Raw genomic sequence first — 288,358 nt, forward strand, 5'->3', positions numbered from 1 at the left:
AAGTCGTGAACAGTTTAAGATACTGACATTCTGTTTTCACTTTCGTTAATGGTATTAAGGGGTTCATAGTTGAACATGTAGTACTTTTCCAGGCTTTTGACAAAATGTATTGGCTCACATGTTTTCATATGAAAACGTTATTTCACGCAATAACTGCCAATGATACACTATCAAGTTTACAGTCGTAGTTACTGGTACGTCGCACAGCTTGCACTACAGGAGGATCGGTCTCGAGATTCTCGCGAGAGCGTTGCCCATCACTACTTTTGATAACTGCGGCTGCTGAAAGCAAGACTTATTTTGAACTACATTTCATGCTTGTTCTCTACATATATCACACCAGGATTTACCTTAACAGCTGTAAATGAGATAAGAGAGACCGCATTGTTTAGGTTAGGTTAGGTATGCTATCGCCCAGATAGTACCAAAAGTTCCACGACTGAAAGAATAAAAATAACAGGAAAGCTTTCCGCATTTATGGATATCTACAGGTGTGGCAGTAATGCGTTTTATTGTCATAATGTTTAATTTCGTATGTTCGTTGTCTCCCATTTTTTATTAACGTATGTTTTGTTTGGCTTCTCTGAAAATTGTTGAAAGTGCTGACAAAAAAAAATCAGTGTTATTTGTTAGATATGTCTGTGGTATAAAACAACTGTGATTGTATTCTTTTTATCAAATTTTAAACATACTTCTCTCCCAAAATCCCTATATTGACCCAAGTCACAGGATATTAAACGATCCCTTTGTTGATGATCTCGCCTGCCTATATTAATAGGCCTAGCAATAACCGAGAATATTTCTTAACCAAAGGTGGTGCAGCTCTTTTTTTAGACAGGCCCCCAGTGGAAGGGAGTTTCATGTACAATCTTTACCGCAAATCAACCTTCCTGCCATTCGTTAATCTCTAGGAATACGGTACCGGGAATCAAACTCAGGCTCCCGAAAACGACAGCTAAGTATGCTGGCGGGCATTCTTAACTACAAAACAGTCATACGTACACGACTGACGAGTGCTTGCAATGTGCGGGTCGGACACTAAACTATTCACTTATTTGTGAGACGTCGCCAGAGCTGCAATAGGCCTACGCTCTGGAGGCGGCCATTTCTTAAGTACGAAACACAGAGGTACCGCATGATTTTGACGCGTTTTCATTGCATGGGTATTACAGACGAAACTATTCAAAAATTTGTGTGATATCAGAGCTGCATAAGGCTTGTACCCGCTTCGAAGCGGAATTATCCTCTGACGAATTATGTTTGGTGGGTCTTGTATAAGACACTTATTTTTTTCATTTTCTTCGTCTCGACAAGCCAGGGCGGGGGGTCTAATATGCGAGGGGTTCTAATACACAAGTAAATACAGTAATAGATTCGATAATCTATTTTCAAGCCATCTCACCTAGAATTGCAACTTTGAGTTTAAAAGCATCCAACAAATTTATACTATCATAAATGCCCATGCCACTTAATAACGAGAAGAATTTTCTAACAAAGACTAGGAAAGAAGTGGAAAAGTTTTGGGATCGCCCTGACCAAACAGTAAACCAAGTAAATACAACGTTAAGATCGTGTTAGGGGATTTCAATGCCCAACTCGGAAGAGAGAAATACCATGATATCATTGGGAAATTGCTCCACATAAACATACAAATAAGAATGGTCAAAGACTTCTTGAACTCTGCAGAGCAAACAAACTGATCTCAAAGTCTATATACTTCAAAAGAAGCCTAACAAACTTAAAACTTGGAAACATCCCGATTGGAGAAAAGGAGAATGGCAGCTGGATCATGTATTTATGGGCAAATCCTTCCACAGAGAAATCTACAATGTTGAAGTATTAAGAGTAGATACAGGTTCAGATCATAACAGTCAAAATTAAGTTCACACCCATTAACCCTCTACCTTTGGCTCTAGGGCTGTTTTGTCTTATGTTATGTAAAAAAAAAAAACAAGTCACGACTGGGATATGTGTTTAATTGAATGTACAGTTGAAGGTGTGCCGTAAAACTACCCGTCTATAATATTTATTCATTTACACAGGTGAAAAGTTATTTGTTGCCTAAAGGCAACAGTATGCAGTAGAGGGTTAAGAACAGAAACCAAAACAATAAATGAAAGAACTTTCATCCACACCAATTAATTCCAAATGATAAATACAAAGAAGTCTCACAAAACATAAAACTGACATAACTTTGAAGAACTTGTTCCAATTCACAGGCAACAAGCTGAAATTTTAGCCCCATTGAACACATGTAAAAGACATTCCTGGTGGACCTCTGAATGTGACAAAAATTCATGAAGAAAGACATCAGGCATGGTTAAAATTTCAAACATACAAAACAGAAGAACGTGCAACCAACCTCAAAAATATCAGGAAAAAGTTTACACAAATTATCAGGCAAACCAAGAGACAATCACAGAAAGATCTAATAGACTCAATAGAACAAAATTGCCACAAAACCAATTCCAGAGACTTTTACAAAATGTCTAGAAGACAACTGCAAAAATTTGCCCCTCCCACGTTAATGCTGAAAAGCGAGGATGGAAAGAGACAATGACAAGGAAAATGTTGAAATCATGGCAAAAGCATTCATTAAACTAAGAACCCCAGGAACTTTTAGCAATTAATACAGACACGCCCATCAAAACTCCAACAATCCAAGAGGTGGAAACAGCACTCAGTGTTCAAAAATTGAAAGACATGCGGAGACGATCAAGTTTTCGCAGAAATGTGGAAATATGCTAGCGATACAGTTTGAACATCCTTACACATGGCCCTAACAAAAATCTGGATAACAGCAAAGTTTCCCGAACATTGGACCACAACCATAATCCACCCACTATGTTAAAAAAAAGAGGAGATAAACGCAATCCAGATAATTACAGAGGTATTTCCGACTGCACATACACGATTTTCTTCAGAATCCTATATAGGAGGATCAAAAAAACAACTAGAGGAAGAATTGGGTGAATACAAAGGCAGCTTCAGACCTTTGAAATGCTGTGCAGAACAAATCATCACTTTAAAATTAGGCATAGCATATTACAAGAAACAAAACAACTCTTGCAATAACCTTCATGGATGTTAAAAAATCCTACAACTGTATCCATAAACCTTCAATGTTCAAAATCTTTAAAAATTTCAGACTCCATCCAAAAATTTTTTTTGCTAATGGCTTTACGTCGCACCGACACAGATAGGTCTTATAGCGACAACCGTTTAGGAAAGGGCTAGGAGCTGGAAGGAAGCGGCAGTGGCCTAGAGTAAGGTACCTGGTGTGAAAATGGGAAACCATGGAAAACCATCTTCAGGCCTGCCGACAGTGGGATTCGGACCCATTGTCTCGCAGATGCAAGCTCATAGCTGCACGCTCCTAACCGCACGGCCAACTCGCCCGGTCATTGAAAATTAATCAAATTGATAGAACTCACCTTAACCAACACTAAATCAAAAGTCAAGTTCAGAGAATTATCTGAACCATTCCTCATAAAAGCAGGTTTAAGACAAGGAGATTGCTCGTCACCACTGTTGCTCAACTGTGCCTTGGAATATATATACCAGGGGAATGGTACAAGAATAACCCAGAGAACATCCAAATTGGAAGACCCAAAGACAACATAACTTTAAAATTAATTGCCTAGGATTTGCTGATGTCCTTGCTCTCTTGTCCAACGATATTCAGGAAAACAGAGAAGTTATATCACTACAGGATATAGGACAGAAAATTGGTCTTGGAATATCTTTTGAAAAGACAGTAAATATGTTAACTGACCCACCACTCAAACTAAATTGCCATAGGAAACCAAGAAATAAAAATTGTAGATAAATTTAAATATCTGGGAAAAATCATAACATATAACCTCAACAAAAAGCCAACATGGCATAATAGAATAAATAAATTGACCCAGAATACCTACAACAAAAACGGCCTGTCAATAGCAACAAAATTAAAACACTATAAAAGCGTCACTCAACAGCAATAACTTATGCAAGTGAAACCATCTTCAAAACAACTAATACTGCACGAATAGACAAAATACTCGAGATAGAGAGAAGAATCATTAGAACGTGCATCAACAAATCCTACCAAAAAGACGGACACTGGAGAGTAGCTTCTAATGAAACAGTCTACAAGGAAATAGAACCAGTAATGAACACAATCAGGAAGAAACACATTTCATTTTTTAACATCTAATCAGGACACCATAGAACAGGATCATCAAGAGAATAATAGAAAAATTATGGAATTATGCAACATAACGTGGATTACAGAGTTCAAGATCAATATGGATGAACTACAAATTACAGTGGAAGACCTAAGAAACAAAACAGACAAAATCAGGAGAAAAAAAAAAACCAGAATCAGACAACAGGAGGGGTGATTTCCGATGAAGAAAGATAAGATCTGAGAGAATGAAGAAGTACTGGACTGACAGGAAACTGAAAAATTCTTCGTATAAAGTTGGCTAGAGTGGTCCAATGAGGGCCATAAAATGTAAATAATAATAATAATAATAATAATAATAAAATGTGAAGCTTTTCTTTAGCCGTGAATGACCTATACCGAGAACTCTCACTAATCATCCCCAACACATTACTAGATGCCAAGCAAATAATGCTATTTGTATGCAATTTCTCGCTGCCAGATTTCGAAAAAAAGAAATTCAAGTAGCAGGGTCTCTTTGCATATAAACTGAATTTGGGGTAGAGGATTAATTAGTACAAAATGATTACAATAAAGAAGTAAATGAAAGATAAACAATTTAGGAAGGGAATAATTTCACAGGATTGGAAGATTTGAGCAATGAATTAAGGAAAATACTTTAGAGAATGACCTATGAAGCTTAAACTACATAGCTGCAGTATTAGAATATTAGTCAATTTCTTGTGAAGGACATAATATATTTTACTTGCCAATGTTTGTTTCATGTAACTGTGGTAATTGTACAATAATTCAAGAATTACAATTTATATATATATAAAAGTAAAAGAATCTGCAAATATGATTAGAAAATTGTACATGAATATTCTCAATTATATATCAAAAAAAAAATTTTGAACTTGTTACATAAAAGTCAATTCTTGCACATAAAATACAAAATTAAGACAGATCTTACTACAGTTGAATATGTGTGCACATGAAAAAAAACTCTTACAATTTCCTTAAACTTAAAGATATTGGGTCAAATGAGTGAACAGTTTATTGTTGCTTTCAAATGACATAGGAAGCCAACAGCTTATTTTTGATTATATAAAAACACAGAAATTTAAATACATTAGAATTATATTAATAAAGATGCTCTTCCAAGTAAAAATTATTGCATGGCATTATAATTTAGAATTTATATTACATCAAATAGAACTCAAATAATATGCCTTCACATTTTAACCCCTTATTGCAAGATTCTGTTTTCCACAAGTCCAGCCAAATGCATCTATTTAGTCATTTTAATGGTAGATCATCATCTATTTCCTTTTGCAAAAGCCGAAATTATGTATAGTAGTGATGATGCCAACTTTTCCCCTTGCTAACCTTCCCCCAACTCCCAACCCCGTGGCCCTATATTTTTTTCTTTTTTTTTCTTTTTGAAAACGGAAACAAAATTTAGAATTAAAAAATAAAATGATAAGCTTTAATGTATTTTCAGTTCTGCAGGGCCACCCTTCCAGAACTGATGACAAATGCTTACTAAACAAAGGATATGGATACTCAAAATGGAAATTTGACATAATGAGCATCCGCGTCCACCTAGTAAACAAACCAATTAGGCACGGTAATTTAATAGAATGCTGTAAATAGCATAAGAAGTCAAAAACTTGTGCAGTAATACCTTTGTCTAGAAAAGTATTTACTTCCAAAAACTTAAGATATATATTTTTATGCATAGGCAAGTTGCAATTTGGAAAGTGGAAATCTTTTTAAATACAGGAATAGAAATTTAAAGCAATAAAAAAGCAGCCAGAAAATAGATAAAAAGTGCAATTGCCTAGCATACTTCCAACATCCTTCAACACTGATTAGAGAGGACATCAGGAATGAGCACTGTAAAGAAACCACCACTTCATATAAATGGCACTTCGAGATTGCTTCAACAAGGATGTGCTCTTAACCTTGCTGTCTCATTTGGATCTCTTCCCCAGGTACTTCTATTTTACCTTACGATGATTGAAAATTAATACATCAAATATGGTTGCCATTTCAAAAATTAAATGACTACCACCCTATTTCATTACTCAGCTTTCCTTATGAACAAAATTTGTACAAAATGTTGATGTATTAATGAATTTTTTGATTAACCAAAATAAATAGCTCTTAGATGATAGCGACATGCCTTTCGAATTTCATTTTTACAAACACATCAACACTGGACAGTTGTATTAGTTCACCAATCATGCCGATCTCAGAGAAAAACAAAAATTCATTATCCCAGAAGGAAATATTTCTTCCACTGTATTTCAACTGTCATTTACCGTCACATATTCGCTTAAAAAAGGGAAACACTTTCAATGCATACATGCACAAGTTCACGATTATTCATTCACCTTGTATCACATACATACACCGTAAGTTTGTCATCTCAATTCAAACTGCGATGTAATGAGCCGTTTAGCATCGCCACGAGAGATCCTGTAATTACTGCAGTATCTTAATATTGTTCCGATTACTAAACATATTGCTAGAGATACGTAACTGTCCATAGGTGGTATTACGATGTTCGGACAGAAATATGAAATTTATTAAATGTTTTATTTTACGCATGAGAGAGGATTGGAAAGTTCACAACTCGAGTCTCTGAACATTAATGAAAACAAAATATCAATTTTCCTGTGCCATCACTGGGCTACAAAGAGGAACTATTGCTCCTGATATCTAGCGAGATCCAAAAGATGTTTTAAATTACAGGTGGTAAAAAAAAAGAGAACCAGATATCAGCCACAGTAGTTCGAAAATAAAATTCCTGCTTAATATGGTAATAATTATGTATTTATAATAAGAATTTTAATTCCATATGAATAAGAAACTAGCAAACTTTCCAACCCTACACTTCAGTACTTATAAAAATAAATTTACAAAACTAGTCACTACTTGCATAACTCTGGCAAGAGACCATACATAACAGATCAGCCATAGATCCGAGGGGAGGGGGAAAAAAACAAAAAAAGAAAAAATAGGACGCTTCATATGTGTAACCGCATTTTATGCTAAGCAGCATTTTCTTCAGTTGTTAAACACCAAGTTTTAAAAAATGGGCCATTCTTTAACGAATGATGCCATCATCAGAGCAATGCAAGTTAGTGGTCTAGACATTTTATCGAATCAAACCAGTTAGCGGCTGAATTCACTATATAAATCGTATAAAAATCTAGACAACAAAAAATCGTACACCCAGTTTAAAACTTTTATACTCTTGCTTGTTCTTCATCTTCCACAAAAAAGAGTGGAAAATGCAACACAAAACTTCACTGTCCACCAAGTGAGGTGCAAACCTGTCGATTCACCACGTTACACACCTTTCTCTCTTACTCACAGGAAACCAACGAATCGCTTAATCTCTATTTCGAAATATTTACAGTCAAAAAGTAAAGAGAAAAAGAGGGACAAAATCTCACTTGTACGTTCTATAAATTAAACAGATTTGTTCTGGCGGCAGATTCATTTCGCTGTCACCGCCTCACAGCACTTTGAGATTGGTTTCTGCAACGAATGAGTCTATTTGCTCACATTTGCCTCTTCAATTCCCTGAGAATCTTCCAACTTCGCAACGTAGAGTGATGGATCGATAACCTGTAAAACAAGAGAAACATTACAGTCAGTATATGGAACAAAGAGTAATTTTGTTCATGTTTAGAACAAACAAAACATAATCGACAATTCCAAAACTCAAGGATAGAGGAAAGAAGTTTCTGTCCAGTGATCCCTCCCCAAGAAATACACGAGTTGAGGTACTTATCCCATCAAAATCACGTTCACTCATCAAAAACATACTTCCTACAAAACAAACATATGGACAAGATGACTATGGACTTCAATAGAAGCTAAAATCTTTAGAAGTGTCCAAGAACATGCTATAGACTGTAAAAATTGTTTGGAATACCAAGGATACAATGCAACAAAGTTGGTGAATTTTCCTTATTGTATCTTCCTGATTGTGTTCATTACTGGTTCTATTTCCTTGTAGACTGTTTCATTAGAAGCTACTCTCCAGTGTCCGTCTTTTTGGTAGGATTTGTTGATGCACGTTCTAATGATTCTTCTCTCTATCTCGAGTATTTTGTCTATTTGTGCAGTATTAGTTGTTTTGTTTTGAAGATGGTTTCACTTGCATAAGTTATTGCTGTTGAGTGACGCTTTTATAGTGTTTTAATTTTGTTGCTATTGACAGGCCGTTTTTGTTGTAGGTATTCTGGGTCAATTTATTTATTCTATTATGCCATGTTGGCTTTTTGTTGAGGTTATATGTTATGATTTTTCCCAGATATTTAAATTTATCTACAATTTTTATTTCTTGGTTTCCTATGGCAATTTAGTTAGAGTGGTGGGTCAATTAACATATTTACTGTCTTTTCAAAAGATATTCCAAGACCAATTTTCTGTCCTATTTCCTGTAGTGATATAACTTGTCTGTTTTCCTGAATATCGTTGGACAAGAGAGCAAGGACATCAGCAAATCCTAGGCAATTAATTTTAAAGTTATGTTGTCTTTGGGTCTTCCAATTTGGATGTTCTCTGGGTTATTCTTGTACCATTCCCCTGGTATATATATTCCAAGGCACAGTTGAGCAACAGTGGTGACGAGCAATCTCCTTGTCTTAAACCTGCTTTTATGAGGAATGGTTCAGAGAATTCTCCTCTGAACTTGACTTTTGATTTAGTGTTGGTTAAGGTGAGTTCTATCAATTTGATGAATTTTGGATGACCGGGCGAGTTGGCCGTGCGGTTAGGAGCATGCAGCTATGAGCTTGCATCTGCGAGACAATTGTGGAAATGTACACGTTCATAAAGTCAAATGTTTTTCTTCCAATATCTAATGCAAATAAATAGCAGTAATGAAAATGCTACAATTTAAATTTTCTTCGCGCCTTAGTACCTTGAACGGCCTCCTCTGGCAATGTTCAGGTCTCTGATGTGCTATGGCACACTGGCGATCAGTAGATTGAAATCATCTTGAGGAAGATGATCCTATTCCATCTGGGTAACTAATGAGGTCTGGGAGTGTCTGTGGAGGTTGTGGATAATCTAAAACAGCCATTTTCAACCTGTCCCATGCATGCTCAATGAAGTTGATGTACAGTGAGTTAGCTGGCCAATTTATTCATATGGTCGATAACCATTTCTCTCCAAGTTCCTAAATGATGCAAATCAACAAGGGTGAGCACTGCAGTAGACAAAAATTCATTCAGCACAATTTTCATCCCTAAAAGGTTGAATTCATTCGGTACACCGCTGAGAAGTTAACATCCCTCAAACTGGCCCAAAACTTTACACCACCACCTTCAAATCCATGCACCTCTTGAACATTCTGGTACTTTCCACCGCATCCTTTACTTCTCCGCACCCTGGCCAAAGTTATATTCATGTTTCATCTGCAACCATGACATTAAGCCATTCATCAAGCCCCAAATAAGATGTTGGTCGACTCAATTCTCTAGTAGAACATGTTGGATAGGTCAAAATTACCTTAATTGGGCACTATGCACCTGATAGTACAGTTTGTGCAGATACATGGACCCCGACTAGCCTCAAGAAATTCTCATAACTGTCGAGCAGTCTGCAATCTCCTGTGTGCTGTTATCAGAGTGTGAAAAAATCAAAACCATTTTTATTTCCTGTAAATAAGATTGATTTGATTTAAGACTTTTTAAATTTTTACTAGTCATTCTATATTATTTTCAGATTTGTGTATGCGTCATTAAGTACATAAGAGAATAACGAAATCTAAATGATGCATTTCAACAATATTTTGAATTGGAGTATGATATATTAAAAGATATTTTAGAACACACACACACACACACACACACACGCACGCACGCACTTCAATGGTTAACATTTGAATGAAGGGTTGAGAATTTGCTTGCTATTTCACAAGTATTGATAGAAATGATTTTTCTTGTGCAAATTGAAGTACAAATTGAATGGATGAAAACCATTACAGTATAAGTGACTTTTTTTTATAATGAGTTAAGTGCAGGATGTAACCCCAGGAGGATGTATCCTTTCACCAACAGATACAAGTGATAGCAGTAATATTCTGCGCTCTAGTGATGGGTGGTATAACTACAAATAGCATGCTTTATATGAGTTAAGATGTTTAAATGCCTTTTTCTCTGAATGACCAAAATGCTACTTATACCGTTATGGCTTTCATCCACTCAATTCATGCTTGAATGGATGTAAAACATATGAACTGTTTAATACTGAATGAACAATGAAATCCACAATCTGTGGTGGAGCCAATTCTTGATAACATTTTCAAACTTCTTAATTTTAGTGTCATTAATTTCAGATTTTTTTTAACACTTTTACTTCCTCCAAGTCATACTTTAGCATACCTACCAACTTTCAAAATGAAAAATTCAGAACATCCTAAAGTAGAAAATTTTTAACAACACGTGCATGCATCGCAAAATCTTGAGACATAATGTAAAAGGACAGCAAGGAAGGAGATTATACAAATACAAATACAAGTCAAATATATGTTATGATCATCCCTGAAATTAAATACAGTAGAACCTTGATAATTCGAAATTCGTTAATTCAATACCTCACCTAATTCGAAGCAGCTCTCATTCCCCGGAAACATGAGGTACGGTTTTGCACCTTATTTAAACTGTTTAATTCGAAATGCGGATAATTCGTAATTCGAAGAACAATGTCAGTCCCATTACCGAAATTCAGACTTAATTCAAAACTGCCGTTACATTAAAAATAAAATAGTATTTTACAGAGTAATTTAAATTCAAAATTTCTCCGCGTCATGAAAGAACGCGTCTTCCAGAACCTCCAGGGGTAGCTTCCCGCACTTTCACTCACTTCGGTGTGTCTACAGTATGCTTCATATGCACTATGTTCGAGTGAAATCTTAATTCTTCTGTATTTACCGTTTTAGAGAAACAATCCGCAAACACTGGCGATACCGACAGTTGACGAAAAAGCGTGGATCATATTATCAATTTGTAAGCACCGAACAATATTGTCAGTGCAGATGAAACTGCATTTTTTAAATTTCCTAATGCTGAGCCTAAAAAGACTTACGTTTTAAAGGAGAGAAGTGCCAGCCAGGAAATCGTAAAAGGGTAGGGGTCACTGCACTATGTAGCAATGTACACAGAAGAGAGACTACCTTCCCTTGTCATTCCATAATCCACAATGTTTTAAGGGTGTCCGGCAATTTCTGTGCAAGTACACGGCATCTAAAATGCATACAGTACAGTAATCCAACAGATAAAGCATTTGCACAGCATTTGTCCTCATCTTTGAATTTTTTTTCTTTCTTTCATTGTGTGAGGTTATGTTTGCCAGTGTTTTATCAAAGTGCATTATTGAATAATGTAAATGAACCTTGTTTGATACATTTTGGAAATAGTGTTCTCCAAGACATTTGAAAAGTTTAAACTGAGAATCAAGATGACTGCATGCATTAATGGGTTTTAGAATACTTTGTGATGCAACGAGAGTTGGCATTTTGAATTACGAGACAAGGCAGCCATGGACAAGTGCCATGGTGGGAAATCTTACAAGGATAGTCTCTGTTCTGCGTTGTAATGCAGACGGAAGTGAGAGACTTTCTCCCCTCATCATAGGTAAGTTTGATGAGCCACGATGTTTTAAGGGCATCTGGCTCTTTGCATGCAAGTACAAGGCATCTAAAATGCACACAGTACAGTAAACTAATGAACATTTATGAATTACGATTTGGCAGTTTATTTGACATCACGTAATTTTAAGTACAAATTTTTCATCGCAACAACTTCGAATTAACGAAGTCTTGCTGTACTTACACAAAGTTACATCTTGACGAGTGCTCATCTGTTTCCACTTAACACTGGGAACACTTTCCGTGACCGTATAAAACAAGGAAATTAAGCAGAATATGCCTCCCTAAAAGAGTGATAATATCGTTTCTTAGTTGAACTCATTACGAACATCACTAGAAATACTAAATCTCTTACAAATTTGTCACACAATTCCACGAGTTTCAGAACTCCAGCCAATGTTACTCAAACCCACACACAAACAAAGCCTTTCAACGCTGCTACGAAGCATGACACAGTTACTAAAGTTGTTTTATATAAATTCACAGCCTGCTACTTTTCACAGATTTTTCTTCCAAATCACAGCCTGCTACTTGTTTGGGAACATCTCAGTGAATGAAGTAGCAATTGAGGTCTAACAGGTGACAAAGGCATGTTAATAATAGATAATGTGATTATCAACACATTTTATTATTTATAAGATTCATTTTCCATACTGATTGGTTTCAATGTATAGACAAGAAAAGTATTCCACTGATCAATACTTATTTATTGTGAATGGATTATTACACTAGTACTGGTTTCAGCTTTTCATGGCCATCATCAGCTGGTACATTTATAGTCATTAGACAAAATCACAAAGATGTTACGTTAGATCATCCGGATGTCTAATGGAAATAAAATATATTGCAGTATTGTTAGTTTATAAAATATCTTATTAAAGGTGGTAGTGATGGTTACAATAAACTAAAATCTATTGAGTGTACATGGATATGAGTACATTAAACACATTAAAACATATAGGCCACAGTATAAAACACTTAAATGTTACACATTAAAACATAGTATATATTTTAAAACGTCTATTAAAATTTGAATGCTACGCAACACGAACTCATTCTTCAATCTCCTTGTGGTTCTTGTGCTGATTTAGTTGTATAAGGTGATCATCGAGAATGTTCTGTGGCTGATATACGTTCTATTGATGTGTGGTAAAAACTCTTGTCATTAAAAATTTTTGAATTTTTTTTTAATACTGTGCAATCCAACTATTGATGTACTTCAGTAAGTTTTTTATATAAACTGTGAGACAGGGTTTAATTTTGGAGCAGTTGGTGGCGACACCTCTCTCGTCTATGCTCGTTATGTGGTGGTGGTGGTGGTTGTTGTTGTTGTGGAGGTTTTGTACTGATATGTTTGGAGACTTGCTGTGTTTAATGTACTTATATCCATGTACACTCAATACATTTTAGTTTATTGTAACCATCACCACCACCTTCAATCACAGATATTTTAACCTAACAATACTGCAATGTATTTTATTTCCATTTTCCATTAGACATCCGGATTATATAACGTTACATTTTTGATTTTGCCTAATGACTATAAATGTTATGTACTAGCTGATGATGGCCATGAAAGGCCGAAACCAGTACTAGTGTAATAATTCATTCACAATAAACAAGTATTGATCAGTGGAACACTTTTCTTGTCTATACATATCAATACATTTACCAGTCGAATTTCAAACACTACATCTCGTATTACCAGCTACTATCAAAAGTCAAACAAATCCGATTTGACCGCAGAAAGCGAAACCAAGCGCGGATATTCAAAATCCGTACATTTTATGGAAAACCGGAATGCTTGGCAAGTATGCTTTTATATTTTTCCAATGGTACAGTCATTTCTCTGTCACATGAAGAGCAAGTGCTACTGGTTTAAACACATTTAAAAAGTGTTCAGCACTTTGCTTTATTTGAAGGTCACTAGTCTTTCTCTTAATTAAATTGAATCTTGTCTATTTTCTTCACAAATCTTCACACGTATAATGTAATATACGTCAAACAGCACATTACATCAAACTCGCTGAAGCAGGATTAATGATTGCCTTCACTCTAAATTTTGCATTGGCAAAATGATTATTGCAGAAATATTTAATTCAGAATGTCCTTCGGATAAACGTGGGTGTTACCCAAATGCGATTTACACTAAATCCAATATCCAAATGCATTGCTCTTACAGAATACATTGAACCTTGACTGAGCGTAAACCTGCATTTAATGCAAGAAATTTCAAGGTAAGGAAAGAACATTTGTACAACAGGATATAAGTCATATTGTGAGACAAAAAAAAGAAACCAGGAAGACTATGAAAATGGAGAAATAGTACAGAAGGGAGGCAACAGAGGTTCTGCACAAGCATTTCAACCCCCTGCTGAACAGATCAGAGGAAGATCAAACAACACACACAAGCTGATTGGGAGAACATGCCATCATGAGCAGAAAAAGACATGGCAAGAAAAATCGCTGGGAGTGGATGAAAAGAAAACAGACATGATCACAGCACCAGTGATCCAAGGTCTATAGTCAAAACAGGAACTGGAGGACAGCCGAGTCAGTATGAAGTAGTACTGGCTTAACAAATACAAAAGAATCAGGATGATGAAAATGGGGAAGAGGTCAAAAAGAGGTGACGAGGTTCTGCAGAGAAACAATTAAAACAATTTTAAAAAAACCAATAGGACAAACACACAGGAAGGTCAGTGTGGAAAGTGGGAGCAACAGAAAGAGGAGACTAGGACAAACTTTAAAATGCTAAAGAACAAGGATGACCTCCACATCATATACTGCAGTATTGGAATATATAGGCTCTCCCCATTAATCCCAGGTTCACTACAACCATCTCTTCTCAGCCCCCGATAAGCTTGTTTCTGCTTTGCAGTTCATCGGGGCAGAGGCAGACATCTGCATTCATTGCGGGGCCATCTTGACAGATCTTTCGTCTTGATATGGGAAGTGTAGGATATGCAGAAAGCCAGAAAAATACAAAGATAAATACAGGTGGTAAAAGGGAACACAGGACAAAAATAGGAGAAAAGTGTCGTAACAGGGTAACAAGTCAATTGGGGCGAGCAACAAGAAAACAGGGGATGAAAATAAAATAGACATGATAAAGGCAGCAGTGATACAGTACAAGGTCTGTAATGGGTACAGAAGGAGTTCACTGTAGTGATGGGTCATTCATGAACGAACTGACTCTTTTGAACGACTCATTGAGAGTCGACTCTTATATGAGCTAGCTCCCTCCTTGCTCCTTGAGAGCTAGTACGAGCCGACTCTTATCAACTGAAAGAGCTAGCTTGTCAAATCGACTCGTTCATTTCTAGCCAATACCATGCCTCAGATAATCACGCGACATATAGAAGCCGCTTCCTTTTTTATAGGCTGCCCAGTCTAGCCCTCTTCCCGCACTCAATCAGTGCTATGAGTGCAGTGGTTGTGGTCTGTCTGCTAGGTACGTTTTTGTGCCATAGTTCTGGCAACTTGCTACCTAACGAAACAATGAAATGAAATAAACAACATGTTGAGTAATACTTGCCAGTTCACTTCCTGCATGCACTTATAATCTATGAAGGATGTAGGGCCTAGTATACATCCAGTAGGTTTAAGAGCAAATAAACGACACCAAGTTCGGGTTAACTACCCTCAACTAAGCACGAACAAACAGTCACTATCCAGAATACTGAATATACCACTCGGCAAGTAGAAACAGCGTAGTTTTATTCTGTCTGAAATAATTAAGAAATACTCTCACCTGTTTCTTAAATGCAGTCGTAGTTATGAATCAACATATTTATTGCCAAAATCTTTCGGTTTTACGATACAGTGGATAAATAATACACCGTAGTTTTAAATCGAATTAAGGGAAATAGAAAATAACGCTAGTTTTGACTTTAAAATATAGGCTAAATAACTCATGCCAAAGTGTGTACCGCAGTACATTTTCAAATAATTATTTATTAACGTGCAGTCGTGTAACGAGTCCGACTACTTAGCTGGATGGTCAGCATTGAGGCCTTCGGTGCAGAGGGATCCGGATTTGATTCTCGACAAAGACTGGAATTTAATTCTTCTGGCTCGGGAACTGGGCGTTTGTATTTGTCCCAACGCTTTCCTCTTCATATTCAGACAACACACCACAATACCAACCACCACAGAAACAAGATTACATCCCTCCGCTTAAGGTTAGCGTGAGAAAGGACATCCGTCCGTAAAACAGGGCCAGCCGGGCTGAGCGACTCAGACGGTTGAGGCGCTGGCGTACTGACACCAACTTGGCAGGTTCGATCCTGGCTCAGTCCGGTGGTATTTGAAGGTGCTCAAATACGTCAGCCTCGTGTCAGTAGATTTACTGTCACGTAAAAGAAGCCCTGCGGGGCTAAATTCCAGCACTTCGGCGTCTCCGAAAACCGTAAAAGTAGTTGGCGGGACGTAAAGCCAATAACATTATTTATTATAAAACAGGGCCAAATCGACATTTGCGGAACAGTTCGCACCCACGACCCCACAAGTGTGGGAAAAGTGGTAGAAGTAGGTAGTGTAATTGTGTACGGAATGCCAATATATATCGAACATGTACGTCTCATACTGTGTAATCGTTCTTGAAAAAATAAAAAATAAAAAGAAAATAGAAGAGAGTGTGACCATACTGTGTGCAAAAAAAGGCAAAATACTATGCTTTTAAGGCCACAGCTGCTTCCTTCCAACTCCTAGGCCTTTCCTATCCCATCGTCACCATAAGACCTATCTGTGTCTGTGTGACGTAAAGCCCCTAGCAAAAAAAAAAAATTTACTATGCTCACTGTAGTATACTTGGTTATATGTACATTTGTGCTGATAGTCGTCTCTTTATTTATTTTTTTTTTTTTTTGAAGGATCGTGTTTAATCAGTTATGTTTCCTACGCTGCATTATTGAATGAAGGAATCTGTTGTTCCAACGCGGAGAGTCAAGCGAGAAACTTTCTGTAGTTCCAGTCGAGAGAGGATATTTTGAAGACATCTGTTGAGTGAAATGTAAACTACGTGAACAGGAATAGAGATTCTTGTAGACTGCCGGGGTCGAACGGAAGTATTGCCAATATCTCAAACATGAGTCCCGTACGGGGCATTCAATCTTGAAAGACATCACTTTAAGAAGAATGGAACTTAGGCAAAGTAATATTAGATGTCATCAATTAACACTGGATATTTGCGATACGTTTCTTCGTTACTGCATATAAAACTTTATCATTGGATTAATTGCTAATGTTGCCAGCAGTGTGTAAATATTGTTTGTTTGTTTTATTCCAAGAGTAGCGTGCCAAACTGGACATTGTGTTGCCATCTGTTGTGGGAAAGGTAACTACCTCGCGCCATCTCGCTCCTTCAAATAAAAACGGGTCATGATTAATCTAGAAAAAGTAAAATGACACTATTTTGACCTTTTATGAATAAATAACCCGTGCCTTAGTATATACCGTAGTAACTTACATCCCATTACATTTTTAAACAATTATTTATTAATGTGTAAGTACTGCCAATATCATGAACATACGTCTCGTTATGGTGCATTCAGTCTTGAAAGGCATCATTTTAAGAAGAAAGGAACATAGGCAAAGTAATATATATATTTTTTTTTTTTTTTTTGCTAGGGGCTTTACGTCGCACCGACACAGATAGGTCTTATGGCGACGATGGGATGGGAAAGGCCTAGGAGTTGGAGGGAAGCGGCCGTGTCCTTAATTAAGGTACAGCCCCAGCATTTGCCTGGTGTGAAAATGGGAAACCATGGAAAACCATCTTCAGGGCTGCCGATAGTGGGATTCAAACCTACTATCTCCCGGATGCAAGCTCACAGCCGCGCGCCAAAGTAATATTAGATGTTATCCATTAATACTGCATATTTGTGATACATTTCTTAGTTACCATATACAAAGCTTTATCGTTAGATTAATTGCCAATGTTGCCAGGAGTGCATATATTAGTTGTTCATTAGTTTTATTTCAAGAGTAGCTTTCTGAACTGGACATAGTGTTGCCATCTGTTGTGGAAAATGTAAATTATTTGAGCTATATCGTTCGTTCCCGCAAGTCATACAGAGCGCTTGGAAGTCGTGAAGAGCGCCCGGAAGTCATAAACCGGATGAACGAATGAACCTGGAGCGGAGAGCGGCCTCTGACTTCCTCGGCTCGCTCCTACTTTACGTTCAATTTACAAAGTATACATTTATTATTCACCTATTCAATACTTACAGTACCACGTTTTGTGGTTAAATAATCCTAAAAGATTGAAAAGTTGTGGACATGTTTCGCCCTTCTTATTGGGCATCATCAGCACATTAGCTAATCTTAAAACAGTTTTATTAAGAATGATTACACTATTGTTTATGAAAAATTGAGATGAGGTACGTTGTGATATTAAAAAAAAAAATTATTTGAAACAGTAGTTAAGAAATTTGACATAGGAAGTACAAGCACATGTTACAATTATTGTAGTATATTTTACAATATTGTCTAAAAAATTATTTGTAATGATAAGAAGTTTTTAAAATCGGCATGTATCTGGAACTGAAATGGCTCCTCTTTTTAGTGAAAGTCAGTAATATTTGCCGCGGTCGCTGCTAAGTAGATCAGTGGATGAATTTTGTTTTAAATTATGCGTTCCAACTGTTAAAATTAGGTTAAGAAGAAGTAGATGGTGTATCTTTGTTGAGTTGAATTGATATATGATACACTGGTGTAATCGATGAAATGCAGTATAAGTTGTAGATTTATATGTGTTTGAAAGTTATGTTAATTTCCACATATTAGTGTTGTCTTCCAGATGTTGTAGGAATCTCGACGGATAGAGTATTGTTAAACTGCAAAAGAATAAACAGACGTATTTGATGTGTGTGGTTAAAACGTATGCGATTGTACAGTGTTTCCGATTGTGTAAAATTGGGTACTTACTCAAATGCCGAGTGAGTATCTATCTTGTTTTGTTAGCAGCGTTGGTCTGATTGGAGTTCCTACATCGCGTGTTGTATGAGCGTGACGGAGGGAGGGGGGCGAGTTGAGGGAGGGTAGAACTGGGCGGAGTATTACGTGTCGGTGTCATTGTGGGAGGGAGACTATTTGGAGGGGCATTCAATCTTATGATTATTTAACCACAAAACGTGGTACTGTAGGTACTGATTTGGTGAATAATAAATGTATACCTTGTAAATTGAATGTAATCACTGTTGTCAATACACATGCGTTTTAAACACACACATCAAATACGTCTTTATTCTTTTGCAGTTTAACAACACACTATCCGTCGAGATTCCTACAACATCCGGAAGACCACACTAATATGTGGAAATCAACATAAATTTCAAACACACATAAATCTCCAACTTATACTGCATTTCAACAATTACACCAGAGTATCTTATATCAATTCAACAAAGATACACCATCTGCTTCTTCTTAACCTAATTTTAACAGTTGGAACGCATAATTTAAAACAAAATTCATCCTCTGATCTACTTGGCAGCGACCGCGGCAAATATTACTGACTCACTAAGAAGAGGATCCATTTCAGTTCCAGATACATGCTGATTTTAAAAACTTCTTATCATTACAAATAATTTTTTAGACAATATCGTAAAATATACTACAATAATTTTAACGTGTGCTTGTATTTCCCATGTCAAATTTCTTAACTACTGCTTCAAAGAAAATTTTTTTTTAAAAATCTCACAACATACCTGATCTCAATTTTTCATAAACAATAGTGTAACCATTCTAAATAAAATTGTTTGTTTTAAGATTAGCTAATGTGCTGATGATGCCCAATAAGAAGGGCAAAACTTGTCCACAACTTTTCAATCTTTTATGATTATTTAACCACAAAACATGGTATTGTAAGTATTGAATAGGTCAATAATAAATGTATACTTTGTAAAGTGAATGTAATCACTTGTCAATACAGACCAAAAAATGAGATTAATAACTCGCTCCTACTTTCCCGCTCCCAAGAGTCGACTCTTTTGAACGACTCTCAGTTAGGAGCGGGAGTGAATGTGCTAGCTCACTCAAAAGAGCTAGTTCGACCCATCAGTTCACTGTATTGAGGAATAAGACCAGATAGCACATTTCCTCTCTCATGGAGTTTTCAGATACTATCGCCTCAATCACAGTTCATTGTGAGAACAGCTGCATTCAGTCTCAACAGCAAGATGACAGAGTTGTTAAGTGACGTGCAAAATGAGATAAGAGAATAACAGTTAACCCTTTCGCACTCAGCGCGCCGATCTATCGGCGCGAGAGGTTATGGCGAAAACGCTCACGGTGCCGATACATCGGCTCTGTCTTATTTACAGATTTCGGTCATTTGCGTAGCTGTTAAATCGTAACAGTTAATCGTGACGGTACGTTAATACCAATATAAATTTACTCATTCGGAACAAATGTTTCTGATTCCCTATGGGAATCAACATCTATATCAACGATACGTTAAAGCATTGAATTTGCGTTTAACTCAACAGATATATCCACCAGCCCTACAAAATATTTTTATTTTCGACAAATGAAATCTGTTGACCGTGAATGTTTATGTTGTGGTTATTTGAAGTTGTTATCGTGTGGATCTGTTTTGATTGGCTTATGAATACAACAAGTTGATCTTGCTATGAGTTTTGTTTATAGTTTATTTCATTTCTTTGGTATATCGTGTGTTCGATGTACTTCGGAAACTACAATTTTACTCCTTTTCATAACTCCGTTGTTGCACGCGCTTGCGCCATCTTTTTATAGTAATGGCTAGGCCATATTCAAGGCCGAATGAGGCCGATATCCTTTAATTTTCAGATGATTTAGACAGTAATAATGACCTTTTGCCGAAAGTGATTCCCGTTATGTGGGAAGTGACACGGTCGTAACTGCTCACCGTGCATCGGACCACGAGGCCCTGACATCGATGACCGTTACATGTACACTGAAGAACTTTATGCAATGCTTCATGAGTGAATTGCAGCACACACACATATTGATATCAAATTATTCAGAATTAAATATTCTTTCATTCACGTCTAAGAGTAAAGAAGGAAGACGCAACAATGTCTAATTTTTCTGTCATTGAAAACAATAATTTATTTTCGAAATTTAATAATTGTTTTGGGCTTAACCAATAACAATACGTCCAAGGTATATTCATTTCTGAAATGCTTAGTTTCCTGTATTAGTGTGATTAATTTTATTTTAATGTGTGTTAAACTCTTTACGTGTTGAATTTTTGTAATTTGCTTTGGAAAAATCACAAAAATTAGTCTGAGTGTCTTCGAGCAAACACCTGCATATAGGCTGTGTGCCAAAGGGTTAAACTGCTTCAACTGTTTTACAGTGGAAACTCTATTATCCGTTCCCAGAAACTAAGTTTTCCTGGATTATGCGTTTGAATTATGTGATCCCGCGAGCATCCTAATTAAATCACAATGTAAAAATCCTGCGTTAACCACTCCTCGAAGAAACAATTTCCCGGATCAACGGTCCAGAAATTTCAGCCCCATCAACGCTAAATCCTCGATCACGAGCTTTCCAAGAAACTATATCTCACAAAAGGATGGCTACGGATTACTTACAGATTTTGGCGTTAACGCCCCGTCATTGCGACAGAGCAAGTCCTGTACTGGAAAAGGGATCAGCGGTGAACTTGCATACGGGACCATCTTAGCATCGCATTCGGGTGGTATTGTTTAGATAATCCTCAAATCATAAAGCAGAGAGCGGCCACGACAATTGGAAAAAAGACAGAGCGCATTTCGACATCTGTACTTGAAGACTGAACGAGTTCCGTCAAATGCTCGTACCGTACTTGTAAAAAATGTCCACGTTATGTCCAGGTTTAGATGTTTATAATTTCAATTTTTTCAATTGTATCCCCGAACAGGTTTTCTGCACTTCCCTCAGGTCAATGTATAGTCCCTGTGCTTTCAGGCAGGAAACTAAACTGCTCCATAACACAAGTATTAGTACGGTATTTTAATATCAAATACGATATGGTTATCTAGACCAGAACAGATGTTGCACCTTACATAAAAAGGTCATGGGAGGTCTTGGGATTGCTTGTTACTGTATTGGTCCTAACATAAGACTGGGAATTTTACGTTTTTGTGTAAAAATTCATAAAACACTCAGTCTTTTTATTTGCGCACGTTACATTTAAATAGTCTGTAACAATTACAACTAGTACTGACTTGTGCAGCAAGTGCGCTTTCCAGCTGTGCTCAGGGTCACGAATAACCATAATTTCTGAAGATTTGATATTTTTTCTCTTTCCAATTTGATTGTGATTAGCAACGGGCAGATTATAATGCATTCGAGAACTTTTGAGAATCGATACTTACATTGGAAACTATATTCTCAAATCAACATAACCTTTATAGGTTGATGTAGGCCTAATTTACGCAGTTCAAGATTTCCAGATACTGACCACGAACAGTATACTGTACACCAAATAACAACAGAAGATTAAGAAAAGAAGGGATTTCGTCATCATGCTGGGCACTTTCGTATCTAAAGAGCTTTATTGTATTAGGTTAGAGAATTAAAAACTACTTGCAGTAGATTGTTGTTTGGCTTGGCGTTATTAGATTTTTCGAAGTTTGGCTGATCAAAGTTGATGAACTGAAAGAAGTTTTCACGGGGAAAATGACGAAGTTTCCCTGGTAAAACTGAATATCAAGTCACTAAATTTTTAATTCTCATGCCAGTAAATGTTTGAAGCCGGCCCTGCGGTCTAACTTGCCTGCCTCTCTCCCGGAGGGCCCGGGTTCGATTCCCGGCAGGTCAGGCAATTTTACCTGAATGAGGGCTGGTTCCAGGCACACTTAGCTTATGTAATTACCTTAAATTGAGGAGCTATCTAATGGTGAGATGGCGACCCCAGTCTAAGAGCCAGTAATAACGGTCGAGAGGATTCGTTACACTGACCCTGTGTCACCTTGTAATCTGCAGGCCTTCAGGCTGAACAGCTGTCGCATGACAGGCAAAGGCCCATTGGAATTGTAGTTTGGTTTGGTTCAAGAGGGTTTGCAAGATTATATTATACCTATTTCATTCTTGTGATGTTTAGTCAAATTGATGACGGTTTTCCTTCATTCCTGGATTTTTCGTTTTCCCGTGTTGTACGTTTATTTTTGTGGTCTCCACTGTAATTATTTTTTGCAGAAAATAACATCAAGTGCACAGGATGAGAGTCCGGTGTAGAAACAAAATAATTTGCTATTGGCAGGATCAGAAAGACAAATTAAAGCTTAGTCCCTGTGTCGATCGTTCCATGTCCCCAAGTGCGGAAAATTTCCCGAGGTTGAGAAAGAAGTACCCGACTCTGTAGTGGAACTAAGAAATTACTGCATTGCTGTATCATATGAAATAATGCAGATGAAAGAGAAGCGAAAAAATATGGCAATACAAGTGCACAATTTAAGGCAATCATGGGATGGGCTATTCGTTTTACGTGGAAACATGGACTTACTCCACGAAGAAGAATCTTACAGGCTCAGCGTCTACTGCTTGATTATATGGACAAAGTAACTGGATTTCCTAAATTAGTCATCAAACTTGGACAAGAAAATGGACTTTCTTCTTTCTCAAATTGGAAACACGGACCAAACTCCCATTTATTTTGCTTACATACAATAGGTGCATGCAGCATATTAATTCAAACAACAGGCACGGAGAGGCAGGTACAGCTAACACATCAGTATTGGAAAATGTAAAGGAATATGCATCAAATGTGGTAACCTACCAAAAGAAAAACTATTCACGGCAAATGAAAAACAGATACCGTTTCTGAAGAAAGGAGAACATAAGTATTCAGGTGTAAATTTCTCCAATGAAATTACTTTCCAGTCCGTCAAGGTCCTAAATAAGCTCATAACCACTCTAGAGCTCATTTCTTCACCGCTTTTGCGTTCTGATAAAAAATTTGTAATCACAAACACGTCAAACGGTCCCAGTTTGGCATATAAATTCAGACAGTACCACAAAAGATTCCAGTCAAATTTATAAATGATGCCGATATTATAGTAAAGGAGCATTATAGGAAATTTTGCAACTTCCCATGGATGTCCCAAATGATATGATATATACACACTAAAATGAAATTTAAAGGTCTGGGTTTATTTTGTGCATCATGGAAATATATCTGCAACATATTAATGCATGCAAAATTTCCAAATCTTCGAATAACTTTTTTTCACACTGAATGAGCACCTTATGTCAACAAATCAGCACAGGCCTTGCCGCAATGAATGAAGCAGAAACAGAATCTATAAGAGACAAAAAGCACGGTTTTGTAGATACATAGAAAGCAACTCTAATTGAGAAGCAGAGCTTTTGACAACTGGAGCAAGAAAGAGCATAAAGGCAAAGGTGTAGTCCTGCTTCAACGGTACACTCCAGCAAACACACAGATTCAGGATCATAAAGGATTGTCTTGAAATGAATGGCGCAAGACAATAAAAATGAATGACAATGACTCTGCTGTGCGTACTGTACCTGGCAGATCTCAGGGCAACAGCCTCCGTCGGCACTGCCATAGAGAGTTTGAAACTTTCAAGTGTCCTGGGAGCCCGTCTATATGCTGATATACTACGCACCTCGTGCCATAATGCAGCCAGATCAATGATGGCTAACGTTTTGAGAGGACAAGGTTATGATGTCTATGAAGAAGTACAAGGTCTCTCCAACAGAGAAAGCAACCGACGCACTGACATTGCTTTAAAGCCACCCTGTTCTGAAGGTTCAAACGATTCAATTTGAGACCAACAAAAACCAGCCAGAAGAGGTCGATGCAGAAAAAGAAAATTACAAGGAAATGGTGGACTTCTATAAGCAGAAGTACAAGCTCTCACAGAGATGCCAACTTTCAAGAAAGGTAATTAGTAATGCAGCCATTAGGGCACCGGGAGGGGAGATTCCCCCCCCCCCAAGATCTCACTAACTTACAATCATTGAAATATCAATGAACAACATACAATTCAACCAGATGTAACATATTCAAAGGCTGGCATATAAACAAACTCTTAGCTTTCCCTCAACTGCAGAAGCCAAAGTTTTAACTAGCGCTCCCGTTCTTGCTCTCGCACAACCGTACCTTGAAGCTATTTTTGAATCTGAAAACATTTTCTTGAACAAACGTGCCGCCACATGGTCACTGCAGGCTACAGGTAACTTGTGTTCAACAAGAAAAGTCGTAAACAACAACTCCGAGCTTTCACCTTCCGAGGATTAGCGAATATGGTTAAATTCTTGTTTGTGCCCTCAGCTTGACTGCATCCGTATGTATTTTGCTAGCCACGTATTTACGACAGTCGTCTCGTCCACAATGCGCACCTAAAAAAATCGCGATTACACACACTATAAAACATGTGTGAAGGAGATTTTGAGGAACACAGCAAACAGGGCCATCTTTCGAGTATTCCTCCCTAAATTTTTGAACTAGTTTTGATTTCTTACTAGCGTCACTAGTCACAGTAAAGTCACCACACAAATTTTTTCCACAAAAAATTGCTTCATTGTTTATTTCAAACTTTTTGCATTTCATAACACAATTAACATATCCTAGAAAAGCAACATGTAAATTTGGCAACCAAAATCGCAATAAATACTTCAACAGTCTCGCACACAGTATTCACGATGAAACAGAGTGCCACCACTTTGCCTCCAAAACAAAGACAAAAGAGCTCAAATACTTGCATGGAAGACTGATCATGTGACAACATCTCCGCAAGATATACCACTTCACAGGCAGCTATTTTTCCGGTACTGGAAGCACACACTGTGCTCGACATGTGAAAATTCAAAATATTCTTAAACGAAGGACAGGAAAGTGCAGAGGTATAAATGTTTACTGACAAATCTGAAAAGAAAATTCTGAGAATTCAAGCTGTAATGGCATTCCTTGTGTATCCTTTTGAACACATCACACACTTAGATTTTTATAAATTTTTAACCTTTTGATCAGCAAGTTTTTGGCGACACTCGCAGGCCAACAGGAGTGAGCTTTTTTTTTTAAATTTTGAACTCTTAATTTTAAGGTATTTTAATAACTTTTCTCTATTAATAAATTTACATAATTTACATGTACGATACATAACTGACACCTATCCATAACAAGCTTCTATCATTTGAGGAACCTTTCTTCAATGGGCTGGATTATGATTGCATTATGGCTGCATGCGAGCACAATGAGTCCCACCCCTATTGTGATTATGATAACAACAACAACAACATTGGCTTTACGCCCCGCTAACCACTTTACGGTTTTGGGAGATACAGAAGTGCCAGAATTTTGTCCCCCACTCTTTCATGTGCCAGAAAATCTACAAACTCGGGGCTGCCGTATTTCAGCACGTTGAAATACCACAGGACTTAGCCAGTACGGGAAGTATCTAGAATGCAAAATAAAGCCTAAAGTGAAGCATCTCATTTACACTGAGAGCATATGACTAACACCACTCAAATAGATTTGGTGAACTACGGGATCAACTTTTACCAATTCCCATTTACTATAGAATTATTAATGATTAGATGTTCTAAATTAATACTTGAAATATTCTCAATGATGAGCATACTCAAGAACTTGCAACCTAGTTTATTTTCAAATTTAATCATAATTTCATCCCAGTTTTTTAATGTCAATTTGTATATATTTTTTAATTTGTTTTATGTCAATTGTATGCATGTACATTTGTTTAGTTATTAGATGTTTTACATTAAGGCTGGAGATGGCCAGCCCCGGCCGAAACTAGCCCCTAATTAATTAATGTAATTTAGAATATTACATATTATAGTATTGAAAGGTGGACCATTACTACATTAATAATTATATTGTACTTGTATGTGTTGTATGTTGGGTATTCAGCCCGAAGCTGGTTTGATTCCCCACAGCTCCGCCAACAGCTGTCAAACAGCCTAGGCGTCACTGAAGAGGCACACTAGGGAAATGAGCGAGGTAGTTTCCCGTTGCTTTCTTTAACGAGCCAGAAGTTCCTATTACATAACAGTCTGCTTAGCCCACTGAAATGCATGCACCAACTGACCCTATGAGCGATATTTTTACACCATTCATAACAGGGACTGGCAGCATAAAGAATGGTATTACTAGCATCGCTCATACCTCAGTCACCTTCATATTGTCAAAGCCAAGGATGAGAGACAGGGCAATGAAAGTAACAAATTTATTCTAGCCCATACCAGAAAACATAGTGCACTGTAAACACTACATCTCTCCAGCAAAGGCATATACTGTACTTACAATTCAATATGGATCAGAACCATGAAATTTATAACCTATAAAAGAAAATGACAGGCCGCTTTTGCATTCATTCAGTTGTGTTCTTAGATTCTTCAAGCTTTGAATCTAATCAGGGAAGACATTGTTGCGAATAACTTCAGGAAGAGCTCTGAGGCTGACGTCATTTGGAACGCAATGGATACGAACAACTCTGGCGATGAAGATTATTTGTCTATTAGTGCGTCTTCTGAAGAAAGCTGCGGAGAGTGCAGGACAGGTACGTTGATTTTATTTGCACAATAAACTTGTATTGACACCACTTTTGAACTTAAACATAGTACTGTGTGTCAAGAAAAGTCTCAACTGTTCAAATATTGTGTTATTTAGTTATTTGCTTTTAAACAATTTGATAAATCATGTTTTTGAAGAAGTCGTATATCTCAATTTTATATCAGATTTTGGTATCCATGGCGTAATATCCATGTAAATTTTAAGGAAAAAAGGGGGGAAATTATGTGAGTAAATACGGTGCAGCGTTCTCCCTCGGACCCTTTTAATGGGTGTGCCACCCTGCCTTTTTTACAGACTGCCCGGCTAATTTAACCTATATATGTGCTACTTACATAATATTAATACACATTTGAGTCATTGGGTGCTCCAAATTAACATGTAAATAATAATGCAAAACTGTTAATCTAAATGGAAAATCATTGTCAGCATAATTGCATCGGGGATCGAATGGTTAGTTTTACCACCATGTAGTGTTGTGCGCGAGCGGGGTCTGGATTAGCGGGGAATCATATGCGAGCCCTCTCTTCCGCATGACGTCACAAACCGTATGGTCCATTATTGGACATCATACATTATTTTAAAAAAATATTGGTATTATAAATTTACTCACCCGGGACAAATATTGCAGGTTCCCGGTGGGAATCAACATTATTATATCACCTGATGGCCAAGCAGGCATCAATTTTTGGTAGTGAGACAAAGTCTCTCATAGTGCATTGGCACTGCCAGTGGATCTAAGTAACCTGTATAGTGGCCTCCATGGTATGCACTAGCCATGTGTCTTTGTGGGTGTGCTATGTACCAACTGATGAGCCCAAATTAGACTAGGGCGAAACGTTGGCAACCAGGAAGGAGGTAGCTGGAAATTTTACAATGTCCAATAATGGACCCTTTATATTGGTATTATGTCTACAGCAACCGAGCGGTAGGCCTAAGTCCGCTGTAACACAATTTGGAATGAACAATATAACACTGGAAGTTCAAAAAAATTTGTTATGCCTTGTTCGTGATAAACACTAAAATAGTTCAATTTCGCAGTTAATGTTTACCTGTCTGATATTACCGTTAATGCCCTGAGGGTAATGAATTGACATTTTTTTCATATTGAAGTTTTACGTAGTATTCCCCGCCCGGCTACTCATTCCTGCCACCTGGTTGACAAAAATTTCTGTGAGAACACTGCAGTGTATGAGGAGCATTAAGGAAATATTGGATGAATTCAACACAGTTGCCTCGTCTGATGATGTGATTTGGAGAGAAACAGAAGTGGAGAAGAGTTCACACATGGACAGCCTAGTTCCAAGGGTTCAAACCTGATCAAACAAGTCAAGCACCATCTAGGCAGTGTGGTTTACTGTGAATAAACCATTTCTTTGCAAAATAAACATCTATTAAACATTCCATTTTCCACACAGAATTCAATTAGCACGTACATACAGTAGAAGTCCGCTATAACTAAAACTCCATTATAATGTCAGGTTTTTTCTGTCCCTTCAAAAATCCTATATTAAACTGTGTATTATCCCTAGGTTACAACGAGAGCCTTATCACCGACGCATCCGTTATTACAAGCGATTATGCGTGCGTGATTTTTTCCGACACCGATATTTAGGCACCCAGCCATTATATTGCATGCGATCGATCATCCTTGGCGTTGTTTCCTCGCTACGTCCACTAGCAAGCTCTCTCGTCGACATTCGAAGGCACTGTAGGAGTCTATTAGTAATACCCGTCAACTTCCGTTCCACAAAGAACATGAAAGAGGACAACTTGTTTTCGTAATAAGTGCACAAATAACGTGATCGATAGCAGTTTTTAACTCATTAGAATTAAAGGCTAAGTAAACGATCACTTAATTTCAATACTCTACACTGAAATTAAGTAAGAATGTGATACACCTCACAGATATAGCAGAGCGCATTACTGATTTCAGATTAGATTTTATTTTTTTGCGACTGGTTAAATTTCAATAAGGCTATTCACCTGTAAATTTATAGCGAGATGTTATCAATTCTCTACTGGTACTTGGAACATGTCTTCATGATAAATATAGTACGGTCAAGTTAGGTTAGGCGACGCTGTTTGAATAAGAAAACAAACATTTGCCATAAAATGTGATCGGTCATCAAACTGTACAGTTTTCTCGCTATGTACACTTGCAAGCCCTCTCACCAACATCCAATAGCGATGTCAGAGTTGAGTGGTAATACCCGTTGACTGCTGTTCTCTAAAAGGAAATTCAAAATGAAAGATAAACACGTCTTCGTAATAACTTGTAATTGCAAAGAAAAATCGAAGTCCTACTGGCTGAAGCGGTGGACCACAGAGGATATCAATTTCACTGTGGATGGAAGGGTAGTCTTCCACCAAGCTTGCTGTAAGGAGGTAAGTTAGTTTCCTCTGTTTTATTTTTTTGTGACAACTACGATCGCATATCACTGGAGCATTTATAGGCCTATTAATTTACGTATTGTGGAAAGTTGTTTTGTTGCAATGCTGTATTAGTCTTGAACTTTCAATCATTTATATTGCTAAAATGTAAATCATTTAATTACTGAAGGAGAAGTTAGAACGCCAATGGTCTCTTGTCACAGAGTGGATGAAATTTAAAAGTCTGTATTTTAAACTCTATTTATTTCTTGTGAAAATAGATATTTACAACTGAAATATAATTTCTTTTCTTTCTAAATCTATTTACCCTCCAGGGTAGGTTTTCCCTCGGACTCGGTGAAGGATGTTACCTCAGCGACGGATGTCACCTCTACCGTCTCAAGGGCAGTGTCCTGGAGCGTGAGACTGGGTCGAGGGACACAACTGGGGACAAGGACTAGTATCTCACCCAGATAGCCTCACCTTCTATGCTGAACGGGGGCCTTGTGAAGGCACGGGAAGATTGGAAGGGTGAGGCAAAAAAGAGAGAAGGAAGTGGCCTCTTCCTTAAGTTAGGTACCATCCCGGCATTTTCTTTGCAGAGAACTGGGAAACCACTTCGAGAATGGCTGAGGTGAAAATCAAACCCACCTCTACTCAGTTGACCTCCCAAGGCCGAGTGAACCCCGTTCCAGCCCTCGTGCCATTTTTCAAATTTTCGTGGCAGAGCCGGGAATCAAACCCGGGCCTCCGTGGGTGGCGGCTAAACACGCTAATTACTACACCACAGAAGCGGACAACTGAAATGTAATTTTTTTAAATCGTAACTTTCACCAGCGCTCTAGTGAACTCTCTTATGCTTCTGCTAAGCCTTCACAAAACATAGGTTTAAGATCCAATTGTGATGCAGCTAGGACGATGTCACAGAGGCTAGACATACAAGATTCTACGACTTGGACAATGTCGCAGCATTTTACAAGGCTGCAAAGACTATCTTTACAAGACCAGGCCAGTGAAAAGACCGTTGGTCTGGATTGGTGATGTCTGGTTAGTAACCCTTGTGCTTGGAGGGGGTGGCAAGCAGAGTGTGTCTGGGAGCGTAAGCTCTAGCATCCCATCTAGAGTCTAGCAAAATTGTGACAAAGTAATGTTATGGGTGCATGCCATGACAATTTCAAATCACACGGCTTTCTAATTTTCAACGAGGGTGACAGCGTTGTGGACACACATGATGCAGAAAATACAGCAGGCAACAGAAAACAGTCTTCATGAGAGCTCACTCGGTTGACCAAAGCCGGCGAATAGCAACATATAAAATGTTCACAAATCTGAGACTTATAGTGCCCCCATTTTAATTCTTCTATATAAGAAAGAATACTGCTAGAGGCAGCTTGGCGAGTCTCTGGCAACCATATAGGAAGGATCTCTCCTCTACACTACTCAGGTATCGCTTCACGTCATTTTTATTCTTTTTTCATCCAGTGAACTCGACACGAAACTGCCAGATTATAACAACCTTTTTTAAGGACATATTTTCATGTAAATTACGAATTCTCTTGTTCCTACTTTAAAGTTTTGTACTTCTAGAAACTTCATCTCTAATAGTAATTTTCTATTTTTATGAAACAAATGCATGTTTATACTAAGCATTATTGTCAATTAGCCCAGCTTTAGAAATCGAAGATATAGGAACATCGCAATTTATTTAAATTGCATTATATTTCAGATCAAATGCGAAAAGATACCATATAGATCAACATAGAAATACCGCGATGCATTTGACACGAATACAGAACGCTGTGTCAACGCAGCGTTTCTACCAGTCCACTGTGAGCAGCGACCAAAAACAATTTTCTATAGACCTGTGCACTGCAATGTTGGGAGCTAATAGCCCGCTGCATAAACTGGAGCACCTTCAAACTTCAACAAGCTGCCGAAAACAATCACCGAGTTGGAGAAGAGCGACTTCCCCCTGGTGGAATCATTTGGGTTTGTGGAAGAAATCGGGGGAAGTTTTGACCGAACCTCCGCGAAGGTAGCCGCTGTCAGCAGGAAGTTCCATGAGATTATGCAGCAGAATCCATGATGGAAAGCAATGGTAAAAGTAGCCAGGGTACTGCGAGGTAAGGTAGATAAAGCAGTTTAACTAAAACCAGATGAAATGGCTTCATTGCAGTTTTGTCCAATCACTTCCTGTGATGTTGAGAGATCTTTCTCTCAGTACAAAACAGTCTGCCCAACAGGACAACAAGGTTGTTACCAGAAAACATTGAAAAGTTGCTTGTTGTAAATTCCTTTTATAGTAATTAAGCGTGTTATTTAATTATAAGTATTTATTCATGCCTATTTTGTTCCATATTTTACACGTTAGTGCCTATTTACATGCCTATTTTGGCTAATTTAAGAGCCTATATGCCTGCCTATTTTAACCTTTTAGTGCCTATAATTCTCATCTCTAGTTATTAAACACTGAAATGTAAAATAATTGTGCAGTCGCAAGAAAATACGGCGTGGGCCTAAGTCAAGTCAATATTTGGTGTTAGCATGAAGACAAAGAGCTAACAAAAAATGTACTATACAAAAAATGCATTCAGTGGTCCGCTTTAAAGAAGTCAAAAACGAAATTATAGGTTTGTGCACGAAAAACGCAAGGGAGGAATGGCCATACCGGGGCGCAATAAACTCGTTCGTTGACTTTAAATGTCCACGATTAGGCCTATACATCGCTAGCCACTGAATTTGGCTGAACCCGGCAAGAGAGACGTGCATTTAGCGGTAGCCGACTATATCCGATGCTGAATAAAAGTAACAGTTTTATAGACAGCAAGAATAATTTCCTGATGGATCGTCTTATTGTAGAGAGGCATGGAATAGGTATTGCAGGCAAATTTTCAATGGGTTCTCTTGGGTGTTACGATGCCAATTTTAAGTTAATGGTCCTTAAACCCGCAAAAATAAAGAATAAATGTGCAGCCTCAAAAAAAAAAAAGAGGCAGGGCGAAAGGCGATGTTCGGCATCTAAAACTGCTTAGGGCAGACCTACTGTACAACAAAGGCATACATATGATTTTACAACTATTTGAGCCTGATTTAAATTTTCGAAGGGAAAAATGGGGTTCGTCTTTGATTCGGAGAAATGCGGTATTATATTTTTTTCAGAATAAAATTAAACACACACTTTCACGTAGTATCGGATTTTGAAAAATAAACAAGTAAGCTGTAGTGTGGATATCATCCGTGAAAACACAAGTTTTGAATAAACTGCTTGCCATTTCATACCGACTAATGTGTATGGGGTTTTCCAAACTGTTACAAAAATTGATGCAACGATAATCCACTATAGCAAAAGCTTGCTTTGGCTACAGGTCTGAATATTCTCTAACCATACGTTTCAAATCACAAATGATTGACAGTCCATCCAACAAAGCTCTTTCTACAACTATTGCATTATAATATAATGCGGAGAGTTGAAATAGTGTGGGGAAACTTACATATAATACTTACTTTGGGTATTGGCTTGATTTCTGTGCCCAGTTCTTGCTCTATGCGATGAAGAGCAAACCTGTCTTCATATGTGATAAGGTTGATGGCAATACCCAAGTGGCCAAATCTTCCAGATCGACCAATTCGATGAAGGTACGTCTCTGCCATTTTGGGGAAATCGAAGTTTATCACTACATTTACTGCTTGAACATCAATACCTCGTGTAAAAAGATCTAGAAAAAGAGAAGTGCATTATAACTTCGACTGTACATATCACTTAAAAAGAATCTTAAAAAGACAACAGAACTGGTATAAAAGTCATTAAACTGGAAGGAAAGGCAGGCTTTATAACTAGAGCTAATAAAATCCCAACCATTATTCCGAGCTACCACCTGGACATAAAAGAAAAGCAATAATGAAGTACTGCGAGAAGTGTGAGAAACAAAAGGCTTCAGTGGAATCAACAGATGGAATGTAATGTTCAATTAAAAGTAATAAACTTCATTGTTAGGTTCCGTATTGAGTTGAGACTATGCTTAAAGTAAATACAAAATTTTAATATTCCACCTTCTCAATACTAAAAAATCATGTGATGTTTTTACAAAAACATTACAATGACATTAAAAGGTACTAGTTTCGGTCCACTGTGGACCATCATCAGCCTAGCCAAATTACAACAGTAAAAGACATAGTGATAAAAATAGTATGGAGAAATGAGAGGATCTAAAAGGATGGGATGGTGGTGGAATGACAGATAAAAGTGAAAAAACCGTATTTGCAAATAAAGATAAAAGTAACAGAAGTGTTCACAATGACAAGTAAAATCTTGTGAAGTCACGTAAAAACTCTTGATGAGATAGTCAGGTTGGCAGTTGCTCCTCTGTTGCACGATTGACAAATATAACTACGTATATGCTTCTAGAAAGTTGTAGATGTGAGTTCCACTTTTGCGTAGAGGGAAGAATTGTCCAATGAGACTAGCACCAGATTAAAATTGATAAAGTTGAACCTGTTCTATGGTGGAATTAAAGGCTTTCTGTGTTGAACAGAAGTCTCAGTTCAATCGGGACCCCAATGAACCTTACCTTGCGCTGCGTGGAACAGGTTCTTGAAGTATCGTGTAGCAGTTGTTTTGAAAGTGTAATTTTCTTTGGAGTAATTTGATTTGATTGTTTGGATTTCAGGTACGTTCATTCCTGTGATATCTAAGAAACCAATTGAAAAAAAACTTCATATCTACTACTTGTTAAAGTTTAGAGAATTCACGGAAATGTGGAGTGGTTTCAAATGAAACCACTGCAGCTTACCGCATGTCGAGTAACGTAACCTTACATTTTTGCAGAACAGAATGTTGAGAAATAAGTTAGGAAAGAAGGAAATAATTGAACTGTTGGAAGATATGTTAGATGGGAAATCAGACGACGATGACAGTGATCCAGGGCGTGATATGGATGAAGATAGTGAAATATATGCTGACGAGAGTGATAGTGACGTGCGAACAAGACCAAGGACACAAGTCATCATAAGTGAAGGTTTAGAAAATTAAGGGTTATCACATCTATTTCAACAATTATTTCACAAGCTTAGCACTAGTAGAGAGGAAGTCAAAGGGACTCCCTTCCTGTTGAACAGTAAGGATTAACCGGAAAGGGATTCCAGCTCTGAAACACGACAAAGAACTCAAGAGGGGTGACTGACTGGCAAATCAGATCTGATGGTATAGTTTGTGTGAAAGGGAAGGACAAGCGTACAGTGATGTTCTTGTCAACTATAGAATCACCTACAGAAGTAACCAAAGTAAACAGAAAAAACTCAGTTCGTAGTGTTACAGAAATATCATGCCTGAAAATTTCACAACCTTACACAGGAAATACGGGATGCGTAGGCAAGGCAGACATGCTAAAATCCTTCTATGCTCTTGATAAAAAGTCAAAAAGATCATGGTTGAGATTATTTTGGCATTTCGTTGACATTTCAGTTGTGAATGGTTATATTTTGTACCACTTAGGTAATGCAGATAATATGCACCTAAGAAATTTTCGTAGAAGTGTTGTCTCTGGCTTAGTAGGAAGTAAGAGTTTCAAAGACTCTCCTGGCCCATCTACCCCTCCTAAACTGATGAGTTTTACACCTCAAGTGGCAGCAGAGAAAAGAACATCTGAAGCAAAACGCATGCCAATACACGGCTCTTGAAAACGCTGTGGATACGGCAGTACGAAGAAGGCACCTCACAGGACAAGATGGTCATGTACGTCATGTGGGGTCGGTTTGTCTTTCATCTGACAGAAACCGTTTCCTCCCTTTCCATAGTGATTATTTAATGAAGAAGACTGAACAATACCTTGCGTCTTATGAAAAAGTTTCTGTAATTTGAGTAAAAGACTTACTGTTAAGCAGTGACCTAGAGGAACAGTGGTCTCAAATGAAACCACCCCATAATTTTATACATTTTACAGTTTTTTTTTTTAAAGAAATATTACTTGCTTCAGAATTTGACAATTACTTCAGAAATGAAAAACATAATGAAATATGGCAAGTAAGGCAGTCATAACTGCATATAAAAAATAACAGTAATACAATAGGTTACCAGGCATTTTCATGGCTAGGTTCAGTTCAGTTGAACTGAGAAGCTTAGTCCGTTAAACATCTTCTGGGCAAATATTGTCACAGTTCTACCAAATCAGACAACACAAGTTTTACATTTTGCTACAACCACCAAATTTCAGAAGACAGCGTATCTTACTATTTATAACACATATAACGAAACGCGTTTTATAGCCATAAGATTTTTAAAGTACTATACGTGTGGAATGAACATTTTAATACCATAAATTTGAACTTAGATCTATACTGCTTAACTCTAATATTGTACTGTATTTGACCTTGGAGTTCAATGGCAACAAACTGATATACAGAGCGTAAAAAGTATTAAGTATCACCAAATAATGGAATCCAACTCTATCTTGAGATGATATTTTTAATGTTTTGACCAACAAGTTGTTAACTACTAGTAACCTGGGGTAATTTTTAACTTAAAACAATTTAACACAAGATATTAAGAAGTTATTTGTATGTATATGTTGTATATTTTATGTGTATCGCCAAGTTTCTCTTTACTGCCACGCAGCTGATGATGGTGCCGTAAGTAGCGCCGAAACTAGTACTGTTGTAAAACTTTTATAAGTATTTGTAATCTCAGTTCAATACAGGTAAATCAGGATGAGGTTTCTTACATTAAACTAAGCAGTAAAGCGTAGGGATGTGGCGACCCCACCGCCCAGTGGGAAACGACTGCAATCAGCTACCCGAGTAATGGCGGGAAAACCATAACGTTTGCGGGGTATGGAGGAAATGCCTATTCCCAGTCCTGAACAACTAGGATGAACTTTCAGTGTTTCATTTATCACCAATTCATACTTCATTTATCACCTTTCAAGTTCAAATCTGGAATTGCAAAGCCTGACCTCGGTCAGAAATGTTTCCATAGAAATATCAGACAATGAATGATGATGAATCTTCTAATGAATAAATAAACCGGTGTGGACAAACAACAACAAGGATCTGCACAAAGACTCCACTCGGAATCGGTGGGGTGCAAGTAGAAGACCTAGGCGAGTCGGAGCGCCTGGATGCCCAACGGACAATAGACAGTGGACAAACCCAACAATGTAAGAAGAGACTTAAGTTCAACAAATCAGGAAAAATTTTCATATTTTGCAACATTAAACATTAATTCACAAAGTAAGGTGGGCAAGTTGAAACATTTAACTGATGTGATGGACCAACATAGGATTTTAATAATGGCTTTACAAGAACTTAGGAACACAGACCAGGATCCAATTGAATCAGGTTATCGTCTCTACAAAAGACCTCCAGGACAGAGTAATGAAGAATGCCCCCGAATTTGGTGTAGGTTTTCTTGTTCACAGTAGCTTAATAGACTCAATTGAAGATTTTTCTTCAAACTCTTCGAGGATGGCACTTCTAACAGTTAAAGTAGGGAATACAACTTATACTTTAATAAATATCCATGCACCAACAAATGACAAAAATAATATAGAGAAGGAGTTTGAAAACTTTTGGGAAAAACTTGATTACATATTATCGAAGATCCCTGATGAGCATATAAAAATCGTACTTGGAGATTTCAATGCTATAATAGGCAGAGAAAAGAAATTATCGCACAGTTGTAGGAAAATGGCCAGCTCATAAATTAACGAACAAAAATGGCCAAAGATTAATTGAACTTTGTGCAGATCATGGACTCATTCTGGAAACCACCAGCTTCATGAGGCGACCACAAACTTATGACATGGAAATGCCCTAACGTAAAATTGGGAGAGTTTCAGATTGATCCTATTGCTATGGATAAAGATTATCATAAAGAAATTTATGTCAGAGTCCTCCGTGGGGTAGACACTGACTCTGATCATTACATCTCAAAAATAAAAATCAAGTTAACACCAAAAAGGAAACAAACGTAATCATCTCAAAGCAAGGAGAAATTATGATCCCAGTTACTTAATAAATAATAAAATATAGGGAGATCCAAAACACCTTTAAATGATAGAGACGATCAACAAACTTAAAACCATAGCTGAAGAAATTGCTCCAATTAAAAGGAGAAAGAAACATGTGTAGTGGAACGGGGAATGTGACAAAGCAATTCAAGCAAGGCACAAGGCATGGTTAAATGATCAGAGGAAAACAGAAAAATCTCGAGAAGAACTAATTAATGCCACAAAACAAACAGCTAAAGAAATTAGGACAATTAGAAGAAACATTCAAGAAATATCAATCTAACTTTACCCCTCCCACACTTATGTTAAGAAATAAAAATGGAAAAATGACACACAATAATCAAGATAATGCTAAGATCCTTGCAGAATACTTTAAACAGTTACTTAATTGTGAGGATCCTGTGGAACATTTATTTTTTGGGTTAGGGTCAAATTCTAGAACTCCATTACAAAAGATTATACCACCAGTTTACAATGAAGTGAAAACAGCAATTAATGCACTTAAAAACTACAAAGCAGCAGGAGAGAATAAAATAGTAGCAGAAATATGGAAGAATGCTAATGATCAGGCTATTCAAAACCTACATAAATACATCATTGATATTTGGAACATGGAGAAGCTTCCCGAGGAATGGAATACAGGGATAATTCACCCGCTGCATAACAAAGGTGATCGCTCCGATCCAAATAATTATCGGGGGATATCCTTGCTTGATATTACATACAAGATTTTATCCAAGATTATATACACAAGAACCCAAGAACTAGACCAAGAACTTGGAGAATATCAGGGAGGATTTCGACCAGGTAGAAGCAGTCCAGATCAAATCATTAGTTTAAAATGGATAATGAAGCACCAAAGAGTTCGAAGTAAGGGTCTAGTCATCACTTTTGTAGATTTTAAAAAAGCATACGACAGTATTCATCGTGAATCATTATTAAAAAGCCTTAAAGAATTTGGCTTACACCAAAACTTGTTAACCTCATTAGTATGACTTTTAAAAATACGAAGGCAAAAGTTAAATTTAGAGGTGAATTATCAGAATCATTCACTATAAGAATTGGACTTCGACAAGGAGACGGACTTTCACCGTTGTCATTTAATTGTGCATTGGAGAAGGTCAAGATCGGAAGAAGTATTAAACTCAACTGCCTTGCTTTTGCAGACGATTTAGCATCACTTGCAAATACAACAGAAGAGGCTAAATTTCAAATCGAACAACTAGAAATTATAGCAAAAAAAAAAAAAAGATTACAAATTGCATTTGAAAAAACAGAAATGGTGCCAACTTTTAAAGTTGATTTACCAGTTATTCAACTGAACAGTAATAAAGAGATCAAAATTGTTCAGAAATTAAAATATCTTGGGGAAATAACATAGAACACAAATGAAAAAAGAAGCATTAGAACACAGAACAACTAAATTTAAACAAGCATGAAGACTTACCTGGCCAACCTATAAAAAAATCTCTTTCAATAAATGTTAAGCTGAAACACTATAATTCCATAGCTAAACCAGAGGCAAGGTATGCTAGTGAAACTTAATTCAAATTAACCCTTACCCCTCGAATTAAAGTTCTCTGTGTTGCCTCTATACTCGCATTTTAATTGTACATTTTTATCTTATATGACCTGTATTAATCTTTCACGATGTTGGAGATAGCACTTGGTTTTAAATGATGTAGTTCGGCTATACACGTTTACAGAAGTTATACCGGAGCAAATAAAAGCAATATGTGGAATTTAAGACGAATTATTTTGCATTATTATTATTATTATTATTATTATTATTATTATTATTATTATTATTATTATTATTATTATTATTATTACCGTTATCGCATACCGATTGGTTTCGTTAATAATTTAGTGTACAAATTATCGCTAAAAAGCAATTGAAAAACTCTATTCAATCTCTGTTTTCATACCTCGCGGTAGTTTGTAGGCTGAAACCACTGTAAACGGCAATTTCTTGAAATCTGAATCTGTTGATTTATAATTGTGCCAGCCGTCAGCAACAGGTACATGTTGGGTTACGGTACACAAACCGACCATCGTCAGTTCACTTTTAGGCATCGTGAAATCCTATTAGATATATTCATTAGGAGCAGAGGTGCGAAAATACTGAGGTTTTGTGTGTTGCCTGACATATACAACATATATATGACTAGGAGAGCACATGGCGGCCATGTTTGTTTACTATCGCTCGAGCTTTCATGTGAGTGATTTGACAGCTGACGGCTACACTGCCATCTAAATGATGGATTTTTGACTGACTGTCGAATAGTATCTGGATTCTACAAAGTTCCACGCGGAACCAAAAGATGGCAGTACAGTATATCATCATGCATTTTGTTGGATAAGAGACGGCAGACGAGCGGTGGACGATAAAATGCCATGTCGGGTCTCCCCCGACACGCGACCGGAACGGAAATATCGTAATGTCGGGCCTCACCCGACAGACGAGTGGTAAAGGTTAAATGTAAAATACACAACAGACAAATTACAGAAAACTTGTAGAAGAATTCTTAGAACAATCATTAATAAAAAACACCAAGTTGATGGACATTGGAGATTGTTGCCTAACACTGTCTATCGTGAATGTGAATCAATAATATCCACAATGCGTAAAAGAAGAATTTCCTTTTTCTGTCGCATATCAAGATTACCAGACACCAGTATATTGAAACAACTACCGTATTTCCTGGCATAATCGTCGCCACCGCGTAATCGTTGCATCCATTATTTTTAATACAATAATCGGACTTTATAAACATTTAATCGCATAATCGTCGCACGTCCAAATTTTGTTCACCAATTTGGTTAAAAGGTAAATGGAACTGCAATGCAAGTTGCACATGAATGCGCAATTTAAATACGTGTATGGTTTATGGGCAATTTGGCAACACAGTCACGTTTGCGAGATGTTGCACAACGTATAAATAATACCAGTATATGTATGACACATGGCTTACCGGTAGGCTATCGGCAGTTTGATGTGGTCGCGAGACAGTGTACAATTTATTCACCACCTACATACGAGTTCTCATTTGAAATACGTAAGGTTGCAAGTTATCGCTTATCAGCAACGTCGCCAGGAAATACCGGTACCAACACACAGACAAGAGGTCTGAAGAATTCTGCATTATTGCAACCACCCGCCCCGCACGCAAGTCGCGAAAGACCTTGGCTTAGCAAGCAACCACTGCTCAGCCCGAAGGCCTGCAAATTACGAGGAGTCGTGTGGTCAGTACGACGAATCCTCGCGGCCGTTATTCTTGGCTCTCTAGACCGGGGCCTCCATCTCACCGTCAGATAGCTCCTCAATTGTAATGATGTAGGTTGAGTGGACCTCGAACCAGCCCTCAGATACAGGTAAAATTCCCTGACCCGGCCGTGAATTGAACCCGGGGCCTCCATGTAAGAGGCAGGCATGCTACCCCTACACCATGGAGCCGGCTCCTGCATTATTGCGCACGAAGTGAAATCCAAGACTATAACGCAGATTTCCACGAAATTATTCAGCTCACGGTCAGCCGAATTATTTACGATGTCTCAGTTGTCATCGCTAGACTCTTACTACTAAGTCATCAGTGTCCGGGCATGGGATGAAAACTTTTACCCAAGCAGTCAAGATAATTATTATCCAATGGATTAAAGGTTTATTTTATAACTCGTCAGTAATGTAATGTAAAATCATTAATAACTGGGAAGAAATATTAACCTAATTACCATATGTTTAAAAGAAATTTAAAAAATGAATGTTTGTTACTGACGTCTCTGAACACCGTCAACTACAGTAGATCTACACCGCGCTAGCTAGAGCGATGTATGAAGACGTCCGTGCTCCGGTTTGCAAGCTTTGCGCAAGCGCACTAGTGTGTCGCAACCAACGAGCTCAACTGATAAATTGCTGCATGCTTCCTTGCTGCCTAACAGTATTGGCTGCTCTAGAATGGACAGATCACAGATGCATTTATTTGTTTGTGACTGACGTGATTACTGTAGACATGTGTGCGTGAGAATTTAAGTTTTTAATTTGTGTTTAGGGTGTTTGTAGAAATAATTTGTTTTAATAGTGAACAATTACGGAAAGTCGTTTATATTGCAAAACATTAACGTGTGAAGCATTTATAGCGATTATGGGTAAACAAACTATTTTGCGGGCTTCAAGCTAAGCGTAATTCCCTTCGCTGAACTGCACGGGAATAGAGCTGCAGAAAGAAAATGTTCAGCGAGTGAAAAGTTGGTGCGTGACTGGCGGAAATTAAAAAACAAGCTATAAAGCACAAACCCTTCTAGATGCGCGTTCAGAGGTCCTAAAACAGGGAAGTTTCCTATAACTGACGAAGAAGTGTTTACGTACGTCAATGAAATACGTAGCAATGGCTGCGGTGTATCATATGAAATGTTATAAATTAAGGGACGGGAGGTAGCGCGCAAACACAACATAACTCAGTTTAAGGCGAGTCGTGGGTGGATTAAGGGGTTCATGCGACGACACAATCTGTCAGTGCGAAGGGGAACAACACTAAGCCAAAAGTTGCCAGTCGATTACACGGACAAGATTGTAAATTTTCACCAATTTGTCATACGTTTGCGCAAGGAAACTTCGTACTTGCTTTCTCAAATCGGTAATGCCGATCAGACTCCAATTTTTTTTATATGCCTCGCAACAGCACTATTGCGCTAAAAGGATCACAGAGTATCAATGAAAACCAGCGGCAGTGAGAAGTTGCGATGCACGGCAATGCTAGCCATTACAGCTGACTGAAGAAAGTTGCCGCCTTACATCATTGTCAAGAGGAAAACTATGCCTAAGAATATACACTTTCCCCGTGGAATTCATGTACGAGTGCAACCAAAGGGTTGGATGGACGTAGAACTCGTGCTGGACTGGGTTAAAACTGTGTGGGATAGAAGATCCGGTGCACTACTGAAACAACCAGCTCTGCTTGTTTTAGATAGTTTCCGAGGTCATCTCGTGAACGAAGTGAAGAAACTTCTCAGTAAAAATAAGACACGACAGTCATTCCCGGTGGCCTAACATCTGTTTTGCAGCCACTAGACGTATGTATTAATAAACCCTTTAAAGACCACTTACGCTGATTTTACAATGAGTGGATGGTGAGCGGCGATCAGCAATTAACGCCCGCAGGAAAAATATCAGGCGTCCACCCTTGGACTTGTTATGCTCATAGGTGATGAAGACTTGGGATCTTACACCACCTGAACTAGTCCCCAAGAGCACTGGGATTTCGAAAGCAGACGGATCCGAAGATGACGCAGTGTGGCAGACACACGAACAATCTGATACTGGTATTAACAGCGACGAGGACGGCGCATCAGATACCGAAACCTGCGATAGTGACACAGAAGATTTGGAACAAATTACGTACGGGTAAGTCCATATTTCACAACAAAGCGATAATTTTTTGCAAGTGTAATATTTAAACTTTAATACTCAAATTAATGACAATTAACTTAATACGTTCATTCTTATTTTCAGGTTGGAAAAACGTTCGCCGAATTGTTTTGAATAATTATGAATTTTGTTTTAGACTATTTTAATTATTTTGATGTATAAACACGAGTATTACGTGCATCTTAAATTTGTATCAAATACAATTTAGTTATTAAATTTTTTTTGAGCAATACAAATACTGGTATTAAAAATTCTTCGTATAATGGTCGCACCCTACTATTTTTTCGAAAATTTTGGTATAAATAGTGCAACGATTCTGCCGGGAAATATGGTATTCAATTACTTTTTGAAAAATAAAATCAATAATAATTAGTTCAAAGAAGTTCAGGATGATTTGGAAGAATTGGGTATAACTCAGCAACAAATCAAAGACAGAAAAAAGAGGATTTTGAAGAACAAAAGCATAAGTCTCAAAATAAAAACAGTTGAATGGAAACAATATACTATACCGGACACACAAAGGGCTTCCAGGTCGGGAAGGATGAGAAAATTCTGGGAGAAGAAAAAGAAGAAATGAACTCAAATGTATTGATTTAAGTGCTCCAATGTGGGCGTAAAATACATAAATAATAATAAACTAAGCGATAATAGCAGAAATTCATTATGCGATAAGCAAGGTATTTTTGTATAGATTTAATATGATGAGAATCAGAACTTCGAATTTACGACATGCTAAGCGGGAAAGCGTGTTAATGAGGAATGCACTAAAAAGGTTTTCGTGTATTTGTTTTACAAGTCTGTCTGGAAGGATTGTTTTAATATGCCATTGAATCTTAACCAGCGTTTTCTAATGTTACCGTGAATATTTTTGTATTGTTTGATTTTGAGTCAGTTTTGTCCTCTGGTGGGCCTAGAATTTCTTATAAATTTTGCGTTCCCTTTTCTCAATGTTCTCAATGTCTGCTTTCTGACCAATGAAGACATTCTCGTTAAATGACTATTGTCAGTTTTTGTGTGCTTAGAGAGACATTTTGTGTCCTAGATATTTTGGGTTAGTCAGTATGGAGTTTCCATTTTTTGGCATCGAATTCATTGGCTTTTGTTTCAAATCCATATTCCTGAATTGTTTCACCAAGATACTTAAATTATTACAGTAGAACTTCGATAATTCAAAATCGGCTAATTTAAAATTCTGCCTAATTCGAAGAAGCCCTCATTCAAGGAACCATGAGGTACGGTTTTGCATGTCATTGAAATTGTTTAATTCGAAATACGGACAACTCATAATTCGAAGAACAATGACTGTATTACCGGAATTTAGACTTAATTCATAACCGCCTTTACATTAAAGAAAAGTTAGTACTTTTCAGAGTAATTTATATTCAAAATTAATCCACGTCATTATAGAATGAGTCTTCCGGAACCTGCTGGGGGAGTTATCCATACTTTCACTCACTTCAGTGCGTCTACAGTGTGCTTCATATTTGCTAAGTTTGAGTACAATCTTAATTCTTTTGTTTTCAGCGTTTTAAGGATAGCCACACTATTATGCAGCAGGCTAGCAGGCAGTGTGCGGAGAAGAAGAATCCGCAAACACTGGCAATGCCGAGAGTTGGCGAAAAAGCGTGCATATAATCAGTTCGTACGCACCGAACAATATTGTCAATGCTAATGAAACTGCATTATGCATATAATTTAGTTAAACCGAATGTTTTACTCCACCTATTCTGTTTAACTAAATTATGTGTAATCTCAGTTCAATACAGCACAAATAATGAAATTCATAACCCTTAAAAACTGCATTTTTTTTATAATGCCGAGCCCAAAGGAGAGAAGTGCCACCCAGGAAATTGTACAAGGGTGGGGATCATTGTACTGTGTTGCAACTTGCAATGCACACGGAAGCGAGACACTTCCTTTCCTCGTCATAGGAAAGATCGATACGCTGCGATGTTTTAAAGGCGTCTGGCACTTTCCGCGCAAGTACAAGGCATCTAAAAAATGCAAACAGTACAGTAAACCAAAAAATAAAGCACTTACACAATGGAGCCAGCATAATTTGTCCTCGTCTTTGAATTGTATGGGCCGATTGCAGAACAATGACTAGTTTTAAGCCTTAGAAAACTTCTACCTAAACAATGTCTAAATCGAGCACGATCTTCCATTGCAAACAATATTCAGCCGATGTTCTGGTTTGAAAATGGAGATAGACATCTTTCATGCAACTCTTTGCTTGTCGCAACCAATGAAATTGGTCGGTGCACGCGCCGAACACCAGTTGGCTGTTTGTCTTCATCTCTTTGCTACACATTACTCAAATATGGCTAAGCATGAGCATGACTTGCCCACATGTAAGAGTATCTCTTTCGGTGGAAATTAAATCTCATAATAATATTGACACTACAGCGACACACCAATGTACGGGGAAGTGTAGCTTTGATTATAGCGTTGTTACAGCGAGTGTAATCTACTCGTAAATACGGTAGCTTCGATGAAAGGAAGATGAAGCGATAACAATGTGTAACCGAGTGTGTTGTACAGGCCGTATAGATGTAGCTTGCATTCTGGAGATCGTAGGTTTCAAACGCATCATCGGCAGCTCTAAAGATTGTCTACCATAATTTCCCTAGTTTTACACCAGGAAATGCTAGGGCTGCTATTATGGCCACAGCTCTTTTACCCCAGTCCTCCTCTTTAAACAATAATCACCACCATCACCACCAGTTAACATTTCCTGTCTGATAGTTGCCAAAAACGATTATAGAAAAACCACATACAACCTACTTTTTAGTTTTCACTATTATGTATGTTTACTTGGCAGTAAATATAAGTGAATCCCTCCCGGTTAATGTATGTAACAGCCCTCTGACAATCAGGACATGTAATTCTGATATGTATGTAGCGAAGTGACCTATAATTTCACAGAAATTACCCCATGTATATAATAAAATATATCTTGTGCCAAGAATTGTATTCAATTTGACACTTACCGGACTGTCCCTTTGTCAGTCTAAAGAAACAAATCTCTTGAAAAGCGAAACCTTATTTTACTATCTCCCCGTACATGTCAAATGAATTGCTGCGATTTAGCAGCGGGGGACCCACAGAGAATTACGAGACAAGTACCATAGCGAGAAATAATGCAAGGATAGAGTCACTGTAATGTGTTGTGAACTTCTAATGCAGACTGAAGCGAGAGATTTTCTCTCCTCGTCATAGGAACGTTTGATAAGCCACCATGTTTTAAGGGCATCCGGTACTTTCCATGCAAGTACAGGACATCTAAAATGCATACAGTATAGCAATTCAATGAATAAAGGACTTGCACAGGGGAGCCAGCATAGATTTCTTCTCGTCTTTCAATCATGCTTTTTTTTTTTTTCCTTCATTGCAGGAGGTTATGTTTGTCAGCGAGTTATCGAAGTGTGTTATTCGAATACTGTAAATGTACCTTGTTGGATACATTTTGGAAATAGCTTTTTTATACAGCATTTGAAAGGTTTAAACTGTGCATCAAAGATAATTGCATGCAGGAACGGGTCTTAAGAATATTTTGTGACGCGGTAAGGGTTGGCATTTCTAACTACGTGTTGGTGGTTAATTCGAAACCACGTAATTCGAAATACGATTTTTGTGCCTCGACGACTTCACATTAACGAGGTTTAACTGTATTTGTTAGGTACGTAGACGAGAAACGTTCATTACGATTGGATTGTCTTTTATCATGTTTTAAACATATTTAAACTATCACTTTGTTAATGATCTCACCAGCTATATTAATAGCAACAACAGTGAATATTTCTTAACTAAAGTAAACTCTTGTTCTCATCCAGAGATGGTGCAGCTCATTTTAGGCATGTCCCCAATGGAGGTGAGCTGCAATTACCATTTTCCTGCACATCAACCTCCCACCCATTCTTAAATCTCTGGCAGAACTGAGAATCGAACTCTGGCCCCTAAAGAACAACAGCTAATTGTGCTACCCGTTACACTGGCAGACATTCCGAATTCAAAAAACAGATATATCGCACTACCGATCCATGCTTGCAATGCACAGGTCGGACATACAAGACTGTTCAACTATTTGTGCGATATCCTCGGAGCTGCAGTACGCAACGAGGTGGACATTTCTTAACTACAGAACGCAGACATACAGCACAATTTTGACGCATTTTCACTGCACAGGTCATACGGAAGAAATTGTTCACAATTTTGTGTTATGTCATCGAAGCTGGAGTATGGCCTGAACCCGCTTCAAAGCAGAATTGTTCCGACGGATTACACGGGGGTGGGTATCTTGTATGCAAGCTTTTTACTTTCATTTTCTCAGTCTCGAAAAGCCAGGGAAGGGCTAATATGCGAGGGGATTTATTACTGTACTATAACTTATGTACTATACGTTTCCTCTAAATGAAATAATAAAATATTAGACTGGGTTAATTGAACGAAAATACGGTTAAAGTTTTATTGCCGATATAACAAAAACGTCGTATTCCCTATAAAATTTAGAGAATGAAATGAATATCTGGTAAATAAATAAATAAAACTACCACAAATAATTAATGGAAGCAAGTCTCTAGCTGTATAAAGATTCATCTAAGAATATGCCCAGGTTAATGTCAGACCTGTGTACCATAAATTTGGTTGGGTGCGCGCGCGCGCACGCACACACACAACCAACCCTCTCCCTCCCGCCCCCCAGAAGATATCTAGGAATGGATATGGCTCAAGTCAGGGACCGAAAATGGCTTCCTATGCCATGAACTTGAAATAGCCTGAGTTGTATCACGTACCATATATACATTATCTAGTGACAGTGAATTAATACATTTATCGCAGTGACAGCACATTGGATTGTCATATCCCAACATATGCTTCTCCACAAGTTTTTTGTTCTGATGATGCTGCTGCTGCTGCTGCTCGTGCTTCTTGTTTAAAGGAACCCAACATCTAGGTCATTGGCTCCTAATGGTACGAAATGAGACGAAATGTAATAACAAATTAAAAGTCCAAAATCCTCCACTGACCAGAATTCAAAACATGATGATGAATGTATGGATATGAATTTAAAACAATCAGTGGATCCGACCTGCAATGCCTCATTCACAGAAACTGACAAAACAATAGTATTACTGACCAAGGGACTGCTTCTATAACGTAACACTGAATCGATGATTCTTGTGGTCTAAAGAAGTCCAAAATCAAAGTCATCGGCCCCTCATAATGGTACTTATCGCTAGGAAAGTAGAACCATGGCATTTGTCATGTTGCGGTACTAATAAAAAGTAGCGTAGACTCGCGGTATTCTACACATTATGGTACTATTCACAGGTAATTCAATTCGCACATGTAATACAGACCTATGATTCACACATTGCAGCACCATTTACAGGCAACGCAAATCTATGGTGTTCATCACATACGTGTACTAACCACAGGGACCTGCACTATCCCGTGGTGTTCCTCAGAGTGGGTAATAATCATAGGCAAGCCAGAATCATGGTGTCACTCCTGAAGTGGTACTAATCACAGGTACTATAAAAGCCAGCAACGCACTCTGTTGCTACTAATCACCAACCTATTTTGTACCTAACATAGTGGTACTACGCGCAACAAAAAGCGACCCATGGTGTTCCCCGTGTGGTGGTACTATAATGTTATTTGTTTTACGTGCCACTAACTACTCCTTTACGGTTTTCGGAGACGCTGAGGTGCCGGAACTTAGTCCCACAGGAATTCTTTTACGTGCCAGTAAATCTACCGACATGAGGCTGACGTATTTGAGCACCTTCAAATACCACCGGACTGAGCCAGGATTGAACCTGCCAAGCTGGGGTCAGAAGGCCAGCGCCGTAACAGTCTGAGCCGCGTGGTGGTACTAATCACAAAGTTTCATGGTTCTAATATAATCATCCCTTGGTCGCCCCTTACGACAGGCAGGGGATACAGTGGGAGTATTCATCTGTGTCCCAAACCCACAGGGGATTGCAAGTATTTTATTTCCCTCAAGTCCGCCGGCAATCCGGTTAGGATCACACTATACGCACTTGGGACGCACCACGTGGGAGTATCACCTCTCCCCCTGCTACACCAGCGTAGTAGGTTCGTGGGTTTTCTCGTTCTTAACTCCCAACGAACATGAAATATCTGGCTTCGAAGTGCATTTGTACACCCTTCCATCCACCTAGGCTAAAAATTTCAGATATCTGCGTGCCATAGATAAGGCTGGGCGTCGCACATGAAATCTTCATTATAGGTAAATCTTTCAAAAATTCTTACATAAATCACACAAGTTACACATCTTTATACTTTAAATTCAGTTTTATTGTATAAACCACGTCAGTTTCCAGTGGAAACATCTTTCCGGTCAGTAAATTCGATAACGTTGGTCCATAAAAGGCTACATAACGCCAAGTGAAGCAAGAAACGATCAAGTAGTTTTCTGGTTTCCTAGTCTATAAAACCAAAGTTGTCAAGACAGAGGAACAGAATTAGAACATTGAAATTGAGAAGCTAGATAAGAAATTCTAAGCAAGTTAAGGGAGTACACTGTACTTGGTAAAAGAGAAAAAATTAAGATCTATACAGACCAGCAAAGAATTTTCAACTAGCCTACATCACCAAAGTAAAGACTACCACAGAATGGGCTCAGGAGACACTTGGGATCTGTACAAATGAGACTGAAACCTAGTCTAGTTTCAAACTAGGGCCGATAAATGAAAGGGGTTCCAGGAACAACATACCGTATTTACACTCCTATAACATCTCCATTTTTTTATATTTTGAATCTTCAAAAATAGAGGAGTACATAACAGGATTTTTGGTCAGCCTTAAAATAATAAACTCTGTTCAAGAATTCAGATCAGTCTGCACGACTCAACGCTCACCTTAAAGGCATTTAATAAAATCCATACTGTAATAAATGCCTATGCTCCCACTAATGATAAAAACAACTCAAAAGACCAGGAGGAAACAGGAGAATTTTGGGACCTATTGGACCAGACCATAGATAACATCCCCAAACACCGTATAAAATTATTAATAGGCGACTTCAACGCTCAACTAGGCAGAGAAAGAAAATACAGTGATATCATCGGAAAATGGCCAGCACACAACAAAACAAAAATGGAGAGAGACTAGTTGATCTGTGTAGAAACCATGATTTAATTTCAAAATCTACATGTGTTAAGAGGAAACCTCAAAAACTCAAAACATGGAAACACCCTGACTACACTAAAGGAGAATGGCAACTGGATCACGTCTGCATGAACAAATACCACCACAAAGAGATCTAGAATGTCAAAGTCCTCCGAGGAATAGACACAGGTTCAGATCACTACGTAGTTAAAATTTAAATTAAACTCACTCCCCAGAGGAGACAACAAAAGCAAACCCTTAAAACTAAAAGAAAAATAGATCCTACCCAGCTAATCAACAACAAAAATTACCAGAAAACTGAAAAAATAAAAATCACAGATAAACTTGAAGACTTAGTACACAACCTCAAATAAATTGCAGAAGCTCCAATTCAACCATGTAAAAAAACACCAATGGTGGAACAGTGAATGTGATGAAACAGTGGAGAAAAGACATCAGGCATGGCTATGACATCAGTCCCAAAAAAACAGAAATATCCTATCAAAAGCTAGTAAAACAGAGAAAAGAAATTACCCATTACCCAAGTCTTAAGAAGAATAAAAAGACATAAGGGCACCCTGCCGTTAATTAAAGAACAATTTAATAAAACTCGATCAAGGGACTACAAAACCTTCAGAAAGCAGCTCCAAAAATATGAACCCCCGACCCTACTGATGAAGGATGAAGATGATAACAATAAAGACAATGCAGAAATTCTGGCTAAACATTTCAACAAGCTTTTAAATTGTGAGGAACCTACAGAACTCCTTCATTTGGACACCAACACCCCGATAAAAACATCAAGAGAACATCAATCCCCCCCACAATAAAGGAAGTCTACCAAGCTCTGAAGAAATTTAAAAACTACAAAGCGCGAGGAGAAGATCAGACCTTTGCGGAAATCGGGAAATATGCAGGAACATCAGCAAAAGTTGCCCTCCATCAACAACTTGTCTATCTGGATTAAAGAAGAACTACCAGTACACTGGACAACAGCCCTCATTCATCAACTGCACAAAAAAGGAGACAAAACCGGCCCTAATAACTACAGGGGAATCTCTCTCCTAGACATAACATACAAAGTATTTTCAATAATCATCCTTAATAGGATAAGTTTACAACTTGAGAAGTAACTAGGAGAATATCAAGGAGGTTTCAGACCCTGGAGGAGCTGTCCTGATCAGATCATGAGTCTTAAGTTGATAATGGACTATAACAGGAGAAAAAACAGAGATATGGTGATAACATTTGTAGATTTCAAGAATGCTTATGATTGCATCCATAGAGAACCTCTGTTTAAAATTTTAAGACACCTTGGACTACACCTCAAATTAATAAACATGATAAAATTGACTCTCACCAACACCAAATCAAAAGTGGAGTTTAGGGGACAAACATCAGAGACATTTAAAATTAAAACTGGACTACGGCAGGGAGATGGGCTCTCACCACTATTATTTAACTGTGCTGTAGAAATGGTAATGAAGGAATGGTTTAGGAAATGACCTCCCAAAATAAAGATTGGCCAAAAAATCAAAACAAATTGCCTGGATTTTGCTGACCATTTAGCATTACTAGCAGTGGACATAAAAGAAGCAAAAACCCAGATATCAGAACTTCAAAACATTGCAAATAAAATTGGCCCCAAAATATCATTTGAAAAAACAGAAATTAAGCCCCAAAAACCAACACAGCTAAAAGAAGTCACCATAAATGGTAATAAAATCAAAATAGTTAACTCAACTTAAATATCTTGGAGGAGTAATAACACATAACCTAAATGAAAAAATCTCAATCCAATTAAGAACAAATAGATTAGCTAAAGCACAAAAATCAACATGGGATATCTACAAAATGAAATGTCTATCAATAAATACAAAAATAAAACACCACAACACAGTTATAAAACCAGAAGCTACATATGCAACAGAAACACTCTTACCTGAATAAACAATTAAAGACTGACAGACTTCAGAAAATTGAAAGGAGGATTGGAAGAACCTGCATCAACAAAAAATACCCGAAACATGGACAGTGGCGGTTAATACCTAACAAAGTCTTGTACAAAGAGCTAGAACTCATTACAGATACTATACGTAAGAGGAGACTGGGATTCTTTGGACACATGAGGATGCAGGATTCGAGACTTCTGAAACAACTAGTACAACACAATCATGTCTCAAAAAATACCACAACAGGATGTAAATGGATCAGAGAAGTAAGAGAGGATCTGAAGGAAATAGGCCTTACAACAGAAGACACCACAAATAAGATAAAATTGAATACAAACCTCAAGAATACAAACCTCCGCTTTACCCTTACACAAAACAAACCAACAACACGTTCAACTGAGGAAAGGGCACAAAGATCGGAGCGTCTGAAAAGTACTGGGAGGACCGCAAAGCCCGAACAATCCCTTCAAAGAGACCTGAACGACAGACTGGCTAAAATGATCCTATGTGGTCATAAAAGAAGGTGAAAATTCCATAGAATATAGGTTAGGCTGACATTGTTTAAAAGCAGAAACAGAACATCTAGCATCTTTAAATAAACACACGAAATAGTTGCTAAATCGAAACTACATAGACAAAAAGTGACGTTAGCACATTTAAACAATTTCTTACAAAAGCCCACTCCTGCATTACTGAAGTTGACTGATCACATGACTAAACACTAGTCACACTACAGTTGTTCAGTGCTGCAATGTCCGAAGACCTCTGACAAAGTGGTGAAATTCAATCACTTTTCCCAATCTGTTAGCAACCGCTAATACATAGGTGTCCTATTCCACAAACTTGTTCCACATCAGCGCATCACAAATTATGACAAACCTCCACTTGCTTTAAACTGAATCAGTTCGTGATTTACAGCATTGCCGTTCTCTTTGGCTTCTTTAACCCACTAGAGAAATTTTATGTCCACATTTTCATATTTTCCTTTCTTTGCACCGCGTGAGGAATTAAGAAGTTTTCCTTGCTCCCAATATTTTGTCTCTGATTACGCTGCTAATGAATCACATATGGCTGCCCTTCATATTTATGACTCACTGCTCTCACTCCAATTTCTGCAGCATATTCAAACACATTCAACTTAAAGAATGTTGCAAAACTAGTTCTCTTACTCTTTGCCATTCCTTATGTACTGACACTTTTCAATCATAAAGTACATGCAGCCGTGGAGCTAAGAAGCTGAATGGACATTGAGAAATCTAGGGCAGAAGAAAAGAGTAGCCAAGACCAATGCACAGGTAATGCCAAAGCGTGGGTCTAGCAGTTAACTGAAATTTTGTACTTCCATCCAGGACACTTGGAAGATGTTTTGCAATTATCTCCAATTTTTTTTCTTCTGATTTTTGTTCCCGATAATATTCTACAATAATGGAGGGGATGCTATAGGTGAGTAAATATGGTCAGAAGAGGAGGAACCTCAGTGAAAGGATGAAATAATTGAGGAAGAAGAATCCAATACTAAAGTGCCGAACATGATGGAGAAATCCCTTCTTTATTTAATCTTCCATTGTTATTTGGCCACCGGTATAAGCAGTAAATTGTGATATTTTTGTCTTGTACTGCATAAATTACTATTAGACTAGTCTACTTTTAAAGGTATGTTTTACTCTAGAATAGTCCAACGCTTTGGCTGAATTGTCAGTGTACTGCCCTTTGGTTCAGAGGGTCCCAGGTTTGATTCCCGGCCGGGTCGGGGATTTTAACCTAAACTGGTTAATTCCAGTGGCGCGGGGGCTGGGCGTTTGTGCTGTCCCCAACATCCCTGCAACTCACACACCACACATAATACTATCCTCCACCACAACACACACTTACCGACACATGGCAGATGCCGCCAACCTTCATTGGAGGGTCTGCCTTACAAGGGCTGCACTCGGCTAGTAATACCCACACAAAATTATTATTACTCTATGGTTTCAAATCAAAGTATCAATTCTCAAAAGTTCTCGAATGCAATCTAATCAATTCTACACATCTTGAAAAATGTGATTGAGGATTTGAAATTCGTGGGACCGAAACTGCTGGACGGTTGATGTGAGAAAGTTTCTTCAAGGAACGGATGAGGGATTTTTAAGACAAGTTTCAATTAGGATGCTTGGAGGACCATATAATTTTAACACATAATCCACAAATATAATCAAGGTTCCACTGCACTTGTTAATATTCTGAAAGCACAACTACAAACTAAGTTTCCTAGGATATGAAAATGGACTCTTATGAAGACGAATTTGTTGAATGTGCTGCAATTAACTTACCTGAACAGACAAGATTCCTGCACAGCCCTGCGCGGAAGTCGTGAAAAACTCGATTCCGATGAGCCTGAAACATCCTGGCGTGAATGTAGTAACAACAGTATCCTAATTCTGTTATCTTCTTCGCAAGAAGCTCTACACGCTGGGTTGAGTTGCAGAAGATTATACTCTGGTTGATTTGTAGCTAAAAAAAAAAAAAAAAAAAAAAAAAAAAAAAAAAAAAGACAAATCTTTCAAGTTGCAATCCTAGAGCATTTTCTTATGAAATCTATGCCATAACAATTACAAAAATAATTTACAAACATAATAAATTCTTGCTACACCGCTCTTTTTATACTAGGAAACTTCAGATCATTCCGTCACAGGCCCAACTTCCGGCTCTCTCGATTGCAGCGTGGGAAGCCAGGTGACCGAACATCCCAGCAGTTAGTCTCTTCTGTACGGAGAGAGTGCACGAGTATTTATTAAAGGATACCACAACAAAAAAGTCAAATTGCCTCAGATTCAGAGAGTGTATCCAGCAGTATTTAACTATATATTTGCTTTTACTGTGTGCTGGACCTCAGGACAGTAAACCAAGGAAACAAGTAGCTCTGGCGTCACTGAGCTGTAAGTGTTGAGTGAGCTAACCGCTCCAGCCAATTGATTGTTACAATAAGCACGCTGCCACTCTTCCGTTTATTTGAAGTGCTGTATAGTATAATCAAGTGTGATGACTGTCAAAATGCCTACCTGTAGTGTGTAAGATGTAAACACAACTAAAATAGAAGTTAAGTCACCACGTAAGTTCAGCAGGTGGTTCAATTTTGCAAGAGGAAACATTTTTCCCCAGTAAGGGCGCTACCGTTTGTTCAGTATATTTTGAAAATACACACTATGATGAAACAACTTTTGAAAATTATGCCTGTAGAAACGCTACAAGGCCCAAAGTTGAAGCCAGAGGCTGTTCCTTCAACAAGATGTTCCGCGCAGACAGATTGATATACTTCTCACGAAGGAATGCTAATTCATACCAAAGCCAATACACTGGGGGAGTACTCATCAGTAACTAAAGGTGAGATTTATTTTTAAATACACAATCTGCTTTACATTGCACCAACAGATAGGTCTTATGGTGACGATGGGATAAAGGAATGGGAAGGAAGCTACCATGGCCTTAAGGTACAGCCCCAGCATTTGCCTGGTGTGAAAATGGGAAACCATGGAAAACCACCTTAACCCTAGCACTGCGGACCGTCTTCCTGGAAGACTGTGCACTGTTTCGTCAAGTGCGATCCTCCTCCTGAGAGACGGTGTCGTTCTTCCGCCGTAGGCTTATAATTGGTCAACAGATGGCAATAATAAAGGTACCAGCTGAATACTTATACTTTTATCTTCAATATTGAAAGTCTTTGAAACGCAAACATCGGTCTGGACAAGTTTATTTAGCTGTAGAAGTGAAAGTACTTTCACATGTTCTTAGAATCAAGATGGCAGTCCGCTTTGTTGACGATTCTGAAATCAAGCACTCGATTTTCGAAGATCTTAGTGACAATACTGATGTGGCAGTGGTTATTGTTTTAATTCAGACGAGAAAATTATTCCTGAAAATAGTGAAAGTGACAGCGAAGTACAAGGTGCCTTGGAAGTAATGGGAATTTCCGATGACCGGTATGATGTTCAAGTCGGTGCAGGTTATGTTATTATTGGCAGTACGTCAGTATTTGAAGAAACCAGCGAAGGGATAAGTGTGAACTGTTGATATTTTTGTAGATTGTTATAAGGAATTTGATCACAACACAGGAAAGAAGAAATTGACCTAAAGAAAACTAAGATAAGCTGTAGGTTCGAAATTTGTGAAAAGAACTCAACTTCGTTTCGATGAAAATTTGAGTTTTATTTTGCAAACGAAATGAAAAGTGGATAAATGTGGAGGAATACGTAAGAAAATACTTGTTCGTTTCAGAATATCATGTTTCAGAAATAAATTATCTATCACAAATTCCTTTATTTGAGCAAAATATTTCAGTCATTTGTCTAAAAAAATGTTTAATTGCATTTTACGATAGGTAGAAATCGTGGCAATATTTTTCGTTATTTGTATTATCTTCATTTAGATCAGTCTTTTAGCTTTCTATTACTATATAATATGGATTTATTAGGATTAATATGTGATTACAGGCATGATTTTACTTTCATGGTGTATGTTGAGGAAAATAACTGCAGCATTTGACAGAAAAACCTGCAGCAGTTCTAGGGTTAAGACTGTGGTGGTTCAAAGCTATCGCCCGAATGCAAGGCGATAGCTACAAGACCCTAACCGCACAGTAAAAGGCTTGGTGAATGGAAAGGTAAGAGACTAAAAGGCGAAGGGTGTTTGTTGACACAGTATTAAAGGTGTTCTAATGATGTAGCCTACACTGCGTCCAGAATGATATGACAAAATATTTTATCAGACACGACCTGCAAGGCTCAATATATCCTTGTCAAGATTGCTATCTGAATGGACATCCACAATCGTCATTCCTTCTGGCTAAGACTCATATGGACAAGTGTTATTTATATCCATAATAAGTAAAAAAAAGCCTATTCATAACTGCAACAGGACACAGGAGTAGTAAATGGAGTGCAGAAAAAGATCACCCAAGTTTATGAGCAGCATCAAGGCTGCCAGGTAGACTCAACCACGCAGTGATGTCACGAGCAGTTACTACTTCAGCATGTAACTTGAGAACAACTGAACATAGAGATTCTGGGAATTTGAAGACTAACATATGACAAACTCAAAGACAGTGGTTTCTAATGATTGTGAATGTATTATTTTAATTGTTAGTGCAAGCAAATGAGGATGATCCATGGATCAAAGTTAGTATTGCAATTTAGATTTAAATACATTTTACAACTTATAGAGTATTGATTAGAGTCTCCATGGCTCAGGCGGCAGCGCGCTGGCCTCTCACCAAAGGGTTCCATGGCTCAAATCCCAGTCACTCCATGTAAGGTTTGTGCTGGAAAAAGCGGAGGCGGGACAGGTTTTTCTCCGAATATTACAGTTCACCCTGTCATTTCATTCCAGCAACACACTCCAATATTTCATTTCATCTGTCATTCATTAATCATTCTCCCAGGAGTGCGACAGGCTTCGGCAGCCGGCACAATTCCCATCCTCACCACTAGATGGGGGCTTCATTCCATTCCTGACCCAGTTGAACGGCTGGAAACAAGCAGCGAATTAACATATAGTATTGATTAGGTGGTAACGTCAGAAAACAGAGGCCTAGTGACAACCTGAATTACAGAGACAGGGTGTTATTCGACATTATTTCCAGCAAAATGGGGCAATTGTGCACCATTCGAGACAATTGCAACATTACGTACGGTGTTCACAATAGTATAATCTTGCGTTTCAGGGTCATATCGTGGCCGACCAGATCCTCCAATTTGAGTGCTTGCGATTTCTTTCTGTGAGGGTACCTTAAGAGCCATGTGGGCTCTGAACCATGCGCTTTTGTGAAAAGAAATCTTATTTCATCCATGATTTGACAGACAGCAATATGTTGCGCATGCGTACCAGCTTCCTGTTATAGATCATGGTGTACAAAAGAACTCTGGCTGGATGGACAGTTCACTTGTGGAAGACTGGGTAAAGTGTGTGTGGCAACGTCGTGCTGGTGCATTATAGGGACAACAGAGCTTGCTCGTTCTCGACTGTTACCGCGGCCACACAACAGACGCTGTGAAGAAACATATCAAGAATGGGAAAACCGACCTGGCAGTCATTCCAAGCGGGATAACGTCTATGCTACAGCCGCTGGATGTCTGCGTGAACCGTCCATTTAAACCAGCCTTGAAACAGCTCTATACAGAATGGATGGCAGCTGATAATCGCACACTGACGCCCGGAAGTTCGGCTGCTGTGTTTGTGGATTTTGACGGCATGGAATCGTATCCCTGGAGACCTCATACAGAAGAGCTTCAGGAAATGTAGCATTTCTAATGCTATGGATGGCAGCGATTAAATTTTGTGGGAAGGTGATATTGATGAAAGTTTTCCGAAGTTGGTACTGATGATGATGACCTCGTTGGATACCATTCTGGAAATGTTTGTTTACTTTTATTTGTATTTTCTAATCATTTCATGTGTGTTAGTAAAGATTGTTAAGAATTTTGACTTCTTTTTATCAATTTTGTTCTTACAAAATAATGGTGCGGGTCTTATTCGGTGGCGCTTGGTATTCGAGAAAATACGGTAGATGAATACCACACCCTGTGGAAGGCAGAGGACTGAGGGGGGTATAAACCTACATACATGTACAGTACTTTTCGTGGGGTTAGATGATGAGTGTGGGATTTTGGTAAAGAAGAAAAGGATTACAAGAGTTAATAATTGAATTTCAAAAACGGCAGCAGTTATTACGTACCCATCCTCGAGAAGTGTCATCTAGTATTTCCCACTTATATATGTTAAAACATTTACTAAAATAACACGCTGCAAAATTATTCGCAAAACAGAGCCCTTTTTATTTATATTTTACATAGGTCCAAAGCTACTAGCTCACTTATTAGATCTGAATTAGCAAAGAGGTTATAAGTCAATAGAATAAACAAGAGGAAATTTAAGATTGCGGTGGACATAGGAAAACTGCATCTGAAACATTAGGGAGTCCTGGTTCATTAAAGAGTAAAGAGCCTTATTTACGATTGTAGAAAATACGATTAGTTTGGAATTTATGCAAGTGAAGGTTATTACAAGTTGTCCCTTTCATGACCGTATCGATGTTTAATCAAGAAGTATAAATAACCACCTAATCGATACTTTATTAATGCCTCAGGCAAAATTGAATAAAATTAAAACTTACAGGACATGTTTCGACCACTTAGTGGGCCTCTTCAGCTGTATAAATAAAGAAGAGGACCACTAAGTGGTCGAAACATGTCCTGTAAGTTTTAATTTTATTCAATTTTGCCTGAGGCATTAATAAAGTATCGATTAGGTGGTTATTTATACTTACTTCTTAAGTGAAGGTTATGTTATTAACACTAGTATTTTAGTGAAGCGGGTTGTAAAGTCGTAATACTGTGAACGTTTATTTGACTGGCTATTAAATTAACTATTGTGTGCATATTTAACATATTCTATGACCTAAAAGAAGCTACTACAGCATACACTTGTGACTTGGTTTTGTAGTTCAGCAAAGTAGAAAATCAACTCAGATTTTTTTTTATGGTGAAGTTTTCATCACTTGTTCTTTAAAATATTTACAGGCAAAACAATTTAGTCAAAAATCTTACATCTGTGAATGTAAGTTGGTAAGTTTGCAGTTATTCATAACCAATATATGCTCTCAGAATAATTATGATTATCTTTAAAATTAAGCTATTGGCTTCTCGCATTATTTAGAATACTACTGTGTAGCTGAAATTATACTCCTGTACTTTAAGCTAACGGAGTTCCTCTGTTCAGTCTTAGCAAGAACAAATTAGGAAATTAACTAAGAAAATTGAGCTTGTGGTACCTAAATGATACCAGCCGCAAGAGAACGAGAAGGAAATTGTATAGGGTAGTGTGAAAACGACCGAGTATCTTCCGGTATAAGAAGATACCCTCTACCAAGTGCCAACAGTCTCCTAGAGGGTCGATGAGCGGGTAGAGGTGAGGGCACTATTGTCCTTGGGGCAGGAAATGGTCCCAAAAGGCGAATGAACCTACAACTGGTCAACGGAGTTAGGATGCAGAAGGCAACAAGAAACCACTGCATTAAAGATCCTGAAGGATATCCCTTTGAGTTCATATGTCATGGCTCTGTTTAATGTAAAACTAGTATCCGGAGTTTCTGTTCCCCCATTCGGATCTCCAGGAGGGAATGTTTTGAACGCTGCTATGATTAGAAAGCCTGACAGTTTTGGAAAACTCAAAGTGTATGACAACAAAGTTCGAATTGCTACATGGAATGTACGCAGCTTATATATGACCGGGAAGCTTGCAAACGTGGAAGCAGAAGGATGCAGGCTGAAAATTGACATTCTTGGATTAAGTGAAGTAAGATGGCCTGGATCAGGGATTCAGATTATAAATATTTAGGGAGGTGTTGTTGGAGGAAAACAGCGGGATAGTTATAAATGGACAGGCAATTAACAATATCAGGTACGCAGATGATACTGTTGTCATAGCAAATGAATTACCTGTGCTCCAACGCATGATACACAAAATAGTCCAGCGTAGTGAAGAGTTTGGCCTGTTTGTCAACGCTTCCAAGACCAAAGTTATAGTCTTCTCTAAAAGAAAAATTCCAGCAACCCTGGACATAAACGGCAGTAAGACTGAACAAGTATCCTCCTTCAAATATTTGGGTAATGCACTAGATGAGGAATGTGATTCCAAGAGAGAGATATAATCTAGAATAGAACAGGCCAGGAGGCAATTTTTTAGCATGAAACAGCTATTTACAAAATCGGATCTAAGTATGCAATTAAGAATGCGAATGATTCGGCGCTATGTATTCTCCATTTTTCTCTTTGGATGTGAAAGCTGGACACTTGACCAAAATCTAGAAAAAAGAATAGATGCTTATGAAATGTATCTATATCGCCGCCTACTCTGAATACCTTGGGTGCTGAAAATTTCAAATGACGAAGTCCTTCATCGCATGAAGAAACAAAAAGAACTATTACTTACTGTTAAAAAAAGAAAAACCCAATATCTAGGGCACATTATGAGAAGTACCAGCTATTACAACTCATCATTGAAGGTAAAATACAGGAGAAAAGGTCTGTTGGCAGGAGGAGGAATTCATGGCTGAAGGACATTCGAAGATGGCATAACTGCACTTCAGAAGATGCTTTCCATGCTGCAACATCACGTCCAGAGCTGGCTGTGGACCGCCAACCTCCGCTAGGAGAAGGCGCCTCAAGAAGAAGTTTCTGAAAGTCTGGATTTCCCGATAGCAACTGAAAATGCTCCGCGTGGGGAAAGTATAATCCAGGGTTCCATTTGTTAATCTAATTCTGTCATTTTTCATCCGAAGCTGCATCTGGAAGAGCCGGAAGTTGGCCGGCGACAGAATGATACAAAGTTCCCTCATGAAATAGACCTCTGTACATGCATCGAAATAGTACAATGCATTCCATTTATAGACCTGTAGTAGGTGGAGCATTAGCACAATAACTTTATAGAAATATTAATAGAAAATAGCAATATCACCCACACCTAACCGAACAAATTGCATTTTGTTGCCATAGAAGATAGCAACTTCAATGTGAAAATGGCTTAATGAAATATGGCTCAAAATCCCTGTAAGAGGTCCTATGATCTACAAAAAAAGCCCTTCAAGTTGGCAATTCAACAATGCATACTAAAAGTAACATTTGCTTGCTACAAAGTACTGATGTGGTATGGTCAAAGTGGAGGCCGGGAAAGAAATCTGCTCCGTTGGCACCAAAATCAAATTAAAATATCCTCAGAAAATGTAGCTGTAAGAACATTTTTAATGCTGATGAAAAGAGGTTATTACACCAAATGATTTTTGAAAAAATAATGGCTTTCAATGGGGGAAAATTCAGAGGAAAGAAAGAGTCAAAAATTCTATTCACAATTCTTCTCTGCACAAATATTTTAACTCAGTTATCGGCAATTCATAAATGAGCTAAGAAACACGAACATTCACGTGAACTACAGTACGTATTGTTTGAATGTCTACTTTTGCTTGCTTCCAAAATTCAAGAGACTGAAGTAAATTTTTATTAGTTTTCAATTAATAAGGCAAATAAGACTACATTGATGACTGTTGCATTTTTCAGCAAGTGGCACTTTATTGCTGGACAGAAAAGCACAATACAAGGTTGTTTGTGGATAATACCAATGCACTGTTCTTTACTTCAACTGTTGCATATGGGAATCAAGGACTTCAGGTGAACTATCTTTTTAAGTATCAAAGTAAATTAAAATATTTAGAGAATTTCAGGCATTAAATGAAGGTGCCCCCCCGGAATAAGGGTCTATGCCACAAAACTAAAGTGTTCGGGGAAACAGAAAAAAAAGTCTCAATAATGAGAAAATGAAAAATATATATTTTGAAATAAATCAAAATGCTTAAAGACCACAAGAAAACCGAATGATCACAAATTAACCTTATTAATGTAGTAAATAAGCACTTTCTCATTTTGAAATCATGGAATAAGGGTCTAAACCACATTTTCAGTTTAATACAGTGTTACTTATTGTGAGATGAATCACTTCAAATCACTATAGAATCCTCTGAATTCTCGAGAGATATACATCTTAATGGGCAGTGTTGAGCCGTAGAGTTGTGGCAATTCTTGAGGCAGGAACGGGCTGATTCAATTTGTTCTTGACACCTTTAACTAAGGTATATCTTTCCCGAGGAGCAATTAAATTGTGGCATCTTCGCATAAACACAGATGTGGGGTCATCTTCAGAAAACTACAGTCACAATGCTTCAGTAACCTTGAATTTAGGGCCTTTCACCAACATTTCGTGTCTTTGAAGTCAGAACTCTGAACAGACAGACTAAACATGTCTGAAAATATTATTTTACATACCTGCAGTGAACAACTATCACTACCTTTTGCTGGAACGTGATATTCAAAAGAATGTTTCCAACATGAAGTGGTGCCTGTTCTGATTACACCTTTTCGGTTCAGAGATTTTGAGACACTTATTCACAAGAAACAAAGACTGCTCATTATGGTCCATGGCATAGTATTCTGTACACTACTACTCCTTTCCACAGACAATGAGCTGAATACAACCATTCTTGTTACAGAACTCTGGATCATACACACGGCCCCGAAACGAGGAAGCAGAAAATTATTATAAGGTTATACACTATACCATTTTACCGTAATAAGTGAATGGTTTGTATAATGCATTAAACAATGACCAAATTTATATAAGGACCTTCCTTAGCACAACATAACCCATTTATTATAGACCCTTATTCCACTCACCTGTTCTTGCCTCGTTTTTGCTTTTTTTTTTTTATAACGCCTTTCGTTGTTGAATAAGCCTCACCCCTATTTTGTTTCCTTTTACGTTCATTATCCTTCCAGTTATCCATATTTTTCTTAGTTTTTCTGGTTTTATTCAAGTTTTTAACTCGTTGGACGAAACATTCAACACAATGGCAGCCATCTTGAATGAGTGGCATAGACCCTTCCAGGCAAATAAGTCTTAACAGACAAATGACCTATTTCTGTTAAAGGTATGACTATCATAATTCACATGCAATAACCTGAGATAATATAGACCCTTATTCAGCAAAAAACTCAACTCAAAACCCCCCCTGCTGCAGCACAGGGACTGGAAAATTAAGATTTGCCTGCAGGCAGCAAAATGATGATTATGATCATCATCAATGCCCCACTCCAGTCGCCCAGGTGTGGTTAACAAGCCTCCTCCACTCCTTTCTGTCCTTCCACTTTTCCTGCTCCATTACTTCCACCACATCCAATCCAGCTTCTCCAATGTCCTTCCAAATCTGACCCATCCACCTTCTCGGTCTTCCAACTGGTCTATTTCCCTTAATTTCTCTTTCCATTTCCCTTCTTGCTACCCGTTCCTTTCCCATTCCCTTTACATTTCCGAACCACCTCAGTCTTGCTTTCAGTATCTTCTGTACTAACGGTTCTATATTTGGCTCTTCTCTGGTTTTTTATATTTTGGATTCTATCTCTTCTTTTTTTCCGATGTTCTTAAAAATTTCATTCCGACTGCTTGGATCTTACCATCTTGTCTCCTATTAGTTACCAGCATTTTGAGTCCGTATGACACAATTGGTATGAAATACTGTTTAAATAATGTTAATTTTGTTCTCTTGGGTACTTCGTCATCCCATAAAAGCTCCCTGACTTGATAAAATATTGTACCTTTACTTAGTCTGTTATTAATTTCAGGGTTGATTTCATTACTTCCATTAATAATGCTACATATTTAAACTGTTATACATTCTCTAACCGTTCTCTATGTTCGCTTGGCTTCTCTTTTTCTCTTTTCCACAGTGCATGGCTACAGTTTTCTTTTTACTAATTACCATTCCAAACTCCTTCAGATTTTCATTCCAAACATCCAGTCTCCTTTGTACTTTCTGTTCTCCCTTTCCCTAAATTACCACATCATCTGCAAATAGCCATACATTCAGTTCATCACTACTGATACTCTGTTTTACACGTTTTATGATTTCATCCATCAATATAATAAACAATAATGGTGACAGTGCACTTCCTTGCTTGAGACTTTTCTTTGTATAAAATGTTTCAGTCACACCACTGAACACCTGTACACTGCTTTTACTCTCATGATACAACATTTTTATCTTGTTAATTAATGATTTTGGTACATTCCTTTTCAGTAGGCATTCCCATACATGTTCTCTCTTAACTGTTCCATAAGCTTTTTCCAAATCCAAAAATACTAAGATGATTTCCTTGTTCCTTTCCTGATGTTTTTCCATTATCGTTCGCACTGTAAATATCAAGTCTATTGTTGATCTATTCGGTCTAAAGCCATATTGTTCTTCCTCTGTATTTCTATTATATCCCGCCTTTTGTCTATGATTTTCTCTATTAGCAGCAAAACCTGTAAACATGAACAACGCAAACCTACCACAGCTCAAGATGGTCTATGGAATGTACTACACAATCAAGAATAAATTTTCTACCATAATTTGCCTTCAACATATCTGAAAAAACACTTCCAGAAGTTGCAAACAACTGGTTTAAAATATAACAAGTGTAAAAGTAATGAACACATTCTCTACATTTTGTTCAATTTTAAAACACACTAACCTTTGAGAATAACGTATTGAGGCAATGAACCTTCTGCCTCTCTTGAACAAAGGCGTAGTACTGTGTCACACCTTTCAAAGTTAGTTCCTCCATCAAGTTAATTTCGTACGGCTCTCTCAAGTGTTTCACCTGGAAAAGTAGCAAAATTCAGTTTCCACGGTGCGAAATGAAAGTGTTACAAATTAAAAGCATACCAGTAATTCTATTTACTTATTCTCTCCTGTCTGCATAGGTAGCATAAGTTTGAATGAACTACAGATGCATAAACGAAGTAATTTGAATTAACACGGCATTTCCTATGCAGTGAAAAGTTATGAACACACAGCTAATTGGTAAATTGTCAAGCTTCCAATTTTCAAAATTGAACTTCAAGAAAATCAGCAACAGAAAGGCAAATTTCCATCCAAACCTAAGAAGAGACAAGTTTAAAATGTAGAATATAAACTGTATTTAACACTGGTCATTAACTCCATATCCACAGGAAAATTTAAGTGAACTCTCATTGAATCTGGAAAGCTGAAAAATAAAATGAAAATCCAATGCCACTGCTTGGACAATATTTGTTAGACAGTAGAAGAATGCTTTACAAAGGTGAAAAAAAAGAGTATCCTAATTCAATACACCATGTTACATCAGACGGAGTAAACAAATTCTAACATGTTTCGGCTCGTTTGAGCCATCTTCAGTAAAAAATGATGGAGGTTGAAATAATTTACATAATACAAGTTTTAAAAAATGCCATAAAAACATAATGAACAAATGAAAAACAAAAGAGCCTAGACGGAAACAAAATTAGCACAAATATACAATATTTACATCATTATGTTCCTTCATTATGTTTTTATAGCATTTTTTAAACTTTTAATATGTGAATTATTCAACCCCTCTCATTTTTCACTGAAGATGGCTCAAACGAGCCGAAACACGTTTGAATTTGTTTACTCCGTCTAATGATGGAATATATGATTTATTGAATTAGGAAGATACTCTCATTTTTTTCACTTTGTGAAGTGAAAACAGTCAATACGGAATGATTCTAAATCTTGTAATAGTAGTAGAATGTGTTGACAGTCAAAAGGATAACATTCAAGACAAATACAAATGTTATTACACACATCTTCATTTTGACAAACCTTTCAGCGTTCAGTCTGCAAGCCTCTCAATTTACTAACCACTGCCACAATTCTGTATTTGCAACTAGTTACAGAGATGCCAACTTTCAAGAAAGGCAATTCGTAATGCACCCATTAGGGCGGGGGGGGAAGCGGCCGTATAATTTTTTTCCCCCGAGATCTTACTAATTTACATATCGCTGAAAAATCAATGAATAACATACAATTCCACCAGATGTAAAAATTTATAGACTGGCATATAAAGAGTGTATAATTCTTGCTGAAGTAACAGGTGATCTGCAGTACACATCTGAGTGGAAGTTGAAGGATCATTTCTTTTGTTGAGTTCTGTACTTGCTCTCTTAGCAGCTTGCAGTTCCTGTTTGGTAAACGTACATTGGTGACATGCTTTTCCTTTTCATATAATGTGCATCCTCTGCACTAACAGAGCACTTAACAGTTCAGACTTCATATAAGCACGGAATTCAGTCTTGTTCATTATCACACGCATCTGAAAAATTGGGGCTACACACACACACTACAAAACACGTGCGAATGAGATTTTGAGAAACACAGTAAACAGGGCCATGCATTCGAGTATTCATCCCTAAGGTTTTGAACTATTTTTTGGTTTATTACCGTACTAGCGTCACTAGTCACGGTAGCGTCATTACACATATTTTCCTGCACCAGAAATCGCTTCATTATTTCAAACCTTTCGCATTTCGTAACATACGATTGGCATATATCCTAGAAGAGCAATATACATAAATTTGGCAAACATCGCAATAAATACTTCAACAGTCACGCACACAGTATTCACAATGAAACTGAATTTGTTACCACTTCGCCGCCAAAACAAAGACAAAAGAAATCTCACACTTGCACGGAAGTCTGATCATGTGACGAACAAAGACAACAACTCCGCAAGATAAACCACTTCACAGGTGCCTGCTTTTCGGTACTAGAAGCACACACTGCGTTTGATACGTGAAAACTCAAAATATTCTTAAACGAGGGACATGAAAGGAGTTTAAATGATTACTGAGAAATCCGAAAAGAATGTTATGAGAATTCGAGCTGTAATGGCATTCCTTGTGTATCCTTTGAACACTTCATACACTTAGATTTAAAAATCAACAAAAAATCGTAATTTGTGGTGTGTGATTCGTAAAGGTTTAATTATGGTGGGCTATTCGTAATTATTACGATTGAATCGTAATAGTTGGCAACTCTGCTAGTTCTATGGCCTCTATTAGTTCTATACGTGCTATCTTTTAATCATTCTAAACTAACTAAACACTGTCTTGGTCTCCCTCTACTTCTCCTAACCTCCATAACAGAGTCCATTATTCTAAGTAACCAATGATCTTTCATTCACCTAACATGACACCACCACTGAAACCAGTTTAGGCACAGAGCTTCATTGAGTTCACCCATAACTTGGCCTTCTATCTCCTAATTCTGAGTACCCACCTGCCATTGTTCCCACCTGTTTGTACCAGCAATCATTTTCACTGCATACATGTCTGTTACTTAACTTTTTTTTTGCTAGTCGCTTTACGTTGCACCGACACAGACAGGTCTTATGGCGACGATGGGACAGGAAAGGCCTAGGAATGAGAAGGAAGCGGCCGTGGCCTTAATTAAGGTACAGCCCCAGCATTTACCTGGTGTGAAAATGGGAAACCACAGAAAACCATCTTTAGGGCTGCTGACAGTGGGGTTCGAACCCACTATCTCCTGGATGCGAGCTCACAGCTGTGCGCTCCTAACCATACTGCCAACTCGCCTGGTGTTACTTAAACTTATGAACAAGATATCCTCTTGAGTCCACCCAACATTCTCTCTCAAAGCAAAATTGTTCTGAAAACAGACCAGTGTAAAGTGTGTTTCGCCCAGGAGCCAAAATCCTTCTTTCAGAATACTGTTGATTGCAGCAGTGAACTCTCTGCATTAGCTTTGCTGCATCTTCATTCAATCTTGCTGTCCTACCATTCTGTCAGAATACACATCCTAATAGGTCTACTTCAGACTATCTACTTGTTCCAGCTTTGCATTACCAACCTGACATTCAGTTCTCTTAGGTTTTTTACCTACTGACATCACTTTATACTTGAAAAAAAACTAAGTTTCGTATCATACTCAGCATACTTATTTTCAAATTCCAAGATATTAGACTGCAGGATTTCAGCACAATGTGAGAGTGAGAGAGGAGGGGAAGAGAGTGTGAGCAGGGGGGGGTGACATGACTAGTCTCAACCATTTCTCAGATATCTTCACACACAGAGTAAAAATTTTTACAAATAAACAAGGAATTGTGGTAACCAACTTCTGAATTTTGTATTAATAGTGCTGGCTACAATTGCATTCTATAGGTCAGAGATGACAATGAAATAACTATGCCAGCAATAGTTCATTTCAGGATGCCAATGCCCCAACAGAGTTTAACTGGAATCTACGGCTTGGAGAGTAACAAAAAATTTGCAACTGGTGAGGAAATGTAATATTGTATAAGCCACTGGAGTGTCCCAAAGTCTGATTTCCACGCTACACTCCTTTTCAAACAGGAAGTATAGTGCAACTGCAACTGGTCTTTTGAACAGCAACAGGACAAATAAGTAGTCGAGTAAGAGGACACCAACATACAGTTCATTTAAACAGGACAGAGATATATGAATCGGGGCATACCAAATGCAGATCTCTTGTTCCCTTCACGATGAGCCACAATTCAGACTAGAACCTGATAATCGAAGTGTTCTCATCTGGAAGGACAATTACCAATCCGGTTTCTGTGCAAGAATATGGTGGTATAGTGAACTGATCATGTTGGTAGGAATTTGAATTGGTGAACACATGGATCTCCGCATCATCCAAGATGGCAATTCAACAGCTTATATGTCGGGAAGAGATCTTTCGGACTTGTCATGCCCACTGGAGATAATTTTTCTGGAGATTATTATAATCGCCCACACAGATCTGGATGAGCAGACAACATGCTATAAGATAAGGTATCAAGTGCATGCAGTGGTCAACTTGCTCACTGAACTTAAATCTAATTTAGCACATGCTGGATGAATTAGGCACAGACTGCAGCAAGACCAGCAGCTCCAACATCTCAGGCAAAGCTCTCAAAATCTCCCTTATGGTAGGGTAGCAACTTCTCCCCAGATGTTCATTGATTATCTCACTGAGTCAAAGCCATGCTCACGTGCAGCAACATTGGTCATGAAAGATACCATACTAGAGGATAGTTATTGTAATGTTCATTTCCATTTTTTGAACTATTCTACTATCTCTCACTGCCATATTCCTTCTCGCGTCATGTGAATGCTGAATAAAAGCCTACGTACTAACATATCCTGAACCCAACAGCATGTCCTACTGTAACGAATATGTGAATAAAATGTTGTAGCATAAATCATCTATGGTACTATGACCAGTTCTTTGACTTGAGCAATGTACACAGCTATTCTCAACTATTTTTTTGAAGACTACTTTTCTTCTTTTCTTTCAGTACAATCAGAATTTTAATCATTTAAAGGGTGCAACAGTCATCTAACTAAGACTAATCTGCCACCAAATTAAGTTATGATCCTTTCAGATGTTTTCAAAAGGATCATGCAGTCTTCACCAATACAGTAAGCATCAAGATATCAAGTAACTATTTTCTTACCATAAATTGTTTGACTGAAAGTGGAAACGTCGCAGAGTAGAGGAGGATTTGTCTTTCCTTGGGTAACCGTGATATAACATGGTCCAACATGCCTTTGAAGTCTTGAGAAAGCAGTTTGTCAGCCTGAAGCAAGAAGCAAAAATCACTCAGATTGAACACAAAACACCTTTAAATTACAACATTCTATTCAAAGGATATATCTCCATGGACAAGCCTAAAATAATAATAATAATAATAATAATAATAATAATAATAAACACAATACTGCATCTACAGTTAGAACTAATTCTAGAAGCCCATTGCAGATCATTCATAAATAAGCAATGTGTAAAATACATTGCTGGCACTGCATCACTAGTGGCTACAAAATGTGTTCCACAATCAAATTGCAGATCAGGTTGGAAAAGAAAAGAAAAAAAGAGGAATAAGATTATAAAGTCTTCTTTACAAGTAGTAAAAAAAAGTGGGACTTTATGCTTGCTTGTAAATAACACTGCTCTTTGTAGTGATGCTGTCTTAAGCATTAGTTGTTGAGAATACAAACAATTACACATTGTGAGCCTACCTATGTTTGAACATGCAAAAAAAATTTCAAATGCCTTTTCATGGACAATACAGAAAGTATCCGACTCATTAACAGGTTTCCACATGAAAAGAATTGTTAATTACTCATAGAAATACAAGAAATCATGAACAATGTTCATACAAGAAAGGCAGTTTCTCATCAAACTTTCTAATTTTTATATTGCAGATATCTTGTTCAGATGTCAACTCTTTCAATTTCAATATTCATTTTAATGTTGCTTCTCTAGAGGTGTACTGTAGTTGCTCACATAACTCAATTTTTTTATAAATAAGTGAACATTTTCAGTGCGTGATGTATGTGGGGATTTGTGTGCAAAAGATCATATTCCCCAAAAGAGAAGGGAAAAAGAAGGTAAAATTTGCATTAGGCTATATAAATAAGATAACTGGCACACTTTCCCTATTTATTGACTGTCTTCAGTCTATTCTCACATGCAACATTCTGGTCACCATCCCTTATTGCATCATACTGACTTCCGTTCAACCCATTTGTGATGCCCATCTTCAAGAAACTCTTCACGTCTGTCGACACCGTAACACATGCCCGCATAACACAATCGCACCCAAGTTCAACTGATGGGGTGATATGAATAAACATGAGATGTAACTCGGAGCCAAGTCTCGAAGGAGGACTGAGACGGAAGTCACTTGCGAGACGGAACTCGTCATGTATATGAATAAAGTTTGTTTCTCGCTAACAAGACTTGTCTCCTTCCGCTTGAGATGAGTCTCGCACACTGGCTCTGGTATCTGTCAGCTGACGAGTGAATTACTACAAAAAGTGGTTTTGTTGGAACAGATGAAAGTGTTAGATTTACAAGCGAAAAAGATTGAAAAGCGACAGTGTGTTCTCGAAAAAACAGAACTCATTTCAGTGCAAAAACAGATTTTGCAACTGCAAATGGAAAATCTTTTACATGAAAGGGAGAGAAGAGCAGAACAAACAAGTACAACCGAAGTCGATCACCCACCGATATTTTTTTCATTTAGAATAGTTCTGACAGACTTTTCTTCTTCTTCAGTTATGTTCAACTTTGGAGCCTATTCTGCAAAGTATAGGATACCTTTCGTATTAATATTCAATAATCACTAGTTCTTATTTCAATTCTTTCTAGGCTTAAATAAACGTAGTGGCTCGTACATTTGGTATACTTGAACCCCAGCTTGTGAACGACTGATTTAAGGTTTCTTTTCTTGTAAGTTTCCTTCAGGATATTGTGTAAGAAGTTACATTGTATTTATCATCACATTCAGGATCCACATACAAATGCATAATTTTCTGCGGTCATTGAAAGTCACAAACACTTTTTAGCACACGCTTCGTACTTCATTCTTCACAAATATGAAGAGTTTATTGACCATACCTGTGCATAGCTAGGGGTGTTTCTGCCTATGATGTACTTTTTTTTTTCTACAATTTGTTTTACATCGCACCGACACAGATAGGTCATATGGCGACGATGGGATAGGCTTAGGAGTGGGATGGAAGCGGCCGTGGTCTTAATTAAGCAGAGATGCCAACTTTCAAGAAAGGTAAATCGTAATGCAGCCGTTAGGGAACAGGGGGAGGGGAAGGGGGGCGGTCGGTCGTAGATTTTTTTTTTTTGTGATCTTACTAACTTACATATCACTTAAAGCTTGTAGTTGCTGTTTGGTAAACGTACACTGCTTTTTCTGTTGATATCATGTGCATCCTCTGCACTAACAGAGCACTTAACAGTTCGGAGTTCATATTAGCACGAAATTCAGTCTTGTTCTTCATCATGCGCATCCAAAACACCGCGGCTACACACATTACAAAACACGTGTGAATGAGATTTTGCGAAACGCATCAAACAGGGCCATTCTTCCGAGTATACCTCTCTAATTGTTCAACTATATTACTTGCGTCACTAGTCACGGTAACGTAATTTCCTGCACAAGAAATCGCTTCATTATTTCAAACCTTTCGCATTTCGTAACACACGATTATCAATATCCTAGAAGAGCAATATATGTAAATTTGGCAACCAAAATCGCAATAAATATTTCTTCAACAGTCACGCACACAGTATTCACAATTAAACGGAGTTTGTCACTACTTTACCACCAAAACAAAGACAAAAGAACTGCATACTTGCATGGAAGTCTGATCATGTGACGAACAAAGACAACAACTCCGCAAGATATACCACTTCATACTGCGTTCGGCGCATGAAAACTCGAAATATTCTTAAACGAGGGACAGGAAAGGGGTATAAATTATTACTGAGAAATCCGAAAATAATATTCTGAGAATTCAAGACGCCTTGTGTATCCTTTTGAACACTTCATACACTTAGATTTCAAAATCAACAAAAAAAAACGTAATTTGTGGTGTGTCATTCGTAAAGGCGTAATTATATTGGGTGATTCGTAATTATTACGATTGAATCGTAATAGTTGGCATCTCTGAATTAAGGTACAGTCCCAGCATTTTCCTGGTGTGAAAATGGGAAACCACGGAAAACGATATTCAGGGCTGTCGACAGTGGGGCTTGAACCCACTACCTCCCGGATGCAAGCTCACAGCCTTGCGTCCCTAACCGCACGGCCAACACACCCGGTATATAGTATACTACCAATACCTATATACTGTTGCATAAACTGTCTAAATTGCAAACTTTCAAAAGTTAGAAACAATACAAAATGCTATCCATATTGATAAACGAAGGGAGTTGTTTGATTTGGACTGGACAAATTGCAATGAAACTTAGTAACATGATGAGCTAAGACATCCGGAACTCAATGGTGATAACCGTTCTGCCGTGAAATAACATTTTAGTACCGGTATTTATTGACAGTAAATTTCTGCTCCAGTCTTAAATGGAACATAGTGTGTAGATGGCAGCGATTTCAATGAAACATGGTAGGATGGTCAATTAAGACATCAGAACATCGCTGCATGATTGACGTTATATAGGTTACCCGCAGTGTGACAAAATGAATCAATCTCAACAAGAATCCGAAAGTTTAAGGCTATTTATAGCATCCAAGTTTATATACAAATGACGAGGATTTCATATTACATATTTCAGCCTCAATTGTAAATGACAAAGAAGTATTAAAAGCCTAATATTTTGAAATATTCATATACTGTGCATGTTAGTAAAATGGGTTTGATGAGCAAGACATTCTGTTCATGTTGTCAACATCTAATTTTCACTCTATAGCGCACTGTTTAATGTAACTTTAAAATAGAACTATCAGTGCATTTCTACAGTGCATATGCGAGGTCAATACAGCTGCAAACCACCCAGCTGTTCTTTAGCAATTACTCATAACAATGTCGTCGATTTTATGACAAAGTGAATATCAGCAATAAACTTAAGACAGGTAGATTGACAATTCATGGAAGTTTCATCGAAATCTGTCTGATCCAAACCAAATGCTTTCCTCGTAGTATTCGGCGCAAGTGAGATTTTGGTGCGATGGTTGAGAAAGAGCAGCACTCATAGAGGCAGCAAATCATTGGCCGAATAACGTCATTATGCGAATCTGTTAAATGTTGCGAGACCAGTTACAGCATATTTTTTCAAGGGCACGAGCCGCCGGTTGAAACTTTTAAACAAACTTAGAAACAGTGCAATCGAAAAAGGCATGGGCAGGAAATTTTACAGCACTTAAACATAAATGGGATAGCTTACACCAGGACCAAAGATACTCGCACATTCGTTCAATACCATTTGGCCAACATGTGATAGAGAGCGATAATTTTCAGACTTGAAAAAATATCCTTCCAGATATCAAAATGTGAATAATAATAATAAGTAATAATTTTGTGTGGCTATTTCTAGCCTTGTACAGCCCTTGTAAGGCAGACCCTCCGACGAGGATGGGGTGTCACCTGCCGTGTTATTGTAGTGGAGGATAGTGTTGTGTGAGAGTTGCAGGAATGTTGAGGATTTAAGATTAAAATCTCTGACCCGACAGCAAATCGAACCCGGGGGCCCCCTGAACTGAAAAGTACCACGCTGACCATTCAGCTAAGGAGCAGGACAAAGTGAATAATGAAAACCTTGAATAATTGTAAGTCATATCTTAAACATAGCCATGTTTTATTTCGGCCTTTTCCGTGATTGTGAATTAATTTTATTTATAAAATGTTAGTCGTGTTTTGTGAATAGAAAAAATGTCAACGTACAGAAAAAATCACAAATGTAGAATAGATTAAGAATAATTAAAGTAATTTAATAATTACTAAGAAAATTATTAGAATTGTATGTTGCACGGTTTTGCATATTTCTGGTTTGATTTTGAACATTTTAGACTATGATGCATGTAAATCCTATCGCAAATGGCTATCATCGTCATCATCTTTATCATTATTGTTATATGAATATCTCTTGTATTCGCACCAGAAAATGTGCTAACCATTCCACATTTTCTTTCCGGTAACGGTAGAGATCTTTATAATCATGTTCGAGAGAATTTCTTCGTGGTTTATAAATTTTTCTTCTCCGTTGTAAAACCATCATAAACTCCGCCATCACGTTTTCAGCCTGATTCTATCGGCTTGAATCACCTTCTAGGCTGTCTCAAGAAATTCTGAGACCAGTCTCCATTCAGAGAGACTAAACTCCAGTTTATTCATATACATTTGGAGATGTGTCTCCGAGAGAATCCGCTAACGAGCTGTGTCTCAAGGAGCAAAGGTCACTGCTGAAACATCGCTTTTTTATTCATATACATTTGAGACATGTCTTAATATTTATGAGACAAGAGACAAGTCTCTGGTTTATTCATATCACCCATGGGCTCCTACCTCCTGGTGTCAGCTCATGCTCCCCTCCTGCCATCCATTCAGCATACAATTTACGTACGTTGTGTAACGGTTCAAATCCCGTTACAAGATGATATCTGTATTTTTATTATTGTATGATTTTATCTGTATTTTATTATTATTATTATTATTATTATGTCCTATTATTATGTTATCTGTGATATTGTTACTATTATTGTAATTATCCGTTTTATTCAATTTGATTTTGCAATTGCCTGTTGCTTGCAAGATTGTACTTAGATGTATGCATATATACGTATGTGTAGAATACCACTCAATACCTGTACAGTGAGAATTGTTGTATATATCAGAGATTGGGTGTGACGTTGGTGCATTGTGCAAGATTAGTGGCGATTCTGCCAAGTCATCGCCGCGCCATGGCTACGTCATCGTATTTATTTAGCAATGCGCGCACGAACTCAGTCGCCGCGGGGCTATTTCACCACTGTCTGTAATATCTGTCGCGTAGGTGGGAGTACGTCATTGTTATTTTTGGAGATTACGTAGCTGTGTCAACCAACGTCTATATAAGGTGGGTGCACATTGTAGCGTCAGTCATTACTTATACGGATGCAGTACAGTGAAGTAGTCTACTAGATCAAGAGGCCTTAGGTGGTCAGTCAACCAGTGTGAACGAGAGATGGTGAAGACTCAGTGAGCCAATATTGGTCATTGAGAGAGTGAGACCAAATGGTTGGTCCGTCACTTAGTGGAAGACGCGGACGCAAGGCTTACCAAGGAGTCAGAGAGGGCAACCCTGGACCTGCCAAGAGGTCATACCATATTGACTTACAAAGAAGTCAGATGATATGGAGAAGAAGCAGTCGCAAGGATGTATCACCACGTTAGGCGTGACATCTACAGTAAACACCAGAGCAATGGATTACGTCGTAATTACACTCAAAGTGTTGAAGGTACAGTCAAGTGAATCAGTGAGGGAAATATTTCGTATAAATTGTTGAATGTCCGGTCAAGAAGAATTCAAATTCATGCCTAGTTTCTTTCAGTTGCAATGTCATAATTTCATATTCTCATCTGTTTTATCGCAACAAGACTCACTATTTTTGATATATTATTTAAAGAATATATATTGTTCTATCAAACGAATTCATAGTTTCATTTCATTGACAGTAAAATATCTTAACCTCAAAATTAATGGGGAAACCGAACGCCAATCTCCTTTTCCCAGAACTTATATGGTATGTTGTCAAAAGTAAGCTTATTACCCCACACCCTAGAGATAGTCAAGAGTCTCATTCTATTATTGCTGTACTGAGTGACAGCTGGCGCCCTTCAAATAACGTATGTGTAAGTAAGCAGGTAACAAGTAAGTGTGAGTACAAGGTCCGACGATTGTGTATTTTATTTAATGAATATTAATTTTCAGATTTTCAATTTTAAATGCAGATATTCAGATTTTCAAGTTAAATACAGATTTATATGTTTGTAAAAATAAGTCAGACAGTTAAGGAAGTTCACAGTTGTCCCTGAAGGGCTTGTTGACGGCAACATCTAAGGGCTGTAGACAATGTGAGAGTCCATCAGGAATTAAGAGATCAGTTTTCATTTCCCAAAGACATTTCTTCGTGTCTTCCACCAAGTGTGCACGGAAATTGTCCCACACTAGCATTGCTGGGCGTCAAACCAGTGCCTTTGGCCGTGGTCCCACACCGTACGGAGCCAGTTCTGAACAAGAGCTGTATCCATCCATCCTTTCCCTTGAACCCGTACATGAATGCCTTTGGGAAACTTTGCTTTAGGCACTGTTTTTCGTTTGAAAATAACATACAGTGGCAATTGTTTTCCACCTGCGATGATTGCTAGCATGACAGTGAAATGCTGTTTTTCACATCAAGTTGTACGAACAAGCACGCTAGATTCTCGCTTCTTGATGATGGTGGTGTTGCATGGCATGTCAGAATCTGATCTGCATAGCCGATTTGAAATAAGAGGTATTTATTTTGTTTTTTTCTGCATTGTAATCACATTATTTATAAATTTCATTTTCCGTATTGATAGATTCAATGTATAGACAAGAAATGTGTTTTTCCAAGAATAAGTACATTACTAAGAATAAAAGAAATAAATTATTTGCGGCTAATGACTGGCATAGGAAGGATGTTATATGGCTGATCGAGTCCACGGTGCCAATTTTTGCCGAGTCACATTATTGCCACTGGTCTTTCATGAACTATACTGAGGTATGATACAGAGACTAACTATATACTAACCAACACACGGATGTAAATAAAATTACATCTACACTGAACACTATTAAACCTATACCACACACACGGAGTGAGGTAGCTTAATCACATGGTGATGTAGACAATACAATTGTCAGCCAGGTTTCGAAATTGCGCTCAACCAATATAAATTGATATGAATGGCAGCTTGGGATTGGCTGGATCAAGACCGAATAGATCCAAACATACTTCACAAACTCAAAATCTCTTAACCAACAAACAACCTTCATCTTACAATGTAATGTCACTATTTTAAATCTTGTTCTGTATTCACAAAATTACATGTGACATTACAAGCTACTAGCTGTGCCTCAAAACTTCCGAACCCCACACACGAAAGGTTAGAAACTCAACATGGCGAAGCCCAAATGGTGTTGCGATTCACTAGACATTTACACAAGGCTTACCTACGTCAGCGCATTTATTAATAATAATAATAATAATAATAAGCACTCCAGTATTAAGTTTAAGAGAATTTCAAACCTTTATGCATTCAGTCAGTGTTTAATGTCTGTTTTTACATTTTATGAGGTAGTAACTATCACACACGTCATTACATAGTAAACACAGTCATCCGTTGGTTTGTGGAATTTTGTCTATATGCATATTTTGTTGTGGAAGCAATGCATTAAAGCGATTAGAAAAACTGAGAACGCAATATAGGCCTAATTCATCAAGCTCGCCATTCCCCAACAACACAGAATATTCAATAGTAAGCAGATCAAAACATTGAAAATTCGATTTATCAATCATATTGCTATTGATATTATTGGTTACTTCACATTCGAGATCACACTTTAGTAACTTTTCATTACAATTTATTCCTGGCATAAAAGACATGCCCTAGATTAATGTTATAAAAACTCAAAAATGTGTTTATTACACGGATAAATACAGTATGTCAATTTTATCTGGCAGAAGAACGAATTTCCAGATTTTTTCCTGACTTCCCTGACATTTCCAGGTTTTCCCATTATTTATCGAATCCCATGACATTTCCCTGTTTCCCAGGTTTTTCATATGGGTGGACACCCTGTATTTATAATAAATTAAGTATTGATTGGTGGAAAAGCACACTTCTTGTCTATACATTATCACATGGCGATGAAAATCTGATTTTGTCGCTGAAATCGCTTGACATTCTCTGGCAGAGAGATGTTCGCCTTCGCAGACACAATCCCTTTCATATCTTGACTATGGATCCAACCCCGGCTCACTTTCAATCTCGTGAGATACTAAAGCCACCATTTTGCAACTCAGTTAACATAATGAAGAAAATCATCTTCCAGCTCAGAAAACTTACTAGTTTCAGCCCTCTGAATGCCTTATGTGTTCAGTTGATGGTTTCTAGCGCAGCCTTCTGTTTATGCCAGTAGCGAACATTAAACTCGTTGTCACACTGAATTCTCGACTGGCAGCTCTGTTACAATGTTCTTCAGCATATTTTATCACAGAGTTTAAACCCAGCCATATAACTCCCATATTTCTCCATAACTTAAAGATCGACCTACACAAGAAAACTGAGAAGAAACAATGAAACTTGAAGACAGAATACTGGTACTTGTCGACAATACAACAGATGGACGATACCAAATACAGTGATCATGGAGCCTTGGGGCGGGGGTTTGCAAGTTAGGTGTTTATGTTACAACAGCTAGCCTCAACCGTTTTGCAGGTAGAAAGCAATGTAGCTTCTTGTACCGTCAAGTACAAAGTACCATATCAGCAATTGCTACAGTCCTGATATTTAATGTAGGCACATCCACAGAATATCATAATCTAATAAATTTCATTTCCGTATTGATATTATACACGATTACAATGAAAAGGAAGCTTCCACCTAATCAATACTTGATTTTATCATATTTGATCTACAGGACCAGTTTTTATAATCACAAAGAATGGGTACTGTCCACCTAATCAATACTTTATTATATCTTGTTACTAAGCAGTACTGGTTTCGACCTTCACAGAGGTCATCTTCAGCTGGTCATAAGATCTAAAGTTAACTTAAAATAATTTTAAAAACATTACTAAATGTAATGAAGAATCTCACATGATGCGAGTGATAAGATTAAAATATACAATATATAAAATATACAATGATATGATGTATCTTCTGGTTTAAAAACAAGCGTCAAAATTCTATGACATGTATGTGTGACATAAATTTCTAGTGTACCGGTACTGTTTGTGAGTAGTAGATAATTTGGTGAAATACAATTTCAACAAGTAAAATGTTTATGGCGTTCTTGAAGTACACTTTGAAGTTCAGTTCATATTGGTGAATCATTCTATACATTCATTGGTGTGTTTATACTAAACATTCTGGAACATTCTATGATATGGATGTAATAAAATTTATCAAATAACACATTAAAATACGAAAAAATGTATGTTCTGGAATTATATTAATTTTGTACATTCACAGATATGTTTGTACCAAGCATTCTAGAATATTCAACTATGTATGTTGTTTTTCTTTTAAGTTCATATGATTAAGAATGTTGAATAATGAACATGAAAATATTATGGTGTATCAGTTTTCTTGGTACTAATCTCGTTAAAAGATATTGAGTAGGTGCAGATGCTCCCTCTTTGTAGTTTTATTGTTGGACATTCAGTAATATAATCCTGCTGACTGGTCGAATGTGTAGTACACATTCAACATTCTTAATCATATGAACTTAAAAGAAAAACAACATACATAGTTGAATATTCCAGAATGCTTGGTACAAACATCTGTGAATGTACAAAATTAATATAATTCCAAAACATACATTTTTTCGTATTTTAATGTATTATTTGATAAATTTTATTACATCCATATCATAGAATGTTCCAGAATGTTTAGTATAAACACACCAATGAATGTATAGAACGATTCACCAATATGAACTGAACTTCAAAGTGTACTTCAAGAATGCCATAAACATTTTACTTGTTGAAATTGTATTTCACCAAATTATCTACTACTCACAAACAGTACCGGTACACTAGAAATTTATGTCACACATACATGTCATAGAATTTTGATGCTTGTTTTTAAACCAGAAGATACATCATATCATTGTATATTTTATATATTGTATATTTTAATCTTATCACTCACATCATGTGACATTCTTCATTACATTTAGTAATGTTTTTAAAATTATTTTAAGTTAACTTTAGATCTTATGACCAGCTGAAGATGACCTCTGTGAAGGTCGAAACCGGTACTGCTTAGTAACAAGATATAATAAAGTATTGATTAGGTGGACAGTACCCATTCTTTGTGATTATAGATACAGTATCAATACGGACATGAAACTGATAGATTACAGGACCAGTTTTGACCTTTCTTAGGCCATCCTCAGATGGTCACACAATCTGATATTAACATACATGCAATTATCAATAATACTAAATCTAACAAGGAATGTCACATGACTATAACACTGTCAAATTTGTTGTTTCTCATGATTAGGAACAATCATCGAATTGGAAACTTAAATTTGATATTTAAATTCACTCTCTTCTCATACATAACATATATAAAAATGTGTTTATAAAAAGTTTGGAGTGTTCTTAAACTTGAAAAGTTCATTTCATTTCTTGGTTCACTCTAAAACTAGGCTCGGCGTTTATAAACATGCGTGATTACTAGACCTGGGATTTTAGGCTCTAAAAAATTTAGTTTTAGGCGCCTAAAATAGGCTTTTAAAACAAGTAAATAGGCTTTTAAAAGAGAAAACAGGCACTTAAAATATGTTTTAAAAATGTGTGGATAGGCAGGAAATAGAGTTTAAAATATTACAATATACACTTAAACTGTAACGTGATACTTTTTTACTTTAACAAACATGGTATCCCTATTCTTAACCGAAATAACTGCAAAATTAAGACATAATAAAAAAGACATTTATCAAAAACAATATAAAAAGTAATGTGACAAAAAAGTTATGGATTATATAATATACCATTATCAGTACTGATCTAAAACCTTAATACTAAAATCACTGTACACAATTACAGCACTGTAGGCATCCAATAACAGCATAAACGCGAATGGAGTATGTGTTTATTATTTGTGAGGAACATTCCTACAGTACTTTCATTCGTAGTTTGCTTTACAGTACATAACAATAATCTTCTCCAAATTTTCCACAGTCAGGCTGTGTCTTTTGTCTGTTAAAATCATTTTGCAAGCAGAAAAAGTGTGCTCCACACTCACAGATGTTAGAGGGGCATAGGAAAATTTATCTACATTTTTCAATTCAATTTCACTTGGTAAGTCTACCTTTTCCCCATCCATTACCTGATGTACCCTTTTCAGCACTGAATAACCTGAGTTCCTCTGCAGTACACTAGACCACTTTTCTCTTATTTTGTCCCCTACCTTGCCCCTAGCACTTTGTATGTTATTCTCAGCTTCCTCAATTACAGAAAATTGCTGTTTGAGACTGTTTCCTTTTTCCTCCATTTTTGTAATGGTGACTGGAAGAAATGAAAAATTTGCCTGAATATACGCAATGTCTCTCTAAACACTGGAACAATCATTTAACAGCTCTTTGACAGACGACACACATGCAGAGTTGTCCGTTAAAGGCAAATTGTTTATCACAGTCTTGATTTCCTCAAGATGTTCTGCATAATACAGCGGAGCTTCCATCCAGGAACCCCAACGGGTGACGATTGGCTGTGGTGGAAGGGGAATAGAGGGGAGTTTCTCTCGAAAGATGGCTATTCTTGATGGAGCCTTACAGAACACTTTCTTCATTGTTGAAATGAGAGTATTTACTGCAGGAAACTCTGCCCTAACTGTTTCTGCGAGTCTATGCAAGGCATGGGCCATGCAAGTAACATGAATTAAAGAAGGATAGAAAGTTTTGAGGAGAGGTGCAGTGGCAATCATGTAGGAAGCAGCATCGGAGACAAGGAGAAGGACTTTAGAATCATCAACACTCCCAGGATACAACAATTGCAACCCCTTGTTGATGAAGTATGCAATGCTTTGACTATTGACTTTCTCAAGCTGTTTAGAGCAAAGAAGGTGAGCGGTAGATGCCTGATTGGGTTCCAGTTTTCCTACTATAAGGTTAGCAATGTACCTGCCCACAGAGTCTGTGGTTTCGTCCACACACAACCATATGCAAGACTCCCCAATATCCTCCCTGATTGACAAAATGACCTCATTGTAACAAATATCTAAGTAGTTCTTTAATGTAGATGCTGATGGGATGTGCTGCTTGGTGTATTTCTCTAAAAAATCTCTGAAAACCGGATTATGCACAGCATTCCAGGGGATATTTGCAGCAACGAGGGCTCTACACATATCAGCATAGAAACCATTATGGGTTGTAGGAGATATAGTTTGTGTGAGCAGAGTCTGTCTAATGTTACTTTTCATGGCTGCTTTCGCTTTGTGACTGGCAGTATCTGCATACTGCTGAAGGTGGCATTTTTTCTGATGTGAAATCAGAAACACAATAACGTGATGTCAATTAGAGACTAAGATGAGGAATAGAAAAGGTGAGCTATTGAAGAAAATTTGTAATTTTGTACTACAGTAGAGTCTCGCTCAACCGACCTTCGCTTATCCGACATTCCGTGTTATCCGACACTGGTAGACTTAATTTTAAACTTTTGGTGGAGACTAAAGGACCTGCCAATATCTGGCCCCGTTCTGCAAGAAAAGGCGGTGTATTTCCAGAAGGAGGTTTAATGAAGGGGACCCTAAATTTACTGCCAGTGCTGGGTGGCTTCATCGGTGGAAAAAACGGTACGGAATTAGGCAGCTTAATATCTGTGGAGAAAAACTGTCAGCTAAATCCGACGAGGTTGTGAAATTTAAAAAGGAATGTCAAGTAATAATACTTGCTGAAGGATTAACCGGTTAACAGATTTTTAATTGTGATGAGACTAGGCGAAATTTCAAGATGCTGCCATCAAAAACTCTCGCAGCCCAAGCCGAGACGTCTGCACCTGGCTACAAGCGTAGTAAGGAAAGATTTACTGTTCTTGCCTGTTGTAATGTTACTGGGTACTTAAAAGGAAAATTGCTTATGATTGGTAAAGCAAAGAAGCCTAGGGCATTTATAAAAATATTTCTGTTAATGCTCTTCTAGTCCATTACACGAATCTGAAGGATGCCTGGATGTCTGCTGACATCTGTAAAGACTGCTTTGTTACACAGTTTGTTCCAGATGTAGAAAAATTTCTGGCTTCAAACACTCTCCCTAGAAAACCTCTCCTTCAACTAGACAACGCTCCATCACACCCAAATGAACAGCAACTTAGAAGTGGTGACATCAAAATCGCGTTCCTCCGTCCTAACGTGACATCATTATGCCAGCCAGTGGACCGAAGAGGAAATCTCGGCGGAAACTCCTTTCATCCTTGATTGTTTGCAAGTTTCTTTTCGTAAGATACTTGGAATGTTTTCGTTCAATACTGCATGTACTGTGCAATTGAACTGATAATTCAATAAATAGAGTGCTGTAAAACATGTTATTGTTTTAGTAATACAGTACGGGCTTCCTGTTTGTTTTAGTTAATTTTCAAAGTAATTCTGTATTATCCGACATTTTCGCTGATCCGACATACCCCAGGTCCCGTTTGGGTCGGATAATCGAGACTCTACTGTATTTAAATTAAGCCATTATTACTCTAAAGTTAATTAAGAACAAGAACACTACAGTCCCTGAAGGGCCTTGGCTTTCAATAACGGTTGCTGCCCAGATCATGGCCTGCAGATAATGGGTGGAGCATGGTCAGCACGATACATCCCTCAGCCGTATTGCCTTGCCTCCGTGACCCCTGCCCACTGTAGCTTCTCAATTGTCCTCACGATGCTGGGTCAACACCGTTCCAGACCTCGTAGATTTCTAAATTACTGCCGGTACTAGAAATCGAACCCAGGTCGTCTGGACTAGGTCTCTACAATTAATTAGAGGAGCCAATATCAAAACCTTAGTTTTAGATTAATATGAAATTTACGATATATGCACATACCTGTTTATTGCAGTACTGGCAGAAAATAATCTTGCCTTCAAAAGTCATCCCTGGAAATTGTACAAGCCATTGTTGTATAAGTGCACTCTTAGACGATTTTGTTTTAGGCATGATGAACTATATTCACTTAAACAAATGTTCTTTCACTGGAGACTTGACACAGAATGTCCCTTCTTACTACCTGCTCCTTGTTCTTCCTAGATAATCTCCCCCCCCCCCCCCCTCACCCCGTCACTCGACACAGTACGTCCTTTACTACCTGCTCGTTTTTCTTCTGAGCTAATCCTCCACCTCCACCCTTCACTCAGCATTCCTTTGGTGACAGTTGTCTGGGAAGAGCACATTTCTGTGAAAAACCCACCCTCTCCTGTTCTGCTCGTTCCAGGATGTCCATTGTGTGATTGTAAAAATTATAGAAGTTGAATTTTATTTTAAATGTAGAAAGGCATTTTTAGGCACTAAAATAGTAAAATAGGCTCTAAAGGTCCAAATAGGCATTTTAGGGCACTATAAAACTGTTAATGTAAGGTATTTATCATATAACGTCAACATATTTTTAAAAAATCATGTTATTTCGTAAGGAACGAAGTAGGCATTTGCCTCAAAATCCCAGGTCTAGTGATTACACAGATGAGCGTATATAATGTTCACATATCGACAGTCATATGGGACGTTGGACTTGTGGCTAGCACTTCCTTATTTCATACGCCATTTAGTTACACACTTGTAATAAAATCGTAATGTCTAAAGTTAACTGATTATGAGGCAAAATTAGATATGCTCATGAAATCTTGTTAAATAGACATTGGTGTGAACACTTAGTGGTACATGTAAAGTTAAAACATGTTGGAAGTTCAACGACCTGCATAGTGGACCTAAAAAGCTCGACTATTTTACATGTAATGGTTAAAATGTCTGGTGCAAATTCTTAAATATGGATTTTGTGTCATAACACACAGGTGAAAAACATAAAACACATGTCAATGCTGGAAAGCAATATATGAGATTGGGTTAACTCACTGTAACATCCACAGAATAGCCAAACTTTATTTCGTGTCTGTACCGTATGTCTTTATGATGTCAGAAATTAATGCGAGTTATGTGCAGGGACACTTTTCCCTACAATTTCAAATGTTAAAAATGGGGTGCAACATTTACGTGGTAGCGAGTTATATGCAAGCAAATACGGTAAATTGGCAATAATATATTCCCATAAAAACATCTTCATAAGCAACATCAGGCCACCAGAGTCAACGCGGCTACTGGTGTTCTGCAAAACCGCATGCCCAACTGAAGGTTAATCAATTGCCTTATAAAAATAAAAAATCCTGTCACATCAAACTTCAAAGTTATCTCTTTCCTGCCCCTTATGGAGCATCATTAGAACCGTCAAATCTGATTAATATAGAACCTTGAATATGACCGAAGCAAAGCTGCGAATGGGCTCCACTGGCTACAAAGCAGGGTGCAATTTAAATATAACAAAGTTGTCAATCCCACCTACTACAGGGAGCATAAACTAAGGTTAACTTCTAATTCAAGATGATTACGTACTATGGAAGTCCTAGGAATTTACAAATAACTGGCCATGTGTACACACCGAGGCAGGAAGTTTAAGGTCTAACTGAACTTTCAAGAATTAAATTTTAAATAAAACTTGATCAAAATACTTGTTTCACTTTATTACCATTATACAACAGGATGTAGAAAACCCGAACTAATCTAATAGCTAGTATAAACAAGAAAATCCGCTTTTAAGAGGCAATTACAGATCAGAACTGAAATTTTCATTTATCATAAAAATGAAGGGGAATCCAAAAAGATCATCACATCTGTAATTAAGGAACCTTTTTGCATTAACTATTAAAGGCAAAATGTATAAACATAAAGTATAGTTAATTCTTAAAATTGAAAGGCACAGATCTTACCTCGTCAAGAACCAACATTCGACACATGCTCATGTTTGCTACATCTTTGTCCATTAGATCGAGAATACGTCCAGGAGTTGCAATGATAACGTGCACTGCAATATACAAAATATTTCAGAATTATCTCCAACCAGGAACAGTAACTAGTAGGAAAAAAATTACCAACACCTGACAAAGTTAGCAGTAAAAAAAAAAATTAAAAATAGGGCAACATACAGGAATTCTCTGAAATGAAATGTTTAGATTATTACATTGTTCTCTGAATATTATTATCACTCTATAAGAGAATAAGAAACTTCAACCAACTTCACTGAAACAGTTAACGAAATAAATGATGCTGAGAAAAGAATTATTTCACTCACAGGCTGGGAATTATTAAAGACAAATGTAAAGGTGTGTTACAAAAGAATACAGATTACATACGAGTGAAGTTGCTGAAGTTTTGAAAGGTAAAGATGATTTTTATAAAATTGAGAATGTGTCAGCGACATTCATTTCATGAAATTTGCAAGACTATCTTTTGACGCTTAACGCCATCCTCCCGGTATCCTGTAGTGTTCTGAGACAACGAACGACTGTTTGCGATGGAAAATTGAAGCAAGTCTATTGTTCAGTACAGCAGCAAGCCATTTCAACTGACCACTATATGAACAACTGGCGAGTGACTTAATACTAACTTAAAATCTTGTAATGTTGAAACAAAATACTTCTATCATTTTTGTACATATTTTATAACTTGAGTACATATGAAATATTATCAAGTTTTTTCAGCAAGAAAGTTCCTTTCTAATATGCAATTACAGATCAGAACTGAAATTTTCATTTATCATAAAAATGAAGGGGAATCCAATAGGTTCATCACGTCTGTAATTTAGGCCTGTTTTAGATCAACTATATATATTTATTTATTGGCGACTTGTTCAGTGGCAAAGGAAGTGTTCTAAGCCCTCTCTTACCTCTAACTACATTTTGTTTCTTCTTTTATGACCACAAAGGATCACTTCCGTCCTTCAGGTCTCTTTGAAGGGATTGTTCGGGCTTTGCGGTCCTCCCAATACTTCAGACGCTCCGATCTAAGTGCCCTTTCCTCAATTGAAAATGTGCGTGTTGGTTTGTTTTGTGTAAGGGTAAAGCAGAGGTTTGTATTCTTGAGTTTTGTATTCAATTTTATCTTATTTGTGGTGTCTTCTGTTGTAAGGCCTATTTCCTTCAGATCCTCTCTTACGTCCCTGATCCATTTACATCCTGTTGTGGTATTTTTTGAGACGAGATTGTGTTGTACTAGTTGTTTCAGAAGTCTCGAATCCTGCATCCTCATGGTATGTCCAAAGAATCCCAGTCTCCTCTTACGCATAGTATCTGTAATGGGTTCTAGCTCTTTGTACACAACTTTGTTAGGTATTAACCGCCACTGTCCATCTTTCTGGTATTTTTTGTTGATGCAGGTTCTTCCAATCCTCCTTTCAATTTTCTGAAGTCTGTCAGTCTTTGATTGTTTATTCAGGTAAAAGAGCGTTTCTGCTGCAAATGTAGCTTCCAGTTTTATAACTCTGTTGTAGTGTTTTATTTTTGTATTTACTGATAAGACATTTCTTTTTGTAGATATCCCATGTTGATTTTTGTGCTTTAGCTAATCTATTTGTTCTTATTTGGATCGAGAGTTTTTCATTTAGGTTATGTTATTACTCCTCCAAGATATTTAAATTGAGTTACTATTTTGATTTTATTACCATTTATGGTGACTTCTTTTAGCTGTGTTGGTTTTTGGGGCATAATTTCTGTTTTTTCAAATGATATTTTGGGGCCAATTTTATTTGCAATGTTTTGAAGTTCTGATATCTGGGTTTTTGCTTCTTTTATGTCCACTGCTAGTAATGCTAAATGGTCAGCAAAACCCAGGCAATTTGGTTTGATTTTTTGGCCAATCTTTATTTCGGGGGGGACATTTCCTAAACCATTCCTTCATTACCATCTCTACAGCACAGTTAAATAATAGTGGTGAGAGCCCATCTCCCTGCTGTAGTCCAGTTTTAATTTCAAATGTGCCACATGTTTCACCCCTAAACTTCACTTTTGATTTGGTGTTGGTGAGAGTCAATTTCATCATGTTTATTAATTTGGGGTGTAGTCCAAGGTGTCTTAAAATTTTAAACAGAGGTTCTCTATGGACGCAATCATAAGCTTTCTTGAAATCTACAAATGTTAACACCATATCTCTGTTCTTTCTCCTGTTATAGTCCATTATCAACGCAAGACTCATGATCTGATCAGGACAGCTCCTCCAGGGTCTGAAACCTCCTTGATATTCTCCTAGTTCCTTCAAGTTGTAAACTTATCCTATTAAGGATGATTATTGAAAATACTTTGTATGTTATGTCTAGGAGAGAGATTCCCCTGTAGTTATTAGGGTTGGTTTTGTCTCCTTTTTTGTGCAGTTGATGAATGAGGGCTGTTGTCCAGTGTACTGGTAGTTCTTTTTTAATCCAGATGGAGACAAGTTGTTGATGGAGGACAACTTTTGCTGATGTTCCTGCATATTTCCAGATTTCCGCAAAGGTCTGATCTTCTCCTGGTGCTCTGTAGTTTTTAATTTATTCAGAGCTTGGTAGACTTCCTTTATTGTGGGGGAGATTGATGTTCTTTGGTGATGGTTTTATCGGGGTGTTGGTGTCCAAATGAAGGAGTTCTGTAGGTTCCTCACAATTTAAAAGCTTGTTGAAATATTTAGCCAGAATTTCTGCATTATCTTTATTGTTATGGGCCAGCTTACCATCATCCTTCATCGGTAGGGTAGGGGGTTCATATTTTGTTTATAGTCATAAAATCAAACAATATATACACAGAGTAGAAGTCCATAATAGCGAAAATTCATTACAGCGATAGCGGATCGTCGTATTAGGTGTTTCGTAAAAGTAAAAACAAAATATATGATATAATCCACAGACACTAAAAACCAGTATGGAACGGCAAGGACTTCGTAATTCGCGCTTTCACAATATTTTCTTTCTTTTAGAATTTGTCAACACACAAAGGTCTTATGGCAACGATAGGATAGGTAAGGTTTAGGAGCAGAAAGGAAGCGGCCATGGCCTTAAGTTCAGCCCCAGCATTTTCCTGGTGTGAAAATGGGAAACCACGGAAAACCATTCTCAGAGCTGCCGACAGTGGATGTAGCGAAGCTAGGTCTCTGCAAATACTTCACAATTAGTTAACTGAAATTTCACCAACTATTTCAGATATCAGAATCTAACAAAACAGTTCAAATTTTATAGGAAAGAAAACAACTTCAGAGGCAATGGTACTCCATGATCAATTCTGGGATCATGTAACAAAAGAAACCAATGCTTATGCCTGTAAATATCTTCCATCTTTGCTAAATTCTCTTTAAGGGCAGAAGTACATGAGCAGTCATTGAAATAATGCTTAAACTTACCATAACATTTCTCACTATATTATAATACGAGGGTCGAATCATAAATCATGGCAATTTTTTTTCGCGAACAGGAGAAAACACGGAAAATCTAAGATATGCATTTGGAAATATAGGGCATGTACTTACGCAAAGTGCCTGAAGACAAAATCTGTCTTCCGGAGATTCTCGTAGGAAGGTGACAGAACACAGGCCATTCCTTATTTTATTATACACTGCCGGAAAAATTAATATCAACTCGGTGAATTTTCTCCTCATATCAAACTATTTCATGTTTCAGTGTGACAGGTTATTACAAAGTAATACAATCTATATATTTTCTGAAAGCTTGTATTAATGCCTCTCTAATGCAAGGTAACAAATTAATTTATTGACCTTCAGATAGCAGTCTGTGTAGCATTCCGTAACTGAATGGACAAAACCAGAATTTTACACTTCACTAATTACTTTCTAATCTCTGCTCTAGTACTTGGTGGGATAGCCTTTTGACCTCAAAACTTCTTGACACCACCTCGGCATAGAATCTACTATATTTTGGAGTTTCAATGGGTATTCCGTGATACCAGATATTATCAATAGCCTCAATCAATTACAGTCTTGTTCGGGGCTTCCTTTCTCTTATTTTCTTCTTCAGAATCGCCCACAAATTTTCTATTGGATTTAGGTCTGGCGAATTTCCAGGCCAAGAAGTCACCTAAGAAGTCTGACCACTTTTGCACAATGGCAGGATGCTGAATCACCCTGAAAAATGAATGGTTGTGCTGCAAATAAATCCCTTCCTGATGGTAACATTTTCTTCTCCAAAATTGTATTGTACTCCTGCCCACTGATGGTGGATTCTTGGATAACAATACGCCCAACACCATTGTATGAGAAACATCCCCATAGTATAACACTAGTAGGAAACTTTTCAGAGTACACACTGGATTCAGTGCTTCACTTGTTTTCTGAAACACTTGACAACCTCCATCACTTCCACCGATATTGACTTTAGATTAATCACTGAAGATAACCTTACGCCACTGCTCAACTGGTCAGTGCCGATGTTCATTAGCCCACTGAATATGCTTCATACGTTGCTGTTTGGTGAGCATTGGTTTCTTTACAGGCTTTTTGGACACCAAATCAAATTTTCGCAATCTGTTCCTTACAGTTCTAGAACAAACATTAACCCCAAACGTTTCCCTCCATTTGTCTGCAAGTACTTCCGAGGTGACAAATCTATTTTCCAGACATAAACGATGCAAAGCATTGTCAGACATGGGTTAAGTTAAGTTTTCTACCACATTTTCCCACTCTACCACTCATAAGACCACTCGCTTCTCATAACTTGGATAATTGTCTCCCAATTGTACTTTTGTGCACTCCCACAATTTGAGCTATCTCAGAATTAGTTTTACCACATTCACTTAATGTCACAATCCGTGCAGCCTTTTTTGGTGATATATAACATTTTCTACCCATTTTTTATTACAATTTGGCACTTGAACTCTTTCAAGCAAAAAGAAACAAACTGGTAAACACAAAAACTTCTATGAGGATTCAGGGGGATTATTAACAGACAGGAAGTAGGAATGCACAACAGAAAGTAGTACCTAGCAGCTGTTTACACAACAGACATCTGTGGACGATCAGTAACACTAGTAGAAGCATTTACTGGCGGTTCAATACACACTAGCATGTAAAGTGCAAAATTTTTCTTTTTTCCCTTCAATTAAGAAATGCTACACAAACTGCTATGTGAAGGGCGATAAATTAATGCGTTAACTTGCATTAGAGAGGCAATAAAACAAGCTTTCAAAAAATATATAGACTGTATTACTTTGTAATGATGTCACACTGAAACATGAAATAGTTTGATATGAGGAGAAAATTCACAGAGTTGCTATTATTTTTTCCAGTAGTGTAGTATAGACAGCAAATACACAAGACTACGTACAAAGGACAGGTCTCCACTGGTTACAGACCTTCGAAATAATCACCCAAGGCTTCCAGTGTGCGTTGCTAGGCACTGAATACCATTCGCTCCATGTGCATCACTAACATGTGACACCTCTCTCCGAAATGCTGTTTCGATGTCCTCTTTGTTAGCAAACCGTTGTCCACGTAATGGCTTCTTGACTTTGGGGATTAGATCAAACACCTGTGCTCACATCAGGCGAATAAAGCAGGTGTGGAAGAAACTCCCATCCCCACCGTGGTAAGCGACGATCGTTGCTCCTGCTTGTTGACTTCCATTTTGTGACGCTCTCATTCACACACTGAACGTGGGGGCATGCTTAGACCCACACCGTTGTTTACTTACACCATCTAGTGCAGTGGTTCCCAACCTTTGCCAGCTGACGCCCCCCTTTTCAGATACGGGTGGTCATCGCCACCCCCCCCCCCTTCCCGGTCGCTACTATAACCTCCCCGATATACTGACGAGGAAGATATTGACCTAACCTAATGACACTAGAAAATGAATAATTCCATTATTCAATTATTTATGAAAAATAATATGAAGTACGCGCTTTATATCTACGATATACTAACTTCATTCTAGCACAATACAAAGAACACACTTCTTTTACCATAAATCCTTCAATTAGTCAACAAATGTCAGTGAGAGGGTTGACACTGTTTTCTCTTGGTAAGTCGGTATGTTTGGTTTGATATTTGACAGGGCACAGCGGAGATCACTTGCAACATCAAGCCGACAGCGCTGCTTTGTTTTTATGACACTCAGCGTAGAAAATCCTGACTCGCATAAATATGTCGTCGAAAATGGGACAATGACACGCAATGCTACTTTAGCTATTTCAGGATACACTGCAAGACAGTTTACCCAAAAGTCGCTCAGTCCTAATATTTTGTAATCATCTTTTAGCTTTGAATCACACTTCAAATCTATGGCTTCTTCTTGAAGTTGTGCTGGCAGTGCTTCAATGTCAATGGCAAATGGATTTCTTGTTAACATCCAGGACCATTCATCTGACGAGATATCAGGAAAGTAGGAATTGAATTCTTGTGCCAGGGAATCCAAATGTAACTGAATTTGCATCTTAAGTTTATTACGATCCCGTTCATTTTCCGGCAAAATTTCATTAAGGCGGTGAAAGGATGAGAAGTTGTTCAACTGAAGCCGGCGTTTCCATAACTGTATTTATTCCAGGAAAGCTCTGATGGCATAAGCAAGCATAATATTGGAGTTTTTGCCTTGGAGCTTTAAGTTCAAACTGTTCAAAGCTTCAAAAAAATCGCAAAGATATGCCAATGAGGCGATAAAATTGGCATCAGTAAACACTTCATACAGATCGTTCTTGCCTTCACCAAGAAGAAAAATTTCAACTTCAGACTAATTCGAACAGCCGAGCCAACATGTTCCCTTTTGATAGCCAGCGAACCTCTGTGCGGAAAAGGAGAGTTTTGTGATCAGCTTGAAGGTCAACACAAAGGGCTTCAAACAATCTTGTCTGTAAGGAACTTGTCTTCACAGAGTTCACAATTCTTATAGCGACTTTTAGTGTGTTATTAAAATCCCGCGGCAAGGTTTTGGCCACCAAAGCCTGTCTGAGAATCATAGAGTGGGTTCCCATGATGTTTGGATTTTTATCTTTGGCCAATTTGAGAAACCCAGAACGTGACCCGATCATAGCAGGTGCACCATCCGTACATATACCCACTACATTTTCCCAGGAAAGTCCATGTTCTTGGAAAAAACTATCGATGGCAGAAAACAAGTCATAAGCTTTCGAAGTTGTTTTCAAACATTGGGAGAATAACATTTCTTCTCTTAAAATCCCACTGTCGACAAATCGACAATATACAATTAGTTGACAACAATGGGCCACATCGGTTGTTTCATCACACTGAATTTAAAACACTGGAGATGCTTTCACCTTCTCCAAAATTTGCATTTTAATGTCTTCTGACAGTTCTTGAAGTCTGCACTTCACTGTGTTATCGGAAAGAGAAATTTTAGACAATTTCTGCCGACTCCCTTCAACTAAAACTATATTTGCAGCTAATAACATACACGGCTTTACTAATGTTTCCCCAATTATGTGTGCTTTTTAGTCTTTGGCAGTCAGAAGAGCTAGTTCATATGATGCTTCCACTGCTTTCTCATTTTCTTGGTTAAAAGTACCCGATGAATCTAATTTCATACGTTTTAGTGAGTTGAGTTTAGTTGCAAAAAATTCTGTGGGTTTGTCTTTTAAATCTGAATGATTCGTGTTTAAACGTCTCTCCAAACGCACGGGCCTCATCGCATCGTTACTCAGAACACAGTGGCAGATTACGCATTGAGGATGTTTTATTCCGTTCCGTTCAACGACTGTGAAGCCATATTTAATGTAGTCATCATTGTACAGTCTCTTCTTGGACATCGTTATCAATTTAAAAAAGTCACAGTATTAAATAACACAATTCACACAGTCGCACTGTTACAGCGAAGCACACACAACACTCACAATAAACAACTTGACAGACACGTCCACTGCGGAAGTATGGGAGGCACAGAATCAACAGTCGAACGGCCTGGCCACCGATGGTCTATCGGCGATGTGTTGTCATGGCCATTACTGCGCTATCTCTGATGGGACAGTTGTACTATGTAGCTCTCGCCAATTTGACTGCAAGGGAAGAATAAGAATGTGTAGGATTGGGAACAGAGCATTCAAGGACGAGCTACCCACAAAACGAGTCTATATGCCGCAGGGTGAGAGGGAAGGAGGAACTTCCATACATTTGTTGCTTCTGAAACTCAGATTTTCTTTGTTCTTCAGAGTTAATATCAACTCCTGACTGTATTAACTCATTGCCAGTTAAGATCTTTGGTGAGAAAATGTCACTGTTTCATTAATTGCTGTGGTTAAACCAGTAGGCCTACATAGAATTTCACGCTAGCCGTGAAAGCCAGACATGTCATTAAATGTATTATAATTAAGCCTACTATTATTGCCTTATCTCCTGTTGTTCTCGCTACTAGATCAATTTGATATAATACCGACATTTATACGATTATCTCCTTCATGTAACATATTTTGTTTATGAGAAAAACCTTGTACAGTATGTAACAATAATACTGGAAAATGGAAGCAACTACTACATCGTTGATGAGTTGAAACATGTCGTGTATGGTCGTAGTTTACATTCACGCAAGTAGGTCCACAAAGTGTGCAATTAAACGTGCGTTGAGTGGTCTTGTTCCCGCACCTGCTCTCAGGCTACATTTTGCTTCTCACAACACAGCAAATTCCTTATTTCACCTCCAACCTCGCGGCTCCGCAGAGGTTTGTGCCGACAGATGGCAATTACCAGTGCTTTTGAACGATTGACTTGGCACAACAATCACTTGGAGAGATTCGAAAAATGTTTATTACACAAAATTGTAATATTCGAGTTAAAATCACTTCACGCCCCCCCTGATAAAGCCCCACGCCCCCCTAGGGGGGCGCGCCCCCAAGGATGGGAACCCCTGATCTAGTGGCATCATACGCAAGTACATACCGTATGTTTCCAAATGCATCTCTTAAATTTTCATTGTATCTCCTGTTCGCAAGAAAAAAAATAGTTGCCATGACTTATGACTTAACCTACGTATTGAAGATTAGAAATGCACAAATTTTGTGTAAAGTCAAAGCATTGCTGAATTTAATGGATTGCAATTCATAGTATTTAGACTTCTAGTTCCTTGTAAGGAATTCTTTGAATTTGAGACATTTTTCAAGGTCTCATTGAAACATGTCATATTGGTACACATTACTACTGATGTATTCGTACCACTGCTTCCAAATTTTCAATTTTCACCCACATTCATAGCTGCATGAAACTCTTGAAATTCTAGAATTTTAACATTTGATAAATATTTATGTTCAGTTATAAATTAAAATTTAATCTTAAAACATTGTAACTTTTATCAGCAAAAAAAGTTTATTAAAAAAAATAGTTTCGAAGCAACATTACAAATTCTAGAGTTTTAGTATCACAGTACAGTCATAAATGAGTGTGCAAAATTTAATATCTCCGCGTAGAGTAGTTTAGGAGCTAAGTGTACCTAAATGTGGAAGGAAAAAGAGTTATCGGGAAAATGCAGTCAAAGTTTGTGCTTCACTCACACCTGTCTCTGCACACTTCAGGACCATATTCTTCCTGCTGCTGGCTCTCCTCATCTTCTCTCTTCCTTTTTCTGTTTCTTTTTTTAATTCTACCATACTTAGTGGATTCTGCACTTGCTTTTTGGGATCTTTATACACAGTCACTGTCAAAGTCCCGCATCGCCTTCAACATGTTTGCCCCAGGCTTGATACCAATGTCTTCAAGAACATATTTTCTTGACATTATGCCCTCACTGCATCCTATTTGAAGGGTTCTGAAGCCTACAAATTCAGTTTTTGGAAGGCATTGCCAGATACAGTGATTAAAACTTTCATTGACATTCTGTGTGCCAGCATGTAAACATTTAGACAACAGAGTGTCATCACCAAGTTCCTTATATACAGGTTTTATGGCATTCAAAACAGCCATTGGAAGCGGGTTCTTGTGTTGGTATCTAGGCCCCCCTGCCTTTTCTTTCCGAAAGCCACACCATGAATCCACACCTTCAGGACATTCGTCATGTCTTTGTTCTTCATCTGTTGACATTTTGAGGTATAACGTTGCTTTTATGGCATGTTTCACTGCTTGAAGATTCTGTATTTCTTCTTATAGCAAGCCCAAAATACAGCTGCAGCTCATCAATTTCTGCATCAGGTAACCTCCCTTGAGCACTGATGGGCTTACCATCAATAAGTTTCTGATTACCCAAATCTCTCTTCAGCCTCCTAAGCCTAGTCCCTAACCTCTTCTGCACATGGCCAACACTCAAGTTTTTCAATTTTTACGTTGTCCCCATATGGTTTACAGTAATTTACTTTTATTACTTCCTTGAAATCACCATCACCTAGGTACTTCACATATCTCAAACCTTGGTCACACCAAAACATTTGAACATTGCCACAGCACCTGCAGCCTCCATGCTACCACTAGGCCCAACAAAATTCTTTCATTAAATGTGTTAAATTACGTAAAGTTTTGCTGAATGAATAACAGGAATTCTACTTATTTAATGGAAATTCTGTCGTTCCCATCCAAGGAATTTTAGATCATATCTTGTTGCCATTTCTTGATGGATGCAGTCTTTTTGTATCAGTCTCTTGGCACAGGTCAGAGCAAAGTGTAGCTTCCATCGATGTCCCAGTCTCATCCATGGCTGTGACAATATGGAAGCTGCTGGGGTATGAGTGGTGCTGAGTAATGACATTTGGAGCACAAATAGTGTCCAAGTGTTATGAAAGGTGTTGCTCATAGGATCAGCCGTGCTGCAGTGGCACCTTCTGGTCCAGTGAGGAAAGCAATGGCAAACTACCTCTCTCCTCATCTTGCCTAGTACGCCTCATTTGGGCTCTGCCATTGATTTCTGTGGTTTTCCTATAACTGCATAGCCTTTGGTGGTTGCTATCTGAGGATCCAACCAGCCTATGGGCTGATGACCTAATAGACATCTTGTACGCTTAAACCCTTATCTTTGTGAATACTGTATAAATGCACATATGCAGCAGAAAAATGCTCGTTAGGGCTTGAATTTTCAATTTTTTTAAAAAACCAAATGACAAAAACTTTTCGGTGGCGAAATATTTAGAGTTTAATGAAGCTATGCCTGTACCTATCAGCACGTAATGTGCTGCCAGGACTTGGGTGCAGAGGAAGGCTTCCCTTTTATAGTCCCTGCTACATAACGCATTTTGTAACAAAGAAATTATAATGTGTCAGTTTTCTTTGAATGTATCAACATAAGAAAATACTGAGCAAGTGGCCGTGCTGTTAGGGTTGCGCAGCTGTGAGCTTGCATTCGGAAGATAGTGGCTTCGAACCCCACTGTCTGTAGCCCCGAAGATGGTTTCCAGTTTTCCCATTTTCACACGAGGCAAATACTGGGGCTGTATCTTTATTAAGGCCATGGTCGCTTCCTTCCCACTCATAGCCCTTTTCTATCCCATTGACGCCATAAGACGTGTCTGCGCAATGTAAAGGAAACTGAAAAACAAATTTACTGTTTATATCAAGCGCAGTATAAATCAAACCAGATTATATTAAAAAGGTCAGCTGTCTTGAGATTAGTTTTTCTTTTTTATAACGCACCCGAATCAACTAACTGTTGGGTTCAATTCAGTGTCGCTAAACATACAGTTTAGGGACCCTACTTGCTGATATGTCTTACAGTTACTGTTAATCCTGCAGGTTGGCACCAACTATGTAGTCAGGATTTTTTTCTTGACTTGCAAGATTCTAACAGTTCTGCCAAAGGCATATTATGAAAATCACTGGTGTTACATTTGCAGGTATAAATAAAGCATATTTTCTTTTTCTGTGGGATTGTAATTTGTTTGGGTAATTTCAAGTGAGTAGAATTTTAGCATGTTCGAATAATGCACTTAACATAGTTTGTGTTAAATGTTAAACGCCGCATTTTATTAACAGTCTTATTTCGTACGTATAGATTTTAAGGTATAAGAAGCAAGAAAAACCTGCCAGAACTCCTAAAAAAAAGAGACAGCAACGTTAACTCCTCTATGAAGATCAACTAAGTGGAATGGGAAGGAAATTTTGTTATCAACCTAACCTAAGTTAACCTTGTCTCGTCACAACTTTTGTACAGTTTGAAGATGGTTTTAAACATTACAATAAATTCCTCATGCAACAAGTTGCAAAACAATATTCTATATAACAGCATACAAGACGAAATCTGAGAAAAGGCAGTCAGTCACTTCATGCAACTTTAATGATTGAGGGGTTGGCGTTGGTCAAAACCCATTTGCCATGAAACCATGTTGAGAACAAAAGTCCTAACAATAAACTATAAAATTTACACCTTGAGCTACCAAATGGTACAATTATTTTTTCTTCTTAATTTTGTCACTTGGTCAAGTGATGCATAACACCATCCAATTAAGGTGTAGCTTGAAGTGAATCTGGGAAGTATGGAAAACCATCTTAACAGCTGCCGACATTCGGATTACACCTACGATCTCCGGAATGCTAGCTGACCGCAACATGGCCCTCACCAAGCAGCCACTTGCTGGGTCTCCAATTATTTTCAGATACACACACCGTTAACACAAGAACAGGTTACGAGGCAGAATATGCATATTCTCCCCTGATTCATAGGTCACATGTGAAGTCTTGCCATATCATTGGTGTGTTTATCGTCCTAACTTGAGCTCCATAGAATGTCAGTTAAAGTACTATATTGACAACTATAACAGTAACAAAAGATCAGAAAGCTACCATTCTTAAGAAGTAAAGGAAATTACGTGAACGTGAAAAGGAACTATTTGCCTACCTTAATCCAGTTGAAGTACCCGCAGGAACTCCTTATGCGCTTCATTTTCATCAGACCTATCTCCACAAATACTGTTATCACTTGACTCAGCGCTGTTGGTAGTTCCGTAGATTTATGATCGCTCCATGACTGTGCTGAGCACGACCCAATCCTCACGACACTTTATCCAGTTTCTCCTCGAATAAAGTTAGAATGTCTGACAGTTTGAATGTTATGTCTCTTTCCCGTATCACTTAACATCACCCCAAAAAAACTAAGTAATTGTAATGGCAGTGTACTTAGCAAGCTTGTCAATTTTATATACTTTCTATCATGGCTAGACTGACTTAACAAGTTCCAGTAGTACAACTTTCGTAAAAATGCTATCATGAGGAATATTTCTAGCCAATAACCGAAATGTAACATCACACCTGTTTTTTTACGTGGGAATTCTTCTAGCTACAAAGAGTGATGGCTGACAATTTCCACAAAACAATCACTCTGATTCTGATGTCCCTTTCATCAAGTACATTCAGAAACTTCAAAAACCATTCTTTTAAAACCATAGCATTCATATCTGTGCGAATAGTCATAGTGGTATGTTTAGCAAAAAGATTTTAATGTATATCCAACTGATAGTTTTAAGAAAATCAACAAAATCAAACAGATTGTAAATTTATTTATATCTGACTAACTTATGACATTGTATTCAAATTTAGAACAAGGTTTTTAAAATATCAAACACTACAAATATTAATATTGTTTTAACAATGACGATGTAATATATAATGTTTTATATTCAAAAGTATTTTAATAGTTATTATGATTAAATCTGTTAGCAATAAACAATAGTTGCAGGTTATTAGAATAGTATTACCGATTTTGACCTTGTTAAAAATGTATATAGCTGAAGATGTTCAACAATTGAACGAAACATGTCCTATGTTTTTAATAATTTAGCAATAAAATAAGGATGAGATCCTAATTTTGTAATTGCTTGTAAAGTATTGAATAGGTGGATATCAAACTTTTATTGTTCTACTTCACAAACCTTGTCATCGCATTCTTCAATAGTTCCTCCAAAACTGACCTCAATAAGTGAATGTGCGGCATACTTGACTGAAGATCTATGTTTGGATTCTCAAAGATATCCATAAAACTTGAGGGGAAAAGGCAAAAAGATTTATGTAAATTTGATGAAAGGAACATGAAGAGTCGTTCTTCACGTGACAATGCATGGCTCTTAGTGTCATAAGTAGTTTCATTTTTTTTAGTGAAACTGATGACTGGGTTTTCCTTTTAACTGAGGAGTGACGTGAAATGTTATGACAATCCTTAACCTTTTCAGACAAACAAGACATATCTGCACTTAAACTGTGCTTAGGAATTTTGTAAATCTTCAAAGTTCCCATCTGAGAATCCTTATAATTTCGCTCCTGAATAATGTAATCAAAGTGTTCCACTGAAGCAAAATCCAGTGACAACCATCAAGTAGGCACATGCTTCAGAATTTTCCTGATCTGTAAAGTCTGAAATTCTGTGAACTTTTCTTTCCTCTTTGCACTTCTTTCCAGATAATAAAATATATCAATTATACTTTCATCTACATTTAAGGGCAAGAACGCCGCACCCTTCTCGGTAGCAAGATTAATTAGGTGACAAGAGCAGCCTACGATGATTATGTTACTATTTTCCTGTTTCAAACATCCTGCCACACCATTATTTAATCCTACCATTACTGGAGCATTATCAGCACCAAGAGCTAGGCAGTTTTTTAATGGAATGCAGAATTCCCAAAAAGTTGAGAGCATAAGATTGGCAATGTTAACTCCAGTAGCATCCCTTTCTAAATTTGGCACAGAGAGTAGACAACTCTGAATTTCATTGAGTTCAGGCCTAAAAAATGTTACAACAATGAGATATATCTTCAAGTCGCTTTTATTGCTACCATCAGTAGGAACAGAAAATGCACTCACCTGCAAAAGTGATACAATTTTCACCCTTTCTTCCATGCACATTTCTGTAATGATGGCCACCGTTTCGTTCTAGCACACCCATATCGTTTAGCGATTTCCGAATGAGGAAACATTTTGCGAAACAAAGGTCCCGCGTGATCAGCACAATTTACAGGCAGGTTATGTTCTACTAAAAATGACGTAAATAACGCATCGGCATTCGTCACAGGATTCACATCTTGGTTTTTACATGAAAAGTTCAGTTTCTGGTTTCTTTCTACACACTGGACACTCTCCTTATGTTTTTCATTTGCATATGCTTGAGTATATCGCATTTCCCGCCATGTGCAACTGAAAAATCACACCTACATATAGTACAGAATGTGAACGTTGGTCCCTTTCTGGATTCACTCAAACACGGAAACTCTTCCCGATAAGCAATTTTAAACACTGCATCATATTTCTTGTTTGACATTTTGGCCAAAACAAATATTAAGGTACAACACGAGCACTTCTGCAGGTCTTGCCCCGGGTAGAACGACTATGGTGAGCTACTTCTGAGGTTAGGTTACTCCAAAGAGAATGTTACTCGCTTGACTCGCTTGCAAAGAGAATGACTATTATAGAGAAAAGAGCAGCACATGACTGGCCACTGTGCCCCGTACTCCCATCTGGTATCATTATTAGAACTATCGACCAGCCATACTCAGTCATATATCGATAGAACGAGGAAATCCGTGGGAGTTTGAAATACAAAAATTTCGGACATTGCTCTGAAAATCGGGAGATCGGACCCGGCGATCGGGAGGAATGATGAAAAATCGGGAGTCTCCCACTCAAATCGGGAGACTTGGCACGTCTGGAAGAGGGATCCACAGTACATTACGAAAAGGGTCTTCAGAAGGTGATGGCAAAGTATTTTGAAAAACTTTATAACAAGGATAAGAAAATGGAAATAATAGATGGAGAAAAAGAAGAGAACCTGATTAACATGGTTGGAACTTTAAAGGGCAGTGAAAGCAGTAACCAAAGGTAAAGCAAGCGGAAAAAAACAAATTCAATGCCGATATGATTAAGGCAGCAGGAAGCATTGGACTACAGTGGCTATACCGAGCCCTCAATGCCATATGGAAGGATGAAAGGACACCTGAAGACTAGCAAAGAGGAAGAAATGTACCATTGTTCAAAAAAGGAAATGGGAAGAAATGTGAAAATTATAGGAGGTATGACCCTATTAACACATGGGCTAAAATTAATGGAGAAAGTCATAGACAAAAGACTGAGGAATATAATAGAAACACAGAGGAAGAACAATATGGCTTTAGACCGAATAGATCAACAGTGCAAACGATAATGGAAAAACCAAGGGAAAGGAACAAGGAAATCATCTTAGTATTTTTGGATTTGGAAAAAGCTTATGATACAGTGAAGACAAAACATATATGGGAATGCCTACTGAAAAGGAATGTACCAAAATCATTAAGATAAAAATGTTTTATCACGAGTAAAAGCAGTGAACAAGTGGGGAGTGGTGACAAACATTTTATACAAAGAAACGTATCAAGCAAGGAAGTGCACTGTCGCCATTATAGTTTATTATATTGATGGATGAAATCATAAAACGTGCAAAACAGAGTATCAGTAGTGATGAAGTGAATGCTTTGGTATTTGCAGATTTGGTGATTTGGGGAAAGGGAAAAGAGGAAGTACAAAGGAGACTGGATGTTTGGAATGAAAATCTGAAGGAGTTTGGAATGGTAATTAGTAAAAAGAAAAGTGTAGTCATGCACTGTGGAAAAGAGAAGCCAAGTGAACATAAACACAGAACGATTAGAGAATGTAGAACAGTTTACATATCTGGGTTGCATTATTAATGTAAGTAATGAAATCAACCCTGAAATTAAGAACAGACTAAATAAATGTACAACATTTTATCAAGCCAGAAAGCTTTTATGGGATGACGAAGTACCCAAGAGAACAAAATTAACATTATATAAACAGCATTTCATACCAACTGTAACATACGAACTAGAAATGCTGGTTACTAATAGGAGGCAAGATAGTAAGATCCAAGCAGTAGAAATGAAATTTTTACGAACATCGGTTAAAATGACAAGAAGAGACAGAATTCAAAATATTAAAATCAGACAAGAGCTAAATATAGAACCGTTCGTACAAAACATACAAACAGGTGATTCTCTTGTGTTCTCTGTCTTCCTTTATGGTTCCGAGACCTGGACCTTCAAGGCAAGAGATAATTACTGTATCGACGCCTTTCAGAAGTGGTGGTGGTTTTTTTTTTTTTTTTTTGGGGGGGGGGGGGGGGGGTGCAGAAGTGGTGTTTGAGAATGGAGCTACGTGTACCTTTGACAGAAAGAAGAACTAATGCATCTATTATTCAAGAACTGAATATCTCCAAACGTCTCTCCTCTCGCATCATAAGGAGAATCATCCAATTCTTCGGACATATTTTAAGACGGGAGAGTGAAAATCTGGAGAAGTGTATCATGGAAGGCAAAATTGTCGGCAGAAGAAAACTAGGAAGGACATCGAGCAGATGGATTGATGAAGTTCTGCGTACCACCGATCTGACTCTTCAGCAGGCTTTAAAAGAAGCTGAACATAGTCACAGTTGGCACCGCTTAATCAAGAATATTGTGTGAAGTCAAATGGGGTCACGACGCTTAGCAATGAGTTACACGACTCATGATGAAGTACAAAACATACAGAAAGCAAGACAGATGGTTTGGACACGTAAAAAAGAATGGGAAAGGAACGATAGCAAGAAGGTAATTGGAAAGAGAAGTTAAGGGAAAGAGAGACCAGTTGGAAAACCAAAAAGCAAGTGGATAGATCAGATTTGGAAGGACATTAGAGAAGCTGGATTGGATGTGGGGGGAAGTAATGGAGCAAGAAAAGTGGAAGGACAGAGGCTTATTTACCACACCCGGGCGACTGGAGTGGGACACTGATGATGATGATGATAAATATCAGGGTAAGGTAAGCAATAATGATGGGCAGTTTGAGACAAGGTCTCAAGATTTCTCGAGACTAGCACAGGCACCATTTCTCGTGAGAAATTTTGAGATCTCAAGAGCGCTTTACCACAAGTACTGCATCAGAGTATGGGGGCTGCCACAAAGGTATTTCAAAGTTTGCAGAAGAGTGGGACATTGTGTGCAAAGGAAAGGAGATTAAGCAGAAGAGAAGAGAACTATAGATGAAGGCCTAAATGGTTTTTTACTAAATCCTGGTCCATGAAAAATGTAAGTTAATTAGTTTCAGTAAAACTCATAATTGATTGCTCTTAATTATTCACCTTTTATCTTTACTCTGTTTTCTTGAAAAGAGACCCTATTACCATTTGACACTATTCAGTGAACCTTTAACCTGTCCATGCAGTTATGTCTACATTCAACATCTCCCCCCCTTCCCCACCAAAAGTCCAATCCTGCTTAATTTAATTTTTGTTTATTAGTTTAACTGTCAGTTACACACTAGTAAGAGAAATATGATTCTACTGCTTTGTTTTACAACTCTAAGCATTACATGAACAAAGTAATGGCTCACTATGCAGAAAGCAGTAGAATGCTTGCTGGCCAACAGCCCCATGATTATTGACTCAAGCTAACAGAGGTAGTTAAAAAAGACATGTCTAAGACATATCAGCATGTAAATTTTAATTTAAATCAGATTTATTGAACAAAATTAAAACTAACAGATCACCAAATAGGGTTCCAGTTCTTTTCACTCACAGTAAAATTCACACGCATGCAGGATGGCGAGGAGCCTTTGCATGGTACCAGCAGCCAACCTATCGTCGTCGTTTTAACCTATGGCTTTATTGGGAAGAAACTCCAATACAAAATTGATATCTCTAAACAGTAATATTCAAATAACTATAATGTACAGATGTATTAGGGAACAGAGTGTTGTTTCATCTTGTTCCTGGCTGCCCAGTATAGAGCTTGTAAATTACTTAGTTTTTGTTCGGTTGGGTTGAGACCTGTGCACTGAATTAAGTGTCTCGAGTCCATCAATGATCCAGTAATTTTGGAGATGGGATAAAGTTACATCCGTAGCACTCCTTAAGCTTCACCTGCCCCCTGGGTGGTGCAAAATGAGCAACAGCGTGGCAACGGTATCTCAACGACGAAAACAACTGCCTCTTTTTTCAAGGCAAAATTAACGTATCATTAACGTTGTTCATCCGTGTTTGTCCCACCCAACATCAGAGCCCACAAAGTAGCTCCACTGCCTCCAATTCAATGGGGCATGAGCTATGTTGGGGAGTTTATTTACTATCTTCATGGCATGTACATCAATGAATTATTCCTTTCAACTGACAATGTGACTGTTCATTTTACAACAGTAATTTGGTTCATCACCAAATTGTGAAGTTACAGTAAAAATGAAATACAGACCAACAAACCTACCCCTCCCTCCCTCTCACACAATTGTTGCGATTTTCATGATTTTGTGTGCGTAAGTATTAGAAAGGGACTCATGACAGGACAAACACAATGACAGGTAAGTATGGGGGTACAAACATGAAAAAAGAGGACAAGGACGCTCTCCACATCTTCACACACTGTTGTCTTGAAATAGGTGCTTTCCTCATCGATCCCAGTTACATCCCCCGACAAGTTCGTTTCTGCTTTTCAGCTACTTCCTTTTCATGTACTTACCTGGTTTATATTTTTTATCCTATACTTCACACATCAAGACTGATGGCCCCTCCATAAACTTTCATGCCCGCTCTCCTGATGAAGCTGGGAAGCGGAAACAAGCTTGTTAAGAGGCTGACAAGAATTTAAACTGATAAGGAGAGAGCCAACCTATTTCAAGACTGCAGTGTATGACTATGCAGACTGTCCTTGTCCTCGTGTTTTCATGCTTGTCCTTGTCCTCTTTCAGTCGCTGTTTCTTCCACACTTGACTTACCACTGTGTTTGTCCTACTGCGTGTTTCTTTTCTTGTCCCTATCCATCTATATACGTTAGAACAATTAGATTAATGTACTAACTAGTCACAAGAAGTAGAGTTTGCTATAAAATTATTGCACAAATACAAAGCCAACAAATACAAGATTATCTTTTGATTACAACAAATTCTAAAAAACATTATCTCATTAGGAAAAAGTAGGTACTAATCACTCACTGATACCACTCAACTCACCTTTCTGATAGATTCTCATAATATCGTCACGGAGGTTCGTTCCTCCCGTCGTGACCATCACTTTCACCTGCATGTGTTTCGCAAGTTCAATACAAATCTGACTAGTCTGTAACGCCAGTTCACGTGTTGGCACTATCACTAGAGCTTGGACATAATCCTTCTTAGGGTCCACTTGTTCTAACACCGGTATGGAATAGGCACCAGTTTTGCCTGTACCATTCTTGGCTCTGGCCAAAATGTCCTTCCCTGACAGCGCAATGGGAATGCTGGCTTCTTGGATCGGTGAAGGTTTCTCCCACCCTTTCTCAAAAATTCCCATCAACAATTCTCTCTTCAAACAGAACTCCTCAAACTCGTTTCCTCTTGTGTCTGTCACATCCTAGAATAAATACCACTGTAAATTAGTATATTTCAGATTTCATCAACACTTTTTAAAATAAACTTCCATTGCCAGCAATAACTTACACTTGTCTGTATTCTTTTGTCTTTTGGTGGTATTTTTAACTTTGCTTTCCATCCTATGTCATCCATCTTCTCCACCTCCCTAGAATCAGAAAGACATTTTAGAATTTAACTCATAATTACATGATTCGAAGACTACTACGACAAAAATTGACTATACAGAGAATGTAATTGTACCAATCAGCAACAGGTAAAAGGAAAAAAAAAACACTATAAGACTCCTTATGGCACAATATCAATCAAGCTGTAGCATCACTTATTTGTTCCTTTCCATTAACCCAAATATGCCCATTGTCGACATTTGTCAAGATGATCTGAATATTGTCAATCGTACTGCATTTTCTCGCATAATTAACGCCCTTGCATAACTTACGCATCTCAATATTTTTGGGTCCAAATTGGAGAAAAAGAAATTCGCACATTTGCCACACCCACTTCTTCCAACGTCCATCACGCAGCTTTGGATGCATTTTGAAATAAAGATCTCGCAACTACTCAGGTAGCAGCCTTCCTATTGTGAAATCTGGCATTCCAAATACTTGGCAAGAATTTGAGTAATCCTGCCACACATAACCTCGCAGTGATCAGTTATGCCGAAAAATGCTGGCATAGGGCAGCGGAACGCAAGTATTTAGTGTCCAAATGCAATGTGCGCTACCGCGGTAACAGAAGTGCACTTCAAGTGACTAACAAATCTCGCAAAACATTTCGCAAAACAAACGGCACCATGTTTCTGAAAGTAGAGGAGGATCTGCTTAAATATATGATTTCATTACGCAACATTGGATATGCCATTTCTCACGAAATGCAGCATTTTAAAGGACGAGAAATTATTATTATTAGTATTATCATCATCATCATCATCATATGGCACTTACAAGCATAATCTGTAAAAATATACAATAAACATACAAATTAAAATATAGAGGTAATTAAACTAGAATGTTCAGCTTCGACAACCAGTCCACTGCACTTGATATTAATTCATGCAGAGTCCATAAACCGTCCTTAAATGCTGACAGTGGACAGCTCTCAACAACATGAAGCTGTGTGTTTCTCAGCACCACACTCACACGCAGCACTTTCACAATATCCCCACTTTTTCATCATATATCGGCACCTGCCGTGGCCTGTTCTGAAACGGTTGAGTTTTGACCACTCATGTCGAGGAAGATCGAAACCTGGCACTTTCTTCGTTGGGTCTTTAATCAGAAAGGCATTGGTGGGTGGACATTGTTCCCATCGCTGTCTCCATTCTGCTGGTACACTGAATTTTTCATAGGAGTGTAGATCAGTCCAGAGTGGATTCCTGGATTTTAACCTCATCACAGGTGGATCTTGTAAGGCATTGAACAAAAGCGAGTTCCTGTGTGCAAAGGTCTTCTTGAGCAACTGTACTTTTGCTGCTTTTCTCCTCAGATCTGGAGGAGCAATGTTTGCTAAAACAGGCAGCCACTGAGTAGGAGTGGACCTCACTTTACCAGTAACAACTCATTGTTTCATTGATCTGTACGTCAATCTTGCTCGAATGTACGCTGTTTTTCCACACAGGAGCGCAGTACTCACCAACCGAGTATACTAGAGAAAGTGAAGCAGTGCGAAGAGTGTTTGCATCTGCACCCCAGTTGCTGCCCGCTAGTTTATGCAGTAGATTTACTCTTGTACTCAGCTTCTTTGACAGATTCGAGCAATGCTGTTTGAACGACAAGGACCGATCCAGTGTGACACCCAGATATTTTGGGAAGAAGTTGTGGGAGACTTCTGTTCCGTTAAAAAGCACATGTAGCTTCTGATTAGCTTCCAAGTTATGCAAGTGGAATGCTGTTACTTCTGTTTTACTAGGATTTGGTTGGAGTCTCCATTTGTGAAAATAGTCGCACATGATAGCTAGGTCCTCTGTAAGTACATCCTCACAGTGTACCAAATCCGTACTCTGAGTAATTAAAGCTAGATCATCTGCAAACTGTATCTTCTTTGAAGTTGTTCTTGGCAGGTCATGGATGTAAAGATTGAATAGAATGGGAGATAAAACTGACCCTTGGGGTAAACCATTATTTAGAGATCTCCACCTGCTTCTTTCACCATTCAGAAATACAGCAAGTCGGCGGTTGGATAACATGTTTAGTAAGCATGCTAGCTTCTGACAAGGGATGACTTGAACAAACTTGAGCAACAGTCCCTCTTTCCAGACCGTGTAATAGGCTGATGTAAGATCGACAAAAGCTGCAGCAGTCATCAGTCTTTTCTGGAATCCTGCTTCAATCTCTGTTGTCAGTGTCAACACCTGATCACAACAACTACAATTCTTTCTGAAACCCCCTTGCTCAACTGGGATGACTTTATTGCTTCCTGGATACGGTTAAGTAACATTGTTTCAAGCATCTTGTAGATTACGCTAAGGAGTGAAATTGGTCGATAATGTGAAGCATCAGTTCCTTCCTTTCCTGGTTTCAAGACTGCAATTACTTTGACTTGTTTTAACAACTTAGGTAATTTACCAGTTCGTAGAAATAGCTGTTGCACATGGAATCAGTATCTCTGATTTGAAGGTACGCCAAGGCAGGATGATTACTTTTATGAAGAGAGATGGACTTTCTCTTCGACGAAGAACAACTTTATGCCAAAAAATGCTGAATGATTTCAACTAAAAAGTAAATTGATTTTCATAGTTTTGTCATTGAGAAACGCAAAGTGAAGGAACATTCGCTCTCCCAAACAGGAACCGGCACATCAGACTCCATTCAGTTTCAGTTTCCGTATGGCACAAAATCTAACAATCTATAAGGGGACATCGAGTGTTACCATACGCACTACTGGAAGCGAAAAACGATGTCCTGCAAGAAATATTGAATTTTCACGACCGCACTGTAATCCAAACAGACTTTCAACGTATTAGGTCGTGTTACGTACATGTAGTGCGTGTTGAAGAGATGTTAAGTACAGAACAAAAATGGCCAGCCAGACACCAGTGGGATCCGAACCCACAACATCACTTGAACACATACATGTACGTAACACGACCTAATACGTTTAAAGTCTGTTTGGATGTACTGCAATGTTTGATGTAACAGGTGATAGCAAAAGTTTGCACCTTACATTGTTCCAAAACAAAAAACAATGCCTGAAGTAAAATTTTCGCAAGGGATCCACGTTCGTATCCAAGAAAAAAGGTTGGTGAACACCTCACTCGTACAAGATTGGATACGAACGGTTTGGGGAAATCTATCAGGATCCTTCCTTCAATGCCCGACCCTTTTCGTGTTGGACAGTTTTTTTTGCCGGTATTTCATTATTATGCACTTGCATGAATTGCACTTTTATGAGTTCATGTTTATTTCACTTCAAGTCGTATTGCCAGCTCGTAACGGGAATAATATTTTCGAGTGTCAATACTTCAAACCCACGTGTCCATCTTGCCTCACGTTGGAATTTTGCGCCAAAAGACTATAAACAAAGATGAGTTGTACCAACTGTGTGCATATTTGATGTACCTTTTAAACGTAAATGAATCTTAAATCTTTTAAATATCTGCATTCCTTGAATAATGTACGCATCCGAAGCTTTTGCTGGTATTTTTCGTTATAAAAGTGCGTTAATTACGTGAGAAAATACGGAATATTGGTTAAGCCAGAAGAATATTTTTGAGGTGCATTGTTTGATACTTACTGCACAGCACGAAAACAAGAAACACACTGTTTCATGCCTTATCGGGTGGCTGTGTAGGAAATATTTTATATAGTCAAGAGAATGATTCTCCCGTCATAACTAGTAATATTTTGTGGTGGAATAACGAGGTGCAGGCTGTGATAAAAGAGAAGTAGAGTGCCTACAAAATTTGGCAGGACACCAGCATTGATGGTTTGTTCAAACAATATAAGAGCGCCCAAAAAGGCTGTAGCTATAGTTAAAGCAGCTCATTTTAAAGATTGTATTAGCATTTTGCATACACCAGACGGAGAAAAAGGTATTTAATGACTGGCTCGATAAAGTCATCGCCTAAGCCAAGATATTGGACATGAAATATACATCAAGGATGAAGCGAACAACGTACTCTGGAAACCAAATGCAATCCTAGAAAGCTGGAACAGGCATTTTATCAAGATTTGCAACGAAGACTTCCAGCATCCTCCAAGACACAGTGCAACACCAATCTCAGGACCTATCCCACTTACAACTTCTTCGGAAGTTCAGAAGGTCATGCAGAAAATTAAAACTGGAGAGGCCACTGGATCTGACGATATTCCAGCTCAAGCATGGAAAATGCTTGGACAACAAGGTGTTGAGCTGATTGCAACCTTGTTCAACCAATTGATCATAGAAGTGCCACCATCTTCCTAGTCATCAAGCATTACTGTGCCTATTTGGAAGGGCAAGGGTGATGTCAATGATTATGCAAACCATCACCCTATTCGCCTACTACTGTCATGCCATGGAGCTCTTTGAACACGTCATAGACCAGCACCTACGGAGTATTGTCAACGACACTCCGAACCAGTGTGGATTTTCAAAAGGATGTGGAGCAACGGATTCCATTCATGCAGTCCGGTTGCTCATGGAAAGACACCAAGAAAACAACAGACTACTCCACATGGCCTTCCTGGATATGGAAAAGGCATTTGACAGCGTTCCTGATTTGGCATGCACTTAGATTACACGGCACCCCTGAGGAGTATGTTGAATAAATATGTTCTATTAAAGCTCTACCAGAGCCGTCCGATGCCCTGCTGGAATTTCACCTCCATTCCCCATTCGGGTCTGTCCACCAGAGATCAGCCCTGTCTCTGCTTCTCATTTTTTGTATGGACACAGCCACTTCCAATATCCAGTCATCACCTCCATGGTCACTTCCTGTATGCTGTATGTTGACAATGTCCTACTGGCTGCTGAGGAACGTCAACAGATTCAAGAGCAGGTTAAGAAGTGTAACGAAAAACTAAGACTGACTCAATACCAAGAAAACCGAGTACATGGAGTGCGGTCCGCAGACAAATGGAACCATTCAGATAGATGGCCAAGACATCAATAAAGTAGAACAATTTAAGAACCTAGATTCTTTGGTCAACGCTGAGTGTGACACTATTTCAGACACCCGTGCACGAGTAACTACGGCCTACATGAAGTGGTGACAAACTACTTGCGTTCTTTGGGACTGTCCGATACCAATCCACCTGAAGGCCAAGGTTTCCCGGACTTGTTCGCCCAGTCGCTCTATATGGCTCTAAAGGCTCGCCAGCAACAGTCAAGCACTTCACATCATTGAGATGCACATGCTTCGCTTGTCACCTGGACTGACCTGGCCAGATATCACCAACCTACAAATCGAGAAAACCATGGGAGATGGCCAAGGCCCGATTTCGGTGGTATGGCCACGTAAGGCGAAGAGAACGTTCATGTACTGCGAAGACATCGCATCATGCCACCTGGAAACAAGCCAAGAAGTCGGCCCTAGAAACTCTAGCTTGATTGTCTTCAAGAAAACATGCGCCATGTTCATCTTGTTCCAATTGATACGCTTTAATAGAACCAAGTGGAGGTTGGCTTGCAAAACAACGGACCCTGCTCCATTGCAGGACAAATGCTAAGATGATTGTTACAGTTAAAAGTAATATCAGACTGTTGTGTAAAACTTAATAAAACTTACTTTTAACAATTTTAAGTTTATGGCATATTTATAGTTTTTGTATAACAACGCAAAAAAGTCCCATGTTGATGCACGTCGACTGGGCGTGAACAGATTGCCTCAGTACTGATACAGAGTTTTCATTTATTCTTCCCAGATTGATTGTCTAGCAGATTGTTAGCATCCTGGAGAAATCAGAAGAAATCTTAGATGCTAATACATACATACAACCACCTGAAAATGCTTCCCATAGCGACGGGAATAGCAACGATTGAGTCGTGTGAAGATATACAAACACTCTAGCAATCAACTTCGGGCTGGTGTACAAAACTAAGTGAAAATTATTCAATCTGTGTGCGAGATGGTGTATTTAATAAACATGAAGCGAGTGAGAGAAAATATGTTCATCTCATATTCAATGATTTTAAGTACTAGAGCATGTTTTAAGACCGTTTATGAGGACTATTGTCCTTATACCCCTTTAAGATTTTCACCTAAACATATTTGTAGCTGATGTTTAAAGATCAAACAAAACTTACTAACTTACAAATTTGTTTAAGGCAAAACATATTGCATCAATTAGGTGGAACAACTGTTGATTTATCCATTTATGATTTTTGTAATACAAACTTAATATTGAAACAAAATACTTTTATAATTTTGGTACATATTTTTCAGCTTTTTACTACATAAGAAATATGATCAAGTTGCTTAGCAAGAAAATTCCATTTAATAGGCAATTACAGATCAGAACTGAAATCTTCATTTATCATAAAAATGAAGGGGAATCCAAAAGTTTCATCATATCTGTAATTGAGGCCTTTTTAGATCAACTATATTTATTTATTTATTGTTCAGTGGCAAAGTAAGGGCTCTAAGCCCTCTCTTTCACCTAACCACATTTTATTTATAGTCATAAAATCAAACAATACACAAACAGAAGAAGTCCATTGCAGTGAGTATACATAACAGCAAAAAAATTTCTCACTATAGCGGATTGTCATTATATTAGAAGTTTCGTAAAAGTAAAAACAAGATCTATATATACATATACATAATTTAAAGTGGTCATATACACAATTTTTCTGAAATTTAACATTTTAAAATTTTTATTCCATTTTGTAGGAAATTTCTTCTAATTTTAGAAAATGTCTGGTTCATAAATTACCATTAATATTTCGTGTCGAAATAAATTATTTACTGTGAGAAGACGTGACCGTTCTGACTGACAGCTGCCATTTCTTGCGTATCAGCAGACCTATAAAATTCCTTTAGAGCCTAAACTGAATTTCTCTTTAAATTCCCACTGGTTTCTGTCAAGTAGCATATCGTTCTTCACTTGTTTAATATTAGTGCACGTGCATCCCACCAGAATGCAACACCTGTCAGCTCCTGATATGCTTGCTATGTGTCTGCATGGCAAGATGCAAAATAATGAGTCGTTCAATGGCACCATTTGGCTGCGGTGTCCAAAAAACCTCCTATGTAGGCCTCATCACATTAAAACTAGCTGTAATGGATGCTGTATATCACTAATTGTGGAAGACGAATAGCTTCAGGTTGCTTCAATTCAGAACTTGTCACAGGCAGGCTACCATGTACCCCGCACGCCTGATGGAAGTATTTCGACTACATTATTTCTGAATATTTTAAAACACATCAACGTTTAAAACTCATATTATTACTATTTCTCTAATTAAAATACATTTTCTGTTTTAGAATTTTAGCGCCTGAGGAAATAGTCGAATTACTTCATGAACAGCCACAGGGAGACAAATTGGACAGCGCAGAATCAGATGAGGAATATGAAGTCATCACTAGAAGTGATCATGAAACTGAACTAGAGGAGGAAAGTCTCACGTCCGAGGACGGATCTGACTCAGAAGGAAGTGAAAATGAACGTTATGATGAATACTTTATTGGAAGACAAAACCACCAGGGAGGAAAACAATTTTTCAAAGGTATGCAAAACTAAAACCAAAAATAGTGTCCAAGTATTTCCTGGTCCTAAACGTAATGCAAGAGGAATCAAAGACGAAATATCATCCTTACATAAAATAGTTGAAGACATGATAGATTAGATCGAGACTCACACGACCATGTACATCGATGGAAAATGCCTTGAGGCAGGATACTCGAGGGAACGAGATGTAAAGGAAACTTCCAGAGCTGAAATAATGGCGTTACTTTGATGCCTGTACCTAATAGGCACTAAGAAAGGACACCACACAAATGTTATTGAGCTCTGGAACTCAGATGGAACTGGAATGCACATACTGAGTTTGTATGAGCTATAAACGTTTTTCTATTCTTGCTCAGAGCTCTGCGATTCGACAATCGAGAAACAAGGGGAGACAGAAGAAAACACGATAAATTGGTGGCCATCCATCCCTTTTTGGGTGCTTTTGTACTGAACTATCAGAATAGTTAGTGTTGGTGCTTACGTCACAAATGACGAAAAACTAAACCGTTGCATGGACAATGCAGTTTTGTGCAATTCATCCCAAATAAACCTGCGAAGTATGGAATAAAAATGTTTCTAATGTGCAACTCAAGCATTTTTTACCAGAAACTTGGAATTGTATTGTGGTAAGCAAGAGGAAGGTCCATATTTTGTTTCCAACAAGCCAAGTGATACGAGAAGTGCAGTCATCTCTTTTCAGGTTCCAGAAAGAGGCAACACATCTTACGTTCCTAAAAAACGAGCTGTAATTCTGGTATCTACAATGCACGATACACCAGAAATTGATGCCGAGACCGGGAAGTCTGTGATAGTAATGGATTAGAACATGACTAAGGGAAGTGTAGACAATCAGTTTGCTTGTAAGAAACATGTAAAAGTTACTTACACATGTGATACTTGCAACAACGAAGAAGGTGAATACTTGTCCTAAAGTTAGTCTATGGACGTGTGATCAGAACAGATTACATTAGAAGTTCTCCACACTAAGCCGGCAGAGGTCATCACCGATCCGTCCTGAAGTTTGCGATGCAAGAGGTGAGGGTAGTGGTGAGGCCGTATGTTTATAATGTATAACACCTATGACCTCGCCTTCACGCTTATTTAAGAAAGGTATTTCCGACCTACAGTACAGATCACCTACACTATCTATGACAGATTATTATTCTCGTGTCAGATACATCAAAAAAAGAAAACAGCTACAATAATTTCAAGTAACATTTAAATAATCTTGGACCAATACAATGCTACTTCGATTGACAGACGAAACATTATTACATTTTGCTTCGTGAACTTTCGCGGCAGGAGGTAATGCTGTCATTCAAAGTTGAATTTCATAGTCTACTTTTTGTCATAGTTTCAGATGATTTCATGAGTATTAATGATACAGCCGGTAATACGTACAATTTCCTAATATTTCGTATGGCTACACAGTTCTGCATTATAAAACAAAGAAAATATTAATGTACCTGCATAATAGTGTTTGACTGAGATGGACGAATTGCCTGTTACAGGGGATAGCAGAGCACAAGCAGAAGGGGACAACAGTGGAACCGAAACGCTGAACAGAACTACCGACAACACACAGCCGTCTCATCAGCTCGTGAAGCCTTGGATAATTATTTTGTCTTGCCACCACTTAAAGGGACCCTCCTTACTTTCCAGCAATGCTTCATTAATGTACTTGTCATATTCTATTAACATGCCAGCCAACGGCGTAACAGGATTTGTAAAATGTTGAATACTGGAGTCGAACTTTCCCCACAAGAAATCTTCAACCGAGTCCCCTGCATGTTCATAACTAAGTATTTATTTATTTTCCACCTAGTCGATACAATGATCGAGTTTGTTTGCTTTAATGTTGTCAATTTATGTTAATTTTAAGGACACTTCCTCTAAAGCATTACTTTGTCAATTTATGTATTTTTCATTTCAGTGTTATGTGGCTGAAGATGCTGATAATATACGAAACATGTACCATTTTAACCATTACGTTGCATTAATCATTGTATCGACTAGGTGGAAAATAAATACTTATTTGTGAATCTACTGAAGTGTGATACGGACCATGAAGCTGATTTTAAGTAATCCCCTGCGTGTTGTTGCTCCTCTGAGTCCGCTGGTACCTCAACGCAGGAAATTCTCACAGATACAGCTTTCAGGATAGCAAATGTTTCACCTTATTGTACACTGCAGGAGACAAAAGCTTGCTACTTGAATCTGGGTTCAAGCAATGTAGCTTTAGCTAAAATGGTTCAGTCTTGAATGTCTCTGAACCACTTGTCAAGTTCTGTTTTGATTGTTGCAACCACAGATATTTCTCAAAATATTTATTCAAGAACTGAGTAAATAAAATCAGTCTGGAAACAGTCACTTGTTTCTCACAGCTTAAATCCTCTGTAATCTGCAGAAATGGTTCGAGAATTTTGTACATTTCATCCAATATACAATCTTCACAGGATAGAATGATCCCAGGACTCGCTAGCACCAGAGCTGACAACAGCTCAGTTTTTCACCACACTTTGAAACATAGCATACGTGGAATTCCATCTGATAGGCACCTCTTGCTTAAGAGTCTGCTCCGGAAGCACCATTTGTTTCTGGGTCCCTTTTAATTTAGAAAGGGCACGTGGGCTCCACACCTCTCTCACTTTTGCTTTGAGCTCTTAAATTTCCCCTATAACGTTCTGCACTATGAGAATTGAAGTGTGTGCAAAACATGGAATATGTTAACCTAGATTTCTTGCTGCCGCAATTATTCGGTGCACAGTCAGACACAACTGTCAATGTCCCATTCCCGGCATACCCACTATTCCACCAGCAATGTTTTCTGCACTGGCTTTCATAGTACATGAAACAGTCCAGTAAGGCACCACACAATTTAAAGTTTCGATCAAAATACATAGTTAAAGCAACATAACTTTCAGACTCTCCTGAGGTCCAACTGTCCGTAGTCGCGCAGCATTCTGTACTCATTCAGTTCAAACCAAAAGGAATATCTATTCAAATCATGAATTTAACTAATGGTATGAATAGGTGGACCCTTCTCTACCCTTTGATAGTGAAGCATGCTGTAGTATGCAAAAAACTGGCTTTTATTTATCTTTAACATTACTCAAATTGAGAAGTATATTCGATAAAGTTTTTTTTTGTGAAGGCAATACATAATTTGGATTTAAATTATGCAGCAATTCCCTAAACTCCAGCTCTTCAACTATTCTATTCAACTATGCTGTTTCACAGTACGTTTTAACACAATAATGTCCAACACTTTGCTTTTCAACACTGGAAGAGGTCTGGAAACAAAGTAGCTCATTTTGCTCTGTTCCAGGTTTTTTTTTTTTTGCCAGCGGCTGCGATAATTCTTCGGTAATGTTGAGGGTGTAAGTCTAATTGTTAAGGGCACCACAGTTTGTTACCCCATTCATAGTATCAGTGTTCACCCTAGAACCTAGAAGCCGTTTATACAGACCGCCCAGCTAACATAACCAAATATGTGCTAGATTATTTGAGTCACTGGGTGTTTCAAAGTTAAATTTAAATACTGTAAAACTGTTTATTTAAACGATAAATTTTCATTATCAGAATAATTGCATCAATTACATCGGAGTTTAAATGTCTAGATTGACTACCACAGTGTCATTCGCGAGCAACGACTGGATTAGCGTGGAATCGCATGCGATTTTGCACGACATCACAAACCTGTATGGCACTCCACAGCAATGAATGGTAAGCCCCGTGTTACATGATTATGAACAAACAGTAGAACACTAGAAGTTCAGAATACTATTATGTCATGTTTGTGATACTGCTAATAGTTCAGTCTTGCAGTTAATGTTTACATGTCTAACACAATTAATGCCCTGAGGGAAATAAACTGAAATTTTATATCCATCTTTTTACGCCCAATTTCCGCTTAGCTACTCATTCCTGACACCCGGCTGACGAAAATTTCTGGGGAGAACACCGAGCATAATGCGATCTAGCATGCAAAACAAAAAATATGCAAGAACCTATTTGTATTCATTGTTATTAGTATAAGCAAGTAAATCAAACTGAACAATACTGGGAACGCATGCCCTCATGCTTGAATGGTCATGTTACATCTCTAACCTCTATGACATCGCCCGTTCGCGTCGTATTTTATCTCTAACCTCTATGAGATCCGTTCGCGAAGGCTCAATGGAAGCTTTACCTCCACTGAGTTGGTGTGGAGCCTGGTAAACATATGTTGCGCGTAATAATAAAACTTAAGTTAGGACATTGAGGCTCTGGCGAGTAACAGCTGAAATGTAGCGTGCCTTTATTCATTACATGGTTGCGAATTGGTCAGTCCGTGCGGTATGACTTGACAGTCTTGTAATTAATCCGAATTATACAAGCAGCAGTGAAAGAAGAGAGAAACCCGACTTGGAAGGAATTTTCCATCAGATAATAAGTAGGTGAAGTCCTTTTTTCTAATTTTATTAAATATTGGATTTTCAAAATTATATTTCCCGTCCAGAATTTAATTTTCATTGAAATATTAAAAGTGTGAACTTTTCCTCATGCGCTACTGTAAATGACTGATTTACATTTTTGGCATAACCTCAAATCAACCTTCTGTAATTTCTTTTCTGAGATCAATATCCAGGTGTGATGCCACTTGTTTATTGCTCACAGGCAGTGAACATAAGTTGCTTCGTAATCCATATCATGGCATTTCGTCTACATGTTGACATCAGTGGCATCCGAAAACAGTCTGATTTAATCACTGCCATCAGGCGAAGTAATGATGGTTCCTAAGGTAGACAACCATATATCAACACGTGGCTCTCGCCATGCGCTCTGAAGTATCCCGGCCATTCTCCAATCAACGTGGAGACTGCAGATGTATACATAACCTTTGTTTACATCATTTCTGATTCCTCGAAGACTGCAGAAATACTGGAATATGCTTTGATTATGGCACGTTCTGATGATTTCCATCACATCCCTCAGTTTTAAGCCTATTCACTGCCCATGACCTCCCCCCTCTTGTGTGCTACAATTGTAGGGGGTTAACCTCTGTTACCCTCTTCAATTGAAGATCCTCTGCGTGGAGAGGGGGGACTAGTAGCTCCTTTCTTGCGATGCCGAATGGAGCCCTACTGGGTAACCATTCGGTATACAAGGAGGAGGAAGCTAAAGCACCACCCAACCCTAAGGTGTAACGCACCCCGTGCCGATGGGGTTGCACGGCACATGGGAGATGTGTCTTGAACGGAGCCTTTGAGATACTTGGCACCCTCTCGAAGTAAGTAGCCTACGGGGCTCTGCCTAGGCAGACATATTTCCCTAGCTACTTGTGGGACCTACATGAGTACCGTAGCCAGGCACCCAAAAACCGGAGAGCTCCTCTGGGGCCTCCGAGAGAAATACCAGCTCGACAACAACCAATGGGGACTCTTCGGAGATACCCTCGGATAGTACAACCTCAACAGTAAGGGAGCTCACTCTAGAGGTGGGAATCTTCTAATCCAAAAGAAGAAGAAACAGTGCTCTGGCGCTGAGAAGAGGAGGTACAAGAAGCCTTTAACACGTTGACGACGGCGTATTGTTTTCCTAGTTTATTCATTAGGAACGAAGTGAAAAATCAGAGATACTTGAACTCTAATGGATATATTACATACTATTACCCATCTTAATTACAGCCTATAGGCGTTGGGGTGCTCTGTGTGCTGAGACCGCCCGGCGGGTCTCATCGTCCACAAGTAACGCACGGGGTTCGGGCGCACTCTGTGACCCGCCGGCGACCTCACTGAAATTGGCGTTCTTTATGCAGCATTGTTTGTTTTGATCGAACGTAGTGTTGTGAAGCAACATGTTAAGTGTGTGTCTATTCGTATATTTGTACATATTTTTTCTTCATATAAAATGATTTGAGTAATGGAACAAGCATATTGAATAATTTCTTAATTATCCTACCTCCTATGTACTCCCTGCATGTCCCACTGTATACAAAGTTAGTATGCCTTATGTAGAGACGAACCAGAAAGGACGAAAGCATAATCTGTGAACGGCGCGCGATACGGCTCCAGTATATATAATGTGTTGTGAGACCGCCGGTGAGTCTCACTGTCCAGAAGTAGAGTTGGCGTGACCCGCCGGCGGGTCTCATAGTCGCCAAAGTGTTAAAGGCCCAGGAGCAGGCCAAAGAGGGCCTAACTCCTGGAGCTGAGAGGCCTACTACTGCCACAACAGCGACAACTGCGGGGGATCCAATGGGCACAAGAGGCGGGACCCTGAAAAGGGCTCTGCTCCTAGGGCACAGAGGACTCCACCCACCAAGACGCCAGTGGGAAAACTACTGTCGCGGGCAACCCCAGAAGATCGGTAAGCCCACAAAAGACCCAAGGTGGAGTATGCCAGGATAGCTAAAGCTGGGATCAGGATGGCCATAATGCCTGTAGGATATCCTGACCAGCAGCTAACTGAAAAACAGGTGGAGTCTGGAGGAGGCTATCACCAATTGAGCTTCCGGAGCGGGGACCCATTAAGCCCCAGTTCCTGGACTGCTATCTGTCGAGAGGAGCGGCCATCATTAATGCAGAAAATGACGCGACTGTAGCATGGCTTTCTAGTCTTGTTACAGATATGCAACCGCGGGAAGCAGCCAGGCTCACAATTGTGGGCATGGATAAACTCCTTTCCTATAAGAGAGTCATGGTCTGGATACCAGGACAACCAAAAGGACAAAAACGTCATTTTGGGAAGAATGGTACGCCATGGTCTAAATCCCAACAGCTGGAGAATCTACGACCGTAAGGAGGAGAAGAGAGGTGTCCAACTTGTGGTCAGCATGGACTCCAGAGATGTGGAAAAAGTGGTGGGGAAGAAGATTTTCTGCAGGGTGCATGTTGCTACCTTCACCCTGGTGGAGGGCAAACACGACAAGCAGAGGACCAACCCCACCACAGACAACAGACCACCAGGGGCGAAGAGTGGGAGCCTGGACAGGAGCCAGGGCCAACCAAGCCTCAGGATTCATCGCGGGAGACGGAGCTGCACGTTCTGGAGACCGCATAAGGTAAAGCATTGCATGCAGGTAAGGAATGATTATTTTCATACAAGCAAACATACAACATTGTATAGCGGCCTCTAAGGTACTTATAAGAAGTATCCAGAAAGGTAGGTTTTCGGTACCCCTGATACAAGAACCCTGGCTTAGACAGGGGCATATCATGGGACTAAAATGTGTAGGCTTCGCTCTATTCAGTGGAGTAGCGGAGGAGAAGCCTAGAGCATGTATACTAGTTAAGGATCATAACGCTTGGGCTATACCGGGCTTCATTACTAAAGACATTGTAGCAGTCCTAGTGAGATATGAAGAGAGCGGACAGCCAAGAGACCTGGTTGTCTGTTCTGCATATTTCCCAGGAGACTGAATCTCCACCCCCGCCGGAGTATTTCAGGAGACTGATGATATACTGTAGGAAACAAGGACTTAACCTCATAGTAAGATGTGACGCAAATGTTCATCACAGCATTTGGGGAAATAAATACACAAACCGAAGGGGAGAGAATTTCATAGAATTTCTATGTACAACTGATCTTGAGATCATGAACATAGGTGATACCTCTACCTTCATCAATAATAGGAGTAAGGGGATCATAGATCTTACCCTGGGTTCCATGGGAATCATACAGGAATTTAAAGACTGGAAAGTCTCTTTGGAGCCTTCCTTGTCAGATTATAGACACACTGTGTTTCATAAAAAGGGCTCCTTCGAGATCCCATCTTACAGAAATCCTAGACGAACCAACTGGACGTCTTTTAGGGAGGACGTGAGGTGGGGACTGGAAGGAGGACCCTCAAATATAATCAAGAACAAGGAGCTTGAGCTCAGTGTGAGCTTTCTCACACACACACTAGTTACCTCTTATGAATTAAACTGCCCAGTTGTTAAGGCAAAAAGAGTAACAAATCTTCAAGTGGAACAGTTATCTTTAACACCTGAGGAGAAACACACAAAGGCTCTGGAATAAATACAGGGAACTTCAAGATCAAGAAAGTCTAGATTCTTACAAAGAATCACAAACAAAGTACAGGTCAGAACTCAAAAAGGCTTCTAAAAAATCTTGGAGACAGTTTTGTGACTCCATCGAGAGTCAACATGAAGCGGCAAGGCTTCATAAAATTCTAACCTTGGATGGAAGGGCAAGGCTGGGCTCATTGAAGTCACTTTCGGGTGGATATACAACCACAGGGGGGGGGGGGGGGGGGGGGGCACCCTGAGCTTATTCCTTGATGCCCAATTTTCAGGTTCAATAGTCACGAATAGTGAAGTAGAATCAAGTGGATCCTTCAGACCCGATAGAAGTAGTTGGAAGGAAGCTGCAGAGATTGTTACTCCAAGAAGGGTGAAGTGGGCATTAGAATCTTCTGCCCCTTATAAAAGCCCAAGAATGGATGGGATCTTCCCAGCACTTCTTCAGGAAGCAGGCGCAGTCCTTATACCATACCTGGTCAGAATGTTTAGAGCCTGTCTCACTATGGGGTACATGTACTCCTTGTGGCGTCAGGCGAAGGTAGTGTATATACCTAAACCCGGAAGGCCTTCATATACTAGACCTAAGGATTATAGATCCATTAGTCTAATGTATTTTCTTCTTAAGACTTGTGAAAGACTGTTGGATAGACATATCAGGAAGAAAGTATTAAGAGACTGTCCCCTGCATCCTCATCAACATGCATACCAACCAGGGAAGTCAGTTGCGACGGCACTACACCAGCTTGTTTCTAGGCTGAAGCGCGCCTTGGATCAGCAACAACTTGCTATGGTGGTATTCCTAGATATAGAAGGGATCTTTAACTACACATCTTTGGGCTCCATAGAACTCAAGTCTAAAGAGAAGAGGAGCGAGCAGGATGCTCATAAAATGGATTATGGCCTCACTGCAGGGCCGTCAAGTTCTGTTTACCCTCAACGCAGTAATGTTGAGAGCTGATATATACAGGGGGTATCCACAGGGAGGAGTATTATCAACAACATTATGGTGTCTGGTAGTGGATGAACTACCTACCAGTTAAATGTTGGAGGAATTTATGCCCAAGGCTATGCAGATGACATTAGCCTGATGGCGGTGGGAAATTTCCCCAGTACGGTTTCAGAGCTCGCACAGAGCTCCCTACGTAGGGTGGAAAGGTGGTGCCACGACACAGACTTGTCGGTTAATCCCAACAAGACTGAGCTCGTGGTATTTACCAGGAGAAGGAGGCTGGACGGACTGTCAGAGCTTTTCCTATTTGCGAAAAAATTAGTTGAGACAACCTCAGTTAAGTACCTAGGGGTATTCCTTGAGGCAAGACTGAGTTGGAAGAAACATATAGACCATAAGGTGGATAAGGCTCGCAAGATTATGTAGGCCTGCCGTAGGGCCGTCGGAGACTTGGGGCCTAGGACCTAGGGTGGTCCAGTGGCTCTATATTTCTATTGTACGGCCCACGATCACCTTCGCATCTTTACTCTGGTGCCCAGGTTCAGAGAGTAAAACTGCAACCACCAAGTTAAAACAGTGTCCAAAGACTTGTGTGTCTAGGAATAACAGGGGCACTGGATACTACATTATGTGCAATGGAGGCCATCCTATGTCTTCCCCCCTTACATTTATATGTAAAGGAAATAGCAGGAATGAGTGCTTACAGTCTCTGGTCACTCAGAGGATAGTCCTTCAAGAATCCAAATAGAGGTCATGCTTCTATTCTTACAAGGCTTCACCAGACCTGCCCTACGACAATGATCGGGGACCTGATGAAGCCTAGTTTTAATCTGAATTATAAGTTCACAGTGGTGATACCCACAAGGGAGGAGTGGGCCACGGATACTGGGGCCTGTCTTAGGTCTGGGGGCCGTACATGGTACATAGATGGCTCGCGGACAGAGACGGGCACAGGCGCCGGGGTCCGAACATGGGTAAATATGCTACTGTTTTCCAGGCCGAAGTATATGCAATACTGGCCTGCGCTGTATATGTATGGAACATGCCTGGACATAGAAGATGCATCACCATTTGCAGTGATAGCCAGAAAGCGTTAAAAGCACTATGCGCAGTTAGAACATCAAAAATGGTATGGGAGTGCCAAAGGATGTTAGATCAACTGTGTGAATTTAGCCCAGTTACCCTATTATGGGTCCCTGGTCACACAGAAATCAGTGGAAATGAAGCTGACAAACTAGCGAAACAAGGCTCAAAAGGTCCTTTTTCTAGGACCAGAGCCCTTGCTAGGAGTATCACTCCGAAGTGTGAAACTGGTAATATCCCAGTGGACAAACCAGTCTCACTTAGGCATTTGGAAGAGGTTAACCATAGCAAGGCAGGCACATGAACTTATTAAAGGGCCTAGCCAAAGTTATAAGAAGGTCCTGATAAATTTGAATAGGACGAGAACACGAATGGTAGTTGGACTGTTGACAGGCCACAGACACCTACACATCATGAAAATCAGTCAGGATCCGATGTGTAGAAGATGCGGTAGGGAGGAAGAGACCTCCGTGCATGTGTTGTGTCAGTGCGAGGCTCTTGCAAGCACTAGACATCTATATCTTGGCTCACATTTTGTGAGCCTGGAAGACATCAGGAATGCCAATATCCAGACACTGGTGTCCTTTATAGGAGCACTAGGGCTGGACTAGGCAAACCCGTTTAAGGGACACAAAGGGTCTTCACAGACCTACGCGTGGAGCCGTGCGTGCCTCGCCCATTCCTTATTAATCTATCTGTCCATGACCTCAACAAACTTCAAAATACGTGAACAATTCATTTATAATTTTTTGTATGACCTACTCATTTACAATTTTTGGAAAAATCCAGTATTGCCTTGCCTGACAAAAAACAAATTAATTTCAATTAGAAGTACAGGATACTTTAATGTTGTTGCTAATATTTTGTGTTTACACAGTAGTGATAGTTAAGAAACCTCTCAGAAATCTATGGGTCTTTGGAATCTTTCTGCGTCCAGCTTGAATAAGTCGCGAAAGCACTGGAAAAGAATCAAACAAATCTTAAGAATAGATTCATAATGTATGAATTGTTAGAATCGATTCATGAAAAAGAATCATGCTGCCCAACTCTACTAAACGCCATGAACTATGAATCATGGGATGCAACACTAAAAGCAGTACTCCACTTCCTGGAGCCATTTTGTAAGTACACCGTAATCGAACTGGCTATCAGATCTCTAGGAGTATTAACAGACTGAATCTTGCCCAGTACTGTTCCCCCACCACCCCCCTTTCTTCTAGGTCTTAATAGATTCAGGCCCGGTTTCTTCAACTGTATGTTAAATTTTACTTAACCCTCGAACCGGTAGTTGGAATAGCTCTAACCGGTTGGTGTGCACCGCACATTTGCAGTACCTGATGTATGTCACTCTAACAGATGTATTATTCACAGAATATGCACATATAATACACCAAAACATTCAGCATGAACTGGAGTATGTAAAAAGTGGTTTGCATTTTGCCTCAATGTAATATATTTTATATTTTCCACCCCTCTAAATCCCCCTCAAAAATTAAAAAAAGTATTTTTTACTTACACATCGAATATAAATGACAAATCGCATTTTCATAAACTTTTTAAAATATACATTTTGTAGAGAAATTAATTCTGATGATAGGCATGCAAATTTTAAGTGAATAGTGTTAATACTTCGGGATTTATTCAATAAAAGGTACAGTAGTTGATAGAACTTATCGGTGGGCTTTCATAACCTATCTCAGGTGGCACAACACATCCATTCTGCTGCAGTAGGCCTTGAATTTACAGATGCATTTAATTCTGTTACATTATCTTCATCATTTAAATCCAAAAATGAGCCATCGTTTGTGCATAACACACAGTAAATAATGAAAGTAATTCACAACAAAATCACGTGTTTCAAAGCTGTTGTGTGAATTGGGACCTTCATTTGTTTCAAAGATATCGCACATAAATGGATGTATTTAACAACAAAACATTCCACATTCCAAGGAGAAAACATACCTGGTGAATGCTGCCATCTAACGGAAATGTTCACAACTTATTCTAGCTGTATTTACTGGTAAAGTCGACCTGACGATCTATCGTTAGCGGCGGTTGAGATAGGCGCACACCTGCCGATCTATCGTCAGCTACCGGTTCGAGGGTTAACAAATGTTACCTAACAATTGTTATTAATTTAACACTTTGTTTAAAAATGCCCTGTTTCACAAATACATTTTCAACATTTGTTACTAAACAATTATTGTTAAAGACAAATTAACACATTTCAGTGAGATTTCTGAACGTGTTTGGCAGTGAGCGTCTTTTGCTTCTTTACATTAAAGCGCCCCTAGTGGTGTGTTGAAATAATATTTCGTCACACAGACACATGGTTGACATTATTATAGGTTATAGTTAGTTGTTATGAGGTTTAACACAGGGCTGCTGCCAGGTTAATTTAAGACAAGTAATAACAATTTGTAAGAGTTAACAATCCTTGATGAGGCGACCATTTTGTTAAATTATATGTTAAGTATCCTTAACAGCAGAGTTAGCTGCCTCTGTGGATCTGTGGTAGAGTGTCGGCCTCCGGATCCCAAGATAGCGGGTTCAAACCCGGCAGAGGTAGTCGGATTTTTGAAGGGCGGAAAAAAGTCCAATCGACACTCCATGTCGTACGATGTCGGCATGTAAAAGATCTCTGGTGATACATTTGGTATTTACCCGACAAAATTAATTAAATCTCAGCCATAGACGCCCAAGAGAGATCCGGTTTACTCTAGGTCCGCTAGATGGCAGACAGAGTAAACCGGAACGTCGAAATTGACGAGCAGACAGCCAGATGGCGTCAAATCGAAATGTCTGCAAACGGTAGCTGAGGCCATACGATTATTATTATTATTATTATTAAACAGCAGAGTTAACACTTAACATTCGTTGAAGAAACCGGGCCTCAATGTATAGCACAACATATCCCATCACAGTGATAAGACAAATCCTGTGACACCTATGCTGTCTGAACTCCACACTTTTGAATAAAGCCACAACACAAAGGATATTCATTTATTTATTTAGTGGAAGAAACATATCCATTCTCTGTAAAAAGGATATGTGACCATACCACATCCACAGCAATCGACGTTATTAAAAATGTTTAACCACTCTGGATTCAAACCTACACTTGCATGACCTAGTTTCATATTCACTATGGTACGCACTTCTGCCACCTTAGCCACAGTGAGATCTGACATGTTCGCCATCTATACAGCGCACGTTCACGAGCTTGATGTGCACTTTCTGAACCATAAGCGATACTTGCAGCTGTGACAGTTTTGAACTGTCATTAAAGTGGCTACCATTCAACTACAATTTGCGCCAATGATTTTTTTTTTTGCTATTTGCTTTACGTCGCACCGACACAAGACAGTTCTCATGGTGACGATGGGACAGTGGGACAGGAAAGGCTTAGGAATGGGAAGGAAGTGGCCGCGGCCTTAAGGTACAGCCCCAGCAACTGCCTAGTGTGAACGTGGGGAAACCACGGAAAACCATCTTCAGGACTGCTGACAGTGGGGTTCAACCCCACTATCTCCCGGATGCGAGCTCACAGCAGCGCACCCCTAACCGCACTGCCAACTCATCCGGTACCAATGATTCCAGCAGTATCCCAAAATTCTGAATATCCCAAACACACAGGGAGTGGAATGACAAGTAAAACCACACAGGGAAAAAACCCAACTACAACCACACCCACCCTAAGAAAACACACACTTTATCTGGTATTTTTTATTCCATCAATGCCAGCCTAACATCAGAACATACATCTAAACATATCAAATGTTGTGTAAATATGAGCAATCAATGTAAGATAAAGAATATATTTCAAGAGAGTCAATAGGATATAAGATAAGATACTTACTTCTGATTGTTAATGTTGTTGAGTCCTGGCATAACATGATTAGAATTAATGTGTGTTTCTGTCATCATTGTGACGGCTTATAAAGGCCAGTTCAGGCCTACAAAATTCTTCCGATATATCAAGTAGAGACTGTCCACTTTTCAACAAGCCTTTTGATGCAAATATCACAATATACTGGTTCTCAACCAATCATACGAATCCAGGAATAGTAAATTCTGAAAAGGACAAATTATCAGTAGTAAAAAGTATACAAATTCTATATTAACAAATTATGTTCTAGAACAGACAAAAAAATGCTGGATTAACAAAACCAACGCAGTATTATACAACACTGACAAACAGTCCAGTACAAATTTCCAAAAATACATACAGTAACAATTTACAATAGAAATGAAAATATGTGGTCCAATTCACTCCCGAAATTGCCAAACTTTTGCTCAGCAGGCTATGCCTGAAGTATGTCCCAAATCTGTAAGAAAATATTAAATTTTAACAGGCCAAGTTATCAAGGGCACCACCAAACAGCAGCTGGAATAATTTCATACACAAAAATCTTTGAATATTTGGCTCACATTAGAATATATTTCCCTGAACAGTTTCTGTAGAACGTAGACCCTGGTAGTGATAGCTGTGTAATTCAAACCGCTATTACAAAAACTTAGACTTTAAAGAATACAGTAAACTCTCAAGTTTTCACCAGTATATTTTTAGTTTCCAATGATGTAACTAAAGAACCCAGCCCCCACTCCACTACTACAGTGACAGGTACCTTTAGAAAATTTCGAAGAGTCTGCACGCTGTTACAGTCTCATTACCGCCGTAAGACTTTATCTGTGTCGATGTGACGAAAACCAGATTATTGCAGCTTCATCCCTTCATAAATATTGTAGCCATGCATCCATTGGATTTATGACTCCGTCACAATAATACCCTTCCCCCACTACCCAGCAAATCTGTCAAATCAGTAGCAGTATAACAGTTCCTGCGAACAGTAGTGAGCGCATTTGTACCTTACTCTTAGGCCGCGTGCACACTTGCGCGCTTCGCATAGTGTGTTGCGTTTTGCTCAACGCTAAGTCACACTAAGCATAACCAGTGCTTTGTTCCTAAGCCAGGTGTTCACACAGCCCGCGCTCTGCTGCGCTGAACGCCTACCTTACAGCTAAGCGAAGCGCCAGACAACGTGCAGTGTTGGTCAATTGCTTAGCGTTACCTAGCTTGTTCTAAAGCTATGTAAGAAGAAATTATTCATGAAGTGTTTCAAAGAGAAGAAATATGGAACCGAAGACACAAAAACTATAAAAATGTAACTGTTTTGCAAAACAAGTGGACTTACGTATCTACAACAGTTTTATCGCATTCCTACAGTAAACATATACAGTAATATTACTTCTACTGTCACACTTTACTGGGCTTAACATTGTGACAGGATGAAATTGCGTATGGATTTTAGTGTCGGAAGTGTCCGAGGAGAAGTTCGGCTTGCCAGGCGCAGGTCTTTTGAATTGACGCCCGTAGGTGACCTGCATCGTGATGAGGGTGAAATGATTATGAATACACACATACACCCAGCCCCCGTGCCAATGGAATTTACTAATTATGATTACAATTCCCGACTCTGCCATGAATTGAACCCGGGACTCCTGTGACCAAAGGCCGGTACGGTAACCATTTAGCCATGTAGTCGGACACTTTGTGACAAAGTGCATAGAATCTATAATTTTGCAAATGGAGGGTGGTAACATGAAGAATATCACTCTGCAGCTAGGAGTGGGTTTGGAAGTAAATATAATATTTGTCACACATTTACTTCACTTTTGTTACAATGATAAATTGTGTATGCTAATTGTAACAGTATTGTAAATTACTATTTATAATTCTATAAAGAGCGTGATTTAGCCGGAAATTTAATTTCCACGTGTTTGCTTCTTCCTCACGATCATTCAACCTCTCTTAAACTACTGCTCTCCTATTTGGACAACAGCCTCAACCTCCAATACTAAGCAGTTAGAGCAGTGTCCTCCTTTGCTGCAATTGTAAGGTACAGAAACCCCAAGCTCAGATTTCTGTCTACACAGCAGGTATTAATGGTAATTAATATATCACCGCTGCACATCAGGCGACAGGTAGCTGACCTGAGTTTCCTCCACGGGATCTTAAATGGGCATTACCGCTCGGAACATCTTGTCTCACTCTTCTCTCCGTGTTCTTTCCCGCTCCACCAGAACCAAAGACCTTCTCCACACTCAGCACTCAATACTTCAACAATCTTTCCTAATCCGCCTCCCAACACTCTTTAACAATATTAATAGGAGACATTTGCCTGCTGCCATTTCTTGATGGATACAGTACTTTTGTATCCATCTCTTGGCACAGGCCAGAGTAAAGTGTAGCTGTCACCGAAGTCCCAGTCTCATCCATGGCTGTGACAATATGGAAGCTGCTGGGGTATGGGTGGTGCTGAGTAATAGCATTCAGAGCATGACTAGTGCATCTGAGTATTATGAAAGGTGTTGCTCATAGGGTCAGTCATGCTGCAATAGCACTTTCTGACCCAGTGAGGAAAGCAATGGCAAACTACCTCACTCCTCGTCTTGCCTAGTACGCCTAATTTTGGTGCTGCCATTGGTTTTTGCGGTTTCCTTATAACCGCATAACCTTTGGTGGTGCTATTTGAGGATCCAACCACCCACTTTGCTGATGGCCTAACAGACAGACAATGAGAGACAAGAGCTTGATGTAGCATCAAATAAAAGTGTATTCGAGAGGTGTGTAAATAGCCTCTTAAAAATAAGTTGATGTGATGGGATTATACCGCCATCTTGACCCACGACGACTTGGCTATGAACGTGGACATTCTCATGTTTTTCGATTTGGACAGTTATTAGTAGGCTGTGTACCTGATCTTGTTATATTTTGTTATGTTTGTTATATTTTATTATGAAAGTTTACGTTTGTTAAATAGTCTGTTGACAGTGCAAGTGAAATTTGCTCAGTGTAGCTGTATCTTGTGCTTTGTGAATAAATACATTTTTTTTTTTAATCTTAATTTTAAGTAAATTCTAAGTTTAAGAACAAAACAATAAAATTGACACTTATGGTGCATAACTGGTACCTTCAATACAATTGAAAACAGGTGTGTAAATCATATTTTTCTAAAAATACTGGAAGGAATAGTACAACTGACAAACATAATTACTCCTATGTGATCCAGTTTATTCTTTTACCATACTTTTTTCTTTCAAAATATCTCTTAGGTATAGTACTCTCCAAAACAAGGTGTGCAAAGAGGGGTCTATCACAGGCATCGTCAATCGAGAGCGATATGCCTTCGGAGCCAGTTTGCTCCCCGCTCTCGAGGAAAGAGAACAGCTTAGCGAGCAAGTAGGGGAAGTGCATGACGTAGTACGTACTGCAGGTCAGTGGCGCAAAGGTATAGCACATCCTTCTGGACAGGTTACATTGCGACACGCAATTTCGTGAACCCGCAACATTTCGTGAATTGCGTGAACTCGCGAGAGGTAACACTAGTGTGTTTCCATCTTTATCCTCACACCACACGATGTTCAACTCTAATCAGTTAATGTTGCATTACTATGGAAGAGATTTCAGCACAGTGTAGGCCATGAACGCCACAAGTTTCAACCTTCTTGGGAAGAAGAGTATTTATTTAATAGTTCAAAGAAAATAACACAGCAAAATGTGTAATATGGAATCAAATTTTTTTTAAACATTAGAAGAATATAAGAAGGTTTTAATGTCACTATGAGAGTGGGTTTTTACGATATTCAGGCGTTAGAAAAGGATCGGCAGGTGTTCGGTATTCCCTTCTCAGTGGATGTGCCAACTGTTAGACCATAACTGCAGCTAGAACTGAGACTTACAGTGTGATACTCAAATGAAAGATAGGTTTGCAAACACAAACAGTTTGACTGAATTTTATGTGTGTTTTCCACGGGAGAGATTTCATAGTGTACACTTTTAATGCTCATATTGTAAGTAAATTCAGGTCAACTTAGTTATGTGAACAAATGTTTTCATTAATGAAGATTTGTAAATCTAGACACAGAAGTAGGCTCACCGATGAAAACTAAGTGTGTTTTGCGACTTGCCAGAACGCAAACGGTAGTACCAAACATTGACACACTACTATCTAAATGAACCCAAAGATCCCGTGAAGGAGTACACCACTGATATGTTTTAGTTCGTGTGTTTTATTTGTTGTCATAGTCATAAATGTCATACAAATATTGACATGTATGTTAATGAGAGTGAAAGAATATGTACAAATCACATAAATTGTATTTTCTTTCGGTAAATGAACGTGTCCCAAACCTTCAGTTAATTGTGAAAATGTACTTATTCCGGAAATATTGCACTCTGCTGTATATTTCCTTTGTCAATGAATAATTTTCTTGTCCTGTTAAACTAAGTAATCTGTGTCCTGTTCGTCTCTTATGATTCATGCTGCAAATTATTATCATTATTATTATTATTATTATTATTATTATTATTATAATAAAAGCTGTTGTTCATATGGTAACATATCCGAACAGCAAGTACAGTACGTAAATACAAAGTATGTTACAAGTGTTTATTTATATATCCAATTGAATAGGTGGATATATAAAACACTTGTAACATACTTTGTATTTACGTACATTTCAATACGGACCTAACATGAGAATTATAACATGTAAGTACAGTACGGTTAAGGTATGCAACCTGCCTGTCAGCTGCTGCTCTCGTCACGTGACCAACACCTATCCCGAGCGGAGCAAGTAAAACCGGCTCCCTAGAGTAACTACATGATGACATGGTCTATCACACCAATAGTCTTCATCCTATTTCTCTTCAGAGGGTCAATCAACAAAATAGTTGACAGGCAAACAATTCTGCACAGTTATGCCTTGACACTAATACAAATTAAACTTTTCCTTTACATCTTGCGTTTTCTGTGACAAATAAGTAGCAATTGTTCATATGACAAAATCACGATCATAATTATGATCAACTGCTTCACTGAAACTGACACTACAAGGCTTAAATCATACAAAAATGAAAATGTCACCATACCTGAAAATGGCCGATTAAAATGAGACGAGTGCATAGGAGGAAACCCATCTATAGTAACCCATTTTCTTCCATCAGTTTGCTTAGCCATCTTTGAAACAGAAAGCTGAACTTGGTCCTCAACTTCCGCACCATCGTCTCCCAAGGAAATACAAATTTTTCTCTCAGACAATATATAATCGCAATCACCATCATAAATAGCTCCCTCTGTGAATCAGTGCCTCCAGATCAAGATAGAGGGTTCAAACCCAGCACAGACATCTCTAGCAAAGCCTTTGATGTTTACTGACAAAATGAATAAAAACTCTGCAATAGGCTGCCTCAGTCCCGTCTCTCCATCTACTGCAGTAAAATGGAATATCAAAACTGCCACAACCTACATGGTGTTATGTCAAAATGCCAGCAAATGATAAACAGGACCATAATGATTATCACCAATATGCAATTATTTCATTGCTGCCATTCTGTATCTCTTTCTACGACAACTTCTGCAACCTGAATCAGAATCAGACATTAAATTTTCCCAAATCACATTTCTTTAAAATCCAATATTACATTTTTTTAATGATATTTATGCACATGCACCAATGCACTCATTATGATAGTAGAACTGTTGCTTTAAATAAGATTTTTGGGTTCAATGATTAATGAAACCCTACAGCCACTTGACAACCCTGTATAATTACATTAAGCCTAGAGCCAATAACAATGGCAGGTTTTGCTGAATGGAGTCATTCTGCTGCAGCGATCTTTTGCACCAGTCCAAGTCCTACTCACTTGCTAGTGGAATAGGTGTCCTATATACATCTAACATACTGTTACCTCAACTTCATATCAAACTAAGGCTTATTAGACAATTCATTAAAGCTATAAATAATGGTGAAAACTTTCAATTCGTGTGTCATCTATTCCCAGTTATCAATGATGCCAAAATCAAAGAGCATCTTCACATGTCCAGATATCAGAAAACTTCTTTCTGATGCTAATTTTGAAGACTGTGTGTGCAGCAGAACGATCGGCATGGAAAGCATTCCAAGATGTAGTTAAAAACTTTCTTGGCAACACAAAGGATCCAGACAACAAATGGTGGAGAGAATGTTTCTTTCCAAGATTTAGGCTGCAGCATGAGCTTAAAAAGTGCACATTACATTCACATCTGGACTATTTCCATGAGAACCTAGGAATGCTGAGCAAAGAGCAAGGAGAAAGATCTAAGAGAAATGGAATGCAGATCATCATGAATTCCTTCCAGTAAGCCGGGTAGGATGTTTTAGAACGATGTGCTGCCATTTGCTACCCGGTCTTCGTAGTATGCTTCTCTCTCTAGGGCACCCCATGTTTCTCCTCTCTAAGTCTTCTTCAATGAGAAAATTAGAGGAATGCAGATATCAAGGGAAATGGAACAAGAACATGCTGGCAGATTACTGCTTGTTACTGAAGAGAAAGTCAATTACAGCTCACAAGCAAAAAGCAACTTCTTTAAAGTAAGTCAAGATATGACAAAAATTGAAACTATAGATCCATTCTAGAACATATTACCAGTAAAATAGTGCAAAGCAGTTTTTAGATTCTTTTAATTAGCTTTTTTTTCTCAAACCAGTTTACACATTACTTTTATATTCTCATACATATAACAGAAGTGTTCAGATGAGTAAAAATTAGTAAAGCAATAATAGCGTAGGCCTATAATAATCCTGCATGTATGAGAGTCATTCATTTTGATTATGCTAAGAAGCCTGGTGCGATTGAAAAAACTGACTTTAGATCCAAAATGTGTCGGAATTTTGTCACGCAGTATTCTTTTACACGCCAGTAAAGGTACTGACAACAGGCCAGATATACTTTACCACCTTCAAATACCATTAGACTGAGCCAATATTAAACTATCGTACTTGGACTCAGAAGACCAAAGCTTCAACAGTCAGCCATTTCAACCTGACTTCCATCAAAGTGCAACTAAGAAAGCCATTACGGATCACACTCCGCAGCAGAGATGGCAGCAGTAGTACCTATGAAAGATGTATAGAGTTGGCTCTACAAGTTCAACCTATCATCCATTCTTATATGTGTAGCTCCCATTGTCTGTTGAATTACTATCAAGTTCTTTTACCATGCTGTACAGTGTTTCATGTACCTTGTGTACAGATTACCAATCCAAGACAATTAGTCTCCCCAGGCAGTTAAAATTAACTTTAAGGTGATCTCTGTGCCTTGCATTATATCCTCTTCCGGCAAATATGTTTTATTCTCTAACAATGAAATTCGAATTTCCCTCCAATTTTACTTGTGTGTGTTCTCAAAGGATCTCTAAACTTCACTGTTCAACATTCTATAACCTCCTTGGTAGCACTCAGCAAGATGGCGGAAAGTGAAGACATGGACACATCACAGGACAGCCGACTTACTGGTAAATACTTCATTTACGGGCTTGTCTGGTAAACTCTTTCAGTTAATTTCTGGTAATCAAAGACCCGAACTGACAAATAATGCAGAAATGTATTTTAGAAGTGAAGCTTCCACGGTGTGAAGAATTATTTAATTTATTTTCCGGGTTGAACCGTGTTGTACTTGTACGCATATCACGTACAGTTTGCCGACGTTTCGAATACATTGCAGTATTCATTGTCAAGGCGACTGAAATACCCCTACTCGATCCGAGGTAATCAGTCTCCCAGGCAGAGTTACACTACTAGAGTGGCCTTGATCTTTGCCTTTTATATCCTAGCCTATCTGGCTGGAGTAAGCCCTGGCTGTCTCGCGAGGCTTCTGGAAAGTTTATGTCACAGCCAGGTAGTGGGGGCTTGCCCGCGCTGTTATGTAATGGGGTTGCGGCCCGTGTGTTTATGTTGTGGTCTGTATGTCTTAAACTATGAATGATGGGCATCCAAGAATTACTGATTTTGTATCCTTCTTCTAAATTTATGTTATTCGGATGTTTCTTGATTTCGATAGCCTCGCGGATTTTTCTTTCCAGATTCCAAGGGATAGCTGCTAGGATCTTGGTCTTGTCAAATGATATTCCGTGCCTAGTTTCGTAGGAATGCTTGGCTACTGCTGAAATATCTGTGTTTTGGTTCTTGGTGTGACGGATATGTTCTTTTAGGCGGGTGGAGATCAGACGTTTTGTCTCACCTACATAACAGGCTCCGCAGCTACATTCAATGTGATACACTCCAGGGGCCTGTAATTCTATTGTGTCTTTTACTGGTGGTAGATAACGGGCTAGCTTACGGTGAGGTTGATAGATAGTTTTTATGTTGTATTTGTCCAGTATCTTGCCGATCCTGTCTGTAGTGTTTTTAATGTACATACATGTACAATGTCCATACATTAAAAACACTACAGACAGGATCGGCAAGATACTGGACAAATACAACATAAAAACTATCTATCAACCTCACCGTAAGCTAGCCCGTTATCTACCACCAGTAAAAGACACAATAGAATTACAGGCCCCTGGAGTGTATCACATTGAATGTAGCTGCGGAGCCTGTTATGTAGGTGAGACAAAACGTCTGATCTCCACCCACCTAAAAGAACATATCCGTCACACCAAGAACCAAAACACAGATATTTCAGCAGTAGCCAAGCATTCCTACGAAACTAGGCACGGAATATCATTTGACAAGACCAAGATCCTAGCAGCTATCCCTTGGAATCTGGAAAGAAAAATCCGCGAGGCTATCGAAATCAAGAAACATCCGAATAACATAAATTTAGAAGAAGGATACAAAATCAGTAATTCTTGGATGCCCATCATTCATAGTTTAAGACATACAGACCACAACATAAACACACGGGCCGCAACCCCATTACATAACAGCGCGGGCAAGCCCCCACTACCTGGCTGTGACAAACTTTCCAGAAGCCTCGCGAGACAGCCAGGGCTTACGCCAGCCAGATAGGCTAGGATATAAAAGGCCAAGATCAAGGCCACTCTAGTAGTGTAACTCTGCCTGGGAGACTGATTACCTCGGATCGAGTAGGGGTATTTCAGTCGCCTTGACAATGAACACTGCAATGTATTCGAAACGTCGGCAAACTGTACGTGATATGCGTACAAGTACAACACGGTTCAACCCGGAAAATAAATTAAATAACAGAAATGTATTGTTTTTATTTGGTGTCGATTGTATGTGCATGCAAATTATTCTGTCCACACATATGGACATTAGGTCTCTATAACAATAGCTGGGTAAGAATATTTGTGCACGCATGTGAACATTTGGTCTTGCCAACAATAAGTTGCTCAAGGTTGCCATGGTACCTAAATCTACATTAATCTAGAACACATAGGTGAAACTCTCATAAATAATCATACTTAGTTACACAATCAATTATGTTTCTAGGGTTGTCAACTAGGTGCAGGGGAACGAGCAGTCCTTCGCCTAAATGAAACTTGTCCTCCGGGAACAAATGTGTATTTCAAACGCTTCTTCACGGGCTTAGCCTTGTTGGAGTCATTAAAAACAAAGGGGATCACAGGAACTGGAACTGTCCTAACTACAAGATTTCAGAATGTTGGGTTAAAGACACATAACTGCTAAATGAAGGGCGTGGCTCCTACAACAGCAAAGTGCGGGGAAGACAAGAAGGTACTATTGATGAAGTGGGCGGACAATAAAGTAACAAAGGCCTCGACAATACACGGAGTTGATCCTGTACGTCAAGTTCGGAGGTATTCGAGGAAAGAATACATCATGGTCGAACAGCCCAACTTAGTGAACAAGTACAACATGGGTGGAGTTGACTTATTGAAGTGCCTAACTGCCCATTACAGGTCTTATCACAAAACCAAAAAATGGCCTGTACGATTTCTAGAACATTACATGGACACGGCTTGTGTAAACAGTTGGATCCAATACAAAGAAGACTGTTTGGTCCAATAGGTAAGAAAGGCTGACATTTTCGATCTGCATTACTTAAGATGCAACTTGCCCATCAACTTATTTACGGGATGTAAACTCTTAACCATTCCGAATCGGAGTCCACCGAGAAAGAAACTGAACAGGAGCCACCTAAAAAGAAAAAAAGCAGTAAGACGACCAGGAAATGTTTCAATGCCAACCGCTGAAACAAAGAGAAACTGCCGGTCATCTTCCTCAAGCCATGGATGTTAGACGTGCAAAGATGCCAAAATCCTGGCTGCAAATGGAAAAAGCCGCATTCTCTGCATAACATGCAAAGTCTACTTGTGCCTTCTTAAGGACAGGAATTGTTTTGTGCATATCCATAAGTAAAAGGAAAGAAAACTTAACATTATGTTACTGAAATAACATGTAAATGTGGGTTTCATTTGTGTGTTCGTGTCAGCTGATCCAAAAGAATACAATACATTTACAATTTAAGTTTATCCCACTCTTTATTGAGGTTAACCCATTATCAAACCTGAAATATTAGAGGAATATAAGAGTTCAGAAATGTGGATTACATCATAGTTGTCCACTTGCGTGGGCATTGGGTCTGGAGAGGATATGGTCATTCCACCCCCAGACTCCTGCAAGCGCCAAGGGCCGCTATGGAACGTCTGAAACATATCTTCCATTCAGTAGTCAGACTAGCAATTTCCATTGCTGTTCTGCAACTTGGGCAGTCAACCCGAGTTTAACGAGTGACCTGCTTGCTGGTAATTTGTGTATAAAAGGCATCCAAAAATTGGTCATTTTGTAGTTTTCCTCTAAAAACATGTTGCTTGGGTGTTTTGCTACAGCCTCTGATACTCCTTTTTTTTAAGATTACAGGCACAGCTGCTAAAACCTTGGTTTTATCAAACCAAATTACATGGTTTGTTTCAGAGGAATTCTCAGCTATAGCTGAAATTTCCATGTCTTCCTCTTTGGATTAATCTGATTCAATTTCATCACACAAAATACTGTTAAAGGTTAAGTTCTGGACTTTTTAACACTATACTAATATCCAGCATTGTCACTGGATATTTGTTTGCCATTCTCATTACAATTCACTGTTTGAAAAAAGAAAGTTATTTCAATTTTGATTAAGAAACCAGGAGATTCTCATTCAGTGAGAAATCTGAAGACTCATTTTCTAATTAACAGTCAACAACTAGGAAAAAAGTCACCACAAGGTCAAGCAGGTAATCATCATGTGAGGCATGTGTGAGCAATGAAATGAAATGGTGTATGGCTTTTAGTGCCGGGATGTGTCCGAGGACTTTGGCTCACCACGTGCAGGTCTTTTGATTTGACTCCTGTAGGTGACCTGCGCATCGTGATGAGGATGAAATGACGAAGACTACACATACACCCAGTCCCCGTGCCGGGGGAATTAACCAATTAAGGTTAAAATTCCCGACCCTGCCAGGAATCGAACCCGGGACCCCTGTGACCAAAGGCCAGCACGCTAACCATTTAACCATGGAGCCGGACTGTGTGAGCAATGCCACCAGTCTTATTCACCTCCTAAATCTCCTTAAATACAACTCCCAGAAATGAAAGACGCCTTATTGTTACCTCTCAACAATCTAATTACAGAGCTCTGATTGAAACCGTACTTCCTACACAAATGAGTACAAACTCATCTGAATACAGAATCTAATGGCAGAGCTCTGGTCGTAACAGTAGTTCCTACATGAACGAGTGCAATCTCATTCTGAACACAGAACAGATGAGCTAGAATAACCTCTTGCCATTTATAAGCAGCAACGTTCTCCCTAAGACCTTGCTGTTTTTAAAGACTGCCGACATGCCAACTAACATTACCTTATTATGTGCCAGCTGCATAATACACATGGGAGTCACTGGATGCTCCAAACTGAAGTGTAAATACTATAAAACTTCATTTAAATGATAAATCTTCATTATTGTCAGCATAATTGCATCAATTACACAGTTTAAATGTTTAACATGAGTATCAGTTAGTGTAGTGCATGAACGGTGTCTTGATTAGCGTAGAATCTCATGCGAGCACTCGATTCCGCACATCACAAACGCAGAGTACCAGAGATGTTATGCATTGTCTGGCGAAGTTTAATATCCACTAGATGACAGCGAGAGCTATTTAACCAAATGCCTGCACAATATTCAGCTGGGGAATATACAACAGCCAAAGCAGTAGTCCTGAGTGTACTGGCGTCTGTACCAGATTATGTTCCAGCTAACCTACTACGTATGTTGTTACGACTTTTCAGTTTTGCAGCAGTTTTTCCAATATGAAAAGTGGTCCTAATGCTGTAAATTATATACATGTAACAATATAATTTAATTTAATTATTGTCATGTAAGCATCATATGCTAAATAAATAATAAATTCAATACGAATCAAAAACTATGTTTATATTCTATGACATATTGCCAAGAAAAGTAACTAATGGATTTATATACTCTGTGCCTAAATCTGCAGCCACTGAATTAGGTGGGCGAGGAAAACTGCGCTGTTGTCATATATGGCAACGGCGAAGCAACACGGACTAGAAGTCTCTTACCTCTGAGCATTGATTGGCAAAGCTCGTGCAGTTCTGTCGAGTCTAAGCCGGTCCGATCCAGTCCACGTATTGTTTAAAATAGTCCTCTTTTCTATATTATGCATCAAATATATATGTAGCAGGCACGTATTTCAAGTTATATTGTAATATAAAATATTCTTAAAAAACTGATGCAGACTAAAATGTAATCCAAAAGTACTTACCCTATCCTGTGTTGGGGTGCAACCCGAATGACCTCAACTAGTGACATTTATATGGCCGCTTTCTAGCCATTTACCAGGGAAACCAAAAGATCCATGAAAACATGTTGCAAATAAAAAATGTAAGTTACACAATTTTCTACATTTCTTACACAGACAAAATTTGATTGGCTGAAGAAACAAAAACCTGGCTACTTACTGAAAATTTCAATACATGATTTTACGGATTCAAATTTACTTGTTCAGGATTTTATTCTTAATTGTGTGGAAAACAATTGTACCGCTGAAGTCAGTGGTCTTTCCTGAAGCTTGTGTAATTTGTTTTGCAACAATTTAGGAGGTAAAATCAAGAGCTTGGTAGAAGAACTGCCTCACGCTCCTAAATTGTGTTCAATTAAGACATTTCTTCGCCAACTGCTACATAACAGTTATTTCTCTGACCCGCCTACAATGATGGCCATGACTATAGACAAATAAGAGCTTGAATAATCATACATTTATTAATTTCAAGATGCTAAAATCTGGTCACACACATCCCAAAGCAGTGATGGGGTATGATGCGCAGAGGTATCACCCAAATATCACTATAAAATTTGTCACAAATGGAACATAATAATTGCTTTTACACATATCAAGTGAAAAATCCCTGGCAAATTAAGAAATACCGTCGTTATTTGAGAAATATGAAAACATACTTAAGGCTTGTAGACAGGACTGGTTTATGTCGTACTACGCTGCTGGTGCCGTCTTTTGTTACTTTCTTCGGGTCCAGGGCTAGCACCGTGGAATGGGAGGGCTATGTCTGTGGATTCTCATTATCTTTGTCCATTCGCTACTGGTGCCGTCTTTTGTTACTTTCTTCAGGTCCAGGGCTAGCACCGTGGAATGGGAGTGCTATGTCTGTAGATTCCCATTATCTTTGGCCAGTACAAACAGCAAAATGGAGGTCAAAAGAAAAATAGCATGATCCCTGGACCAATAAATATTTTTATTTCCGTTCGAACGAAAGTAGCTCGATCCCTGGACCAATAAATCACTAGTCCACTGAATTTTTCTTATGTACATTGGCCATACCATTTTGTCGCCTATTAAATATTGCATATCGCGATACAATTCATGAAATGATGTCATTGACAGGTGAAGAATGAAACGAAAGCAAAGAACTTCAGTGAACACAGATATCACACACGAAATTGTTCAAAGTGTAAGACAAAAGACATACGTGTGTCACTGTGAGCGCAACACCAAATGTACTTGTAAAGTGGTAAACTACATATTAATATTCTCCAAAAAAACATATATATTTCTTAATTTGCCAGGGATTTTTCACTTGATATGTGTAAAAGTAATTATTATGTTCCATTTGTGACAAATTTTATAGTGATATTTAGGTGATACCAATGCGCACTATACCCGCAGTGATGTGCTATTATTAATAGACCCCAGATTTTTAAGGCTGTAACAGGTTAGAATGTAAACTAATTTGGTTATTAGCAAGTCTTCTAGCCTGCTCTTCCGTAATGTAGGGAGAGTAACACATTCTAGGAATTTTGAAGGGCCATACCCTAATGTTTATACAACACTTTATATAACTGTCCTATAGGCTAGATTATACTGGTTACTAGCTTCAGTAAGTTTACATTCATATTTTAGCACTACTTATTTAGAATGAATTGATTCAATCATGTTTTTACATCATTCAAACGTTCACCAGACTATAAACAGTTTCTCTTATCAAGATTCATTATTTGTGTTTCAAATTCCTGAGGTCGTGAACAGAAGATTTCTATAAATGCTCCAAAGACACACGTCCAAGCTTCACAGACAAGACTGTAAACCGGCAACAGCAGAGACAAAGGCACTGTACAGACCAACCCTCCTGTCACACTCAGATGTGTTGACTGGTTTTAATTTCTTGTATGCAAATGAAACTATGCTCCAGATTACTCACCAATTAGATATAGAGCTAGATCGTACAAATGTACTGTACAAAAAAAGCTTTAAACCAGTATTCAGTAAAGCTCAACAGGAAGCCCTCTTGTACACAAACTATGATAAGTCTTAATAACTACATTGTTGGACCAGCGTGACCAACTAGTCATCCAAAGTTTGGGGATTCAATCCTGGCAGAGGTGGGCCCATTTTTTTAGAAGACAAACTGCAGTGGGCATGGAGTACGATCCTCTTGTTAGCAGCTATGTCACTTGATCAGATGATCATACCACCTACCAGATGGTGGTGGTGATTGAGACTTACTGTGGTTACACTTTCCTAGCTAGTTTGCAAGTTTAAGAAAATCACGCAATAATGAGATGAAACGATACCTAAAGTATATTACAGGAGAGATCCTTCCTTTATGCTTGACAGGGACTCGCCAACCTGCCTCTAGAAGTAATCTTTCTTATACAGGCCAGAAAAATTAAATCCAACACTACGACAATGTAATGTGTGGTCATTTCCTATGTTGCTGTTAGCTAGAAGGCGATTTCTATTGCCTCCGATAGAGTTCGCATCATGTCTCTCCCAGTGCTACCACATACTCTGAAAAGAACGAAACCATGTAGTTAAAAGTGTCTTGTCATGACTTGTGATGAATGTAGTTACAGCCTACACAAGGTAAACATATTAAAGTGTGCTTTACAAACTATTTAGCAGAACATTGTGGAGTGTGGAAGAGACCATTTCAAAGTCAGCAGAATTCACTTTTCACTTGCCAGAAAAGAACCTGCAACTTTCAGCGAAGGACATTTTTGGACAGAAACCTTTCCCCGTAAAAGTTATATCCTTCGTAGTCTACTGGTCGCTGGGAAACAGGGCACATTACATGTTAAGCCAGTAGGAATTAAAACCAAGTTCCAGAAGAGTATGCTTCTGGTCATCCAGCTGCAGAAGTGTGTAAGGATTGGGTTATTCGTAACTTGACAAGTATTGGAGGAGTTGGCACTGTAGTTGAAAAAGATTAGGTGAAATATGAGCGGGAGTACAACCAGGGCCACAGAGTATAAGGACGAGTCTCTGGCAGCGTTGAACGGGAAAATAAAATTCTTTCTTGAGCCCATGGGTAGAGCCCTGCACGGATATACAAAATAACATCCGCGTCCGCTCCGCATTACCTTCATCTGCATCAGCGAATGGTTACCCACATCCGCAAATGGTTATCCAGAGATATTATAATTATTTACTTACAGTATACTACACCCAAGGTACTTAAACGGATAGATCTGTTAACATAATACAATAGGCCCGACACCTGGCAACAGAACCCCTGCAGTCACAGGTTTATGAGGGATTTTCTCTTTTGACAACTACGGACACATTGACCTTTGTTCCTTTCCTCCATTAAATGTTGGCAGGAGCTAGTTAGGCTTAGGTCAAATTTACAGCTTTATGGTCTCAAGGCTCCATCACCAATCTCCCATACCAATGTCAAGGGTTGCCTAACTACAAGCAAAAGTACGAGTATACCTGAGTGAAAATCAATAGGCCTAAATATCATTATTTAAAAATTATCAGCAAAATTATCCGCACTGGCATATAGTTTGTATCTGCCAAGAGACTAACTTCAGAACTACAATAATATCCTATTGTCTTAAATCATACGAACGCCTCCAGCAAGCAGGATTTCATCATCTGAAGTTTGTGAACACATACATGAACTCAATCAAGAACATCTCACAGGGGAAGATCTAGCTAGCGCATACAAACAATCAAAAGGAAGTGATGGAACACTAGGAAATCTCTACCGTCTGGCCCACTGTCGAACATAGAATGTGCTGATTTCATATTCTCTCATGTACTTGTCACTAGCCAATGGTGTTTCCACTAACCATCACAGCTCTAACCTTACAGCTAACGCCCCCAGATGCCCCTTTACTTACCCCTGTCCAATGGTCTTGGCACTACCCCGACCTAAGTTCATAAGTTGGCACCCACGTATAGCCCGCTGTGACGTTGTGAGCTGCATTATGTGCATACTTAACCTCCCTTTGGAAACTAGTTAGTAATGATTTACTATCAACATTTTAAGAAAAAGTAAAAACTGGCAACCATCCTCTAATAACATGAATGCGAGGGGGGAAAATGGAAGAGTTCCAACGTTTTGAAAAATGAAGGTATATCACCAAAAGAAAAGGTAGGCCCACAATACGAGTTAAATTGAATGACAGCCTAGGCCTCGGAAAACCTAATATCACCAGGGTCGGAAAAGAACAAGTGTTTACCACGAAGTCAGAAAGGAAAAATGAAGGTGAGGAGCCTACCAAGTGAAACTAATACCAGACTCAGGTAGAGGAATCTTGGCCACCAACCCACGCTCTCAAACCGAGAGCCCGTGGTTTTCCATTTAGCCTAGTTGCCTCTTATAACAGGGATACCAAAGATTTTATTCTACCACCCCGACCCACAGGGAGAAATTCGTGGACAATACAACTGTGATGTCCTGACTAATGAAAAAAAAAAAACATTTAACACAACAGGGGTGCATAACAGAGCCTAACTCAATGGGAGTGTGACCCTGCTTCCACCATTTCATGTCAGACCAATATTATAATAATTATAATAATAATAATAATAATAATAATAATAATAATAATAATAATAATAATAGCACAACTTAGCCATTCATCTGTGTTGAATTATGAATTAATAATGTCCAAAATGCTGTAAAGCCACCTAGATGGCACCTCTTCAGAAGTTCTTACCAGCTAGCCATAGTTGAAAAATGCTATCAGCCAATAGCAGTGCTCCTTCGCCCATTTACTTTGGAAAGTATCTAATTTAATATTTTACTACAAAAATAAAGTTACTTCTTACGGCAGCAGTCCTCAGCAGAGGCAATGAACACTTACCTCTTACACGTCATAGAAGGTAAGATTTACAAGATTCCACATCTGAAGTGATATATTACGACCTGAGGAACCATACCGAACTTCCCAATGGGGTTCCACTTCACTGCTAGATTGCTGCAAATAAGAATGTCCAAAATGGTGTAAAAGCCACATAGATGGCACCTCTTCAGAAGGTCTTACCAGCTAGCCATAGTTAAACGGCTAAACACAAAAAACAAGAAAATGTCCAAGTATTTCATCATGACTGCCTAGTTCTAATTCCAGCAGGCTGCCGATACGAAGAACAAGTGTACACACCTCTAAAAGACTGTAAAAATATATATGCTAATCTTTCATAACTGTTCATCCCCAATATTAAAAAATATACAAGAGTAAGGCAACACGAAGAGGGAAAGGCGGTAAAACAAGACTTAAGACCAGATTAACCTGCAATAAACAACAAGAAGAAGAAGGTTGTTAGGGATGATAGAAACAAAAGCCAACAGGCAAGAAAGGTTGAGGCTGATAAAAGTAACTTTGTCGACATACATTTAACACCAATATTAGAAATAGAGGTTAATATGCCGTTTTTCTAATAGAAGTCCCTGATCTTGAAAAGTTGAAAGTATTTACAGTCTCCATTTGTAATTCTATATAAATAAGAATACTTCTACGGGCAAGTTGGTGGGCATAAAGGAACATCTCTCCTCTACTGAACTTCAGGTATCGTTTAACATAATTTCTGTTGTTTATTATAATTTTTTTTTCTTCACCTAAAACTGATCAACAGAAGCACCATCCTATTTCATCACATTGCACCACAAACTACTAAAAATAACAAAGCACTTGCTGACTACTGTACTTTCGCACAAACCCCTAAAATAAATCTTCCACCTACAAAATTGGCAACAAGTACTGTAAGACTTATAACCGAATGTTCAAAAATATATCTAGTGAACAATATTTCTTCTATCAGTTTCTTTTTTCCCCCAATTTGTTTTACGTCGCACTGATAAAGATAGGCCTTATGTTGCCTGTGGCATAGGAAAGGTCTAGGAACGGGAAAAAAGCGACCGTGGCCTTAATTTAGGTACAGACCAAGCATTTACCTGGTGTAAAAATTGGAAACCAAGAAATACCATTTTCAGGGCTGTAAACAGTGGGATTCAAACCCACTATCTCCCAAATGCAAGCCAACAGTTACGTGACCAAAATCGCATACCCACTCACTCAGATATTAGATTGTATTATGGGCAATTTCTCAACCATGAAATGCCCAACCGCTCTTCTATAAAATACCCACATGCAAGAACTAATTACATTGTCCAAATCTGATTGGACGATTCAAACTGGAATTTATCTTTTTAAATGAACACTTTTCCCTTAAAGTTCAGCAACCTGTAAATCTAATTTCACTCGAGTAAAATGATATTACAAAAGTACATAAAAACAAATTACAAACCTCTGAAATGTACACTCTCTTTTATAACTCTGTTCTATCTCGAACATCTAAAATGCATAAAAACTAGGCAATATACGGAATAATAGCCAAAACACAGACGTAACACAAAAATTAGGACCCAACAGGAGGAAAAGGTGAAGATATTTTGCCTACGAAGACATTTCATTAAACTATACGTCAGCTCTACGCTAGTGAAATAAAATTATCCCAGGAATCACAATATATCAAACTAAACCATTCACTAATTAGAGATTAATTCAGAAATGACGCAAGTACGCATACAACGGAATGCACATGATGAAAATTAATAATTTCCTATCTGCAAGTATTCTATGAAGTTAGTCTAAACCTTAACCTACTTTCTTCGGTCAGACACGAAAATAAATTTCCTTAGTAGCAAATTAGCAATATACCTCCGAACAACAAAGTTTGCATTTACGTAGTCATACAAAGTCACGTTTGAAACACGTTATCTTCTCATATGTTTTATAAAATGCCAAGTCTCAAAATAACAAAATTCATAGTATGCAAACGTCAATACATAACATTTTTCTACTCGATACAATTTTGTACATTAAATTTAAACAGAAACTTCCCTCAAAACAACATATACAATACTGAGAACAATAACATTCATACGCCTCGATATTAGAATATATGAATTTTGCTTATGTTCCATCTTTACCGAGCAGGAACAACTTTGAAAGATGGCGACCTACGTCAAAATGAAGAAGCATAATTAGACAGCAGAACTATTACACTTAAATTTCACAAGAGATACTACCTTCTAGCAATTCCTCGTGCGTAAATGCAAGTATTTTACTAATTTTCATTGGCCTGGGAGAAAGATTCAGAGCTTAATTATCGTACCTTATTTTACTTTACGACTGAAGCCTTGCTGTGGCTCTCCTGTGCTAACGACAAGTCCTCATGAGTACTCTATCGGAGAATGCATGAACTGTCCAACAAGGAAACGTTGCGAAAGAAGAGGCCTAATTTGGAAATAGAAAAGTGTGCTCATGAAATTAAAGAAAGATTATTTATTTATTACCATTTGTCTTTTAATGTTGTTGAAATAATTAAATAATATTATCCTTCAAGATAATGGAAATTTTTCACAACCCTTTACTTTCTATTTGCTCTTCCATACTACTCCAAAACACTTATTGCCATGGTGCGTTAAGGAGCTCTACACGGAGCCTACTTGTAAAAAAAAAAAAAAACAGATTCTCAAAGTAATTAATGTTCTACTTTTCGGAAATACTGTTTAAAATTTAAACTTGACCCTTCACATTTGGGTTGCGTTTGTTTCGATAGTTTTGTATTTCCAATGATCTTGCCAGTTGCAGTGCCTCATGAGAAGTGTTAATCTACGGTATGGGAGCTATGTAAAAAAATGTACAATTGCCTTTATCCGATTACACAAACATCGCGTATAATTACTAATCAGAAATGTAATTAAATTTATATTATCCTGGCATGCGTAAAGCATAAGTCTGAAAATTTCCCGAAACCTAACCCGACAAAATAAAAAAAGTAACGACGAAACGAACCGTGACTAACGCATGACAGTTTCAGTAGAAACCAGATCAATTGCGTATTACAGATTATTTATGTGGATTAGAATATTTTGAATGCTTCCAACTTTTCGAGAATAACTGTGAAAACAGAACTTTTCGGTACACGAACGGTACGGTATCTTCTATTTTTAATGCCGTATGGTACGCTCCTTCCTCGCCTTTTCTCCTGAGAGTGAACTAATTTCGTAAATCTTATAACATCTCTTTAAAGAAGTATGTCATCCAAGTGAACAGCTAACGATTGCATTTGTACATTAAATCTCAGTAGGCTATAGAAAAAAGAATATGTAGCCCTATTCTAAATTGGAGAAGGCTGAACTGAAAAAATGAAATATCGTATGGCTTTTAGTGCCGGGATATCCCAGGAAGGGTTCGGCTCGCCAGGTGCAGGTCTTTCTATCTGACACCCGTAGGTGACCTGCGCGTCGTGATGAGGATGAAATGATGATGAAGTTAACACATACACCCAGTCCCCGTTCCATTGGAATCAACCAATTAAGGTTAAAATCCCCGACCCGGCCGGGAATCGAACCCGGGACTCTCTGAACCGAAGGCCAACGAGTCGGACAAGGCTGAACTGAAAATGTTCGATTATACCGGTACTGTGATTAGAATCCGCAACTTCGTGATGGCTTGCCAGCAGGCTACTTCTTCCATAGAGAGAGTCCCATTAAGTTAAGAACATCACACATTTAAACATGAAACTTGGATGGGGGTTATGAGGTGAAATTCTGTACCATTATACAAGTACTATGCAAACATCTCCATTACAGTCTGTTATACCTTTCAGCATTCAGTCTGTGAATAAACTAAGCATCTCCACAATTGTTAATTTTCAACTTGCCATGTGGCCTCATTTGGTTCCATTCCACTTTTCATTAAATCATTAAAAACCGAGTCTTGGCCGTGCGCATAGAGGCGCGCGGCTGTGAGCTTGCATCCGGGAGATAGTGGGTTCGAATCCCACTATCGGCAGCCCTGAAGATGGTTTTCCGTGGTTTCCCATTTTCACACCAGGCAAATGCTGGGGCTGTACATTAATTAAGGCCACGGCCGCTTCCTTCCATCTCCTAGGCCTTTCCTATCCCATCGTCGCCATAAGACCTATCTGTGTCGGTGCGACGTAAAGCCCCTAGCAAAAAAAAATAAAAACCGAGTCTATCATCATCTTGGTCTCCCTCAAGTTCTCTTACATTCCATGGCCAATCTGTTGTTTTGTTTTTTTTTTTTTTTTTTTGCTTTACGTCGCACCGACACAGATAGGTCTTATGGCGACGATAGAACAGGAAAGGCCTAGGAATGGGAAGGAAGCGACCGTGGCCCTAATTAAGGTACAGCCCCAACATTTGCCTGGTGTGAAAATGGGAAACTAGGGAAAACCATCTTCAGGGCTGCCGACAGTGGGATTCGAACCCACTATCTCCTGAATACTGGATACTGGCCGCACTTAAGCGACTGCAGCTATCGAGCTCGGTAATCTGTTATTCAATAAGTAAACTGTTTCAAGATTAAAATTATTGTGTATATATTTGTATTGAAAAGGTGGACACAATAATTTTAATTTTGAAAGAGTTATTGTATCTTTAATACGGAACAAAATCAGATTAGTTACTTGTAATCTGTTATTCTCCGGGAGACCTATCCTCCACGATTCACTTCACATGACCCTACCACTGAAGTTGTTTTATGCATACAGCTTTATTCTCTCAAGTTTATTCCTATCTCCTCATTCCAAGAACTCTTCTGCCATTGTTTCCACCTGTTTATACCAACAGTCATTCTCACTACTTTGATGTGCTACAAATGACTAAGATATCCTGAGTCTACCAAACTCTCACTCCCAAACAGCAAAGTCGGTTTAAAAACAGATTGATGTTATAAGATAATTTTGTCCAAGAGGCTACTTATATTTTACACCACACTGTTGATTGAAATTGTGAGTTCACTGAATTAACTTTGTTGCACCTTGATTCAATTTCACTAGGTATCCTGGAAGAATACATATCCTAAATGATCCACCTGTTCCAGTCCTCTTAGGATTCTTCCCTCCTGACATCACTTTAGTCTTTGAAGTGCTAATTTTCAAATCATGCACCTCTTTCCAAGCTTCAAGTTATTAGATTGTAGGCTTTCAGTTCGGTCAGCTATTAAGACTTACATCATCAGTACAGCCCAAACTGCTTACTATATTTCCACCAACTGAATTCCTCCTTGGCATTTTATATCTAATTCAATAAACGATTTACATACACTATGAACAAGAAAGGTGAAATTATTATGGTATCTACTTTGAATCAATTAACTCATTCTATCATCAGTTCTCATTGCAGTCTGATTGTCAACATATATACCTTTGATATTTTTCCCAAATATCAGGCCATGTTCAACATATTAAACATGTCAATGTTTCAAAAATGCTGTGATGGAGAGAGAAGTGGAGGGAGAACTCCCATTTCCAAACATCTTGTGAAAAGGGAAGGCCACCATCTACTCCACACAGTGTACAGGAAACCTAAACATACCTACCACTATCTCAATAAGGACTTCAACCATCAGCCTAAACAGAAATGGGCAATGATTAGGGAGCTGTTTGAGTAAACCAAGAGGTTGTGTCAGCGAGATCTGTCCCAGAGTAATGTATATAGCAAAAATGAAACCAAGAGGGCTGTTGCAACTCCTCCATGATCTGTGAAGAAATAGGAATTGAAACATGAGGGAAAGGATTACTTCCTTTCCTCCCATTTGTCCTCAGATGCCCAGATTTAATTCCAAGTACTGTCAGAAATGTAAGATTTGTAGGAGGGCTCCATTGGGGGTGAGTCAGAAAAGAGCTGCACCACCTCAGTATGAGGACACAGATTTACATTCTGACTTCATGATTTAGTGGTCAACTTCTTGGCCTTGAGTCCTTGGGGCCCAGGATTTATTCCCCTTCAAATTAAGGGATTTTAATCTTAAACGGTTAATCCCCATGGCTTAAGGATAGGGTATTTGTGATATCCCCAACATTCCTGAAACTCACACACCACATACAACACTATCCTCCACCACATTAACGTAGATGCCGTCCACCCTCATTGGAGGGCCTGCTTTGAAGGCTACACCTGGCTAGAAATAGTCACAAGAAATTATACGATTATTAGTTACCGTACATAGTACCGGTATGTATTTTAAATTCTGGTCCTGATAACCTCTTCATAGTCTGAAAACTGTACCATACTGGTTTTAATCTTTCTCCTCCCCCTGTGGGTGGGGCGGTAGAATAACACCCATGGTATCTCCTGCCTGTTGTAAGAGACGACTAAAAGGGGCCCCAGGGGCTCTGAACGTTGGAGCGTGAGTTGGTGACCACGGGGCCCTTACTGAGTTCTGGCACTGTTTCCACTTATCCCCCCATGGGTGGGGGTGGTAGAATAACACCCACACCAATCATACTGCCCTGAGGAATTCCCCTCTTAATTATTACAGGCTCAGGTAAAGCTTCACCTACTCTAATTCTCTGAGATCTATTTTCTAGAAATATAGCAACCAATTCAGTCACTCTTTTGTCTAGTCCAATTGCACTCATTTTTGCCAGTAGTCTCCCATGATCCACCCTATCAAATGCTTTAGACAGGTCAATCGCGATACAGTCCATTTGTCCTCCAGAATCCAAGATATCTGCTATATCTTGCTTCAGTGGAATAACCTTTCCTAAAACCGAACTGCCTTCTATCGAACCAGTTATTAATTTTGCAAGCATGTCTAATATAATCAGAAAGAATGCTTTCCCAAAGCTTACATGCAATGCATGTCAAACTTACTAGCCTGTAATTTTCAGCTTTATGTCTATCACCCTTTCCTTTATACACAGGGGCTACTATAGCAACTCTCCCATTCATTTGGTATAGCTCCTTCAAGCAAACAATAATCAAATAAGTACTTCAGATATGGTACTATATCCCAACCCATTGTCTTTAGTATATCCCCAGAAATCTTATCAACTCCAGCTGCTTTTCTAGTTTTCAACTTTTGTATCTTATTGGAACTGTCATTGTTATCATATGTAAATTTTAATACTTCTTTAGCATTAGTTTCCTCCTCTATCTGGACATTATCCTTGTAACCAACAATCTTTACATACTGCTGACTTAATACTGAATACTGACTGAATGTGCATGAATCTTAAATTTAAATGTATAAGCTTGGTGCAAAAAACAACAACTTTATAACCATAACACACTCTTTGGACATGAAAATACACTGGTGTGAAGTTGATAACACATAAAATACAAGCTGGTTTAAGTTAAAAGAAATAGAATAATGTAAGACCAGTGAGGATGTAAGTACTCAGACATCTATATTCCTTATTATACAGTTTTAAAAAATGTTCTTGAATTCTTTTTCTAAATAACAGCTTCTTCCTTTACACACTCCTAAAATTAACATTTTTGAAACCAAGCCCAGCATTCAGTCTGTAAAAACTTTTAAGAGAAGTTCCTCCACATTAACAGCACAGTATAACAGAACAACATCCTTCAGCAAAATGAAAGTTGAACTTATTTCTTTCAAGACCTACTCCCGACAACTGTAAAATGCATCGAGATTTTAACTTAAACCAACTTATATTTTATGTGTTATCAACTTAACACCAGTGTATTTTCATGTCTGAATGTGTATTATGGTTACAATGTTGTTATTCTTTTACCAGTCTTATACATTTTAATCCAAGGCTTTGCTAGGGTAGATCATCGGAGATAACTGAAAAAAATAAGGGCAATTGAACAAGACAAAAGAGTGGTTAAATAGGTGGCTATATTTCTAGAAAATAGAACTCAGAGAATCAGAGTAGGTGAAGCATTATCTGATCCTGTAATGATTAAGAGGGGAGTCCCAGAGGGCACCATTGTTGGACTTTTATATTTTTTTATATATTGGCGGGAAAACCATAACGTTTGTGGGGTATGGAGAAAATGCCTACTCCCAGTCCTGAACAACTAGGATGAACTTGTAGCGTTTCATTTATCACCAATTCATACTTCATTAATCACCTTTCTAGATCACATCTGGAATTGTAAAGCCTGACCTCGGTCAGAAATGTTTTGATCGAAAGATCAGACAATCAATGATGATGAGTCTTCTAATGAATAAATCCACCGGTGTGGACAAACAACAACAACAAGGGTCTGCACAAAGATGCCACTCGGATTCGGTGGGGAATCAAGTAGAAGACCTAGGCGAGTCGGAGCGCCTGGAAGCCCAACAGACAATCGACAGACAGCTGACAGACAGTGGACAAACCCAACAATGTAAGAAGAGACTTAAGTTCAACAAATCAGGAAAATTTTCATATTTTGCATCAATAAACATTAATTCAGTAAGTAAGGGAGGCAAGTTGAAACATTTAACTGATGTGATGGACCAGCATAGGATTTTAATAATAGCTTTACAAGAACTTAGGAACACAGACCAGGACCCAATTGAATCGGGAGGTTATCGTCTCTACAAAGGACCTCCAGGACAAAGAGTAATGAAGAATGTCCCCCAATTTGGTGTAGGTTTTCTTGTTCATAGTAGCATAATAGACTCAGTTGAAGATTTTTCTTCAAACTCTTCGAGAATGGCACTTCTAACAGTTAAAGTAGGGTATAAAACTTATACTTTAATAAATGTCCATGCACCAACAAATGACAAAAACAATAAATATAGAGAAGGAATTGAAAACGTTTGGGAAGAACTTGATTACATATTATCAAAGATCCCTGATGAGCATATAAAAGTCTTACTTGGAGATTTCAATGCTAAAATAGGCAGAGAAAAGAAGTATCGCACAGTTGTAGGAAAATGGCCAGCTCATAAAATAACGAACAAAAATGGCCAAAGATTAATTGAACTTTGTGCAGATCATGGACTCATTTTGGAAACCACCAGATTCATGAGGCTACCACATAAACTTATGACATGGAAATGCCCTAACATAAAATTGGGAGAGTTTCAGATTGATCATGTTGCTATGGATAAAGATTATCATAAAGAAATTTGTAATGTCAGAGTCCTCCGTGGGGTGGACATTGACTTGGATCATTATATCTCAAAAATAAAAATCAAGTTAACACCCAAAAGTAAACACAAACGTAATTATCTCAAAGCAAGGAGAAATTATGATCCCAGTTACTTAATAAATAATAAAATATATTTAGAGAGATCCAAAACACCTTTAAATGACAAATTAGAGACGATGATCAACAAACTTAAAACCATAGCTGAAGAAATCTCTCCAATTAAAAGGAGAAAGAAATATGCGTGGTGGAGCAGGGAATGTGACAAAGCAATTCAAGAAAGGCACAAGGCATGGTTAAATGATCAACAGAGGAAAGCAGAAAAATCTCGAGAAGAACTAATTAATGCCAGAAGACGAACAGCTAAAGAAATTAGGACAATTAAAAGGAATTATCAAAAGGAAATGCTTAACACTATAGAGGAAACATTCAATCAGCATAAAACAAGAGACTATTACAAAACATTCAAGCAATATCAATCTAACTTTACCCCTCCCACACTTATGTTAAGAAATAAAAATGGAAAAATGGCACACAATAATCAAAATAATGCTAACATCCTTGCAGAATACTTTAAAAAGTTACTTAATTGTGAGAATCCTGTGGAACATTTAGAATTTGACCCTAATCCAAAAAATAAAACTCCATTACAAAAGATTATACCACCAGTTTACAATGAAGTGAAAACAGCAATTAATGCACTTAAAAACTACAAAGCAGCAGGAGAGAATCAAATAGGCCTAGTAGCAGAAATATGGAAGAATGCTAATGATCAGACTATTCAAAACCTACATAAATACATCATTGATATTTGGAACACGGAGAAGCTTCCCGAGGAATAAATAAATAAATTTCGTATGGCTATTTCTAGCCAAGTGCAGCCCTTGTAAGGCAGACCCTCCGATGAGGGTGGGCGGCATCTGCCATTTGTAGGTAACTGCGTGCTATTGTGGTGGAGGATAGTGTTATGTGTGGTGTGTGAGTTGCAGGGATGTTGGGGACACCACAAACACCCAGCCCCCGGGCCATTGGAATTAACCAATGAAGGTTAAAATCCCCGACCCGGCCGTAATCGAACCCAGGACCCCCCGAACCAAAGGTCAGTACGCTGACCATTCAGCCAACGAGTCGGACTCCCGAGGAATGGAATACAGCGATAATCCACCCGCTGTATAAGAAAGGTGATCGCTCCGATCCAAATAATTATCGGAGGATATCCTTGCTTGATATTACATACTAGATTTTATCCAAGATTATATACACAAGAATCCAAGAACAACTCAACCATGAACTTGGAGAATATCAGGGGGGATTTCGACCAGGTAGGAGCTGTCCAGATCAAATCATTAGTTGAAAATGGATAATGAAGCACCAAAGAGTTCGAAGTAAAGGTCTAGTCATCACATTTGTAGATTTAAAAAAAGCATATGACAGTATTCATCGTTAATCATTATTAAAAAGCCTTAAAGAATTTGGCTTATACCAAAAACTTGTTACCTCATTAGTATGACTTTTAAAAATACGAAGGCAAAAGTTAAATTTAGAGGTGAATTATCAGAATCATTCACTATAAGAACTAGACTTTGAAAAGGAGACGGACTTTCACCATTGTTATTTAATTGTGCATTGGAGAAGGTTATGCGTGAATAGAACAAGAAATGCCAACCAACTATCAAGATCGGTAGAAATATTAAACTCAACTGCCTTGCTTTTGCAGACGATTTAGCATTACTTGCAAATACAATAGAAGAGGCTAAATTTCAAATTGAACAACTGGAAATTATAGCCAAAAGAATGGAATTACAAATTTCATTTGAAAACACAGAAATAATGCCAACTTTTAAAGTTGATTTACCAGTTATTCAACTGAACAGTAATAAAGAGATTAAAATTGTTCAGAAATTCAAATATCTTGGGGAAATAATAACATGGAACACAAATGAAAAAGAAGCAATAGAACACAGAACACCTAAATTTAAACAAGCACAAAGACTTATCTGGCCAACCTGTAAAAAAATCTCTTTCGATAAACGCTAAGCTGAAACACTGTAATTCCATAGTTAAACCAGAGGTAACATTCGCTAGTGAAACTTTATTCAAATTAAATGTAAAATGTACAACAGACAAATTACAGACAACTGATAGAAGAATTCTTAAAACATTTATTAATAAAAAACACCAAGTTGATGGACAGTGGAGATTGTTGCCTAACAACATTGTCTATCGTGAATGTGAATCAATAATTACCACAATGCGTAAAAGAAGAATTTCCTTTTACTGTCACATATCAAGATTACCAGACACTAGGATATTGAAACAATTATTTGATTATTTTTTGAAAATAAAATCAATAATAATTGATTCAAAGAAGTTCAGGATGATTTGGAAGAATTGGGTATTACTCTCGCAAAAAATCAAAGACAGAAAAGAGAAGAGGATTTTGAAGAACAAAAGCATAAGTCTGAAACTAAAAACAGTTGAACGGAAACAAAATACTATATCGGACTCACAAAGGGCTTCCAGGTCGGAGAGGATGAGAAAGTTCTGGGAGAAGAAAAAGAAGAAATTAACTCAAACGTACTGATTTAAGTGCTCCAATGTGGGCGTAAAATATGTAAATAATAATAATAATAATAATAAGTAATATTGTATATATAATAATGATATGAGTTAAGATCTGGAATCACAGATAAGGATATTTGTGGATAGTAGTATAATAGGACAGTTCGGCCGCCGCCACTGCCACCGCCACCGGGCTCCCAGGGGCCTCCTCCACCACCGCCACCCCAGGGGCTTTCCCAGGGGCCCGTGCCTCCTCCTCCTCCCGGGAGGCCTTCCCAGGGGCCTGCTCCTCCCCCGCGGGAAATTTGAATTGGTAAACAACTAGCGAGAGATTTGAATCGGTAAACAAATCCAGGTGCTTTTTGACAGCCACGTGCTTTCTTGACAGCTATCATTGACAACAACGTATCGCAAACCTCAGTACTACCATCTTGACGGGCCTAAACCTTAGTGGTACCAACTTAACCTAACTAGCTCGAGATTTGAATCGGTAAACAAATCTACATGCTTTTTTGACAGCTGTCATCCGCCATCTTTTATCAAGAGAGCACCGTGCTGCCCTCTTTAGCTACATATATTTGAAATGTGGTGGCGGATAATTTGAAAAATGCTTTTTGATAGCAAACATCTTTAATTGGTGGGGAGCACTGTGCTGCACTCTGGTGGCAGGCAATTCCACGTGACAGCAGCCATCTTTAATCAAGAAAGCACAGTGCTGCATTCTTTAGTTGAAATGTGGTGGCGGCAAATTCCACGTGCTCTTGTTTGGAAACAAAGCCACATGCTTTTTTGACAGCTACCATCTGCCATCTTTAATCAACAGAGCACCGTGCTGCACTCTTTAGTTGAAATGTGGTGGCGGCAATTTGAAAAATTCCACGTGCTCTTGTTTGGAAACAATGCTACATGCTTATTTGACAGCTACCGTCCGCCATCTTTAATCCAGAGAGCACCGTGTTGCCCTCTTTAGCTACTTAACTTTGAAATGTGGTGGCGGCGAATTCCACGTGCTCTTGTTTGGAAACAAACCCATGTGCTTTTCTGACAGCTGTCATCCGCCATCTTTAATCCAGAGAGAACAGGGCTGCACTCTTTAGCTACTTACCTTTGAAATGTGGTGGCGGCAAATTCCACGTGTTCTTGTTTGGAAACAAACCCATGTGCTTTTCTGACAGCTGACATCCACCATCTTTAATCGAGAGAGAACAGTGCTGCACTCTTTAGCTAGATACCTTTGAAATGTGGTGGCGGCAAATTCCACGTGCTCTTGTTTGGAAACAAATCAACGTGCTTTTTTGACAGCTGTCATCCGCCATCTTTAATCAACAGAGCACCGTGCTGCACTCTGTAGTTGAAATGTGGTGGCGGCAAATTCCACGTGCTCTTGTTTGGAAACAAATTCTACGTGCTCTTCAGCTGTCATCCGCGATCTTTAATCAAGGGAGAACCGTGCTGGCCTCTTTGCGGTGGCGGTAAATTCCACGTTCTCTTGTTTGGAAACAAAGCCACGTGCTTTTTTGACAGCTGTCATCCGCCATCTTTAATCTAGAGAGCACCGTGCTGCCCTCTTGCGTCAGCTGTCATCCGCCATCTTTAAACTACAGAGCACTATGCTGCTCTCTGTAGTAGCGGGTAATTTGAAAAGTTCTGTCAGCTACCATCCGCCATCTTTAATCTAGAGAGCACCGTGCTGCCATCTTTGTGGTGGTGACAAATTCCACGTGCTCTTGTTTGGAAACAAACTCACGTGTTTTTTTGGTTTTTTTGACAGCTGTCATCCACCATCTTTAATCCACAGAGCGCCGCGCTGCACTCTGTGGTGGCGGACAATTTGAAAAGCTGTCATCTTTAATCAAGAGAGCATTGTGTTGGCATCTTTATTCTTTGACATGTGGTGGCAGCAAATTCTACATCCGCCATCTTTAATCAAGAGAGCACCGTGCTGCGCTCTTGATCGTAGTAGCGGACAATTTAAAAGAAATTACAAAAGAAGCGATTAAGAATAGAATCGAACACTGTACTCGATACAACATATGATCAGAACATCGATTGGGGTATACCTTTGTTCTAAGAGAAAACAAGACGACAGTTTTGAATAGCTTGCGTAAGATAGCGATTGTTTGCTTAGCATAACTTGCACCTAACATGCTTGTTGTTACATCAGGAAAGGTAACTGGCTAAATCCTGGTCTTTCAGCGCCAGGAAGGGCATCTAGCCGTAAAACAATAGTTCATGATGTAAAGCACTAGTAACTGTGATTTAAAATCCAGCTGTAAAACAGATTCTTGCGTCAGGAAGGGCATCCGGCCTTAAAATAGGTTCTTACAACTTAAAATCTCATGTTAGGAAGCGACAACCGGTCGTAAAACAGGACTAGGAGTAGGAGAGCAGCAGCTAGCTGCTTCCTAGTGCAGACCAGGTGTTATGCCTTACGAGTAGCTATGTACTAGCACCGGGTTTCGAATAAGCAGACTCTAGAACGAGAAAAAATATCTGGGATGTGTTTTTGAAGCATGCCTACACACACATGCGCGCAAGCTACATCCGGCTAGCAAGCTCGTACTGGAATGTGTTTGCCTCAGCGGAGTACGAAGTCCTCTGCACGCGTACAGTTCGCATTAAAATTATTAGCAGCTTGTAGAGCTGAGCTCAAACCTTCTCGTTTAATCGTAGTACAAATACGTCTGCTTGTAGAAATTGTATATTTCGGTACCTCAGCGTTTCGTGTTGTTTTCAAAGGCCGCTAACAGGTAGGGGATACTGTGCATGTAAGCTTAGCTTAGTACAACTCACGACAACGTCAAAGCTCTATAGGTTAAAACTTGGTTTCTTCCGAACATTGCAACTTTAGGCTAATCTCTCTATTGATAAATAGTTGTTCTCTTCAATCCTCATGCTATAGAAGAGGTTAATCTCATAATTTCAACCTCACAACAATGTCTGACCTCTATAGGTTGAAACTTGGTTTCTTTTGAACATCGCAACTCTAAGCTAGCTGACTTGTCCTTTCGTATCGTATTATTACATCTGCTTTTACGCTAGGTAATAAAGGTCTTTGATAAAAATAGCTAGGTTAGCTGTTAATGAACCTAGTAACTTTTACAACCTTCATTGTATTTAGCATTTTACGATAGGATAATTAGAAAGTGTAGACAAGGAAGAGGATAATCTCATGATTTCAAACTCACAACCATGTCTGACCTCTATAGGTTAAAACTTGGTTTCTTTTGAACATCGCAACTCTAGGCTAGCTGACTCGCTCTTTGGTTTTCAGCACTCTAGGATTAGAAGGCGTAGACATGGAAGAAGTTAATCTTGTAACTTCAAACTCACAACCATGTCTGACCTCTATAAGTTGAAACTTGGTTTTTCCCCAAACATTGCAATCGCGCGCTGACCTTCCCAGGTTCGATCCGCTGCAGAAGTCCTAAATTCTAACACCTCGACATCAATAGCAGGTTCGATCCCGGCTTAGTGCTTAGATACGTCAGCCTGCAGAACTCAGCGTAAGGCACTCAGGAGAGCTTTTGTTGCATAAACATTTAGTTCCAACTGTACTGCAGATTTAAGCAACTCTGATATCCGCTTGGTAACAAGCAGCATATTTACTCGCTGCAGTCTGCGTGAAGCGCTTACAGTTGTTTGTGCGTGTTTATTGCGTACACATTCTCACTTACCGTCTAAGTACTGTCTGCTGTGAATATTATTCTTCAGTTTGTAGCCTTCAACTTAGCGTAAGCCTGAACTGTTGGTTAGTGTTTGCAAAGCAACTTCTACGCTAGATAATAAACATCTACATTCATATATTTTTATTCTTTTTAGGTACAACTAGAATATTATCGTTCGAGTTACAGGCTTGAAGGTACGCATTTTATTCATCCGAGTAACAGTTTGCAGCGCGAACATTTTAAGGTATGTCTGACCTCTATAGGTTGAAACTTGGTTTCTTCCGAACATCGTAACTTTAGTCTATTGATAAATCGTTGTTCTCTTCTATCCGCATGCTGTAGAAGAGGTTAATCTTATAATTTCAAACTCACAGCAATGTCTGACCTCTATAGGTTCAAACTTGGTTTCTTCCGAACATCGCAAATTTAGTCTATTGATAAATAGTTGTTCTCTTCAATCCGCATGCTGTAGAAGAGGTTAATCTTATAATTTCAAACTCACAGCAATATCTGACCTCTATAGGTTGAAACTTGGTTTCTTCCGAACATCGCAACTTTAGTCTATTGATAAATAGTTGTGCTCTTTAATCCGCATGCTATAGAAAAGGTTAATCTTATAATTTCAAACTCACAGCAATGTCCGACTTCTATAGGTTGAAACTTGGTTTCTTCCGAACATCGTAACTTTAAGCTAATAATAATAATAATCGTATGGCCTCAGCTACCGTGTGCAGACATTTCAATTTGACGCCATATGGCTGTCTGCTCGTCAATTTCGACGTTCCGTTTTACTCTAGCCCCCCACTAGATGGCAGACCGAGTAAACAGAAACTCTCTTTTGCGTCTATGGCTGAGATTTAATTAATTTTGTCGGGTAAACACCAAATGTGTCACCAGAGATCTTTTACATGCCGACATCGTACGACATGGAGTGTCGAATGGACTTTTTTCCGCCCTTCAAAAATCCGACTACCTCTGCCGGGTTTGAACCCGCTATCTTGGGATCCGGAGGCCGACACTCTACCGCTGATCCACAGAGGCAGCTAATCTCTATTGATAAATAGTTATTCGCTTCAATCCGCATGCTGTAGAAGAGGTTAATCTTATAATTTCAAACTGACGGCAATGTCTGACCTCTATAGGTTGAAACTTGGTTTCTTCCGAACATCCTAACTTTAGTGTATTGGTAAATAGTTGCCCTCTTCTATCCGCAAGCTATAGAAGAGGTTAATCTTGTAATTTCAAACTTACAGCAATGTCTGACCTATATAGGTTGAAACTTGGTTTCTTCCGAACATCTCATCTTTAAGCTAATCTCTATTGATAAGTAGTTGTTCTCTTCTATCCGCATGCTTTACAAGAAGTTAATCTTATAATTTCAAACTCACAGCAATGTCCGACCTCTATAGGTTGAAACTTGGTTTCTTCCGAACATCGTAACTTTAAGCTAATCTGCATTGATAAATAGTTATTATCTTCAATCCGCATGCTGTAGAAGAGGTCAATCTTATGATTTCAAACTTACAGCAATGTCTGACCACTATAGGTTGAAGCTTGGTTTCTTCCGAACATCGTAACTTTAGTCTATTGGTGAATAGTCGCCCTCTTCTATCCGAATGCTATAGAAGAGGTTAATCTTATAATTTCAAACTCACAGCAATGTCTGACCTCTATAGGTTGAAACTTGGTTTCTTCCGAACATCTTAACTTTAAGCTAATCTTCATTGATAAATAGTTATTCTCTTCAATCCGCATGCTGTAGAAGAGGTTAATCTTATAATTTCAAACTTACAGCAATGTCTGACCTCTATAGGTTGAAGCTTGGTTTCTTCCGAACATCGTAACTTTAGTCTAATGATAAATAGTTGTTCTCTTTCATCCGCATGCTATAGAAGAGGTTAATCTTATAATTTCAAACTTACAGCATTGTCTGACCTCTATAGGTTGAAACTTGGTTTCTTCCGAACATCACAACTTTAATCTAATCTCCATTGATAAATAGTTATTCATTCCAATCCGCATGCTGTAGAAGAGGTTAATCTTATAATTTTAAACTCACAGCAATGTCTGACCTCTATAGGTTGAAAATTGGTTTCTTCCGAACATCGTAAATTTAAGCTAGTCTCTATTGATAAATAGTTATTCTCTTCAATCCGCATGCTGTAGAAGAGGTTAAGCTTATAATTTCAAACTTACAGCAATGTCTGACCTCTATAGGTTGAAACTTGGTTTCTTCCGAACTTCGCAACTTTAAGCTAATCTTTATTGATAAATAGTTATCTTCTTTAATCCGCATGCTGTAGAAGAGGTTAATCTTATAATTTCAAACTCACAGCAATGTCTGACCTCTATAGGTTCAAACTTGGTTTCTTCCGAACATCGCAACTTCATCTATTGATAAATAATTGTTCTCTTCTATCCGCATGCTGTAGAAGAGGTTCATCTTATAATTTCAAACTTACAGCAATGTCTGACCTCTATAGGTTCAAACTTATTTCTTCCAAACATCGTAACTTTAGTCTATTGATAAATAGTTATCCTCTTTAATCCGCATGCTATAGAAGAGGTATCTTATAATTTTAAACTTACAGCATTGTCTGACCTCTATAGGTTGAAACTTAGTTTCTTCTGAACATCGTAACTTTAAGCTAATCTCTATTGATAAATAATAATTTTCTTCAATCCGCATGGTGTAGAAGAGGTTAATCTCATAATTTCAAACTCACAGCAATGTCTGACCTCTATAGTTTCAAACTTGGTTTCTTCCGAACATCGCAACTTTAGTCTATTGATAAATAGTTGTGCTCTTTAATCCGCATGCTATAGAAGAGGTTAATCGTATAATTTCTAACTCACAGCAATGTCTGACCTCTATAGTTTCAAACTTGGTTTCTTCCGAACATCGCAACTTTAGTCTATTGATAAATAGTTGTGCTCTTTAATCCGCATGTTATAGAAGAGGTTAATCGTATAATTTCTAACTCACAGCAATGTCTGACCTCTATAGGTTGAAAACTTGGTTTCTTCCGAACATCGCAACTCTAGGCTAGCACACTTACCCTGCACTACATATATATATTTTTGTTCTTTTTTGGGTACAACTAGAATATTATTGTTCGAGTTACAGGCTTCAACGCGCGCATTTTATTCATCCGAGTAACGGTTTGCAGTCTGCAGCGCGTACATTTTAAGGTATGTTTCGATCTTTTTTAATTCATCTGATATGTTTACATTGTTTTTAAAAATCTAAAAAATAGTATTCTGCTTTTTTGTAGAAAAACCATGGAGAAGATTAACCAGATAGGTCATATTTCAACTCTAACTACCAAGCCTCTAACAAGTCTACCGCTAAATGAGCAATTTAAAGTAATTTCACTACGAAGATTAAAAACGAAATTTGGAGAAAGGATTTTATGCGTCTGCAAAGACTTTCAAGTTTTTTACCTAATAGATTTAGCGTGCTAACTGATTTAGAAATAGAAGAACTAAATCAACGTTCTATTTGCATTATATATCGCGGAATAGAGAATAAATCTTGTGCTATTAGTTTTATTGATGTGTAATAAATTAGGAAACTACACCTGTTACACCTTGCAAAGCTCTTAATGCGTAAATTACTCTAAGCACTTCGAAGTATTTCTACATATTAGTTATATGCACATAGAATTTTAATACAAACTTACATCTGTACGACTACCGTTGTTAAAATGCAACAACTTTAGCTAACTTACGCTCTTTATTTAAAATGTTGTTCTATTGCAGCAGCTTTAAGATATTGTCTTTCGAATGTTACACTACACTGCTCGCAGAATAACATAGTAGATGCCTGATGTTTTGATTTGAGATGGCGTGCAAGGCTATCTCGTCTTCCGAACGTTTTGTCACACTGCGAGCAGGAGGGGGGCATCTGAAAAGAGAACAACTATTTATCAATAGAGATTAGCCTAAAGTTGTAATGCTTGGAAGAAACCAAGTTTTAACCTATAGAGGTCAGATATTGTCGTAAATTAAAAAAACAGATAGAGAGAGATGAATGCTCTATACCTAACAAAGTAAAAGCACTCTTGCAGATAACGTTCGATAAGGGTGTTACTTAATGTCCTTCTCTCGAGTTACAAGGTTAAAAACTAGAAAAAGCAGCTTTAAAGTATTGTTGTGTCGGAATTTCATCCTGCAAGCGTTGTTTTCGATATTAGCCATGAAACATTCCACAGCTTGAAGTGTACATTAACTGTAGCATTAACAGATAAGTTAGATATTACAGTAGTACAAGCTTTTGCTAACGTCCTCGTCAGTGCGCTGAAGTTTAGAGCTTTCTTTAGGACTTTTTAGTAGCCTTTTACGATTGTACAGCTTTAAAATAACAAACTATTTACAGTCTTTATTCTTAAGTGCTACCTTATTAAAATACATACACATACATCCTTAGTTTCTTAGTAAAACCCTAAATCTTCTTGAATTCCTTGTACTTTCTACTTCTCCAGTTGCTAAGCCTTTTGTAGTAAAGTAGTAATAATACTACAGCTTCAAAGTTAAGAGTTTAGTTATAGCTTTGTTCGCTGCAAAAGGGGAGACAGCTAGGATAGAAAACTGTAAAGAGTGTAGTACAAGTAGAATAGACATAAATATTGCAACAGTATGACCTCTTTCCTCCGTGACGATAGACATTGCAACAGTATGACCTTTTTCCTCTGTAACGATAGACATAAACATTGCAACAGTGTAATCTCTCTCCTCTGTGACGATAGATATTGCAACAGTATGACTTCTTTCCTCTGTAACATTGCAACAGTATAACCCTTTACTCCTATAATGATAGACATTGCAACAGCATGACTTCTTTCCTCTGTGACATTGCAACAGTATGACTTCTTTCCTCCGTAACATTGCAACAGTATGACTTCTTTTCTCTGTGACAATGCAGCAGTATAACGTCTTACCTCTATAACGATACACATTGCAACAGTATAACCCTTTACTTCTATAACGATAGACATTGCAACAGTATGACTTACAAGAAACGTAGAGTTAATTGTGTGAAAAGATATTTGAAAATATTGAAGTAGAATCGTGTGCACTTACCATTTGACGCTGACAAAGATAGCTTGTAACGTTATGAGTTAGAAGTATTTGCAACAGTAGACTTCTTGCTACGTGTGCTATAGCTGAAGGTTTGTGTTGGAGGGGGATCTGTTTGTGTTGACGTAACTATTGGCTTGTTTGTAATATTTGGAGGGGGGCTGCTATTGGTGGGAGGGAAGGAAGAGAGTGTATTACTGCGCGTGTTGTATCAGTGTAAGGCCATTGGAGGGTGCGATGTTGCGGTGGGTGTGGCTATGGGTTTATTGGTTGTATTTGAATTAGAGGTACTAGCGGTGGGGGGAAGGGAGGGGTGTATATTTGCTGTAGAGGAGGTGGGAACGCTAATTGATGTGAGGTTGAAGATTTTTAAGAATATGTTGGTGAGGGGAGTTGATTCTCGTAATAAAATAAGGATCTGTTCATACAAGGGGCTTTTTTTATCAATAGTGTCATTTAGGTTCTTATCTTTATTAAAATGTTGGTCGAGGAAAATAAATAAGTTTTCATATTCTGTCATGAATTTACTTTCATCGACTCTTTTTAGGATATGGAGGTCTTGTTCTATTGTGGTGAATTTATGCCCTGTGTCCCTCATGTGGTTGGCCATTGCGGAGAATTTGTTGTGTCTTTGGGCATTGTAATGCTCGGCGTATCTGGTGGAGAAGCTGCGGCCAGTTTGGCCAACATAATAAATAACATAAATAACATAAATAACTTACTGTTATTATTTCAATCAAATATCATCAATATGGACCAAAAATGATATTTATTACATGTAAGGTCTGGGTTTATGTGAGAGACCCTGTAGTGTACATGCTATAAGGATTTAAAATGCAGTACTGTAACTATCAGACAGCACCTTAAATCTACAGTAGCCCCTTCATTATCTTGTTTTGACACACTGTACATAACTTCACATAATGTAAAATAGACTGTCATTTCAATTTTCTTTAACTACAGTAGTTTAGAGTAGTGGAGTGGTGCATAGTGTGAACAACAATTATGTAGAAGAAATTAAAATTATGTGGTCAATATGAATGTACTCTGCAAGACATGGGTAAGGTATTGTCATTTTGTGTGTTTCTGTTGTCACAAAACTCATATTTGAGGGAATTAAATGATATGATTTGGCAGGTATTTAATGTAATTAAATTGTTTAGATGTTCTTTTGTTCCCAATTGACATGATAACTTGTTATTATAAATTGCTGTATATAACGATAAATCCCTCTACAACAACTTTTTCTGTCCATGCAGTATCGGTGTTTTGAGGTTTCACTGTATTTTGCAGTGGCGAAACTACTTGGAGTCATTTGAGGCAATGCCTGCCCTACGAAATACGATTAAACATAAATATCGTAACAAATGTATTTACTGTTGTTATTGTGTTAAATCAACAATAATCTCTTTCTGATATGTGCCACATGATGACAGCAGATGATGTGCTTCCCTGATCGCCCCGCTAGATGCCGACAGCACACTACTTGTTTTCTGACAGGCAGGCAGTCTGTAACTTGTCTCACCTAGGACTTTTTGTTTTGTTTCCCTTCCGTCAGCTTGGTGAATGGTGCGGGGTGGTGGAGGAAAGATAGGTTTACCGCCTGCACTCCTCTCTCCGCAAGGTCTAGACCCCAGAGAGCCAAGCCTCCTGTGCTATTTGGGAGCATAGTAACTCCTCGCACGAAGGTGACAATGAAGTACCCTGTTGTTTAGTGTGTGTTTATCTTTTGAATTAGTGGGAAATCCGTCCATTATTGGCTTTGTTTGTGACAAATCAGACATGGGCTGTTAGTTGTGAAAAACGAGACTGACATCATCCAATTGAAAATCGCGTTGAAATAATATGTGAAGTAGGCCCCTTCGGGAACTTAACGAGTCTTTTGACCTCTTTAAAACATAAACCATTCTTATCTTGTACGTATGAAGAGAAGTGTGAAGCCAAGACCAAAAGATGTATGCCTAATTTGGATATTAAGTATTTTGACGGTAAAGTAGCAAGAAAATTTCAATTTTCTTGATATACACGATATTCATGGTTAACAGCCTGTTCCGAAAGCAAGAAGCTTTTTGTTATACGTGTGGTTTACTTGGTGGTGAAAAGAAATGGACTTTCAATTGGGTAATTGTTACAAAAAACTTTCTTAGAAAAGCAGAGAAACATCAAAATTCAAATAAACATATTCAGAACACAGAGAGATTCCATTTACTGGGGTGCTGGAAGACAGAACATTCTTTATTTGAAGATGCTATAATTCAAGTCATTAAACATAACGAATTGTAATTTATGAGTTGTAATTTATGAGTTCTTTTCCTCTTTGCATTTGTGAAACATAACAAAGCCATGAAACAAAATAGGCTTGTTGTTGAGAGACTTTTTGACATGATGTGTTTTCTTGTAAAACAGGAGCTTGGATTTTGACGTCATTTTGAAGGGGAAGACTCGATCAACGGGGCAATTACCTAGAGTTGTTGGATCTTCTTTCAAAACAAGAACAGTACATTCAAGATCATCTCTAATCCACGTCAGACTTTAAAGGCACATCACACGAAATAGAGAATGAATTACTTCGTAATTGAGTCTGTAATTGCCATAATTCAGGAGACAATCAAAGCAGAGTTAGATTCTTGTGATTTCATTGGTATTCAGGCAGATGAGACCTTAGATGTATCAAACAGATCTCAAGTTAGTGCAATATTCCGGTTCTACTCAAAACAGAGTCCCACAGAAAGGTTCATACTAGGCTTTTATGATGTTTCAATTGATAAAACTGCATCAGGCTTATCAGAATTAATTGTCAATATTCAGAAAAAGTGGGGAGTGATTGATAAAGTCGTATGTCAAACATTTGACGGTTGCTCCACAACGGCAGGAAGGCATGGGGGTGTTCAGCACTACGTTAAGCAAGTTTGCCTAAGGCAATATTTCTACACTGTTATGCGCACAAGTTGAACCTCGTTCTGCTCCATTGCTCCAAAACAATACAATCAATCCAGTTCTTCATTCATAACGTTTCATTAATTTTTATTAGATCCTCAAAAAGAGCTCATATTCTGGAATTCAAAGGATTCAGACTTCCACAAGCATGCGCTACCCATTGGAGCTTTCATTCGAGAACAGTTCACGCAATATTTTCACACTATGATGATCTAAGACAGGTTTTTGAAGACATTGCAGAGAATGATGAGGGTTGGGACAGTGAGTTGTACAATTCAGCTGTTGGGTTTCTTGTTGTCCTCAAGAAGGCCCAATGTCTCTATAGAGAAACTTTTATTTATACAGACCATCTCTTTGTTCTACTGCAACATAAAAGTGCATCTGATGTAATTCTATGTAATACTGAAATTAGAAAAACCACTGGTATCCTCAAGGACATGCGATCAGAAAATACAGTATCCTCTTGCGTTGTAAAATATTGCAAAAACGAGATAAATGTAGATAACAGGATATTCCAAAGGCTCAAAATGTTACCATATGAAGTTCTTGACACCTTAGTTATGCAAATAACTGTTAGGTGATAGAGAATCTGTTTTAGTCCCCAGGCCATGGCCAAGAGGAACATGAAGCCAGAGATCAGGAAAGCTCAGTGGGAACAGGTCATCCGGGCTGCCAAGGAACAGAAGAAAGCTGTGAAGGTAGCCAAAAAACAAGTCCCTGCACCCAAGGCGAAGGCTGCACCCAAGCAGAAGGCATCGAGAGTATAGCCAAAGCAAGCCCCACTTTGGGCACCACAATGAGAAAGTTCCTAAACTCCTTTACTAAATTAAAAATATAAAACTGCATTTAAATGAAAATTATGAAAATTAATATTCATTAAATAAAATACACAATCGTCAGACCTTGTACTCACACTTAGTTCTTACCTGCTTACTTACACATACGTTATTTGAAGGGCACCAGCTACAACTCAGTGCAGCAATAAGAGAATGAATGAGATTCTTGAATAACTCTAGGGTGTGGGGTAATAAGCTTACTTGTGACAACATACCATATAAGTTCTGGGAAAAGGAGATTGGCGTTCAGTTTCCCCATTAAATTTCAGGGTAAGAAATTTTACTGTTTAAATAAAACAATGAATTAATTTGATAGAACAAAATATATTCTTGAAATAATTTCAATAAAATAGTGAGAACTGCTGCAATTTAAACAGATGAGAATATAAAATTATGACATTGCAACTGAAAGAAACTAGGCATGAATTTGAATTCTTCTTGACTGGACATTAAACAATTATACACAAAATTTATTTCTCGCTGGTTCACTTGACTGTACCTTCAACACTTTGAGTGTAATTACGATGTATTCCTTTGAACTGGTATTTGCTGTAGATGTATCAAGCCTAATTTGGTGATGTATCCTTTTTGTTTCACTGACGACTAAGTATCCATGTGATGACTTCTTGGAAAGTCTACCCTTCTATGACTTCGTGGTAAGCTTTCCCGTCTGCATCTTCAACTAAGTGACCGACCAACTGTGGCCTCACTCTCTCAATGACCAATGACTAATGACTCACTGATTCCTCTCCTTCCTGTAGACTCCCGTTGACTTAACGACCGACTGAGGCCTCTCCATCTCATTCACTCAATGACTGTTCACTTATCCATTTGACTTCTTCACTGTACACCTTCCGTTTAACTAATGGCTAATGACCGACTGAGGCCTCTCCATCTTGTTCACTCAATGACCAACTGTGGCCTCTCCTTCCAATTGAATAATGACGGACGCTACAATATAAAGCCACCTTATATAGACTTTGGTTGACACACCTACGCAATCTCCAGAAATAACTATGATCTACTCGCACCTCGCGACAAATGATACATGCAATGGTGAAACCGCTGGCGGCACCCTAGGTATCTTCAAGCAAGTGAGCTCACCGCTAAATACACACGATGACGTAGCAATGACTCGGCAATAACTCCAGCAGTATTTCGCAATATTACAATGTCACAAGTTATTACACACACTACATCCACATCTGATACACAGCAACTCTTACTGTACATGTTTTAAATGTTAATCTACACACACATATATACGTAACAATTTGACTACAATCATGCAAGCGACAAGCATTGCATAATTGCATTGAACAATAATAATAATACAATAATAGTAATCATACAGATAAAATAACAATAATACTGGCATAATAATAATAATAATAATAATAATAATAATAATAATAATAATAATAATAATACAGATATCACCTTGTAACGGGATTTGAACTGTTACAACTCAGCGAGTCATTAGTCATTGGTCATTGAGAGAGTGAGACCACAGTTGGTCAGTCATTTAGTTGAAGATACGGACGGGAAGGCTTACCACGAAGTCATAGAAGGATAGACTTTCCAAGAAGTCATCACATGGATACTTAGTCGTCAGTGAAACAAATTTTATCTCAACAAATCTCACGTGAAGTACTTCTTCAAATTTTTTATGTTATAAGTACTGACAATCTTCCCTTCCTGATCTTTTAAGGAATATGCACACTTTCCAATATGGTTCACAATAGTGAAATACCCCTGATACAAAAGAAAGAATTTAGACATATTTCCCGCTTCTGCAGATGATGAAAATGGAACTCTGAGTAGCACTCTGTCACTCAAACTGAATCAATTTTGCCCTTATTAACTTACATATATCAATAAATCCACCCTTCTTGGCAACAATAATTAAAAGATCAGTACTATGGCTACAAGATGGATCAATTATTCCATAATCCAGCGTAATGTTTATCTGTTCTTTGACGTCACTAACATATTTAAGTTGAATGGGGTACTTACTTCCCACAAATGATGAATGGTCATGTACTACATATTTATATTCATATACGTGTTCTTCCTGACTTACCACTAAATACATCTCGATGCTTACCTAACATCGGACACAATTACTCCTCCTGTAATTCACTTATATTACCTCATGTCACTGCCTCATACAGACTATCCCTCGGATCCTGGTTGTATAGACACGTAACACACAACAAAACATTTCCTCTCACTTGGAACACCTTCACTCACCTCTCTTATATTTAATAGAACACACGTCACCAACACACTTACCTCAGACCATCATAATTAACATGTACTTCTTTGCTAGTTTTCTCCCAGAACAAACACACACTACCTAAATCAAAGTCTAATCTACTTCCATGATTTGCAACCAAGTCAACTCCTAAAATAACTGAATACACAAGATTTGGTACAACAAAGCATGGCTGAAAGTTACATTCATTTACAATCGTAATTGGTACCGCTATCATTTTATTAACTCACTGTGACTTATTACCAACGGCTGTTCTAATATATAATAGTACCTTCACTTAGCTTCTCCATATCATAATTGCTATTGTCGGAGTTACTACCTCACTACTTACAGTATATTCTCAGTATTATAAGTACTGGTACTTACATCACTTAACAAATCACTTCTTACGTCTAACTTAATACTACTATTAATTACTTCATTACCTATGACTACGTCACTACTTAAATATCTCACTTAACATTACTTAGGTCACAATCACACTGTTCTCTTAAATCTACTTTCACTACATAACTACTTATACTACATATCTGTTCATCTTCTACCTTCGGCCTGTCCACTTAACTTACCCGATTCCTTGTGAATCTGAAATACGCTTGACTCGATGAGTATTCCTGAATAACATTCGTATTTGGCCTATTACTTTCTCTCTGATGACTTAAATCCTCACGCCTTCTGTCACTTTGGCCTATAAAGTTTCCTCGCCTTCCTTCTCCGGATTGCCCCTGGTAACTCTGCTGAACCCTATCACTATTGAAATGTCTATCATTCCTCGGCTGATCATAATTATCCCCTCTCCAGCTATTCTGATAATTATCTGACCTGTTTCCCCCTTCTTCTACTGTTCTACTTTGTGGTCGATTACCACCTACGCTACCATTCAGAGCCTCGAAACTATCTAATAATACCTCCATTTCTTTAATAGTACTGACTTTCTGCATACAGGCAGCTTCCCTAATTCTATCAGAATAATGCCTTAACATAATCCTTACGATATCAACTTCTGAACAAATACTATTAAGATTTTTCCATACGAGCACGTGTGTCAGAAAATATTCTGTCATAGACACTCCCTCCTGTTGTCTATATTTACTAAGCATAATCCATTCTCTCTCATGACCTTGTACATTCTCATCCCAATACTTGTCAATGAACTTCTCTTTAAATTCTCCTAAATTAGACATATTATTATAGTACACTTGAAACCAGGTTTTACTTACACCGATGAAGGCATTAGACAAGATCTCTAACACGCATTCCCATTCGATAATACCGTCCTTCAACTTACTTGCAAATCTTTTCTCGACTAATTTTACAAATTCCATAGGATTAAACTGTTTTCCAGACAACTTGGGCAAATCTTGGTCCCTATTGTATAAACCACTCGTTACCACTATTTCTCTTGTAATCTGACCTTCTCTCATTTCTTGCCATAGTACCCTCTGGCAATTCAAAACTTTTTCTTCTGCCATTCTCTCCACATTCTCATTCATTATTCTCAATTCTTCCTGTAATTTTTCCTCTTTTTCTGTAACCTTCTGTGACAAAGTTTCTTGTTTGTTCTGTAATTCACTGACCCGCCCAAGCTCTTTTTCCAACGTTTCTACCTTATTGACACATTCCCTCGTATCTTGCACCACTGCATTATGGATCTTATCTAGTCTTTTATCTACAATCTTGTGAATTTCTTCCCGGGTATTAGAAATCTTATTACTTAACTCTACGATATTCTCTGTACATGTTCCTTTGACATGCTCAATTTGAGTATGAAGATCACTCCTACTCAACTCCATTTCTCCTCTAAGGTCAACACACTCTTTGTTTAACTTATTTTCTAACTTAGATATTTGATTAGTTACCTCTACTATCTTAGTATCTATTTTAGAATTTAGCTATTCTCTTAACCCATCTATTTTCTCATTAATGACATTAAAATTTTCTTTATTACTGCCAATTAATTCTTCCATCTGTTTCTTATTATTTTCATTACTAATACCAATCATTTGTTCCATTTTATTACGTATCTCTTTCTTACTATTTTTGTTACTACTAATTATTTGTTCTATTTTACTACTTAAAGAGTTAATCTGTTTATTACAATTTTCATTACTATTATCAATTAATTCTTTCATCTCTTTATTATTTTCAATCAGTTTCTTACAGTTTTCATTATTGAGCTCGGTCATTTTTTCCATTCGTTTATTACTATTTTCGTTATTAATATCAATCTTTTCCTCCATTCTACTACTGAAGTTGGTAAATCTAGCCATCAGAAAATTTAGAAAATCTTGGTTCATCCCCCTTGAGACTTCCTTTTGAGTTTCAGTGTGCTTCTCAATTTCTGCACTTTCGTGAATTACCTCAGAACCTTCCATCGTTTTCACCTGTTCCCTATTTTCATCTTCACCTTGGATGTTCTTAAAAGCAACAGTCTCCTCATCACGTGACTTACTATTGTCTTCCTTGTCCATCTTCGGTAAACTAGTAATAGTATGCGATCTTAAATTAATTTCCCTCTTCAAATCCTTTGACATAACCCCAAAATACAAATATATATCACCAAAATTACACTCCTGACATTTACCAGTAATAATTACGTTGGCTTAAATGTGCATACTCTTCCCAAAATGAACCTATGATATGCTGTCATTCAGAACAAGTTCTGAATTTTTTCTAGCCCCACGTTGGGCACAACATTGAGAATATTTAATACTAAAAGGGTGTAGTGTAATAAGCTTACTTGTGACAACATACCATATAAGTTCTGGGAAAAGGAGATTGGCGTTCGGTTTCCCCATTAAATTTGAGGTTAAAAAATTTTACTGTTTAAATAAAACGATAAATTAATTTGATAGAACAAAATATATTCTTGAAATAATTTCAGTAAACATAGTGAGAACTGCTGTGATTAAAACAGATGAGAATATGAAATTATGACATTGCAACTGAAAGAAACTAGGCATGAATTTGAATTCTTCTTGACTGGATATTAAACAGTTATACAAAAAATTTATCCCTCACTGGTTCACTTGACTATACCTTCAACACTTTGAGTATAATTATGACGTATTTCTTTGAATTGTATTTGCTGTAGATGTATCAAGCCTAATTTGGTGATGTATCCTTTTTGTTTCACTGACGACTAAGTATCCATGTGATGACTTCTTGGAAAGTCTACCCTTCTATGACTTCGTGGTAAGCCTTCCTGACCATATCTTCAACTAAGTGACCGACCAACTGTGGCCTCACTCTCTCAGTGACCAATGACTAATGACTCACTGAGTCCTCTCCTTCCCGTAGACTCCCGTTGACTTAATGACCGACTGAGGCCTCTCCATCTTGTTCACTCTCCGGCCAACTGTGGCCTCTGCTTCTAAGTGAATAATGACTGACGCTACAATATGCAGCCACCTTTTATAGACGTTGGTTGACACAGCTACGCAATCTCCAGGAATAACTATGATCTACTCCCACCTTGAGACAAATGTTAAATGCAATGGTGAAACCACTGGCGGCACCCTAGGTATCTTCAAGAAAGTGAGCTCACCGCTAAATACGCACGATGACGTAGCAATGACTCGACAATAACTCCAGCAGTATTTCACAATATTACAATGTCACAAGTTATTGCACACACTACATCCACATCTGATATACAGCAATTCTTACTGTACATATTTTTAGCGTTAATCTACACATCAAATCAAATCAAAATCTGTTTATTTGCAAATGAGGTGTCTACCTCGGTGGCAAATGGTACACTAAAATACATTATTGTCAAGCACTAAATTTTAAATTAACAGGAGACGAAGAAAATGTTCCTAGAATACAATATTATACAATTTACGCTAATAATTTTTTCTATTAAACACACACATCATCCTTCATAAATTTATATTGTTTACAAAATTCTACTTATAATATCTTACAAACATAGTCAACTCATATACAGTACGGTATGTGAAATTACTTCTAATAATACTATACAACTGGTATAAGATTAAAATTAACATTGAATTTATTTACATATTTATATTTTACCCATTTTAGAACCTAAGTAGCATAACGACCTGCTGCGTCTTAACCAGAGCCCCTTTTGCCACCACTTTTCAGAGTTCCTGAAGGGCCTTCACAGCTACCGTAGCGGTCCCAGGGCCCTCGAAGTCCCCACTGTACTTCACCCCTACAGGCAGTCCCCTACTTGGGCTGTCCAAACTCCTTAGACCAGGGGATGGAATTAATTTAATCACACACATTTATTATTTACTATATCCTGCACTGGTCGAATGCCCTCTAACATTTAATTTATTATCTCTGTTGTTGTTTATTCTCTTCTTGAATATCTGTACAGATTTTGGAAAAGGATCAAACACTACCCCTGGTAAACTGTTCCACTCCTTCACGCCCTTCCCAATGAAAGAAAATTTACCCCAATCGCTTCTGCTAAAATTCCTTCTAATTTTGTACTTGTGGTCAGTTCTACCAATATAATTATTTTCCAACCGAAGCCTCTCACGGATATCTCCCCATGCTTCTTCTCCTGTATAGGCTCTATATAATCCTATAAGTCTACTTTTCTCCCTTCTCTTACTTAGTTTCCCACCCAAGTTCCTTTAACATTTCTGATACACTACTCTTTCTCCTGAAATCCCCTGTTACAAACCTTGCTGCTTTCCTCTGCACACCATCTAGTTCTTTTATTAGGTATTCTTGGTGAGGATCCCAAACACTGTTTGCATATTCCAATAATGGACGAACCATACTTAAGTAACATTTTTCTTTTAATTCTTTGTTGCATCCTTTAAGTAGCCTCATTATGACATGTAACGATCTGTATGCTTTCCCAACAACGTCATCAACATGACCCTTCCAGTGCAAATTACTTTCAAATCTCACACCTAAGTATCTGCACTTGCCATCTTTTGGGATAACTACCTCATCCAAAGTATATTCAAATTCAGTTTTAAAGCTCCTGTTTGTAAAAGTTGTAACAGTTGATTTGGCTCCATTAATCTTCATATTATTTTCTTCAACCCATTCCTGGATACTGTCAAGGTCCCTTTGTAATTCTGAACAATCCTCAATGTTATTTATTTCCCTATAAACAATTATGTCATCTGCATACAATCTTATTTTCGATGTTATATTGTTCCCTAAATCATTTGCGTATATTAAGAAAAGTAACGGACCGATTATACTACCCTGTGCAATTCCCTTCCAGACTTTCTCTTCCTGTGATATATTATTTCCTACTTTGACTTTCTGAACCCTTGAATTTAGAAATGTTCTTATCCAACGTATAACCCTTACGTCCAATCCTATTCCCTCCAATTTCTTTAATAATATTCCATGTTCCACTCTATCAAAGGCTTTGGAAAGATCTATGGCTATGCAATCTAACTGGCCTCCTGAATCTAACTGATCTGGTATGTCCTGCTGAAATCCCACCAGTTGTGCCTCACAAGAAAATTTCTTTCTAAATCCATACTGGCTCCTCATGAACCAATTTTTATCATCACATATCCCTCTGATGTACTTTGCTATTAAACTCTCCAGTATTTTACAAACTATACTGGTCAGGCTGATTGGTCTGTAGTTCTCTGGTTTCCTTTTATCACCCTTTCCTTTATAAATTGGTATTATTATAGATTCCTTCCATTCCTTTGGTATCACACTATTATTTATGACATAGTCAAAGAGAAATTTTAAATAAGGCACTATATACCACCCCATTGTCTTTAATACCTCCCCAGTAATTTGATCACTTCCTGCTGCTTTTCCTTGCTGAAGCAGTTGGATTTCTCTGAAAATATCTTCATTTGTGAATGAGAAGCTTCTTGTTTCCCTCTGTGTCTCTCCCTCTCTATCTTCTGTTACGGTTTCCAAGTCCTGACAATCTTCTACTGAATCTCGGAATTCCCTACTAAAGAGGTTTGCTTTCTCAGTATCTGTTAAGTAGTGTTCACCCCCTTCTCCCACCATTGTAGGAATTTGGATTCCTTTTCCTTTTTGATTCCTAATATATGAATACAGCTTTTTCCATTTCCCTTTGTGGTCATTACCCTCTTGAAGAATGCCATTCATATAATTCTCTTTTGCTTCCTTTTTCACTCTATTCAGTTCCCTCATTAGTTGTTTTCTAGTTTCTCTATTCTCCCTACCTTCTTTGATTTTCCTGTTTACTATTCTACATTTTTTTTTAATTTTCTTATTTCCCTTGTGTAATAAACAGGGTCTGAGGTCATTTTACCCTTCTTAACAGGTACAAATCTCTTCTCTCCTTCCCAAATTATTCCTTTAAATTTAGCCCAAAGTGTATCCACATTAATCCCTTCACTTATCCAACAACTGAATTGTGATTTAAGGTAAGTCCCAAATTCATCAACTTTAGTTTTTCTGTATAATTTCTTGTCTTTTGTGACCCTCTTATTAAGCATTTTTGGTACGAGTCCTACATCCATTATTACAGCCATATGGTCACCTATTCCTTCAATTATCTCAGTTTTATCAACAATTTCCCATGGTTTAACCAAGAATACATCTAGCAAGTTATTGAGACGAGTTGGTTCTTGTACTACTTGTGTAAATCCTCCCTCCCAAATTAACTTATTTGCCAGTTTCTGTTCATGGGTTTCACTTGCAGCTCCATTCCATTCAACTTCACACAAGTTTAGATCTCCCCCAATTATTACTGTATCATTATTGTTTTTATGAGTATAATCTATTATTTTCTCAAATATTTCCATATCTCTTTCCTCTCTTCTAGGCCTATATGTTCCTATAATTCCCACCTCCTTCATATTATCACAAACTAATTTTATCCCTAATATTTCATCCCTTTCATCAGTAAACCATTCATGCGAACAATAAGTTTCCTTCACCAGAATAAATACCCCTCCTCCTTTTTTATCTCCTCGGTCTCTACGATAGACTGTATACCCTTCTGGAAATACTTCTGTATTACCCACCCCTTCTCTCAACCACGATTCCACTCCTATCACCACATCCGTCTCATAAGATTCCATCAATGTACCGAATTTTAATTGTTTATTTACTACACTCTGACAGTTTACCAAGAGCAATCTCAGACCTCCTTCCTCCCTAAAACTTGACTGTTGCAATTGGGTAACGTTTGACTCATGAGTTGAGAACTTTCCTGGAACCCAGATCCTTGTACATAGATCTTGATTTAAGGGTCTAGGTTTTCTGGCAAGTTTCCCTGTATGTGCCAGTTTAGTGGAATGGGTTTTCTTAAGTACCGATTAGTTTGCAAATCTCTGTTGATAATTGTAGCAATTTGTCTACAGAGAGTTGCTTTTCCATTACCATTTAGATGTAACCCATGTCTAGTGAACATTTGCCTGCCAAGACCTAAAGTATCTACTACATAGACATTTCTAAAACTCTTACATAATCTCTTGATTTTTATATTTACATCATGTACAGCTTTGTTCACACATGAGTCCTCTAAAAGGTCATACCTGGGTGGCACATTTACTACAATTACTTTTGAGTCAGGTAGTTTGGAAATCTTACCTCTGAGAGTCGTAATTAGTTCCTCACCTTCATTTGCAGCAATGTCATTTGTACCACTCACAATCACCACATAATTGTCCTTCTCTGACACAGGATCACAACTTGAAAGGACGTCTTCGGTTTTGGCACCTGGTTTTATTAGTCCTAAAACCTCAGTCTCTGGATTCTGCAGCTCATCCTTGATGCCTTCTGCCATACCCCGCCCTTGACTGTCTGCGTAGAGATGAATCTTTGGCGATCTTGACTTTCGGTTGGTTTTCTTACCTCCACTGGATTTAAAATTATTTGGAAAACTTGGTGTGTCTTCTTCTGGAACTTGCTGCAATAACTGAAATCTATTTTGGCACTGCAAAGAGTTTTTTCCCGGTTTTAAGTTGTACGTAGTTTCTCCCATATGTTTAACATTAGGCCTAAAATGGCCACGCGTCACTTCCGTCCACGGCGATCTTTCTTCTCCAATGTCTTCTTTATCTTCCAGTTTCTTTATTCTGTCCTTTAAGCATTCATTTTCATGTTTCAGAGCGCATAAGTCCTCTTGTAGCACTCCTAAAATCTTAATTATAGTTTCGTAAGTCTCTCTTTCTTGTTGTTCTGCCTCAATATCAGTTTGTTTACTGTTGAAAATATCTTCATTTCTGCTCGCTTACACCGCATTTAGGGCAAAACTTATACCATTGAAACACCAGCTTCATGACACATCCATTTATTACGAGCTGTTGACTACAACTGACTTACACACACACACACACACACACATAGCAATTCAAAAATGTCCAAAGAATAAAACAAATGAAGATAAACCACTTGACTAAATTAATATGAATTACCAAAACATAACCTCAATGTTGTATTCCTAAAATATGTACAAGATATGATACATGACATTTTATTTTTTATGAGAAAACTTCAACATTCCAACACTCCCCCCTTTTCTCAAAAAAATAAAAATACAACACCTCAATCAATTGTCCTCTCATCGCAAACCTATAAGCTTATACAAACTCTTAAGCTTGTTGCTTGATAAATTCTTCGTGAACAAGTCTGCAGCATTTCTCTCTGATGCTACATATACAAACTCAATTAACCCCTTTTCTACCAGTTCTCTACATACATGGTACATGATGTCAATATGTTTTGACCTTTCACTCACAAAATCATTTTTACTCAATTTAATTGCTGCTGCATTGTCAGCAAAAACTTTACAAGGTATATCCATAAAGCTTTCCAGCCCTAGCTCTGATAGCAAATCTTTCATCCAAGTTACTTCTCGAGATACCTCTGCCATTGCCATGTATTCAGCATCCATGGTAGATCTAGCAATACAACTCTGTTTCTTACTATACCATGATACTGCTCCCCCTGCCACAGTGGTTACATAACCACTCACTGATCTTCTAGACTTAGTATCTCCTGCCCAATCTGCATCACAGAACACTTGTACTGACTCCTCACAATTTTTGAAACACAACTTTAAATCTCTAGTACCACATAAATATCTCATGATATGCTTCACTTCTTTCCAATCTTTAATCGTAGGTTTTTGACAATTCTGACTAACTTTACTTACCGCAAATGCAATGTCAGGTCTAGTATTATTTGACAAATATAGCAAACTTCCTACTGCACTGCGATAAATGGTACAATCAAATTCCTGCTCATCATTTTCAGCTGCTGAATACCCACTTGGTAAAACAGTCTTACTCGGTTTACAGTCCCTCATGGAAAAATCAGCAAGTAATTTGTCAATGTATAAACTTTGACTCAACATAACCCCTTCTTTTGTCTGTTCTATTTTTATTGACAATAAGTTTGTTGCTTTCCCTAGATCTTTAATCTCTAACTCATCTGCCAACCTTATTTTAACCAACTTAACAACCTCTTTGTCACCTATTGCAATAATGTCATCAACATACAAGCCAATAATACAACACTCCTTTACATACACACATGGTTCTTTGATACATCTCTTAAAATCTAGTCTTCTAATTATAGCATCAACACAAGCATTCCAGTCTTTACTCGAATTAGGTAGTCCATAGATGCTTTTCTTCAATTTACATACATAGTTTTGGACATCCTTTTCTACAAACAATTCTGGTTGCTCCATGTATACAGTACAACTGATTTCACTATTTAGGTAAGCACTAGTTACATCTAGATGTTCTACAGTCCAGCCTCTACGTACTGCAATACCTATTAACAGTCTCATTGTTTTCCTCTTTATAACAGGACTAAATGTTTCATCAAAACTAAGGTTCATCTGTCTCTTAAAACCTTGGGCAACCAACCTGGCTTTATATTTCTGAATGTTACCCTCACTGTCATATTTCAATGAAAACACCCACTTAGAACTAATTATCTTGACATTTTCTGGTCTTTTTACAATTTCCCAAACATCCTTCTTTCTCATCTCATTGATCTCCACTTTCATGGCCTCCATCCAGTTACCAGACTCTTGGCTTGACATAGCCTCCTCAACTGTTCTAGGTTCTACTATATTTGCATGCCTAACTTCCATCACTGCCTTACAATCTGCACAAGTCTTACCTTTCCTCTGTCTTATTGACCTTCTCAGACTATTACCTGGCTCTTGTATTGCTATAGACTCAACCTCTAGTTGTTCCTCTCCGGTCGTTGGCTCAACAGCCAATGTTTCCTCTCCGTCCTCTGTGTCTAACTCAGTCCCTAATTTTATCTCTGGATCTTCAGTGCACAGTATGTCAAAGTATGTTTCACTACCCTCTGCCTTTGGTACATTTATCTTTTCCTTGATATCAATTCCAGGACTTTTCACCTTAAAGGGAAATATCTGTTCCTCAAATACGACACTTCTCCTCACTATTACTCTTTCCCTTTCAAGACTCCATAACCTATATCCATCTTTAGTACCTGCCTCATACCCTATCATAACGCATGGCTCTGCTCTGGGATCTAACTTCCTGCTGTCTGCCCTCACAGCCCACGCCTGACATCCAAATACTTTCAATCTACCTATTTCTTCCTGATCCAACTTCCTATTGAACCACAGTTCATACGGTATCTGAAAATTTATTGCTGAGGATGGGCACCTGTTTCTCAAGTACACTGCTGTCATTACCGCTTCTCCCCAGAATTCCTTTGGTAACCCTGACTGGATCAATAGACATCTAACAGTATCAAACATCGTTCTATTCTGCCTCTCTGCTAATCCATTTTGTTGTGGAGTGTACGGTACTGACCTCCTATGAGTAATACCACATTTTTGCAACTGTGCTTCAAACCCGCTACATGTATACTCTGTACCATTGTCAGATTGCACCACCTTAATTCCTACACCATGTAACTTTTCTGCATTTGCCTGATACCTATTAAACACCTCTAATACTTCATCCTTATTTTTCATACATACAGCCACATTAAATCTGGAGTATTCATCAATCATGGTTACAACATATTGAGCTTTCCCAAGTGATGGTGGACTAATTTTTCCAATTACATCAGTGTGCACAACATCAAGTGGTTTTTCTACCTTACGCTCACAAGACTTAGGTACTCCCTTGTTAGTTAGTTTCCCCTGAATGCATACAGAACAAGTATTAATGTCATTACTCCTTTTCAATTCTAACATAGGCAATTTAAACAAGGCTTCAGAATGTGCATGTCCGTATCTCTCATGCCACAACCTAACCTGCCCAACACTTTTAAATACTACATTGTTATTACATTCTTGATCTATCATTTGATCACAGTCACTCACAGCTACAATATCATTTCTCCCCTCTATTTGTACTACATACACATCATTCCTCCTGTTTGCAACAAACAATGTTTCATCTCCATTCTTATCTACAACCACTGCTTTCTCACCTGCAAATCCTACTTTGAAACCTTTGCTGGTTAACTTACCAACTGATATTAAATTTGCACCTAAGTTTGGTACATACAACACGTCTGTAAATGTAATTGTCCATCCTGTGGACATTTTTACTTTTACCTTACCTATACCTTTAATATCCAGCTTACTGTTATCTCCTATTTCTACATTCCCAGTTACATTTGTTAACATGTCTGTAAACATCTCCTTTGTTGGACACATATGATGGGACGCACCTGAATCGAACAACCAATCTTTAATTTTCTCAGCTCCCACAGAAACGACCATGCTCATCGCCTTATCTACTACATGTATAATTTCCGAGCTTACCAGTTTTCCACTCGCATTCACTGATTTACTCTCCTGCGATGGTTCGTCACTCTTCATTGTTGGACATACTTTTGAATAATGTCCTGACTTACCACAATTGAAGCACTTTTGGGTACTGCGACAATATTTAGATACATGTCCCTGTTTACCGCAATTGTAGCAACTATATTTTCCTCGTCCCACATCTTCTTTCTTGATATCTCGCTTCTGTTGAACAACCATGGCTTGAGCTTCATCCTCCTCACGTTTTCCAGTGTCATAAGCCTTTCCTCTATTTTGCTGAAGTTTCCTTCTGCTTTCCTCCGTGAGTAATCTCGCCTTCACCTTCGAGATGGTCAGTTTCGCCAAATCAGCTTCCAAGGAAGGTATACAAGCTGCATATTCCTCTGTAAGATTTCCGATGATCATTCCTGCAACTTGTTGATCTGTGAATTCGTATCCGGCTTTACTAGTTCTCCTCCAAAGTTGATTTATTTTTGCGAAGTATTCTTGAACACTCATGTCCTTCGGCTTCACAAAATGAGTTAACTGTTTCAAGGTCATAGCACCATTCACTAGCCCTTCGTCATTGCACAACTCGTCCAGTTTTTCCCATGCCCTTTTCGCTGATTCAATATCTGCAATGTCACTTTCAAAATCTTCTCCGACATATTTGAAAATAACCGCTAACGCGATCACATTGTTTCGCGCTCGTCGTCTCGTTTCCGTCTGAGGCAGTTGACAACCTGGCGTATCCTCGTACCCTATTACTGATTCCCATACATCTTTCAACAACAGCTCTTGTTTCACCTTTAATGCCCACGAAAAATAGTTCTCCACTGTAAGCTTGGCCACATTCCTATTCAGTGTTTCTTCACCGGTCCACGAGGTCGCCATTTTTACCGTCAATAGTGTCACAACTTGCTTCGTCCGACGTTAATTCACGTTGCTCCATTTCCACTTATATTGACCGAAAGTTACTGCGGCGTTTTGGCACTGTGGAGCTCTGGGCCCATAACCTGTTGAAAATATCTTCATTTCTGCTCGCTTACACCGCGTTTAGGGCAAAACTTATACCATTGAAACACCAGCTTCATGACACATCCATTTATTACGAGCTGTTGACTACAACTGACTTACACACACACACACACACACATAGCAATTCAAAAATGTCCAAAGAATAAAACAAATGAAGATAAACCACTTGACTAAATTAATATGAATTACCAAAACATAACCTCAATGTTGTATTCCTAAAATATGTACAAGATATGATACATGACATTTTATTTTTTATGAGAAAACTTCAACATTCCAACATTTACACTCGGGACACAGCCACTCACTTTCTTCAATATCAGTCCTATTTACAATATTTGCACAACGAAAATGGTACCATTCATCACACTTACGACACAGAATCCCATTTTTAACTACTCTTCTGCATTTGCCACATTTTTCACTGCATCTTACACCATTATCTACTACGGATATCACAGACTCACACGTATATACGTAACAATTTGACTACAATCACGCAAGTGACAAGCATTGCAGAATTGAATTGAACAATTATAATAGTTACAATAATAGTAATAATATCACAGATGAAATAATAATAATAATAATAATAATAATAATAATAATAATAATAATAATAATAATAATAATAATAATAATAATAATAATAATAATAATAATAATAATAATAATACAGATATCATCTTGTAACGGGATTTGAACCATTACAGGTGATAGAGAATCTGTTTTAGTCCCCAGGCCAGGGATATTAATCATTTACCTACAATTAAAAACCCCTGACCCGGCTGGAAATCGAACCCGGGGCTGCCGGGTGACAGGCAGGCACGTTGAGGTACAAAGTGCCCTACTGCTGCCCTATTGCCATGCTCTCTTGCATATTCCACAACTTCTAATTCAAATGCTACACTATGAGTATATGAAAATCTCTGTGTACTTTTTAAACCAGATATAGCACTGTTAGGATCTGCATCCAACAATACAGCCAAGAAAACAAAACAAAATCTTCCTTTTTCTCCTACCCTCTTTGCTGGTCACTATACCTATTTACTATTTACTGTTAGGCACCTTGTCCAAGTCCTTTACTCTTCTCTTAGTTATTTCTGTATATTCAGTGACAAATACCTATAGACCTCCAGACACAGGGAAGTTTCAGCCTGTATTTTCTGGGTAAAAAAGTGCATGTCAGTGTCTAGAAAATAGTACAGGGGAAAAAGAAAATCATGATTTATGAAGTCAAACAAAATAAAATTTGATATGAAACATCCTGGTGGCTATACATGACTCAACAATTTTAAGATTAAGTTAAAAAGTGCAAGTAAAAGGTGAATGTGGGATAGAACATATTGTACGAGATCTGTGGTATTGGAAGTAAAAATTGACAAGATATGGTTCTTTCTTGAAAATATGTCACAGAAATTCCTTAAAAGGCCATCTCAGGAAGTAAAATTAGGAATGACTGAGCCTAAGCTAAAAGGCCAAGGGAGACACTTCCATTATCTTCTGTGATGGTGAATACAGCAAAAAAAAAAAAAAAGAAGTTTTTTGTTGACATGATACTGTATAGGCTTTTGGGCTTATGTCATATCAAGAAAATAAGGTGAAATTCTTTACATTTTGCAGAGAACTGTGCTCTGCGTCATCAGAAGAAATCTCGACTGTCCATGTTATATTATAACATCTACATTTAAAGAGTCATTGTTCAAGAAGCCTTTCTCATGGACAGTTCTCTGCGAAATGTAAAGAATTTCACCTTATTTTCTTGACAGGGCGTAAGCCCAAAAGCCTATACAGTATCATGTCTACAAGTACGGGGCGTGAAAGCATCAATGGCAAGTATTTTGTTGTTCAAATGTTTTGCAGTGGCAGTGTACAGGTGCAAATTCAGCAACTACACAGCACTTCATTTTTGGTTGTGGGTTTATCTTGGCATGAAGGGTGCTGATGGCAAATGCACATAGAGTGCTGCTCAAGAAACTTCTTGTATATAAGGAACTGCTTTAAGGGCTGGTTCTACCATCTTCTGGTAAATTATAAAGTAGCTACACTGGAGATAAACTACCCAGAGGTGTAAATCACTTGGCACTATGCTTTGCATACTACCACCTACATGAGGATGACCAGATCTAGAATGAGAAAAAATGGGACACTTTTCTCAAACATTTCAGTGAAATGATTTCATATGGTCAGTTATCATGTTATACATTAATTGTGGTGAATAACCCTACGTAACAATATTGTTACATGCCAGCCCTATGGCAGCCCTTATCGGTACTTCTTGGAAGGGACTAGTGAGTCTGCCGACTGGGGCAGCTCCCAGCCGGCCTGGAGGGCATGGCAGGCATTTCCGTATATTGTTCTTGTCGGCTGGCTTACCTGTGAGTTTTTTGGAGATTCAATGGGAATATTCCGTCTCTGGCCACATGAATATTCTGGTGCACATCACCCGAGCTATAAAAAGGGAGGCTAGCTGTGGACAGTTAATCAGTGCTGGGCCCCATGTTGAAGTTAGTGTTGGTGCTGGACTCGTGGTCAGTGTTGGACTCCGTGGTGGAGTCAGTGTGAGACTCAGTGTGTTGGAGTTCGGTGGCTGGGCTGAGGGTGACAGAGGTGTTAGCTGACACTAGTGTCCCACTGAGGTCTGATTGAGGAGCTGTTGTTGTTGGTATCGGAGTGTCCAGAGACTGGCTGGACTGAAGACAGCATGCGGAACGGAAGACTGTGTACTACCTGACAGTACTGCTTGTGTGTTCACTTCTGTAGACCGAGGACCGTCAGGGAATCAGCAACTGGAGTAGCTTGCGGGAGTGTAAATCACCGTCGTCGTTGGCCACTACTCATATCCGAGTGTATGTTTTTCACTTGCAATTCATGTACAATCTGTTTTATGTAAATGACGTTGATGACTCATCAGGCGAATTCTTGCATAGAACATGTGACCACATTTGGTATACCTGAGAGAAGGGGTGTACGTGGTTGAGTTTGTCTGAGTTTTCTTCTCTAAGACGAACCTCTGTTTGTAGTCTTCAATGCTCAGTTTCAAACTGTAATACAGCAATGGATGTAACTGCACGCCAATGACAGTGATCTTCAGCAAGTGTGTGCCAATTACTGGGGTCAATGTTTGTGCTCTTCAAGGTTTTTTTTGAGCTGATCCTTGTAGCGTTTCAGAGGTGCACCATGTGGCCTCCTCCCAGAACTGAGTTCACTGTATAGTATCTGTCGGGGTAGCCTATTGTCATCCATGCGTTGGATTTGTCCAATCCATCTAAGCTGGTGACCTATGATGGAAGCCTCTATACTGTTCATCTGTGCCCTTTCAAGTACTACAACATTGGAGACAAAATATTCCCATTTGATATTCATAATGATCCTAAGCTTCTGCTGGTGAAAACGTTCCAATTTCTTGATGTCACAGTGGTATAGAGTCCATGTTTCACATAACAATGACAGCCTGGTACACCTTCAGCTTAGTTGATATATTCTGTAGGTCTTTATTAGAAAAACTTTGCGGGATAGGCATCCAAAAGCACAATCAGCAGCTCATAGTCTATTTTCTACATCCATCTCTGAGGTACAATGAGACGAGAGAATACTCCCAAGGTAGGGAAAGAAGTCTACTTCTTCCAGAGATGTATCTGAGATAGTAATGTTGAAGTCTGGCAAACTAGTTCCTGGAGCAGGTTGTGCTAAAACCTTAGTTTTCTGAATGATGATAGACAAGCCAAAATGCTCATAAGCAGTCTTAAAGCAATTGACTGACAATTGAGAGTCCTCTGGAGAATGAGCTGGAGTGGCATTGTCATCTGCATATTGTAGTTCAGTAAGATGGGTAAGTCTTTTAGAGCGGAGTCTTGACTGATTAAAAATCCCCCCATCAAGTCTGTAACTAATTTGTACACCTGCATTGTTGCCAAATGTCTCCTAAAGCATAGCTGTCAGGTACAAGGGATAATGTGTAGGTGCGAACACAAACCTTGCTTTAGTCCATTAGTAATAGGAAATTCTTCTGACACATTGTTTTGATAGAGAACCTGACCAACCATATCTTCATGAAGAGCCCGGACGAGTCCAACAAAATGTTCGGGCCAGCCAAATTGCCTTAACACCATCCACATAGCATCTCTAGGCACAGTATCAAAGGCCTTTTCCAGGTCATAATACACCAAGAACAAGGGTTTCTGTCGTTTTCTGCATTTTTCCTGCAACTGTCTTGCGCAGAAGATTATGTCAGTGGTACTCCTGGATGTGCAGAACCCACACTGCGATTTGGGGAGTAACTTTTCAGTTAGAGTTTGAAGCCGACTCAACAGGATCCTGGCGAATATTTTACCTACTATAGACATCAGGGATATGCCATAGTAGTTACCACAAATGCTTTGATCGCCCTTTTTGAAGATGGTGACTATGATAGAGTTCTTCATGTTAGCAGGTACGTATTTGGTTTCCCATATCCTTAGGATCAGGGAGAAGAGCCTTGTTTTGCGAGGCAGGCCTCCTTTAAGAATGAGTTCTAGTGGAATATTGTCTGGTCCAGGAGCCTTTCTAGGTTTGAGGCTGAGAAGAGCATTGTTATATTCATGAAGGGAGTGCAAATAGAACAGTATTAATAGTGGTTTTGTGAGAAGAACTGTCCTGCTGTTTAGCACTGTTTAACTGTATGTGATGGTGTAAATTACTGGAGTCAAACCAATGAACTGTCATCGTATGTTGCATGTCCGACAGCCCTGTGTTCAACCCTAGCATACCGGGCGAGTTGGCTGTGCGGTTAGGGGTGCACAGCTGTGAGCTTGCATCCGGGAGACTTCCTTCCCACTCCTAGTCCTTTCCTATCCCATTTTTGCCATAAGACCTAGCTGTGTCGGTGTGACGTAAAGCCAATTCTAAAAAGAAACAAAACAAAAAAACACAAAAACAAACCTAGCTGATTGAAACGTACCTGCAGTGTGCAGCGACTGGACTTGGAGAAGCACAAGTGAAAGGCTTTTCAAATAGGATTAGAGCTTCCATCAGGTAAAGACTGCCTGGCTGGAGTCCTACTGTGAGGGACTTGTAAACAGACAGCAATTAGGGAGCATGGTTCATTATTGTGTGTGTGTGTGTGTGTGTGGGGGGGGGGTACATTAATTAGGTCATCCTGAAATAAATTAGAGTAATAAAGCAGACAATAACAATATTTTGAACAAAATAAAGAAACATGTCAACTGGAACATTAGTTATGAGTTCTTTTACCAGCCTAATAATATGTAAATGGCTGAAAATCCAATAATAATAATAATAATAATAATAATAATAATAATAATAATAATAATAATAATAATAATAATAATAATAATCATCCAGGTGCGTCTGAGTGGTATCCACCGGCTTCCTGGTCCGCGTCTGACACCTTGTAGGTGCGGTGGCAATACCAAGCTCCAGGAACTAACAATCCCTGGTTCTAAGCACCCAGCATTGCTGGATCTCCTATTACAAGCCAAACATGATTCGTGAGCGTACTAACAGCATTACCCCAGGTGGTATCCAATCCACCCGACGCATTGAGACGGCAACCAGGCTTTCGGATTCTGGGGAGCCTGGACAACCACGAAAACATGGGAGAGAGTCGGAGCTCCCTGGTAAACTATCCCACAAAACCCCCACGTACATTGGAACATTCAATATCAACACTTTGATACAACCAGGAAAATTACTAAATTTAGTCACAGAACTTGATCGGCAAAAAATTCTTATCCTTGCCCTGCAGGAAACTCGATTTACTGATGATGCCACCTTGGATTATGGAAATTACCGCATATTCAAAAGCAAAACAGACCAAAAGATTCTAAATAGGACCCCTTTATTTGGCATGAGCTTCGTAGTACATAAAAGTATACTGAACTCGACCCAAGAAGTTAATTCCATCAGCAATCGCCTAATGATCATGAGGATTCAGTGTGCCAATAAAAAATATACATTAATAAATGTACATGCTTCTACAAATATAGACAACAAGAAGAATACCCAAAACGTGGAAAAATTTTGGAACAAACTTGAAAAAGTGCTGTCAAAAATTCCAAAGGATGACGTCAAAATCCTCTTAGGCGATTTCAATGCACAAATCGACAGAGAAAAGGAACACAGGAAAACTGTCGGTCTCTACCCGGCGCACAAATTTACCAACAAAAACGGCTCAAGACTCATTGAACTATGTCAACAGTGCAACCTTAAAATCATGTCCACATCCCTCAGGAAGCATCCCAAGAGACAAAAAACCTGGAGGTCCCCCATTGAATCCATTGGAAAATTTCAGATTGATCATGTAGCTATCTCGTATCAGCTACAGAAAGAGGTACATGATGTACAAGTGAGAAGAGGAGCAAACATAGACTCTGATCACTATCTCACAAGAGTTAAAGTAAAATTTACTCCAAGAAAATACCACCCCAAGAAAATCCAACAACAGAAATTTGACATAAAACGGATTCCTGTTACAGATCTAAAAGAAGCATGGGAAAATCAACCAGCGAAAACATGGGAAGAATTCCACACCAAAATCATACAGAAGGCACGAGAAATGGTACCCTTACAAAGGAATACAAAACACCCCTGGTGGAACTCAACATGCAACCAAGCCCTAGAGATAAGAAAATCTGCGTTTCAGAAATTCAACAGTAGAAAATCCCAGAAAACTCAACGAGAATTTTATGAGACCAGAAAACAAGTATCCAAAACCATCAGGCAAGAGAAAAGAAAGCACTTTAAAGAACAACTGGAGTCAATTGAAGAAAACTTTAGAAACCACAACACAAGGGATTTCTACAGAACTTTCACAGAAAAAATCCGAGGATACATTCCACAGAACTTATGTTTGAGGAAACAAGACAGAAAATTGGCGCTTACTAATAAAGAAAACTGCCAAGAACTTGCACGGTACTTCTCAGAACTTCTTAACTGCCCCAAACCCACTGAAAGATTTCTTGAAGAAACATCCAGTTTCACTCACCCAGAATCACCTCCACCAAACCAGGAAGAAATTCAGAGCCACATTAAACGACTAAAGAACAACAGAACCTCAGGAGGAGATGGGATTGTTGCAGAATTCCTTAAGAATCTTGGTCCAAATTCACTCAAGGAACTTACAGAAATCATACAGAAAATCTGGAAAAATGAAAAACTCCCAGAAGACTGGAAATGTGCCTTGATTCACCCACTTCACAAAAAAGGAGACAAAACTGATGTGAACAACTATAGGGGAATCTCCCTTCTTGAAGTCGGATACAAACTTTTCTCTGCATGCCTGTTTAAAAGAATACAAGAACAACTAGAGCAGAGAATTGGTGAATATCAAGCTGGATTCCACCCTCATAAATCATGCACTGAACAGATCTTCAACCCCAAAACCGCTCTAAAATTCAGGGCCCTCAGAAACCTTCCAATCATCTGTACCTTCGTAGATTTCAAGAAGGCTTATGATTCAGTTGATTGTCAATCTCTGTTCAGCATCCTGAAAGAACAGGGACTAGACTCCAAAACGCTAAACGTGACCAAACAGACCCTCACTGACACGAAGTCAAGAGTGAAATTCATGGGAGAAATCTCAGATGAATTCCTGATAAAAACTGGTGTCCGGCAAGGAGATGGACTATCACCCCTCCTCTTCAATGTCATACTTGATAAGGTGATGCGGGAATGGGAAAACGAACTGAAAGCACAAAATAGCTGGAACCCAGTAAACATCGGGACTCAAAAAAACAAGCTTGAAATTCCATGCTTAGCGTTCACGGATGACCTGGCCCTTTTGTCCAGCGATGAAGTCACACAATAAAGCAAGTTGAAATTCTCCAAGAATTTGCCAGAAAGCTCGGACTTCATATCTCCTTCCAGAAAACTGAATTTTTCTGTGCAAAACTAGACATCCATAGTCTCAATACAAAATACGGATAAATCAACAGAGTCCCTCACTTCAAATACCTGGGCGAAATCCTCAAACCAACTGGACAAGAGAAAATAGCCCAAAACAACCGTGTCCAAAAACTCAGAAGAGCTTATGGGAGAACAAGAGAAATCTACAACAAAAAATGTATGTCTCTCCACGTTAAGATTAAACATTACAATACTGTAATCAAACCGGAGGCTTTATGTGCAGGGGAAACTCTAACACTTCATAGAAAGGGCGAACTGGAAAATATCCTAAAAGAAGAGCAAAACATCATGAGGAAAATTTTAGGACCAAGACACACGGGAGAAGGGTACCGCCTCCAAACCCGGAAATCCACAGAAAAATTATCTAATATTGCGGCAGACCTCAGGAAAAAAAGGCTAAAATTTTATGGACATGTTAAGAGGCTTCCAGAAACTAGACTAACTCACCAAGTTCTTGAAAGAGTTGACAAACTGAAGAATTTTCCTTGGATACAACAAACAAAAGCAGACATGAAGAATGCACAAATTCTCTGTGAAGACATTTTGAATCGAAATATATATAGAAAGAAAATTGACAAGTGGGAAGTTACTCCAGAGAATGAAGTACCAAAAAGAGCAGGTACCAAGTGGACGGAAGAAAGGAAAAGGATCTTTAGTCAACAGATGAAAGCATCCTGGATCCTCCGCAAACAAAATCATAAATAAAGCTTCGTGTGTTCCGAAAGGGACCATTCACGCATAATAATAATAATAATAAGAAGAAGAAGAAGAATAAACTACCGTGTGACCTCCAGACACAGTGTTGCCAACCCATAAATCTTTTCTCCACTAAATTTTAGTTGAAAATCCGCTAAATTCAGCTAAATTTCAAACTGAAGCAAAACAGTACATACCAGCTGTTTTAATAGAAATTAAGTCAACAGTCACCAGTTTCAGAACAGGTCATCATCTTCTCCTCCCCGCACTATATCCTCTGAAGCATATGTGCTGGTTTGAGATCCTGTGGTTTCATATGAAGCCACATGGTGCTATTCTTCTTCAAAGCACATACGGAAATTTTCAAATCTATTTCGAAAGTTATTTTCACTTTCATTATTGTTTTCATTGTTTTTGATAAGTGCGGAAAGAAATCATATCTAACAATTCTGCATTTATATTGCACTGCCAATAGATGCATCATCCGTGTTTGGCATCACTGGGAAGCTCAACCAACTAGTCTTTTAAAGTTTAATTATTTAACCACCCTTTGTGAAATATCTGACTGTACTTTTTAACCTTTTCTTTTGACATATTCATATACCAAAAAGAACCTGATGTCACATGATATCAAACATGACAGTACCCAGCTCATCAGGAGTACAGTAACTTTTCGACTGAGGCTGTGGTCCAGAGCTGGTCTAGAAAACGAGTGGTAGTATGCAGCAAAAGTTCATTACAATGGGATTAAGTAAATTATTATACCGTAGTAAGTTCTATATTATTTTTTCTCCTGGCAATGAAAGGTTATTGCTGAAAATCGTTAATAGAAATTTGAAAATCCATCAAAAATCCGCTGTCCGCTAAATGGAAAATTTATCCGCTGTTCAGTTTTAAAATCCGCCAAATTTAGCAGAAAATCCGCTGAGTCGGCAACACTGTCTGGAGAGGCCTGGTGCAGGTCTTTTTGATTTGACCCCCATAGGCGATCTGCACGTTGCGATGAGGATGAAATGATGAGGAAGACGGCACATACACCCAGTCCCCGTGCCAGGGGAATTAACCAATTATGGTTAAAATTCCCAACCCTGCCGGGAATTGAATCCGAGACCCCTGTGACCAAAGGCCAGCATGCTGACCACTTAGAATAATAATATTGTTTTTATGTCACATTAACTAATTTTATGGCTTTTGGAGATGAGATTGATGTATTTGAGCATCTTCAAATACCAACAGACTGAGCCGGAATCGAACCTGCCAACTTGAGCTTAGAAGGCCAGTGCTCTACTGCCTGAGCTACCTAGCCAAGGAACTGAAAATCTATTTTACATGAGTTACACTCATATTCTTGTAGTTTTTTGCTGAATGAAGGCTGTATGCTTTATTATTAAAGAAAATGAAAACAAACTGGTTTGACTTAGCTATAAAACGGCTAAGTTTGCCACAATGTAATGATTTCTTTCTTCCCCATAGCCTTCTATATACCCAGATCTTGATGAGATGCTTACCGATCAATAAAGTAAACTTAATAGTTCGAGGATTTTAGATGTTTTAAATGTTACTTTTATCTCCAGTCATTGCAGCCAGAAAAAGAATGTCCCGTTAAGTGTTTATTCCCTACTTCTTCTTGTCGAATGGCTACTGTACCATTTTATTATGAAATTTGATACCAGTGAAAGTTCAAGTTTGTAATCCTATCATATGTTTGTGTCTTGTCAATTTTGCATCTCAGCTTATATAATTTAAACTCTAAATTTAAATACACACATCGGCGGATGGAGAGGGAACTTTGGCCTACAAGAGGCCACCGCTGGTCCGACGGCTCTGCGCTCTAACTGACCAACCAACTGAGCAGAGCAGAGAAAAGAAGGGGTGGCCACGGCTCTGCTTCTGCATTCAGGAGACGGAGAGGGGCTGGTCCCCACCGTTGGCTATCTTGAGAATGGTTTTCCGTGGTTTTCCATTCTCGTGCACAAAAACGAATGCCAGGACAGTTTTTAGTAAAGGCCACGGCCGCCAACTCCCTCACTTTCTCCAAACATCTCCTTCACGGTATCTCATCTCCCTAGCCTGAGAGACGGCGTTACCATCTAGAAGGCCCGCCGTCCCCTTCACGTAGTAGTAGTAGCAGTAGATAAATTCATAATTCAGTGCTTGTACATTTGGTACTACAAGGTAATTGAATAATTGATATTTATATTATCTTTTGGTGTGCATTCATATCCAAATTAACGTATTTCTTTTCATAGTTTATTGTTTCCTTGGTGCAACTTCTGTGGGTGTTTAGAACTTCATGATTCTCTGAAAATCTACCTTAATACCTACTGAAATGTTTTCTTAATGTCTTATGCCCCTTTTGAAATGTAAATTTTATGTTTTTCTCTCTTGAGTTAATGCTTAAATTAATTTTAAGTTTTATTCTCTGCTGAATTATAACTTCAATATTTTATGATTTTAAGAATATCCTCTTGTACTGGTATGCACAGACTTATTACTCATCATATTTAAATGCCATAAGATATGCCAGGTTTGATGTATTTCACATTTAATAGGTACTTATTATTTTCTTGTAAGTATAATTGAAAAACCTGCAAACCTGTTTTCCAGTCAGTGACCGGTTCAGGGATGGAATGAGTGAAGCCCCCCATCTTGCGATGAGGAAAGGAATTGTGCCGGCTGCCGAAGCCTGTCGCACTCCTCTGAAGCAATGATTAATGACTAACAGATGAAATTAAATGATATTGGAGAGTTTTGCTGGAATGAAAGATGACAGGTAAAACAGGATTACCCGGAAAAAATCATAGGATATAAACTTCATGGTTTTGATCCGAATTGAATTGTGATTACAATAATAATTATTAAATTAATGTTGTGTAGTCCACCTTTTTCAATACTATATTATGCAATACTGTATTTATGCAAATAATCCCTGCATATTTTTTTAAAAAATTTGAGGCACGAAATTGGGGTGTGGGTTTTATTTGCGTCTATGTTGGCATTTTTTTTTTTTTTTTTTTCAAAATGAACCTTCCCAAAGTTAGGGTGCGGGGATTATTCAGTGGCAGGGATTATTCGCGTAAATACGGTATTATTGAATTACAGTACTAAACTAGGGACTAGTTTCGGCCTTGGCTGGCCATCTTCAGCCTTAATGTAATACATCTAATAACTAAACAAATGTAAAAACACGCAATTGACATGAAAACTAATGTATAAACACACAATTAACATTAAAATCTGGGATGAACTAAGTGTAAAATCTGAAAAATAAATTAGGCTCTAAATTCTTAGAATCAATCAATCAATCAATCAATCAATCAATCAATCAATCAATCAATCAATCAATCAATCAATCAATACTGATCTGCATTTAGGGTAGTCGCTGAGGTGGCAGATTCCCTCTCTGTTGCTTTCCTAGCCTTTTCCTAAATGATTTCAAAGAAATTGGAAATTTATTGAACGTCTCCCTTGGTAAGTTATTCCAATCCCTAACTCCCCTTCCTCATCATCATCATCATTTCCCTTTATCCAGCTGTAGCCGGGTAGGGGCAAATATGGTTCCTCTCCACTTTCTTCGGTCTTTCCACCAATCCTCCTCCAACACTGTGTCCCAGTCCAGGTTTCTTTCTATAATGCTGCATTGGATGGTATCATTCCATCTCAATCGTAGTCGTCCACAGCCTCTCCTTCCTTGGATTTGCATTTCCATCACCTTTTTTGGCATTCTTTCGTCGCTCATTCGCTTTATGTGCCCAAACCATCTTAGTCGGCTCTTCCCTATTCTATCATTCATTTCTTCCACTCCAATTTCTTCCCGGATTTTCTCATTCCTTATTTTGTCTCTTCTACTCTTCTGTATCACACTCCTCAAGAATTTCATTTCGGCTGCCTGTATTTGACTCTCATCCTTCTTTGTCATTGTCCAAGTTTCTGCTCCGTAAGTTGTTATGGGTACGTAATACATCTTGTACATAGTATCCTTTGCTTCCATTGGCACATCTTTGTCCCATAACATGTTTCTTACACTATGATAGAAACAACTTCCAGCTTGAATCCTTTTACTAATCTCAGCATCCTGTCGAGCATTCTCCATTAATTCACTCCCCAGGTATTTAAACGTTTCCACTACTTCCAGGGGCTTGTCTGCAAGTCTAATCTGACCTTTCCCTTCTTTCTCCCCTCTAGTCATAACAAGAGTTTTACTCTTTTCTACACTCATTTTCAATCCACATTCTTCGATCTTCCCATTCACCACATTCAACTGTTCTTGAACCTACCTGTCGTCTTCTCCCCAAATCACAATCTCTTCTTCTTCATAGTACCGTATCAGGTCCCCCTGACGTTGGCGATCACTGTGGCGAATGCAGAACGATCTCTAGCTAGGTGGAAAAGCCTTTCAACACTGTGAATTCCAGTCCATTCTTTGATGTTTCCAAGCCATGATGTTCGCCTCCTCCCGACACCTCTTCGACCCTGTATTTTGCCTTGTACAATCCGCTGTAAGATGAGGTAACGGTCATTTCTAAGGATGTGGCCAAGGTAAGAGATCTTCCGGAGTTTTATTGTTTGAACGAGTTCCCGACTTGCTCTTGCCCTTCTGAGTACTTCTTGGTTCGTTAGTCGTGCAACCCACGAAATCCTGAGCATCCTACGGTGGATCCACATTTCAAAGGCTTCCAAGCGTTCCACTGATATGTTCTTGAGAGTCCATGTTTCCACACCATATAGCAAGGCTGACCATATATAGCACTTGACCATCCTCTGTCTAAGTTTTAAATTTAAGTAGTCATTGCAAAAGAAAGATTTCATTTTTGTAAATATTTTTCGTGCTGTTGCTATCCTCTGTTTCACTTCTTTCTCGGGATCAAGTTGTTCAGTGACAATGGCACCCAGATATTTAAAAGTGGTTACTCTCTCAATCTGTCGGTTGTTTAGTTGTAAGATTGCCTCAGCATTGGCACGTCTGCTGAAGATCATGACCTTGGTCTTGTTTATATTTATTTTTAGTCCCATGTCCTCACTTACTGCACTGATATTATTGAGCAGGAGCTGGAGACCTTCAAAATTGTCACACAGGATGACTGTATCATCTGCATATCTTATGTTGTTAATTATGCCGCCATTTACTTTTATTCCATATTGTTGATTTTCTAAAGCTGTTTTGAAAATTTTATCCGAGTAAAGGTTGAATAACAATGGAGACAAAACACAACCTTGTCTAACTCCTCTTTGGATGGCTATCTCGTTTGTAGTTTGATTTCCGATTCGGACAACGGCCTTTTGTCTCCAGTAAAGGTTTTCAATAATGCGGATATCTTTGCTGTCAACTCCTATATCCTTTAGGAGTTCTACAAGTTTTGGATGTTGTACTCTGTCAAATGCCTTTTCAAAATCAATGAAACAAGCAAACACTTCTTGCTGTTGATCTAGACTGTTCTGAATTAGGATATTTAGTGCAAACAATGCTTCCCTTGTACCAAACGAATTTCTGAACCCAAACTGTGTTTCGTCAAGGTCTTGTTCACACTTAGTCTTGATTCGGTTATGTATTACACGAAGGAATACTTTAAGTGTGTGGCTCATGAGGCTTATTAGCCTATAATCATTACACTTGCATGCCTTTTGCTTCTTTGGCAACGTGATGAATGTAGATAACAGCCAGTCAGATGGGATGTCTCCAGTATTATATATAGTATTGAACAACTTTACCAAGAATTGGATATTGTCTTCGCCAATCATTTTAAGAAGTTCTACAGGGATGTTATCTGGACCTGGTGATTTCTTGCTTTTTGAAACTTTCACAGCATATAGCACTTCTGATTTAAGAATGTCAGGGCCTTCACAATTAGCTCGTTGGTTAGATTCCTCACCTCTCTGATCACAGAAAAGTTCTATCAGATAATTTTCCCAAGTATTTAAAACTTCTTCTTCATTAATAATAGGCCTGTTTGTAACATCAACCAGTACAGAAAGGTTACGTTTTCTGTACATGCCAGCTATTTCCTTTAATTTTCGATGTATATTGAACAGATCACAATATCATCTGCAAATAACATCATGTTCATTTCTCTTCCTCCATATGCTGCTTTTGCTGTTCTCATGATGTCATCCATTACTATTGTAAACAGGATTGGTGATAGAACACTTCCCTGTCTCAGCCCACTAGTTATTTTGAACCAACTTGTCCTGCCAACTTGTGTTTGCACGCAACTACAACATTCCTTATACAATGCCATGATAATTTTTATTAATCCCTGTCCAATTCCTTTTTGCACCAGACTGTCCCAAACTTTCATCCTAGGGACACTGTCATATGCCTTTTCAATATCAATGAATGTCATCACCATATCATTCCCGTACTCCCAGTGCTTTTCCATTAGTTGTCTCATAATGAAAATGAACTCCTCTTCCTATAAATGAATATTTTCCCCAGTTTGTCCTCTTGAATTCCAACTTTATCTTCATATTGTGATCTTTCCTACTTTTATAAATGCCACTCAAACTTATTCGTCTATTAATGTCATTCCACACCATTTCTCCGTTGACAGCTCGGAACATACCACTTTTATTTACCGTTTTCCACCGATCATAGTTACTTTTTCGAAACTGCCTCATGCCTGCTTTATCAGCCATATGGTACTGCCTAATAGCTCTTCTTCTTTCTCTCAATTCTTCCCAACCCAAACTTTGCAACATTTTTGTAACACTACTCTTTTGTCGGAAATCACCCAGAACAAATCGAGCTGCTTTTCTTTGGATTTTTTCCAGTTCTTGAATCAGGTAATCCTGGTGAGTGTCCCATACACTGGAACCATACTCTAGTTGGGGTCTTACCAGAGACTTATATGCCCTCTCCCTTATATCCTTACTACAACCCCTAAACATCCTCATAACCATGTGCAGAGATCTGTACCCTTTATTTACAACCCCATTTATGTGATTACCCCAATGAAGATCTTTCCTTATATTAACACCTAGATACTTACAATGATCCCCAAAAGGAACTTTCACCCCAACAACACAGTAATTAAAAGTGAGAGTACTTTTCCTATTTGTGAAACTCACAACCTGACTTTTAACCCCGTTTATCAACATACCATTGCCTGCTGTCCATCTCACAACATTTTCGAGGTCACGTTGCAGTTGCTCACAATCTTGTAACTTATTTATCACTCTATAGAGAATAACATCATCCGCAAAAAGCCTTACCTCCGATTCCACTCCTTTACTCATATCATTTATATATATAAGAAAACATAAAGGTCCGATAATACTGCCTTGAGGAATTCCCCTCTTAATTATTACAGGGTCAGATAAAGCTTCACCTACTCTAATTCTCTGAGATCTATTTTCTAGAAATATAGCAACCCATTCAGTCACTCTTTTGTCTAGTCCAATTGCACTTATTTTTGCCAGTAGTCTCCCATGATCCATCCTATCAAATGCTTTAGAAGGTCAATCGCAATACAGTCTATTTGACCTCCAGAATCCAAAATATCTGCTATATCTTGCTGAAATCCTACAAGTTGAGCTTCAGTGGAATAACCTTTCCTAAAACCGAACTGCCTTCTATCAAACCAGTTATTAATTTCACAAACATGTCTAATATAATCAGAAAGAATGCCTTCCCAAAGCTTACATACAATGCGTGTCAAACTTACTGGCCTGTAATTTTCAGCTTTATGTCTATCGCCCTTTCCTTTATACACAGGGGCTACAATACCAACTCTCCATTCATCTGGTACAGCTCCTCCGACCAAACAATAATCAAATAAGTACTTCAGATATGGTACTATATCCCAACCCATTGTCTTTAGTATATCCCCAGAAATTTGATCAATTCCAGCTGCTTTTCTAGTTTTCAACTTTTGTATCTTATTGTAAATGTCATTGTTATCATATGTAAATTTTAATACTTCTTTAGCCTTAGTCTCCTCCTCTATCTGGACATTATCCTTGTAACTAACAATCTTTACACACTGCTGACTGAATACTTCTGCCTTTTGAAGATCCTCACATACACACTCCTCTTGTTCATTAATTATTCCTGGAATGTCCTTCTTGGAACCTGTTTCTGCCTTAAAATACCTAAACATACCCTTCCATTTTTCACTAAAATTTGTATGACTGCCAATTATACTTGCCATCATGTTATTCTTAGCTGCCTTCTTTGCTAGATTCAATTTTCTAGTAAGTTCCTTCAGTTTCTCCTTACTTCCACAGCCATTTCTGACTCTATTTCTTTCCAGTCTGCACCTCCTTCTTTGTCTCTTTATTTCTCTATTATAATAAGGTGGGTCTTTACCATTCCTTACCACCCTTACAGGTACAAACCTGTTTTTGCATTCCTCAACAATTTCTTTAAACCCATCCTAGAATCTGTTTACATTTTTATTTACCGTTTTCCACCCGATCATAGTTACTTTTTCGAAACTGCCTCATGCCTGCTTTATCAGCCATATGGTACTGCCTAATAGTCCTACTTTTAAGACCTTCCTTTCTATCACATTTATTTTTAACTACCACAAAAACAGCTTCATGATCACTAATACCATCTATTACTTCAGTTTCCCTATAGAGCTCACCTGGTTTTATCAGCACCACATCCAGGATATTTTTCCCTCTGGTTGGTTCCATCACTTTCTGAATCAGCTGTCCTTCCCATATTAACTTATTTGCCATTTGTTGGTCATGCTTCCTGTCATTCGCATTTCCTTTCCAATTGACGTCTGGCAAATTCAGATCTCCCGCTACAATCACATTTCTTTCCATGTCGTTTCCCACATAGCTGACTATCCTATCAAATAATTCTGAATCCGCGTCAGTGCTACCCTTTCCTGATCTGTACACTTCAAATATATCAAGTTGCCTATTATCTTTAGAAATGAGCCTTACACCTAGAATTTCATGTGTCTCATCTTTAACTTTTTCGTAGCTTACAAATTCTTCTTTCACCAGAATGAACACTCCCCCTCCTACCCTTCCTATCCTATCTCTACGATACACACTCCAGTGCCGTGAGAAAATTTCTGCATCCATTATATCATTTCTCAGCCATGATTCAACTCCTATTACAATATCTGGTAAATATATATCTATTAAATTAATCCTATTCCTTTCTTTACAATACCTCTACAGTCCAACACTAACACTTTTATGTCATCCCTATTTGATTTCCAGTTCCCTGTTCCCTGATCACCGCTCCCTAGGCCATCCCGTTTCCCTGAATGTACCTCCCTATTACCCTTCCAAACAAATTTCCTAACTTATACGTACCACTGCGGTATAAATGAAGGCCATCTGAGCGCAGATCCCTATCTCCTACCCACCCATTAGGATCTAGAAATCTCACTCCCAGTTTCCCACATACCCACTCCATAGTCTCATTTAAATCCCCAATCACCCTCCAGTCAGTATCCCTTCTACACAGTATTCCACTAATAATAATCTCCGCTTTCTTAAACTTCACCCGTGCTGCACTTACCAGATCCCACACATCTCCAACTATGTTGGTACTTATATCAGCTTGCCTTACGTTGTTGGTACCTCCCTCTTTTCTACTTTCCTCAACATCTGCCTCAACCTAATTCCTGGATAACATTCTACCCTGGTTCCCTTTCCTCCACACACTTTCCCCACATGTCTAACGATGGAATCCCCCATGACCAGAGCCTCAACCCTACCCACCTCATTTGATCCCCTCTCCTCCTGGTCAGCCCTATCTTTCCTGATAGCTGCAGAAGCTACTTCCTCCTCCCTTTTCCTTCCCATGAGCCTGTTCCACGTATCTTTTCCTATCCTCTACTCTACATTTCCCTTTCCTACCTTCTGGAGTATGCTCATCATCCAGACTCTTTCTTGTATTGATATTCATAGAATTGTTACTTTCATCACTGCTAATCATTACAATTTCAATTGCAAAACGGAAACTGGTAAATGTTGATTCTGTAGTCAGATCATCAATCACCAAGTCTACTTGAGTGGTGTTAGCAGTATGCAAGCCACTGAATGTCACTGTAAATAACCACCAGCTGACGCAAACCTGCTAGATGGTGTTTCCCCATCGACCAATGTAAATAAAGTGAAATGTTCCTGTAGTGCTTGTTAAAAACATGCTGAAATGCTGTTGGACATTTTCAGGACAGCACATGAAGATATGGTTAAAACTGACACATGCTTAATTTATGGCTGGTATAAATTCGCAATTTATTGCGGTGTCCATGAACTTAACCTGAATAAATGATAGATAAAATTAATGAACAGAAGGAGAGAGAGAGCGTGTTAGTCAAATGGCATAGGTTAGGTACGAGTCTTACCTCTCGTTGCGTCATGTGGTGCGTGGTGTATTGTTGTGTGCCTCATATTAATGGTTGTGAGATTCGAAGGAAAAGGAAGGGGCAGGGCAAGGAGAGAAGGGGTAGGGCAAGGGGAGAGGTCAAGGAAAGGAGAGGAGGGGGTGGAGGGGAAGAGGGGGAATTAAGACGGGGCCGAAGGATGTAGGAAAAGAGATGGCTGCTGAGGAAAGGTGCTGTGAATATTATGAAAAAATGAATTATGACTTGTTGGTTTGACGTTTCTAAAAATGGAAATTAGAAGGTCAAATAGGATATTTGGCTTTTCTGAAATGTCATTAAGATTGTGATTCAGGTTAAAATATTGATCTATATTTATGAAGCAGCTTTCAGTAGGTAATGTTAAGGAGGGGTCCTTTGTTGATGATTTTGAGTATTTCCATATCTTGTTTTATGTCTGTGAATTTGTGATTATAGTCATGCATATGCTGTCCTACAGCTGAAAATGTATTGTACTTCAGGGCATTGATATATTCCAAGTTATATGGTTATAACCAGTTACCTATGCCATTTGACTAACACGCTCTCTCTCCTACTATTCATTAATTTTATCTATCATTTATTCAGGTTAAGTTCGTGGACACCGCAATAAATTGCGAATTTATACCAGTCACAAATTAAGCATGTGTCGGTTTTAACCATCTTCATGTGCCGTCCTGAAAATGTCCAACAGCATTTCAGCATGTTTTTAACAAGCACTATGGGAAAATTTCATTTTATTTACATTTGTCGATGGGGAAACACCATCTAGCAGTTCTGCGTCAGCTGGTGGTTATTTACAGTGGCATTCAGTGGCTTGCATACTGCTAACACCACTCAAGTAGATTTGGTGATTGATGATCTGACTACAGAATCAACATTTACCAGTTCCCGTTTTGCAATTGAAATTGTAATGATTAGCAGTGATGGAAGTAACAGTTCTATGAATATCAATGCAAGAAAGAGTCTGGATGATGAGCATGCTCCAGATGCTAAGAATTTAGAGCCTAATTTATTTTTCAGATTTTACACTTAATTCATCCCAGATTTTAATGTTAATTGTGAGTTTGTACGTTAGTTTTCATGTCAATTGTGTGTTTTTACATTTGTTTAATTATTAGATGTATTACATTAAGGCTGAAGATAGCCAGCCAAGGCCAAAATTAGTCCCTAGTTTAGTAATGTAGTTCAATAATATTGCATAACATAGTATTGAAAAAGGTGGACCATACGGCATTAATTTAATAATTATTATTACCCAGAGAAAGCCTCCGTGGCTCAGCGCGTCGGCCTCTCACCGCTGGATACCGTGGTGCATATCCCGGTCGTTCCATGTGAGATTTGTGCTGGACAAAGTGGAGGCGGGACAGGTTTTTCTCCAGGTACTCCGGTTTTCCCTGTCATCTTTCATTCCAGCAACACTCTCCACTCTCATTTCATAGCATCTATCAGTCATTTATATACATCACTTTGGGAGTGGCGATCCCATCGTAATAATAGCCTATATATGATTCATTCATTACATCCCTGACCCAGTTAATGACTGGAAAACAGGTTGTGGGTTTTCATTTTTCATTACCGAGAGAAAAACCTGTCCCCCTTCCACTTTGTCCAGCACAAATCTCACATGGAGTGACTGGGATTTGAACCACGGAACCCAGCAGTGAGAGCCCGATGCGCTGTCACCTGAGCCACGGAGGCTACTCATGTAGGTATAATTAACTAAACTGAAATCTTTTCTTTTCCCAACATATCGATTAGGTAATTTACAACACAACTTTGATTTAATTCCTTTTCTTCTACGGCTTTTCCCAAAACTGCAAACTGTGTCACACATGTGGATTTAGCTCTGTTGTATGGCCAGATGCTCTTCCTGATGCAAATCCTATCTGCGGCGATGTATCCACTATTGTGTATTTCTGTGGTGGTTTGTAGTGTGGTGTGTTGTCTGAATAGGAAGAGAAGAGTGTTGGAACAAACACAAACACCCAGTCTCCAAGCCAGAAGAATTAATCAGGCACAATTAAAATCCCTGAACTGGCCGGGAATCAAACCCGGGACCCTCTGAACTGAAGGCCTCAGCGCTGACCATTCAGCCAACAAGTCGGACACAATTTCTTTTTAATTATCATTCTAAAATTATAGTACCATGATGAGGGACATGAAATGTGATTGGGTGTGGCTCTCATTGTTAGGTCATGTTTCATTGTTAGCCACTCCCTTGATGATATTGCATTGTCTTGTTACCCCATCTGTTGTTGTGGCATGCCATCTTGAGTTTGTTGTGATGCTGTTCTGACACATCTGTTTTGTGCTGGGAGTAATTCCTTGCAACCTTACTGTAACTTTTCGGGGATTTGATTTATTTTCCCCTCGGATTATTTAATTGCATTTAACTTTCTGTTTGCTATCTAATTTAATTTTGCTTAATAATGGGTGTTTTTTAATTGTAAAGTTCAGTTAATTGCATTGTGTACTTTCATGGATCCTATTGAAGATAGTATAATTTTAAACTTGTAGTCAAGCACATTAATTTAAATTAATTTAATTTTTTACATTTCTCATTTTAATTACTGTATCTCATTTTTGAAGTGTCCGACTCGTTGGCTGAGCGGTCAGCGTACTGGCCTTCGGTTCAGAGGGTCCTGGGTTCGATTCCCGGCCGGGTCGGGGATTTTAACCTTTGGTTAATTCCAATGGCACGGGGGCTGGGTGTATGTGTTGTCTTCATCATCATTTCATCCTCATCACGACGTGCAGGTTGCCTACGGGCGTCAAATAGAAAGACCTGCACCTGGCGAGTCGAACCCTTCCTGGGATATCCCGGCACTAAAAGCCATACGACATTTCATTTCATTTTCATTTTTCAAGTAAACAATTTTATACTTTCTTGTTTATTTTGTTGGAGCTGAGGTCACATCTTTTCATTGAATTGTATCTCTCATTTATGAAAGCTGGTGTTCTTGTTTCTAAAATTAGTCAGATGAGTGTTTTTGTGTCCCTACTTTGTTTATTTAATTATTTAGATCAACCCCTCTTCCTTTATTCCTATGGGTTGACCTGCCATACTTCCACCTTGTGTTATTACTGGACCAGCAGTGAGGTCCTAGGGGCACCTTGATGCTTGCAGTTGCATCATGATTTATGTAAAGTAGTGCTTCGATTTTAAGAAGAGTCTAGTACAACGCACTTAGTTAAAAACAAAGACAATACAAGTCTCAAGGTCATATTGGAATATCTCTGCCTGTTGGAGTTAAACAATTATAACACAGAAGTGTGCCATGACTTGTGGAAAATACTTATGTTGTTTCTTTGCTGTAGTTGGAGAGGATTTCCTTGATTTTAATGTAACTCTTATCTGGTTTCAATTACACCATATTGCTTTTTATAAACAGTGCTTGTTTTCTTGGCTGTATATGAAAGTGGTTCTGTTATATCAGCAATTGTTTACTGTGGATACAGAACAAAGAAATTACTTATTTAAAATAACAATGAATTACGTCCATTCAACTTGAACTGAAGTCTAAAGATTTAACCTTATTTTCATAATTATATTAAAATAATGGAAGCCTCCGTTGCTCAGGTGGCAGCACGCCAGCTTCTCACCGCTGGGTTCTGTGGTTCAAATTACGGTCAATCCACGTGAGATTTGTGCTGGACAAAGTGGAGGCGGAAAAGGTTTTTCTCCAGGTACTCTGGTTTCCCTGTCATCTTTCATTCCAGCAACATTCTCCAATATCATATCATTTCATTTCATCTGTCAGTCATTATTCATTTCCCCAGAGGAGTGCGACAGGCTTCAGCAACTGGCACAGCTCCTATCCTCGCTGCTAGATAGGGGCTTCTTTCATTCAATTCCTGACCCGGTTGAAACTGGAAATGGGCTGCGAACTTTTTCATCTCAAAATAATAAGATACAGTACATTTACCTGGGTATATTTTGATGTATACTTATAAGCAACCGTACAGAAACACCTGCATTTAGGACCTTGCCTCTTCCAGCTACATGCTGCTTGAGCATAACGAAAAAGGCTTTACAATAAAGATGTGCTGAGATCCAACAGTGAACCAACGAATGAGGCACAGGAGCCTTGAGTTTCCGAGCTGCTCGATTCTGTCCAGGCTTGTTCTGCTCGTTGTGATCAAACAGTATGGTGTAGTTCAGCATCATTTTTGAGTTTGATTCTTTCAGACTCAATGACTAGAGTGCTTGAGTAGGAAACTTCAAATGAGTCCAGACTTTGAAATACTGAGTGAGACCCATCACTAATACACGAGTTTGAGCAAGTCTCCATGTTGTTTTGCACAGCTCTAATACAGATCAATGTTGGTATGCCTTGTTTTTATCAATAGAATGACCTGACCTTGATTGTGTGCAATGTAGAACACAGCTCTTAAGAAATACCTGTTAGGTACAAGTATTACTGGTATCTCACCTTCGAAGTGCCCTTCAGATAACAGATTTATACTGCCAATAGCATTACCCAAAATTCATCGAACAGAAAATAACCTTTTACGTAGTTGGTTACCTGTTCCTCAACCACTACATGGTAGACCAGCCCTGAGAAAATAGTGTTAAAAAAAAAAAAAAAAGAAAGTCTTGAGCCCAATGGGAAACAATTCGTTCATAATTTTTGACATCAACTAAAAGAAATGAATGAGACTTACAACAAAGTGGTAGTCAGTTTTTAATAATTTTCTTCTATTACAGTAATAAAACAGAGCACTGTGACATAATAAGACTTAAATTTATATAAGTTAAAAAAAAATACTCATTCACACAGACATACTGATACATTCACAGGCAGTGCACTGTAACTGTATTTTCTTTAATTCCATGAAACAGTGGCAAGTACTTATATTACACTAAATACACTGAAACATTCTTGTCGGTGTTCTTATTATTGTAGTGGTGGTGGATGATAAACATGGACAACTTACATCATGTCATTAAAAACAGACCTTATTTCAGTAATTTCACCTTGTACTTTACAAATTAACTTTGAAATCAGTAAATAGATTTAGTTGAAAGTATATGACACTTGCTCTGCAAGTCAGTAGGGTTGCCATCTTTTGTTAAATGAAATAAGGGATATGTCACTGAAAATACGGACATTCTATGGTAATAATGGATAGGATTAAATTACCTTATTTCTATTTGACTTTGCTCCCTTTAAAAGGTCAGCTTCAGATTTTATCATGGTATGGAATTCTTGACATGACATTTTTATATTATTTTGTTGAAATAAGAAGGTCAGTCTTTATTAGGGACATTGAGCATCTATTGCTTGTATCATTCCACTTGCAGGCTATCAAGAAGAATATATGTTCAGTATACTGTAATATTTGAAACAGGAAACTAAGTACATACAAAACAAAGCAATTTTTCACGTTTGCACTTAATTATGCTTTGTAAGTGCTTTCACCCACTTCTGAGGTGCGACTTTACTGTCGTCAGGATTTTTGCAGGAATTTTTCCAAAACTACAGACTCTTCACAGTGTTCTTCCATACTAATCGCCTTGGTTAACTGAAGACACTCTACTACTCCTTCCAGACAAGAAAAATGAATGCTTTTCTTCAAATTGAACACTTATAACCTTGCTGCAATGTTCTTTTCAGAGAAATCCTATGACTGGAGGAGATATTTCAGAGTTTCATCATAAAACTGTATGAAAATTCTCCCTAATGAAGGGCAACAGGCCGGCCCCGCGGTGTAAGGGTAGCGTGCTTGCCTCTTACCCGGAGGACCCATGTTCAATTCCTGGCCAGGTCGGGGATTTTTACCTGCATCTGAGGGCTGGTTCGAGGTCCACTCAGTCTACTTGATTAAAATTGAGGAGCCATCTGACGGTGAGATAGCAGCCCCAGTCTAGAAAGCCAAGAATAACGGCCAAGACGATTAGTTGTGCTGATCACACACCTCGTAATCTGTAGGCCTTCGGGCTGAGCAGCGGTCGCTTGGTAGGCCAAGGTCCTTCGGGGCTGTTGTGCCATGAAGGGTGGGAGGAAGGGTACAGATAATATGGGACAGGTGGCAACCCAAGTTATAAGTGAATCATTGGGCATAAGGGGAATGTAATTGAGCAGTCCAGAAATTCAAGCATTCAGGTGAATTTTATAACTGTATTCAATAGCATCACAATTAAAAGTATTACTTCTACAAAGGTGAAGAAAAGATAGACCTTTACCACAATTCAACACAACAGCTTTATCTACAGTAACTAACTTTATTGAACAACATAACAGTTAATGTTAAAGTTTTGGGAGATCATTAATATGCTTCATTCTCTTAACTTTAAAAAGTTGACATGTCAGCTTCAAATGAAAGATTTGATCACATAACAAGGGCTGTAATAAAGCAGGGAAAATTGTTAGAAATAACTTTGCATGGCCATTTCTAGCCTAGTGGAGCAGTTGTGTGTGTGTGTTCAGTGTGGTGGAGGAATATTGGGGACAGCACAAACATCCAGCCCCGAGCCAAGGGAATAAACTGTTAATGAATAAAATCCCATGACCTTCACCAGTCAGCCAGAGAGCCGGATACTAAATATTAATTATGAGGGAGTGCAGGTGTTTGGGAGGCTACTTTTGCTATCAGCATGAATACAGTTTTCCAGTTAGAAGATCATATTTCTGATAGTCTAACATAATATCTATAGTCAAATATTTGATGCTATTTGATCCTTGGAATTTATTGTTCAGTTGTTTGTGCTTTTTCTTTTAATTCTAAGAAAGGTTTGACTGCTTCAATCTTTCTCACAGCCTGCATCCATTTATGGATCTACTTATGTACCCTACATGCCCTCAACACTACTGTCTTGTGGACAGGTTATACCAAGTACTAAGGGAGCTCCAGAAAGCACAGAGGCTGTCATGATATAATCCTGCAACCAGACTGGTAAAGAGTCAAAGAAGCAAGGATGTTGATGGTTTCAAGTCAAGAAGTCCCAGGTCAAATGAAGTTGCAATGCTTGATGCAAGTATGGATTTATGGAGTTACCTCACAAACACACATGTTTGAAAGCTGAACAGTCAAAGACATAGCGATAATGAAAATTATATGTATGTACATGTGTTTGTTTGCATGATATTAGTAAATAAAAAAATTCCTTTGAAGTTCATAACTTAAGAGATTATCCATATCTTAACATTCACCACTAACTACAAACATGCGATAAAATTTCACAACTCATCTCATCCTTTAAAACTTACAAAATTCTTTGTTAGTTTTAGATGTTAAAATTCATTCAATAAATACAATGGGAACATACTTTATGCAACAACTTAACAGTAAATAATAAAGATTTTGGAGATCATTAACATGCTTCATTCCTTTTAGATTTCAAAATTTGAAATATCAGCTTCAAATAAGGTATAACAGAACGATGGTTATTAGTAGGATCAACATTAAACAGTTTGATCTGTGACCAAATTTCATCTGTTTCTATTGAATGAAGCATACATCATAGTGAGTGATGAGGGAAATACAGAATATAACAAAAGATATCTTGTGAAAACGGTTGGGAAGTCTTCCTCTTTGTATGAAACATGATTTATTAGTATGGTGTTGACCACTGGTATAGCAGCCACCCTGATTAACCTCCTCGAAGTATGAGGTCTACAAGAAGAGAATATCCTATTTTAAGCTGCCTTCATTCCATAAATGCCATATAACAAATCATTCAATAAGTGGTGTGAGCTGAGGTAAAATAAAGCCCAAAAACTAATAATCTTTATACCAGTACACTAGTTAGAAGTAGGTGAGAAGTTCCTGATAAGTTTCATTGCAAGACAGGCCCTGCAATACTATGGTTCTTAAATAGCCAATCCAATCTTAGGAGCATAGTAAACTATGAAATCTATATTGCAAAAACACTGTAAGTGTATAAGCAAATACAGAAAATTCCTAATATTCTGAAAATATATGTGTAGTCCAATGGTCAATTTAAGATAGTCCATTTTTAAATGAAGAAATACCTTAGAAATATATACTTAGCTTAGACTGTAACACTTACAAACAAAAATTTGCATTTTTATTGTTACAGGCACAAGTCAAAAATCTAGGCATATCTAGTTCCACTGAGTCAAATCACAACCTACCTGCTCTTAGGTCAATTGGGATATAATGGGGTTTAAAAAAAAAACATGGATTTTCCAAGGCAAAGAATGATTGTATTGAACAGGGTTAGCCAAATCTTGAAACCACCATAAAATGATTGACTTCATGATTCTATTCAACTCCATCATCATCATTTATCATCATCATCATCATCATCATCATCATCATCATCATCATCATCATCAATGTCCCACTCCAGTCGCCCAGGTGTGGTTAACAAGCCTCCTTCACTCCTTTCTGTCCTTCCAGTTTTCCTGCTCCATTACTTCCGCCGCATCCAATCCGGCTTCTCTAATGTCCTTCCAAATCTGATCCATCCACCTTCTTCTTGGTCTTCCAACTGGTCTCTTTCACTTAACTTCTCTCTCCAATTCCCTTCTTCAACCCCATTTTGTTAAATTAATGCCTTTCCAACTGAGGCTTTCAGTTCAGAGGGTTCTGGGTTTGATTCCCGGCCGGGATGGGGATAATAATCCTGTACGATTAATTCTTCTGGCTTGGGGACTGGCTGTTTGTTCCAACACTTTCATATTCAGACAACACACTACACTTCCAACCACCACAGAAACACGCAATAGTGATTTCATCCCTCCATACGCGGTTGGAGTTAGGAAGGCCATCTGGCCATGAAATAGGTCAAATCCACACGTGCGACACAGTCCGCACCCTCAACCCCACAGATATGGGAAAAGCGGAAGAAGATGATTTCTTTAACATTGTGATGGATACAGTATATCATTTATAACTGGTACAGGCCTATTTTTTAAAATTATGGTATCTTTCTTCCGCAAAGCCATCTTTTTGATGGTCAATAACTTTTACAAAACAAACATTTAATGAGTTATTGATGAAAACTCTTTGTTATTATTAAAATTTGACTAACAGTTAGGTAGACTGAGATATGCCTATACTAATCTCGATCAAACTGAATTGTTTTATAAGTTTCGGGCACATCTGGATATAGCGAGACAAATAGTGGAGTACAAAATATCAGGCTCTACTTCTAATATATATAAAAACAATGGTGGTTTTTATGTTGTTAAGGAGTATAGTAACAGTAAACCAATAGTAATAAAGAACCCATTAATTATTTCTTATTTAATGATTTGCATTTCTATTTTATTATTTCCTTACTGTTTGATAGACCCAATCAATGGTTTTCTAAGTAATACGGAGTTCATTCAACTATTAATCATGTACAGTTTCTGAATAAAAATATATAATCCATCTGCTGCCTTATGGGAAACCCTCATACTTTCCTTGTGAGAAGGGAGGCTCCTCAGGGAGCTGGTTACATCACTGGACTTTATAGAAAATGAGATGATCATTAGGTATGTAAATAAATAATCTGTCAAAGCCTGAAAGTTTACTCGTGGATATTTTAAGCTGATAAACCTTCCAATTTACATTTTCTTTTGTGTTTAATCTGAATTAAAGCCAGAAATGTTCCACTCTTCCAAAAACTTATACCTTCATCAGTTGGCAGTTTGATACAACCAGAATACAAATGTCACAGCACACAATAAGAACACTGTGGAAGTCTCAGGTTGGATCTAATCTAGTTCCACGATATTTACGTACACTTATAATAAGATTATTGAAAGAAAAATAGAATCAAGTTTGGGCAAGAAGATAACATGTTACTTCTGAGTAGAACAGGGCAGAAATAAAGAACATTTTAAGATTATGGTGGGATGTACAGGCGAACCAAATTCCTAGCCAAACTTGCAAGTAGAGTTAGGAGTGTTTGGACTGCCTATACAAACATCAGGAATCTTGTGACACTTTATTTGTGTCCTGAAATATGTACAACTACACAACACCCAGACTACACAAATAGAAAACGAGATTCAAACCTGGGAAATAAATTTCATGAATAAGTGTTTATTTTTCTCGCTTTTTATAGTATGTGCAGGGAATGCAAAAATCTTCTTTCTTTTTCTTCAGTTTATTAGAAAAAATGTGTACTTAAGCCTTGCCAGGCCTGTCTGTTAGGTCATCAGCCCAAAGGCTGGTTGGATCCTCAAATAGCCCCACCAAAGGTTATGCAGCAATAGAGAACCCACAAAAACTGATCCTTGCCAGGTAGTGATGTGATTTTACCATTGCTGTTTTAGGGGGTAAACCTTAAACAACAATAATGAATTTACTAAAGTGAACAGTCTGCACCTACTCTTTCATATTCAGTTGATATCAAAATGTTATTAAAAGTAAATCCAGTATGTATCACCGAAAACTGAACATAAATCCTATTTATAAATATAGTAAACCTATGTCTGATTGATGCCTTTGCTGGCAGGACCTAGTGTTTACAGTGCACTATGTCTTCTGGTATGGGCTAGAGCAATTTTGTTACTTTCATTGATCTGTCTCTGTCTTATCTTTGGCTTCGACAATATGAAAGTGACTGAGGTATGAGCGATGCTAGTAATGCCATTCCTTCTGCAGCCAGTCCCTGCTATGAATGGTGTAAAAACGTTGCTCATAGGGTCGGTTGGTGCATGCATTTCAGTGGGCTTGGCAGACTGATTTGTTATAGCAACTTCTGGCTCGGTGAGGAAAGCAACGGGAAACTACCTCACTCCTCGTTTCCCTAGTACGCCTCTTCAGTAATGCCTAGGCCATCTATGACAGCTGATGGCAAAGCTGTTGAGGATCCAACCAGCCTTAGGGCTGAAGACTGAACATACACACATGTCTGATTGCTTGTAGGGGAAAATGAATCTATCTGCATCCTTTTCTCCCAAGTTAATCCTCTTTGATATTTATTACCAGGAAAGATCAGCCATAAACAAATTTCTCTAACTTGAGCTCTGGTTGCCACATAATAGCAAGAGGGAAGAAGACTCTTCCTTTGGCACCAGCATTTTGTTGGCTAAAGAATGATAAGAACATGTCATGCACAATTTTGGGTTTGCTTGCAAACTGAAGAAGAAACTAAATTGGCAGTTTTTGATGTGATAAATATTTCTTTAAAAAATGTTTACAGTTATCTTCAAACATTAGGATGACCAAGCTTGATAGCTGAAGTCACTTAAGTGCGGCCATTATCCAGAGATAGTGGGTTCGAACCCCACTGTCGGCAGGCTTGAAGATGGCTTTCTGTGGTTTCCCATTTTCACACCAGGCAAATGCTGGGGCTGTACCTTAACTAAGGCCACAGCCGCTACCTTCCCATTCCTAGGCTTTTCCTGTCCCATTGTCGCCATAAGACATACCTGTGTCCGTGCGACATAAAACAAATAGCAAAAAAAAAAACCATTAGGATGAGTTTTAGCATCATTTTCAGCATGAATTTCATCAAGATTACTTTAAAGAAAAAACACCTCTCATTTTTTAGGATTTTTCTTCAGAACTTTGTATACTAATGCTTGTGCAATGCAAATTTACACTTCCATTATGGACCTCTTCTTCTAGTTAGTTCAAAGCACAGTACGTTTGTCAGTGAAAAGTTACATTCTGTATTTGCATTGAGTCAAGTTATGTCAAGTTATTTACATCATATTTCACTTTCTTGAACTTTCTATGTTCATTTGGTTTCAAAAATGTCTAAGAAGCTATTTAACAGATCAAAATAACACCATAAATGTTTACACCTTGAAAGATATAAGCATATATGATAATATTTTCTTCATTTCAAGATTTGAATTTATGTGGTTTCTTAAAATTTCTCATTTTTACAGATATATGCCCAGGTGATTGTTTATATAGGCTATATAAAAAGTAAGATGAAATATGGCATACTAATATGTATTCTAAACATTTTTTTACTTCTTACACTCGACAACTCTAGAAACCTAACTGTGTTATTTACCTTGCCTGAGAAAGTTCTCTAGGCAGTTATTTCACAGACACACAGATTCCTAATAACAACAGTAAATGATAGAATGTGTATAGATTTATCAGCCAAATTCAGTGCCATAACCAAAGTTGAGGATTGAAGATAAGGATAAAATAGTTTGAGTTACTAGGACCAACTCAATGTATTTCTTCTTGTTCTTGAAAAATCATTATCGGAAAAATTAAAATATTAATTATCTTCTTGCCTTCTCTTCATTCTCTTTATTAATTTTTTTTAAAGCTGTACAATCAACCACTTTAACAGAAATCTCTTTTCTCGACAGTCTTTCAATATACAAACAGATATGTAATTCTAGATTTACCAAGCCAGCGACTGATCACACTCGTGCAACACTTGGCAAATAAACCTAAGAGCACAAGGTAACAATCAACAGCGTTACTTACTAGTACTCTATACAAAAAAGAAGAAAGCTGAACCATTTTCATTCTTAATTTTGATTTTCTCGTTATTCAGTTCAGCTTTATCACTTATGTCCACCAATCATCAAAACCATATTTTGGTGTTGCACTTTTCAGTTAAAATGTAACTCGTTCTCAAATCCAATTTCAAACTTTATGGAAGAGGGACTGTATCATTATGAGTAAGAGATAACTTAGAGAAAGATAATTAAAATACAATGCAATATATTCAGGAATAAATTACCGTGGTAAGATATCTACCTACATCAATACAGGTCAGACTTAGAATCAGGGATGACAACCTGTACAATACTGGCAAAACATACAATAATTTTGAAAACTGTTGAAAGGTGTGATTTTCTCTTGCTTGTATGTTTAGCACAGGCATGGCAGGTGGATGATCAACATGATCTAGATGTCCACCTCTGTAGTGTAACGGTCAGCACTATTAGTTGCCATCCTTGGAGGCCTGGGCGATTTCTGGTACAGATTTATGATTGACAGGAGGGCTGGCAAGTGATCAAACACACCTGCAACACCTCAAGAATACGAGGACACAAGTTTACTTATGATGTGAACAGAAACCAAGTGAAAGTATAATTCCCCCACAGTGGCAGCAGTGGTAGACTCTTCAAAAATAAGGATTTTCTTTTTGTTTTGACAAATTCCATCATTCTATTCTATATGTTAAATCCCATTTTAATGAAGAGGTATTTCATTACTCACTATCAAGATGATGACGAAAATAAGGAGGTGGCACATTCAGTCAGCGAAACTATCCAAGGCACTAGGACCATGATAACTCCAAATTTGTATTAGAAGGAGAAATTTCCTAACTTGAGGCTCACAAGGCTCTACTGCCAGTGCCTCCATAGGTTCAACTCAATTCTTTCGGTGTGTTTTGATGATGTCGTTGAAGGCAGAGACCAGAGTCTACCAAGTGCATTTTTTTTCTTCTCTAGTTAATTTAAAATTTAGTGCTTGACAATACTGTATTTTAGTGTACCATTTGCCACCGAGGTAGACACCTCATTTGCAAATAAAGAGATTTTGATTTGATTTGATTTGATTTGATTTGAAGACCTGGTACGATACTTTAATAATTCGAGGTTGGTAGTAGCCCTGCTTGGAATTTTATTTCAAGAGTCTATTTAGGCCCCAAAAACATAATTAATATGTTTTCTGGCCTTACTTTTTAAATGAAAACACAATCATAGAACTCTGAAGGGTTCCGGGTTCTGATAGTGAAAGAACATTCTAGCATTGTTAGCAGGATATGCTGATGGATTTTGTATGTAATATGGTACAAGCTCAGCAGACAGCTCCACAGACACTAATAATAATCGTATGGTCTTGGCTACTATGAGCAGAAATATTCACCTGATGCCATTTAGACTGCCTGCACGTGAATTTCAACATTCCATTTTACTTTACCAAAGGGCAGAATAAATCAGATTACCTAGTTAGATGATCTATGGCTGAGTTTCAATTATTGTTGGATAAACATCAAATTTGTCACCAGATATATTTTACACACCTATGTCGTATGACACGGAGCGTGAAATCGATTTTTTTCTGCCCTACAAAAGTCTAACTACTTCTGCTGGGTTTGGACCCACAACCTTAGGATCTGGAGGCTGACAGTCTACTGCTGATCAACAGAGGGGGCTCCATACAAAGTAATTTAACATCAAAGAGCTATGAATGTGATTCGCTCATATGACAACTGGTTCAAGTGAAATGGTTAATAAAGGTTGTCTGGAGTAGGGAATTTGGGTTTGTACCCTGGGGATTGTTTCATTTTTCAGCCCTTTTATCATGAATAATATGTTACTTTCTTTTAAGACTTTTTAAAGGTAATTTAAGGGGAAATGATGCTGTAGCATTATTAGCACATACTGGAGACAAATGCTAAGGAATGCAAATGGACTGAAGAGAGAACAAACAAAAGCATTCTAGAAGAAATTCAAGAGAAGAGAGAACTGATGCTAAAGATACAAAGAAGAAGAGCTAAATTCACTGGCCACATCTTGTGACAATACCTTTCTTACCAATCTGCTGGAAGGAAAGATAATGGGGAAGAATGGCCAAGGACGACCAAGGAAAAAATTCCTTCAAGACTTAGCACAGAGTCTCCATTATGGTTCTTATTATGAAATGAAACAAGGAGCTGAGGACAGGAAAGACAAGGCAGTGCCTTTAGACGATGATAATGACTGCAGAGAAACCAAGAGCAGTGTGTAGGATCACCATATGAAGTAGTTTCACATGAAAGGTAAACTGAATTTGACTGAAATAACGTACTTACTACACCTCAACTTAGATTTTGAAAAGGGGAAAAGAAATAATATATTTAATGAAAAATTATTCACCTCTTAGTCTTCTGTGTTACTGTCCCTCATTCCTCTTCCACACTCTAACCTTCTTGATGTCACTATTGCAAAACTGTTAATTTTAATGAACAAGGTATTTAAATCAATTCATGATCCATTCACACAATATCAACTTTTCTTTTTATTAAAGAAGGAAAACTTAACTTCTATACTACCTAATAAAGATTAATATTAATTGTAACAAAAAACTACAGTATTTATAAAACAGTTCTTAATTATACTGTGGCAATTAAACAGACTAGCTACAACTTAAAAAAATGTCCACTAAAACCAATACTTCACGTAAAACACACGCACACTCAACTAAATGTTCTTTTCTTTACTTCTTTCTTCATGGTGTGGTCAGGATAGTCATAATGGGAGATGGCAGTTGACGGGGGAAGGAACTATAAATAAATGTACAAAATGGTACCTAAACTCAACAAACACTTCCTTTTTTGCTTGTGATGACAGTACATATACATATTTAATGAGCTGAAAAATAAGGATAATAAATATGTTAGAACCTCAGTTATCCAAACACTACTTAATTATGCTTAACCAAAATTCTCAACTTTTAATATTAATATAGCAGTAATTAAGTATAAGTGTTCAACATTTCTGATTCTTGTAATGGAATAGAATATGGATGTGACAATATTATGCTGTAGTTCTGTTAGTATATACACTAGACAAACGAACAGTAAACAGTACGCTCATTGCATGAAATTGCAAGTGATCACAAAGATCCAGAATACCACAACAAATTTATAAATTAATAGCATATAGCAGTTATGAACAAAGGAAATATGACAACAATTTGTGATCTGTGGCACACTGAGTACCTTAACATGAGGGATCACTTCAGTGCTAAAAGGCCAATGGCTTGGACATCTTTTCTGATTATAAATATGTTGCAGAAATCAACAAAGATATAAACGAGCCTCCAGCTTTGACCATTAGTCCCATAACTCCCAAGATCTTGAGGTGATATTTATCAACAGAAAAACACACGTGTGTAAGGGCCCTTAAACTCAAGATTCCATATTATTGATAATGAATCCATCTTTTCACTTCAGATGTCAGGCAAGGCTTTTTCTACTGTATTGAGGCTAATATTTAATGTTGTTCCAATTAGTCTAATAAAGTTACATCAAAAAATGACATCTGACTGCCATAGAAACATACTACGCTGAACATCACTTTTAAGTACGTAGGTCGAGTTGTAAGTCATGGCAACTTTTTTTTTTTCTCGCGAACAGGGGACAACACAGAAAATCTAAGATATGCATTTGGAAACATACGGTATGTACTTGCGTATGATGCCACTAGATGGTGTATGTAAACAACAGTGTGGTTCTAAGCATGCCTCCAAGTTCAGTGTGTAAGTGAGAGCGTCACAAAATGGAAGTCAACAAGCAGGAGCAACGACCATATATTAAAATAGCAGTTCTCCGTGGCAGAAATGAACGCCAGTGCCATGCAGAACTGCGAGAAGCCTTAGGTGTGCATGCCATGCCCTATAGAACAGTGACAAGGTGGGTGGAGACATTCAAACGGGGTACAGTATCAACTGGTGATTTCGGAGAGAGGTGTCACATGTTAGCGATACACATGCAGCGAATGGTATTCAGCGCCTGCCCCACCACTGGCAACGCACAGTGGAAGCCTTGGGTGATTATTTCAAAGGTCTGTAACCACTGGAGACCTGTCCTTTGTACTTAGTCTTGTGTATTTGCTGTCTATACCATGATAAAACAATGTTTAACAATGGCCTGTGTTCTGCCACTTTCCTACGAGAATCTTCTGAAGTCAGAATTTGTCTTCAGGCATCCAAATTTGTCCAAATGCATATCTTAGATTTTCCGTGTTTTCCCCTGTTCGTGAGAAAAAAAAAAATAGATGCCATGACTTATGACTCGACCCTCGTATTTTAAGTATAGAACATCACTTTTTTTTAAAGTAGCATACTGGCACAATATTTAGGAAACAGAGGCACTAAAGCACAGGATGAATCAAGATGAAGGAAATACAAACATCTGGTGAAAGAATATGGTGGACACCACTGACCTCCAAAAGGTTGACATTTCTTTCTAAGTCACTTTAATATATATCCAGAAGAATGAAACAGACAATATTAGTGGGAGAAAAATTAGGGAAGTGTTGTGAGTTTCTGAGCCATTCTGTACCGTAAATGATGAAGGAATGATGATGTGAACTATACAATCTTGGATGACTCTGATCTTCTTTCTTTTCTTCTCTTTTCCTCTCTTTTCTTTTTTTGCCACATTTACACTTCAGACAAATTTATGTTTCTTTACTTGAGAAGACTGTGAACCGATTCTTCACATTCCACCCAAAACTTTAATATTACTTGACCCTGGATGAGGTCATTCCAAAACCCCTTCTAAAAATGTGTAAATTTTTTCCATAATTCACATTAAAATTTTAAAAAGTAGACCTTTTATTGTTCTTTCTCATAAATCTGGATAACACTGAAAATGGTTTTGTCCTATTATTACACAAATGACAGCCACATAAAAAGCATCTGTACGATGACTTAATGAACAATGGTAGTGAGCGGTGATTAAAAATTGAATGTTTTGTTACAAAATTTCTGGTGCAATTTTTTTTTTTTATTTAAAAGATTTTTATCAACAAAGGTATCCAATTAAAATTTACTACAGTACAGTTTATTAAATGCAATCTACATCTTTTGTTGTTTTTACATTTTTGAAATTCAAATTACAAAAGTGTTGTTACACATTATCTTAATAACAAAGAATTCAAGTCAAAGGTGGCCAAACAGGTTGGTATAATCTACTAGGCACACCAACTATTACAAAACATATCATAAAGTGACCACTTTCCATCACCTTACTTCCTTTGGAAGTCACACAACAATTTCCGGTCTGTATTAAGAGTCTAAATTTACCACAGATTTTTTTTTTTAAAATTGTAAATGGGATCGTAATTATACATTTTAAACGAATACTACTATGATAAGTAGTAAGCTTCTAGCTTTTTCTTCTATTCAGAGAAATCAGTGAAAAAAAGGTGTGCAGATTGAATTAGTTCTTTATTTCAACTGTGTGATATGACCTAAGGTAATAAGATGAGTATCAAGAATTTTCTCTTAAGGTTCTCAAAGCATTGAAGGTCCTTTCTCAAACACAAATGATGAAGAGTGGTCACTCTAAAAACTGCACAAATACAACTACAGTTTGTGGCACCAAGGCTCGGACAAAATTCATGTTTAAGTCCGAGCTAACACTGGCTGGCTTTCTAGGCTCGGATAGCTTCAGATTTGTGATGGCGAGAGGTCCCAAGACTTCGTATAAAAACTCCCTATTCAAACTAGCAGCTAAGAGAATAAAACAGAAACAATATGAATCATTATTTATATATAAATACATACTGCAATCCAAAGCAAGACTTTTAAGAAATAATGGAGTTTCATAAAACAATATTTTTGCTGAGGTCAGGTTCCTGATAGGAACTGCATGTTGTTCAGAGGATTTTTAACTCTGCATTTCAACTAGCCCTGGATATAGCGAATGCAATGTCGCCACATTATAAAAGGTTTCTTTTCTTTATTATTTTCAAAATATTTTCGTTACTCTAATGCCACACTGGAAAAACACAGGGTCTTTATTTTGAGGTTGTGCAATTCTAGTCATATTTTGACTGCACCATGTACAGCCATAGTAGTTAGGCAGTTGACTATGGTGATGTAAAGTTAACGTGCAAGAAGTCACCTTACTGCCATTGCTCCATTGTTAATACTGTATGTTTATTTTGACAAAGTAGTTCTGTATGAATTATTGTTTTTTTTAAAGTGATGTTTGCATTAGAACAACATGTTTTTTTTATAGAGTGCTATGCAAAGTGTTCGCCTGTATTGTACAGGTTCGTCTGTCAAGGAATGCCAGTTTCAATTCATGACCAATTGCTTCATGATGTCAAGGCTGGAGTATGGTGTACAACAATTTCTTGCAGGATTAAGGGGTAAATATGTGACCACTGCGTGGAAAGGGACCCACTCGGCAATGGAAATTTTACAGCAGACATGAACAAATGTGTCTGGGTGTAAAAATTGCATTTCTAAGTTTTGACTTCTTGTGCTACGGGTACAGAAACCTCATTTAGAGACTATTCTTTTAAGGAGGATGAAAAGGAGACAATTATCACCTCAAGCAAGATAATGCAAAGGCACACACTGCATAGTAATAACGGGAGTTTCTGAGAATCGAGAATATAGATCCTTGTGATTATTACCTGCGGAGTATGTTGAAGACAAACACGTATGCCAACAACCCTCAGAAATGAGATGAATTGCAGAAGAACATTCGGCAAGTAAATCAAACATCTCATTGGCTGAGATTTGCTGAGTGTCTGCAAACCTGTTTAGAAGGTTCCAAACGTGTTTGAGAACTGAGCGATGTCACTTTGATTATATCCCTTAATGCCAGGTAAGGTTTTAGTCTCTTAGTTTCACTATGAACAGCTTTTTAGGACTGTTATTTGACGGTGAGTAGCGCACAGATTCAGTGCTCATTTTACCAGTCAGCGGACAAGTGTCAATGCAACAATTTGCCATGGCCTGAGTGATGCTGCTGCACAGCTATAAAATGAAAACCCTGTTTATGTAATAACAGAATACTCTCAAAATTTCTATCAGTAAAAATCTAACAAATTTGTAGTTGTAACTATTAAATAATTATATAGTTTTATAGCACATGTACCAGTTAGACTCCTATCCATTTCTTAATTTGCTTTAAACAATTAGAGTTAACAGTTGATTCTGTTTTATTCTCTTAACACAATATCATTAAAACTATCATGGATAGATTTTCCTCTTCAACAATCCTCTAATAGAGTACAGAATTCAGCACCTTGCATTGTGGATTCACAACTGGCAACAGGCACTAAGCAGCCATTCATAATATGAAATGCAGTCTTTGTATTACACTTTTCTACACCTTCTTTTATTGTTATGGCCTTTACAAAACATTAAAGTGAAAACACAGACCATGCAACATTGATATAAACTATTTTCCACTTTTCTCTTTTCAAAACATTTATTCTGCTGTTACAGTCTAGTAACATTCCAAAGTAAAATAGCATGGAAAATATTTTGAAAAATGGCACTACTTTGTGGAAAAATTTACAATCCAGAAGTTTGGAATGTTTGCAAAAGATGTACAAACTATCTATCACATCTTAATAAAATATTTTATATCAACTAACGTAAAGTCAAATGTCAGTTAAATATCATTGGCTCAGAGTTTATTAAACTGGGTGCAAACTTAATTGCACCCATGGCCATCCCTTCCTTAGTACCTTTTATATGCCTGTAAGTCCACAATATCAATTAAGATTTGCCAACACACAATCATCGACTCAGTTCAAAGGGGATATCTGAAGGAAACATTAAACAATAAATACAAAACGTTTATATCAACGCAAATAGTATTACATGAAGCAGCGTCATTTCTTGTTGAACCTTCCCCACATAACCTAACTAACAAACAAACTGACATGTCAGTTGGTCGGCCCACTGCCGCCAGCGTGTGCACCGCTGACGATGACGTGATGCGTCATGTTGGGGGTGTGCCCGCCTGCCCTTCTCCCTACAGATGGCACTGCTTGGCTATCTTCAAAGAGTCTTGGCTCTCTCCAACAGATCTTCAACAAATTTCTGGAAAAGAATAAGAACAACATTCAGAATTAAACTATGGTACAACAGATATTCACATCTTAAATCAATCAATATCTCTCCCTCTCTCTCCCTCTCTCTCTCTCTCTCTCTCTCTCTCTCTCTCTCTCTCTCTCTCTCTCTCTCTCTCTCTGTGTGTGTGTGTGTGTGTGTGTGTGTGTGTGTGTGTGTGTGTGTGTGAAATTATTTAGTTCTTCTGGGTTAAAATTTGTTCTTATTTTATGTACCTTATGAAACAACAGGTCCCTTTCAGAAATCAACAAAAGAATAGTGGCAACAAAACAAGTCTTCCAAAATAAGAAAAACTTATTGCTAAACAACTATCTCAGTTTGGAGACCAGAAAATAATTTCTCCAGACGTTTGTTTGGAGTGTGCTACTGTATGGATGTGAAACCTGGACATTACAGAAACAGGAAGAAACAAAACTTGAGGCTGCTGAAATGTGGTTTTGGAGAATAATTACAAAAAACAAGTTGGATGGATAAAAAACAAATGACTTTGTTTTAAAGAATGTAAAAGAGGATTGATGTTTATTAAATAAAAAAAGCAAAGCAAAGTCATCTCCGTACACGCCATGAAGGCCCTGGGAGTGGTGGAAGGTAAAGGCTTCCACTATTCGTAACCTCGGCACTTGATGGGGTAGAATAATTAGCTCTACGCCCGGCCGCCTTCACCCCCAGGAATTAACCTGGTACTCATTTTTGGTGTAGGCTGAGTGAACCTCAGGGCCATATGCACCTCCGGAAGTGGAAATCTCATTTCTTAAATTTTACGACTTGCTGATGGGGATTTGAATCCACATCCTTCCGGGCAAACCGAGTACGCCTTTATCACCTCGATTTATTAAATACGATAATTTAAATTAATAAACTTAATTTTTGTCCTATTGAACTAAGATTACAACGTTTTATTAAAAGTTTTTGGGTCCACCTTATTCAATACCTTACAATTTTGATGCGTAGATGTAATTACAACATATTATGTTTCATTCAGTACTAGTTTCGATGCTATGCTACGTCATCATCAGCTGAACAGAGGTTTTATTAGAAAAATTGGCAATTATATAAGTTTATCACCATCAACTTCATCACATTTAAAATCATATTCATAATGATGAAACTGTTTTAAAATGTATACTGTCTATTTGTCCATCCTTATTTTTTTCAACAAATTGAAGACCTGGTGGGTCTTATATAATTGCTAATTTTTTTTCTAAAAAACCTTTCTAAAAAACTTTTAATAAAACGTTGTAAATACGATAAAGAAGAGGAAAGCAGATCCTTGGACACGTACTGAGACATGACACTCTTCTCCAAACCATCATTGTAGGTAAAGTACTGGGAAAGAGACCCAGGGGACGACGAAGGATGTCATATATGAGGAACTTCGTCGGTGAACTGGCATGAGGTTCATAGGGTAATTCCGGGAGAGTTGCCGCACTTTTTATGTCTTTTGTTATATCTCGGTGTATTTACTTTAAAAATTGTTGCAAATTCATCGAGCATAATTTGAAAACGATCAGGGATGAACAAAATATTGGCAAATGAAAGTAAATGGGAGAAAGGAGTGAACAAAGGAATTGTTGCATCTGCGGCGTCTCTCCCTGGATCCCGGTATAGATGCCGATTTTCCTCGGGAGAGATGCCGCGAGTAAAATAATTAATGACAAAATCAAATTTAAGCCAATTTCTTCAACTTTAATATAACCGAACACTAGAACGTACTACAAGACAATTATATCCACATAATATAATCATTCAATGGAAAAAATCTATCTGATAATTTACAACATTAAAATCATATTTTAATTTCGATTTACTATAAATGTGCATGTGCAATGGATTCTTCACTGTGTTATATAAAACCCCACGGCACTTAACACCCTTGAAATGGCTCTGGCCTGCACAGCGACCGCTGCGCAGCCCGAAGGCCAACTATCAGGGAGACACGCCGCACCCTCCTGTTTTCATACCTCAAGGCTATCATGGCCCAAAATTAGCTTACTCTCAACTACAGTTATGTTTCTGACGTCTACTGTACTAAAAACGTCTGATTTAAGCATTTGAAGCCAACTTAATATACAATAAATTAACACACGCAAAAACTTTGTCAGGAGGAAACATGTACTCGCCTCATGATATCGGCTATAATTGGCGTAATATACGAGCAAATTTCGTCACACTCGCAGACAGTAGTTCTTCCTTAGAAACTGAAAAACCACACATATTGCAATCTAGCTGTAACGATGGGAACTTAGCTACAGTGTATGCGGCATCTCTACCGGGGCGGCATCTGTCCCGGATTTACCTTATAGCAACATGAAGAAGATCGTCAGATGTGGCTACAGCGACAAGGCATTGCATTTAGTAGATGATGATGATGATGATGATGATGAAACAACAATATGGTTTAACTCAGAAGAGGAACTAAAGGTACAACAGAGATGTCACTAACATAATGGGCATTATATTTTTTATTCTAGAACAGCAGTCTAAAACTCAGAACCTTTGAAAGGCATTTGTAAATTTATAGGATTTAGAGGAGTCACATGAACTTAAAGCCTTGGGGAAAAGTGACATAAGGTATGAACTTTTACTCAGTCATTTATTAATTATGTAGGAATGTAATTTCTAGGTTTTAAAAAACAAGACATTATTAACTATTTAAATTTTACATCACACAAATTGCAAACGTTGTTTGGGTCATTAATCCATAGACTCATTTGATGCAGTTCTCCATGCCATCCTATCCTGTATGTACCAGTAACTACTTCATCCTACATCTACTCTAGTCGGTCGTATTCATATCTTGGTCTATCCTACTATTTTTCCCACCTACACTTCTCACAAAAATCAACTGAACAAGTCGTGGGTGTCTTCAAGATGTGTTATCAATCTATCTCTTCTTCTGTCCAACTCTCTGCCTGAATGATCAGCATAGTGCTCTTCGGTTCAGAAGGCTCCGGGTTTGATTCCCAGCTGGGTCTGAAATTTTAACCTTAAGTGGTCAATTCCCCAACGTCCCTGCAATTAACATGTCACATACAACACTATCCTCCACTACAATAACATGCAGTATCTTATATACGGCAGATGCCACCCACCCTCGAAGGATCAGACTCACAAGGACTGTACTAGGCTATAATTAGCCCCACTAAACTATTCTCTCTTCTTCTGGTCAAATTTCACAAAATCATTCTCCTCCCACCAATTAGATTCAATATCTCTTCATTTATGATTCAACCTACTTGTCTCACCTTCAGCATTCTTCTGTAACACCACATTTCAAATTGCAAATATGATGCATGAAACATTGACATGTTACATTTTCTGGTCAGAAACGTGGGCACACTTTTGTAAAACCAGATTATCAATATTTGCAGTAATGTCTTTTGGGTGTGCCAATTTTATAACTAAATACAATTTAGTGTTCCTTTCATTCTTGAAAATAACTGTTCACATGGATATCTTGTTCCGAACATAGACAGAACTTCTGAGTTGAAAGTCCTTTTTAGCTGTGTCTATCGAACTACCGTGGATGGGCCATGAAAGTAGGACAGCAATTTCTTATCATCAAGAAAAGGAGACACTGATTTTATAGTAATGACAAGTGCTTAAATAACTTTAGTTGATTTTTTTTTTTTAATAGTTCTGTTTATCCTCCAGGGTTGGTTTCTCTCCCAGACTCAGCGAGGGATCCCACCTCTACCGCCTCAAGGGCAGAGTCCTGGAGCATGAGACATTTAGTCGGGGATACAGCTGGGAAGGAGGATCAGTACTTCGCCCAGGCGGCCTCACCTGCTATGCTGAACAGGGGCATTGTGGGGGATGGGAAGATTGGAAGGGATAGACAAGGAAGAGGGAAAGAAGCGGCCAAGGTCTTAAGTTAGGTACCATCCTGGCATTTGCATGGAGAAGACGTGGGGAAACCACAGAAACCACTTTGAGGATGGTTGAGATGAGAATTGAACCCCCTTGTACCTACTAAGCTGACCTCCCGAGGCTGAGCGGACCCCGTTCCAGTCCTCGTACCACTTTTCAAATTTCGTGGCAGAGCCGGAATCGAACCCGACCCTCCGGGGTTGGCAGCTAATCACACTACTTGGTGATTATCTCAAGGAATACAATAGTGATGCCGAAATAAAGCTGTTCTCTTTATCTTGACTTGTCCTTATCTGTTCACCTACAAAACAAGGACTCTTACTTTTTGACTTATCCTTGTAAATTCAACTGATCTATTTGAAAAATGTGCGGTTATTTAACAAAACAAGATGTTAGGAGTTCCACGCTGTAGTTGCTACCAACAAAATTGCACTTCACTCTCCGAAAACTTATAGGTCATTACGATTTTCTAGCTAAAGTCAATTCCACAAGACAGCAGATAACAACATCCCTATGCAAGCATAGTAACTGTAGTGCGAGTACAAGATAATTTTTAATTCGTTGCAGTAATTGCAATACCGTACTTACTTTGACATCATGAGGTGATTTCTTAGCATCTGCTAACAGCTCCTGAAAAAACAAAGAATATTACAATTAATATTTATGTACAAAATACGAGGGGAAAATGTGATATCATGTGTCAAATTCTAGAGCAATAAATATTGCCGTAACATAACAGTAATAATAATGGCGTGCGGCCTCCTGAGAAGCCTGGTGCAGTTTTTTCGAGTTGGCACGACCTGTTTGTCTGTGAGACTGTAGACTAAGATGCCACAAACACCCAGCCCCCGAGCCAGAGGAATTAACTAATGAAAGTTATACAATTCCCGATCCGGCCGGGAATCGAACCCGGAACCCCCTGGATCAAAGGCAAGCATACTAACCATTTGGCCATGGAAAAAAAACCAGTCAAAATAAGCAAGTAGTTAACAAAATAAGAGCTGTTAACGAGTTCCATGCTGCACTTGCTATTAACAAAATCACACTTAACTGGATCCGAGGACATATCGGACATTTCCGATTTTCTAGCTAAAGTCAGTTCCACTAGTTCCCTAATAATAATAATAATAATAATAATAATAATAATAATAATAATAATAATAATAATAATAATAATAATAATAATAATCGTATGGCCTCAGCTACCGTGTGCAGACATTTCAATTTGACGCCATCTGCCTGTCTGCTCGTCAATTTCGACGTTCCGTTTTACTCTAGGCTCCCACTAGATGGCAGACCGAGTAAACCGAAACTCTTGGGCGTCTATGGCTGAGATTTAATGAATTTTGTCGGGTAAACACCAAATGTGTCACCAGAGATCTTTTACATGCCGACATCGTACGACATGGAGTGTCGAATGGACTTTTTTCCGCCCTTCAAAAATCCGACTACCTCTGCCGGGTTTGAACCCGCTATCTTGGGATCCGGAGGCCACAAGTTCCCTATGCAAGCAGAACTAAGAAACTTGTACAAACACCTGTACATTTCCTCTCCAAAAGCCGCATGCACAAAACTATTATTTCCAGATGTCTATTGTCGACAACACACCAACATACTCCACTCATTCATCCTAAAACAATTACAATCCAACCACAATATCTCCCAATTGTAATATATTTTTAATAATAATAATGAAATGAATGAAAATCCACAGCCTGTTCCCAGTCATTCGACTGGTCAGGAATGGAATGAAGCCCCCATCTAGCGGCGAGGATACGAATTCTGCCGGTTGCCGAAGTCTGTCGCACTCCTCTGCGGCAATGATTAATGACTGACAGATGAAATGAAATGATATTGGAGAGTGTTGCTGGAATGAAAGATGACAGGGAAAACCGGAGTACCCTGAGAAAAACCTGTCCCGCCTCCGCTTTGTCCACCACAAATCTCATATGGAGTGACCGGAATTTGAACAACGGAACCCGGCGGTGAGAGGCCGGCGCGCTGCCGCCTGAGCCACGGAGGCTAACTAATAATAATAATAATAATAATAATAATAATAATAATAATAATAATAATAATAATAATAATTTTCGTCTTCTTTTCAATCATCATCAATGTATTTACGAAAAAAAGAAATAATAGACATTACGCGGAAAAGATCAAGGAGAAACTTCATTCACAGAATCAGTGAAGAAGAAGCGGGCAGCAGTTTATCTTCTCAAGCGATGCAAACAGTCTGTCGTAAAGAAGCCCACATTCCTCCAGCAGATAAGTGTTCACCTATGCAAAGTGATTTCCAATCCTAAGACTATTAAAGTTATGAATAAAATATAGCAATGATATATACCAGACTAACTCAAAAACTTTAATTTCCTATGTCTTTCATACGCATCCTCCATTCTAAATATCCTGCGATATGTTCAAAACGTTAAACGTGGGTGTTAACTGTAATTGAAATTTAAGGAAGATGTTACGAGAGTGTTCGCAGGGGTGAATGGAGTCAAACAACAGGAACACAGTTTGGAAAAAATAGTTCGTTTATTTTAAAAAATATACAACAGTCTCATAGGCCCAACTTGAAAAACTATTAATTGTATAAAGTTATGTATTCTTGTAATTGTTTGTTGTTTGTGTTATTTATGCTTTAATTTTACTTCGTCGCTATAGTCAACTAATGGTAAATGCCAACGTGGTTATCTCCCAATCGCATTTTTTTAAAGTTGCTTTACTTCGCACCGACACAGGTAGATCTTATGGCAACGATGGGATAGGAAAGGGTTAGGAGTGGGGAGGAAGCAGCCGTGGTCTTAATTAAGATACAGCCTGGTGTGAAAATAGGAAATCACGAAAAACCATCATTAGGGCTGCCGACAGTGGGGTTCGAATCCACTATATCCCGAAAGAAAGCTCACACGAGCTCATAGCTGCGCGCCCCTAACCGCACGGCCAACTCTCTCGGTCAATGTATGTGTTAATAGTAATAAAGAAACTTTCGTCTTTTCTTCAATCATCACCAATATACACGAAATGAAAATTTAAAAAAAAGCAATATTCGAAATTACGTGGGAAAAGATCAAGGAGAAACTTAATGTTTTAATTAACGTGAAGAATGATTCTCAAAATCAAGGCAATCATCTGTTTTATAAATACACCAGATATCGAAAATCCAGCATCTGTGAAGAGGCTATTTCCTAGAACTGGCTGTTTCATGTTACCATTTGATCGCGTGCGCAGGGTCGGAAAGCATCGTGTTAACTTGATGCCTTCTACAATGAGTCGTCACGCGAATCCCGCGCAAGTTTACAGAAAGGCAAGCAATTGTACTTCATCATGAACACTGGAGTGTCACTGAACTGTCTTCCAGACAACTTACCATGATGACAGTTTATCTCGTAAACAGTATTACAGTGATATAACTAGCGTCTATGGAGTGTGAATGCAATGAGCGGGCGGATCAACCCCAAACCACGACTGCCAAGATGTAGGGTTTGTTTAGAAATTTCGGTCTTGTCCAATTAGAATTAATTATACAAAGTGATGATGATGATTATGATGATCATGCTTGTTGTTTAAAGGGGCCTAACATCTAGGTCATCGGCCCCTAATGATACGAAGTGAGACGAAATGTAATGACAAATTAAAAGTCCAAAAGCCTCCACTGACCAGAATTCAAAATGTGAGGATGAAACTGACGTAAAACAATAGTATTACTGACCAAAGGACTGCTTCTACAGCATAATACTGAATCGATGATGTCTGTAGTCTAAAGGAGTCCAAAATCCAAGTCATCGGCCCCTCATAATGGTACTTATCGCTAGGAAAGTAGAACCACGGTATTTGTCATGTTGCGGTACTAATCAAAATTAGCGTAGACTCGCGGTATTCCACACATTATGGTACTTTTTTTCTAGTGGCTTTACGTCGCACCGACACAGATAGGTCTTATGGCGACGATGGGATAGGAAAGGCCTAGAAGTTGGAAGGAAGCGGCCGTGGCCTTAATTACGGTACAGTCCTAGCATTTGCCTGTTGTGAAAATGGGAAGCGACGGAAAACCATCTTCAGGGCTGCCGATAGTGGGATTCGAACCCACTATCTCCCGGATGCAAGCTCACAGCCACGTGCTCCTAACTGCATGGCTAACTCGCCCGGTCATTATGTACTACTCACAGGTAATGAAATTCGCACGTGTAATACAGACCTATGGTGTTTCGCACATTGCGGCGCCATTCACAGGCAACGCAAACCTATGGTGTTCATCACATACGTGTCCGACTCGTTGGCTGAATGGTCAGCGTACTGGCCTTCGGTTCAGAGGGTCCCGGGTTCGATTCCCGGCCGGGTCGGGGATTTTAACCTTCATTGGTTAATTCCAATGGCCCGGGGGCTGGGTGTTTGTGCTGTCCCCAACATCCCTGCAACTCACACACCACACATAACACTATCCTCCACCACAATAACACGCAGTTACCTACGCATGGCAGATGCCGCCCACCCTCATCGGAGGGTCTGCCTTACAAGGGTTGCACTCGGCTAGAAATAGCCACACGAAATTATATCACATACGTGTACTAACCACAGGGACTCGTACTATCCCGTGTAGTGGGTACTAATCATAGGCAAGCCAGAACCATGGTGTCGCTCACCCATGGTGTCGCTCACCCATGGTGTCGCTCCTCAAGTGGTACTAATCACAGGTACTGTAAAAGCCGACAACGCACTATGTTGCTACCAATCACAAAACTATTTTGTACCTAACATAGTGGTACTACGCGGAAGGAAAAGCGACCCACGGTGTTCCCCGCGTGGTGGTACTAATCACAAGTAGTTTCATGGTTCTAATACAATCACCCCTTGGTCGCCCCTTTCAGACGCCTCTTACGACAGGCAGGGGATACCGTGGGTGTATTCTTCGTCTGCGTCCCCCGCCCACAGGGTATACAAAGTGGTACATGTAGCTAAGATTGTATTCTGGAGATCGTGGGTTTGAACTCCATGATCGGCAGCCATGGACATTCTTTCCGTCGTTTTTCATTTCACACTATGCAAATAAGGTAATTCCGGTAAGTTGCCGCACTTTTTATGTCTTTTGTTATATCTCGGTACATTTACTTTAAAAATTGTTGCAAATTCATCGAACATAATTTGAAAACATGTACATTTGATCAGAGATGAACAAAATATTGGCAACTGAAAGCAAATGGGAGAAAGGAGGGAACAAAGGAATTGTTGCATCTGCGGCGTCTCTCCCTGGATCCCGGTATAGATGCCGACTTTGCTCGGGAGAGATGCCGCAAGTAAAATAATTAATGACAACATCAAATTTAAGCCAATTTCTTCAACTTTAATATAACCGCACACTAGAACGTACTACAAGACAATTATATCCACATAATATGATCATTCAACGGTAAAAGAATCTATCTGATAATTTACAACATTAAATTAATCATATTTTAATTTCGATTTACTATAAATGTGCATGTGCAATGGATTCTTCACTGTGTTATATAAAACCCCACGGCACTTAACACCCTTGAAAGGGCTCTGGCCTTCACAGCGACCGCTGTTCAGCCCGAAGGCCTGCAGATTACGAGGAGCCGTGTGGTCAGTACGACGCATCCTCCCGGCCGTTATTCTGGGCTTCCGAGACCGGGGCCGCCATGTCACCGTCAGATAGATTCTCAATTCCTATCAAGTAGGCTGAGTGGTCCTCGAACCAGCCCTCAGGTCGAGAGAAAAATCCCTGACCTGGCCGGGAATCGAACCCGGGGCCTCCGGGCAAGAGGCAGGCACGCTATCCCTACATCACGGGGCCCTCGTGTTATATAAAGGAAACATCAAAATCATAATGAATATAATTCTGTCCTGACACAGTAATTTGGAAACATGTCTAAGGCAGGATTCTTGAATCAAAAACTGATGTTTATCCTCTTACAAGGTTTTACAGATCGCTTCTTAAAACTTTGTTCTCTAGCAATTTTGCTGCAACAGTCGTTATATGTAGAGCAAGATTCATGCAGTCACTGTTTGTAACTCAAACACTGGATGGATACAGTCATCTTTTTTGAATATCATTTTGACTTCGGTGATTATTGAAGTAGCTATACCTGCTGGGCCCAGTGAGCCTTTTTCCAGATTTCGTGACTGCATTCTAAGTTTCAGTGTTCGTTCCGGAATTCTGTAGTATCATTCTGCCTCCCTGATCAGTATTTTCGGCCTTTAGCAGCCTCTGTTAAATTTTCCTGTTTCCATTGAGGTCTTTTAACAGTGCCCTTACTTTTATACTGAGCAGGCATGTCGCAAATTTTTATTGCTGAAAATAATATAATTTTATATAATAAAATAATGTTACCAATGAAATTAATAAAAATAGATTATGTATATTAAGAATCGTGAGACGATAAAATATTCGAATAAAATACCGGTACACTCTGAATAGTATTGAATGTTTCCAGATCGCTTGTAGAATCTGATAGCAATGAGGCATCTCAGCCGGATTGTTGTGCGGCAACTCTCCCAACTATCAGGGAGAGACGCCGCACCCTCCTGTTTTCATACTTCAAGGCTATCATGGCCCAAAATTAGCTTACTCTCAACTACAGTTATGCTTCTGACGTCTACTGTACTATAAACGTCTGATTTAAGCATTTGAAGCCAACTTAATATACAATAAATTAACACACGCAAGAACTTTGTCAGGAGGAAACATGTACTCGCCTCATGATATCGGCTATAATTGGCGTAATATACGAGCAAATTTCGTCACACTCGCAGACAGCAGTTCTTCCTTAGAAACTGAAAAACCACACATATTGCCATTTAGCTGTAACGATGGGAACCTTTAGCTACAGTGTATGCGGCATCTCTACCGGGGCGGCATCTGTCCCGGATTTACCTTATCCAGGATGTACTTATTACTTTCTTAGTCCTGAGCTCTCCTATCTCTAAGTCACCGAAAAATCCGCACTTCTAGCCCTTCAGGCAAGCAACTCAATGATGAAAACATCCTAGGGATATGAGCTACCAATTTAAGGGAAATAAAATAGAATAAATTATGAGAATGTATTCGTTATTTATTCCAAAATATTGCATTCCTTTTCTTATTCATCGTTATCCGGTCGATTATACTAGTAGTTTGCTTTTTTTCTACCACTACGAGCTCTAATGTGAGTCATTGTTTCACCACGGCCGACTTGATGCGTCGCTCTAGCTAGAGCGCAGCGAGGGATCCAGTCGGCCGTGGTTTCACTTACGCACCAGTAGAGCGCTAATGTGAGTCAATGCAGAGCACTTAAGCCCTTATAACTACATTCGGTGTTGACATTTTTCAAAAATCAAAAAACGCCTGAGGGTATTGAACCAAGGTACACATTACAGAAGGAATTATGAAAATAAGTTAATATGGGTAGGATTTGAATCAAAGAGAAAACGAGTAAAGAGGCAAGCGATTTTAGGCTGTTTTTGCGGAACTGCATTTAGGCCGGAAATGATTTTCGAAATTTGTTTTTCTAGTTTGATAGATATATCCAAGACGCACAATTTCAAACTCTTCCGGGCCCTTTAGCCCTTCAACTTTCGGCACAATCGAGGAAATTGCTTAATTTTACGTTTTTCATAGTATGGGGGACACCTCCTTTGTCTGCTAAGAAATTCTTTCAACATAAAAACCTATCTGTGCTAGTGTGACGTAAAATCTCTAACAAAAGTTATAATACAGTAACAGACTATAATTTGGGCTTTGCGGTCGGTGGTGGTCATTGTGTTGTAAGAGGAAGTACGACTGGGCAACTGTTCTCTATTAATGCTAATCAGAGGCGGGGGTGGGGGGTGGGGGGAGAATGATATGGTAGTCATGTGTCCTGTGTATCGTAATTAGAAATTTAAAAAAAAAGTTTACATTTTGATATAGTTTTATTTAAACAAACCCCATGGCCCTACACTCATAATGGGCCTTGGTTAACCAAGCGGCCGCTGCTCAGCAGGGAGAACTGCAGATTAGGAAGTGGTGCGTGGTCAGCGCGACGAATGTTCTCGGCCGTCAGTTTTGATTTTCTAGGCCAAGGTCGATATGTTACCGTCTGCTGGCTCCTCAATTATTGTAATCACGTAGCCTACGTTGAATGGACCTCGAACCAACCCTCAATTCCAGGTAAAAATCTCTGACTTCACCGGGGAACGAACCCGAGGCCTCTCTGTGAGGCGGGGCCAGCACATCGTTTGAATTATGCATTTACATTTTCATTTGCAAATTTTTTAAATGTTTCAAAATTTAATAATAATAATAATAATAATAATAATAATAATAATAATAATAATAATAATAATAATGTATGGCATTCGGAGAGGCCTGGTGTAGGTCTTTTTCTAGTAGACGGCCTATAGGCGACATGCATGTCTGTGAAGATGATTTATAATGTTGAAAACATCACAAACACCCAGCCTCCGAGCCAGACGCCCGGGACCCCTTGGACCAAAGGCCAACATGCAGGTTTAGCAACACCACCGCGCAAAGACGGTTTGAATGTGCCCGCGAAGCGATCTGTTTCGCTAACTTCAGCAACTGATAAAATGACAACGGCGCGAGATATCGATTTTTTTTTCAAATGATGTAACAGTAACGTTCATATACCCGGTTCACGCTTTTCCGACCACCCTGTATATAGTGCATTCGTATGCATTCATAAAGCTTGTGAAATTGGGAAATATACTTTAGAACGTCCTTAGACTACTGCATTATCAATTCCGCTACATAAACTCTATTAGAAAATGCAATCAAGCTGAACTTCAGCCATTATCAGGCATCCCGATTAGATAATTATGCCCTTATGAGGCCCTTTTTGTTGATTAGGAGCTTCAGAAGCTTACAAGTAGTTTAGAAATCCATTAACAAACCTTTCAAAGAAACATCTCTTGTAGTGCAAATATTACGGATGTAATGTATGTTTGAAAACAAATAGTTCTACATAACGCTCAAAATAGTTTGCATTACTTCGTGAACTAATTGTAATGTCGCTAGAGAATGTCTCACTGCACCCTTCAACGAGAGAAAAGATCCTGAAATCTTGACGCCTTCCGAGCTCTACTTTAAAGCAATTACTCTGAGCTTCATTAATATTTTAGCAGCGCTTCCAAAGTGGAGAATTTGTAAGCACAAGTAATAATTCCAGGGTGGAGTCGCCAAATGAAGCTCTGAGTTATAATCCGCCAGGGTGAAGACTAACAGGGCTGGAATACCTTCCATTATTATTTTAAAATATCTCCACTCCTGCAGCGTGGGCAGGTATTTCTGGGGTAGAGGGTGATGACATCTTGTAGCCTATGTAGTTATGGAGTACGCATGAAGTTCCATACAATACTTTGTACAGTCCATGTCTTGTCTGAAAGGCACAGTAGCTTCCTGCTCAGCTGGCCCTGGTTCGACACCCGCCTTCACTACGGATTAATTATTGGTTTGTGAGTCTGGAATGGGTTGCATTCAATCTCAGATGATGCAGGTGAAAAGGAAAGTGAGTTCAACTATAGAACTCACAACGGATGAGAGCATGAAATCATGGAACCATAACACTATCCCTATCTACTTTAGCAAAGCGGCTCTTTCTCTCTTTTTCTTTCTGTTAGTAATGCACTCAACTGGATCCGACTCCTTGGCTGAATGGTCAGCCTTGAGGCCTTCTCTTCAGGGGGTCCCGGGTATGATTCCTGGCAGAGTCGGGCATTTTAATCGAGTATGATTAATCCTTTCTGGCTCTCCTCTTCCTATTTAGACAACAGCCAAACTACCAATCACCACAGAAACACGAAACAGTGATTACATCCCTCTATATACTGTTGGCGCCAGGAAGGGCATCCAGCCGTAAAACAGGGCTAAATCCACATGTGCTATACAGGTCGCACCCGCGATCCCACAGGTGTGAGAAAAGCGGTATAACTGAATATCCTAACAGTTTGAACCCTATTGTACATAACTGTATTACGGTTATAGTTTTGAACAGGTTTTTTAAAAGATTAATCCTTGACACAAAATTAGGAAACTTAATTGTTGAAGATGTGGTGAATGAACTTAAGGAACTGTCTGTAATAGCAGGATTTCCTAAACAGACGGTATAATTACTCTGAAAGTTCCACATTACAATTGTTCATGTGACACTCAATTTCGAATCATGTCCTTTCAAATGTGGCACAGTCGAACACTGTTTGTGAAGATCCACAAAGGCACAAGTAATCGCCTGCAATGTTCATTTTGAAGCGTTCAAAGTAGCACTTGAACTTCCCATGGCCAGAGAGAAACTGAGTGAGAATGAATTCGGGCACTAATGTTTTACACTGCACTGCAATAATCTTCTCCTTCTACCGCTTTTCCCACATCTGTGGGGTCGCAGGTGCGAATTGTGTCGGACATGTGGATTTGGCCCTGTTTTGCGGCCAGATGCCTTTCCTGACGCTAACCTTGTATGGAGGGATGTAATTACTATTAGACTCTACGCGTTTCTGTGGTGGCTGGTAGTGTGTTGTCTGAATGTGAAGAGGAAAGTTTTGGAACAAACACAAAGAGCCAGTCCCCGGGTAAGAAGAATTAATCAGACGCGATTAAAATCACGACACGGCCGGGAATCGAACCCGGGACCCTCTGAACACAAGGCCTCAACGCTGACCATTCAGCCAATGACTCGGATACTAGAATAATAATAATAATAATAATAATAATAATAATAATAATAATAATAATAATAATAATAATGCACTCAACTATCAGTAGTGGTGGCAGTGGTGGTAGCTATTAATGTTTTAAGCTTGATGTGTTTTAGTGAATTTCTCCCTGGCAGCACAAAAATTACTATGTGCCATCCCTACGGGCAATTCCTAGCGGCATAGGTTACCAGGCAGAGGACTAATTATTCTGTTCTTGTAAGTGCCTAGGTTAGGAATAGTGGACCCCATCACCTACTCCTAGGAAAGTGGGTCTTTTATTATTATTATTATTATTATTATTATTATTATTATTATTATTATTATCATTCCCTAACTGTCCCGAAATAGGAGACACGTGTTATCTTGGATAAAGAATAATGTGAGAAGAGAAGGTAAGTATTGAATGTCGTGTGAAATATTTGCTAGCTTACTACTATCTATTTTACCTTACGTTACTATCTCCGCTTAAAACAAGGAAGATACTCAAACGTCTAATCATATTTAAGATGGATTTTATATCAGAAGGATAAGATATGAACTACCAGTGTTTCACAATGTCAACTTGCTCACTATCTGTCGAGAGGATGGTTATCTAGCGGGTGGTGGTGGTTATTATTGTTTGAAGAGGATTCCTTCTCTTTCTTTCTTCCTTTCATGTTTCTTTTTTCTTCTTTTTTGTTTCTAGTCATTTAACGTCCCACCAAGACGTGGAAGGTTTTCGGTTACCTAAGGATGAGAAGGGGATAGAATAGGGGAGATAGCCTACAGCCCCAAATCCCTATCAGTGTCGGTGTGACGTAAAGCAACTTGTAAGAAAAACAAAGAAAACATAATCGCGACCACCATACTTGCTCATTGTCGTAAGGTAATAAAACACTACAATTCCATAGACGGCATTATTAACGACTTTCGCCCCTCCGATTAGCTCCGAAGCTGTCCCTAACTTTCTTATTTAAGTTTCCATATTCTTCAGGCTCATGTATGCCGCAATGTGCTCATTCATCGAGAACCTTGGCTTTAACAAGCAGAGTGATGCACTTCGTACACAGTCTGTTCGCACACGTCCACCACCGGCCATGTCCTATTGTTACCCATCTAGTAGCAAAAGGTCAGAGTGGAGAGCGTTTCTATAAATACAATAACAGATGAAGACTACATGATGAACTGTGCTCCTTCGTTAGTAATGAGACAGAGAGATCCAGCAGGAGGCAGAACTCATTATAACCCACGTAGTGAAGTAGGAACAGGACATCTGTACGCTGACATAATCAGCCACAATATGACAAAGGTTAATTTGTAAAATTCTAGACTTCATTACATTTCTTTGCCTGCCCCTTCATACAACAGTGATATCGCAGAGGCGACGCTGACAACTGATTTACCGAGCTCGATAGCTGCAGTCGCTTAAGTGCGGCCAGTATCCAGTAATCGGGAGATAGTGGGTTCGAGCCCCACTGTCGGCAGCTCTGAAGATGGTTTTCCGTAGTTTCCCATTTTCACACCAGGCAAATGCCGGGGTGTACCTTAATTAAGGCCACGGCCGCTTCCTTCCACTTCCTAGGCCTTTCCTATCCCATCGTCACCATAAGACATATCTGTGTCGGTGCGACGTAAATTAAAAAAAAAACTGATTTACTACGGGGCTCTGAGTGACGTAACTCCAGGTTTTGTCCTAAAATAAGAGGCATTGGAGAGAAATACAAGTAGGTAATCATCCGCTCGTAACAAAGGAAATAGTTATTACATTTTCCTTTGGGAAAATCAAATGATGATGAATATGTCTTTCAATTAAATGCGTGACGCGATGTTACCTAGCAACGGTGTGCAGGCTGTGATGTGAAGTGTTGTTTCTCCCCCTGTGGATGGGGCGGTAGAATAACATCCGCGGTATCCCCTACCTGTCGTAAGAGGCGACTAAAAGGGACCCGAGGGGTTCTTAACTTGGGAACGTGGGTTGGCGACCACGGGGCCCTTGCCTGAGTCCTGGTATTGCTTCCACTTACTTGTGCCAGGCTCCTCACTTTCATCTATCCTATCCGACCTCCCTTGGTCAACTCTTGTTCTTTTCCGACCCCGACGGTATTAGAGCACTCAAATCCTATTGAGTCTCTTCATTTTCACGCCCTTCGTGGCCCTTCTCTTTCTTTGTCCGATACCTTCATTTTTCGAAGTGTCGGATCCCTTCAGTTTTTTTTCTCTGATTAGTGTTAATAGAGGTTAGTTACCCAGTTTTACTTCTTCTTAATATAATAATCACAACCACCATGTGGTTGTCTTAAGATGTGTCTTATCAATCTCGTCAAATTTCGCCAAAACATTCTTCCCTCACCAATTCCATTCATTATCTGTTAATTCGTAATTCGATCTACCCATCTCACCTTCAACAATCTCTCTATCACCACATTTCAAAAGCTTCTATTCTCTATCTTTCTGAACTGGTTATTGTCCATGTTACACTTCCGTACAATGCCACGCTCCAGACGAAAGTCTTCAGAAACTTCTAATTCCTATTTCAGTGTTCAAAGTGAGCAAACTTCTTTTCTTAAGAAAGGCCTTTCTTGCTTGTGCTACTCTGCATTTTATGTCCTCCTTACCTCTGCCGTCATTAGTTATTGCACTTCCCACGTAACAATGTTCATCTACTTCCTTTTAAGACTTCATTTCCTAATATTTCCTGCAGCACCTGGCTTCGCTCGGCTGCACTCCATTATTTTTGTTTGGGATTTATTTATTTTCACTTTGTACTCCTTCTCGAAGATTGTGTCTATACCATTCAGCAATTTCTCCAGATCTTCTTCAGACCCAGATGAAATAACAATATCATCGGTAAATCTCAGAGTTTGGATTTCCTCCCCTTGGATTGCAATTCCCTTTCCAAATTCCTCTTTGATTTCCTTTACCACCTGTTCTGTATAAACACTGAAAAGAGGAAGGGAAAAATGCAACCTTACCTTACTCCTTTATGGATTACCGCTTCTTTTTCATAGTTCCGATTCTTGTCGCTGCAGACTTTATTTGTTGTTGTTGTTGTTTGAGTAATCCGTCTATAGACTGGTTTGATGCGCTCCTGTGTTAACCTTTTCATTTCTACATAATTACTACATCCTATATCCGCTCTAATCTGCTTGTCATATTCGTACCTTGGTCTACCCCTACCGTTCTTACCACCTACACTTCCCTCAAAAACCACCTGTACAAGTCTTAGGTGTCTTAAGTTGTGTCCTATCATTCTATCTCTTCTTCTGGTCAAATTTAGTCAAATCGATTTCCTCTTACCGATTCGATGAAGTATCTCAGCTAAGAGCCCTGTAAGACAACCAGGACTTGTACAGTTCGCTTTGGAGAAAAGTGTAGGTGGTTGTAACGGACTCTTCACTTCATCGGCAACTACTGTTATGAAATTCGCCACGCACATAACCATCTTTCTACGATTAGTATGGACTTACCCTCATCATGATATAACTGCATTTTTTCTCCAACTGGAACTTGCATACTTCTGTGAATTTGCATACTTTATACTTTGCATGAACTCTACTCTATTCATCTTCACCATCTTCGATAAACTAACTTCCTTTTTGCCGGCTGACGTCACGTGACCGCCTGGTTTATTCGCGCATGCTTCACTAATCTCTGGAATCTTCCAGATATATTTCTCATTCCACTCCACACTATAAATACCTGGCCTTCCTCTGGAAATATTGAGATGGACTTAGGCCTGTGTGGAGGGAGCAACATCCTACGTCAACTTCGTCCTTAATTACATGTGCCCAGATGTCTTCATTTGCGGGCAGTTCAATTTGCTTCATGATGAGGTATGACAAACTGATTTATTTACTGTAAATATTTTTAATTGCATTGGGACAGACTTTCCCTAAAAAAAAATTAAACTGGGAGCATGGCATTTCCAGGCCGAAATTTCACTTGCCCCTTTTGTGTTTAAAACTTTTCATTGACGACCTCCGTAACAACTTTCTTTTGAAGTGTGCATGTGGTGTATTGGCAACTGTGCGACTTCTACTGTATACACATTTCTATTCGTTCAGTGCTTCGGGATATTGTGAAAACTGGTTTAATGGAACTACATTGTGGTTATTTGGCTGTAGAACTACGTCACCTAGTGTTAATCTGTGTGATAACGGAAGTGGTGGTGACCTGCATATAGTATTTGCATTTTGCTCAGATAATTTTTCTGCTGGTATACTTGAATTTGCTAACTGAACATCTTCCTTTTCTTGTCGTTCTGGGTTTCTCTTTTTATTGCAGTATTCATCCTTTCCTTGTTTGTCCCTTTCCTTTCCTGTGGCATTCTTTCTCTTGGATATCTTATCTCTTTTTTTATATAATGAATTTGTAATCCGTGTAAGTGGTTGGGAAAATATTAAATTTGTATAGTCCTCCTTTCATGTAAATTGTCAGAGGTTTGATTTATTATTTCAATATATATATATTTAATTTCTAAATTTTATATTGGTTTCTGATCTATTTTCACTTATCATGTCACTTATTCCTCCTTACATTTTTCTTTAACTTTCCAGGTTACCGGTATGTAGCATCCTTTCCTTTGCCCAATATCTTGTTACTCAGCAATGCTTGTTTGAGATTTTTAAGACCACGGCCTCCATTCTTAATTGGATAGTTACTTCATTGCATAAATCGTACTATTTGAGGGGAAACTATTCTTAGATTTTCCCTTAGCACTATTATACATAATATATGTATATTACTCCCATGGGCCCAGTTACATGGTAAGAATGGTAAGGGTAGGTTAGAGCAATGTAATATTTACCTAGAAATGAGATATAGACGGATGACCCGAACAACGTTTGATAAATAGCCGGGAAAAGTCAGGAATATTTATTTATTCAGTTATCTTCCATGCCCCTCTCCTCCTTGCGTCAGGTAAGTTCCTACTGGTGCATGGTGCCTTACCTTCAGCTGAAACCTTTCAGTCGTATCCCACTGTCGGCAGCCCTGAAAATGGTTTTCCGTGGTTTCCCATTTTCACACCAGGCAAATGCTGGGGCTGTACCTTAATTAAGGCCACGGCCGCTTCCTCCCCACTCGTAGCCCTTCCCTGTCCCATCGTCGCCATAAGACCTATCTGTGTCGATGCGACGTAAAGCAACTAGCAAAAAAAAAAAAAAAGAAACCTTTCAGAACCTCGCAATGATGCCAGTTAGATTTCTTTTTTTTTTTTTTCGTGGGCAGGTGGCACGACACCTGTTTCTTACACAACTTTCCAGAGCGCAGAAGAAAGCGAATGGCTCTCCAAAATCGCTGCAAGAGAATTAATACCCACTATACCTGAGTTTTTGGTGTATCGATTCCAGTGAAAGAAACATCTGCCCGGTCATGCCGGCTTTGTTGCGTCTGGGAGCACACCATACAGCGTGCTCGACCAGTGCTGCTCTGCGGCAGACTGCAGAACTACACCGTTTCTGAGCGAAGATCCACTTGAACACGGAGAGGCATGTTCTTAACATCAACTAACACGATTTTGTTTTCAATTTGTTTTACGTCGCATCGACACAGATAGGTCTTATGGCGACTATGGGATAGGAAAGGTCTAGGAGTAGGAAGGAAACGACCTTGGCCTTTATTAAGGCACATCCCCAGCATTAGCCTGGTATGAAAAATGAGAAACCACGGACAACCATCTTCAAGGTTGCCGTCATTGCGGCTCGAAACCACAATCTACCGAATGCAAGCTGACAGCTACGTATCCCAAACCGCGCAGCTAGGTACGATTATGTCAGTCGATGTTTTGTATCCATGAAGTAAACAGAGTGAATCACTACACTAGTCGCCCTCGCCAATGTTAACCGCACGTTTGATCAAAGGAGGACTTAATCTGACTCAATTAAGTCGATTAACATTTGTCATTACATGCCCGAGTTAACTCTATGTCAAGCAATGCTCTCTTTTCCACTTCCGGGGTCAGTCTGACGCTGTAAGGTGGTGGTGGTGATTATCGTTTTAAGAGGAAGTACAACTAGGCAACCTTATAACACAAATCAGAGAGAAAAATGCAAGGGACTCGACACTTCGAAAAATGGAGATATCGGCAAAAAAGACAAGGGCCTCGAATGATCTAATAGCGTCGGGATTGGAAAAGAACAAGTGTTGACCAAGGGAGGTCGGACAGGACAGATGAAAGTGAGGAGCCCGACACAAGTAAGTGGAAGCAATGCCAGGATTCACCTAAGGGCCCCCATGGTCGCCAACCCACGCTCCCAAGTTGAGATTCCCTGGGGGCACTTTTAGTCACCTCTTACAACAGACAGGGGATACCGTGGGTGTTATTCTACAGCCCCCACCCACAGGGGGTCTGACGATGTAATTTTGTTGTTCACCACATGCTCTGTTCAGACAACTTACGATGCATAAGTCGCCTTTTGATGACAATTATGTGCCTCGTGTTTTTCTTTCTCAGCTGTCTTCTGAGATGGGTGCGCAGAAGAGTAAAGGAAGAATACAGTTTAGATATTTGAGGGGTCCACCTCTGTGGTGTAGTGTTTAGTGTGATTAGCTGCCAGTCCCGGAGACTGAGTAGAGGGAGTTCGATTCCCACCTCAGTCATTCTCGAAGTGGTTTTCCGTGGTTTCCCACTTCTCCGGGATGGTACCTAACTTAAGGCCACGACCACTTCCTTCCTTCTTCCTTGTCTATCCCTTCCAAACTTCCCACCCCCCCCCCCCACAAGGTAGCAGCGTAGCAGGTGAGGCCGCCTGGGCGAGGTACTGTCCTCCTTCCCAGTTGTATCCCTGACTAAATGTCTCACGCACCAGGACACTCCCCTTGAGGTGGTAAGGGTGCGATTCCTCGCTGAGTCTGAGGAAAAAACCAACCCTGGACGGTAAATAGAATAAGGAAGGAAGAAAGACAGAAATAAATTTGAGGGAATGATGATCCCGACTTTTATGAGCATATTGAACGTAACGTGCAGTGAAACGAGCTTTAGACATTTATCACGCCAGTGCCAAGTCCTGGTAACAGATCCTAGAGAAAACTATTGCCTATATTGTCGATCCATGACTAGGCCTATTCAGTGGCTGTGTAGCATACGTACATACATACACACATAAAACCAAACCAAACCCCATGACACTACAGCCGTTGAAGGGCCTTGGCCTACCAAACGACCGCTGCTCATCCCGAAGGCCTGCAGATTACCAGGTGTCGTGTGATCAGCACAACGAATCCTCTCGGCCGTTATTCTTGGCTTTCTAGACCGGGGTCGCTAGCTGACCATCAGATAGCTCCTCAATTCTAATCACGTAGGCTGAGTGGACCTCGAACTAGCCCTCAGGTCCAGGCAAAAATCCCTGACCTGGCCGGCAATCGAACCCGGGGCCTCTGGGTAAGAGGTAGGCACGCTACCCCTACACCACGAGGCCGCCCACATACACATACATACATATATAATTATAGAAGCAACTGTAAATTTATTATACATCACCACAATCCTCTATTTGCAACTAGTGCTGTGGCCTCATTTAGTTCTATACCTCTTATCTTTAAATCGTTAGAAATTGAGTCTAATCATCGGTAACCTCTACTCCTCCATTCGCCTCACATGGCCCAACCACCGGAGCCGGTTTATGCGTAGAGTTTCATCCATCGAGTTCATTCCTAACTTAGTCTTTTTTTCCTCATTCCGAGTACCCTCCTTCCATTGTTCCCACCTGTTTGTACCAGCTACTTTCATGTCTGTTACTTCTAACTTATGAATAAGATATCCTGAGTCCGCCCAGCTTTCGCTCCTGTAAAGCAAAGTAGATCTGAAAACAGACCGATGTAAAGATAGTTTCGTCCAGGAGCTGACTTCCTTCTTACAGAATACTGCTGATCGCAACTGCGAGCTCACTGCATTAGTTTTACTGCACCTTGATTCAATCTCACTTACTATATTACCATCCTGGGAGAACACACAACCTAAATACTTGAAATTATCGACCTGTTCTAGCTTTGTATCACCAATCTGATATTCAATTCTGTTAGATTTCTTACCTACTGACGTCAATTTAGTCTTCGAAAGGCTAATTTTCATACCATACTCATTGCTCCTATTTTCAAGTTTCAAGATATTAAGACTGCCAGCTTTCGGCACAATCTGTCATTAAGACCAAGTCATCAGCATAGGTCAGACTGCTTACCACATTTCTACCTAACTGAATCCCTCCCTGCCACTTTATACCTTTCAGCTATGTAAATACAAGGTAATTTTAGGGTATTTCAACCACTCTCGAAACATCCCGAAAAATCCGGTATAGGACAAGCATAAAGCTGAAAAGAGCTTGGGAGTGAAAAGGTTAATAAACCACAGTATCAAACTACCAGCGATTACACATTTCGAAATTATTTTCGGGAATGGACACTCAATACGAAAGAAGGGAAAGGATCAAATTTATCATCATCAACACCAGCAGAGCAAAAACAAGGTATCTGAATTCTTCGTACAAGTCATGTCATACCAAGCAGGTGGATACGAAAACGAAATATGCAAGTTCAGAACTAGCTGCCTGAGACCTACTGTACACCATGTGATAAGGTTTATCGCCTAGCAGACATTGCTCCTCCAGATATCCAACGTGAAGTGTTAGCCAGATATTATAAAAGATCCAAATCAGCTGTGTCACAAGCGCACCCATTGCACGAATAACAAACTGACCATCAGCGGCTGAAGTCTAGAAATTTCCTTCATGCGACCGAATCCCTTACGAATTCACCTCACTCGTCAAGATTAATATCAGAAGCCTTAACCTTTCTCTTTTACACTTGACTTTACGTCGCACCGACACAGATAGGTCTTACGGCGACGATGGGATAGGAAAGGGTTAGGAGTGTGAAGGAAGCGGCCGTGGATTTAATTAAGGCACAGTCCTAGCATTTGCCTGGTATGAAATAGGAAAAATCACGGAAAACTTTCTCCAGGGCTGCTAACAATGGTGTTTGAAGACGCTATGCAACTTCATAGCTGTGGGCCCCTCACCACACTGCCAACTCGCTCGGTGCTGTGAAATATGTCGAATATCTCCGTCGCTAATTGGTCAGCAGGTTGGTCTAAGGCATCCCGGATTCGATTCCCGACTTGACCTTCATTTGTTACTTCCTCTGGCTAGGGGGCTAGGTGTTTGTGTCTTCTTCAAGACTAGAATTCATCGTAAGTAGGGCTCTTTCCTGACAGAGGAGCAGGGCGAGCGTCAACTCGAGAGACCTGTTCCGTGCACCTATGGGTGACATACGCTACTATTATTATTAGTAGTATACGCGTATGGAAAATATACGCAGTAGTTCCACAATTCTACAGTTTGGGCGAGTGCCTAAGATCGTATCTGTGTAGGTTGTGTTTGCCAGAGTTACATTTACATTTGCCTTCGATGGTATACATACAATATTAGATGTTCGTCGGCAAAATTATCTCGGTATTTCAACAACTAGCCCAGGCCAGCAATACAAAATCTATCTCATTTCATTATCCCTTTCACTTCTAGGGTTAATTTTATCCCCGGACTCAGCGAGGGATCTCGCCTCTACCGCCTCAAGGGCAGTGTCCTGGAGCGTGAGACTTTGGGTCGGAGATACAAACGGGACGGAGAACCAATACCTCCCCAGCCTGCCTCACTTGCTATGCTGAACAGGGGCCTTGTGGGGAATGGGAAGGTTGGAAGGGATAGACAAGGAAGTTAGGTAACTTGCCTGGAGGTGAAGTGGGGAAACCACGGAAACCCACTTCAAGGATGGCTCAGGTAAGAATCGGTCCCCTTCTACTCAGTTAACCTCCCGAGGCTGAGTGGACCCATTCCAGTCCTCGTACCACTTTCCAAATTTTGTGGCAGAGCCGGGAATCGAACCTTGGCCTCCGGCGGTGGCATCTAATCACACTAACCAGTGTACTACAGAGGAGGACTGTTATCTTATTACCTGTTAAATAGTTTCTAATTTTCCCCTCAATCAGTGTAAAAAAATATGTCTGTACTCAGTAATGATTTTAAGCCGGACATTTTACGAGCAAGGACTTGCCCGCTGCTAACAAAGCAGACGGCACAAAAGACTCTCACTGATTAATTTGTCCCCCGGCCGCCGTCGGTCACATTTATTGTCGGTCCTGACCAGTCAACGAGCACACGAAAAACACAATACACTTAATACGTACGTTCGCACAGCTGTGCACTGCCTTGTGTTAAACCTCGATAGACTTTCCATATTTTTTAGGGTCTAATCCACATACGGCTGATCTTCTCTTCAATTTATTTCAAAGTCTCACTCTGATTATCCTAATATTACGAAAATTAGTAAATTCATCTTTTACTTAAAATGTTTAAGTAATAACTGAGCAGCTAAAAACACAAGAAATGTTGTGAATTTTACTTTTATAGAAGGTGACACCTTGAGGAAATGAAGACTTTGACAGTATAGAAAAAAATTATATTTGTTGAAGAGGTAACATTTTTCGCATTTTCACATCGTCTTCAATATCACCTCTCTTATTTGTTACAGCGTTATGCCCTTTTTTGACAATTTGTTTTACGTCCCACCGACACAGACAAGTCTTATGGTGACGATGGGATAGGAAAGGCCTTGGGGTAGGACGGAAGCGGCCGTGATCTTAATTAAGGTACAACCCCAGCATTTGCCTGGTGTGAAAATGGGAAACCACGGAAAACCATCTTCCGGGCTGCCGACAGTGGGACTCGAACCCACTATCTCCCGGATGCAAGCTCACAGCTGCGCGCCCCTGACAGCCCGGTCGTTATGCCCATGGCGCGCGATAGAACATATTTAGCCTCTTCATCTAGGCACTGAACATTTTCCTCTGTTCTTCAGTCCAAGATTTAATAGTACTGGCATTTATTTTCTCAGCAAAATGATGGTTGTTGACTGCTTTTTTGAACTGGAGTCGATCTTGAGTAACTTCCTGTGGGATGCCAATTTCCTGAAGATATGCCAGTTGTTCTTGACTTTCATTGAGAGAGCAAGGTTGAGAATCTTTTTGGTGAGCCTGTCATTGTTTATTCTGAGAATGTGGCCATAGAACTTTAATCGCCTTTTCCTGATGGTGTCGTTGTCTTTTCAGAATGCCGATAAATCTCCTTGTTTATGTGAAACAGGAAACACTCCATTAAACACTGTGGATTGAACACGATCATAGTCTCTTTTATTACAGAGTTTTAAAATTTTGTGTTCCTCTTGCAGCTTACCGTTAAGCACACGCTTTCCTTTACCTATTGTCAAAAAGACGAACTAACCGACACTAAGTCGCAACAGTGCAAGATCGCATAACACTCAGCGATTTTCCGAAGGAAAAATTCTCAAACATAAAAAAAGAAATAATAAAGCACAATTTATTTATTTATTTCTGTTATTTATGGTATTTGGTAGTCAATGAGAAAGGTGAGTAGGAATGGGAAAGATAACCACTGCCGGGATAGCTGGGAGTGAAATTTTAATATTCTGAAAGCACTGCTTTCGCTTGCGTGGAGAGAATTTTACTGCATATCAGTCCAAGTGATTTTAACCTCGTGATGTTGCTCACCAATTTTTTTCAGACAGGTACGTGTTTTAGGGAACTGGAAGGTAGAGGTCTCAGGAATAAAATATTTGGGATATAAGTAGGACCAAGAATTTCATCCATTAATATGATATAATACAAACGAGTAGCCATTTGCCCGCCCTGCAGTTCTGTAGGGGAGTTGCTTGAGTAGTAGAGGTTTTAACAGGCCCTACCCCAAACATCTATGCAAATCTCGTAGCAAAAGCGTGGTGCGGGCAAGATACTTCAAAGGGGTAGGGAAAATATACCTACTATCTTTGAAGACGTTAGGTTTGTCGTGTTCGAATAAGTAGGACGTGAGTGCTCTCCTCTTATTGTAAAGAGTGCCTGTGTCATTTTAGTTATAATAGCACCTAAATGAATATATTAATGAGACTGAGAGGCGAATGAGGAATCTGACACAAGCAAATAGCAGCAATACTACACTAAGCTAGGGGTTAGATTTGACGCGACATTCTGTTTTACTCCACTACAAAGCAAAGGTACTGGGAATACACAGGGCGATCTAATTTTCATTTTGCCAGTTAAACTTAAAATGTGTCGCTAGAAATCTTTTAAATAACGATGTGGAGTGTCAAATGGAACACCCTCTGCCAAATTGGAATCTTTGATCTTGGGATCTGGAGTCTAACACTCCACCATTGGCCCAAGAATGGAGCTTGTCAACCAGTAAAGATATTGTTAACATACACACATACATATTTATTGTATACTATTATGCCTTTCAGCATTCCGTCTGCAAGCCTCCGTGAATTTACAAAATGTCGCCACAATCCTCTATTTGTAACTAGCTCTGTGGGTTCGTTTACTTCCATATTCTTATCTTTAAACCATTAGAAATCAAGTCGTCTTGGTCTCCCTCTACTGCTCTTACCACCCACGGCCGAGTCCATTATTCTCCTAGGTGGTCTATCCTTCTCAATTCGCCTCACATGACCCCATCAGCTTCATCAATCGAGTTCATTCCTAATTAAGCATTTTATCTCCTCACTTCTCATTATTAAAATATAGCAACCATTAATGGTACAATGTACGGAGTCTTATTAATAAATTAGATTTTTTATCCAGTTACAGAAATTAGGACCAGATAAAAGTTTATAAGAAGACAAAGTAACGCAAAGCAAAGCAAAGCAAGGTCATTTCCGTACAGGCCATGAAGGTCCTTGGAGGGGTGGAAAGTAAAGGCAAACGAGGTACCAGGTGAGGTAGAGTTGTTAGCTCTACGCCCGGCCGCCTTTGCCTCCAGCAAGTAACCTGGTACTAACTTTTTATGAAGGCTGAATGAATCTCAGGGCCATGTGCACCTCTGGAAGTGGAAATCTCGTTTCTTTTTTTTAAAAAAAAAATATTGACATGGAATCGAACCCACGTCCTTCCGGGTGAACCAAGCACGCATTTTCCGCCTCGGTCAGGCAGCACCTTTATAAGACACTGATATACATTACACGTGTAATTTTAGTAGAAAATTCTGCACTAAATTAAACGTTCACAAATCTCGTGGAGCGTTCAAATAATATATCGCCTTGTTTTGCAATCATTCACCCCACTGACACCCGGGAAGAGATGCTTTGACCATCGATCTGTAGCTCTCAAAAACATCTTGATTGACACGCTCCCTGCAATAGTCGTCCAACAATTACCACCCTTCACTACTGTAACCTCTCGGCTCTCGATTCCTTCACGGAGAATATGCATAAACCATTTGGTAAAGTGCTGATGCCGATGACGGTGGAGTTGGTGGTGTTTTTGGCGGTAGAGAAAATGATATTGGGGATGCTGGTTGCTGTGGCAGCGATCGTGAATTTTGAGGTGTGAAAGGATATTTGAATTCTGGGTCTTCAGGCCACAGAACACCCACGAAGAAACAAACAGTAGTTGTAAAAAACGTAAAATGATGTTTTTCCTTAAAGTTAAAAATGGTGATTTTATCATACAAATTAATACATCAACTGCAACTGTAACTGGTGTAGGTATTTGCTCGGTGAAAAAGGATTCCCTCTATTCATAATCCCAAGAGTTATGATACACCAGCAAGTAAGCAAATTAACTGGACCAAACGACCCTCAGATCAGTCGGAAGAAGATCAGTTTTTATACAATAAAAACTGTAATATTTCATTATTTATATGATGGTTTTATTTCCTGTAAGTTACTAACGGATTATAAATAAATAAATAAATAAATAAATAAATAAATAAATAAATAAATAAATAAATAAATAAATAAATACATTTTTAAAAGAATTTGTTTCACGTCGCACTGGTACAGATAGGTCTTGCGGCGACGATGGGATAGGAAAGGCCTAGGAGAGGAAAGGAAGCGGCCGTGGCCTTAATTAAGGTACAGCCTGGTATGGAAGTGCGAAACCGCGAAAAACCATCTTCAGGGCTGCCGACAGTGGGGTTCGAATCCACTATCTCCCGGATGCAAGCTCACAGCTGCGCGCCCCTAACCGCAGGGCCAACTCGTCCAGTAATAAATAAATAAATAAATAAATAAATAAATAAATAAATAAATAAATAAATAAATAAATAAATAAATAAATAAATAAATAAATAAATAACTGAAAGCAAACCTTGTCCTGCGATAGTCACTTTAAAATACAAAATATGTCTTGCAATTCATGGTTCTTAGTAAGTTACTGACAAATGACTCCCTTGGTCGTCCTCTTTCTCTATTCGCAACAACTGTCCTTTCCTTCTCTGGCATTCCTAACGTCCATCCTTCACTCCCATAAAGAAACACGCTCCAAACAAAAGTTTTTTTCTCCGTGTTTCTATGCGTAAGCACTTGTTGGTTGGTAATGGTTTCTTATCTTGAAAAGATTTCTTTGCCATTGCTACTCTTCTTTTTATTTCAGATATGCTTCTGTTATCGTGGGTGATCAGCGTTCCAACGTAATTAAACTGGTTTACTTGCTCGACTTGTCTTGTCCAATCTTGACGTTTGTAACATGTGTTTGAATGAGTTTACATACTGCCATTGTCTTGGTCTTCTTTACGGAAGTATTGTGATTCCGGTGGTGGTGATTATTATTTTAAGGGGAAGTACACCTGGGCAACCACGCTTACTTAACACTAATGAAACGGAAAATGGAGGAGATCAGACACTTTAAAGAATGACAGTATCGGGCAAAGAAATGCCACGGAGGTGTGAAAATCAAAGACTCCCCAGGCCTTGAAAACCTAATACCATGGAGGTCGGAAAAGAACACGAGTTGACCAAGGAAGGTCAGACAGGAAAGATGAACGCGAGGAGACTGTCACACGTGGAAACAATGCCAGACTCAGCTAGGAAAACCGGGTAACCAGTCCCTTTTACGACAGGCAGGGAATGTACTCTACCGCCCCCACGTTCAGGGGGAGCGTTGTTAAGGGTTAAATGTGAATGGGTATCATTACAAATGTTCATACCAGACAAATGTTGATGACGATGATGATAATGATGATGATGCTTGTTGTTTAAAGGGGCCTAACATCTAGGTCATCAGCCCCTAATGGCACGAAATGAGACGAAATGCAATAACAATTTAAAAGTCCAACATTCATCCACTGACCAGAATTCAAAACGTCATGATGAATTAATGAATGGATGAATATGAATTTAAAACAATCAGTGCATGCGACTCGCAATGCCTCACCTTCCCAGAAACTACGAGTATATTACTGACCAAGGGACTGCTCCCAAAGCACAATCCTGAATCGATGATGCTTGTTGTCTAAAAGGGGTTCAAAATTCAGGCTAACTGTCCCTAATAATGGTACTTAACGCTAGTAAAGTAGAACCATGGCATTTCTCAAGTTGCGGTACTAATCAAAAGTAGCGTAAACTCACGGTGTTCCAAACATTATGGTACTACACACAAGTATTGTACGTCGCACAGGTAACCCTTTCAGACCTGAAAGAAAACTGGAGGTGTGAATTTTTGTTTGTACGTCAAGAACTGACTAACATGCTCCTCAATACACATATTAATAGTTTATTTTACAAAATAAAAACTAACATCCGAAAAACAGGACCCACACAATTGTGCGTATCAAAATTCAAAACCTCGTTGTATCACGTACGATGGTGTAGCTTCAAAATTTACGTTCACTAACCAATGTACACACTTCATTGAATATATTCCGGTATTCAGTAAAGCTTCTAGATTAATATAAACGCAGTAAATAAATACTTACTTTCGGCACTACTGCTTCCTGCCATCTCGCCGATCCACTGTGCTTTTTAAACTCTTCTTCCTTCGCCGTGGCGGTCAAGCGCATACTAAAATCAATTGAAATACACGCCACGTGTCCTGCACAATCACTGCAGTCCGGTGTAGCGCCGAAAAAACATCAAATATGGTCAGGGATAACTAAAATACGAACCCGCACAATTGTGCGTACTCGGTCTGAAAGGGGTAACGCAGACCTGTGGTGTTTCTCACATAATGGCGCCATGCATAGGCAACGCAAGACCATGGTGTTCCTCACATAGTGGGTACAAATCACAGGTAACGTAAGCCCGTGATGTTTCAAATATAGTGGTACTAATCACAGGCACTGGAAACCCACAGTGAAACGACCCTCTGCTGCTACTAATCACAAACCTATTGTGTACATAACATAGTGGTACTACTCGCAAGTAAAGGCGACTCATCGTGTTTCCCGCGTGATGGTACTAATCACAAGTAGTTTCATGGTTCTAGTTATATCATCACTTGGTCGCCCCTTTTAGTCGCCTCTTACGACAGGCAGGGGATACTGTGGGTGTATTCTTCGTCTGCGTCCCCCACCCACAGCGGGTAGACAAATGTTGGCGCTGCACGTTAAATTAAGGCGACGGTCGCCTGCTTCCCAATCCTATTCCATCGTCGAGATAAGACCTATTTAGATGCTAGGCCCCTTAAACAACAAGCATCATCATAAGACCTATTTGCGTTGAAAAACAAAATAGCACACAAAGCCTATGCAACGATGTCATTAAGGAAGTCTCAATCACTGCACTGAAGCATTTCTTCAACATCTCGAGAAACCTCTTGCTTGGTTCCAGTCATGAGTCATGGTAATTAACTAGTAGCAGTCATCTAATTGCTTCTTGTTACTATCAGCAGTTAAGTGATGTTTGGCATGCATCCAAATTCCTTTTTTTAAACATCTTCAAAGAACTTGGAAATTTATGGAACATTTCCCTTGATAATATATTTATTCCAATCCCTTACTTCTTGTCCTTTAAATTAATATTCGCCTCAATTTGTCCTCTTGAAATCCAACTTTATCCTCATATTATTATAATCTTTCCTACTTTGAAAAGCCCCACTCAAAATTATTTGTCTACTAATGTCATTCCACACCAACTCTCCACTGACAGCTCGAAACATACCACTTAGTCGAGCATCTCGTCTCCTTACTCCCAAGTCTTCCCAGGCCAAAGCTTGCAACATTTTCACAACACTACTCCACTACACTACAAATCGTGCTGCTTTTATCTGAAATTTTCCAATTCTCGTAACAAGTAGTCCTGGTGAGGGTCCCATAATCTAACTGCGGTCCTACCAAAGACTTATACGCCCTCTCCTTTACATCCCCACTACAACCCCTAAATACTGTCACAACCATATGAACAGATTTGTAACCTTTCTTAACAACCTCGTTAATGTGATTACGCCAATGCAGATCATTCCTTATATTAATACCTAGGTTCTTACAGTGTTCTATCACCCCATCAACACAATAATTAAAACGGAGTTCGTGAAACTTACAACTTGACTTTTCATCCCATTTACATTCATAACATTGTCTTCCGCGGCTTTATCCTATCTTTTACCGATGTCTTTGTTCTTCGAAGTGTCAGACCTGATCCATTGCTTGTCTTATTAGTGTTAAGTGAGGATGATTACTCAGTTGTAGAGCTCGACTGGAATGTTGTGGCAGCAAAATGCACGTGGAGCGAGCTAGGCTAGCAGGAGTGTGAGTGAGAGTACACCGGAGTGCTGACGGAGGGACTGAGACAGCGAACTCTGCATTCTATTTTTTTAATACAGTGAAATTACCAGCTTGACAACTTGTTACAGACTGAACTCAAATACAGTAGAGACAATACACGACACTTACGGATTTCGCCTTGCTAAAATGGGAGACAATTCGACGGTGGCGCTCCTAGTGACTTGACCTGAACAAATCGCGCTAAATTCAAATATCAATGGAAATGTATATACGGAAATGGATAAATAAATTACGTCTAGAAAGACAGTGGCATTGAGATATTAACTTCGAAGTTGCTAAAGCAATTCTGGATAAATGAATGAAGAATTATTTAAAAGGTTATTATTCAAAGACTGAAATTAGACATATAAACAAGGTGTGAAATGGACTGCTGTGAAATGGCTTGATCTTTCATTTATGCATTACTTTTTTAGCTTTAGCATACCTGCCTGAATCTTTCGGTTGGATTTGTCTTTTTTCCTCATTTAAAAACAATGTATCATCACATTAAGACATTTGTCAATAAAAATATCGGCACATTCCTTACACATATGATGCAATGAATTAACATTTAATAGCTGGACAATTTTCCTCTTAACATGAAGTCTACTAACAGAAAGAAAATCTATAAAATCCCGGCTTTAATCTGAGAAGAGGGATAAAAGAAAGAAAAATTTGAAAATGTTGTCGATAGTGATGCTTTGAGGAATATTTACGTACAATTACAGTAAAAATGTAACATACCCTTGGCTGTATAGTCGAGAATTTTTAAAGTCGCTGGCCTGGAAATGATCTGAACAGATCTTACAATTCTTACACAAGCGTAACGTCCCTTCTTTCTTGTACACTTTATCCAAATCGCTTCTGTGACATTTCAAAACCCACAGATCACACCTACAACAACACATCGGTATTGAAGGTTAACTGCTGCACTATACAATAAAATATGCGTATTATATTTTAAGCCCGTTAAAACATGGGTCGAGCAGGTCAGAAGATTATGAAGTACTATAAAAATCTCTGTCACTGGAAGAATATATATGCAAACACAATATTACTTACATGTTCTTGTCACGAGGGAACCTGAAGAACGACCGCTCATTTTTCTCTACTTCGTAATTATTGCAGCCAAACACAGCACATACCTTTCCCCTCATGTTGAGAGGAGATATCAAGGAATGACACACGCTACTATTTAATTATGTCAACTCACTGAAAACGCATAAATAACACCAAAAACTTCACACAAAAATACACGTGCTCTTATGACAGAATCAGTACTGTTCAGGTCTATCCGCTAGAGTGAGCTCCAGTAGCTGTCCCTCGATATCTCGCTCAGTGTCGTGTATTGTCTCTACTGTATTTGCTGAACTAACACCTCCCAGGGAGGTGTGACGGACGAGTCCATTTCGCAGACCGAAATTAAGCCCATAGACTTCCCATCTGAGCTCTACTTCTTCTTGAATGAAAAATCATCACGGCCACCTTCAAACCTCGACGCGACGGTATTATGTGTGTGAGGGTGTCTTTCATTTTCATGCCTTTCACAGCCCTTTCTTTTCGCGTTATCATCACTCTTTGAAGGTTCGAACCTCTTACAAGGATATGTTTTTGGCTGGGGGATCTATCTGGAATTAGCAAAAGCTGCTGAGATGTTACGTCTGGTCAACACTGCTTTATGGGGTAGAGAGAGACCTGGACTGTCAAAGTTTCCTCCATGAACAGATTAGAGGCCTTTGAAGTGTGGTTACACAGGAGAATGCTCAGAACAGCCTGGACAGATTCTGTAACCAATAATGAAGTGTTAAGGAGAGCCAGAGCTGAGCTTGAGCTGGCAAACATCATCAAAGCCAGGAAACAACTTATTTAGGCCACGTTCTACGAGGTAGCAAGTACTCGATTCTACATCTGGTATTACAAAAAGATAGAAGGCAAGTCAGGAGCGGGTAGATCACCGATGTCATGGCTCCAAAACATCTTTTTACTTATTTTCAATTTGCTTTACGTCGCAACGACACAGATAGCTTTTATGGCGACGATGGCATAGGAAATGACTAGGAGTGGGAAGGAAGCGGCCGTAGTCTTAATTGAGGTACAGCCTGGTATGAAAATGGGTAACCACGGAAATCCATCCAAAACATCAAAAGCGGACTTGCATCAACAACACTAAAGAAAGGGGTGCTTTCTCCAGAGAAGAAGAAGAAGAAGAAGATTTCTCGACGTCACTGTAACCATGTCAACCAGTGTTCATCTATGTATAATAGGCCTAAGTCAGTAGCGCTTTATTCCTGTAACTAAGAACTTGAGAGAAAATCTCGTATCAAGTGAACCCAGTTCTACTCCTCAGTCCGAAATCCTTGAACCGACTGGAAAACGAACCCAGGCCCTTAGAATAAGAGACAGATACGCTATCTCTATACCACAGCCCTTGCTAAAATAATAATAATAATAATAATAATGTCCGCCTCTGTGGTGTAGTGGTTAGTGTGCAATCGCTTTACCCCCCGGAGGCCCGGGTTCGATTCCCAGCTCTGCCACGAAATTTGAAAAGTGGTACGAGGGCTGGAACGGCGTCATTCAGCCTCGGGAGGTCAACTGAGTAGAGAAGGGTTCGATTCCCTCCTCAGCCATCCTCGAAGTGGTTTTCCGTGGTTTCCCCACTTCTCTTCCAGACAAATGCCGGGATGGTACCTAACTTAAGGCCACGGCCGCTTCCTTCCCTCTTCCTTATCTATCCCTTACAAACTTCTCATCCCCCCCCCCCCCTACAAGGCCCCTGTTCAGCATAGCAGGTGAGGCCGCCTCCGCGAGGTACTGGTCTTCCTCCCAGTTGTATCCCCTGACCTAAAGTCTGAAGCTCCAGGACACTGTCCTTGAGGCGGTAGAAGTGGGATCCCTCGCTGAGTCGGAGGGAAAAACCAACCCTGGAGGGTAAACGGATTAAGAAAGAAAATAATAGTAATAATAATAAAAAATAAAAATCATAAGAGTGTATATTCTTCTTGAAAACAGGAGAAATAGAAGAGGTAGAAAAAAAGGAAAGAAAAGATTAAGAAAAGTATGGGGTCCATTAATGAATGAAAATTGGGGAGTTCAGACACAGGAAGACCGAAGACCTCTACAAAAATAACGAAACGAAAAGAATGATACAATCAGGAAGGGGAGAATTAAGTTCTTTGGTCACACAATGAGGATGGATAATGCAGGACTCTCAAAACAAATGTTTACAGGAGTAAGAATGACAATCAGTGGATGCAAAGTATAATGAGAGATATCGCAGGTATGACACAGTACAGAACAATTTTCAGGAGATTGATACAAAAAGTCAATGGTTTTCAGGAGAAAGAAAAGAAAAGAATAAATCGTGTTATTTGCTTTACGGACCACTAACTACTTTAACGGTTTTCGGAGACGCCAAAGTGCCGGAATTTAGTCCCGCAGGAGCTGTTTTACGTGCCAGTAAATCTACCGGCACGAGGCTGACCTATTTGAGCACCTTCAATTAACACCGGACTGAGCCAGGATCGAAGCTGACAAGTTGGGGATGAGAAGGCCAGCGCCTCAATCGTCTGAGCCACTCAGCCCGGCGTTGAGAGAGAAAGAAAGAAAAGAAGGAACGGAGTAACATCTGGACAGAAGAGTGAAACAATGAAGATCTATTGGAAAGCAAGAAAGAAAGCGGGAAACAAACCGAAATGAATGCAGTGGAATACTTTACGTAGTACTAAGATGGCCAATGTCGATAAAATAATAATAATAATAATAATAATAATAATAATAATAATAATAATAATAATAATAATAATAATAATAATAATAATAATAATAATAATAAGAGGAAGAAGAAGAAGGAGATCTAGAATGCCTTTCGTTTTGTGGATGCATTCGTTTTTCGATCGATTTGTCGAAACACTTTATCTCCCCTTTGGATGGATTCAAAGGAAGCATTATCTGTACTCCTTGCATGTCGCGTAAGAGGCTTCTAACAGAGGAACAACCAAAGAATCTCTTCTCACCCTCTCGTCTTCTAAGTCGAAAAACGTATCCATGATTCCGTGTAGCGGAGCAACTGTATGAGTGCGATATTTTCCCCTTCTGATAAAATTTAAGAGAGTAGGTTAACTATTTCCACTTTCCATTAAAACAATAATTGCAAGCTCATCAAGCACAGGAAGCCAACAACGGCGCTATTCAGCCAAGCTGGAATAATACTGTGAACGAACTGGAAGGCGCGAGCGTGGTCAATGACTTGTGAACCGCGCTGTGTCTGAACGTACAGAGAGTGAATTAAGGCCCCTTGTGAAGACCAGTAATTGAATTTGCGACCTCATTACCTCAGTGGACGGAGCAGACTGGCTGAAACAACGCTCCAGATCAGTCTCATTTCTAGTGAACACAGGGAGGCGCGCAGCGAACACTCGCGGTTCAATAACAGCGAGAGAACTCTGGAATTGTCGCGGAAAGTCTAGGGGTAATATTCAAACCTCTTTGACTCCCAAAGCCATGTCCTAGACTGAGGTACTAGATAGTGGTAATAGAGGCAAATACAACATGGTATGGGTTGAAAACATAATCGGTGTTTGTATATCACTGTATAATACATATTTTCGTAAGGGTGAACTAAATATGACCCGGTCTAGAAAGCCAAGAATAACGGCCGAGAGGATACGTCCTGCTGACCACATGATACCTCATAATCTGCAGGCCTTCGGGCTGAGCAGCGGTCGCTTGGCAGGCCATGGCCCTTCAGGGCTGTTACGCCATGGGGTTTGGTTTTATAAATTAAATATGAAAGTCCTGAATCAGTCAATTGCGATTTGGGAAATCCGTGTAACAACCGCATTTAGGGCAAATATGTGGCACTCTCACGTGTCTCTGTACCGAAAATAGTTCTTCTCCTTATTCGCTGGAACCATCGAGAACCACATTAAGTCTTGTTACTTTTGGTATTGAACTTTGCTTTCTTTTGAGTCCAGAATTTCCTCATTCTTTCTGAGTCGGCCTGCTTGAATTTCTCTTTCCAAGGGATACAGTGTCTTCTTTTGGATTGTTCGTCTCGGTTTAGACCGTTCGTTACTCTCATTTTTTTTAAAAAATACCTCTCTCTAAGGCGTTTTCCGGTTTAATTTGAAGCACTTGAAAGTCTCGTTTGGTGTTTCTAAACCAAGGCATCGTGGCTTTGGGTTGTGAATCAAATAAGTGGAAGATCCGTTTGAACAACCTGTTTCCGTCTATTCGTTTGAGGTGACCATAAAATCGTACCTACCGTCGGAGCTGCCTGAAGTGGAGTTCTTAATTATTATTATTATTATTATTAAATGTACCCGTGCTTCGCTACGGTACTCTACACTGTATACGGATTTTTCCGTAAATTATTGTAAAGGCAGGGAGTAAGATTACATTACATTGCATGTCTCTTAGCGCTATCCGAGAAACAAAACGGTGAGGAAACCATACGTTGTTTCCGATGTAAGGTAGGCTTTGGGGAAGTTTTGTTGATAATGGTAGGCCACATTTCCTACTGCCATTCACAGTAGAGATGGAGGGTTTTAATTATAAAGGCAGGTCCCTTTTTCTAATCCTAGCCACAATCGAGCTGGAGAGATTTGATTATAATAGAGAAATGCAGTGCTATCTAACGTACCAACAATCGAGATACGACAATACGTCATAGGACCAAAGTAGTTGTGGATCTCTCCAAACTGAACGGCGATTGTGCTATCTGTTTTGTAATACGACTTACCATTTAGCCACCAACTACAACGAAACGAAGGTCTGCACCGTCATTAAAATACATCCATATTTCGGTATTTTCCGGGACAAAAATTTATACGTTAGAACAGTTTGGAATTTTTTCTCAAAAAAAGAGTGTCCAGGTTTCGGGATTAGTACTCGCATACATACGGAGTAATTTAGGAAGAAAGTAATACAGTTAAGGAAGTTGAAATTAATAGAAAATAGGATTATAACTGAGGGCAGCCGGATAGGACAAATATGTAAATACCAAGTGGTGTATTTGAAAATAAAATGCCCCTCAATAAATTGTGATAATTTATGAGCTAGGGATATAAGAAGGCGGTAATAGAGGAGAAATGTATGTGCAGGGATTCTTAAATAAACGGATAAGAAGATGATTTATGGTGTTATTACTTCAGCTAAAAGAGGCAAGGCAAAGGCAAGAAATTAAAGAGGAAAACGGATGTAGAAGAGAAATGGAGTAAAAATTATAGTAAATGCCAGAAAAGAGATTACTGTGAGAAATAATGGGCTACACTCCGCGGTACTGTTCAAATATTAACAACGCCCTTTAGTGCTATTCTTTTTTGCTAGGGGCTTGACGTCGCACCGACACAGATAGGTCTTATGGCGACGATGGGATAGGAAAGCCCTAGGAGTTGGAAGGAAGCGGCCGTGGCCTTAATTAAGGTACAGCCCCAGCATTTGCCTGGTGTGAAAATGGGAAACCACGGAAAACCATTTTCAGGGCTGCCGATAGTGGGATTCGAACCTACTATCTCCCGGATGCAAGCTCACAGCCGCGCGCCTCTACACGCACGGCCAACTCGCCCGGTAAAGTGCTATTCGAGGACGATTGTACCCTCCAACGATATTCCGCCAATATCCCGCAAAATGGCTGATTGACGTCTCATTTGCTTTCTACTCAAGGAACAACCACGAGTTTAGAGGAATGATGACGAAAATGGCAATACGTCACTTCTCTGCTGGCAAGCAGTCAGAAACGTTGCCATGGGAACCTGTAGGTTCGTTGTCAGTCTGTCGGTCACTCAATGCAGATCATGAGACTCGCAGAAAATAGTAATTTTCTCCGTAATTTGAAGAGTAAGCGAAATTATGTACATGAAAGTTGTTTATAATGAAAGGGCGTTTCACATATAGTCCATGGATTTTACAGAAAATCAATAGTATAAGAGAAAATGTATGAACCCCCGTCCATTCAGAGATTCTTAAATAATATGCATATCAAAACCTTCCCCGGGATACGTATACCCTAAATATGAAGTTTGGTAGATATCTATCCATCCGTTTCGCCGTGATGGTGGAACAAACAAACAAACAAACAGACACGAAAAATAAAAACCACTGATACGGTCTTGAGTTGACTTATAACGGATAAATAACTGAAAAACTGGCAAAATAAACGAAATTACAGATAGCGGACCTCCTACAACTTTATACGTAATAATAATAATAATAATAATAATAATAATAATAATGTTACCGGCTTTACGTCCCACTAACTACATTTTAAAGGTTTTCGGAGAAGTGAGGTGTCGGAATTTAGTCCCGCAGGAGTTCTTTTATGTCCCAGTATATCTACCGACACGAGGCTGACATATTTGAGCACCTTCAAATACAATCGGACTGAGCCAGGATCGAACCTGCCAAGTTAGGGTCTCAAAGCCAGTTCCTCAACCTTCTGAGCCACTCAGTCTGGCATTTTTATTATTAATTTGTATTTACCCCTTAGTACCGTTTCCTGACACGAGGTAGGGGATGATCTGAGATGAAATTATATGGAAACTGGGTAAGGAGGTGTAAGGAATCGGCTGTGGCCTATGAATAGGAACTGGAAGTGAAAATGGGAAACCACAGAAAAACATTCCAAGATCAGCCGACGGTGGGGGTCGAACCCACTCGCCTCCCAGATGCGAAGCATTCCTCCACAGCCGTAGCGCGAGAACATGGACGGCCACTCCGATCGGTATAATAATAATAATAATAATAATAATAATAATAATAATAATAATAATAATAATAATAATAATAATAAAGACGCGCTGTATTTCTTCTGCAAGGCTTTCTGGACGCGCTGCTCAATACAAATCGCATGCTCTAGTGATGATCATAAAAGGTAATAAAAACATCTCCAAGAAATATTGTGTTTACTCTTGAACGAGCTATAATTGGATACCTGCACGAGACTTCGCACCTGTAAACAAATTGCGAAAGCTTAAAGGAGGTAAAGACATAAATGGCGTTTGACTTGTAAACAACATTAATTAAATGTAATCTATTTACAGCAACCAGCCATTAGTGAAGTATTATCAATCTCGCACTCTCTCCCAAACGCCACCAGAGCAATCATGGCCAAGTGATAACACCTCCTCTGTACGCAAGCCTCTAGGGTTCACAGCTTGCGAGGATCACGCTTTTCCTTCTCTTTCTTCATGTTATTTGTCCGACATCTGCCATTTCTTGTGCTCAAGAGAACGGGAGATGGTGGTGGTGATTGTTGTTTCAGGAGAAGTACAACTGAGCAAGGTGGGGGTAATTGTTGTTTCAGGAGAAGTACAGCTGAGCAAGGTGGTGGCGATTGTTGTTTTAAGGGGAAGTACATTAGAGCAAGGTGGTAGATTTTGTTGTTTCAAGGGGAAGTGCCTTACAGGAAGGTGGTAGTGATTCTTGTTTTAAGGGAAAGCGCATTACAGCAAGGTGGTAGTGATTCTTGTTTTAAGGGGAAGTACATTACAGCAAGGTGGTAGTGATTCTTGTTTTAAGGGGAAGTACATTACAGCAAGGTGGTGGCGATTGTTGTTTTAAGGGGAAGTACATTAGAGCAAGGTGATAGATTTTGTTGTTTCAAGGGGAAGTGCCTTACAGGAAGGTGGTAGTGATTGTTGTTTCAAGGGGAAGTGCCTTACAGGAAGGTGGTAGTGATTGTTGTTTTAAGGGAAAGCGCATTACAGCAAGGTGGTAGTGATTGTTGTTTTAAGGGGAAGTACATTACGGCAAGGTGGTAGTGATTGTTGTTTTAAGGGGAAGTACATTACAGCAAGGTGGTGGCGATTGTTGTTTTAAGGGGAAGTACATTAGAGCAAGGTGATAGATTTTGTTGTTTCAAGGGGAAGTGCCTTACAGGAAGGTGGTAGTGATTGTTGTTTCAAGGGGAAGTGCCTTACAGGAAGGTGGTAGTGATTGTTGTTTTAAGGGAAAGCGCATTACAGCAAGGTGGTAGTGATTGTTGTTTTAAGGGAAAGCGCATTACAGCAAGGTGGTAGTGATTGTTGTTTTAAGGGGAAGTACATTACGGCAAGGTGGTAGTGATTCTTGTTTTAAGGGGAAGTACATTACAGCAAGGTGGTAGTGATTCTTGTTTTAAGGGGAAGTACATTACAGCAAGGTGGTAGTGATTCTTGTTTTAAGGGGAAGTACAGTACAGCAAGGTGGTAGTGATTCTTGTTTTAAGGGGAAGTACATTACAGCAAGGTGGTAGTGATTCTTGTTTTAAGGGGAAGTACATTACAGCAAGGTGGTAGTGATTGTTGTTTTAAGGGGAAGTACATTACAGCAAGGTGGTAGTGATTCTTGTTTTAAGGGGAAGTAGATTACAGGAAGGTGGTAGTGATTCTTGTTTTAAGGGGAAGTAGATTACAGGAAGGTGGTAGTGATTCTTGTTTTAAGGGGAAGTAGATTACAGGAAGGTGGTAGTGATTCTTGTTTTAAGGGGAAGTACATTACAGCAAGGTGGTAGTGATTGTTGTTTTAAGGGGAAGTACATTACAGCAAGGTGGTAGTGATTGTTGTTTTAAGGGGAAGTACATTACAGCAAGGTGGTAGTGATTGTTGTTTCAAGGGGAAGTACATTACGGCAAGGTGGTAGTGATTGTTGTTTTAAGGGGAAGTAGATTACAGGAAGGTGGTAGTGATTCTTGTTTTAAGGGGAAGTAGATTACAGGAAGGTGGTAGTGATTCTTGTTTTAAGGGGAAGTACATTACAGCAAGGTGGTAGTGATTGTTGTTTTAAGGGGAAGTACATTACAGCAAGGTGGTAGTGATTGTTGTTTTAAGGGGAGGTGCGACTGGGCAAGGTGATAGGAATTGTTGTTTTAAGGGGAAGTACAACTGAGTAAGGTGGTGGTGATGTTTTTAAGGGGAAGTACTACTCAGCAAGGTGGTGGTGATTGTTGTTTTAAGAGTTAGTATAAAGTGGACATTAGCGGAATTCCGAACTTCCGCTGCGGGCGAAACATCCAGAAAGAGTCGTACACTATAAAGGACCTTCGCTCTCAGCTCATTTGAAAATAATACCATGTTGCATTCACTGTCCTCTTCTTACAGGGAGGTTTAAATAATAGTTGGATTTATTCGCAGTGTTAAAAAGGTAGTCAAAACATAGCTCCAAGGTACAGCAGCTAGTAAGCAGGTAGGCTATTAGGTTATTCTGTTTATTAGTTTAATGTACCCTAGTATTATAAATAGTTGACATTCGACATTCTAGCCTTCCCTAAGAGTTATGCTCATGACTATTCAGGATTGCCTTTTTTACATTGGGAAGAACCGCTCAGTATTCTCTCAGTTCGTATTTTGGATCATTGCACAAGACTTCAGTAATCGAATCACGAGATCACTGGTGTACGTAGACACTGTGTGAGCCGACTGACGCAATAACTTTAAAAGATGTTGAATCAGAAAACCATGAATACAGTGAAATTTCCAAGTTCTTCGAAATCATCTAAGAACAGACTAGGCAAATCATTGTTAGGGAATATGCCACCTGGGCGACAGCCTTAAATGCAGATCATTGATGACTGAACTGCACAGGTATTATTTCATCTAATTCTATATGCTTATTTAATGAATTTATCAATGTATGTGTGTGAGGGGGGGGGGGAGCTTTGTAACATCGAAACTTGATGCGAAGAGGTAACTGCACGAGAAGCCTGAATCTGAAAGCTGGATGCGGCATAGGTAAGCAGTTCATAGAACGAAGCCCAGATGGAAGCAGCAAGCAATGAATGCTGTTGCAGCTGTCTATCACTTACAGGATCGGTGACTCTGATGTGCCGTGAGTCGGATCACTGTATCGGAAAGAATCGAATAGCAATTTAGATTAACTCTCTACACCAACATGGTGATTTGATTCTACTGTTCTTCAGCTAAGCACAAGCTACCAAAACATGCCAGTAAGTTTTATATAGCTGTTATATCACCTTTGCTTCGATCTGTGAAGGCAACCGCGTACGAAACCTGGTTAATATACAACTGCCATACTTTAACAATGGGCCAACCCGGATATCCTGGACCAGCCACGACATTTGATATTAACGTACCATCTCAGGTCAGTCCAATTATTTTTGACAAATTACACCATGCTGTATACAAGGATTTCCGTTACTCCCACGATTTACAGATGTTTTAATATGAACACGACACAACTACAGCAACTGATTCTTCTTGCCTGCGCTGGAATTTCTACTGTGCCTATTATTTCGGTCTCCGGACGTAAAACGCAATGCTTTGGTATGTCACAGCCAACAGCAACTGTGCTCTACACTAATCAGGAATTGAATGTGAGAGACCTAGAAGAGTAAGGAAGAAACTGGGTAAAGGGAATCGAATTACTTGTAACGAATAATTCTACTTCTAATCGTTACTTTTTACAAAATATAATTTTGATATAAATATGTATTACTGCATGTGATAAAATATGTGACGGAACTGTAACCATAGCAACCGTGCAGGCTATGTCTTATGGCTGCTTGCCATCTGAAATTAGCAGCCGCTGATGGATGGCCATGACCGAGAGACATATTTATAATAATTTGATTTTCGAAAAAGGAAAAGTGGTTTATTTTTTACTCGCAATTTACTTCTTGAAATGACACTGTAATAGTTACATTCTAGTAATCGACATACTGCACATCGCATTGAAGTAGAACCGGGAAAAAAATTGGTGGCAGGCTGTCGCTATTGTAATGGCCGCAAGGTTATGAGGATTTCATAGACTTACTTATTAAATAGTTTTCGCTGTTTCAGCCAACCTCCAACTGAGCGCGCGCGAGTCAACATAACACAGAGTATGCGTGAGACGTCATGAATTTTGCCGTAATTTGAAGCACTATTTCATGAAAACTATATTTCAAATTTTCAATTTTGTTTTTGCAATAGGTATCCTGCTCTTTTAGCTGTTAATTGAGACATTAAACATAATCTTAACTTAAATACACTAGGAGATATACGAGTTCTACTCAAACACTGAAAGCGTCCTAATTTTTTTCTTTCCATGCACCCGTTGTCGAGGAAAGTAAGTCTACGTCAAAAGTGATGAAAATGAAAATCCACAGCCTGTTTCCAGCCAGTGACCGAGTTAGGAATGGAAAGAATGAGGCTCCAATCTAGCGGCGAGGATAGGAATTGTGCCGGCTGTCGAAGCCTGTCATACTCTTCTGGGGCAATGATTAATGACTGACAGATGAAATGAAATGATATCGGAGAGTGTTGCTGGAATGAAAGCTGACAGGGAAAACCGAAGTACCTGGAAGAAAACCTTCGCTTTGTCGAGCACAAATCTCACATGGAGTGACCGAGATTTGAACCACGGAACCCAGCGGTGAGGGGCAGGCGCAATACTGCCTGAGCCACGGAGGCACACAGTTAAAAGTGATGAAGATAATTCGTCCAGTTCTACTACAGCAGAACCAGTAGCTGCATAAGGTTATTCCTTACCTCTCTGCTAATTCCAGTGACATCATACCTATCCTACAATATATTTTACAATATAATAAGAAGTTTAACTATTACAACACATTCACTGTACATTGCGAATTCTTCCGTGATTTTCTTTTAAATTCTATCGCTCCTATTACTGGAATCTTAGGGGCCTGCGAAAATAACTGAGACGCGGGCCGTATGGGCGTCCACTTTATTTCATCCCTTAATTATTTAATTACTGTAGTATACACTAGCATAACACTATTAAGGGAATACAAACAAGAGGAACACTAATGTTTTTCCGTAAATATTACTGCAGTTGCAAAGGAAAACTGTACACAATTCCCGATATTTTTAAGTTTCGTGCCGTACGAACAGTAATAACGGAGATATTTAAGATTATTACATTTTTCAAAAATTTCCAAATATCTTCTGAAAAATTAGTTCTGTCAGTACTTTAGAATAATTATAGAAAATTTATTTTTCACTCTTTTATGTCTGGTGTAGATAATCATGAATGTAGGTTTTAACATAAATATGTCTTAGAGCTGGAGGTCATCCGAAAATTTGTAATGAAATAATGTCATGTAACAAAATGTGTGAGGTGAGGTTACCTAGCAACAGGACCTTGAGAGCCGCGCAGGCCCTGGAGCTGTATGTCATGGCCATCCATCAACACTTCACATCACAGTCTGCATGGTTGCTAGGTAAGATCGCATCACGCATATTATTGGAAGTCATAGTTATGATCATTTGATTTTCCCAAAGGGAAATTGAATTATATTTTCTTATTACCAAGTCCATCAATGGCGAACATTGTTGTTCGGTAGTCATGGTAACGAACCTGCTGCCGATGGTGAAGGTTGTGACTTTTTTTTTTTTGCTATTTGCTTTACGTCGCACCGACACAAATAGGTCTTATGGCGACCATGGGACAGGTAAAGCCTAGGACTGGGAAGGAAGCAGCCGTGGCTTTAATTAAGGTACAGCCTCAGCATTTGCCTGGTGTGAAAATGGGAAACCACGGAAAACCATCTTCAGGGCTGCCGACAGTGGGGTTCGAACCCACTATCTCCCGGATGCGAGCTCACAACTGCGCGCCCCTAACCGCACGGCCAACTCGCCCGGTGGTTGTGACTTTTATAAGCAGAGAAACCGCGTGGTCACAGGTCCTTATTGATTCGTAAGATAATAAAGATGACTATCGAAAGAACGTGAATGAGGGTAAATGGAATAATAAAGGAGTTTGAAAGCCTGGTTCTTGAATTCTTTAATTGGCGATGGCCTACAATTAGGGCCGGTGACTGGATTCTCGGGCCCCTAAATCCCAGTCCACTCCTCACTTAATTTAGACCACAACTGCGAGCTAGCAGGTTATTTTATAACCAAGACACCTGATTATCAGCCCCTGGCGGCGGAGTTTGCACCAAAAATTGGTGCAGAAATTTGTATCGGTGCAAACGTTTGTGATGCTAATTTGATGCAAAAGCGATAACGGATGAACCGATTTAACACCAATGAAAAATGCAGCAAAACTATACCACAATTACACCACAGACATATTTTCCCCATTATTTTACACTATTTTTTACACCAATAAAGTCGGTGCAAAAGAAGTGACATTTTACACCAAAAACGAAGTACATTAATCAGACAATTTCTGCACCAATTTCGTGCCAAAAACACACCAAAGTTTTTCTCCCAACCTTCTTTGTTGTCAACAACACTGTTGAACAGAATTTGCTTCAAAAATGCTCCAAAGTTACACCAAGGATTTGGGTGCATTTGTGGAATCAACTTGATGTCATTTTAGTGCAAAATTTGTGCATTTTTCTTAGTATTTGCCCCACAAATATAATGGTTCAAAACTGGTGTAATGTTGGCGTATTTTTGGTGTATCTTTGAAGCAAGCATTGTGGTACATTCGTGGCGTAACTTTAGTGCCTTTTTTTGGTTTTTTTTTTTCAAAATTAGTCATATTCTTTCGCATTTACCCCAAAAATATAGTACAAAATTGGTAACAACAACGCTAACGCCATACTTCTCTGCTGCACACTGACACACGCTGTACCTTGATTTGATTTTTTCACTTTTTAAACAACAAAAGTTTGTATTCTTATTGGCATTTACTTTAATTTTTTAAAGTCTCTTTTGGTCTTTGGCCCCCTGCGGGCCCGGGCCCTTTGGCATTTGCCCCTTCTTCCCCCCTTATCGCCGGCCCTGCTTACAATGTCCTGAGTCCCTAAAATTATCAGCAATAACATTCTTTGTCATTAGCCGAGGTGCTCTGTCTCTTCTGCTGCTAGCCATCTCCGTTTGATGGCGTTACTGCTGCCATTATCCAAAAGCTAGCCCATCAAGAACGGGTACGACAGCTAGTTTCGGAATCACGATCGACAGCAATAAGAGGTCCCATGACAACCTTGTATAAAGTAGACCTTGGCGCAAGTGAATTCACTCCACCTAACCTATCCATTGTTTGAAGTCAACTATGCGATAATCTTCATTGTTTTTTAAACCAAAGAATGACTTTCAATCTGCTCTTATTTGGAACTTCCGCCATGCTTGCATGTTTAACAAGGCCACCTGCTAGAAGAAAGGTCGTACGGATATCCGCTCCCACTGGCAGCTGTTCTGAATATCCACACTCCGAAACTCTGCCCCTGCAGTGAAAGCGTGCAGCCTCGTTCCACACTCACAGTGAGGTGTTTTATCTTAAAGAAGTCAACTCCTCCTTTAACGCTATTAAGCCCAAGGGCAAGTGTAAATTTCCTTATTTGCAGTTACAAAAAAAATATTTAATCCTCTTATCTTTGAAAGAGATTTCCTTAAAGGGAAGTGACGCAAACACAGCGAGCAGCTTCTCTTTCAGTTCAAAAAAGAAGATACTTGCCTTGTTACTTTATACAAGTATCTCTTTAAACAGGAAGTATTGCCGGGCTGAGTGGCTCAGACGGTTAAGGCGCTGGCCTTCTGACCCCAACTTGGCAGGTTCGATCCTGGCTCAGTCCAGTGGTATTTGAAGGTGCTCAAATACGTCAGCCTCGTGTCGGTAGATTTACTGGCACGTAAAAGAACTCCTGAGGGACTAAATTCCGGCACCTCGGCGTCTCCCAAAACCGTAAAAGAGTAGTTAGTGGGACGTAAAACAAATAACATTAATTATTAAAACAGGAAGTATGTATTTATATTGAGTAAATACATTTTTGTTTTCAAAGTTGAAAGAACCTGCTTTTCATTCCAGTTTCTCATCGACAGAAAAACTTAGGCCTAAATGTTATGAGATGTGAGACGTAATTCTTGTAACATTCGTAAAATTAAACTAAAACAAAGCAAACCCCATGACGCAACAGCCCCGAAAGACCATGACCCTCCAAACGATCGCTGCTCAGCCCGAAGGCCTGCAGATTACGAAGTGTCACCTGGCCAGTACGACGAATCCTCTCAACCGGGAAGACAATATAATACCTAATCTAAAATAATTTGTTCAAAAATAATAAAATAATTTGTTCAAAAATTATAAAACAATACAAAAACATTACATTTTTTGCCTTTTTTTCGTAGAAAAATCTGGTAATGACAGTTCTTCTCTCACACTAGTGGTTTCATCGGTGGATGTCCATGGCAGATCTATCTAAGATTCCTGAAATAAGGATTCACTTAGAAATGACCAGTCCAAATTTTCGGAAGTTGAACCGACAGAAATTCACACACTGAATCTTTACAAGTCATTTTTTCGGTGGAAAGTCCACCCCTTATATTGATCGTTCAAAATGAAAAGGAATGTAATAAATGACGAGTAATTGACGCCTTCAAAAGCTGTTACTTGGCAGTAAGTAGAAATTTCCTCGTACAAGTCACTTGTCACCACGGACGCTATTATGAATTACAGCAAGATCCATAGTTAAACCGCTCGACCAGTGTCAGAAAATAAATAAAACAATAAAACTAATTTCATGATTTATCCGCTATGAAAAGATTTTTTAAAAACTTCTGCAGATGTCGAGTTTCGGGGATTCTACTATCTAATAAAAATAGTCTATTCCTCGAATGTCCGACTCGTTGGCTGAATGGTCCGCGTACTGGCCTTCGGTTCAGAGAGTCCCGGGTTCGATTCCCGGCCTGGTCGGGGATTTTAATCGCTTCTGATTAATTCTTCTGGCTCGGGGACTGGGTGTATATGTCCGTCCCAACAGTCTCCTCATCATATTCAGACAACATACTGCATTACCAACCACCACAGAAACATCCCTGCATATAGGGTTGGCGTCAGGAAGGGCATCCGGCCGTAAAACAGGGCCAAATCCACACGTGTTATGCAGTTCGCACCCGATACCCCACAGGTGTGGGAAAAGCGGTAGAAAAAGTCTCTTCCTCGAATATGACATTACTTCCCCAATAATGTAAAAACTCCCCATTTACGTCTGATTTAATCCGCTTCCGACCGTAAAGAAAACTTTGTCCTTGCGATTTTTTTGTTAGAATAGGCTTTGCGTCGTACCGACACAGATAGGTCTTATGGCGACGATTGGATAGGAAAAGGCTAGGAGTGGGAGGGAAGCGACCGTACAACTCCTGGTGTGAAAATGTGAACCCACGCAAAAACTATCTTCAGGGCTGCCGACAGTGGGATTCGACTCACTGTCTCCCGAATGCAAGGTGATGAGCTATGTGACCCAAACATCGCGGCCACTTGCTCGTCCTTGCGATATTAAACTGTTAACACTGCACACTGAGAAGGACTCCCACGAGTTCTTTATTGTTCACGTGTTAACTTCCTTACGACTACTTTTGAAGACATTAACCTGGGAAATACAGAGAAAGGAAGACAAGAAAAAACATAGAACTCACGCAGATCATGGGAAACCAAACCTGCGAAGTAATGAAAAGGAATGCGGAACGAAGAGATGAAGGCTGCAGCAACGAGGTAAAACCTTTTAAGTGATGATGATGATGAATTATGTTCCTAAATGTTTAGAAATCTTAATAGTCTTTGGATGCGAAACTAGAAAACACATCATACCCAGATGTTTCTTCCTTCCTTTTCTTTTTCTCCTTTCTTTCTTTCTTACCCGGCGTCGGATAAGTTGTACTTGGTTGAGTACTCGATAAAGGAGCGTGGTCGAGAGAACAAACCGTTATTTCAAAGAAGTAGTTCTCTTCTAGGTGGTCGCTGTCAGTCTTCCTTCAACACAATGGACCAGAACTCCGGACTTCTTTCAGCTACTGTTCTAAAGAGATGCATTTTATTTATAGTGTTGTAAAAGTAATCCTCAAGACATTCTAAAATACCCTATTATACTAAGTTAAGCTATTAAAGAAATGTGAAGAAGCTTCACTTGTTGACAAGGAATAGCGGTGGTTTAGAACACCAGGCATCTTTTATGCGCATGTTACTACTGCTAAATAGTGAAGTCTTCGGTCATTAGGAAGTGGTATCACGACACAGTCTTATTCTTCTGATACTGTCTTCCAACCATCATGGGGTTGTTGTTGTTGTTGTTGTTATTATACGGGTCATCAGTGTCCATGGACCGGTCTGATGTAGCCATCCACGGCACCCTATCCTGTGCTAACTTTTTCATTTCTACGTAACTACTGCATCTACTCTAATCTGCTTGCCATATTCATACCCTGGTCTACGCCGACCGTTCTTCCCATCTACACTTCCCTCAAAAACTAAATGAACAAGTCCTGGTGTCTTAACATGTGTCCTATCATTTTGTCTCTTCTTTCTTAATTTTCTTTCTTAATCTGTTTACCCTCCAAGGTTGTTTTTTCCCTCGGACTCAGCGAGGGATCCCACCTCTACCGCCTCAAGGGCAGTGTCCTGTAGCGTGAAACATTGGGTCGGGGGATACAACTGGGGAGAATGACCAGTATCTCGCCCAAGCGGCCTCACCAGCTATGCTGAACAGGGGCCTTGGTGGAGGGTGGAAAGATTGAAAAGGAGAGACAAGGAAGAGGGAAGGAAGCGGCCGTGGCCTTAAGTTAGGTACCATCCCGGCATTTGTCTGGAGGAGAAGTGGGAAACCACAGAATATCTCTTCCAAGATGGCTGAGGTGGGACTCGAACCCACCTCTACTCAGTTGACCTCCCGAGGCTGAGTGGACCCCGTTCCAGCCCTCGTACCACTTTTCAAATTTCGTGGCAGCTAGTCACACTAACCATTTCACCAAATATGTAGTTCTCCTCTCACCAAATCGATTCAGCATCTTTTCATTTGTGAATCGATCTATCCATCGCACCTTCAGTATTCTTCTGTAACACCACACTTCAAAAGCTTATATTCTCTTTCTTTATGAGCTAGTCGTACACGTTTTATTTCCATACAATGCCACGCTCCAGACGAAAGTAATCAAAAATATCTTTCTAATCCCTATATCAGTGTTCGAAGTGAGCAAATTTCCTTTCTCAAGAAAGGCTTTCCTTGCTTGTGCTACGATACATTTTATGCCGCCCCTACTTCTGCCATAGTTTTACTGCCCAATTAACAATGTTCATCTACTTCCTTTAGGACTTCATTTCCTAATCCAGTATTTCCTGCATCAGTCGACTTCGTTTTAGATTCATTTATTTTCATCTCGTACTCCTTCTCCAAGACTGTGTCCATACCATTCAGGAATTTCTCTACATCTTCTGCAAACTCACATAAAGTAACATCACCAGCAAATCTCCAAGTTTTTATTTCCTCTGCTTGGATTATAATTCCCTTTCGAAATTCCTCTTTGATTTCCTTTACTGTCTCAAAAAATAAGTAAATCGCGCAGTTCGAATTTTTTTTTTGCTAGTTGCTTTACGTCGCACCGACACAGATAGGTCTTATGGCGACGATGGGACAGGGAAGGGCTAGGAGTGGGAAGGAAGCGGCCGTGGCCTTAATTAAGGTACAGCCCCAGCATTTACTTGGTGTGAAAATGGGAAACCACGGAAAACCATCTTCAGGGCTGCCGACAGTGGGGTTCGAACCTACTATCTCCCGAATATTGGATACTGGCCGCACTTAAGCGACTGCAGCTATCGGGCTCGGTGTTCGAATTTGTCATGGCGGTGCTCCGGATAAACGGGCTGCCTGACCGAGGCGGTAAAAGCGTGCTCGGTTCGACCGGAAAGACGTGGGTTCGATTCACCGTCAGCAAGTCGAAACATTTAAGAAGCGAAATTTTCACTTCCTGAAGTGCACATGGCCCTGAGGTTCACTTATCCTACACCAAAAATGAGTACCAGGTTAATTCCTGGGCGCAAAGGCGGCCCGGCGTAGAGCTAACCACTGTACTCCAACAAGTGCCGAGGTTACGGATAGTGAAAGCCTTTACCTTCCACACCTCCAGGGGCCTTCACGACCTGTACGGAGATGACTTTGCTTTTGGTACTCCGGATAACCTTACTTTTTGTCACTTTGAAATTTTTGTCACATACTGTAGTCCCGCTGGCCGATTTTCTTGCCCCGAGACCACATCCTAACACATCCATACCAATGGTCGTTTCTCCTCTTAATTTTCCGATGTTGACAACCCTTCTTTATCACTAGCGACGTCGTCTGTTTGATTTCTAACCTATCCTCGGCGAAAGGTGAACAGAAGTTTAACCCGATGATGTCTGAATTCATCATACTACCAAGTTCCATTGCAATCAGTCCGGTCCAACTCGAGCATTACAAAGACAGGAAAAGCTAGATGTCGTCAATGGGACCGTTTGAACGAAAGTACTGTAATATAGTGAAATTACCTGGAGATGCCGTCGCCTCTGGTCGTCGCTGTCCATATCCAGCAGCTCGTCGATGTCTACTTCCACCTCGCGCGTCTTGGAGTTCTCCTGTAACAGAAGAGAAAATTGTTAGTAACATGGTCGTTACAATGTGAAAGTGGGAGACATATAGAATCTAGAAAGCACTGAAAATCATATGAACAATACAGAGGGGTCGGAATCTACGTAAACCGGGTATATGAGCGTTAGAGGGTTGGCCATACTGATAAATAATTTGAAAAAATAATTTGATATCTCACACTGTTGTCATTTCATCAGGTGCTGAATTTAGCCAATCAGATCACTACGCGGGCGAATTCAAATGGTCTTTGCCCGGCAGTGTTGCAAAATCTGAATGTGGCTTAAGATATCGATGTCGAGAAATCAGCATCAAGCAGCATCAGTGGGTTTCTGCTGGTGTCACCGTGGCGTACTTGGTAGATTATGGTGCGATCCTGTCAGCTTGGAGGCCCATATTCAAATACCTCCCATGGCGAAGTTTTTTCTTCGATTCGTGCCGCTCTTAGGCCGTGTGCAGATTTTGCAACACCGCCTCGCAAAGCCCATTTGAATTCACCCGCGAAGCGATCTGATTGGCTAACTTCAGCAGGTGACAATATGACTATGGCGCGAGATTCCAAATTACTTTGTCAAATTATTTATCAGTATGGCCAACCCTCTAGAGTTCAAATACCCGAATCACGTTGTTCCCGACCACCCTGTATATTACGCAACGAGCCTATAATGGCATTTATTAAGGCGCGAATTTCATAGTTTTCATGCGAGCATATTAATTACCATTAGAGGCAAAATGCGTACCACAACCGACTGCCTGTTTTGAGTTTTTACAATATACCATACCTTGTTACTTCATTGGCAATGAAACAATGACCATTGAGTTTATTCTCGAATACTGCGACAGATGACAGGCATATTGATCGCAAATGTTCCCGACTAGTTCAACATATGGCAGGCACTGAGCCGGACTACGGTTTCAACATTTTAACCTCAAAACAAGTCACATTAAAACCTATGAGTGTTTCAGACTAGTTCAACAGATGGCATACACGAAGGAAGATTGTGGTTTGGAGAATTTAATTTCAAAGCAAGACACATTGAAACACAGGGGGTGAAATTAATTTTCCTTCCGTTCACGAACTACGCACAAGAATTTTCATACACTTCCCTTGATTTTTTGGCAATAAATTGTTAGTAACATTCAACGCTTCTGCCGCCAATTTCCGGCGGTGTTGGCGGTTTAAAATCAGTGTCACTTTCAAAGCTCGCGCTTGCTATTTTGGATTGCTGGTTTCAAGGCTCGAGGATTGTTCCACGATACCGGATATGGATATTTGGAAATCGATAGTGGGAATAACAACAGTACTTTACTGTACCAGGTGGCCCTCCAGCCCCGTACTTTCTACGCACAAGTGTCCCGTGCATTTCAGTGATGAATGGGATGCCTAATCGCTGTTTTACAAAGGATGTGAAAGTCTTTTTTTTACATTTTGAATTTACGTCGCAATGACACAGATTGGTTTTATGGCGACGATGGGACAGGAAAGGTCTAGGAGTCGGTAGCGGCCGTAACCTTAATTAAGGTACAGCCCCAGCATTCGCCTGGCGTGAAACTTAGAAACCACCGAAAATCATCTTCATGGTTACCGACCGAAATCACTATCTTTCGAATGCAAGTTCACAACTATGTGGTTCAGACCGCGGAGCCATCTCGCTTAGTAACAGAAAATGCATTTATGCTATCTTCGTCCTTTCGCACTCAATATGAAGTTACTACTACTACTACTACTACTACTAATAATAATAATAATAAAAATAACACAGTGCATTCATGAAGAGATTTTGGGAGGATAAGAAGGAACAAACCATCAAACCAACTAACAAGTTCAAACGCGCTCTATGAATGGGCATAACGAAGAAAGAAAGAAAGAATTAATAATAATAATAATAATAATAATAATAATAATAATAATAATAATAATAATAATAATAATAATAACAGCGGATGGACGACTCTCGATGGACAAAACGCAGTTTTAACAATGTCGGCTAAAAATCAAAATCAACAATTCCCTGGTACGTTAAAGTCAAGAAAGACCTCAAGGCCTACGATCAGATGACGCGCACAAACGAGACGTTTTCAGAACAAGTATTGTAACTTTAGGGACTTGCCGAGACGAGAAAAGGACAGCTGGTGCAAAGTGGTCGGATGAAAGCCGTGCTCGACACAGCGAGCTAATGAAAACCTGCTGGGTCAATCGAAAATTGAATAAAAGCCAGAATTTATAATGTAACTTATTGTGGTCCCTAGTTTGCCGACTGGCAAATAAATAAATAAATAAATAAATAAATAAATAAATAAATAAATAAATAAATAAATAAATAAATAAATAAATAAATAAATAAATAAATAAATAAATAAATAAATAAATAAATGTCCACCTCTGTGGTGTAGTGGTTAGCGTGATTAGCTGCCACCCCCGGAGGCCCGGGTTCGATTCCCGGCTCTGCCACGAAATTTGAAAAGTGGTACGAGGGCTGGAACGGGGTCCACTCAGCCTCGGGAGGTCAAATGAGTAGAGGTGGGTTCGATTCCCACCTCAGCCATCCTGGAAGTGGTTTTCCGTGGTTTCCCACTTCTCCTCCAGGCGAATGCCGGGATGGTACCTAACTTAAGGCCACGGCCGCTTCCTTCCCTATCCCTTCCAATCTTCCCATCCCTCCACAAGGCCCCTGTTTAGCATAGCAGGTGAGGCCGCCTGGGCGAGGTACTGGTCATTCTCCCCAGTTGTATCCCCCGACCCAGAGTCTGAAGCTCCAGGACAGTGCCCTTGAGGCGGTAGAGGTGGGATCCCTCGCTGAGTCCGAGGGAAAAACCGAACCTGGTGGGTAAACAGATGATGATGATGATGATGATGAAATAAATAAATAAATAAATAAATAAATAAATAAATAAATAAATAAATAAATAAATAAATATTTTTCTTCTACCGATTTACCTCACACCTATAGGGTCGTGGATGCGAACTGTGTGGCTTATGTGGATTTGGCCCTGTTTTACAGCGGGATGCCCTACCTGACGCCAACCCTATCTGGAGGGATGTAACCACTATTGCGTTTTTCTATGGTAGTTGGTAGTGTGGTGTGTTGTCTGAATATGAAGAGGAAAATGTTGGGACAAACACAAACCACTAGTCTCCGAGCCATAAGAGTTAATCAGACGCGATTAAAATCTCCGACCCGTCCGGGATTCGAACGCACGACGCCCTGAACCGAAGGCCTCAATGCTGACTATTCGGCCAAGGAGTCGGATTATTATTATTATTATTATTATTATTAGTAGTAGTAGTAGTAGTAGTAGTAGTAGTAGTAGTAGTAATGTATTCGAAGCATAGAAAGTAAGGATGTGACCATTTCGTACGCAGATATCAAATTTGTCCCAGGACTGGCTCAAAATGTTGAGGTAGAGGCAGGTGTAGAGAGCACACGTTCACAGTGCGGTTACCATAGTGACGAGATCGATGTTGGTGGGGGCCAGCAGGTGGAGCGCTCCGCATGACCTGATGCTGCCGCCCGCCGCGTCGCCTCCAGCCGGCATCCCAACAGTGCCATTCATGAAGAAGGGATCCTATTATTGCAACGTCCTACAGAAGCAGCATTTCTCGACCAATATAATTCTTTGAACCAATCAAATCAGTTCTTAACGTTTCAAGTTGTGGTTACAATCATTTTACAAACGTTCTTTCAAATTCTGCCTAATTTATTATTTGAAATAGTGAGGCAAGGCTGCAGTTTGTCTCATTTCCTTTTCAATGTTTACATACACAAAGCGGTAAAGGAAATTACAATCCAAGAAGAAGAAATCAAAACTCTAAGATTTGCCAAAGATAATGGAATGCAGTCGAATGGAGTCAGGTGATGCAGAGAATATTAGATTAGGAAATGAAGACCTTAAGTACATGAATGTTACTTGGGAAGTAGAATAACTCTAGATGGCATAAAAAGAGAACATAAAATGCAGACTAGCACACACAAGGAAGACCTTTCTTAAGAAATGTGCTCAGTTCGAACAATGACATAGGAATTATAAAGACATTTTTGATGACTTACGTCTGGAGCGTAGAATTGCATGGAAGTGAAACATGGACGGTAACTAGCTCAGAAGGAAAGAGAATATAAAATTTTGAAATGTGGTTTTACAGAAGAATGCTGATGATGATGATGCTTGTTGTTTAAAGGGGCCTAACATCGAGGTCATCGGCCCCTAATGGTACGAAATGAGACGAAATCTTATGACAAATTAAAAGTCCAAAATCCTCCACTGACCAAAATTCAAAGCGTGAGAACGAAGAATGAATGGATGGATTGATATGAATTTAAAACGATCAGTGGATCCGACCCACAGTTCCTCACATGCACAGAAGCTGGCACAAAACAATAGTATTACTGACCAAGAGACTGCTTCTATAGCACGACGCTGAATCGATTATGCTTGTAGTCGAAACGGTTTCAAAATCCAGGTCATCGGCCCCTCATAATGGTACTTATCGCTAGGAAAGTAGAATCATGCTATTTGTCATTTGGCGGTACAAATCAAAAGTAGCCTAAACTCGCAGTATTGCACATATTATGGTACTATTCACAGGTAATGTAATGTGCTCATGTAACACAGACCTATGATGTTTCGCACACTGCGGCGCTAGTTACAGGTAACGCAAACCTATGGCATTGCTCATATAAGTGGACTAACCACAGGGGCCCGAACTATCCCGTGGTATTCCTCACATAGTGAGAACTAAGCATAGGCAAGGCAGAATCATGGTGTCGCTCATATAGGGGTACGAATCACAGGTACTGTAAGACCCTCATCCTAATTCACACACTGTCGCTACTAATCACAAATCTATTGCGTACCTAACATAGTGGTACCACGCGCAAGTAAATGCGACCCATGGTGTTCCCTGCGTGATGGTACTAATTACAAGTAGTCCCATGGTTATAACTTGATCATCCCTTGGTCGCCCCTTTTAGTGGCCTCTTACGACAGGCAGGTAATACCGCGGGTGTATTCTACATGTGCGTTCCCCACCCGCAGGGGTAGTGTGTTTGGTCCGCGAGAGATATTTTATTTCCCTTAAGTCCGCTGGCACCGGGCGAGTTGGCCGTGCGCGTAGAGGCGCGTGGCTGTGAGCTTGCATCCGGGAGATAGTAGGTTCGAATCCCACTATCGGCAGCCCTGAAGATGGTTTTCCGTGGTTTCCCATTTTCACACCAGGCAAATGCTGGTCATCGGCCCCTCATAATGGTACTTATCGCTAGGAAAGTAGAATCATGCTATTTGTCATTTGGCGGTACAAATCAAAAGTAGCGTACCTTAATTAAGGCCACGGCCGCTTCCTTCCAACTCCTAGGCCTTTCCTATCCCATCGTCGCCATAAGACCTATCTGTGTCGGTGCGACGTAAAGCCCCTAGCAAAAAAAAAAAAAAAAAGTCCGCTGGCAAACCGGTCAGGACCCTCCTATCCGCCACGTGGGAGTATCACCTCTCCCCCTGCTATGCCAGACAGAAGAATGCTGAAGGTGAGATGGGTAGATCGAATCACGAAAGAAGAGAAAATCGAATTGGTGAGAGGAGATCGATTTGGAGAAATTTGACCAGAAGAAGAATAATTGGGCATATCAAGGCGATGACCGCTTCCTTCCCACTTCTAGCTCTTTCCTATCCCATCGTCACCATCTGTGTCGGTACGTCGTAAACTAAATGTAAATATAATAAAATAATTAAAGATGTAACTTTTAGACAAAATAGTAGAAGTATGTCTTCACTCCAACCCGAGGCAGCTGGGAAAGAATGAGGAGTGTTGGAAAGTCCGCGTTAAAAGATCAGAAATCCATATACTGGGGAGGTATTAATAAATTTTTCTTTGTCCCTGAATGCAATATCCGGGTATTCTTATGAGGTCGCTGTGGGGAGGCGACTAGAACGCTTCCCGGAAGTCAGATGTTAGTACTTAGCCAATGTTCCTCACGGAACAGTGGGATTAAAACCCTTCACTGCCTAGCTAGGAATCGAAGACGGGTCAGCCGTGCAGGAAGCTAATAAGCGAACCCTTGGAGTAGAGCGACGGCAAGTCATGTGTGAAATCACCCCCTTAAGTTAATGGGGTCAGAGGTCGCTGGTACCGAACTCGATAGCTGCAGTCGCTTAAGTGCGGCCAGTATCCAGTAATCGGGAGATAGAGGGTTCGAGCCCCAATGTCGGCAGCCCTGAAGATGGTTTTCCGTGGTTTCCCATTTTCACGCCAGGCAAATGCCGGGGTTGTACCTTATTTAAGGTCACGGCCGCTTCCTTCCACTTCCTAGGCCTTTCCTATCCCATCGTCGCCGTAAGACATATCTGTGTCGGTGCGACGTAAAGCAAAAAAAAAAAAAAAAAGAGGTCGCTGGTCGTGAATCGATCCCACGTTCCCTTCAATAACGCAGGAGTCGGCCGTATGTCCTGTGCACCTGCCATCTCGTCAGCTTCCGGGGTGAATTACAATACTATTCATTAGAGGCTGGGCTACCCCAGCGAGATGGACATGCATAAAACATGAATGACTGTCTGCTAGGAAAAAATAATGATATAACGAGGACCATCACTCTGATCTGATGCAGCATCAATCGGCGAAGAATTCACAGAAAATACTGTATATTAAACTCTGAGCTGGTGACCTAGATATTAGGCTCTGTAAACAAAAATCGTCACCACCAACTTTTTTGCTAGTTGTTTTACGTCGCACCGACACAGATAGGTCTTATGGCGACGATGGGACAGGAAAGGCCTAGGAATGGGAAGGAAGCGGCCGTGGCCTTAATTAAGGTACAGCCCCAGCATTTGACTGGTGTGAAAATGGGAAACCACAGAAAACCATATTCAGAGCTGCCGACAGTGGGGTTCGAACCCACTATCTCCCGGATGCGAGCTCACAGCTGCGCGCTCCTAACTGCACGGCCAACTCGCCCGGCATCATCATCATCATCATCATCATCATCATCATCATTTAAACTCTCTTAAGCATCTTGCACTGCCTTTGATCGTTAAGAATCAAGTCTTTACGAGCTGAGAGGTCGGTGGGTGCAGAGTGGGTCTCGGCCCCCAAGTGGCCACGGCTGGTACGCGGTCCAACAGCTCTGCATTCTGACCGGCCAACCGAGGAGAGGATGGGTCAACACGGCTGTACCGTGGCTCTACGCCTCTGTATTCGGGAGACGAGACAGGGCTGGACCTCCTGGCTGGCCCCAACCGTCGGCTGTCCCGGGAATGGTTTTCCGTGATTTTCCATTCTCTTGCACCAAGGCGAATGCAGGGACAGTTCCTAGTATAGGCCAAGGCCACCAACCCCCTCACCTCCTCTATGTGTCTCCTTCAGCGTAGCAAATCTTCCGGCCTGAGAGATGGCGTTACCGTCTAAGAGACCCGAATCCCCCTTCAGGGGAGGAATTAAAACGTTTTAGTAGTAGCAATAGTACGGGTCGAACCCGGGCCTCCGGGGGTGGCAGCTAATCACGCTAACCACTACACTGGGTCTTTATTTATGCTTGGCAAGGACTTTCTCGTCCGCCTCTGTGGTGTAGTGGTTAGCGTGATTAGCTGCCACCCCCGGACGCCCGGGTTCGATTCCCGGCCCTGCCACGAAATTTGAAAAGTGGTACGAGGGCTGGAACGGGGTCCACTCAGCCTCGGGAGGTCAACTGAGTAGAGGTGGGTTCGATTCCCACCTCAGCCATCCTGTAAGTGGTTTTCCTCCAGGCGAATGCCGGGATGGTACCTAACTTAAGGCCACGGCCGCTTCCTTCCCTCTTCCTTGCCTATCCCTTCCAATCTTCCCATCCCTCCACAAGGCTCCTGTTCAGCATAGCAGGTGAGGCCGCCTGGGCGAGGTACTGGTCATACTCCCCAGTTGTATCCCCCGACCAAGAGTCTGAAGCTCCAGGACACTGCCCTCGCTAAGTCCGAGGGAAAAACCGAACCTGGAGGGTAAACAGATGATGATGATGATGAATAGTACGGACTGAGACTGTGGTTAGCCGGTTCAAATCCGGATGTTAGAAAAACATTTCATCATCAGAATATTGGCAGTCAGTCAGTGGTGGTCATGGGCTGTTCAAATGAGTGTGCATCATTTCACTCTTCCATACCCACGTTCCCTCCTTTTCGCATACACAAATACGCATATAAACAGAATAGCACACGTATGTTTCCATCAGCCGTTGACACCCCCCATCTCTCTATATAACTGTTTAGACCACATGGCACCGAGCGTGTGTCTACGCGGTTTGGGTCAAGTAGCTGTCAGCTTGCATTCGGAAAATAGTGGGTTCGAACCCCACTGTCGGCAGCCCTGAAGGTGGATTTCCGTACTTCTCCATTTTCACGCCATAAGACCTATTGTGTCGGTGCAACGTACAGCAGATTGTAAAATAAAATAAAACATATATAAAAAGAAACATATCTCTATTCCACATGTCTTTGGGATTGATCCAACTTCCTCCACGTATTTTCTCGTTTCTTCTAGCCATTTTGTAGTTGCTTTTATCTTGGTGATTTAAGTTAAAGATTTTCTTCGTTAATCAATTCTCGTGATGTGCCCATAAATCTTCAGACTCATCTTACGTATGGCATGAATATAAACGGGGTTAAAAGTCAGGTTGCGAGTTTCACAAATAGGAAAAGTCCTCTCAGTTTTGATTACTGCGTTGATGAGGTGATAGTTCCTTATGGGGACATTGTAAGCATCCAGGTCTTCATTTGGATAATCACATAAATGGGATTGGAAAGGGTACAGATCTCTGCACATGGTTATGAGGGTGTTTAGGAGTTTTAGCAAGGATGTAAAGGAGAGGGCATATAAGTCTCTGGTAAGACCCCAACTAGAGTATGGTTCCAGTGTATGGGACCTTCACCAGGATTACTTGATTCAAGAACTGGAAAAAAAAAATCGAAAGAAAAGGAGCTCGGTTTGTTCTGGGTGATTTCCGACAAAAGAGTAGGGTTACAAAAATGTTGCAAAGTTTGGAGTGGGAAGATTTGGGAGAAAGAAGACGAGCTGCTCGACTAAGTGGTATGTTCCGAGCTGTCAGTGGAGAGATGGCGTGGAATGACATTAGTAGACGAATAAGTTTGAGTGGCGTCTTCAAAAGTAGGAAAGACCACAATACGAAGATGAAGTTGGAATTCAAGAGGAGAAATTGGGACAAATATTCATTTATAGGGAGGGGAGTTAGAGACTGAAGTAATTTACCAAGGGAGATATTCAATAAATTTCCAATTTCTTTGAAATAATTTAAGGAAAGGCTAGGAAAACAACAGATTGGGAATCTGCCACCTGGGCGACTGCCCTAAATGCAGAGCAGTATTGACTGATTTGATTTTGGTTTGATCTCTCACTGTCTGAATATATCTTCATTTCTCCTCTTTCTCCATGTACCATCATTTATTTTTTCGCATCCTAAGATCTTTCTCGCGATTTTTCTTTCTTTATTCTCTAGCTCTAGCTCTCCCATTTCACCTTTCTAGTTCAGTATTAGACATTCTGAACTGCAGAGTGCCTCCGACTTGACAACCGTCATATAGTGACTAATATTTGCCCTGTAAGATATCGTTCTCCTGTTGTATCTATTCGGCACTAACTTATAGCCTAGCTCCATCTTCATCAAGCCCATTCGGCTGGATCCATTCACTGAAATATTTAAATTTATCCGACCACTTAGTTGTCCCATACTTTATTTCCAGATGCTCTCCTTTATCATGCTTGTATTCCATTTACAATATTATTGTTATTTTTGTATAGGTCTACTAAGGACCATGTTATTTCAGCTGTATTTCTGGGATTTGATCTTTGCCCCAGTGCTTCTTTATTCGTTCTCCCCCCCCCCCCCGTCTTTTCTTGAAAACCCTAGTGGTCTTTTAGTTCCCCCTGATTGGGATGCGTTCTTGTATATCTTCATAAGTGATCCCCATCTCGTGTAGGTCCCTTTCCACGTCCTTGAACCAAGTTGGCTGGGTCTTCTTATCTTCAAAATAGGTAAAGATCTGGTTCGATAATCGCGTTGGTTTCATTCTTAGCAAGTGGTCATAAAATGCAATTCTCCTTCCCCGCATGACATCAGAGATCTTCTGGGCATGAGTAAAAGCTCACGGTTAAGCTGACGTCTATGTTCATCTCTGTCTTTAACTGGGCCAAGAACTTTCCTTACGACGTTTCTTTAATTTCCAAATATTCCGTCAGGTTTGTCTTGTTCATAGCAAAGCCTTCCCTTGCACACAAAGTCTCTGGTCCTATGGCAGTGCAATAATGCCGAGTGTTGAGTCAAGGACATGGGCGAATATCTCTGGTCAGTTGATAAGCTATTTCCATTTTATTATTAATATTTAATATTACTATTATTATTCATCACAACATGATGATGAAGATAATGATGATTCTGTTATTTTTATAGTTCCCCTTTATCTGTCGCACTTGGCACAGAATTAGTTTAGAGACTCGTAAAGTCGGCCAGTGTTTCAGTTCTCATCATTTTACAATTGAAGCTCGAACATAACTTTGCTCGTAGCAAGTCTTCTTCTGTTCTCTTAAAAGGATGAGTTGTGAGAGTCTGCAGATGTTATCGACGCCTCATAAACTTCGCAGCCTTGAGGGTCTGTTTAACGCTAGTGCTCCCTCTGTCATTACTAGAGCGCGCCGTAACATTCTTGTGCATGCTGGTAAAAAAGAAAACGCTCCATTTTCTTGTCCTGTGCGTTATTTTCAGATTGAAGGTTCCCTTGAAAAATCTACTTGTTAAAAACCATAACATATACTCTGAAAATTGTCAGGATGGACATATTATTCATAAATTAGAAGTAAAAGACATGAAGGTAACGCAGAGGTGCCAACATCTGAAGTAGATTATCAGTAATCTCCCTTAAACCCTCAGAATATTTTCGAATTAAGTTCAAAGCATGCTCCTCCCTTCTGGATAACGACACCCCCTTTTGCTCTTCCCTAAAACGATTTATTTTAAAGTATATCATATTAGAGAATAACATTTGCAAACTACCTGTTAATTCAGAGAAAAAACATTCTTTGTAGCTTGTTTCGCACCCAGCGGTTGCTTTTCAGCGTAGGATTTCTTGAAGCATCCTTCCCCCTATGCTGACATTTTTGTGTACTGAAACATGAGCTCTTCCAGAGCAGATGCGCCCCTGGCCAGATCTACACGAACTGCGACCCCAAGAAATTAGGTCATTAGAAGAAGAACAAGAAGAAGGAGAAGAATGTATGAATGGCAGAATTAAGACGAACGTACCTGAGACCCTGAGGAACAAGTAACCTATGTATGTATGCATGTATGTATGTATGTATGTATGTA

General features: G+C 39.0%; 2 protein-coding genes across 6 annotated transcripts in view; both read right to left on the bottom strand.

Moving 5' to 3' along the window:
* Window positions 1-4,888: 4,888 nt before the first annotated feature.
* On the bottom strand, window positions 4,889-148,471 carry LOC136881076 (ATP-dependent RNA helicase me31b). 4 transcript variants are annotated; one of them, XM_067153692.2, is made up of 11 exons: window positions 148,403-148,456; window positions 146,092-146,205; window positions 128,531-128,745; window positions 107,051-107,129; window positions 106,586-106,964; window positions 86,680-86,774; window positions 70,124-70,246; window positions 65,336-65,464; window positions 54,557-54,737; window positions 33,232-33,443; window positions 4,889-7,789 (listed from the first exon to the last, which is right to left on the bottom strand). In XM_067153692.2, the coding sequence occupies exons 3-11, from the start codon at window positions 128,596-128,598 to the stop codon at window positions 7,715-7,717; spliced, it is 1,341 nt and encodes a 446-aa protein (XP_067009793.1). In that variant the 5' UTR covers window positions 128,599-128,745; window positions 146,092-146,205; window positions 148,403-148,456; the 3' UTR covers window positions 4,889-7,714. The 4 variants fall into 4 exon arrangements, with proteins under 4 accessions (XP_067009793.1, XP_067009794.1, XP_067009791.1 ...); XM_067153693.2 differs by lacking the exon at window positions 148,403-148,456 and adding an exon at window positions 148,317-148,333; XM_067153690.2 differs by lacking the exon at window positions 146,092-146,205 and having other exon boundaries at window positions 148,403-148,471.
* Window positions 148,472-219,052: 70,581 nt separating this feature from the next.
* Window positions 219,053-288,358, bottom strand: part of LOC136881079 (protein phosphatase 1 regulatory subunit 14B) — a 630,712-nt gene continuing 561,406 nt past the window's right edge. For both annotated transcript variants that reach the window (XM_067153697.2, XM_067153698.2), the window contains exons 3-5: window positions 276,929-277,015; window positions 229,124-229,165; window positions 219,053-224,635 (exon numbers count right to left, since the gene is read on the bottom strand). In XM_067153697.2, coding sequence (XP_067009798.1) covers window positions 224,594-224,635; window positions 229,124-229,165; window positions 276,929-277,015 — 171 coding nt within the window. In that variant the 3' untranslated portion in view covers window positions 219,053-224,593. The remainder of the gene's footprint in view (window positions 224,636-229,123; window positions 229,166-276,928; window positions 277,016-288,358) is intronic.

Source organism: Anabrus simplex, chromosome 9, assembly GCF_040414725.1.
Source record: "Anabrus simplex isolate iqAnaSimp1 chromosome 9, ASM4041472v1, whole genome shotgun sequence".
Taxonomy (NCBI): Eukaryota; Metazoa; Arthropoda; class Insecta; order Orthoptera; family Tettigoniidae; genus Anabrus; species Anabrus simplex.

Bases quoted from the DNA above. Each gene is read 5' to 3' on its own strand.
- LOC136881076 (XM_067153690.2), bottom strand. From the start codon at position 128,598: ATGATGACAGAAACACACATTAATTCTAATCATGTTATGCCAGGACTC. The intron at 86,775-106,585 runs GTGAGTTGAGTG...TGTATATTGCAG, and splicing joins TATGAGAATCTATCAGAAAG to TGCACGTTATCATTGCAACT. The intron at 70,247-86,679 runs GTAAGATCTGTG...TTCTTGCTTCAG, and splicing joins GAATGTTGGTTCTTGACGAG to GCTGACAAACTGCTTTCTCA.